General features: G+C 48.7%; 1 protein-coding gene and 1 pseudogene across 9 annotated transcripts; both read right to left on the bottom strand.

Moving 5' to 3' along the window:
- Positions 1-95960: 95960 nt before the first annotated feature.
- Positions 95961-260056, bottom strand: JAKMIP1 (janus kinase and microtubule interacting protein 1). Of its 9 annotated transcripts, none has more exons than XM_049886791.1 (23): positions 259868-260056; positions 238404-238514; positions 195786-196035; positions 193952-194446; positions 173778-173987; positions 172529-172648; positions 170492-170638; positions 169295-169435; positions 165102-165161; positions 146430-146558; positions 142797-142925; positions 141219-141302; positions 135969-136031; positions 133460-133558; positions 130641-130742; positions 129946-129999; positions 129448-129513; positions 122578-122646; positions 120868-120945; positions 102309-102512; positions 100265-100330; positions 97937-97981; positions 95961-96904 (listed from the first exon to the last, which is right to left on the bottom strand). In XM_049886791.1, exons 3-23 carry the CDS (start codon positions 195912-195914, stop codon positions 96875-96877), a joined length of 2520 nt encoding a protein of 839 aa, XP_049742748.1. In that variant the 5' UTR covers positions 195915-196035; positions 238404-238514; positions 259868-260056; the 3' UTR covers positions 95961-96874. The 9 variants fall into 9 exon arrangements, with proteins under 9 accessions (XP_049742748.1, XP_049742747.1, XP_049742749.1 ...); XM_049886790.1 differs by lacking the exon at positions 259868-260056 and adding an exon at positions 247140-247567; XM_049886792.1 differs by lacking the exon at positions 259868-260056 and adding an exon at positions 247275-247567.
- Positions 260057-276425: 16369 nt separating this feature from the next.
- On the bottom strand, positions 276426-277115 carry LOC126077411 (60S ribosomal protein L10a-like; annotated as a pseudogene).
- Positions 277116-288358: the final 11243 nt, after the last annotated feature.

Here is a 288358-nt window from a genome sequence, read left to right as displayed (position 1 = left end):
AAGAAGCTGGACTATATGAAGAAGAATGGGACATCAGTATTGGAGGAAGACTCATTAACAACCTGCGTTATGCAGTTGACATAACCTTGCTTGCTGAAAGTGAAGAGGACTTGAAGCACTTACTGATGAAGATCAAAGACCACAGCCTTCAGTATGGATTATACCTCAACATAAAGAAAACAAAAATCCTCACAACTGGACCAATAAGCAACATCATGATAAATAGAAGTTGTCAAGGATTTCATTTTACCTGGTTTCACAATCGACACCCATAGAAGCAGCAGTCAAGAAATCAAAGAAAGCATTGCATTGGGTAAATCTGCTGAAAAGGACCTCTTTAAAGTGTTGAAAAGCAAAGATATCACCTCGAAGACTAAGGTGCACCTGACCCAAGCCATGGTATTTTCAATCGCGTCATATGCTTGTGAAAGCTGGACAATGAATAAGGAAGATTGAAGAAGAATTGACACCTTTGAATTGTGGTGATGGCAAGGAATATTGACTATACCATGGACTGCCAAAAGAACGAACAAATCTATCTTGGAAGAAGTACAACCAGAATTCTCCTCAGAAACAAGGATGGTGAAATTGCGTCTTATGTACTTTGGACTTGCTGTCCGGAGGGATCAGTCCCTGGAGAAGGACATCATGCTTGGTAGAGTAGAGGATCAGCGGAAAAGAGGAAGACCCTGAATGAGATGGATTGACACACTGGCTGCAACAATGGGCTCAAGCATAACAATCATTGTGGGGATGGGGCAGGACCAGGCTGTGTTTCGTTCTGTTGTGCATAGGGGTGCTATGAGTCAGAACCAACTCGATGGCACCTGAGAACAACAATATCTATTTTGAAAATACCCATCTCCCTCCCCCCGCCCCACCCCCATAACCATCAAAGACTGTTTTCTTCTGTGTTTAAACCTTTTCTTGAGTTCTTACAATAGTGGTCTCATACAATATTTGCCCTTTTGTGATTGACTAATTTCACTCAGCATAATGCCTTCAAGATTCATCCATATTGTGAGATGTTTCTCAGATCCGTCATTGTTCTTTATCACTCCATTGTGTGAACATACGGTAATTTGTTTTGTTTATCCATTCGTCTGTTGATGGGCACTTAAGTTGTTTCCATCTTTTTGCTATTGTGAACAGTGCTGCAGTGAACATGGGTGTGCATGTATCTATTCGTGTAAAGGCTCTTATTTTTCTAGGATATATTCCAAGGGGTAGGATTGTTGGATCCTATCGTAGTTCTATTTCTAGCTTTTTAAGGAAGCACCAAATCGATTTCCAAAATGGTTTTACCATTTCACATTCCCAGGAGCAGTGTATAAGTGTTCCAGTGTCTCCACAACTTCTCCAACATTTATTATTTTGTGTTTTTTTGGATTAATGCTAGCGTTGTTCGGGTGAGACAGTATTTCATTACAGTTTTGATTTGTATTTCTCTAATGGCTGATGATCGTATTTCCTCATGTATCTGTTAGCTGCCTGAATGTCTTCTTTGGTGAAGTGCCAGTTCATATCCTTTGCTCATTTTTTAAAATGGGTCATTTGTCTTTTTTGTTGTTGATGTTTTGCAGTATCATGTATATTTTAGAGATTAGACCCTACTGGATATGTCATAGTCAATTTTTTTTTTCCAGGCTGCAGGATGTCTTTCTACTCTTTTGGTGAAGTCTTTGGATGAGCCTGAGTGTTTGATTTTTAGGAGCTCCCAGTTATCTAGTTTCTCTTCTGGTGTTTGTGCATTGTTTGTTATGTTTTGTATTCTGTTTATGCCATGTATGAGGACTCCTAGCATCGTCCCTATTTTTTCTTCCATGATCTTTATCATTTTAGGTTTTATATTTAGGTCTTTGATCCATTTTGAGTTAGTTTTTGTGCATGATGTGAAGTATGGGTCCTTGTCTTAGTCATCTAGTGCTGCTATAATAGAAATACTGAAAGTAGGTGGCTTTAACAAAGAGAAATTTATTTTCTCATGGTCTAGTACGTTACAAGTCCAAATTCAGGATGTTGGCTCCAGGGGAAGGCTTTCTCTCTGCCAGCTCTGGAGGAAGGTCCTTGTCCTCAATCTTCCCCTCGTCGAGGAGCTTCTCAGGCTCAGGGACCCCAGGTCCAAAGGACACAATCTGCTTCTGGTGCTGCTTTCTTGGTGGTATGAAGTTCCCAAGTCTCTGCTTGCTTCCCTTTCCTTTTATCTCTTGAGAGATAAAAAAGTGGTCAGGCCACACCTCAGGGAAACTCCCTTTACATTGGATCAGGGATGTGACCTGGTAAGGGTGCTACAATCCCACTCTAATCCTCTTAACATAAAATTACAATCACAAAATTGAGGACAACCACAGAGTATTGGGAATCACGGCCTAAACAAGTTGATACACACATTTTTGGGGGGACGTAATTGAATCCATGAGAGTCCTGTTCCATTTTTTTTGCAGATGTATATCCAGTTATGTCAGCACCATTTGTTAAAGAGACTGTCTTTTTTCCCATTCAGTGGACTTTGGGCCTTTGTGAAGTATCACCTGCTCATAGGTGGATGAATTTACGTCTGGATTCTCAGTTCTGTTCCACTGGTGTCTGTATCTGTTGTTGTACCATACCAGGCTGTTGAGACTACCGTGGTGGTATGATAGGTTCTAAAATCAGGTAGCGTGAGGCTTCCCACTTTGTTCTTCTTTGGTAATGCTTTACTTATCCGTGGCCTCTTCCCTTTTGATATGAACTTGGTAATTTGTTTCTCCATCTTGTTAAAAAATCTCACTGGGATTTGGATTGGGATAGAATTGTATTTGTAGATCAGCAAGATGTCCCTTTGAGGATTAAGGTGCACCTGACCCAAGCCATGATATTTTCAACTGGCTTATATGCATGCAAAAGCTGGACAACGAATAAGGAAGACTGAAGAAGAATTGACGCTTTTGAACTATAGTGTTGGTGAAGAATACTGAATATACCATGGACTGCCAGAAGAACAGATTTGTTTTGGAAGAAGCGCAGCCAGAAAGCTCCTTAGAAGGGAGGATGGCAAGGCTTCATTTGATGTTCTTTGGACATGTTATCAGGAGGGACCAGTCCCTGGTGAAGGACATCATGCTTGGTAAAGTATAGAATTAGTGAAAAAGAGGAAGACGCTCAATGAGATGGATTGACACAGTGGCTGCAACAATGGGCTCAAACAGCAAAGATCGTCAGGACGGCGCAGGACCAGGCAGCTTTTTGTTGTGTTGTACTTAGAGTCGCTATGATTCAGAATGGATTTGACAGCATCTAAAAACAACATAATGTGCTACTATTGATTTAATATTGGTTACGAATCTCCAAGAGGCATTTTCCCAACCTCTGTGACCGCAGAACTCATTTTCCCGAGGAGTCTCCAGAGGCAGGTCTTCCTGGGCTCCCTGTGGGGTCTGGTGGGCAGCGCTGTCCTAATTACACTGGTGAGCAGAGAACACTGTCTGCAGGCATATGCCTGTGCATATGTGTGCACTGTGTGCATGTACATGAGTATGCATGTGTGGTGTATGGGAGTGTGTGTGTTTGCATGTATTTGCGTGTGCGTGCATGTGTGTGCATGTGTGTGTGATGGCTGGTGTGTGTTGGGGAGCATTAATTCTGGGGTAGGTGAGCAAACACCAGAGCACCCCTCCCTGGGGTTGGGGATGAGGGAGACTGTGAGAGCCCAGCCCACACTGTTCCCCGCTGTCCACACTGCCCCTCAGCCTGGTACCTGCTCCTCGAGACTAAGTCATTCTAATCCTTGGGCCAGACACCCAGGGGAACATTTGTCTGAGATTTGTGGCAGAGGAGTTGGTGTGTGTGTGTTGGAGAGAGACAGTAAGGGGAGTGGGCCTAGCCCCAGGCAGCAGACAGCCCAGCCCTTGGGCCCTTGAGCTGCTGTGCAGCGGAGGGAAAGGGCTTTGGAGCCTTGAGCTCTGGCTGGTGAGTCAGCAGGGCCGAGGCCTCCCGCTGGGGTTCTCTTCTGGAAAAGCTGAAACAGGGCCATGGAGCAGTCAAACTCCCATGAAGCCAGACTCAGAGGCCAGCTCAGGCAGCGGCTGGGGACAGCTTCCAACAGACGTCCAGGCCTGTTGGGTGCACTCGTTCCTACCCACTGCACAGGGACCCTTAGCCCAAGTGCCCTCAGGCCTCAGATCTGGAGGGAAAGCTCTCAGACCTGCCTCCCATCATTAGCTACTTACTAGGTGCTGCAAGGCCCATGCCACTCTCCTTTTTTTTTTTTTAACAAGGAAGCTCGGACCTCACTTTGCCTTCAATTGTCACAACTGCCCACAGCCTCAGTGCCTGATGTAGTGATACTCTCTGCCCCTCTTCACCTACTACTTGACCCTAAGTTTTCAGTCTTACATAATACAAAAATTTTTATACTCTTTGCCATGATAAGCATCTTTAAATCCTTCTTGGAAGTAGATAGGGCACAGTTACCTACCCATACCTGGGCGTATGGATACCAAATAGATTATCCACACAGGCAGGGGGTCTTGGAGTCTGAGGGCTGGGGTCTGGAGACCTGGGGACTTAGAGGCCTAGGGGCCTGGGGGGCCTGGGGGGCCTGGGGGCCTGGAGTCCTGGAAGACTAGGGGCCAGAGAACCTGGGGGCCAGGGGGCCTGAGGGCAAAGGGGTCTGGTGGTCTGGAGACCCAGGGGACCTGGGAACTTGGAGGCCTTGAGGCCTTAGGAACTAGGGACCTGGAGGCTTTGGGGCCTGGCAATCGGGCCAGGACGCAGACTTTGAGCTTCACTGGAAGAAAAATGGACTTTGGAGTCAGGGCCAGGGTGACTGACGTTCAAATCCTTTTCTGCTCAACTGGGCAGCCTGAACATGCCACTAGATATCTGAGCCTTGGTTTCACTGGCTGCATAATAGGGAGAAAGCCCATCCCACAGGCTAGTCTCGGGGAAGCTCAGCAACACAAGGCATTACTGCTGGGTAAACCCGGCTCTCGGGGATTCACCAGGCATGGGTTGATGACAGCTGGTATGTGGCTGGCAGGGTCACTGCTGGGCAGGTCCCTCCTATGTGAGGCCAGATGAACACACAGGTCAGGATGACTGCAGACACCATGTGTGGCAGAAAGGTGTTGGCAGAGGCACGGGGACCACGAAGGCGCTCACCAAGTTTCCTAGACTGGAGAGTCAGCCGCTGGTCTTCACAGGTAGAGAAGTTACAAAGACAATAACACAACCTCCTTAAGATGCTCAGTGCTGTGCCCTTGCTTACAGGTGAGAAAACAGAGTCTTGTGGGCTGAGACACTTGTCCAAGGCCCCGCAGAGCACAGCGGCCAGTGCGAGACCAGGCTGTTTCCCTCCACCTGCCATTGCTCTCAGGGAGGCAGGAAGGCAGAGGGGCCAAGAGGCAGCACGGGGGCAGGGCCTGGTGACTGTGCGGCAAAGCAGGGGTGACGATGGGCCTGGAGGGAGATGTAGTCAGAACCTGAGGACCAGAGACCTGAGGAGGAACGACTAGAGGAGACCTTGATGCTGGAGGCTGGTGCCCTGCCGAGGGCGAATTTGAGGAAGGAGAGGGACCCCTGTGGACTCCAGGGAGGAGAGGGCCCCCATGGACTCCAAGGAGAAGAGGGTGCCCTGGAAGTTATTTTATGTGCTCAACCATGATTTCTTTGTTTTTAAAGATGCCTCAAAAAAAAAAAAAAAAATTTTTTTTTTTTTTTTTTTTTCAGAGAAGTGCTGCGGAAGCGGATTTTCCTCCTGGAGGAGAGCTGGCAAGCTGTGTTTTAGGGTAACACTGTTAGGGTTGAGTCAGAGCCTTTGCACACACTGTTCCCTCTGCGCACGCCGTAACACCTCTCCACCTGGAGACTCTGCCCAGCGACCCCTGTGAGGCTGACCTCCATGCCTCTACACCAGGTAGACCTGACCTTCCGCTCGGCCTGCCTCCCACGGCACATGTGACTACGGACTGCACGGGAGCTCTTGGGGTGGGGACCGTGCTGCTGTGTCTCCTTCCCCCCCACCACGCAGAGGCCTGATGTGTGTGTGTGGGGGGGTGCTAGCAAATGTTTGTGAATGAATGGACTGATTAGAAAGCTCTGACTGGTTTTAATGGTTTTAAGTGCAAAACACGTCATTTCTTAAATCTGACATTTCATTTAGTAGACAAAATCTTTTAAGACATAGGAGGGCCCCCGGGTGCAGGAAGATAACAAAACAAGTCCCTGGCTCCCACCCTCAGCACTGTTGATATTCTCTGTGGTGGGGGCTGTTCTGTGTCCTGGAGGAAGCTGGGCAGCAGCCCTGGCCCCCACCTGCTGGATGCCAATAGCCAGCTCCCCAGTTATGAGATCCAAAAACATCTGCAGACATTGCCCAATTCTGCCCTGGGGGCAAAATCGCCCTCAGCTGAGAACCACTGGACTAGTTTTTCCATAGGCGGTGGTACAGTAAATGTTTCCTTTGCTGTCTTGGCATTCGCCAAAGCCAAACTCCTCAGGATTTGCAAGGTGCTGACAAGGAACCCAACCCCCAAGCCAAAGGCAAACCACTTGCCACTGAATGAGGGCTTCAATTGCAACCAATTTCTTAACACAGTCTCTGAAGGTTCTGCTTTGATATTTATGGAGTGGGGACGTGGCCCCAGGGAAGGAGCGATCCTATTAAACTTGTAAGTCCAGCGGTGATTTATTGACCCGGGAATTGCTGCAAATGCTTTGTCTGAGCTCTTTGTGCAAAGCCAGGATCCTCGCCGGGCTCTGGAGCTCAGAGTGTGGTGGGAGGCCATCGGTGTGGAGGGCAGGGCAGGGGTTGCCGCCAGTGCCTTGCCAATGTTGTGCGAGGAATCCTGGCTCCTCAGCACCTGCAGCAGGGTTCATCCAGGGATCCTGCTTCAGTCCTGGAGGCACAGGGATCTGGGGGCGAGAGCACAATGAGAGGGTTTCTGCTTCTGTGTGTGAATAAAAGCCCCTGATCACACATTCCACCCAGTGACTAGCCTTTACTGAGCACTCTGTGCCTGGGTGCCAGGCCTGGGTGCTCCTTGTGTCCTTCCTATCTCAGCCCCATGAGCACAGGCATTATCACTGGGTCATGAGTGATGAAACTGAGGCTGGGCAGACTAAGAGCCTCAACCTGTGTCATGAAGAGGTGCCTAGGACACAGTCATTGTGAGTATCTCCACAGAGTGGGTTCCTCTAACGTTTCTTTGTTCCAAGCGACAAGAGAAGGTACCTTCCCATCAAAGGTGAATCCATGTCTATGGGATGCCAACCTCACGTCCAGTGATCTCCCCAAGGCGCCATTCCACCAACTTCAATACAATCCTGCCAATAAGCTATTTTCAGGCCCATAAATATGGGTGTGGTAAGTGAATAGAGCTTCAGGAACTCTGAACACCTAAGTTAACCTAGTTCCTCTGCCAGCCTGTTGTGCTGCGATGGCTTGTGTGTTGCTGTGATGCTGAAAGCTATGGCCCTGGTATTAAAACATCACCAAGGTCACCTGTGGACAAATTTCTGTGGAGATTTCAGATTAAGACAGACTAGGGAGAATTGCCTGGTGATCTACTCCCAAAAATTAGCCCATTAAAATCTTAGGGATCACAACAGAATATTGTCTGATAAAGTATTGGAAGATAAGCTCCCTAAATCTGAAGATACACTGTCATGGATTTAACTGTGTCCCCAGAAAACATATGTATGTATTTGGCTAGGCAATGATTCCCAGTATAGTGTGTTGTAATTCCTATCTCTATGATGTTAAGGAGATGGGATTAGTGGCAGCTAGGTTAATGAGACATGACTCCATCTACAGTAGTAGATTGTGTTTTAAGCCAATCGTTTTTGAGATATAAAAGAAAGAAGCAAGCAGAGAGACATGAGGACCTCATACCACAAAAAAAGCAGCACCAGGAGCAGAGCTTGTCCTTTGGAACTGGGGTTCCTATGCAGAGAAGCTCCTAGACCAAGGGAAGATTGATGACAAGGACCTTCCCCCAGAGATGACAGAGAGAGAAAGCCTTCCCATGGAGCTAGCACCGGGAATTTGGACTTCTTGCGTACTAGACTGTGAGAGAATACATTTCTCTTTGTTAAAGCCATGTACTTGTGGTATTTCCGTTATAGCACCACTAGGCACACACAAAATATCAGTGGTTGCAACAATGGACTTGAAAATACCAATGACTGTGAAGATGGTACAGGACCAGGCAACGTATCATTCTGCTTTACATAAGACTGCCATGAGTCAGAGTTGACTTGATGACAACTAGCAACATGAAGCTCTGAAGTGGCTGGCTCACTATTCAAACCTAAGCTCATCTGATTTCACTACTCCATTCTTTCTACTTCTCCTTCACCAGCCAATATGATAAACCAGGAGTAGTCAGTAGTATACACGTGTGAGCCCTTCATGACCAGCATCAGCCAGTAGTATACATGTGTGCACCCTTCACGACCAGCAGTAGCCAGTAGTATACGTGTGTGAGCCCTTCATGACCAGCATCACTGGTAGTATACGTCTGTGAGCCCTTCACGACCAACATCAATCAGTAGCACACGTGTGAGAGCCCTTCACGACCAACATTAACCAGTAGTACACATGTGTGAGCCTTTTATGACCAGCAGCAGCCAGGAGTATACACATGTGAGCCCTTCATGACAGCATCAGCCAGTATTATATATGTGTGAGAATTTCATGACCAGCATCAGCCGGTAGTATACACGTGTGAGCCCTTCACGACCAGCATCAGCTAGTAGTATACGTCTGTGAGCCCTTCATGACTGGCAGCCAGAATTACACGCATTAGTCCTTCATGACTAGCATCAGCCAGTATTACACACATGTGAGCCCTTCATGACCAGCAGTCAGTATTATATGCATGTTAGTCCTTCACGACCAGTATCAACCAGTAGTATACATGTGTGAGCCCTTCATGACCAGCAGCCAGTATTATATGCATGTTAGTCCTTCACGACCAGCATCAGCCAGTAGTATACATGTGTGAGCCCTTCATGACCAGCATCAGCCAGTAGTATACATGTGTGAGCCCTTCACAACCAGCAGCCAGAATTACACACATTAGTCCTTCACAACCAGTATCAACCAGCAGTATACATGTGTGACCCCTTCATGACCAGCAGCCAGTATTACACACATATTAGTCCTTCATGACTAGCATCAGCCAGTAGTATACACGTGTGAGCCCTTCACGACCAGCAGCCAGCATTATACGTGTGTTATTCCTTCACAACCAGCATCAGCCAGTAGTATACACGTGTGAGCCCCTCACAACCAGCAGCCAGAATTACACACGTTAGTTCTTTTCAACCAACATCAGCCAGTAGTATACACGTGTGAGCCCTTCATGACCAGCAGCCAGAATTACACACGTTAGTCCTTCACAACCAGTATCAACCAGTAGTATACATGTGTGAGCCCTTCAAGACCAGCAGCCAGTATTATATGCATATTAGTCCTTCATGACTAGCATCAGCCAGTAGTATACATGTGTGAGCCCCTCACAGCCAGCAGCTGGAATTACACACGTTAGTCCTTTACAACCAACATCAGCCAGTAATATACACGTGTGAGCCCTTCGTGACCAGCAGCCAATATTATACGCATGTTAGTCCTTCACGACCAGCATCAGCCAGTAGTATACATGTGTGAGCCCCTCACAACCAGCAGCTGGAATTACACACGTTAGTCCTTTACAACCAACATCAGCCAGTAGTATACATGTGTGAGCCCTTCACGACCAGCAGCCAGTATTATACGCATGTTAGTCCTTCACGACCATCATCAGCCAGTACTATACACGTGTGGGCCCTTCACAACCAGCAGCCAGAATTACACATGTTATTCTTTCACGGCCAGCATCAGCCAGTAGTACACACGTATGACCCCTTCGCAACCAATGTCTCACATTTGTTACACTCCTTCCCCCGAAAGACAGGAAGGGCCATGCTGCTAGGCCATGTGCGAGTCCTGCTCATGCCTCTCCTCAGGCCTCTCAGAGACTGAGCAGCCAGATCAGTAACTGTCTGCAGATCCCGGGAGGAAGTGGCCAGGAAGGCAGCTTTGCACCCCATGTTTGCCCTGCCCTGTCAGCGGAAGATGGCTGGGAAAGAGGCAGCGTGCTGAAGGAGGGGAATTTGTAGTCACTGATCACCTCCCTGTGTGCCAAGCCTTGAGCAGTCCTTGTCCTCCAGGTGTTCCCCGTGGAAAAGCTGGCAAACAAACGTGCAACCACAATGTGGAATTCAAGCTGGAAGGGAGGACTGTGCAGGTGCTGGCGGAGCACAGGAGGGAGTGGCTGCCCGCACACTGAGGAGTCCAGGAAGGCTTCTTAGAAGAGGTGGCATCTGAGCCGAACTTTTGGGGAGGAGCAGGATCCTGCTAAGTGTGGACAACTGAAGGCATCCCAGGCAGATGAATGGGCACATGGAACATAAACACCAACTTCAGGAGTCTGAACCTTATCTTGTAACAACAATAACAATCCAAAACATAGGAAATTACCATTTTTGTAGGAAAAGGCTAATATATTAGCAATTTCATACACTTCAACCTATGACAGTTAACACTTATTGATGGCCTTTGTGATGGGTCAGGCACTGCTCTGTTCTAAGCACTTAACTTGTATTCATTCATTTAATCTTTACTGTGACCCAAGGAGGGAAATACTGTCATTAACCCATTATACAGATGAAGAAACAGAGAGGTTAAATTCCTTGCCCAAGGCTGCATAGCTAGTAGGCAGAGCCAGAATTTGAAGCCAGGCCACGTGGCTCCAGAGGCTATGCTCTTCGCCACCACAGTCTGCTCGTGAAACAAAGGTACAGTGAAGGGTCCGAAGTGAGAGACAGAAATGACCAGGCATCGGTTACAGAGGGCTGAAACATTACTTCAGTCCCTAAATGTTTGCAAAAATATGAAGTTAACCAGTCTTTCCTGGATATTTTTTATTATTTTAGGCTCCCTGACTTGTTTTTTTCCCAAGCTCAACCATAAAATAATGTAATTGTGACATGCGAGAAATTCAGTTACTGCCCTTCAAAAACCCATGACCTCATTTTGCTTATAGGTCACTAATCCCCTGGTGTAGTTATTTAAAGAGCTTGTTTTCACCATGGGAAGCTGTAACCCGCAGCCAGCCCACACCGTCGCCTGCAATCTGTCTTCCCCCAGGGCAGAGAGCTCTGTTCCTCCATCGATGCCCATGACACATGAATAGAACCAAGAGGTGTGGGGATGAGGTGCCCGCATGACCTTCTGCACCAGAAGGCTAGCAGAGAAATGGCCCTGTGGCCCCTCTTATTAACTATTCGTCCAACAACTGCTTTTTGAAGGCCTCCTAGGGCCTGGTACTGTGCAAAACATGGGACCAGCAATGTTTAAACTGACATTCTGCCATCCAGCTACAGATAAACAAAAGTTTCCGAAGGATTTGAAAATATTTCCAAGGATTTTTAATCCAGTGGCATTCCACATTTATGGTGATAATTCTGAAGAAAGCTGAAGAATAACCAAGAAACTTGGAGCCATAGTGGTGTTATAATGCACTTTTGGTTCCCTGGAAATGCTGGTGGTGACGTGGTTAAGAGCTATGGCTGCTAACCAAAACGATGGCACTTCAAATATACCAGGCGCTCCTTGGAAACTATGGGGCTGTTCTACTCTGTTCTATAGGGTTGCTATGAGTTGGAATCGACTCAATGGCAGCAGGTTTGTTTTTTGTTTTTTTGGTTCATTCATCCATTCATTATTTATGCTCCATCTATTTCCTCAATAGAGTTCCTGCATAGTGCAAACGATTAAAGCACTCAGCTGCTAACTGAAAGGTTAGAGGTTTGAGTCCATCTAAACGTGCCTCAGAAGAAAATCCTGGTTATCTGCTTCTGAAAAATCAGCCACTGAAAACCCTGTGGAGCACAGTTCTACTCTGACACACATGTAGTCTCCATGAGTTGGAGTTGACTCCATGACAACTGTTTTTTTTTTTTTTTTTTTTTCCTCAAAAGGTTTGCTATGGGTTTCTGGCCAGGATCACCAGGGGAGCAGGTGTTTGAGGCTTTATTTCAGAAGGAAATCCAGGTTGGAACTTCAAGACAGGCCAGAGGAACCACTCTCATTCCACTCACAATCCAATGCCCAGCACGACCTGGCCACATTGTGACCAGAGGCAGCCCGGGAGTCCCAGCTCTGCCTCTCCTGGCTTTGTGGCCTGGGGTAAGCCATTACCTTCTCTGTGCTCACCTTTTCCCATAGGTAAAGTGGAGCTAATGCTAGTGTCTACACGTGGGCCATGGTGAGAACTGGGTGAGCACATAGTTAATTCAGTGTGGGCATCCTAACCCCTGTACTTATGAATGTGATCCTCTTTAGAAACAGGCTTTCTTTCATTATGTTGATAAAGGCATACCAAACTAGGGTGGGTGCTAAATCTAATACCTTCTGTTGTTGTTGTTAGATGCTGTAGAGTGGGTTCCAAGTCATTAGTGACCTATGTACAACAAAACGGAACACTGCACGGTTCTGCACCATGCCTATAATCTTTGTTATGCTTAAGCCCATTGTTGCAGCCACAGTGTCAATCCATCTCATTGAGGGTCTTCCTCTTTTTCGTTGACCCTGTACTTTACCAAGCATGATGTCCTTCTCCAGGGACTGATCTCTCCTAACAACATGTCCAAAGTATGTAAGCCGCAGTTTCACCATCCTTGGTTCCAAAGAGCATTCTGGTTGTACTTCTTCCAAGACAGATTTGTCCATTCTTGTGGCAGTCCATGGTATATTCAATATTCTTCTCCGACACCACAATTCAAAGGAGTCAATTCTTCTTCGATCTTCCTTATTCATTGTCCAGCTTTCACATGCATATGATGCAATTGAAAATACCATGGCTTAGGTAAGGTGCACCATAGTCTTCAAGGTGACATCTTTGCTTTTCAACACTTTAAAGAGGTCCTTTGCAGCAGATTTGCCCAATGCAATGAGTCTTGATTTCTTGACTGCTGCTTCCATGGGTGTTGATTGTGGAGCCAAGTAACTTCAATCTTTTCTCCATTTATCATGATGTTGCTTATTGGTCCAGTTGTGAGGATTTTTGTTTTCTTAATGTTGAGGTGTAACCCATACAGAAGGCTATGATCTTTGATACTCATTAGTAAGTGCTTCAAGTCCTTTTTCGCTTTCAGCAAGTAACCTTGTGTCATCTGCATAATGCAAGTTGTTAATGAGTCTTCCTCCAATCCTGATGCCCCGTTCTTCTTCATAGAGTCCAACTTCTTGTATTATTTGCTCAGCATACAGATTGAATAGGTATGGTGAAAGGATACAACCTCGATGCACACCTTTCCTGACTTTAAACCACGCAGTATCCCCTCGCTCTGTCCGAACAACTGCCTCTTGATCCATGTACAGGTTCCTCATGAGCACAACTAAGTACTCTGGAATTCCCATTCTTTGCAATGTTACCCATAACTTGTTATGATCCACACAGTCGAGTGCCTTTGCATAGTCAATAAAACACATGTAAATATTTTTCTGGTATTCTCTGCTTTTAGCCAACATCCATCTGACATCAGCAATGATATCCCTGGTTCTGCGTGCTGTTCTGAATCCGGCTGGAGTTTGTGGCAATTCTCTGTTGATATACTTCTGCAGTGGCTTTTGAATGATCTTCAGCAAAATTTTACTTGCGTGTGATATTAATGATGTTGTTCAATAATTTCTGCATTTGGTTGGATCACCTTTCTTGGGAATAGGAATAAATATGGATCTCTTCCAGTCCATTGGCCAGGTAGCTGTCTTCCAAATTTCTTGGCATACACAAGTGAGCACTTCCAGTGCTGCATCCATTTGTTGAAATATCTCAGCTGGTATTCTGTCAATTCCTGGAGTCTTGTTTTTCGCCAATGCCTTCAGTGCAGCTTGGATTTCTTCCTTCAGTATCATTGGTTCCTGATCACATGCTACTTCTTGAAATGGGTGAACATCGACGAATGCTTTTTGGTATAATGACCGTGTATTCCTTCCATCTTCTCTTGATGCTTCCTGCATCATAGAATCCTTTGCTATTGCAACTCAAGGCTTGAATTTTTTCTTCAGTTCTTTCAGCTTGAGAAATGCTGAGTGTGTTCTTCCCTTTTGATTTTCTATCTCCAGTTCTTTGCACATGTCATTATAATACTTCACTTTGTCTTCTCGAGCTGCCCTTTGAAATCTTCTGTTCAGTTCTTTTACTTCATCATTTCTTCCTTTTGCTTTAGCTGCTTAACATTTGACAGCAAGTTTCAATGTCTCTTCTGACATCCATTTTGGTCTTTTATATCTTTTCTGTCTTTTTAATGACCTCTTACTTTCTTCATTTATGATGTCCTTCCACAACTCGTTGGGTCTTCAGTCACTAGTGTTCAACTCATCACATCTATTCTTGAGATGGTCTCTAAATTCAGGTGGGATATGCTCAACATCATACTTTGGCTCTCATGGACTTGTTCTAATTTTCTCTAGTTTCAACTTCAACTTGCGTATGAGCAATTGATGGTCTGTTCCACAGTCAGCCCCGACCTTGTTCTGACTGATGATATTGAGCTTTTCCATTGTCTTTTTCCACAGATGTAGTCAATTTGATTTCTGGGTGTTCCATCTGGCTAGGTCCATGTGTATTGTCACCATTTATGTTGGTGAAAGAAGGTATTTGCAATGAAGAAGTCATTTGTCTTGCAAAATTCTATCATGCGATCGTTGGCATCATTTCTATCACCAAGGCCATATTTTCCAACTACTGATCCTTCTTTCTTGTTTCCAACTTACGCATTCCAATCTTTAGTAATTATCAATGCATCCTGATTGCATGTTCGGTCAATTTCAGACTGCATAAGTGATATGTCTGTATCTCTATTTCTTTTTTTTTCCATGCCAATAATTTATTGAACGGAGGTCTGTACGCAGGCAAACCTTACAGAGGAAACTACAACAATCAGGAGCTCTCCCGATTCCCCTGGCCCTCCAGGGTGTGAAGAGGAGGGAGGAGACCTTAGAAGCAGAAGACAGGAGGGAAGACACAGCTGGGGGGGGCAGGTTGGGTGGTACGAATCAATGTTTTCTTTAAGAAAAAAATTATAGCGATCTATTTACACCTGGGGGCCAGAGAAGGGCAGAGGAGGCAGGGGCTGGTCTGGTTCTATTTACAAGGGACACAGGAGAGGAGCTGGGTTGGAGGAGGTGGAGACCTGGGGGCAGGGAAGGGGACCAGGGGGTAGGAGGTACTCATGCCGCCAACCCCATCCTTCCTTCCTTCTCTTCCCTCCCCACAACCACTTAAAATTCTATTAAAAAGTCCACCTCAGGGGTAAAGCTGGTGAGGGTGGGACTGGAGGTGAGAACAAGGACTCATTTATCTCTGCCGCCTTGTCTGGGGGCCCAGCCAGGGCAGGAGCATGGTGGGCTGTGGCCTTCCCACCCCAGCCTTGGGGCTCCCAGATGTAAGGGTAGTTGGAGGGGCCCTGAGGAAGAGGTAGTGAGGGTAGCTATGGCATTGGGCAGCTGCTGGTCTGAGCCCAGCCGAGGCTTGCCCAAAGCTTATGAGGACGGGGTGAGGGTGGCAGAGCCTGCCGGGGATCTCAAGTGAGGAGGGATGAGAATGGCGTTGAGAGGTGGCTGGATGGAGAGTCCACAGCAATGAAAGGATCACCGCCCAGCAAGGACGTGTGAACCTCACAGACACGGTGTTGAGCTGAAGAAGCAGACCCAGAAGCACATGTACTACAGACTCCCGTTTATATGAAGTTAAAGTAGGTGGAGCTGACACACGATGTTCTTCACGTCTGTCTGGCTGGCTGAATACTGTTATTACTGCTGTGGCAGTATTTCTCCTTCATTGCTGGACATAAGTACAAATAAAACCAGAATGCTCCTGAGAAGCAAGGATGGTGAGACTTTGTCTTGCTCACCTCAGACATGTCATCAGGAAAGACCAATTGCTAGAACAGGACTTCTTGTTTGGTAGAGTAACCCTCGTGAAGGTGAGGAAAACCCTCCAGGAAATGGACTGACACAATAGCTGTAATAACAGACTCGAACACACCAGTGATTGTGAAGATGGCTGTGTTTTGTTCTGTTGTACTTGGGGTTGTCTAAAGTCAGAGCTGACTTCAAGCAACTAACAATGACAACCACACATGATGTTAGGAATCAGAATACTTCTGGGAATGCTGGCGGGCACCCAGGGTCCCTGGTCCCACTCTGCTTCTGGGCCTGGTAGTGGCTGCAGGGGTGTGTGATGATTCATGGAGCTGTTCCCTGATGCCTTGTACCATTTCTGTGTGTGCATTCTGAGACAGAACCCCACAGTGCTGTATTCTTTACCTGGCTTCCTCCCCTACAGCGTTGTGTTACAGAATCGCTTCCTTTGCTGGGTTTCACCCACTCAGCTTTGCCTTTGAATCTTGCTTTTCCTTGGAAGCTATATGTAAACCCCATTGTGCCTACGAGGTATGATTAAGAATGTTGCTGATGTAACTTGTATGAACTCCTCACTCGATGACCCCTTTAAAAGCAACCTGCCTGCCCGCCCCTGGCGAGCAGTCTTGGCAGCAACAGCTCTGACTGCTCCATTTCCTTGTACGATGAAATAAAGGTGCCTTTCTTGTTCTCCCACCTCGGTCTCTCGTTTATTGGCCAATACGAGTCATGCTGAGTAAGAATCTAGGGTTTCCACCAAGAAACACATTGCACTAAAATAAAACACTTATTTAAAAAACTCAGCAGTTGATGTCCTCTCACCTTCAGTGAAGCTGTCCATGGTGGCCAGTCGGCCTCGGAAGCCTGCCGGGACTCTGAGCTTGGTGGGCTTGGGAGGAGACTCTCCCCTTCTGGGTTCAGACTGCACCTCCGAGCTGGAAGAGAACATGCTCAGTCAGTCTCAACCCAGGAATCACTCTTAGAAGTCAGCACGTCTCTGAGCCTTGGAATGGCTTTTCCCTCCTTTTATGGTACCCCAGCTGTTACCAGCCTCCCAGCCCCTGACAGTCCTGCCGTGGTCCCGGGGTGTCCAACTGAGCTGCCCCCGGCCTCACCCACCTACCAGCTACTAGCTCCCTCTGCATGTCGTTCATCCCTGCAGGTCCAACAACACCAGGACATGGTGGCCCTCACAGCCGGCCAGCAAGTGAACAGCTCATTGGTCTTGTACCTTCCTCCCTTAAGAGGTGAGGACACTCAGCAAAGAGCAAGAATGTGCCCGAGGCCCAGAGAACACTAGGGGAGAGGCGAGACCAGCTTAGATTCTCTGTCCCTCCAACCGTGAAAACAGGGGCTGGCTGAGGTACAAGGGACAGAGGTGGAGGTGCAGTGAGGCAGGCCCTTCTCATCTGTGACGTCTGCCATGTGCCAGGGCCCTGCTAGGTGCTGCACATGTCTCACATCTGACAAACCCAAGGAAAGACAGACGAAGCTCAGAGAAGGTGGTTAACTACACACAGCACCAAGAGCAGAACTCAAGCTGAAAGAGCTGAAGAAAAAACTCAAGCCTCAAGTTGAAGGATTCTATGGGGAAAATATTAAATGACACAGGAAGCATCAAAAGAAGATAGAAGGAATACACAGAGTCACCATACCAAAAAGAATCAGTCAATGTCCAATCATTTCAAGAGGTAGCATATGATCAGGAACCAACGGTACTGAAAGAAGAAGTCCAAGCTGCTCTGAAGGCACTGGCAAAAAAGGCTCCAGGAATTGACGGAATATCAATTGAGATGTTTCAACAGATGCAGTGCTGGAGGTGCTCACTCGTCTATGCCAAGAAATTTTGAGGACAGCTACCTGGCTAATCGACTGGAAGAGATCTGTATTTATGCCTATTCCTAAGAAAAGTGATCTAACCGAATGCATAAATTATCAAAAAATACCATTAATATAACACAATAGTAAAATTTTGCTGAAGATCATTCAAAAATGGTTGCAGCAGTACATTGACAGGGAACTGCCAGAAATTCAAGATGGATTCAGAAGAGGATGTGGAACCAAGGATATCATTGCTGATGTCAGACGGATCCTGGCTAAAAGGAGAGAATGCCAGAAGGATGTTTACCTGTGTTTTATTGACTATGCACAGGCATTCAGCTCTGTGAATCATAACAAATTATGGATAACATTGAGAAGAATGGGAATTCCAGAACACTTAATTGTGCTCATGAGGAACCTGTACTTAGACCAAGAGGCAGTCATTCAAACAGAACAAGGGGATACCGTGTGGTTAAAAGTCAGGAAAGGTATGTGTCAGGGTCATATCTTTTCACCATGCTTACTCAATCTGTATGCTGAGCAAATAATCCAAGAAGCTGGATGCCATGGATTGAATTGTGTCCCCCCAAAATATGTGTCAACTTGGTTAGGTCATGATTCCAAGTATTGTGTGGCTGTCCTCCATTTTGTGAGTATAATTTTATGTTAAAGAGGATTATGGTGGGATTGTAACACCCTTACTAAGGTCATACCCCTGATCCAGTGTAAAGGGGGTTTCCCTGGCATGTGGCCTGCACCCTCTTTTATATTGCAAGAGATAAAAGGAAAGGGAAGGAAGCAGAGAGTGAGGGACCTCATACCACCAAGAAAGCAGCACCGGGAGCAGAACATGCCCTTTGAACCTGGAGTTCCTACGCGAAGAAGCTCCTAGTCCAGGGCAAGATTGATGACGAGGACCTTCCTTCAGAGCTGACAAAGAGAGAAGGCCTTCCTCTGGAGCTGAAGCCCTTAATTTGGACTTCTAGCCTACTAGACTGTGAGAAAAAATTTTTGTATTTGTTAAAGCCATCAACTTGTGGTATTTTCACTATAGCAGCACTAGATGACTAAGACACTGGACTATATGAAGAATGTGGCATCAGGATTGGAGGGGAGATTCATTAGCAGCCTGCGATATGCAGATGACACAACCTTGCTTTTTGAAAGTGAAGAGGACTTGAAGCATGTATGGATGAAGATCAAAGACCACAGCCTTAAGTATGGATTACACCTCAACCTAAAGAAAACAAAAATTCTTACAACTGGACCAGTAAGTAACATTGTGCTAAGTAGAGAAAAGACTGAAGTTGTCAAGGATTTCATTTTGCTTGGATCCACAATCAACACCCAAGGAAGCAGCAGTCAAGAAATCAAATGACTTATTGTGTTGGGCAAATCTGCTGCAAGAGATCTCTTTAAAGTGTTAAAATGCAAAGATGTCACTTTAAGAACTAAGGTGGCGTGACCCAAGTCATAGTGTTTTTATTTGTGTCATATACATGTGAAAGCTGGACAATGAATAAGGAAGACTGAAGAAGAATTGATGCCTTTGATTGTGGTGTTGGCAAAGGATATTGAACGTACCATTGACTGCCAGAAGAACAAACAAATCTGTCTTGGAAGAAGTACAGCCAGAATGCTCATTAGAAGTGGGGATGGCAAGACTTCATCTCACATATTTTGAACATGTTATCAGGAGGTACCAGTCCCTGGAGAAGGATATCATGCTTGGTAAAATAAAGGGTCAGCGAAAAACAGGAAGACCCTCAACAAGACGGATTGACACCATGGCTGCAACAATGGGCTCAAATGTAGCAACAATTGTGAAGGTGGTACAGGGCCAGGCAGTGCTTTGTTCTATTGTCCATAGGGTTGCTATGAGTTGGAATCAACTCGATGGCAACTAACAACAATATGGGTTAATTAGGGAGTCTCAGGTGGTGCAAATGGTTGACACACTCAGCTGCTGATCGAAAAGTTGAAGATTTGAGTCCACCTAGAGGCACCGCAAAGAAAGGGCTGGTGATCTACTTCTGAAAAATCAACCACTGAAAACCCTATGGGGCACCATTCTCCTTTGACACACATGGGGTTGCCAGCCATGAGCCAGAGTGGACTCAACGACGCATGGTTTTAACAGATGGGTTAATTAACAATACTGAGGCTTTCCTCCAATTTTTCACTGTTATGAAAAAGCTTTTTCACACATAAAATTATTTCCTGAGTTTCCAGGAGTGAATCTCCAGGGCTGAGGAACTGGGACATTTGTGCAGTGATGGCATTTCCCAACAGGGTTTTCTTGGTTTTGGACAAGCAGGTGGCACGTGGGAAGAGAACAGAGGAAGGGACCCTAACTCCTCCAATGTCTGGACCTGGCCATGCGCATGGTCTCCGCCCCTGGTCAGCTACTTCTGAGCACACAGACCCTCCCACTGGATGGCCACTGACCTCTGACGACGTCTGCCTTCTCAGACCTGACACCTGGGGGGTGGCTGATCTGCAAGAGAAGACACTACAGTTATCCCTCCAGGCGTGGAGGACGGGGATGAGCCGGAGCAGGGTCAAGCCTCCCAGCAGAAGTGTGTCCTGGGTCAAGCAGGAAGACGCAGCGGGACCCTCCTCCTTCCTCGGCCTGTCCAGGGAAGGAGACCAGGATTGTGTTTCCTTCCAGGGAATCCAGGTGCCAAGGAAACAATTCCACATCCTGACTTGAATTAAATCTTCGGAGGGAGGCTGAGATGAACATGTTCTGGAGACTGCGGTTAAAGGGAGCAATGAGGAGCCTCCAAGAGATATTGCCTTTCTAGACCGGCCCCACCCTGCCCATCCCCATTCACCTCCCACCACCTCCTGCCTCCCGCCTCCCCCCCCGCCACAAAGGCAGACTTCGGACTGTCCCTGACGCTCTGGCAGGTATCCATCTCTGGGCCTGAGTCAGCCACTGGGACCTCACGTAGGGCCTGACCCTGAGCCACCACACCACTGTGCTGTTGTCCACGTGGTCTGCAGCACTCTCACAGTCACAGAGGGGCTGCAAGAGGTTGTGGCCCCCCAGAACCCCCAACCAGTGGGCTTAAGCACCTCGTGGATCTTCAAGTCAGGTTAGAGCTGACCTGAGGCTAGCAGCATTTCTGGTGGGGCAGGGAGCCCTGTGCACAGCATTGTGAGGTGTCTTCTTCACCATCTCCACTTCTAACACCCTCCGACTGGAAGCCTGCTGTCTGTCTGTCTCTCTCTCTGGTTGTCTTAGTCATCTAGTGCTGCTATAACAGAAATACCACAAGTGGATGGCTTTAACATTCACTCTCTCACAGACTAGGAGGCTAGAAGTCCAAATTCAGGGCACCAGCTCCAGCGGAAGGTTTTCTCTCTCCATCGGCTTTGGAAGAAGGTCCTTGTCATCAATCTTCCCTGGTTGAGGAGCTTCTCTGCACATGAATCTTGGGTCCAATGGATGCGCTCTGCTCCCAGCACTGCCTTCTTGGTGGTATGAGGTTCTCATGTCTCTCTGCTCGATTCTCTTTCATATCTCAAAAGAGATTGGCTTAAGACACTACCTAATCTTGTAGATTGAGTCATCTTGCCTTATTAACATAACTGCCGCTAATCCCACTTCATTAACATCATAGAGGGAGGATTTACAACACATAAGAAAATCACATCAGATAACAAAATGGTGCACAGTCACACAATACTGGGAATCATGGCCTAGCCAAATTGATACACATGTTTCTTGGGGACACAATCCAATCCATGACACTGGTGAACATCTGTGTCCCCCTCCACTATGAAGGCTTCCCTGACTACCTGCAGAGGTCAGCTGCTTGCCTATGGTGGCAGCTGACCCATCCGCACTGATTCATGGACTCATCCATCCACTGACCCATCCACACTGACCCATCCCCTGACCCATCCACACTGACCCATCCACTGACCATCCACTGACCATCTACACTGACCCATCCACTCACCCATCCACTGACCCATCCACACTGACCCATCCACTGACCCATCCACTGACCCATCCACTGACCATCTACACTGACCCTTCCACTCACCCATCCACTGACCCATCCACTGACCCATCCACTGACCATCTACACTGACCCATCCACTCACCCATCCACTGACCCATCCACTGACCCATCCACTGACCATCTACACTGACCCATCCACTCACCCATCCACTGACCATCTACACTGACCCATCCACTCACCCATCCACTGACCCATCCACTGACCATCTACACTGACCCATCCACTCACCCATCCACTGACCCACCCACACTGACCCATCCACTGACCCATCCACTGACCCATCCACTGACCATCTACACTGACCCATCCACTGACCCATCCACTGACCCATCCACTGACCCATCCACACTGACCCATCCACTGACCCATCCACTGACCCATCCACTGACCATCTACACTGACCCATCCACTCACCCATCCACTGACCCATCCACTGACCCATCCACTGACCCATCCACTGACCCATCCACACTGACCCATCCACTGACCCATCCACTGACCATCTACACTGACCCATCCACTGACCCATCCACTGACCCAGCCACTGACCCATCCACACTGACCCATCCACTGACCCACCCACTGACCATCTACACTGACCCATCCACTGACCCATCCACTCACCCATGCACTGATCCATCCACTGACCCATCCACACTGACCCATCCCCTGATCCACTGACCCAGGGGCCTGAATTCTGACTCAACTGTCCTCCCGTGCTCAGGCATAGCAAAGTGCCACACCTGAACACCATTTGTCTTCTAGCACCATGAACTTCAGACCCGCCTTTGGGCACGCTGTCTCCCAACCTGAGTTGTCACAACCCTTCCTGTCCTCAGGCCTGGTTCGGGCTCCCTCCTCACAAGCAGTCCCCACAGGCTCCTCTACTCCGAGCACAGACCCTCCTGAAGCTAAGGCTTCAGAACAAGGCTCTTCATGGTGCCTGGGGTCAGCTCCAGTAAGACCCTCCACCTGCGCAGGCCTCAACTTGGCTCTGGTGGTCCTGCATTCATTGGCGTGAGGTAGGGGTGCCCAGGTCCCTCATTCATCCAATCAGCAGGCTCTGGCTGCACACCTTGGCAGGACCCCAGCAGGGCAGATTGGGCTTCCGTGGCCTTGGCCAAGTGAGTGGAGCACCCTGAGCCCCACCTTCCCCATCTGCCCAGGAGTGCGCCTGCTCCCCACAGGTGACTTCTGCTAAAGGCTTGCCCCACACACCCTCCCTGGCTTTTCCCACTCAAACTGCTGGGGAAATTGTCTGAATGTTGTAAAATGAGGGCGCTAGAGAGAGCATAATTGTCTGGGTCCTCGGAGGCCAGGCCTGGTGTAGCTGATTTAATGAACTTGGGGACTTCTGGCTCTCGAGAAGCGTTCTTTAATCCACCCGGGGCTCTCTGCTCGGTTTTCTGAGGGTCCATGTACAGGTCTGGTTGACACACGGAAGAAAGCACAAGGGGTGGGGGTGGGGGGTGCCGAGGCAGCCCGAGAGCAGCGGCTTGCAGCCTTCCTGCTGGGCATCCTCCCAGGGGTGGTGACACTCGCTGCTCAAACAACCGACACCCTGGTGACCAGCGAGGAAACCCTGGTTTTGTTAGAAGGCCTGGACCCTGTGAGGGGTCTGCAGAGAGGAATGCTGGGTTAGGCATTTGACAGCAGGTCCTACCTGAGACCCATAGACCCCACAGGGAAGAGCGACGCCCCAGCCTAAGAGAAAAGTGGCTTGGAGATGAAGGGTGGGGTCGTGGGTGGGGTGATTCTTCAGGGTCAAGTATCTTTGTCTGAGGAGCCCTGGTAGTGTAGTTGTTAAAAAGCTCAGGCTGCTAACCAAAAGGTCAGCAGTTAGACTCTACCAGCTGCTCATTGGAAACTCTGTGGGGCAGTTCTACACTATCCTCTAGGGTCACTATGAGTTGCAACAAACCCAATGGCAATGGGTTCTTTGGTTTGATCTTTGTCTGCAGGGGAATCTCCGTGCCACATCCCAGGAATGGCCCTCTCCTCTTCCTCCTCCTCTCCTTGGCCTGGGCTCTGCCCTCATGGCCTGCCTGCAGGAGGAGAGGACACAGCCCAGTACACTCCTGGTCCACAGCCAAGTCCGGGCAAACGCTGGGGGTGGGGGAGGGCTGGGGGAGCAAAAGGAACCCTGAGAAGGTGCCCTAACCTGCCACCTGATTCCCCAGACAGGTTTTAGGACTCCAGGGGGGGCCAGGACTGCGCCCCCTCCCCCATCTCAACTCCAGGGAGGTGAGAAGCCCCTGTGTCTGGAAGAAGGTGGGGAGGGGGACTGAACACACATTCTCACCTGGCCAGGACACCCTTGTGGAATCCCTGCCACCCCCAGGGGCACCTGAGCAAACCAGCCAATGGGGACCAGAGACCCCAGGCGTCTGCACAGACGCTGGCTCAGCTTCGGCCTCCGTCCTGCTCATCTTTCTGGTCACCGTCAGGTCACTCAGACACACACCGAGCACAGGGCATGGGGTTCTGGGGTTCTGTTTCCGTGACCCACCCACCTGGCTGGAAGGAAGCATGGAAACAAAGCATCACTGGGCTCCGTGACAGGGGGTGGCTCTTGCTCCCTGGCTGCCAGGTGTCTCTTCCTGAAAGGGTGTGAGCACTGACCCCCACACAGACCTAGCTCCTCGATGGGGGACCCGGGCCACTCCGTCACCTTCTGAGCCCAGCTTCCTCCTAGATAAAGTGGGCATGTGAGCGGAAATGGGTTCACCCATGCAAAGTGCCAATGCCAGGAAGGGCCTTGTGGGTCTTGGAGTCCTTGCTCCAGGTGAACCAACGAATGAACAAATGAATGGGAGCATGTGCAGTGCCCCCCTGAGCTGCGCCCCAGCCAGCCCCAGACACCCAGGTCAGTGTGAGTACCTAAATCACCATGGCACCAGTGGCCATGCCCTGCCAAGAACATTCCTGGGGGGTCTGTGCCAGCCTCTGTGCCCCAGGATCCTCACACCCACTAGCACCCCCCCCCCGCAGCCATCAGGCAGCCCCTCCTGAGCTCAAGCCAGTGCCCACAGGCTGCCACAAGGGATTCCATCTGTGTCCCTGGAACATCACACCCAGGACTCAGTCAGTCCTGGCCTTGCAGCCAGCAAGGGGCTCAGCTCCTCCATGTGCCACTTAAGTCTGGGTCTTGCTCACTGAGGAAGCAGAAGAGAGGTGTCTGTGCCTGACCCAGTGGAACCCTCAGCCCGCTCCAGCCTGCACGCCCTGCTGAGCCTTCTGTCCTATCTTGACTGTGGTCCCAGCCCCGCACCCGGCAGCTCCCCACTCACAGGAGAGCCACAGGTCCGCTCAGGACTTACCCCAGCCACCGGGCCTCCTAGCTTCCTGAACAGCCACAGTGTGTTTTCACCTCACAGTGAGTGATGGGGGACCAGCCAGGAGGGCCTGGGTGTGCTAGAGCGGGCGCTGACGCCACTCTCCCAGCAGCATCACCGGGCAGGGCCAGCACACCTATTTCACAGGGTGGCAGTTGCCATAGCTGGGGGCGGGCCACACAGCCAGCAAACCCCTGCTCAGCCACTGCAGCAAATCCCTGAACACAGAGAAGGCAGAGTCAGAAAATTACCACAGCTTCTGCCCCTTCGAGTCTCAGTTTTCCCATCTGAAAAGGGGGATGGTAGCAGAGCCTTCTTAACACATTTAGTGGCCTAGAGCACTTAGAACTGGGCCCACGCACAGGAAGTGCTGCAGTAAGCACCCTCTCATGAGGCCACAGGACCAGACAGCTGCAGTGCGAGGACCTGAGCCCAGCCCCCCAGGCTCCCCTCCCCTGGGATCTCTGGCCCAAGGGCCCCCCAGGCTCCCCTCCCCTGGGATCTCCGGCCCAAGGGCCCCCCAGGCTCCCCTCCCCTGGGATCTCTGGCCCAAGGGCTCCCCAGGCTCCCCTCCCCTGGGATCTCTGGCCCAAGGGCTCCCCAGGCTCTACTCCCCAGGGATCTCTGGCCCAAGGGCTCCCCAGGCTCCCCTCCCCTGGGATCTCTGGCCCAAGGGCTCCCTAGGCTCCCCTCCCCTGGGATCTCCGGCCCAAGGGCCCCCCAGGCTCCCCTCCCCAGGGATCTCTGGCCCAAGGGCTCCCCCAGGCTCCACTCCCCTGTGATCTCTGGCCCAAGGGCTCCCCAGGCTCTACTCCCCAGGGATCTCTGGCCCAAGGGCTCCCCAGGCTCCCCTCCCCAGGGATCTCTGGCCCAAGGGCTCCCTAGGCTCCCCTCCCCTGTGATCTCTGGCCAAGGGCTCCCCCAGGCTCCACTCCCCAGGGATCTCTGGCCCAAGGGCTCCCCAGGCTCCACTCCCCAGGGATCTCTGGCCCAAGGGCTCCCCAGGCTCCCCTCCCCTGGGATCTCCGGCCCAAGGGCCCCCCAGGCTCCCCTCCCCTGGGATCTCCGGCCCAAGGGCCCCCCAGGCTCCCCTCCCCAGGGATCTCTGGCCCAAGGGCTCCCCAGGCTCTACTCCCCAGGGATCTCTGGCCCAAGGGCTCCCCAGGCTCCACTCCCCTGGGATCTCTGGCCCAAGGGCTCCCCAGGCTCCCCTCCCCTGGGATCTCTGGCCCAAGGGCTCCCCAGGCTCCCCTCCCCTGGGATCTCTGGCCCAAGGGCTCCCCAGGCTCCCCTCCCCTGGGATCTCTGGCCCAAGGGCTCCCCAGGCTCCCCTCCCCTGGGATCTCTGGCCCAAGGGCTCCCCAGGCTCCCCTCCCCTGGGATCTCCGGCCCAAGGGCCCCCCAGGCTCCCCTCCCCAGGGATCTCTGGCCCAAGGGCTCCCCAGGCTCCACTCCCCTGGGATCTCTGGCCCAAGGGCTCCCCAGGCTCCCCTCCCCTGGGATCTCTGGCCCAAGGGCTCCCCAGGCTCCCCTCCCCTGGGATCTCTGGCCCAAGGGCTCCCCAGGCTCCCCTCCCCTGGGATCTCTGGCCCAAGGGCTCCCCAGGCTCCCCTCCCCTGGGATCTCCGGCCCAAGGGCCCCCCAGGCTCCCCTCCCCAGGGATCTCTGGCCCAAGGGCTCCCCAGGCTCCACTCCCCTGGGATCTCTGGCCCAAGGGCTCCCCAGGCTCCACTCCCCAGGGATCTCTGGCCCAAGGGCTCCCCAGGCTCCCCTCCCCAGGGATCTCTGGCCCAAGGGCTCCCCAGGCTCCACTCCCCTGGGATCTCTGGCCCAAGGGCTCCCCAGGCTCTACTCCCCAGGGATCTCTGGCCCAAGGGCTCCCCAGGCTCCCCTCCCCTGGGATCTCCGGCCCAAGGGCCCCCCAGGCTCCCCTCCCCAGGGATCTCTGGCCCAAGGGCCCCCCAGGCTCCCCTCCCCAGGGATCTCTGGCCCAAGGGCTCCCCAGGCTCCACTCCCCTGGGATCTCTGGCCCAAGGGCTCCCCAGGCTCCACTCCCCTGGGATCTCTGGCCCAAGGGCTCCCCAGGCTCCACTCCCCTGGGATCTCTGGCCCAAGGGCTCCCCAGGCTCCACTCCCCAGGGATCTCTGGCCCAAGGGCTCCCCAGGCTCCACTCCCCTGGGATCTCTGGCCCAAGGGCTCCCCAGGCTCCACTCCCCTGGGATCTCTGGCCCAAGGGCTCCCCAGGCTCCACTCCCCAGGGATCTCTGGCCCAAGGGCTCCCCAGGCTCCACTCCCCAGGGATCTCTAGCCCAAGGGCTCCCCATGCCCCTGCCCACTGCCCGACCTGTGCAAGTTATGTCATTCCATCTTCACAACAACTCTGCCAGGTAAATTTTCCTACTCCCATTTTACAGGTAAGAAAACAGAGGCACAAAGAAATTAGGGTTCTGGTCCAAAGACACGCATCTGGCAAACTGGCTTCCTTCACAGCACCCTCCATTTGCGGCGGCTGCACTGCCCTGCCTCTCCCTTGTGCTCTCTCCAGGCTGGGCACACCTGGGGCCCAGTGTGTACTTGTGGGGACACGGGGCAGAGCCTGGCGTTTGTGGTACCTGGGGGGAACAGGATACTCTCCCCCCAGTCATGGAAATGAGGCTGCCCTCTGAGGGCAGGATTATAAGACAATGTGCAATGGGTCAGGACAGGATCAAAGTCGCCTTAGAAAGAGGCAGTGGATGAGAATCAAGTCGAGACTAGAACCTCAGGCTGCAATGTTTGATTCAAGGGTGCGCAGGGCAGAGGGCTTGGCCCTCCTGGGAGCTTAGAACAGGTGCGGTCTTTCAAAGGATCTGGGAGAGACCCCCAGCCCAAGGGGCAGGTCTGTACAGAAGGGAAATGATGCACCTGGCTGATGCCTTTGAACTCTCTCTGTTCTCGTTCCAGTCCAAGTGATGTGAGAATAGATGCTTATTGATGAACAAATGAGTGGAGGAACTTTAACTTTCCAGATAACTTGCTAATTGGGGTAGAATATGCTGAAATTTTTTCATCTATCCACCCATCTAATACTACAGCCTGCGCAATAGTTGTATTTCTTACAGGAAATTAATAAATTAATGTTCAGTTCTATACATCAGTCTCTGTGAGTTTGGTCATTGTGAGTCAGCCTGTCCAATCCCAGTGAACATTTCAGTTCCAGTTTCAGAGTCTGCGCAGCTGAGGAGGAGCCCTTGGAAGGTGAGGCTCACGGGGCAGTGAAGCCTCTCAGCAGGCAGCCAGCTGGCCCTCTGGCCGACATCCACTGCATCCCTCACTTTCTCTAAAACTTTGTTTACAGTCCTGCCTCGTTCACAGTTACTCAGGCCCCACTGAGTCCCAGGGACTGTGCCAGGCACTTCTTCAACAAGATCTTAACCTCTTTCCTCTTCCCTGCTCTAACTTTGAAGAGATGCGAGCCCTTTGGACAAAGAGAGGAGCACTGGACTGGGAGTCTGGGGTCTGGGCTCAAATTCTGGTTCTGAGCAAGCCACTATGTGGTGATTTGGACTGAGGGACATCTACATCTCAGAAGGCTATGGAAAAGGAAGGCATGAGAGGGCCCGGTTGTCAGAGGCGTGGGTCCAGGCCCATGGCAGCACAGCCTGGAGGGAGTGAGGGAGCCAGCATGGTCGACAGCCTGGCCGTGTTTACACAGGAGCTGCTCTCAGCCCCGCACCATAGGCCCCAGCTGGTCCACTGGGCGTTGCTGGCGGGGCCCCAGGAGCGCAGAGCCTGTGCACATGAGCAGATGCCTGCTGCGTGTGCTGGGCAGACCGGCAGAGACCAGGGATCTGCCCCTGGACCTGGGGCCCTGCCTGGCAGCCGTGCGGCCTGAGCCAGCCCCTCCACCCTCTGAGCCTCAGTTTCCTCTCTTGTGGGCCATGTGAGTTCTCATTCAGGTAGTTCTTCATTTCACTGACCCAACAAACATTCCCCGAGTGCGCTCCATGCCAGGCACCGGGACATAGAGCTGGTTACGAAGCAGCAGGAGCAGGGGAGACTGCCTCGTTGGAGCAGTCCTGCAGGGTTCTGTGTGGAGAAGCATGGAGGAGGGTGTGGCTGGCTTTGTGCCTCCAGCGAGGCCACCCCTGAGCTGGGCCTTGAAGGCAGGAGAGGAGCCCTTGGGCACACAGCTTTCTGCCAGAGAGGAGCACGTGCAAAGGCCCCGTGGCAGCAGGAAGGAGCAGTTTGGTGGCACAGTTGCCATGACACTCTTGTGTGTGTGTGCATATCTGTGTGGTGTGTGGTGTGTATGTGTTTGTGTGGTATGTGTGGTGTGGTATGTGGTGCGTGTGTGATGTGTGTGTGGTGTGTGGGGGGGTATGTGTGTCTGTATGTGTTTCTGTAGTATATGTGGTGTGTGGTGTGTGTGGTATGCATTGTGTGTGGTGTGTGTGTGCATGTATGTGTGTGTGCGCGCATGTTTGGTGTGTGTGTGATGTGCGTATGGTATGTGTGTCTGTATGTGTTTGTGTAGCATATGTGGTGTGTGGTGTGTGTGGTATGCCTTGTGTGTGGTGTGTGTATGTGCGTGTGTGTATGTGTGTGCGCACGCATGTGTATATGTACTTGTGGTGTATGTGTTTGGTGTGTGTAGTGTAGGTGTGTGGTGTGTGTGTGGTGTGTGGTATGCGGTGTGTGGTATGTGGTGTGTTTGTGGTGTGTATGTCTGTATGTGTTTGTGTAGTATGAGTGTGGTGTGGTGTGTGTATGTGAGTGTCTGTGTACATGTGTGTGTGGTGTATGTGTTTGCTGTGTGTGGTGTGTGTGTGGTGTATGTGTTTGCAGTGTGTGGGGTGTGTGGTGTATGCATTTGCTCTGTGTGGTGTGCGTGTGTGTGGTGTACGTGTTTGCTCTGTGTGGTGTGTGTGGTGTATGTGTTTGATGTGTGTGGTGTGTGTGTTTGCTGTGTGTGGTGTGTGTGTGTGGTGTACGTGTTTGCTCTGTGTGGTGTGTGTGGTGTATGTGTTTGATGTGTGTGGTGTGTGTGTTTGCTGTGTGTGGGGTGTGTGGTGTATGCATTTGCTCTGTGTGGTGTGTGTGTGTGTGGTGTACGTGTTTGCTCTGTGTGGTGTGTGTGGTGTATGTCTTTGATGTGTGTGGTGTGTGTGTTTGCTGTGTGTGGTATGTGCGTGTGGTGTATGTGTTTGCAGTGTGTGGGGTGTGTGGTGTATGCATTTGCTCTGTGTGGTGTGTGTGTGTGTGGTGTACGTGTTTGCTCTGTGTGGTGCGTGTGGTGTATGTGTTTGATGTGTGTGGTGTGTGTGTTTGCTGTGTGGCGTGTGTGTGTGTGGTGTATGTGCTTGCTGTGTGTGGTGTGTTGTGGTGTATGTGTTTGCTGTGTGTGGTGTGTGTGTGTGGTGTATGTGTTTGCTGTGTGTGGTGTGTGTGTGTGGTGTATGTGTTTGCTGTGTGGCGTGTGTGTGTGTGGTGTATGTGTTTGCTGTGTGGCGTGTGTGTGTGTGGTGTATGTGTTTGCTGTGTGGCGTGTGTGTGTGTGGTGTATTTGTTTGCTGTGTGTGGTGTGTGTGTGTGGTGTATGTGTTTGCTGTGTGGCGTGTGTGTGTGTGGTGTATTTGTTTGCTGTGTGTGGTGTGTGTGTGTGGTGTATGTGTGTGTGTGGTGTATGTGTGTGGTGTGTGTGTGGTGTGTGTGTGGTGTGTGTGTGGTGTATGTGTTTGCTCTGTGTGGTGTGTGTGTGTGGTGTGTGTGGTGTATGTGTTTGGTGTGTGTGGTGTGTGTGGTGTATGTGTGTGGTGCGTGTGGTGTATGTGTGTGTGGTGTGTGTGGTGTATGTGTGTGGTGCGTGTGGTGTATGTGTGTGTGGTGTGTGTGGTGTATGTGTGTGGTGTCTGTGGTGTATGTGTGTGTGGTGTATGTGTTTGCTCTGTGTGGTGTGTGTGTGGTGTATGTGTTTGCGCTGTGTGTGTGTGTGTACCACATCATGCCATGAGCACCTGGAGGGTAAGGACAGGTTCGCTTCTCTTCTCCCACCTAGAGCATGGACGCCCACACAGAGGACGAGTCCACAGTGTGCTCAGGACTGGACCAGCGGACAGGGGGTGGGGGGAAAGGGGGATGAGGTGGGGGGGTGAGCTCTAACCCCCATGGGAAGTGGGGACGTGGGGGACCTACCTCTCGGACGCCTGTGGTCAGGAAGGTGGCTGCGTACTCGGCCAGTGCCACGTCGTCCACCATGCTCCGCGTCCTCTCAGCGAGCAGAGGGCTGGCTGCCCCACGTTGGTGCAGCTCCTGCAGCAGGTGGGTGATCAGGTTGTTCCGCTCCAGGCACTTCTGGACCAGGGATGCCACCTTGGCCTGAGGACGTGGGGAAGAAGCAGCTGGTGGGGTGTGGGCCCCTGTGGGGGTGGGTGCTCAGGGCTCCCACAGGGGTGGGGCAGGGTCGCTGGAGCCCCTGTCTCCATCCCCCACACCACCTTAGCTCTGTCACAACTCTCTCCCTGCTCCCCCTACCCCTGGTGTCCCCCACCTCCCTGGGGGGGGTCCCAGGCTCAGAGTGGCAGGTGGTCAAGAATGTGGTTTTGGCTCCACCATGGGCCAGCTCTGTGACCAGCACCTCTCTGCACTGAGACTTGTGGTCTGTGAAATGGGTCTTGAAGGGTCGCGGTGAGGATGGAAGGAGATGGGCAGGTGCCACTCTCTGCAGGCACTGAGAGTAGCTCAGAGGGACAGCAGCAGACTCTCGGCTGCGGGGTCACGGAGGTCTGGGGGGAGAGGGTGGACAGTGCCATGCCCGCATCTCTAATATCACAGCTGGGACACTGAGGCCCAGAGGGGGTGTGCTCTCCTGGGCCTTGTCCACATGGCGCCCAGTGATGCGACTATGTGTATAACAGGAAAACACCAAACTCTTTTCCTTCTTACAAAAGAGCCATTTCATGCTGACCACACACTTCTACCTTCAGAGGTGTCACAGCCAAACTTGCCTCGTGCTGCCTTTTCTGGAATTCTGTGAGCTGAAACAAAACCATCGTTTTCAGTAACACTGAGTGCTGAGAAAGGGAGACCACGTCCATGTTTCCTGGGAGCCTGGCTCAGAGCGCCGGCTGTCTGCTCTTTGCCACCAGGAGAGCACGGTGCTGGGACGGAGCCCTGGGGACGGAGCCCTGGGGACGGAGCCCTGGATGGCCTTCCCACCACCGCCTCCCCGGATCTGGGGAGAAGGGCACTCAGACACTGAGGGTGGGTTTGATGACCGCCACCCAGGGTGGAGAAGGACTTCCCGGCCCCCTCGTGGACCCTGGGGCCATCCAGGCTCAGCCACTCACTGTGCCTCCAACCTTGCTGTTCATTTGCTCTTGGCCCAATTTTCACATCTGCGAAATGGGGTGATAACACCACAACCAAACCAGTTGCCATCAAGTTAACCCTGATTCACAGCAACCCCATGTGTGTCAGAAGAGAACTGGGTTCTGTAAGGTTTTCAACGGCCGATTTTTTGGAGGTAGATAGCTAGGCCTTTCTTCCAAGGTGCCTCTGTGTGGACTCGAACCTCCAATCTTTCAGTTAACAGCCAAGTGCACTGACTTTTTGAACCACCCATGGACTCCTGGGGTAGCATCAGTGTCCACCAATGGGGAGGGAAGGTTGTAGCTGAGGACGCAGGGAACCAATTCACATGAATGCTTAGAGCAAGGCTATGCATACAGCTGGTGCACAATGAATGTGAGCCGTTGTCGTTGTTTGTGGCAGGTTAAAGTTGCCACAGACCCTTCGACAGTCTTCCACCGAGAGGCGGGGCCTCTGTCCCTCCCTTCAAAGCCAGCCCAGCAGGCCTGTGATCATGTGATCAGTGGAATATGGTAGATCTGGCCTGAAAGAGCACGGAGACCTCTACCTCTGCCACCTCCAGGTAAGAAGTCCAGCACCTGTCAAGACCACGAGGGCAGGCTCTGAGACAGAGTGGAGGGGGAGAGGGTGCCGTGAGCCAGCCCTGCCAGTGCCCGGTCTGAGGGCCGCTGCCTCAGCCCTCCCGCCGGCCTCCAGCTGGCCCCGAGCAGCACCCGCTGGTGCCTCAAGGAGTATCGCCAGCTGGCCCTCCCTACAAAACCATGAGTAAAACAAAGTGGGTACAGTGTGAGTTCTTGCTCCCCCTGCAGTCAGCAAAAAGTAACGTAAGTGAAAGTCCTGTTCTCCTCCTAACCTCTACTGGTCCCTGGGTGGTGCGAATGGGGAAGTGCTTGGCTGCTCACTAAAAGATTGGGGGTTCAGGTCCACCCACAGGTGTCTCAGAAGAAAGGCCTGGCAATCTCCTTCTGAAAAGTCAGCCACTGAAAACCCTGTGGAGCTCAGTTCCGCTCTCTCACACTCGGGGCCACCATGAGTCAGAGCCAACTTGATGGCAACTGGTTAATCTCTTCTGACCTCTAAACTCTTTCAACCCTATAATCAGGACATGTGTGTGCGTGCGTGTGTGTGCACATATGAAACTACACCACACGCAATGTTAGGCGTCTTGTTTTTGTCATGTAATTTAAAACCTTGGTGACGTTTCCACATCGACACATAGAACCGACCTCATTCTTTTAAAATGTTGCCCACTTTTCCTCCTGAAGCTGCACCATAATGCATTTAGCTAATTCTTTTGCTATGGAAATTTCTATTATTTCTGTTCCTTTGCTTTACAAACCAGGCTGCAATGGGCATTTCTACACATCTATTTTGGAAAGGCATTACGAATACCTTTAAAACCTTTTCGTGCCCGGCAGGACACATAGCGACCGTAAGCTTTTCAGCCTCTGGGGTTTACTGGGAAACTGTTGTACCACTTGTAGCAGCAGGGCAGAGGTCTTTATGACTGCTTGAAACTAAAGAAATGGGTGTGTGCTGCAAATTACTGTTTTTACAGGGTATTGTATGAGGTGTCCGAATTTCTGGTAGGAAAAATAGAAATTTTGAAAATTTTTTATTTGTCACACATATGTGCCAATGGACCACCATGGGAACTCTGGGGTATAATTAGTGTCTCTTCATACATACCACTAGAAACTTAGGGTACACCTGTGGGAGGAGGCAAGAAAAAAATTCACACTGTCTACCAAAAATTGAGACACACTCAATGATTCAGCGTCTTTCCATTAATGAAAACACACGGTACCAACAAAAAATCCAAAGCAGAAAATAAGTGGGCCACCGAATGGTTAAAGGTAATTCCAGCTCCAAGCAGACTGCCTTGTACTTGACAGGCTTAGATGAAACCTTCTCTCTGCTCCAGTGTAGGAGATGGTACACACATGCTGCTGCGAAATAAGTCCCGGAGCATTGGCAGTTAAAAACTGAGGGACAGAAAAGCGAAAAACAAACAGCCCACAGGATGGGGGAAAATATTTGCAAATCAGATACCTGATCAGGGATTTGTATCTAGAATGCATAAAGAACTCTTACAACTCGATAATAAAAATACCCAAATAACCCAATTAAAAAAATGAGTAAAAGATCTGAGTAGACATGTTTTCAAAGAAGAAACACAAACGGCCAACGAGCACATGAAAAGACGTTCAACAACATTAGTAACCAGGGAAATGTAAAACAAAACCACAGTGAGATACCACTTCATACCCACTGGGGTATGAGCACTCAAATGAGCTCCTGAGGAACCTGTACACAGGCCAAGAAGCAGTTGTTCGAATAGAACGAGGGGATACTGCATGGTTTAAAATCAGGAAAGGCGTGCATCAGGGTTGCATTCTTTCACCATACTTATTCAAATTGTGTGCTGAGCAAATAATACAAGAAGCTGGACTATATGAAGAAGAACATGGTATCAGACTTATTAACAACCTACGATATGCTGATGACACAACCTTGCTTGCAGGAAGTGAAGAGGACCTGAAGCACTTACTGATGAAAATCAAAGACTACAGTCTTCAGTATGGATTACACATCAACATAAAGAAATAAAAAATCCTCACAACTGGACCAATAAGCATCATCCTGATAAAGGGAGAAAAGACTGAAGTTGTCAAGGATTTCATTTTACTTGGATCCACAATCAACAGCCATGGAAGCAGCAGTCAAGAAATCAAATGATGTATTGCATTGGGAAAATCTATTGCAAAAAAAAAAAAGGTCTCTTTAAAGTGTTAAAGAGCGAAGATGTCACTTTGAAGACTAAGGTCTGCCTCCAAGCCATAGGTATTTTCAATTGCCTTATATGAATATGAAAGCTGGACAATGAATAAGGAAGATGGAAGAATTGATGCCTTTGAATTATGGTATTGGTGAAGAACGTCAAAAATACCATGGGCTGCCAGAAGAACAATCAAACCTGTCTTGAAGAAGTACAGCCAGAACACTCCTTAGAAACGAGGATGACAAGAGTTTTCTCACCTACTTTGGACATATTATCAGGAGGGACAAGTCCCTGGAGAAGAACATCGTGCTTGGTAAAGTAGAGGGTCAGTGAGAAAAAGGAAGACCCTTAATGAGATGGATTGACACAATGGTTGCAACAATGGGCTCAAACATAACAATTGTGAAGATGGTGCAGTACTGGACAGTGTTTCATTCTATTGTACATAGGGTCACTATGAGTCAGAACCAACTAGATGACACTTAACACCAACAACATAGGAAAGTTGCCTACAACCACCTGGGGGGGGGGCTTCCCCATTTCCCCAAATCCTGAGATAATTTTAAAAAATCAACGCAGGAGACAGGCTTCTTATAATAACAGTACAGCTTGAACACGACCAGCTGAACAAAACACTTGAAAGAAAATTCTTTTTGGAGATATCAGATAGCTGCCAGACAGTTAGAACATGAGGGATGAACAGCATACAGAAAAAGAAAGTCAAAGAGGTGAGCTCAACGTCAGGGCTTTTTTTCCCTTCAAGTTCTTTGTGGAAAGCAGTAGGTGATCAGCCAAGGGGCTGTGCAGGTATTCTGGCATTCTTACAGGGCAGTGAGGACAAGAACTGGAGTGGGGACCCACCAGAGAGGAAGGGCTGTAGTAAATAAATGTCCCAGGCTTTCAGCATGGAGCCCTGATGGCTACACTCTTGCAATGGGGAAGAAACATGAGATAACCCAGTCCTACAAAGAATAAAGCCCTTTGAGTCAGTCATCCTAATGCCTACAAGAAGCAATTTTTTTTTTCTGTAGAAAGACATCATCCAGAGTCTCAAATTATCTCTACAATTTTTCATTGGCAATATTTAAAAGTTACAAATGTTAAATGTTAAAAAAAAAAAGCAGGCATTAACAGGAGACAAAAATCAGAAGACCGAAAGCCAAGAGAACAAAAGAAAAGGCTAATGAAACAGACCCACAGGAGGTCCAGATACTGAAGTTATCAGAGACAGACTTTAAAGTGACTGTGGTTAAAATGTTCAAGAATGGTATGACAAGAATTTCAGCAGAGAACTAAAAACTGTAAAATGAATCAGCTGGAAATGCTACATCATGCTAAGTGAAATACGTCAGTAACAAAAGAACAAAGATTGTATGATCCCACTTATGTGAAATATCTAGAATATGCAAGCGTATACAGACCTAAAGCTCCTGGTGGTTACCAGGGGCAGACAGAAGGGAGAGGGAAAGGGAAACACTGAGCTTCTATTAAGGATAATTTGGAAAATTTGGAAATGGGTAACGATGATAGTTGCACAATATGATGAACACCATGAATGTCACTGAATTGTATATGTGAAGAATGTTGAAATTACAAATGTTTTGTAACATGTATTTAGCACAATAAAATAAAATTGAAACATTTTTTAAAAAGATATTCTAGGGCTGCGAAATATGACAACTGAAATTAAGAACTAAAATAATGGGTTTAAGAGAAAATTAGATTCATCAAAGAGTACTATTTAACTGTAAGGTAGATTAGAAGGATATATCCAAGCTGAGACAGAAAGAAAAATATTTTAAAAATTAAGAAAATATGTTTTAAAAAATATGGGATATAGTGAGAAGGTCTAACATCTGTGTAATTGAAGCTAACATTTTTCACAGATCAGTGATAGGTAAGACAAAAATGTAGTAAGAATCCTATGCTTGTTGAGGGAGAATCAAAAGAAATACCCTCATTTGCTGCTGGTGGAAGTCACCACTGGCTTATGGTTTGGCCACTACTCTGGATAACGATTTTGCAATATGTGCTCAGAATCAACACCTTTGCCACTCTTTGAACGAGAAATCCTAGTTCTCTGAACCATTATATACAAACAGCTATACATAAATTAACAGAAATAACTATAGATCAACAATAACGGAATGGCTAAGGAAACCACATCTACCCAATGGATCAATATGCAGTTGTGAAATACTGGACACAAGGACTGTGGATCAACATGAAGAAACGGCAGAAAACTCCAGGTATAATGTAATTTCAATTATACAAAGGATGAATGGGAATTATATCAACATGCTAGCAGTGTATTTTTCTTTTTTTAAAGTTTGTTAGCATTCAGAATAAAAAGTTGTGGGGAAACAAGTATACTCACTTATTTTGGTGGGAGTATAGATCATGTGACCATTTTGGAGAGTTATTTTACATCATATATAAAAGTTACCACCACTCATCTGTTGGTTTATCGTACTGTGGTGGCTTTTGTGTTGCTGTCATGCTGGAAGTTATGCCACTGTTATTTCAAATACCAGCAGGGTCACCCATGGTGGACAGGTTCAAGCTCAGCTTCCAGACTAAGACAGAGTAGGAAGAAGAACCCAGGGATCTATTTCTAAAAAAAACTGGCCAGTGAAAACCTTATGAATAGCAGCAGAACATTGTCTGATATAGGGCAGGAAGATGAGCCCCTCAAGTTGGAAGAGTTGACCTTAATGATGTGGATGGAGTTAAGCTTTCGGGACCTTCATTTACTGATGTGGCATGACTCAAAATGAGAAGAAACAGCTGCAAACATCCATTAATAGTCAGAACATGGAGTGTACAAAGTATGAATCTAAGAAAACTAAAAGTCATCAAAAATGAAATGGAATACATAAAGATAGGTATCCTAGGCATTAGTGAGCTGAAATGGCCATTTTGAATCAGACAATAACAATGAAGAGGAATGGCATTACACTCATCATCAAAAAGGATATTTCAAGATCTATGCTGAAGTACAAAGCTGCTAGTGATAGAATAATATCCATACACCTACAAGGAAGACCAGTTAATACGACTATTATTCAAATTTACTCACCAACCACTAAGTCTAAAAATAAGGAAATTGTAGACTTTTACCAACTTCTGCAGTCTGAAATTGAACAATCAAGATGTATTGACTGTTACTGGTGATTCGAATGCAAAAGTTGGAAACAAAGAATAAGGACCGGTAGTTAGAAAATACGGCCTTGGTGATAGAAATGATGCCTGAGATTCCATGATAGAATTTTGCAAGATCAACAACTTATTCATTATACTAATACTTTTTTCAGCAACATAAATGGTGACTATACATGTTGACCTCACTGGATGGAATACACAGGAATAAATTGACTACATCTGTAGAAAGAGACTATATAGAAGCTCAATATTAGTCAGAGAAAGGCCAGAGGTCAGCTACGGAAAAGACCACCAATTGCTCATACGCAAGTTCAAGTTGAAGCTGAAGAAAATTAAAACAAGTCCACGATAGCCAAAGTATGACCTTGAATATATCCCACCTGAATATACAGACCATCACAAGAATAGATTTGATGGATTGAAAACTAATGACCAGACGCATTGTTAGATGACATCAAAGACATCATACGTGAAGAAAGCAAAAAGTCATTAAGACAGAAAAGACCAAAATGGATATTAGAAGAGACTCTGAAACTTGCTGTTGAACACAGAGTCACTAAAGTGAATGGAAAAAATGATGAAGTAAAATAGCTGAACAGAAGATTTCAAAGAGCAGTTGGAGAAGACAAAGTAAAATATATAATGAAATGTGCAAAGACCTGGAGTTAGAAAACCAAAAGGGAAGAACATGCTTGGCATTTCTCAAGCAGAAAGAACTGAAGAAAAAAATCAAGCCTTGAGTTGCAATTTTGAAGGATTCTATTTTTTTTTTTATGGGCAAAATATTGAATCACACGAGAAGCATCGAAAGAAAATAGAAGAAATACGGAGCCACTAACCAAACCAAACCAATTACCATTGAGTCGACACCACCTCATAGCTATCCTACAGGCTGCTACAGCATCACTATGAAGGATGAGTACCAAAAAGAATTGGTCGACCTTCAATTATTTCAGGAGGTAGCATATGATCAAGAACAAACGGTAATGAAGAAAGAAGTCCAAGCTGCACTGAAGGCACTGGCGAAAAACAACCTCCAGGAATCGACAGAATACCAACTGAGATGATTCAACAAATGGAAGCAACACAGGAAGTGCTCACTCATCTAAGCCAAGAAATTTGGAAGACAGTTACCCGACCAATCGACTGGAAGAGATCCATATTTGTTCCCATTCCAAAGAAAGGTGTCCAACAGAATCAGGAAATTACTGAACAATATTATTAATATCACAAGCAAGTAAAATTTTGCTGAACATAGTTCAAAAACAATTGCAGCTGTACATCCACAGGGAACTGCCAGAAATTCAAGCCAGATTCAGAAGAGGACGTGGAATGAGGGATATCATTGCTGATGTCAGAGGCATCTTGGCTGAAAGCAGAAAATACCAGAAAGATGTTTACCTGTGTTTGTTGACTATACAAAGGCATTTGGCTGTGTAGATCATAAAAAATTACGATGGGTAACATTGGAAAAGGGAATTTCAGTCTACTTAATTGTGCTCATGTGAAACCTGTACACAGACCAAGATGCAGTCGTTCCAACAGAACAAGGGGATACTGCGTGGCTTAAAGTCAGTAAGGGTGTATGGCAGTGCTGTATCCTTTCACCACACCTATTCAATCTGTATGCTGAGTACATAATCTGAGAAGCTGGACTATATGAAGAAAGAACTAGGCATCGGGATTGGAGGAAGACTCATTAAAAAACTGATATGCAGTTGACACAATCTTGCTTGCTGAAAGCGAAGAGGCCTTGAAGCACTGATGAAAATCCAGACCACAGCCTGCAGTATGGATTATACCTTAACATAAAGGAAACAAAAATTCTCACAACTGGACCCATAAGCCACTTCATGATCAGTGGAGAAAAGAATAAAGTTCTCAAGGATTTCATTTTACTTGGATCCACAATCAAAGCCCAGGGAAGCAGCAGTCAAGAAATCAAAGGATGTATATTGCATTGGGCAAATTTGCTGCAAAAGACCTATTTAAAAGTTGAAAAGCAAAGATGTAACTTTGAGGACTAAAGTGCACCTGATCTATGCCATGGTATTTTCAATTGCCTCATGTGCATGTGAAAGCTGGGCATTGAATAAGGAAGACCGAAAAAGAATTGATGCTTTTGAATTATGGTGGTGGTAAAGAATATGGAATATGCCATGAACTGCCAGAAGAATGAACAAGCCGGTCTTGGAAGAAGTACAGCCAGAATGCTTCTTAGAAGTGAAGATGGCAAGATTTCTTTTTAAATAATTTTTATTGTGCTTTACGTGAAAGTTTACAAATCAAGTCAGTCTCTCACACAAAAACCCATATACACCTTGCTACACACTCCCAATTACTCTCCCCCTAATAAGACAGTCTGCTCTCTCCCTCCACTCTCTCTTTTTGTGTCCTTTTCACCAGCTTCTAACCTCCTCCACCCTTTCATCTCCCCTCCAGGCAGGAGATACCAACATAGTCTCAAGTGTCGACGTGATCCAAGAAGCTCACTCCTCACTAGCATCCCTCTCCAACCCATTGTCCAGTCCAATTCATGTCTGAAGAGTTGGCTTCAGGAATGGTTCCTGTCCTGGGGCAACAGAAGGTCTGGGGGCCATGACCACCGGGGTCCTTCCAGTCTCAGTCAGACCATTAAGTCTGGTCTTATGAGAATTTGGGGTCTGCATCCCACTGCTCCCCTGCTCCCTCAGGGGTTCTCTGTTGTGTTCCCTGTCAGGGCAGTCATCGGTTGTAGCCGGGCACCATCTAGTTCTTCTGGTCTCAAGATGATGTAGTCGCTGGTTCATGTGGCCCTTTCTGTCTCTTGGGCTCGTAATCACCTTGTGTCCTTGGTGTTCTTCATTCTCCTTTGATCCAGGTGGGTTGAGACCAAACGATGCGTCTTAGATGGCTGCTTGCTAGCGTTTAAGACCCCAGACACCACTCTTCAAAGTGGGATGCAGAATGTTTTGTTAACAGATTTTATTATGCCAATTGATTTAGACGTCCCCTGAAACCACGGTCCCCAGACCCCTGCCCCTGCTACGCTGGCCTTCAAAGCATTCAGTTTATTCAGGAAACTTCTTTGCTTTTGGTTTAGTCCAGTTGTGCTGACGTCCCCTGTATTGTGTGTTGTCTTTCCCTTCACCTAAAGTAGTTCTTATCTACTATCTAATTAGTGAATACCCCTCTCCCACCCTCCCTCCCCCCTCTGGTAACCACAAAAGAATGTTTTCTTCTCAGTTTAAACTATTTCTCAAGTTCTTATAATAGTGGTCTTATACAATATTTGTCCTTTTGCAACTGACTAATTTCACTCAGCATAATGCCTTCCGGGTTCCTCCATGTTATGAAATGTTTCACAGATTCCTCACTGTTCTTTATTGATGAGTAGTATTCCATTATGTGAATATACCATAATTTATATATCCATTCATCTGTTGATGGGCACCTTGGTTGCTTCCATCTTTTTGCTGTTGTAAACAGTGCTGCAATAAACATGGGTGTGCATATATCTGTTTGTGTAAAGGCTCTTATTTCTCTAGGATATATTAAAAGGAGTGGGATTGCTGGATCATATGGTAGTTCTATTTCTAACTTTTTAAGGAAGCGCCAAATTGATTTCCAAAGTGGTTGTACCATTTGAAATTCCCACCAGCAGTGTAGAAGTGTTCCAATCTCTCCATTGCCTCTCCAACATTTATTATTTTGTGTTTCTTGGATTAATGCCAGCCTTGTTGGAGTGAGATGAAATCTCATTGTAGTTTTGATCTGCATTTCTCTAATGGCTAATGATTGTGAACATTTCCTCATATATCTGTTAGCTACCTGAATGTCTTCTTTAGTGAAGTGTCTATTCATCTTTTGCCCATTTTTTAATTGGGTTATTTGTCTTTTTGCAGTATCATGTGGATTTTAGAGATCAAGCGCTGATCAGAAATGTCATAGCTAAAAACTTTTTCCCAGTCTGTAGGTAGTCTTTTTACTCTTCTGGTGAAGTCTTTGGATGAGCATAAGTGTTTGATTTTTAGCAGCTCCCAGTTTTTCTTCTACATTCTTTATAATGTTTTCTATGCTGTTTATGCCATGTATTAGGGCTTCTAACGTTGTTCCTATTTTTTCTTCCATGATCTTTATCATTTTAGATTTTATATTTAGGTCTTTGATCCATTTTAAGTTAGTTTATGTGCAGCAAGATTTCTTTTTATGTACTCTGGATACATTATCAGTAGGGACCAGTTCCTGGAGAAGGACATCATGCCTGGTAAACTAGAGGGTCAGCGGAAAAGAGGAAGACCCCCAACGAGATGGGCTGACACAGTGGCTGCAACAATGGGCTCAAGCATAACAACGCTTGTGAATATGGTGCAGTACCAGGCAGTGTTTCCTTCTGTCATACCTAGGGTTGCTATGAGTGGGCAGTAACTTGGTGGCTCCTAACAAGAACAACAGTATCAAAGTAAATGATGTACATACTCATTGACCCAGCAATGTCTTTGTTGGATTTTACCATTTGAATATATTCAGAAACACACACCAAGATAGATGTATAGAAATGTTTACTGAAGCCTTATTTGTATAGCAAAGAAACCAAATGATAGAAATTTCCATAAATAAGGAATTGGTTAAATGAATTATGGTTTTGTCTCATGATGAAATAATACATAATATTTTAAAAGAATGAGGTCAGTTTCCACATATTGATATGAAAATATCACCAAGAATTTTTTATTAAAGGCAAATACAAAATGTAGAATATTTTTGTATGGTATAATCTTTGGACATGTTATCAGGAGGGACCAGTCCCTGGAGAAAGACATCACGCTTGGTACAGCAGAGGGTCAGAGAAAAAGAGGAAGACCTTCAATAAGATGGATTGACACAGTGGCTGCAACAATGGACTCAAGCATAACAATGATTGTGAGGATGGCACAGGACTGGGTAGTGTTTCATTCTGTTGTGCATAGGGTTGCTAAGAGTCAGAACCGACTTGAAGGCACCTAACAACAACAACATAATCTCATATTTGTACACACACACACACACCACCCCAACCACACACAGGCACACACCAAGCACACACACACATACAGCATACACACATGTGTACACACACATGTATTCTGATTGTGGGTAGAGCTGAGAGGGGAGGAAGGGCTTTTTTTATTTGTCCATTTTTTACAGGTTTAGACCATTGCAGATTTACAGGCAGTTTTTTTTTTTTTTTTTTAAGGAAGAATACAGAGAAGTCTCTGCTGCCTTTGCCCAGTTTCCCCAAATGGTACCACAGTATAAAGTCACAGCCAGGCATTGACACTGACACAACCCACAGGTCTCATTCAGATTTGTCCAGTTTTACTCGTTCTCATTTGTGTGCACGTGCCAATGAGTTCAGTTCTAGGTGATTTTTGTACCTGTGTAGCTTCAAGTATTCACACAGTCAAGCTGCTCAACACTCCACCCCACGAGGATGTCCCATGCTGTCCTTCTCCCACCTAGCACCCACCTCCTTCCTACAGGTAGCATTTTTAAACTGTTCGACTTTTTAAGAAGCTATTTACATGTGTGTTTGTTTTTTAATCTATTTAGTCAACAGAGGTTAGCTGGATGGAGGACCGTGGTGCTCTTCGGTATCTTGAGCTGTATTTTATAATCTAATAAATGCCAGTGGAGTCTTTCTCTGCTCTCAGGTTTTGCTGCAGTGCGGGCACGTGGTCACAGACGGGAAGACAGTCAGCCAGCCTACCTGGTCCTGCAGCTCCTTGCGGAGGCGACCGGTCTCCTCCCGGGACGCCTGCAGCTCCCGGTGCAGAGACCCCTGGTCCCGGAGCCAACATTTCAGTGTCAGCGCCTGGTGGTGGAGCTGCCCGACACGCAGCCTGAGGCCTTCCTCCGAGGCTTCAGCCTCCACGCCCTGGAGCTGCAGGAACCAGAGCAAAGAGAGCCTCAGATTTTTACCCAAGCGGTCACCTTTGCAAGCAAACAGCACCTGTTCTTCTCTCTAATTTGTTACTGCATTTTTCTCACAGTAAAAAAAGAAACCAAGTAACACAACCCCCACCTCAAAAAAACAAAAAACCAAACCTATTGCTGTCGGGTTGATTCCGACTCATAGCGGCCGTATAGGACAGAGTAGAACTGCCCCATAGGGTTTCCAAGGAGTGGGTGGAGAATTTGAACTGCTGACCTTTTGGTTAGCAGCCGAACACTTAACCACTGTGCTACTAGGGCTCCAAGGTAACAGAAATCCCCCTAAATCATGGTATTCTGCATTATCACTGTTATTATCAGTAAAAAAAAAAAAAAAATTTTTTTTTCCTACCAGGCTTCCTACTGTGTCCCTACACGTGGGTGCACAAATGAGTGTGTGGCCTCCTCTGGTTTTCGGGGGGCGGGGGGATGGGGAAGAAGGGAGCCCCAGAACGACTTCCGAGAATTTGATTTTTTAAATTATGCCAAATAGAAGGGCATGCCAGAATCTGCTTGAGTGGATGTCAGTCATCTATATAATGGACCATGTGATGAATGAAATTTAATGTTCAAGTCAAATTATGAGACGGTTATTAAATGGAAGTTTCATATATTTACATAAAAAAGAAGATACAGTATTTTCAACAATCATCTTTTAAAAATCAGTACAAAATAGCCTCTCACTCTTCTCGGGTCTAACGTGAGGGCAGAGGTATTCCTGAGGGCCCCAGTGGGAAATCTGTGGAGGGAGGAGGGTGCAGGGAAGAGGCACTTGTCCTACGTGTGGCTAAGGCCAGCGACGCTGCCGCCCCCACACGCTCTGCCTCCTCAACTTTCATTTTCATATTTGTTTTTATGTAAATACCTACACATACACACACGTTTTTCCATATAAAATCGATCATGCTAGCTACGTCTTTTGTATCTTGCTTTTCTTCCTTAATGCTGGGTATTGACCTTCCCCTTTGTCACCAAATGACTTTGGAAACACCGTTGTTAGCATATACATGGCGCCCTGTGGCTGTGTTCTGTGGTCTGTCTGACAGCTTCCCGACCTCCTTCCATACCACACCCCCCCCACACACCCGTGACCCAGACACACTGGCTGCTTCTGTTTTGTCCACACGCTGGAGCTTCCTGCCTCCAAGCCTGACAGCTTGCTCTGGAATGTCTCCCTCCTTCCAGTTAAAAACCTACTTCCTCAGACTTTCAGCTCCCACCAGGTCTCAGTAGGGGGTAATGACAACTACAAGATCTGGTAAAACATGTAAAAACAATTCTCTCCAGGCACTGGAGGTCAATCAATACAGGTGGAGGGAGACACAATGAGGCGAGCTCCACGTTCTCCCTGGAGTTTTCCCTGAAACATTTTCCAAACTGAGGTTCAGGAAGATAGAGCCCAGGCTGACAGTGGTGCCCTGCTGGGCAGAGGAACCTGAGCCTGGGTTCAGGGCTGTGGAGAAGAGAGAAATGCAGAGAAGAAACCCAAATCTCACCCTAGAGCTGCCCATTAGGTCCTCACTGAATCATAAGCTGTGCAGATAGAGCAAGATCCTGAGGCCTTTCAGAGAACTTCATTGGGAGGTTAACTGCTGAAGAGACCCAGAGGTCACACACCACTGAGAAGGCGGTAGTGTTCTGGCAGAGCTGAAGTGCAGAGACCTTGGCGATGCTCAGGGAACTTGCTCAGTGCCACTGAAAGTCCATAGAGCAAGGACCATCCGTTAGGGGTAATATCAGCCCAGCACTGAGGGCAAAACCTAAACAAACCTGCCTAGGATTGAGAAACCCTGCTGAAAACTCAACTACCTGACAGAACAAAACTCACTCAACATTTCTTTGTGGAAATTATCAAATATCATTAATATCACAAGCAAGTAAAATTATGCTGAAAGAACCCAAAATTATGCTGAAGATGATTCAAAAACAACTGCAGCAGCTTTTGACAAGGAACTGCCAGAAATTTAAGCCAGATTCGGAAGAAGACACAGATTGAAGGATATCATTGCTGACGTTAGATGGCTCTTGGCTGAAAGCAGAGAATGCCAGAAAGAGGTTTACCTGTGTTTTATTGACTATGCAAAGGCATTCAACTGTGTGGATCACAACAAATTATGTATAACATTGCAAAGAACAGGAATTCCAGAACACTTAATTGTGCTCATGCAGAACCTGTACCTAGACCAAGAGGCAGTTGTTCAAATAGAACAAGGAGATACTGCATGGTTTAAAATCAGGAGAGGTGTGCATCAGGGTTTTGTCTTTTCACCAGAACTGCCTCATAGGATTTTCAAGGAACAGCTAGTGGATTTGAACTGCCGACCATTTGGTAAGTAACTGTAGCTCTTAACCAGTGTGCCACCAGGGCTCCTATTCAACCTGTGTGCTGAGCAAGTAATCCGAGAAGCTGGACTATATGAAGAAGAATGTGGCATCAGGACTGGAAGAACACTCATTAACAACCTGCAATATGCAGATGACACAACCTTGCTTCCTGAAAGTGAAGACGACTTGAAGCACTTACTGATGAAGATCAAGGACTACCGCCTTCAGTATGGATTCACCTCAACATAAAGAAAACAAAAATCCTCACAACTGGAAAAATAAGCAACATCATGATACCAAACGCATTGCCATCAAGTAGATTCTGACTCATAGTGACCCTATAGGACAGAGCAGAACTGCCCCCGTAGCATTTCCAATGCTATAAACCTTTAAGGAAGCAAACTGCCTCATCTTTCTCCTGTGGAGTGGCTGGTGGGTTTGAACCACTGACCTTTCAGTTAGTAGCCAAGTGCTTAACCACTGTGCCACCAAGGCTCCTTAATATCATGATAGATGGAGAAAATGTTGAGGTTGTCAAGGATTTCATTTTACTTGGATACACAATCTATGCTCATGGAAACAGCAGTCAAGAAATCAAACAATGTATTGCACTGGGCAAATCTGCCGCAAAAGACCTCTTTAAAGTGTTATAAAGTAAAGATGCCACCTTGAAGACTATGGTGTTCCTGACCCAAGCTATGGTGTTTGTGATCATCTCATATGCCTGTGAAAACTGGACAATGAATAAGGAAGATAGTGGAAGAATTGACACATTCAAATTATGGTATTGGTGAACAATATTGACTATACCATACACTGCCAGAAGAATGAAGAAATCTATCTTGGAAGAAGTACATCCAGAATGTTCCTTAGAAGCAAGAATGGTGAGACTTCATCTCACATACTTTGAACATGTTGCCAGAAGGGACCAGTCCCTAGAGAAGGACATCACGCTTGGTAAAGTAGAGAACAAGCAAAAAAGAGGAAGACCCTCGAGATGGACTGACACAGCAGCTGCCACAATGGGCCCCAACACAGCAACGATTGTGAGGACGCAACAGTGGGCCCCAACACAGCAACGATTGTGAGGACGCAACAGTGGGCCCCAACACAGCAACGATTGTGAGGATGCAACACTGGGCCCCAACACAGCAACGATTGTGAGGACGCAACAGTGGGCCCCAACACAGCAACGATTGTGAGGACGCAACAGTGGGCCCCAACACAGCAACGATTGTGAGGACGCAACAGTGGGCCCCAACACAGCAACGATTGTGAGGACGCAACAATGAGCCCCAACACAGCAACGATTGTGAGGACGCAACAGTGGGCCCCAACACAGCAACGATTGTGAGGATGCAACACTGGGCCCCAACACAGCAACGATTGTGAGGACGCAACAGTGGGCCCCAACACAGCAACGATTGTGAGGACGCAACAGTGGGCCCCAACACAGCAACGATTGTGAGGACGCAACAGTGGGCCCCAACACAGCAACGATTGTGAGGATGCAACACTGGGCCCCAACACAGCAACGATTGTGAGGACGCAACAGTGGGCCCCAACACAGCAACGATTGTGAGGACGCAACAGTGGGCCCCAACACAGCAACGATTGTGAGGACGCAACAGTGGGCCCCAACACAGCAACGATTGTGAGGACGCAACAGTGGGCCCCAACACAGCAACGATTGTGAGGACGCAACAGTGGGCCCCAACACAGCAACGATTGTGAGGACGCAACAGTGGGCCCCAACACAGCAACGATTGTGAGGATGCAACACTGGGCCCCAACACAGCAACGATTGTGAGGACGCAACAGTGGGCCCCAACACAGCAACGATTGTGAGGACGCAACAATGGGCCCCAACACAGCAACGATTGTGAGGACGCAACAGTGGGCCCCAACACAGCAACGATTGTGAGGACGCAACAGTGGGCCCCAACACAGCAACGATTGTGAGGATGCAACACTGGGCCCCAACACAGCAACGATTGTGAGGACGCAACAGTGGGCCCCAACACAGCAACGATTGTGAGGACGCAACAGTGGGCCTCAACACAGCAACGATTGTGAGGGTGCAACAGTGGGCCCCAACACAGCAACGATTGTGAGGACGCAACAGTGGGCCCCAACACAGCAACGATTGTGAGGACGCAACAATGGGCCCCAACACAGCAACGATTGTGAGGACGCAACAATGGGCCCCAACACAGCAACGATTGTGAGGACACAACAATGAGCCCCAACACAGCAACGATTGTGAGGGTGCAACAATGGGCCCCAACACAGCAATGATTGTGAGGACGCAACAATGGGCCCCAACACAGCAACGATTGTGAGGATGCAACAATGGGCCCCAACACAGCAACGATTGTGAGGGTGCAACAGTGGGCCCCAACACAGCAACGATTGTGAGGGTGCAACAATGGGCCCCAACACAGCAACGATTGTGAGGACGCAACAATGGGCCCCAACACAGCAACGATTGTGAGGGTGCAACAGTGGGCCCCAACACAGCAACGATTGTGAGGGTGCAACAGTGGGCCCCAACACAGCAACGATTGTGAGGACGCAACAGTGGGCCCCAACACAGCAACGATTGTGAGGACGCAACAGTGGGCCCCAACACAGCAACGATTGTGAGGGTGCAACAATGGGCCCCAACACAGCAACGATTGTGAGGGTGCAACAGTGGGCCCCAACACAGCAACGATTGTGAGGGTGCAACAGTGGGCCCCAACACAGCAACGATTGTGAGGACGCAACAGTGGGCCCCAACACAGCAATGATTGTGAGGACGCAACAATGGGCCCCAACACAGCAACGATTGTGAGGACGCAACAATGGGCCCCAACACAGCAACGATTGTGAGGACACAACAATGAGCCCCAACACAGCAACGATTGTGAGGGTGCAACAATGGGCCCCAACACAGCAATGATTGTGAGGACGCAACAATGGGCCCCAACACAGCAACGATTGTGAGGATGCAACAATGGGCCCCAACACAGCAACGATTGTGAGGGTGCAACAGTGGGCCCCAACACAGCAACGATTGTGAGGACGCAACAATGGGCCCCAACACAGCAACGATTGTGAGGGTGCAACAGTGGGCCCCAACACAGCAACGATTGTGAGGACGCAACAGTGGGCCCCAACACAGCAACGATTGTGAGGACGCAACAGTGGGCCCCAACACAGCAACGATTGTGAGGGTGCAACAGTGGGCCCCAACACAGCAACGATTGTGAGGGTGCAACAGTGGGCCCCAACACAGCAACGATTGTGAGGGTGCAACAATGGGCCCCAACACAGCAACGATTGTGAGGATGCAACAATGGGCCCCAACACAGCAACGATTGTGAGGGTGCAACAATGGGCCCCAACACAGCAACGATTGTGAGGGTGCAACAATGGGCCCCAAAACAGCAACGATTGTGAGGACGCAACAATGGGCCCCAACACAGCAACGATTGTGAGGACGCAACAGTGGGGCCCAACACAGCAACGATTGTGAGGACGGTCCGGGCCAGGCAGCGCTTTGCTCTGTTGTAAATAGGGTCGCTATGAGTTGGAACCAACTCAACCACACTTAACAACAACAACATGTTCTATGATACCAGTTAAATAAAAATTAAAAATTCTTCAGAAACTTGGAAATTAAGCAACACACTTCTAAATAACCCATAGTCAAGGAAGAAATTATAATGTAAATTTGAAAATATTTTTAACTGAATGAGTATAAAAGCAAAATATATCAAAACATGTAGGATGCAGTTAGAACAGTGCTGAGAGTGCAATGTATAGCTTTAAATACATATGTCATAAAGTAAGAATGATTGACAATCATCTAAACTTTCATCTCAAAAAGCAAGAAAAGAACAAATTAAATGAAAAGAAAGTCAAAGAAAGGTAATAATAAAGATACAAGCAGAAATAAATGAAACAGTGGACATACAGTAAAAACAGAGTATAATAAAGAAACACAATAGACATAGAATAAAGAAAATCAACAAAACCAAAAGTTGGCTCTCTGAAATAATTGAAAAAAATTGCTAGAGAATACAAAAGGCTCGATACTCAAGACCCTGCAGACATTAAGGCTGCTATAAGGATATTAGGAACAACTTATCCTAATATATTTGGTGAAAATTTAAATGAATGATCAAATCCCTTTAAAAACACTTTACCAAAGCTGGCGCAAGAAGACAGAGAAAATCCGAAATGTCCTATATTTATTTAAGAATTTGAATTCATAATTGAAAATCTTTCCTGAAAAGAAAACTCCCAGCTCAGACAGAATCACTGGTAAATTCTTCCGAATACTTTGGTATAACTAATATCAATTTTACACAAATTATACCAGAGAATAGAAAAAGAGGAAACTCACTATACATAGCTAGCATCATCTTAATGCCAAAACCTGATGGTGGCATTGTAATAAAGGTAAATTGTTGTTGTTAGGTGCTGTCGAGTCACGTCCGACTCATAGCGACCCGATGTGTAACCGGACAAAGCACTGCCTGGTCCCGCACCATCCTCGCACTCGTTGCTATGCTTGAGCCCATTGTTGCAGCTGCAAGGTCAGTTCATCTCATTGAGGGTCTTCCTCCTCTTCGTTGATCCTCTACCTTACCAAGCATGAAGTCCTTCTCCAGGGGCGTGTAAAAGGTAAATTACGTGTCAACAATATCTCAAGAACGTAAATGCAAAGACCCTAAACAAATTATTTTCAATCCGATTCTAGAAACATATCAAAAATATAATATTTAAGGATGAAGTGGGGTTTGTTTTAGGAATACAAAATTAGATAAACTTTTGAAAGTTGCTTATTTAAATTTACATGAATATAATAAAGGTGAAGAAGCATATGATTATCTCAATAGCTAAAAAAAGCATTTTCTAAAGTGCAACACACATTCATGAGAGAATAAACTCTCAGTAAACTAGGAGTGGGAGAGAATTTCCTTAATTTCAAAAAAAATCCACCATTTACATCTTATTCAGTGGTGATATATTGAATGCCCCCAGAAGTCAAGAACAAGACAAGGATGTCCACTATCACCACTTCTGCTCAACACTGCACTTGAGGTTCTAGCGAGTCCAATATGGCAAGGAAGACAATTAAAATTATAAAGACTAGAGAGAAAAAAATAGTTTTATTTGCAAATGGCATAATTGTGTTTATAAAAAATCCTAAAATATCTATAAACAATTATTAGAATTAACAAGTTTAGCTAAGTTTGTTCAATGGACATAAAAACAAAACATAGAAACCGATAGTATTTCTGGTAGTATTTCTACATACTATCAAATAACATTTGGTAAATGATATTTTTTAAAATACCACTGAAAATAGCATAAAAAATGTAAAATACCAAAGAATATATCCAATAAAAATGTGCAAGACTTCCACACTGAAAATGGCAAAGTGTTGCTAAGAGAAATTAAAGAAGACCTAAATAATTGGATAGCCATTCCATGTTCAGGAGTCCCTGGGTGTTGCAAATGGTTAAGTGCTTGACTATTAGCTGAAAGGTTGGCAGTTCAAATCCACCCAGAGGCACCTTGGAAGACAGGCGTGGCTTTCTGTTCTCAAAAGCTGTAGCCTTGAAAACCCTATGAAGCAGTTTTACTTTGCATAAATGGAGTTGCCATGAGTTGGAATCAACTTGTCGGTGTCTATCAACAATGTTCCATGCTCATTGATTGGAAGGCTCAATTATTGCCAGATGGATCAATTATCCCCAAATTGATGAATTGGTTTAATAAAATCTCAATGAAAATTCCAGTAGGTTTCTTTTTTTTTATTCTGAAAATTGACAAGCTGATTCCAAGAATTTATATGAAAATGTAAACCTGGAACAACGGAGACAATCTTTAAGAAGAAGACAAAGTTGGAGAACTTACTCCCCCAGGTTTCAAAACTTGCTACAAAGCTATAATTAAGAAAGTATGCCAACGGCTCAAAGATAGGCAAGCGAGCCAATAATATAAAACAGAGAGTCCAGAAACTGACCCACACATATATGATCTCTTGGTTTATGACAAAGGTGTTGATGCAATTCATTAGGGGAAGAGATGGTCTTCTGGGTGAAGCTGTTAAGGGCAACTAGATATCCCTGGTGGGGGCGGGGGGAATAAACCTTGGCCTCTGCCTCATCCCATACCTCCAGGGGTTCTACCTCCCTCAAGACATTAATCTGAGAGACTGCGCAGACTTAAACGTGAAACTTTTTCAAGAACACACAAGATAGTAACTTCCTGACACTGGGCGTGGTGAAGATTTCTTAACCAGAACACCAAAAACACTAATCATAGAAGAAAAAGAAAAAAAAACAAGATAAACTGAACACCATTAAAATAAATACCTTTTGTTCATTAAAAAACATCAATAAGAAAAGGAATAAGCAAACCACAGACTGAAGGAAGAAATTCGCAATACATGTATCTAACAAAGGACTTGTATCCCGAATGTATAAAGAACTTTTACAGTCAATAAGGGGGGAAAAAAACACAGTTTAAAAATGGGCAAAAGACAAGCACCTCACACAAGAATATATCCAATGACAAACAAGTATGTGAAAAGATGCCCAGTATTATTACTAATCAGGGAAGTGCAAATTAAAACCTCAATGAGGTACCATCCACCAGAATAACTAAAATTTAGAAAACCGACAATCCCAAATCTTGGCAAGGATGGAGAGTGGGCCTCTCACTCATTGCTGGGAAGAGTGTAATTTTATTCAGTCACTCTGAAAGATGGTTTGCCAGTATTTACTAAAGCTAGATAAAGGCTGACTCTATGGCCAGTAATCCTGCTGTTGAGTATTTACCCAAGAGAAGTGAGTACATACGTCCGCAAAAGACATTCACAGGAATGTTCCTAGCAACCTTGTTCCTGATAGCCAAAAACCAGAAACAACAACCATGTCCATCAATGGGCAAATGGAGAGATAAACTGTGGCATATTCCTGTAATGAAAGCATACACACCAATACAGGCGAGGGATGCCCAGAAAGACATGGTCTCAAAAATATCCTGCTGAATAAAAGAAGCCAGACACACAAGAGCACCTACCAGTGTGATTCCATTGTATGAAGTTCAGGCAAAGCTGGTCAATGGTGATAGGAAGTAAGAAGAGGGGTGTTGACTGGGAAGGGCCTGAGGCACCTTCTGGGGTGAAGCATGTAGCTCTAGATACAAACATAGGCTCAAACATATCAAAGACCACGAAGATGGAGCAGGACGGGGCAAAGGTTCCTTCTCTTGTACACCAGGGTGCCCTGAGTCCAGCAGACCTGAGGGCAGCTGACAGCTGCCACAAGAACAGTAACTAGAAGAACAGAGCACAAGGCCAGCACTGGAGAAGGCCCGGAGTGCCACTACAAAGCAGCAGTTCAGAGTCAACTCACCTCTTGCCCTTGGTCCCCAGAGCACCACAGCCTCTTCTGTGTGTCCCCACCTGCTTCGACTCCTGCCCCGTCGATGTTTTCCCTCAGGACACGGGTAGCCCTGGCATTTCCCCAGGCCGAGGACGGAGTAGGAGAGTTGGCACCTCGTCTCAGACTCTCTGCACCTGAGGAAGGGTCCCCCTGCCCTCCCATCTGACCCATGCCCTCCTCCCAGGACAGCCCTCCGACCCTGGCAAGCCGCTGCCCGGTCAGCTGAGCCACCTGGATAGCCTTGTCCACAGTGCCCGGCTGGCCCCCCTGCCCTCCTCTCTCCACAGGACCGGTGTCCGGGCGCATCCCCGGTGTGGCCCCCTGCTCCAAGGCTAGGACTCTGCAGAGCAGCCGCGTGTTCTCCCGCCGGAGGCCTAGCATCACATCTTCCGTCCCCAGCACGATGTCCTGGATCAGCCCCTGGTAGCCCACTCCAAGCTCCGAAACCAGCGCCCAGAGCTCCGTGTTCTCCCGCGTGGCACGCTCCAGCACGCCCTCAGCCCTCCGCGCGCTCTCGGACATCGCCCTCCGCGTCTGGCCCAGCTTCCCCTGGAGGGCCTCCTTCTCGCTTTCCAGCTCAGAGATTCTGCGGTAGCTCTTCCCATTGCAGTCCTCGAGGTCAGAAATGAGCTGCAGGTACTGGTCCACCTCGATCTGCAAGTGAGACACATCCTCTGACAGCCTGTGGTTGTCCTGCTCCAGCGCAGAGACCCTCCGCTCCCGCCTTTCCCGCTCGCGTTCAAGGGCTCGCACCTTCCTGTGGCTCCTCTCCTGATCTCCGCGAAGCCGGGCGTAGTCAAGTAGAACCACACTTCTCTCCTTCTTCAGTCGGGCAATGAGCTGGCTACACTGTCTTCTCACTTGCTCCAGGGCTCCTGAGAACTGGTTCCCACCCGGGCTCCTGCCATCCAGTCCGGGCACCTGCCCTGGAGGCGCCCCTGGGGCCCCGGTGGCTCCTAGCACAGGTGCCTCCCCTGTTTCCGTGAGTGCTGCTTCCTGGGCAGAACAAACATCCACAGCACGGTTTGCAGAACCTTCCAGCGTGTTAGTCTCATCCTCCCGGCTGGGCCACTTGCAGGCCAAGCTCCGGTTTTCTCCAGCCAGCATGGACTTCTCCCTTCTGGGACCCCGGCTCCCCAGCTGCAGGGAGGGGAGCTGCTGGAAGCACGCCACCATCTCCTCCTCAAATGTGTCTATCATGCACCCATACTGGCTGCAGTCTGCACCTGGAGCCCAGGGACCACCAAGTGCAGGGTCACCCCCCTCAGCTGGCCAGGGCAACCGGGTAGATCCAGGCCAACATTTCTCCTCTGCCAAGAAGAGCAAGTCTCTGCCGTGACAACGCTCAGCGTCCAGCTTCTCCAGGGTATCCCTGAGACCCAAGCTGGCACACTCTTGATGCAACCCCCCCTTCTGCTCCTCTCCTGGCCCTTCCTCCCCTGGGCTTTCTTCCCAAAGAAGCTCAGCACTTCCAAACTGAGGGTGTTTCTCCTCCTTGTCCTTCCCTCCTCTCCCACCAGCTCTGCCTTTCTCTGTCCAGAGCTGACCACCTGGTAGGGATGGCCCTTCAGTCCCATGAGCCCCTGTGAGGGTGGTTGGGGGGACCTCCTCCCTCTTTGACCAGAGCCCCCCAAGGTGGCTCCAGAACTGTACCTGCACCCCTCCTCTCCCACTGAGGGACTCAGGGTTCCCCTCTGGCCCTGAGGCTTCCCTCTGCCTAGGTGGCTCCAGCCAAGGGCCCTGGGAAGAGGCCTGGGTTCCAGAAGCATCCTGACGCCATGGGCACTCACCCCTGGGGCCGTCCAGAGTCCTCTTAGCCTCCCACTGCTCCACGCCCCACCCTGGTGGTCCTTCTCCCTCGGTTAAGGTCTCCTTTAGACTCTCGGGCCCTTTCCCTGGACATTGGGGATTTGAAATTCGAGGGGACTCCTGGTGGAAGGCACCATGGCCCCATGCCTGATGGGAAGGCCTGCCTGGGTGTCCTGCGGCTTCAGGAGCAAGTGGGGGCCTGGTGTCCAGCACCTCTTGGATTTGGGATGTTTCTGGGGAAGCGTCCGGGAGCAGCAGCAGGGGCAGAGGATTCAGGTCCCTGGCAGACCAACAGACAGGGAAAGAGGATGTCTGCACCAGGAGGAAGGGCCCCTGGGCTAAGGTGGCTGCTGAGATCTGCTCTGAAGGCTGGGGCAGGTCCACAGGCAGGAGTGATCCATCCACACACTGCCTGGGGGGGCAGCAGCAGACCAAGAGGAGGGTCTGTTCATCCAGGGGGAGCAAAGCCAGATCCAGCTATGGAGAAAAGAGAAGATGAGGTGTGAAGCAGACCTCCACAGTGTCAGCACCCACAGTAGGGGTGGTTGGACCCAGATGTACAGAAGAAGCCGTGGCCTCACCTGCTCACGGTCAGACCCTGTGAGGTCTCCCAGGAGTGCACCCATGGTCTCCCGTCCTGGCACCAAAACTGGAGGGCCTCGTCCAGCCCCAGCACAGCCCCAGGCACAGGGTCCCTCAGCAAGCTGGCCTGGGAAGGGACAGGGCCCTGTAGATTACGGAACCCCCACATGACTTCCCCACGACTGATACGACAGCTGCTCACTGACATGGGCCTGATAGGCACTCACCCCTGTCAGAGAGGGAAATCGAGGCTCAGAGACGAATAGTGACCAGTACCTGAGGGATCCTGGGGCTGGGTCTCAGGGTCACATCATTCAACCGCAGAGCCCAGGCACTCAGCAAAGCCCATACTGCCTCTCTGAGCCCTAACTCCCAGCCCAGGCCCAGCACAGATTCCGCCCTGCCCCTCGCCCAGCCTAGCTCCAGCTCCATCCCCAGGCCCAGGCCCAGGCTTGGGCCTGGGGTCAGCATGCCTACAAAGGAACGAAAGCTCAAGTTCTCCGCTAGGGGTTTCTATGGGTAAATGTTAAGCACCCATCCTCGTCCCCCATGGACAGATGTGGCTTTGGTTGAGTTTGCAGTTCTGCTCCCCTTGAAATGGGATACAGGGGAGGGCCAGCCACCCTCTTGCTCAGCACCAAGGCTCTTGGTACAGACAGCCCCTCCTTCACAAACTGCATTAGGGCCAGGACTACGAAAAAGCCAAGGTTACCCAGGGACACAGCAGCTCTGGAGGCCGTTTCTGGCAGAGTCCTGGCCTGTTCCTGCAGGAACCCTGGGTGCTGAGCCTGGGACATCAGGATAGATGCTGGTCCCACTGGGTATGAGCAGTTTTGAAGCCCTTCAGCACTGGGACCCATCTATGTGAGCCTCATCCCCTGTAACTGGGCTGTCACTGAGGGTGGGGGCAGGGCAGGCTAGCTCCTAACCACACATGGACATCCTTGAAGATGGTGCCTCTGCCACTGGGGGACCACCTGAGGAGCTGGGTGTGTCCACATGTCTGCCCAAGCACAGGTCACTGTAGAGTCTGACCCTAGCTCCGTCCTCTGTAGCTGGGTGACACTGAGCATGTGATGTCAGCCCTGGGAGACCACCCCCAGGTCGACAGGACAGCATGAGCACTGAGTGGACCCTTCTGAGTGGGCTCCCCTACCTAGCCTCAAGCCTCCCCCTCCCATCCCTGGCTCTGTTCCCCCCTTATTCTCTTCTCTGCCTCAGGGCCTTTGCACCTGCAGGCCAAATGCCTGGACCTCCGTCCCCTCCCTGTCCTCCTAGCTCCTCCAGCCACATACCTGCAGAGGACCCCTGTCCACCGGCTCCATCTGACCACAGTGGGGATTGCTGGCTTCGGCCTCTGCTGGGATCTGGTGCCTCCTCCCTCGGCAGGGGCAGAAATTCATCCTGAATGCAGCCCAGGGTGCTCTGGGGGAAGGAACAAGAAACCAAGAGGGCGGTGAGTGCTGGCCCAAGCTTACACTTCGAGGCCCTCCCAGAGACCCCCAGCAGGGAGTCGGCCTGTGCTGGAGATCAAGGCCTGAGAGGAGGGCGTAGCCTGGTGTGTAGCTAGGGCTGGTGTGTGCAGCTGCCAGGCAGACCATGTCCACCACACAGGCTTCACCCACTGGGCCACAAGGAGCAGCGCCAGCCCCCAAGGAGTCCATCTGTCCAGCAAAGGTGCACACTGCCCTCTCCCTTCCTCTGCAGCCAGCCAGGAGGGTGGGACTGTCCTTTCGCTCCACTGATGTGACCCACATCCACAAAGGCATCTCCCTGTCCTCCAGCGCAGGGACAGGTCTCCTCCAGGACCCCCATCCCATCCATTGCCCCCAGCCTGTGAGCTCCTTTGAGAGGAGCTGGCTTCGTTGTCATCTGTGCCCTCATCTTAGCCTGGCACACAGTAGGTGCTCAATAAGTGTTGGGTAAATAGATGAATGGATGGTGGATGGATGGATGGATGGATGGATGGATGGGTGGGTGGGTGGACAGACGGACGGACGGACGGACAGATGGATAAATGGATGGGTGGGTGGATGTGTGGATGGGTGGGTGGATGGATGGACAATAGGACCTGCAGAAAGGCAGGTGTTTTAGACTTACCTATTCACCAAGCACTTACTAGCTCCCACCAGGTGCCAGGTGCTGTGCTAGGCAAGGGAGGCAGAAGTGAACAGGAATGCCCCATTACCCCCCTGCTCCCCAGCTCTCTCCCCCAGCAGACAGTGCACCAGGCTCCCCTCTGGCCCTCTTTGATCCACACCCATCCTTCTTGCAGCATCAGGGGACCACCTGAAATGCACCCACTCAGGCTAGGGACAAAGTTCAGACATTGAAATAGGCTCTAAAGGCCACCGGCATCCCCTGCCCCCAGGGTCTGGCTGGTTCCTGCAGTCTGAGGGCCATCAGCGAGACCCCTCGCCCCCAGCCCAGCTGTGCTTGCCCACCTCTGCTCCCCTGGCCAGTGCTGTCCTCCCAGGGAGCTCTCCCCACATTGGCTCACCCTCCCTTCCATGCCCCACTAGGCATCCAAACCATCACACTGAATGGAAACCAGACAAGGCTGCCTGTTTCCAGTCCTTTGACGCTTCTGCTGCTGTAGTAGGTAAACCCCACCCGACCTCACCCCCACCCTACCCCAGGCTCCACCCTCCCACCCCTGTGCTCCTGCCCCACAGGCATCTCTCTGGTTCTTGAATGTTCTGCACCCTGCCTCAGGGCCTGTGTGCCTGCAGGCCCAATGCCTGGATTTCCCTCCACCCTCCTTTGCCTGGCTAACCTGCTCCCTTTACCCCCTCCACCCCCACATTAAGCTCCCTGTCTTGGTGCCCTGCCTCCTCCCCACACTCAGGTCTGTGACCCTCCTCTGTTAGGTGGTTTGTGTCACTCCATGCTCCCCAGAGGCCAGGGCTCTCGACACCCCCCCCCCCAATACACACACCTTAGAATCTCCTAGAAGCTTCTACAAGTGCTAATGCAGGAGCCTCAGTGCACACCAATTAAACCAGGGGGCTGGGCTTAAAACCCCCACTGGGGGGACCTGGAGAAGAGAAAATGAGAGCAAGAGAGACAGAGAATTATAGGAGGGAGCTAGAAGGCAAAAATGAAAGGGAGAAAAAAAGAGTGAAGGGAAGAAAGGAGAAGGAATTAGGTAGAAAAAGGGAAAGAGAAATTCAAAGAAGTGAGACAAGCAAGCGGGGAAGTCACAGGAAAAAAACAGAATGGAGAGAAAGAGGGTGGGGCAGGTGAGCACCAGCTGCCTGGAAGGAGCTGAAGTGAGAAAAGGTTCCTGTGACAGCGTTGGTCATTAACGCAGCGGCAGGCTCAGGAGGCCTTCAGCGACAGGTGTGGTGGCTGCCAGGGTCTCTGCTGTAGGTGACACTGGGCTGTCCCCATGTTTCTGCTGCACACAGCACCGGATGGACATCCTCGATGTGGCTGCCCTGCACCCCCACTCCCTCCCTTGAACAGACTCCTGGGAGTCACGTGGCCAAGTGGCAGCGAAGGTGTATCTGAGCCTCTGTGTCCTCTGACCAGATGCCCCCAGCGGTGTCCCCTTTACAACCCCTGGCCCCAGGGGGGTAGCGAGGATAGCGAATACCCAGGGGTAATCTCTAAATTGCGCCTCCCTCCCCAATTTCAAGATGAATAGACCGTGGTAGCCGCAACACAAAGGAGAAGCCAAACCCACCCATACCCAGCAGGATTTCCTATTACGCCTGCGTCCCTGGTGGCGGGCAGGCCCACAGACGGGCTCCAGGGGCACCTGGGCCGTGGCTGCAGCTGAATCGTCCCAGCAGACCTGGAGAGCCGTGGCAACGACAGCAGTGCCCAAACATGGCTGAAGTGGACATGGGCTTTCTGGAGCAGCTCAAGTCCTGCAGTTTGGTCTTGGACGTGTGGTGTCATCTCTGACAGTGTCACCTGACTCGGTCTGTACCTTCCGTTCCCCTAGTGACCCCACTGGAGCCTTGGGATGTCATTCTGCTTCTCACCTAGCACCACTTTGGACTTTCGCCCAGGGCCAAATGTCCCTCCCGCCCCCCTGGCTACACCCCTGCCTGACCCAGCCTGACCTGCCCACTCCTCAGCCTCCACACAGCAGGCGCCTTTAACAGTTGGAAACACAAAAAGAAAACAGGGTCTCGAGGCTGTGCGCATTTGTATTTATTTTATAACACGATTTTTCATTTTTTGACGTTACCAGGATTGCTGTCACAGCCCTTGCTTGCTGCTGGAGTGGGGAAGAGGTCAGCTACTCTGCCCACGACAGGGCCAAGGCTACCTGGAGGCCTGCATGGTGCCGGGGCCAGGGAAAACCAAGCCACAACCACTTCCGGGGAGAAGACGGTAGTGGCACTGTCACGGAATCCCAACTCTGGGTCCCCCTCTCTTGGGCCAGGCCACAGCCCGGGTGGGTGTCTGACTCATCACTGGGCCTGGCCCCTCCCAGCCCAGTGTCTACGGGCACTGCTGGTCCTCAGCCTTGCCTCCTGAACCGCCTCCAGGCCATGCCCACCTCGCAAATCCCAGTCCCTTGTCATTTTCTCTTGCCCAGGATGCCAAGCAGAAATCCCCTCACCAACCCCCCAGGGTTCACCTCATTCCCACGAGGACTCATGCTGTGACCTACACAAGTCACGCCCCTTCCCCAGGCCACAGGCTGGCTGCTCCCAGTGCCCATGGGACCCTGTGTAAGAAGGCGCTCCACAAACATGAATGCATCTCATTGTCTACCCAGCCATCATCCCTCCAGGCCCCTGAGCAGGTCAGGGCTGACCAGGCCAGCAGCGGGGGGACGAGGCTGTGCTTCCTCCACCTCCTGGACATGTCACTTGACCTCCTGCCTCGGGCTCCCCATCTGCACATGAGAACCAGTCTCTCCTGCTGCACTCGCTGGTTGCCAGCCATAAAGAGTCACCATGCTGGTGAGCAGTGCGTCCAGTGAATGTCCACTTCTTAATGACTTCACATCTGCGCACCCGTGCTTGAGTTGCCCACCCGAGTCCCCCAACTCTGGGCTCACTTCACAGCACTGCTGCTCGGGGCACCCCTCAGCTGGGAGCCCCATCTCCATGAACAGCAGCGCAAGATCTTCCTACAGTTCATGTGACTGCCTAGTCACTCACCCACCAGACGATCACAGCCAGTGGCCGGGATTGGGAGCTGGGATGGTCCAGTAGTGATAATGAAGAATGCTCAGGCCCGGCATGGTGGGAGCCAGGGACCAGAAGTGGGATCGTGCCACCATGGGGCACCAAGGAGTCAGCATGCTGACGTGAGGTCAGGAACGGCTTCCTGGAGGAAGCAGTGTTCCTACCAAATGGAGCAGCTAAGGAGAGTGGGCAGGACAAGCTCCTGAGTGTGGGGAAGATGCACAGGCCAGGAGGGCCTAGGGCCACTCGATGAGGACCTGCCAGCCACTCAGTGAGGAGGGATGGTGAAAGCAGGGTAGGCAGAGGAGGCAAGGCTATGTGGGGAATGGAGGAGGCCTGGGCTGGAATACAGGCTCCTTGAATGCTGTGGTCAGGGGTCTGAACATGATCGTCAAGGCTGTGGGTTTAAGGGGGGCTGTCTGGAGGTCAGTCGTGTTGTCCAGAGGAAGGTGCTGAGTGCTGCGGCTCTTCACCCCTTGGGCACAGCCCCTTTGGAAAAGCTCCATTCCCTCCAGAAAATGCCCATGTGGTGCCTCAGAGCCTCACACTACCTCACAGGTGTTCAGCGTCCAGGAGCCACGCCTATAGTCACAAAGTCTAGCTTCCAGTCAGAACCGTGGAGGGAATGCCGCATTGTTAGCACCTCAAGACGTCACCCTTAGAGCCGCTAGCGCTGGCCCTTCACTTCCTCCAGGCCCTCCTGGGCCTCCTCTCGCCTAGGGAGCCCGTTCTGACTCCAAGACCCTCAGTCTGGGCAACCAGCTACCCTGCAAAAGGAAAACAGAGCCTGGCAGTGCGGTCCCCCATCCAAACACTGGAGGTCCCGACAGTGACCACAGACTCAGCTCAGCCCGTCCCCTAGCCCTTTGCTCCTCTCTCCTCCCAGCAAGAGTTTCTTCTCACTCACTCCTAGCCCAGTGCCGAAAGCAGGCCCCCCACCAAACAGCTCCATGTGGTGACTATTGAATGCTGACTACTGATCCTGGAATGGTATGACCTGGAAGGTAGGGACAGCTTAACTCTGTTCTTGTAAGGTGCCATCGAGTGACCCCATGTACAAAAGAATGAAACACTGCCCAATCCTGCACCATCCGCACAATGATTGCTATGTTTGAGCCCATTATTGCAGCCACTGTGTCAATCCGTCTCGTTGAGGGTCTTCCTCTCTTTTACTGACTCTCTACCAGAAATCATGTCCTTCTACAACTGATCCCTCCTGGTAACATGTCCAAAATATGTGAGATGTAGTCTCGCCATCCTTGCTTCTAAGGAGCATTCCGGCTGTACTTCTTTCAGGACAGATTTGTTTGTTCTTTGGCAGTCACAGTATATTCAATATCCTTCGCCAACACCATAATCAAAGGCTTCAGTTCTTCTTCCGTCTTCATTATTCATTGTTCAGCTTTCACATGCATATGAGGCAATTGAAAATACCATGACTTGTGTCACGCACACCTTAGTCTTCAAAATGACATCTTTGCTTTTCAATACTCTAAAGAGGTCTTCTGCAGCAGATTTGCCCAAAGCAATGTGTCGTTTGATTTCTTGAGTACTGCTTGCATGGGCGGTGATTGTGGACCCAAGTAAAATGAAATCCTCGACAATTTACATAGTATCTCTGTTTATCATGATATGCTTATTGGTCCAGCTGTGAAGATGTTTATTTTCCTTATGTTGAGGTATTTTAAGGTATAATCCACACTGAAGGCCACAGTCTTTGATTTTTATCAGTAAGTACTTTAAGCCCTCTTCACTTTCGTGAAGCAAGGTTGTGTCATCTGCATAGCTCAGGTTGTTAATTAATCTTCCTCTGATCCTGATGTCATGTTCTTTTTCATATAGTCCACCTTCTCTGATTATTTGCTTGGCATAGAGATTGAATAAGTATGGTGAAAGGATACAACCCTGATGCACACCTTTCCTGACTTTAAACCGCGCAGTATCCCCTTGTTCTGTCCGAAGGACTGCCCCTTGGTCTACGTGCAGGTTCTGCATGAGCACAATTAAGTGTTCTGGAATTCCTACCCTTCTCCATATTAGCCGTAATTGTCATGATCCACACAGTCGACTACCTGTGCGTAGTCAATAAAACACAGATAAACATCTTTCTGGTAGTCTCGCTTTCAGCCAAGACCCATTTGACATCAGCAGTGACATCACTTGTTACATGTCCCCTTCTAAATCCAGCTTGAATTTCTGGCGGTTCCCTGTAACTATGTTACCGCAACTGCTTTTGAATGATTTTTAGCAAAATTTTACTTGAGTGTGACATTAATGATATTGTTCAATAATTTCCATATTCTGTGAATCACCTTTCTTTGAAATGGGCACAAACACGGATCGCAGCCCTGGTGGTGCAGTGACTAAAACACTCAGCTGCTAACTGAGAGGTTGGTGGGTGGAACACACCAGCCACTCCGCTGAAGAAAGATGTGGTGGTCTGCTTCCATAAACATTCACAGACTTGGAAATCCTAGGGGCTGTTCTACTCTGTGCTGTAGGATTGCTGTGAGTCAAAATCGAATTGACAGCAATAGGTTTGGTTTTCAAGCCTGTTAGCCAGGTAGCTAGCTATCTTCCAAATTTCTTGGCATAGATGAGTGAGCGCTTCCAGTGCTGCATCTGTTCATTGAAATATCTCAGTTGGTATTTCATTAATTCCTAGAGCCTTATTTCTTGCCAATGCCTTCAGCGCAGCTTGGGCTTCTTCCTTCAGTACCATCATTTCTCGATCATATGTTAGTTACCTCCTGAATTCTTTCTGGTACAGTGACTCTGTGGGTATTCCTTACATCTGCTTTTGATGTTTCCTGCATTTTTCAATATCTTGCCCATAGATTTCTTCAATATTGCAACTTGAGGTTTCAATTTTCTCTTCAGTTCTTTCTGCTTGAGAAATGCTGAGCGTGTTCTTCCCTTTAGGTTTTCTAATTCCAGTCTTTGCAAACGTGATTATAATACTTAATCTTCTCGAGCCACTCCTTGAAATCTTCTTTTCAGCTCTTTTACTTCATTGTTTCTTCCTTTTGCTTTAGCTACACTATGTCCAAGAGCAACTTTCAGAGTCTCTTCTGACATCCATTTTGATCTTTTCTGTCTTTTTAATGATCTCTTGCTTTCTTCATGTGTGATGTCCTTGATGTCATCCCACAACTTGTCTGGTCTTTGGTCATTGGTGTTCAGTATGTCAAATCTATTCTTAAGGTGGAGATGGTCTGTAAACTCAGGTGAGATATACTCAAAGTTGTGCTTTGGCTCTCATGAACTTGTTTTAATTTTCTTCAGCTTCAATTCGAACTTACATATGACCAGTTGATGGTCTCTTCTACAGTCAACCCATGGCCCTGTTCTGACTGATAATAACTGAGCTTTTCTTTCCTCTCTTTCTACAGACGTAGTCAATTTGATTTCTGTGTATTCTACCCAGCAAGGTCCATGTGTATAGCTACCGTTCATGTTGCTGAAAAAAGATATTTGCAACAAATAAGTCATTGGCCTTGCAAAATTCTATCAATCAATCTTTGGTGTTGTTTCTTTCACCAAGGCCATATTTTCCAACTACTGTTCCTTTCTCTTTGCTTCCAACTTTCACATTCCAATCACCAGTAGTTATCGATGCATCTCAATTTCATATTTGATCAATTTCAGACTGCAGAAGTTGGTAAAAATCTTCAATTTCTTCATTTTTAGCATTAGTGGTTGGTGCATAAATTTGAATAATAGTTGTGTTAACTGGTCTTCCTTGTAGGCGTATGGATATTATCCTAGTACAACAGTGTTGTACTTCAGGAGAGATCTTGAAATGTTCTTTTTGATGATGAATGGGATGCCATTCCTCTTCAATTTATCATTCCCAGCATAGCAGACCATATGTTTGTCCTATTCAAAATGGCCAATATCAGTCCATTTCAGCTCACTAAAGCCTAGGATATCCATGTTTATGCATTACATTTCATTTTTGATGACATCCAATTTTCCTAGATTCGTACTTTGCACTTTTCATATTCTGATTATTAATAGATGTTTGTAGCTGTTTCTTCCCATTTTGAGACGTGGCACATCAGAGAATGAAGGTCCCAAAGGTTGGACTCCTTTGACTTTGACTTTGAGGAGGGAGCTCCCTCCCAGTCATATTTTGAGTACCTTCCAATCTGAGGGGCTCATCTTCAGTCATCATATCAGACAGCGTTACACTGCTATTCATAAGGTTTTCAGTGGCCAGTTTGTTTCAGAAGTAGACCACCAGGTCCTTCTTCCTAGTCTGCCTTATTCTGGGAGCTCCACTGAAACCTGTTCCCCATGAGTGACCCTGCTGTTATTTCAAATACCAGGGGCATAGCTTACAGTGTCACAACAACACACAAGACACCGGTGTACGACAAACTGACAGACAAGTGGAGGGGCTCAACCCTAGCTCCCTTAATGCTGACACAACCTGCCAAGACCTCCATTTCCCCCTCTGTGGAATGGGGATGCACGTCCCTCTGTGGGTGCTGAGGAGCTCAGCAACTGAGCACTGGGCATAAAGCTCTGGAATCGGTGCCACCACTCTTGCTCTCTGTTTTCACAATTGACCACGCAGAGTTCTGGGTTGAATCATGTCCCCAAAGATGCTGAATTCCTAACCCCTGTACCTGTGAATGTGACCCTGTGTGGAAATAGGGCCTTTGAAAATGCTATAAGTTAGGTTAACATGAGGTCATGCTGGAGTGGGGTGAGTGAGACCTAATCCTACCAAGCAGTGTCCTCATAAAACAGGAGAAGAGACCCAGAGACACACAAGGGAAAGACGCCATGTAAAGACAGAAGCAGAGACTGGCATGGTAAAGCCACAAGCCAAGGATTGTCAGAGGCCACCAGAAGCTGGAGTCTCCAGAGGGAGTGTGGCCCTGCCGATACCTTGATTTTGGACTCCTGGCCTCCAGAACTGTGAGAAAGTAAAGTTCTGATGTTTTAAGGCCCACCCCCACCCCCGTTTGGTGCCCTTTGCTCCAGCAGCCCCAGGACACTCTTACATGAAACCGTGAAACAGCACAGATTCAAGGGCTGGCTGTCGACACAGCCTTGTCATCTCGTCCATCAGAGAGGTACGTGTTGTTATTGCTAGCTGCTGTCAAGTCAGCTCAAACTCATGGAGGCCCCACATGCAACAGAACAAAATGCTGCCCTGTCCTGCACCATCTTCACCATCATTGGTATTCTTGAGTCCATTATTGTGGCCACTGTGTATTCTGAGTGCCTTCCAACCTCAGGGGCTCATCTCTCAGCACTGTATCTTCCAGTGCTCTGTTGTGATCCACAGGGTTTTCACTGGCTGATTTTCAAAAGTAAGTCATCAGCCCTTTTTTCCTAGTCTGTCTTAGTCTGGAAGGTCTGCTGAAACCTGTCCACCACGGGTGACCCTGCTGGCAGCATAACTTACAGCTACCACAGTAGGACAAACTGACAGTTCTGTGGGAATGTAAAGATGACACATTTGTCCGTGAGCAGAGAAAGAAAAGCAAGAGCCACAGGGATGGATGAGGTCTGAGTGGGTGAAGCCTGGGAGTCCCAGGAGTCCCAGGACCACAGACAGCACATGCCTCACCATGGATGGAGCCTGGAGCTTCCAGGACATGGTGGTTACACACAGTTTGTCTCACTGAAAGGTTCTCCTTTACCCCATGCTTCTTGCTGGGTGAACGTATATTTCTTTTTCAAACACCGGATCAGACATCCTTCCCCCAGCCATCTCTGTGGTGATGGCACTGGGCTCTCTGTTGCTTTCAGACACCATGGTTGCCTCATGGGGTTTTCCTCAGCTCAAAGGCTCAGAACTGGCCATATCTGCTTCCCTCCCACCCTCCTTCATCTAATGAACATTCACGGAGCATCATCTGTATTCATGAGTTCCGTGTGAGAACTAGGGATGCAACAAAAACAGTGGACACTGCCCGCCCCATTTGTTCTGATTTTAGAGAAGGAGCAGGAACTGAATGGATGGATAACTTAGCAGTGTGACTGTGATGACCAGTGCAAGGGAGGAACAGGGTCGATGGTGAGGGACAAGGGCTGTTTTACCCCGAGGGGTGGGGGTCACAACATTTGTACAATGTGACCCAGCCTAGGATGCCTTTGTTGGTTCACTGCCATGCCCTTACATCTATAAGGAGCAGTGATTAAACAGCTGGGGCAGCCTCCCCTCACCAGCTCCTGCTCACTGGCCACTCAGCAAACACCGTAGGGAGGCAGCAAAGATGTAGGCAATCCTGTGATGGTGGCCATTAGTGGGGTCCAGGGATGGCAGAAGTGAGTCCTGGTCAGGCAGTACCACCTGGAGGAGGTGGCCACACTACCTGCCAGGTAACTACACCTCACTTGGCCTCCATGGGTGGGTCTGCAGACCCAAGGTGGTCTGGCTGCCCTGACCTGTGGCCCCAGGTGGTCTGGCTGGGCCCCCACCTGCTACATTGCACACTAACCTCCAGTCCCACAGTCAGCTGGGGCTGTACCCTGGCTGTCCCAGCATTTCCTCCACTGTCTCACATCCTACCTCCCCCCCCACCCCCCACCCCCACAGCCTTGGGAGCTGCTCAGCCTGAGCTCAGGGTACCTGCTGCCTGGGAGGGCTGAGAGGTGCAGGCTGCAGTGTGGAGGGACAGGCGAATGGAGGGTTGAATTCCAACTCTAACTCCACTTGGTGTGTGGCCTGAGCAGGGCACTGTGCCTCTGTGCCCTCTAGCCTTTACTCTGGGGGCAGGCACAATCTATCCACTACCTGGTGGCTCAAGGAGTGAGGGAGAAACAGTGATGAACAGCATAAATTCCTTGTGTACAGCCTCCTAATCCGGGTCTCCTGCTGTCTGGGGAGCCTCACCTCCACTTTCCCCTACAGGTGACTCCGCAGCCAGGTGGAGGGTGTTAGTCCTCAGCAAGGAGGTCCACACCACAGGCCAGTCCTGCCCAAAGGCCAAGGTGATTCCCCTAGTCTCCCTCAGCCCACGACACATCCACAAGCTGCTCTGATGGGAGGGTGGTGACCTCAGGCCTGTCCGCTCCAGGGCCCAATAGGCTGGGCTCCCATCAGCAGTTCAACAGAGACATGTCACACTCACAATTCAACTTCCTGCATTGAACGATACGCCCTCGCAAAAAGCAGGTCAACACAAAGCAGAGAGTCTTACAATGTAAATAGTGTAGGTGATGCTACTCAACACCCCACTAGGTGAGCTTCAGCCCAGGAATGGTGATGAAGGTGAAGATGATGAAGATGATAGTGATGATGGTGATGGTGATGAGGATGAAGATGGTGATGATGACAAAGATGGTAGAAATGAAGATGGTAATGATGCTGACAATGGTGATGATGATGACAGTGATGGTGTTGGGGATGAGGATGGTGATGGTGGTTATGGTGATGGTGATGACAGTGATGGTGGTGGGGATGAGGATGAAGATGGTGATGATGACAATGGTGATGACAGTGATGGTGTTGGGGATGAGGATGGTGATGGTGGTTATGGTGATGGTGATGATGGTGATGGTGGGAGGATGAGAATGTTGATTGTGGTGATGATGATGAGGATGGTGATGGTGGTTGTGGTGATGGTGATGATGCTGATAAGGATGGTGGTGATGGTGGTAGCAATGATGGGTAGAGAAGCTAAGTTTTATGGATCACTCACTATGTACCAAGCACTGTGCTTGGAGATTTACATGCTTTTGCTCAGTTAATCTTCACAACCACGCTCTGGAGTAGGGTCCCAGGGTCTTCCCCCCTCATACTTGGGGACATGGAGGTAAGACAGCTTTAGCAAAGGCATCACACTGGTAACAGGCAGGGTGGTGCTGGGACTGCAGTGCCCTCTGTCCACCTGGACTGTCAGCTGCTCCTCGATGTGTGAGCATCTCACACACTGTGCATCGCTCAATGTCTAAGGACCAGTCACTTCCATTCCACTGGCCCCTACAGGAGCCCCTGCCTCCTCTGCAGCTCAGCTGAGGAGAGGCTAGCCTTTTCCAGTGCTGGGTGACCACACCTGAGGGGCAAGTCAGAGAATTTTCAAGAGAGTTGGGCTGAGCACAGCAGCTGGGAGCGTGGCCTAGGGAGTATAGGATATGACCTCTGAGTGTGTAGCGGAGAGTCCCAGGATGTGGAGAAGGTCACAAGGGCATGTTGCAAGGGACTTAAAGAGTAATGGCCCCCGAAACCAGCCCCAGACGCACCCCAGTCTCCAACGCCAGGACCTGGAGGTGAGGGGGACAGGCTGACATCACCTCTAATCTGGTTGTGTCCCTTGCTGGCCCTGATACTTAGTAGCTGGGTGACCATGGTCATTCAACTCCCTGAGTCTCAGTTTCTCCATCTATCCCACAGGACCACAACCCCTGGCTTGTGTGGCTGTTGTGGCAAATGAGAGAAAACACAAAGTGTCACAGCTGCCTCTTAAATGCTCACGTGCTCACTCTGCTCCCAGGACAGCATCCGTAGAAATAACGAAGAGCAGCGTATGAGTGATGGAGAGATTGGGCGAGTGAGGATTCAAGCCAACACCTGAATTCAAGTCTTACATTTAGAAAAATGACAGAACGGATTACAAGTTACAATTCCCATCTAAATACACTTTACTTTCCAAAATTACAACAAGGTGACAATATTAAACATGACTTTGTTTTCCTTTAATCTGATGAACACGATAAGGAAGTGTGAACAGGAAATGCAGAAGAGGGACAACAGGAGGAGGAAGGAGTAAAAATGATGACAGATAAAGTTGCTATCCAAGCCATCCCGGCAAGATACGCTTCATTTTCCTGAGAAAAAGTAGAGCATTTACGTCTCCAGTTAATTTAAAATAGATTGGCTGGGTCCAAAGATAAATTTGTTTTTTTTTTTTTAATGAGTGAAGGATGCTCACAAATTTTCCTTCAATGCAGACAGACCACAGGGAGGAAGCCTGGATCCTGGTGGCTATGAGGAAGCTGCATTAACACTTTGTTTTCTGGGAGGCAGCCTGGCTCGGGAGATATAACGCACTTGGGACTCGTGTACTTTGTTCCAAGTCCCAGCCCTGCCTGTTACCAGCTGCATGATGACACGTGAGCAACGTGACCTCGCTCAGCCGCTGTTTCCTCGTGTGTGCAGTGGGGACACCAAAGTACCTGCCTGATGACTTTCATGAGCATCAAAAAATAAACGACCAGAAAAACACCCACAGAGTGCTGAGCTTGTGGCAGGAATGCAGTAAATGAACGTTTTTATTCTCTTATCAGTCAGATGAGTGGATAAAGGACCAGGCTACCCTCTCCTCCAGAGCTTAAGAAACATGCCCCGGGCCACACAGCTGGCACATCTGAGAGCCTCTCCGACTTTGCAGCGCTAGGCCTCCTGTCTGCTGTGGAGCTGAGGCTTCCAAGTCCACGCAGACCTGGCTCTGCCCTCAAGGAGCTCAGTCTATGAAGAAGCAAGATGCTCAAGCAGAACCAAACACAGGAGCCTCTTCAAGGGGGTGAGTCAGGGAGGACTTCACGAGCACGTGAGAGTGACGCAGAACTGCACCATGCACACAACCGGACTCAGTAAATGTTGACAGATGGACGGACAGGAGGGAATAGGCGATAAGGGCCCAGTGGGGTTGGCTGGCTGCCTGGTGAGTGGTTGGATGGTTGGGCGGATGGACAAGTGGGTGAAAGGGTGAATGGGAGGATGATGGCAGATGGCTGGATAAGTGGGTGGTTAAATAGATGGATGTGTAGATAGACGCAAGGTGGATAGAAGGACAAATGGGTGAACAAGTGGGCAGATAAATGGGTGGACATGTAGATAGTAGTTGGACAGGTGGGTAGCAGGTGATGGGACATGTGGACGGATGGTGGGTGCAGAATATAGCGGGTAGGTGGGGTTGGCTGGGTAGATAGTTGGGTGGATGAATGATGGATGGATGAGGCTGATGATGAGGAACAAGACTGGGGAGTGAGTGGGCCAACGGCTTGACTGAGTGGCTGTAAGAGGTTAGGAGAAAGTGACCATCACTCCTGCCCTGGATTCCAGTCACTTACCAGACTGCAGTGACCAGCAGGGACCATCCCGTGAGCTTTCTCCACTGGGGCCTTGGCGCCCAGCTCCACCTGCAGGCTCCGATTCTGCTCGGTGAGGTCCTCAACCTGGCCCTGCAGGCGGATCTCCGACAGCTTCAGTTCATAAACGCAGCAGCGAACCTCGTCCAGCTGCGCACCGAGCCGGGGCTCGGTGGCGCGCTCCCCTCGCCGCCTGCGCGCCGCTGCGTCCTCCGCGGCCTCTACAGCCCGGCCCTGGGGTCCGGGCTGGGCCGCGGCGTCCAGCTCAGTCAGCAGGCGGCTGGTGGCGTTGCAGAGGCGCCGCACATCGCGCTCCAGCTGACGCACCTGAGCCCGCAGCTCGCTTTCCTGCTCGCGAGCCAGGCCCAGCTGGCGCCGCTGCGCCCGCCGGCTGCGCTCCAGGGCCGCCACCTGCCGGCCCAGGGCCTGGTCCCGGAGCCTCAGTCGTTCCCGCAGCCGCCCGGCCACGCGCTCCTGCTCCCGCACCTGCAAGCACGTGGCGGGGGGTCAGGGAGACGGAGGGAGACACCATGGCACACACTGAGTCCGGCTATGCTTAAACTTCCACAGTGTGATCATCGTGGATTTTTGCATTGATTTATTACTTATCTCGATTGCTGAGCTTGTGGCAGCCCCTTAAATTTTGCATAGATGCGAGGGCTCACCCCCCGACTCCCGCCCTGCGCGCCCGCTTCTCCCGAATCTCCAGAAGGAAATGATGCAGGGGGCAGGTACACCGCCGGGAAGGCCGGGTTAGTTCTAATAGCGAGAAACTCCACACCAGTGCAGGCTTCTGGCTGCAGGATCAGGACCAGAGCCAGTGCTGCTAACTGCTGTGAGCGCCCCTGGAGGTGGGAACTGATACTACCCCGTGGTCCGCGCTCACACAGCTAGTCATGGCCTGCTGCACTCAAGGCCTCTCTTCCTGCTCGACCTCGGTCTGCCCAGACAGCACGTGTGCTGTGAGCTTGTGAGCTGGCCTGGGGTGCCTGCTTCTAGAACAGGAATTGTGCTCAACTTTCGGAATGCATTTAAGCAAACGAGTGGGACTGTCTGCAGGCCACGCTTTCTCTCCTCTCAGCACTGCCACTGCGTGTTGGCTGTGCCAGCAGAGGACAAAGCAAACACGTAGACAGCAAACAGGGAAGAGGAGGCTTGCCGACTGCCAGGTGGGCTCTGTCTGCCAGCTTGTTTGGGGTGCAGGCCACAGGCAAACACTGAGGTCAGATTCTCTGCAGGGAGAATTGCCCTCGGCTTGCATGGTGGTGACAGCTCCACTCTCGGTGCTATGGGTGCTTAGCCACACTGCTGGGTGGCCTGCCCTGGGCAGTTTTCACAGCCACTGCATTTAACACAGAAATAAGGCCCTCCTCTACCTCAGTGCAGTGTGACGGCTCGGAGCAAACTGCTGTGTGGTCAGTTTCAGGTACAAAAGGCAGAGAAAACTCGTTTGTGCCTCCACACCACCTGCTGTGAATGCCACTGTCAGACTTGGGGCACAGAGATTACAGGAGACCATACTAAACAAGCAGCCACGTGTGGGGAGGGTTCCGTGCCCCCACAGAAACCTCTGGTCCTGCCCACAGTGCCAGGACCGCCTGGCGGCACTGCACTTCTGGGCCCCCACCACCAGTCTCCCCGTCACACTGAGAGCATCTCAACTACACAGCTGTGTCTTCTGAAACTTGGAATTTCTACAAGCACACAGGGCACGGGTCCAGACATATTTACTAGAGTATTTCCCACGGAGAGGTCACACTGTAGATGCTGGATCTTACAGGTGACACCACAGTGCCTCCTGTGGCTCTGCTCTGGGGGAGTGACCCAGGGAAGAACAGACTCAACTCCCTGAGCCTGGAGTTCAGTTGTAAGATGCTGTTGAGTCAATTCCAACTCATAGTGACCATATATACAACAGAACAAAACACTGCTCAGTCCTGCACCATCTTCACAATCCTTGTTATGCTTGAGCCCATTGTTGCAGCCACTGTGTCAATCCATCTCATTGAGCGTCTTCATCTTTTTCACTGACCCTCTACCAAGCATGATGTCTGTCTCCAGGGGCTGGTCCCTCCTGATAACATGTTGAAAATATGTGAAAGGAAGTCTCAGCGTCCTTGCCTCTAATGAACATTCTGGTTGTACTTCTTCCAAAACAGATTTGTTCAATTTTTTGGCAGTCCCTGAGCTATTCAATATTCTTTGCCAACACCACAATTCAAAGGCGTCAGTTCTTCTTCAGTCTTCCTTATTCATCATCCAGCTTTCACACGCATATGAGGCGATTGAAAACACCATGGCTTGGGTTATATGCACCTTAGTCTTCAAGGTGACATCTTTGCTTTCCAACACTTTAAAGAGGTCTTTTGCAGCAGATTTTCCCAATGCAATGCTTCATTTGATTTCCTGACTGTTGCTTTCATGGGTGTTGATTGTGAATCCAAGTAAAATGAAATCCTTGACAACTTCAATCTTTTCTCCGTTTATCATGATGTTGATTATTGGTCCACTTGTGAGGATTTTTCTTTTCTTTATGTTGAGGTGTAATCCATACTGAAGGCTATGATCTTCAGTCTTCATCAGTAAGTGATTCAAGTCCTCTTCACTTTCAGCAAGCAAGGTTGTGTCATCTGCATAACGCAAGTTGTTAATGAGTCTTCCTCCAATCCTAATGCTGCTTTCTTCTTCATATAGTCCACCTTCCTGGATTATTTGCTCAGTTGAATACGTATGGTGAAAGGATACAACCCTGACGTACACTTTTCCTGACTTTAAACCAATCAGTATCCCCCTGTTCTGTCCAAACAACTGCCTATTGATCTATGTAAAGGTTTGTCATGAGCACAATTAAGTGTTCTGGAATTCTTATTCTTTGCAATGTTACCCACAATTTGTTATGATCCACACAGTCGAATGCCTTTGCATAGTCAATAAAACTCAGGTAAACATCCTTCTGGTATTCTCTGCTTTCAGCCAGGATCTATCTGACATCAGCAAGGATATCCCTGGTTCCACGTCCTCTCCTGAATGCAGCCTGAATTTCTGGCTGTTCCCTGTCGATATACTGCTGCAGCCGTTTTTGAATGATCTTCAGAAAATCTTACTTGTGTCTGATATTGATATTGTGTGATAATCTCTGCAGTCGATTGAATCACCTTTCTTGGGAATAGTCATAAATATGGATCTCTTCCAGTCAGTTGGCCAGGAAGCTGTCTTCCAAATTTCTTGGCATAGGTGAGTGAGCACCTCCAGCACTGCATCTGTTTGTTGAAACACCTCAGTTGATATTCCATCAATTCCTGGAGCCTTGCTTTTCACCAATGCCTTCAGAGCAGCTTGGACTTCTTCCTTCAGTACCATTGGTTCCTGATCATATGTCATCTCTTGAAATGGTTGAATATCGACTAATTCTTTTTGGTATAATGACTCTGTGTATTCCTTCCATCTTCTTTTGATGCTTCCTGCATCGTTAAATATTTTCGCCATAGAATCCTTCACTGTTGCTACTTGAGGCTCAACTTTTTTCTTCATTTCTTTTAGTTTGAGAAAAGCTGAGCATGTTCTTCCCTTTTGGTTTTCTATCTCCAGATCTTTGCACATGCCATTATAATACTTTACTTTGTCTTCTCGAGCCACTCTTTGAAATATTCTATCAAGCTCTTTTACTTCAGCATTTCTTCCTTTTGGTTTAGCTACTCGACATTCAAGAGCAAGTTTCAGAATCTCTTCTGACACCCATTTTGGTCTTTTCTTTCTTTCCTGTGTTTTTAATGACCTCTTGCTTTCTTCGTGTATGATGTCCTTGATGTCATCCCACAATTCGTCTGGTCTTCGGTCATTAGTGTTCAATGTGTCAAATCTATTCTTGACATGTTCTCTAAATTCAGATAGAATACACTCAAGTTCATACTTTGGGTCTCCTGCACTTGTTCTAATGTTCTTCAGTTTCAACTTGAACTTCCATATGAGCAATTGATGGTCTGTTCTGCAGTCAGCCCCTGGTCTTGTTCTGACTGATGATATTGAGTTTTCCGTCGTGTGTTTCTGCGGATGTAGTCAGTTTGATTCCTGTGTATTCCATCTGGTGAGGTCCACGTGCATAGTCGCTGTTTATGTTGGTGAAAAAAGGTATTTGCAATGAAGAAATCATTGGTGTTACCAAACTCTATCATTCGATCTCCAGTGTTGTTTCTATTTTTTTTTTGCCATATTTTCCAACTACCAATCCTTCTTCTTTGTTTCCAGCTTTCACATCCCAATCATCAGTAATTATCAATGCATCCTAGATCACATGTTCACTTTATAAGGTTTTCATTGGTTAATTCTTTTCAGAAGTAGACCGCCAGGTCCTTCTTCCTAGTCTGTCTTAGTCTGAAAGCTCTTCCGAAACTTGACTACCATGGGTGACCCTGCTGGTGTTTAAATACCAGTGGCACAGCTTTCAGCAGCATGCAAGCCCCTCGGCAGTATGACAAACTGACAGATACATGGAGGTGGAGTCCAGCATAAAGGGGAAATCCCCAGATGCCTCCCAGCATCTCAAAGACTAATGTCCATTTAATCGAACATCTTATCTGTCCATTCCCACTTACATTTCGGCTCGTGGCTACATCAGTGATTTCAGGCCTCTCTGGCTGCTTCCACAGTAAGAAATGCATCCTACATCATCCCGTCTGCTGCACACACACATACAACGGAAACAGATGTCTCCCAAAGCAGCCCTCCTGGGCTCACATTTCTTCAAAGCTGCTTGTGACCCACTGAGTTGTTGTACCGCCCATGGTGGCTTAAACCTGCAATGTGAAAACACAGGCTACATGGCACAGACAGCCACACCAACACTACAGGGCTGCACGCAGATGCGTGGCGCCTTATCACCTGCCTCTGAAGCAGTCCCCCTACATGGTCTTCCCTCCAGCCCTCGTGGAATATTTCAGGAACAGCCAACAGTCGTGAAAACAGCTAATGCCATTCAGGTGCCTCTTGTGTGTTACAAATGCTAACTCACTGAATCCTTGTGATAAGCACATAGGGTTGGTACCATGTCACCCCCATTTCACAGATGAGAAACTGAAGCACAGAGAGACAAGTCACTTGCCCAAGGCCACACAGCCAGTCATGGCCAAGCCTCCAGAGCTGTTCCAACCCCCACAACCTCCCCAGCAGCAGCACTCATACGTCCCCTCCCCACTCATACCCACTGCCCTATAGCCCTCCTGCCTTTGCTCCTGCTGTTACCATGCCTTACACACCCCTGCCGGCACAGCCCAACTGTGACAGCCCACTTCTCTGTGCTTTCCTTGAAGTTCCTGACCCTCCCCACACATGTGTCTGCACCCCCATCTCAGGACCCTAAACCCGGTTTTAGAGCTGTTTCCTGGCCTGAACAGAGGTCATTCCACTGTTCTGTCAGAGCCCTGGTGGCACAGTAGTTAAGAAGTCAGGCTGCTGACCAAAAAGTCAGCAGTTCGAATCCACCAGCCACTCCTCTGAAACCCTGTGGGGCAGTTCTACTCTGTCCTATAGGGTCGCTATGAGTTAGAATCGACTGGATGGCAATGGGTTTGTTTCTTTGGGTTTCCTATATGTCCCACCACCCACAACAAGTTCCCCAAGGCAGACATTGCCTCAGGCATCTCCTTATGCTCAGATGGAGCTGGCTGGGGTGGGGGCACCTCAGCACAGCCCCACAGGCCACTGTATGCTCTCATGTCGGAATTGGGTTGCTGTAGTTTTCCATTGACTTTAAGCACAAGGCAGAGTAGTACGAAGAGACGTCCTAAGGGATCACCTGCATTCCAGACATACTCTTCTTTACCTCCATTATGTCATATCAGTTTAATTTCCTTGGTGATCAGGATCAATCACACCAACCAATATGGTAACTCCCCTTTTGCCTGTTGATCCAGAGGCATGAGGAGCCCAAAGTGGCCAGGTGGCATTCTTAACTTTCTGCCCAGTGGAATCAGTGATGTGTCTCCAGGTGGGAGCATTCCTCCCTTTGGAACTAAGACCTCTAGACCAGCAGAGCATAGGGTCACGGGCACAAGAAGCAAAAATTTTACAAGTGGGTCACTACTCATAAATAATTGTTAATAATCATAATAAGTAATTACATCAATAATTACAGTAAGTAATAATGAGTGATGCCACTCCCATTTCCACTCCTTGATTCCTAGACCCATGAATCCTGGCTGTGGGAGAAAGAACACCATATATTGGGTGCTGATTTAGAGCATATACAGCCTCCTGGAGAACATTGCTCCAACCCTGCAAGGTATTGCCACCTAGCTGGTACCATAATTGTGTCTTTAGAAGGCCATTCTATCATTCTATCAAGCCAGCTGCTTCAGGATGATGGGGAACATGACGAGACCAGTGAATTCCATGATCATGGGCCCACTGCTGCACTACATTTGTTGCGAAGTGAGTCTCTTGATCTGAGGCAATGCTGTGTGGGATACCACAATGGTGGTTAAGGTATTCTGTGAGTCCACAGATGGTACTTTTGGCAGAAGCGTTGTGCACAGGGAAGGCAAATCCATATCCAGAGTAAGTGTCTACATCAGTAAGGACAAAACACTGCGCTTTCCATGTTGGAAGTGGTCCAATATAATCAGCCTGCCACCGGCTTGCTGGCTGATCACTTCAAGGACTACTGCCATATTGGGGACTCAGTGTTGGTCTCTGCTGCTGGCAGATCGGGCACTCAGGAGTGGCTATAGCCAAGTTGGCCTTGGTGAGTGGAAGCCCATGTGGCTAAGCCCAGGTATAACCTCAATCCATGCTACCATGGCCACTTTGTTCTTAAGCCCATTGGCCAGTGACGGGAGTGGCTGGGGAAAGACAATGACTGGTTTACACAGAATGAGTCATTTCATTCACTTGGTTGTTAAAATCTTCCTCTGACGAGGTCACTGTTTGGTAAGCATGCGCATAAGACACAAATATATTCACTTCTTTGGCCCATTCGGAGACAGAGCCAACAGCTGGTCTGATTGATAGCTCTAGCAAAACCCTGTATCACAGGGGCCCAGGGATGAGGGGCCTGTCCATTGGACCATTTGGATACCTCTTCCCCATAAATCCTTGTCTCCAATTTTCCAGTCATGTTCCTTCCAAGTCCCTGGCCATCCAGCCAAACTATTGGCCACAGCCCATGAATCAGTGTAGGATCACACATGTGGCCATTTCTCCTTCTAAGCAAAATGAACACAGGTGCATTGCTCAAAGTTCTGCCCGCTGGGAGAATTTCCCTTCACCACTTTGTCTAGTGAAAGTAGGACCAACCAGCTACTCCCTTATACTTCTCATTATGACAAAATTGAAGAGAAGTATCAAGCATGCAATCACCCAGGGCCTTGCCTCTCACTAACACTTGGTCTATTGGTGGTGATATTTTATATATTTCTATTACCACCTCATACCATGAAGTAGCATTGTCCTCTTTACTACTGGAAGCAGAGTTCTCAACATTTTTAAGACTAACCAGACTTGAGAACTAATTTAGAAAACTCGTCCTTACTCATCCTTACAGTTTTGTTTCTTTAGAACCACTCTCAGTACCAAATGTCTTAGGCTGGGTTCTCTAGAGAAGCAAAACCAGTGAAGTGTGTATATATGTGTACACATGTAGAGAGGGATATCAAGGAAATTGCTCGCGTGGTTGTACAGACTGGCAAGTTCCAAGTCCATGGGTTAGGAGTCAGGCTGGAGGCCTCTCCTGACTCACATAGTTGCAAGGGCTAACAAACTAAAGATGAGCAGGTCAGATGGTAGGCTGCTGGCTCAAAGCCTATGGAGGCCAACCAATCCCAAGATCATCAGGCAATACAGCAGGTCACTGGCTGAAGTCCCAAGAACCAGAGGTCAGATAATAATGAGCCAGGGAGATTTGCCAGAACATCCATATGTATTGAATGCAGGCCACACCCCCAAGTAAACACCCCTTACAACTGATTGGGTGTTCACATCATGGGAGTGATTATATCACAAAATGGAGGATGATCACATCATTACGTGACTGCCAAACCACTGAGAACCACGGCCCAGCCAAGCTGACACACAACCTTAACTTTCACAGGGGTGTACTGGAGGGGTTGCACTGAAGGGGGTGCACTGAAGGAGACACACTGGAAGGGGTGCACAAAAGGGGGTGCACTGGAAGGATTGTACTGGAGGGAGTATACTGGGGGGGCACACTGGAGGAGATGCACAGGAGGGGTTGCACTAGAGAGGGTGCACTGGAGTTAGTGCATTAGAGGAGACGAACTGGAGGGGTACACTGGAGAAAGTGCACTGGAGGAGGTGCACTGGAGGGGGTACACTGGAGGGGGTGCACTGGAGGGGGTACACTGGAAGGGGTGCACTGGAGGGGGTACACTGGAGAAGGTGCACTGGATAGGGTACACTGGAGGAAGTGCATTAGAGGAGATGAACTGGAGGGGTACACTGGAGAAGGTGCACTGGAGGGGGTACACTGGGGGTGTTGAACTGGAGGGGGTGCACTGGAGGAGGTGCACTGGAGGGGACACACTGTGGGGGACAGTACCTGGCTGGCCAGCTGTCCCTGCAGTACCTCCAGCTGCCTCTGTGCCTGCAGGGAGGCGCTCCTCTCCTGGGCCACCTGGGCGTTCAGCTGGTCCACCTTCCGCAGGAGTCTCTGCTCAGACAGCTCCAGCTCCTGAATCCTGCCGTAGGTAAAGCAGGAAGGTGCTCACTCAGGGTATAAAAGGTGCCTAACTGTTCACCAATACAGGGCACTGCTTTGTCATTTGGTGAATTTGATATTCTGACAAAACAGCACTTTGCAAAACATTCGTACATTATCTCTTTCAGGGAAATCTAAACTACGTCAGAGGCATCTTTTGACTAATAAGGCACCGTGCACCCAGAACCTTATAGTGTCCTCTCCCAGAAGCCAGGAATCCCACATCCTGGGGATAACAAAGTCAGTGCCCAGACCTGGAGGCCAAGCGCTCCACTTGTTTCATGGAGTCCCTCAGCATCACCAGCCTGCAGGTGGTTCTGCTGCTCCTGCTTCACACACCAGGAAACTGGGGACCAGAGAGGCCAGGTGACTGGCCTAGGGCCACACAGCAGCACAGAGCCCAAGCTGTCAGGCTCCAAGCTCTCCACCCTGTGCTCCTCTGCCTCCCAGTGCAGTTACACTCTCGGGAATCTCTTCCAAGGAAATGACTGAAATCCAGAAAAAAAGCTTCTGCAATAATAAACCCAAAACTGTATTACTTACAAAAGTGAGAGATGGGAACTGGCCTAACTAACAACCAGGGACAGCTGAGCCGCACAAGTGGAAGCTGTGTCACAGGCAAAACAAACCCAATGTGGGGCTGAGCCCTGGGCACTGTCAGATAGAGGGCAGCACATGCACGGAGTGAGGGGAGCCAGAGGGAAGTCCTGCAGGAGGGGAGCCCAAAAGGTAGCTGTTCCCTGCCTGGCTCTTGTTCCCAAGTCCCCTCAGTGCGCTGGTCTTGCCTGTATAACAGAGAACCACAATCTGCACGACAAGCACATTCCAGTCTATGGATGCGAGCTCTGCACACATGCTCCTTCCCCCACATCCACGTGGTGACTCAGGCACCCAGGATGGGCTTAGCTCCACTGCGGTGAGGAGGACCTGGCTCTGCCACTTACAAGCCATGGGACTGTAGACAAGCTGGCTCACCACTAGAACCCTGCTTCCTTATCTAAAAGGTTGAGATGGCTTTACTTCAGTCAGAGTTATGGATTGAATTGTGTCCCCCAAAAAGGTATAGTCAAGTCTTAACTCGTGCACCTGTGAATGTGACCTTTTTTATGGAATTAGGTTTTCTTTGCAGATTATATCAGTTATATTAATGAGGTCATACTGGAGTAGGATGGATCCTAATCCTAATCCCTTCTGAGTGATGTTTTAAAAAAGAGAACAGCCATGGAAACAGAGTCACACACAGGGAAACACATGAGAGGATCTGTCTACAAGCCAAGGACAACAAGAAACGCCCAGGACTACAGAGGCTGAAAGACAAGGAAGGACCTTCCCTTAGAGCTAACAGAGAGAGCATGGTCCTGCTGATGCCCAGAATTCAGACTCACAGCTTCCAGGAATGTGAGAGGGAAAAATCTCTATCCTTTAAAACCACCCACTTTGTGGCGTTTTGTTATGGCAGCCACTATAATTGAAGACAGAGGGTTCTTGTGAGGATTAAATAAAATGACAAGTTATTATTCATATCAGTAAGACCAAGAGTGCCCTCCTTTCTCCATCCTGAGGTCCTGGGCGGGATCTCAGAAGTGGGGGAGGGAGGGGCCCCCTGGGGGCTGTAGTCAAGGTCCCCCAAACTGAGCCAGAGTCGCCGCCTGTGGTCCATCAGTCAGAGAGCTGGCTGAGTGTCTGCAACTGGTTATAAAATGTGGTGGGATCTGAGGGAAAGGCCTTTCTATTTGGTTTTTGAGACCTATATGCAACATTAAATCTAAGCCAATATTTAATAATTCAGATACTACTCCTATCCTTAAAGTAAGTAGAAAATGACCAATCTCCCTGTGTTAGGCTCCAGAGTAGCCAGGTCCTAATCCCTGGAGTCTGTGAATGTGACCTCATTCAGCAAAAGAGAGTTTGCAGATGTGAGTGAGTTAAGGATCTTGCCATGGGAGAAGACCCTGGATTATCCAGGTGGGCCCTAAATGCCACCCCAGTGCTTGTGAGTTGGAGACTTTACCACAGAAGATGAGGCCACATGAAGACTCCAACAGGTGTGGTGATTTGTCACAGCAGTCACAGGAAACTAGCGCACTCGTAAATATGAAATAGACAACGAGGTACCACTTTTCACTGAATAAACCAATGACAAGTTTTAAGAAATACTAATAATATATGGTGCCCCCCACGCATCTGTCAGTTTGTCACGCTGTGGGGGCTTGCATTTTGCTGTGATGCTGGAAGCTATGCCACTGGTATTCCAAATACCAGCAGGGTCACCCATGGAGGACAGGTTTCAGCTGAGCTTCTAGACTAAGACAGACTAGGAAGAAGGACCTGGTGGTCTACTTCTGAAAAGAATTAGCCAGTGAAAACCTTACGAACAGCAAAAGAACATTGTCTGTTATAGAGCCGGAAGATGAGCCCCTCAGGTTGGAAGGCACTTAAAATACGACTAGGGAAGAGCTGCCTTCTCAAAGTACAGTTGACCTTAACTATGTGTTTGGAGTCAAGTTTTAGGGACCTTCATTTGCACAGCTCAAAATGAGAACAAATAGCTGCAAATATCCATTAATAATCAGAATGTGAAACGTACAAAGTACGAATCTAGGAAATGGAATGCATAAACATGGATATCCTAGGCATTAGTGAGCTGAAATGGACTGGTATTGGCCATTTTGAATCAGACAATCATATGGTCTACTATGCTGGGAATGACAACTCAAAGAGGAATGGCATTGCATTCATCATCAAAAAGAACATTTCAAGATCTGTCTTGAAGTACAACGCTGTTAATGGTAGCATATTTTCCACATACCTACAAAGAAGACCAGTTAATACTACTATTATTCAAATTTATGCATCAATCCCTGAGGCCAAAGATGAAGAAATTGAATATTTTTACCAACTTCTGCAGCCTGAAATTTATTGAACATGCAATCAGGATTCATTGACAATTACTGCTGATTGGAATGTGAAAGTTGGAAGCAAAGAAGGATCAGTAGTTGGAAAATATGGCCTTGGTGATAGAAACAATGCGGGCGATGGCACGATAGAATTTTGCAAGACCAACGACTTCTTCATTGCGGTTACCTTTTTTCACCAACACACGGACTTCGTCAGATGGGATACAGAGAAAACAAATTGGCTACATCTGTGGAAAAAGATGATGGAGAAGTTCAATATCATCAGTCAGAACAAGGCCAGAGGCTGACTGCACAACAGACCATGAATTGCTCATGTGCAAGTTCAAGTTGAAGCTGATGAAAAGTAGAAAAAGCCCACAAGAGCCAAAGTACGACCTTGAGTACATCCCACCTGAATTTAGAGACCATCTCAAGAATAGACTTGATGTGTTGAACACTAATGACCAAAGACCAGACAAGTTGTGGGAGGACATCATGCGTGAAGAAAGCAAGAGGTCATTAAAAAGACAGGAGAGAAAGAAAAGACCAAAATGGACGTTAGAAGAGACTCTGAAACTTGCTCTTGAAGATCAAGTAGGTAAACCAAAAGGAAGAAATGATGAAATAAAAGAGCTGAACAGAAAATTTCAAAGGGCGGCTGGAGAAGACAAAGTAAAGTATTATACTGAAATGTGCAACACCTGGCATTAGAAAATCAAAAGGGAAAGAACACGCTTGGCATTTCTCAGGCTGAAAGAACTGAAGAAAAAATTCAATCCTCAAGTTGCAATATTGAAGGATTCTGCAGGAAAATATTAAACGATGCAGGAAGCATCCAAAGCAGATGGTAGGAACACACAGAGTCACTATACGGGAGAGAACTGGTCAACGTTCAACCATTTCAGGAGGTAACATGATCAGGAACCAATGTACCGAAGGAAGCAGCCTAGCTGTGCTGAAGGCATTGGCGAAAAACAAGGCTCCAGGAATTGAGAGAACACCAACTGAGATGTTACAACAAACAGATGCACCACTGGAAGGGCTTACTCGTCTATGCCAGGAAATTTGGAAGACAGCAACCTGGCCAACCAATTGGAAGAGATCCACATTCATGCCTATTCCAAAGAAAGATGAGCCAGTGGACTGTGGAAATTATCACACAATATCATTAATACCATGCTCAAGGGAAATTTTGCTGAAGATCATCCAAAAGCGCCTGCAGCAGTGTATCCACAGCGAACAGCCAGAAACTCCAGCCAAGTTCAGAAGAGGCTGTGGAAGGAGGGATAGCGTTGCTGGTGTCAGATGGATCCTGGCTGAAAACAGAGAATACCAGGAGGATGTCTCCCTGTGTTCTATTGACTAAGCAAAGGCATTTGACTGTGTGGATCGTAACAAACTATGGATAACATTGCAAAGAATGGGAATTCTGGAATACTTAATTGTGCTCATGAGGAACCTGTCCATAAAGAGGCAGTCATTCGAACAGAGCAAGGGGATACTGCGTAGTTCAAAGTCAGGAAAGGCATGTGTCAGGGTTGTAACTTTTCACCATACTTATCAATCTGTATGCTGAGCAAATAATCTGAGGAGCTGGACAATATGAAGAAGAGCAGGGCATTAGGATTGAAGGAAGACTCATTAACAACCTGCATAATGCTGAAGACACAACCTTGCTTGCTGAAAGTGAAGAAGACTTGAACCACTTACTGATGAGGATAAAAGATCACAGCCTTCAGTATGGATTACACCTCAGTATAAAGAAAACAAAAATCTTCACAACCGGACCAATGAGCAACATCATGATAAACAGAGAAAAGAATGAAGTTGTCAAGGGTTTCATTGTATTTGGATCCACAATCAACACCCATGGAATCAGCAGTCAAGAGATCAAAGGACGCATTGCACTGGGCAAATCTGGTACAAAAGACCACTTTAAAGTGTTGAAAAGCAAAGATGTCACCTTGAAAACTAAGGTGCACCTGACCTAAACCGTGGTGTTTTCAATCGTCTCAAGTGCATGAGAAAGTAGTGCAATGAATAAAGAAGACCAGAGAAGAATTGATGTCTTTGAATTGTGGTATTGGTGAAGAATATTGAATAGACCATGGCCTGGCAAAAGAGCAAACAAATCTGTCTTGGAAGAAGTACAGCCAGAATGCTCCTTAGAAGCCAGGATGGTGAGACTGTGTCTCACATACTTCGGACATGTTGTCAGGAGGGATCAGTCCCTGGAGAAGGACATCATGCTTGGTAAAGTAGAGGATCAGCAAAAAAGAGGAAGACCCTCGACAAGATGGACTGACACAGTGGCTGCAACAATGGGCTCAAGCATAATAACAACAATTATGAGGATGGTGCAGGACTGGGCGGTGTTTCGTTGTGTTGTACATGGGGCCGCTATGAGTCAGAACTGACGTGATAGCATTTAACAACAATGCTTAGACACACTACAGAACTGCTCAGCATCTTGATTTCTAGCTGTCAATGAGGATAATAATATTAGCTAGTGTTTGTTGTTGTTGTTGTTAGGTGCTGTTGCGTTGGCTCCAACTCACACCAACCCTGTGTACAACAGAATGAAACACTGCCGGGTCCTGCACCATCCTCACTATCATTGTTACGATTGAGCCCATTGTTGCACGCACTGTGTCAGCACATCTCGTTGGGGGTCTTCCTCTTTTTCATTGACCTTCTACTTTACCAAGCATGATGTCCTTCCAGGGATGTTTTTAAGTTTTTCCAGCTAACGTTTACACACATATTACTGTGTGTAAAGCCCGTAAGACGGAAGCACTCAATAAGTGTTAAAAAAAAAAAAAAAAAGTTAATACTCAGCCATAAAGAGAAATGAATTTCTGATAATGCTATGACATGAATGGTCCTTGAAAATAACATGCTGAGAGAAATAAGTCACAAAAGGACAAATGCTGTATGACCTCACTTATATAAAATAAGCGAAAATACAGAAATCACAGCGCACTAGTGGTTGCCTAGGTGGGAGGGAGAGCGAGAGGGGGAGTTCTGCTTAGAGGGCAGGGATTTATGTTTGCGATGGGGAAAGGATTTGGGAAGGGGTGGTGATAATCGTGGCACAACATGAGGAGTGCAGTAGGTGTCACTGGACAATACATACAGACCTTGTTGAGATGGCCTATGTTTTGTTACGCATATTTTCACCACATCAAAAAAAGAAATAAAAAAAAAAAACAGTTGCCATTGAGCCATCTCCGACTCATGGTGACCTCATGTGTATCAGAGTAGGACTGCTTTATAGGGCTTTCAGTGGCTGATGTTTTGGAAATAGATCACTGGGCCTTTCTTTGGAGGGGGAACTGACCCTCTAGCCTTTTGGTTAGTAGCTGAGTGCAGGGACTCTCGGTAAAGGTTAACCCAAACCAAACCCATCGCCGTCAGTTTGATTCCGACTCATAGCTACTCTATAGGACAGTGTAGAACTTCCCTTTAGGGTTTCCAGGGAGCAGCTGGTGGATTTGAATTGCTGGCCTTTTGGTTAGCAGCCAAACGCTTCAAAAAGGGTCTAGTTATTAATTATGTGGCATTCAGATTGAAAATGAATGTGCAAACCTGATAGTCTTATGAGGATTGGGGTGGGGTTTTCTTCCTCAGATTTTTAAAAACGCTTTACATTATTTTTATAATAAATACTTTTAAATTTCAACACTTTATTGAAAGGAGATCAAACGCATGCCACCAGGTGCAAACGGTGAATGCGCTCGGCTGCTAACAGAAAGGTGGGAGGCTTGGTCCACCCAGAGGCTCCTTGGAAAAAAAGCCCTGGCAGTCTATCTCGGAAAAACCAGCCACTGAAAACCCTGCGGAGCACAGTTCTATGCTGACACACATGGGACTGCCATGAGCCGGGCCTGCTCCGCTGCTGGACCAAAGGCTGAGGTCTGCACTCAGAACCATGGGTTTGGACCCCAGGTCAGCTCTGGGTGACCTGGTAATGAATGCACCCCCTCCTCTCACCCTCGGTCTCCTCATCTGTGCAGGGTTCTGGGGAGCCTAGGGAAGGCACTCCTGGGAGGGGCCAACAGAGTATGGGCTCCTGGAGGTTTCAGTCTCTGTGAACGCCCATACCCCTTCCCCACCCCCACCCCCGTTCACCCCACCCCTGCGGGAAGGCACATCCAGCCTTCTAGGAGGCAAGAAGGTACAGCACACGGCCCCCACACCCCAATCCTGACGCCCGGGCCCCAGGCTCCCCACTCCCAGCCTTGTGGGCCCCCCCGTGCTCAAGGTGCCTCTGAGCTCTCTGTCCCCCCACCACCTCCGTGGGGAGGTCTCCTGCAGAGTGGTTTCCTGCCTGGTTCAGAGAGAGGTCGCTGTTGCCCCAGGCCCCCGACCTGGCTTCACTGCCTGTCTTTCTGGGGGAAGTTTGAGGGTGCAGCCACGTGGGCGCTGCTCTGTGGGCCTCTGGGGATGGGGCCTGTTCGTCTCTTGGCCCCCAGTACTTAGTGGGTAATGCAGGCTGTAGGATCAATGAATGAACCAACAAATGAATGAAGGGCGGGTGAATGGACAGTCAGAGAAGGTAACAGAACGTATGTGAGGGGAGGAAGTAAGTCACATTTAAATACATGGGTAATGACTTGCCTTTATCGACATGAAGGAAAATACAAGAAAATTGTGAAATCCCAAGAATACCCCAGACACCTGGCTGCTGGGAGACTGTTGACCCATCAGAACTGCCCCAGTGAACTGTCAGAACCACCGGGTAACCAGTCAGAACAGCCCAGTAACCAGTCAGAACCACCCCAGTAAGCAGTCAAAACCATCCCGGTGACGAGTCAGAACCACCCTGGTGACCAGTCAGAATTGCCCTGGTGACCAGTCAGAACTGCCCCAGCGACCTATCAGAACTGCCCCAGTGACCCATCAGAACCACCCCGCTGACCCCCCAGAACCACTCTGCTGACCTATCAGAACTGCCTTGGTAACCAGTCAGAACTGCCCTGCTGACCTATCAAAACTGCCCCAATAATCAGAGCCATCCTGGTAACCAGTCAGAACCGCCCCAGTAACCAGTCAGAACCACCCTGCCGACCTATCAGAACTGCCCTGGTAACCAGTCAGAACCACCCTGGTGACCAGTCAGAACCACCCTGGTGACCAGTCAGAACTGCCCCAGTAACCAGTCAGAGCCGCCCTGCTGACCTATCAGAACTGCCCTGGTAACCAGTCAGAACCACCTTGGTGACCAGTCAGAACCGCCCCAGTAACCAGTCAGAACCACCCTGCCGACCTATCAGAACTGCCCTGGTAACCAGTCAGAACCACCCTGGTGACCAGTCAGAACTGCCCCAGAAACAAGTCAGAACTGCCCCAGTAACCAATCAGAACTGCCCCAGTAACCAGTCAGAACCACCCTGCTGACCTATCAGAACTGTCCCAGTAACTAGTCAGAACCACCCCAGGGGCCTGTCAGAACCGCCCTGCTGACCTGTCAGAACTGCCCTGGCCACGACAGCAGGGGTTACACCTCTGGCTTCTGCATGTGAGGCCCCCTACTGCCAGCCTGGGTGTCAGGTGTCAGGAAAGATCAGGTTAAAGAGCCCAGTGTGGGGCTACATCAGCCTGGTCAGGGAAACCAAGCCCACGCCTGGGAGGTCAGCAAAGAGAAACCAACGTGGAGAACGCTTATGAAGGCTGGGAGCTTCGAGGTCAGACAAGAGGATGGCAACCCAGAAACTACAAACCACCGCAGCCCTCTCTCCCCAGGGCCTGGAGGGACACATGGGGCAGGGCGGGGACAGGTAGGTGGTGGTACGGAGCTGGGAGCCAGAGCCAGGCAGGGTATGTGACCACTGAGGAAGCTGTGCAGGGCTGCACTGCAGCCACAGCGGGGCAAACGCCCTGGCTTCTCTCCACCTCCGGTCTCTTGGTGCCTCCCAGCAGCTGGGAGCTCAGCCCAGGATGCAGGCCCTGTGGTGCATATGAAGCAGAGAACAAGAAGGACAGAGAGGGCTCTGGGAGCAAATGGCTGCTGGCAGGAGCAATTTAAGTCCCACTGGGGGGCTGCTTCCCGGGCTATAACGTGATTCCAGGAGCCCAAGACTCTTGGAGGATGAGCCTGCAAAGCAGGTGTAGAACCCTCAGCGCAGGATGTCATCAGTGTCACTGCCCCCACGCAGTTATGATGCTAGGGACCCGTCACGTGCTCAGGGAGAGGTCCTGAACCTGTCATGTGCTCGGGGAAGGGTCATTTGGCATGATGCCAGTGACCTGTCACATAAGTGCGCAAGAAAGTGTCAGACAAAAGAGTAGCTCCTGAGGCTGCTTATGTACAACCAAACACCTCATGGGATTTGGTTCCTTGGTTCGTGGGTTTAGGGTCATGGTTTCATTGGACATCCCAGTTAATTGGCCTAATAACGTGTTTAGTGCTTCTCTTCCACCTCCTAGTTGGTTGTGTATGTCTGGAGTTTTAAAAGCTTGCAAGCGGCCATCCAAAGCACAACAATTGGTCTCTATTTGCCTGGAGCAGCAGAGGAAGAAGGATATTCAGGCATAAGAGGAGGGTATGGAATGTGTGGCTAATTGCCTCCATGGACTACAGCCTCCTTTGCCAGGAGACCAGAAGAACTGGACGGTGCCCAGCTAACATTGCTGAACGTTTTGATCAAAGGTGCATAGAAGAATCATGATCAAAACAGGGGAAATGCAGAACAGAATTTCAAATCCTCATGGACTCTAGACTTTCTGGAGCCATGGAGGGAGGATGAACTCCTAAAACTATTGCCCTGAGATAATCTTAAAACCTTAAACCAAAAGTATCTCCTGAGGTCATCTTAAAACCTAACAATAGTTTAGCATCTGTCAGTTTGTCGTACTGTGGGGGCTTGCATGTTGCGGTGATGCTGGAAGCTGTGCCACCGGTATTCAGATACCAGCAGGGTCACCCATGGAGGACAGGTTTCAGCTGAGCTTCCAGACTAAGACAGACTAGGAAGAAGGACCCGGCAGTCTACTTCTGAAAAGCATTAGCCAATGAAAACCTTATGAATAGCAGCGGAACATTGTCTGATATAGTGCTGGAAGATGAGCCCCCAGGGTGGAAGGCACTCAAAAGACGTCTGGGGAAGAGCTGCCTCCTCAAAGTAGAGTCAACCTTAATGACGTGGTTAAGAGGTAGACATATCTTTTGGGGAACACAATTAAACCCACCGTAGTCGCCCAGCCTGGTATGTGAAGAGCTGGGATTGACTTAGTTCTGTGTGACTCCAAACTGCTTCTTGCTCTGAGTCTTCTCACAGTGGGATGATTTGAAGGGTGAAGTCTTACTGCCACCCTGGCCCGGCCGGTCCCTCCTAACAAAGAATCGCAGGTCTGCCTTGAGCATTATGCTCTTTTAAGAACTATCTATATGGGATGAAACTGACAACAACAACTCGAAGGATTAGACACGAACATTAGAGGGCAGTGAGTTTATGTTACTAGGGGAGGGACAGCTCAGAAAAAGCCGGTGAGAACGGTTGCACAACTCGAAGAATGTAATCAATGTCACTAAATTGTACATGTAGAAACTCTTGAACTGCTGTATGTTCTGCTGTGTATATTCTCGACAACAACAACAAAATAAGTAAAATTTAAAAAAAAAAAAGAGTCACCACGCTTACCTGCTTCTCAGCCCAGACTCGGACACCGTGAACTCGTCCACGGCAGCCGGCAGCTTCTGCTCTGAGGACTCCACCTGCCCCCTAAGCATCCCGGTGTCCTTGCCTGGGGCTCTGGCCACTCCTTCCAGAAGATTCCCCTGCTTCTCCCCAGCATCATCTGCATCCTGGAACAACCAGGCCGTGTCGATCTTCAGGTCCACGTTCATGACATCAAACCCCTCGCTGCCGGGGGCCCTGACCACGTAGCAGAAGCTCTTCCGGGTCCGTCCTCTAGCTGCCGTGTCCATCCTGCAGACAGCTCACGAGCCAGGGCTTGGTGAAACAACAGAGAATTGGCAACATTGACTTTGGAATTTTGAGGCGGCTGCTGTGCCTTCAGAGGCTTCAGAAAAGGCCCCTTGAGGACGGCAAGAACAGGTGGGTTATTCATGAGGGGGACTCGGGTTTCACGACCACAGGCCTATGCAACATGAACGAGGTCTCTGGTTTCACGGCCTGGCCTGCATGCCAGAGCTCACCCACTGTGAGCGCCCAGAAAATCACATGACTAAACGCTCAGTGACACATACGGGTGGTCGGACACAGCTTCTAGTGAGGCTATCAGAGCCACACTTTCTCACATGCCCCCCAGAGCACAGCAAACACCCACCCTGGACTGGGAATCTGGGGCAAAAGGCCTGGGGAGGTAGCTAACACTGCACTGGGTACCCTAGCTCTGGAGCAACTCCTGTCTGATCTGGTCCAGCCCTCTGGAGCCCCATGAGGTGGGTGTCAGCACTCACGTCACAGATGACCACAGGGGCCCCAGGAGAGCATGCAAGCCCCCCATATAGAAGCAGCAGAGTCAGGACCCAAGTTAGCCTCAGGTTGCATCCTGGCGGGAGAGATACAACAGCAAGTGGGGAACACCAAGACTCCAGGACAGGAGAAAAAACACCCTGGGGGACCCAGAGCTGGGGGGTTCCAGGCCAAGGAGTCACAGGAGGAAGGAGGAGCTGCAGTGAGCAGAGGTGGAGGGAACTCCTCCGGGGCAGGGTCTGCAGGGCCAGAGCCACAGACAGGGACTAGCGCAGGCAAGGAAATGTGGGCTGACCCAGGGACACAAGGGCGGTGGGAGTGAGAATGTGGGTGGAGGTAGCCTGGGGATATCCTGCAGACTCTTCCTCTCTCTGTGGGCAGGGAGGAGCAGGGCAACCTAGGATTTTAGCATGGAGCCCCTGGGGCATGAAGGGGCGAACATGGGGGGGCTTCTCCTGGTGGTACAGGTGCTGCTGGCCTCAATTGTGGACAGTGGGCATGGATGAGATGGCCTGAGCTGGAATCCTCCCTGCATTGTTCACCAGGTGAGCTCTGGGCAAATTACTCAACTTTTCTTAAAGAAGGGGGTAAAATAACACCACCCTGGTGATGCAATGGTTAAGCACTCAGCTGCTAACCAAAAGTCCAGTGGTTCAAACCCACCAGCAGGGAGAAAGACCTGGCGATCTGCTCCCATAAAGATTGTTGTTGTTACTCTTGTTAGGTGCCATCAAGTCAGTTCTGACTCATAGCAACCCGACCTACAACAGAATGAAACATTGCCCGGTCCTGCGCCATCTTCGCAACCGTTCCAATGTTTGTGCCCTTTGTTGCAGCCACTGTGTCGATTCACCTCATTGAGAGTCTTCTGTTTTTCACTGACCCTGTGCTTTACCAAGCATGATGTCCTTCTCCAGGGACTGGTCCCTTCCATAAAGATTACAGCCTAGAAAGCCCATGGAGCAGTTCTGCTCTGATCTATAGGGTCGCTATGCGCCAGAATCGACTTGATGGCATCAAAAACCACAAAGAGCGATGAGGAATAAACAGGTTGAGCCCAGCAGTGAGCAGCTCTTAAGTCGGGGGAGAGGCAATCACAGACAGTGGTCAGGACCCAGGAGGAGCCTGGGTGGGACACACTGCACTCTTGGTGCTGATTCTGCACCCAAATACAGGGACCCTTTAGGAAACTGGGACAAGGGCAGGGAGCAGGAGGTTGAGGGAGCAAGTGTTGCAGAGCGGCCTCCCGGGAAATCTTGTGACCTCTGCTTTTCCTACCAAGGAAACAATACTCCAGCCCTTTCTCAGCGGCAGCCCCCCAGGACAAGTTAAGGTCCATCTTAGGAAGGCTCCTGGATGAGCAGCCAAGACCCCTGGGGAAGGAGAGGTGTGTTTGCAGGTGGAATGGAACAAGGCTCACCTGCTGAGCCTGCAGACCCCCAGCGTGCCCGGGGTGAGGAGGAGGGCAGACACAGCTTCTAGTGGAGCTGTCAGAGCCACACGCTCTCACATGCCCCCTGGGCCACCGTAAGGACTCCCCAGGGTCAGGGCCCTCATTTCATATGGGACTGCCACCCCAGAGACAGTGGGGGTTGGTGGTTTGGGGGCGGCTCCGCGAGCCTATGAGTAGTTGTCGGAGCAGAGTGAAGATAGTGGTTTCTGCCGGGACAGAGCTGGGGTCTGAAGAAGCCCCCAAGAGCTCTTAAACAATCTGAGGGAGGAGTAGGAGGGGCCCAAATTGGCTGGTTTGAGATCCCCCCATCCGCCCCACCCCATCTTGGCAGTTCTTGTTAAAAGTGAAAAAATAAACACGACTTTGTAGCTGGAGCATCCAGTCAGACTCCTACCGGCCACACATGGGCCATGGAAGGAGGGGGACATGAAGGACCCCTGAGCATTCACCTGTGTGCCCATATGTATGAGGCCAACAGTGGACGAGGTGCTTGGGAAGCATGTCCCCCACAGGCCAGCTCAGTGCCGGTTGCCAGTTCAGTGCTGGGTGTCCAACTCTGTGGCCTTCACTGGGAACACCACCCACATGTCACACATGGTCAGCTCAGCATGTGCACTCAGGGACAGACACCCCACACCTGGATGGAGAACAGTTGCAAGGGCCTCATGGCCATGGGGGCCAGTGCATTCTGGGATGCCTCAGTCCTGGACAGACAGCTGGTCACCCATGTATCTGGTCTTGTGCCCCAACCCTGATGCCAGTCCCTCATCATGGCCAGTGGACACTGGCCGTAGGTGGTTCCCACACTGGCCACTTAGCCAGCACCTCCATAGCTGTCCACAGCCACTGGGACCACGCTGCAGGGTGGGCAGAGACCACCATTTATGAGCTGTGTCGGGTGGCTGCCCATTCTGGGAACTCTCATGGGCTCTGTCCTCCACTCCCACCCAGTCCTCCAGGATAAAGTGTCAGGCCAAAGCCCCCTTCTGGTGTTGCACAGAGTCAATGCGTCCCCAGGCAACACTGCTCACAGGCAAAGCAAAAACCCCACCCTGGGCACAAGGACTGTGAATAAGCCATAAATACCTGGGGGAACTGTGACTCTGGAGGTCCCCTGAGGGTGGTGGCCCTGGTCACAGCCAGTCCCTGCAGGGACACTGGGAGCTGTACCTGAGACATCAGGAGAGATGCTGGTTTGCTGGGGGCAAGGGGCTTGGAAGCCCTGCAGCTCTGGGATCTGCCTGAGTCAGCCTCATTTGCTGGCACTGAGCTGTCACAGGGCAGGGGAGCATAGAGAGAACCCGGTCATCACCTGGAAGGGTGAGGGCTCCTCCTGGGGGGTCCTTCTGGGTACAGGGAAAACCTGTGGGCCTTTGTGGGTTTTTGTGGTTGTTGGTTGTCAACCTCATGTATAACAGAATTAAACGCTGCCCGGTCCTGTGTCATCCTCACAATCGCTGGTATATTTGAGCCCATCTTTGCAAGTCTGAGCATCTAGTTAAGCCAGAAGAAAACCCCATGTGAGGTGTTGCATGGGCAGTCTGCCCCTCAGCTGAAGAAATTAGAACTGAGAGAGGCGTGCCCTATCCAGGTCCACAGCAGGGTTGGAGTGGTTGGATGTTCTGGTCTCAGCGTCCCACAGTTCTGTCCACACTGTCAGGTGTGCCTGGCAAACCTGGACGTGGCCCCTTCCCCAGAGGTGAATGAGCAGACGGGGGCCGTGAGGACCACCATGCACCCTTCCTGGGGGAGAAACCGGGGCACAGCAGGACACAAAGCATTTAGCAAATGCTTTCTGCACCTCCTCAGCCCCAGAAACAAAGGCATGTCCTCCATCCTCGTTCCCGGCCATTCATCCCTGCCCTGGAGCGCTCCAAGGCCTGTGTTCAGGCGAAGCCCTAGGTCTTCCCATCTCATCATCCGGTGTAGGTGAGCCACGTGCTGGAGGGGGTCTCGGTGGGTCTGAACCGAGGAGGGCGGCACTCACTCAGCACCCTGAGTCCCGGGTGTGGTTTGATGGCCCCGCCTAGGTGGGGTCTTCCTTTGGTGCCATCACATAGGGTGTGGTCTCTGAGGAGTTCCAGCCCCTCCACTGCTCACCACTGACTCCCTCCATGGCCTGAATCCCAGTTGTTCCTTTTTCCACTGTGCTCCCTCTCATGGGCATTGTGGGGCTGCTCATTTGCCCACCAGCTGGAGCCACAGGTGTCCCTCCTCAGGGACAACCCTGAATGTCCTTCCCACCTCCAGCCAGAGCCATGGGCATCCCTCCTCAGTGACAAGCCTGGAATGTCCCTCCAATCTCCAGCCAGGGCTGTGGGTGTCTCTCCTCAATGACCAGCCTGGGATATACCTCCATCCCCAGCCAGGGCCATGGGCATCCCTCCTCAATGACAAGCCCAGGACGTCCCTCCACCTCCAGCCAGAACCACAGATGTCCCTCCTCCTCATTGATAAGCCCAGGATGTTCCTCCCACCTCCAGCTGGGGCCATGGGTGTCCCTCCTGGCCTCCAGCCGTCCTTCCAGCACAGAGTCGGCCTCACCTCCACCTCCACCACCCCCCACATCACCGGGTCTATTCTGAGGCCCAGCATCTTTCCTCCAGAGTGCAGGGAGCACAGGGCATGCGGTGGCTCCTCTTCTGGAGATGTGACCCCCCCGTACCCCAACAACAGAGACAAAACAGCGTCTGGAAATAACTTCTCTTCTCAGGGCTCTCAACGTGCCTCCCTCTGCAGCAGCCCACCACCAGCCTCTGCCCCCAACAGCTCTTCCAGCTAGGTTCAGGGACCACCCCTGAGAACAGGGAGGGTTCACCTCTCCTCAATTGTAAGCATGAACCTGGGCCTCAGCAGCAGGGGTGCCCCAGTCCCCACAGGCACCCAGGACTGCTCTGTCCCCCGCATGTCCTCCTCGGAAGCCCCCCTGCAAATTACAGTCAAGATCAGGAGTGGCCAGACGTAGCCCAGCGTGGCCATGGCACCTCTTTGTCCATGTGGCCCAGGAACAGCCATCACAGCCAGGAGGGCGGTGGAGCTCAGCTCCCCTGGAAATCCCAGGTCCCTGGTGCCGCCCCCAGGACCGTAGGCCCCAGCTCTTGGGCCGAGTCCTGCTGTCTCTGGCCTCCAGCTGCAGATCCGGCTGCACTGGGAACAGCAGGTTCTGCTGACAGTGTGGATTTGGTTTCAGAGCTCAAAGATATTTGTAAATGAGCACGCAGTGTCACAGGACATATGTACACAGGTCCGGGCGTTTGCATCCGCTGCACAGCCAGGGCTCAGGTGGTGAGACCTTGGTGTGGCACCCACAGCACAGCAGCCCCGAGGCTCGGGGCCTGGTAATGGCACTTGTTTCCAGCCCCAGTCTCTGCTCTCCATCTGGACGGAGCTGCAACTGGGCTGGACAATGCCCCAGCCTCCTGGGCTGGACAAAACCGGTTGTTACCACAGAAACCTCAAAGCCTAGGCTGGCGGAGCCAGGCATGTACCCGAAATGCTTCCCTCAAGGGCTGTGGTCAGTTCAGTGAGTTCTGTTTTCAGTCTCTGAGTTTTGAGTAGCTTGTTGTTCTGTTGAATTTGGTTCAAGAGGGGTTGGGGTTGCCGTGGGGACTCAGTTTATCCCATAAGCTCTTTTTCTGTCCTGTAAGATCAAAGAAGAATTTGAGATGACACAAGAACCAATGCTAAATGGTTGGAGCAGCTCCTCCTGCCCATAGCCCACCCCTCCCCACTGTCCTGACCTCTCAGCCAAGCTACTTGAGGGGCCCTCAGTAATGCGGGTAGAAGAGAGAGGTTTGGACCCCTTTCCTCCAGGGTCCCTCCCACAAGGCTATCCACACCCCATCTGCTGGAACTTGGAGTGAGTCTTCCTCCAAGGCCTGGGCCTTTTCTTTCTCCATTCATCAAACACTGAGTGCGTTTCTTCCACATGCTGAGCGCTATTCTGGGTGCTGGGATGTAGAAGCCCTTGGCTTGGGGTCAGCCTCGGGGAGTCCAGACCTCACCCAGGGAGTCCAGCTGCTAGTGGCCTCCCCCAACTCTTCAGGTTCTCAGCCAGGGCTGGGTTCAGGCCAGAACCCCAGATCCTGGGGCCTAGGTGCCGAGTGGGAACCGGGTCACAGCTGGATCATGGGGACCCACAGGCCCAGGGTCGCAGCTCCAGGGTCAGTCCAGGGTCAGCTACCAGGACGCCTCACTCTGGAGGCGCCTGGGCTCTGATCAGTGTCAGGGCCAGGTGTGTGTTCACAGGAAGAGGGCAGGCAGGGGCGGGGCTGGTGGTCCCTGGCAGTTTGCATGGAGGCCTTGGTGTGACTTGTCTGTCCACCTCCTGTCCCTGGAGGCCCCTCGGGTCTGAACCCTGCAGAGGAATTACTGGTGAGGAAGCCTCAGCACCAAGGCCAACAGGGACAGAACCTTTGGAAAACACTAGAAACCCACTTTCAGGATGAACCATCACCAGGGACATACAGGCAACCAGACCCCATTGTCCATTCATAACTGGCCCCAGCTCCCCTCTCTCCATGACCTGGCCCTGGCGAGCCCGAGCAGAGGAATCTACTGCCGGGGCAACGCGCCAGTGCCTCACCCTCCGGGGACGTTGGCCTAAGAGGCAGGGAGGCATACTCCGTCCTAAGTTGTCACCCTTGATCAGTGCAAAGTCAAGGATACCCACCCAGGCGCTCGGCTCCCCGGAATCCTCAAGGCCACAGAATGAATGCTAGTGAGAAAAACAAAAACAGGAACAAAAACTATAAAACAAGACCAAAAGAAAATGAGGAAAAAAGAAAAGAAAAGAAAAAAGATGTAAGATATGTAGTATGGGATTCAATGGCAGCATTTCACAGGATGGTGGATTCGGAGTTCGTTTCAGAAACAGACAGGTTTTCTCCTAGAAATCCCATGGACCCCAGGCCCATCAGGCGGCCTACAGGCCCATCAGGCGGCGCTGTGCCTGTGCTCTCCCGACGCTGGCTGACTCAGATGCAACGATCCAGCTCACGACCGGGAGTTGGGGTAGAGATGAGGGTCCTTGAGGCCCCAGCAGACACTTTATAAACATAGGTGGGACCCTCTGTGGGTCATGGTAGGTGGCTCTCACTAAAGGAGCATGAGGAGCACACCAAGTTTCTAGAAGATTCCATGAGAGGTCACCCCATCCAATGTGCAGAGACAGAGAACCCTCTCCCCAACCCCATTCCAGCCAGGGCGTCCTCTCCTAAGAAATTCACTCCTTAAAATCCCTGTGCCATTCAACCGGTCTATTTTAAAAAGAAAAAAATAGGAGGAATAAAATGGCCTTAAAGGAAGAAACAATTCTACGGGTCAGGTCGAATCTGGAATATTTTCTCTTAGCTGTATTCATGACTTGCTCTGATGATGAAGGACTGCTGAATGTCATGTGGGGCTTTTGAAAATCGTCTTGTTTTTCCCAAACAAGGTAACATCTCCCATCTGTTATTTATCAGAGTCCCTGGTGGTGCAAATGGCTAAGTGCTTGGCTGCTAACTGAAAGGTTGGAGGTTCAAGTCCACCCAGAGGTATTTGGGAAGAAAAGACGGGCAATCTACTTCTGAAACTCAGCCATTGAAAACCCTGTGGAGCAGAGTTCTGCTCTGACACACACGAGGTCACCATGCGTCAGGCTAACTCGACGGCAACTGGTACTGGTAACTAATATTTACCTAAAAAAGTAAAATCCAAACAGACAGCCACCGACTTATAGACACATTTAAAAATCACCAGAAGTTGGAGCTAGAAGGGGCCTTTGGAATCACCTAGATGTTTATTTTCTACATGGGGAAACTGAGACCACCTAGGGAGAGTGAAGGGCCTCCTGGCCCCAACAAGGAGGCCATTGATCCGCATCTGACCATCCTGGCTGCAGGTGCGTCCATGACCGGCTGAAAGGACTGAAGCTCCGACATGCTGACCACCTTTAGTGTCTTAGTCCCACAGGCCTGACCAGCAGCCACCCGCTAACCCCTCCAGCCTCGCACGCCGGCCTCCACAACTCCGTTCTGGGACAGCAGAGACAGACCAGCCCTCAGACACTTTCTTGGAGAAAAGAGCCTGGAAGACAATGCTAGCATCCGCCGCAGCTGCCTCTTGGGGCCCTGCCAGCCTCGCTTGGTGTGTGAACACCCCTGTTGTTTGTCAGTCAGCAAACAACAATGTGGGCCTGTCCGCCCTTTCTCTGTCATATCTTGCCCTGTGACCCACCATGTGGACAAAAGTCATAACGCCCCTGGGAGAGGGGAAGGCATGTGGGGGCCAGTGCCTGCAGGCCCCCACCCCAGCTGGCCCAGGCTACGGACTTTCCTATTCACCACCTCTTTAATCCTGACAACTCCTGGGAGCTGGAGAGGACCCTCCCAGGGCCCAGGGCAGAGGGCTGGCCCTGGGTCTGGGGTCCACAGGCAGAGCCAGATTCGAGCCCAGACATCTGTCTGAATAGGAGCCTGGACAAGAGGTGAGGTCATGATGATAAGATGTCCACATGCTGGTGGCTGCTCTGCTCCCATCAACATCCATGGGGACCCCATCACCCTCCCTGGTGCAGGGTCTGGGGCAAGCGCCTTAACACATCTCAGCCTCCATTTCCTCAGCACAAGATGGTAATGGCCACAGAGTCTACAGGACAGGAGAACAGGCGGCCGGACTCCCGTCCCCTGGGGTTGGTGGGTGGTCACAAGTAGAGTTTATGCTGGCTCAGCATCAAAAAGCCCACCTTGTTTTCCCCTGTGTGTGTGTCAGAGAGATTTAGTGAAATAAAAGACCCCCCACATACACACACACATAGAGTATAGGACTAGAACTTCCAACAGCCACTGAGAAGTGGGTGTGTCCTCCAAAACTGTGCTGGAAAGAGGTACCAAGGGCTAATTTTTTCGGTGGGGGCAGAGAGTCCCATAGTGCCTCTGGGCATTGAGAAACCAGCAAGAAATAAAAAGAAGAAAGCCTCCGTTCACGTCTCCTGGGAAAACACCGAGTTCGCTCTTACCTTCTCCTCCAGCTCTTTCAGGTGCCTCTTCTGAGCCTCCAGCTTGCCCTCCAGTTCCCGGACCCTCTGAAACACACAGGTTACACATCAGACAGTCACCTTCCCAGGGCAGGTTCTCATCTTTAAGTGCACAAGCACTGTGTGTGCTGCCCGACCCCTCTACATGCGCCCACAGTGCCAGTCTTACTTGACCCCATGATCCTGGAAACAGTAACAGCGGCCCTGCACCAGCAGCCTCTCCACCCCCTGGAAGGCAGAGCCCCAGCTTGTCCCTCTCTCTTCCTGCCCCTCCCAGCGGTGTGACCGTGGGTGAGGGTCCAGCCCCGCATCTGGGCACACATCCTCACCAAAGTCACCCTCCCCGCCCCTGCAGCTGCCTCAGGGCAGAGAAGCCCGCAGTCCCTGACCACCTGCCACTCTGGTCTGTTGCATCCCGTCCACCCACCAGACCCTCCCCAATTGCCATTCCCTTCTCTCTCCTCGGTCTCCAACCTCATCCTGCCCACTGCCTTGCCCTCCATTCAAACATGGCCAGGAATCTCCCATACTAACAGGAACCTCTCCTGCCACTCTACGTAAGGTGTGGGTGTATGTGTGCTTATGTGGGGGCACATGTGTGCACGTATGTATGTGGACATGTGAGTGCATCTCCACATGTGTGATGTGTTTGTACATGTGTGCCTGTGCGTGCACATGTGTATGGTGTGTGCACTGCATTGTGTGTTTGTGTGCGTGTGGTGGGTATGTGTGTGCATGTGTGTGTGCGCATGTGTGTACATGTGTGCATGTGTGTATGTATGCATGTGTGTGTGCATGTGTACGTATGCATATGTCTGCATGCGTGAGCGTGCATGTGTGCATTCATGTGCACATGCATGTGGGGATGTGGGGTGTGTGTGATGAGTATGTGTGTGCATATATGTGCACACCTGTCCCGGTGTGTGATTTTATGTGTGTGTGCAAGTGTGCCCATGTGTACAGAGGCATCTCCTGTGTGGGACACACCCTCTATCCACTCCTTCACTCTTTCCTGAAATGCTCTTTCTCTTCTCCTTTTCTGCCTCTCTGACACCCTCCTGGCAGCTCTCTAGGTCCTTCCTCACTAGCAGCGGTGAGCTAACTTCTCTAGGTCCTTCCTCACTATCAGTGGTTGGCTAACTTCTCTAGGTCCTTCCTCACTATCAGCAGTTGGCTAACTTCTCTAGGTCCTTCCTCACTAGTGGTGAGCTAACTTCTCTAGGTCCTTCCTCACTAGTGGTGAGCTAATTTCTCTAGCCTCAGTCCTCCCATCAGGAAAATGGCCGTAGCCATACCACCCGCAGGGGAGTCCCGGAGCCCAGTTCCACGTGCTTGGCAGCTCATGGAGAGTCATGTAGGACCCAGCCCTGGGGTAACTCTAGGTAACTCCAGGTACAGCACTCAATAGTGACATCACAAGATACAGCAGAAATGCAAAGTGTTCAGCCAGTGCCCCTGGGTATCGCATCTGCCTATGAAACAGAGTGTGGGTATAGAGGACCTGGATGACTTGTGTGCTCTGGTACTACCATTTACAGGGTGGGGCCCTGCTGTTGAAGTGTACAATTAGAGAAAAAGTTTGCTGTGTATTACACCCAGGGTTTCCTGTCACCCCCATCCCCACTCCCCTTACCTCCCTTAACTCCAGCCCTGGGAAACACAACTGCCACATTATCATGGGCACCAATAATAAAACCTGCCTTGTTAACGAAAACGGGCTTTACCACCAACATCCACCAAGTGTACCTGTTGGACTGCTGGGAGCACCCCAATGCCTGCCTGCGGGGTGGGCACACACATGGAGCGAGGAGTGGAGGATGTGGTTCCCCTAATGCCACCTGCTGCCAGCACCCAATGTCTGCCTGTGGGGTCAGCACACACACAGGGCGGGGGGTATGGAGGACATGATTTCCCCAATGCCGCCTGTTGGGAACACCCCAACATCTGCCCACAGCACCAGAGCACACGTGGGGAGTGGAAGGTGGTGTGGGATGGGCTTGGACGTGGCCCCCCTTCCCTGTGTCACCTGCTGGGCCTGCTGCAGCAGCTCCATGCGGGCCCGCAGCACCTGGCTGTCACATTCGCGGCTCTGCCTCAGGATGTGCCGGCGCACCTTCTCCACGGCAGCCTGCAGGTCCTCACGCTGGCCCTCACTCAGCATCTCGCCCGCCCTGCACCCTGGTTCCTGCTGCAGCGCATCGTACAGCGTGGCCTCCAGCTCCTGGATTTTCTGAGTGACCAGAAGCACAGACAGAGGGACCGTCACCATCAGGACAGGCTGCCGAGGTGCCAGCTGGGGGACCCTACAGGGAGGGAACAAGGGAGCCACCTGTGTGCCCAGCACACGCTTGAGAACTCGGTTTACTCTGAACCTGTATGTGTGCATGCACGTGTCCTTGTAGCTTATGGCTCCCCTTTTACTTTATTCGCCTGTGTTATGGGTGGAGTAGCCTCCGCTAAAGTATGTGTGGAAGTCCTGACCCCTGTACCTGTGAGTGTGAGCCTGTTTGGAAATAGAATTTTCTTTTGTTATGTTAATGAGGCCATACCTGAGTAGGGTGGGTCCGAAACCTAGTCCCTTCTGAGTGGTGTCTTACAAAAAGAGCAGAAGAGACAGACGCACACAAGGAAGAGACAGATGCCACATGATGATTCATCTATAAGCCAAGTGTCTTAGTTCTCTACTGCTGCTATAACAGAAATACCACAGTTGGGGGAATTCACCAAACTGAAATTTATTTTCTCACAGTTTAGGAGGCTAGAAGCCCAAATTGAGGGCACCATCTCTAGGAGAAGGCTCTCTCTGTCCACTCTGAAGAAAGGTCATTGTATCTTCTCAGCTTCTATTCCTTGACTCCATCCACATCATTAAGGTAGACTCTACTTTGAGGAGGCAGTGCTTCCCTGGTCGTATTTTGAGTGCCTTCCAACCTGAGGGGCTCATCTTCCGGCGTTATGTCAAACGATGTTCTGCTGCTATTGATAAGGTTTTCACTGGTCAGTTTTTTCAGAAGTAGACCACCAGGTCCTTCTTGCTGCTATGTCTTAGTCTGGAAGCTCCACTGAAACCTGTCCACCATGGGTGACCCTGCTGGCATTTGAAATGCTGGTGGCATAGCTTCCGACATCACAGCAACATGTAAGCCACCACACCATGACAAACTGACAGATGCGTGGTGGTGATGTGGGTGGAATAAATCTTTCAGGACAATCATTTGCTGATGTGGCACAACTCCAAATGAGAAGAAACAGCTGAAAACATGGATTGTACAAAGTATGAGTCTAGAGAAATCGAATGTCATCAAAAATGAAACGGAACGCATAAAGATCCGTATCTTAGGCATTTGTTGTTGTTGTCGTTAGGTGCTGTCGAGTCGGTTCCGACTCATAGCGAACCTATGCGCAACAGAACAAAACACTGCCTGGACCTGAACCGTCCTCACAATTGTTGCTACGCTTGAGTTCATTGTTGCAGCCACTATGTCAATTCATCTCGTTGAGGGTCCTTCTCTTTTTCACTGATGCTCGACTTTACCAAGCATGATGTCCTTCTCCAGTGATTGGTCCCTCCTGACAACATGTCCAAAGTATGTGAGATGCAGAATGCTTCCAAGGAGCATTCTGGTTGTAATTTCTCCAAGACAGATTTGTTCGTTCTTTGGCAGTCCATGCTATATGCAATATTCTTCGCCAACACCACAACCCAAAGGTGTAAATTCTTCTTTGGTCTTCCTTATTCACTGTCCAGCTTTCACATCCATATGACGTGATTGAAAGTGCCATGGCTTGGGTGATGTATTTGCTTTTCAACGCATTAAAGAGATTTGTTGCAGATTTGCCCAATGCAATGAGTCTTTTGGTTTCTTTCTTTTTTTTTTTTTTTAATTTTTATTGTGCTTTAAGTGAAAGTTTACAAATCAAGTCAGTTTACAAATCAAGTCAGTCTCTCGCACAAAAACTTATATACGCCTTGCTACATACTCCCAATTGCTCTCTCCCTAATGAGACAGCACGCTCCCTCCCTCCACTCTCTCTTTTCGTGTCCATTTCGCCAGCTTCTAACCCCCTCTACCCTCTCATCTCCCCTCCAGGCAGGAGATGCCAACATAGTCTCAAGTGGCCCCCTGATCCAAAAAGCTCATTCCTCACTAGCATCCCTCTCCAACCCATTGTCCAGTCCACTCTCTGTCTAAAGAGTTGGCTTTGGGAATGGTTCCTGTCCTCAACCTACAGAAGGTCTGGAGGCCATGACCACCGGGTCCTTCTAGTCTCAGTCAGACCATTAAGTCTGCTCTTTTTATGAGAATTTAGGGTCTGCATCCCACTGCTCTCCTGCTCCCTCAGGGGTTCTCTGTTGTGTTCCCTGTCAGGGTAGTCATCGGTTGTAGCCAGGCTCCATTTAGTTCTTCTGGTCTCAGGATGATGTAGTCGCTGGTTCATGTGGCCCTTTCTGTCTCTTGGGCTCCTAATCGCCTTGTGTCCTTGGTGTTCTTCATTCTTCTTTGATCCAGGTAGTTCTATTTCTAACTTTTTAAGGAAGCGCCAAATCGATTTCCAAAGTGGTTGTACCATTTTACATTCCCACTACCAGTGTATAAGTGTTCCAATCTCTCCACAGCCTCTCCAACATTTATTATTTTGTGTTTTTTTGATTAATGCCAGCCTTGTTGGAGTGAGATGAAACCTCATTGGAGTTTTGATTTGCATTTCTCCAGTGGTTAATGATCGTGAGCATTTCCTCATGTATCTGTTAGCTACCTGAATGTCTTCTTTAGTGAAGTGTCTGTTCATATCTTTTGCCCATTTTTTTATTGGGTTATTTGTCTTTTTGTTGTTGAGTTTTTGCAGTATCATGTAGATTTTAGAGGTCAGGTGCTGATCGGAAATGTCATAGCTAAAAACTTTTTCCCAGTCTATACGTAACTTTTTTACTCTTTTGGCGAAGTCTTTGGATGAGCATAGGTGTCTGATTTTTAGGAGCTCCCAGTTATCTAGTTTTTCTTCTGCATTGTTAATAAAGTTTTGTACACTGTTTATGCCATGTATTAGGGCTCCTAACATTGTCCCTATTTTTCTTCTGTGATCTTTATTGTTTTAGATTTTATATTTAGGCCTTTGATCCATTTTGAGCTCTTTTCTGTGCGCGGAGTAAGGTATGGGTCTTGTTTCATTTTTTTGCAGATAGATATCCAGTTATGCCAGCACCATTTGTTAAAAAGACTGTCTTTTCCCCATTTAACTGTTTTGGGCCCTTTGTCAAATATCGACAGCTCCTATGTGGGTGGATTTATGTCTGGGTTCTCAATTCCGTTCCAATGGTCTATGTATCTGTTGTTGTACCAGTACCAGGATGTTTTGACTACTGTGGCAGTATAAGATTCTAAAATCAGGTAGAGTGAGGGCTCCCACTTTGTTCTTCTTTTTCAGTAAGGCTATACTTATCTAGGGCCCTTTCCCCTTCCATATGAAGCTGGTGATTTGTTTCTCCATCTCATTAAAAAATGTCGTTGGAATTTGGTTGGGAATTGCATTAAATCTATAGATTGCTTTTGGTAGAATAGACATTTTTATAATGTTAAGTCTTCCTATCCATGAGCAAGGTATGTTTTTCCATTTATATAGGTCTCTTTTCATTTCTTGCAGAAGTGTTTTTGTAGTTTTCTTTGTATAGGTCTTTTACATCTCTGGTAAGATTTATTCCTAAGTATTTTATCTTCTTGGGGCTATTGTAAATGGTATTGATTTGGTGATTTCCTCTTCGATGTTCTTTTTGTTGTGTGGAGGACTCCAACTGATTTTTGTATGTTTATCTTGTATCCTGATACTTTGCTGAACTCTTCTATTAGTTTCAGTAGTTTTCTGGAGGATTCCTTAGGGTTTTCTGTGTATAAAATTATGTCATCTGCAAATAGAGATCCTTTTACTTCTTCCTTGCCAATCTGGATGCCCTTTACCTCTTTATCTTGCCTGATTGCTCCAGCTAGGACCTCCAGCACAATGTTGAATAAGAGTGGTGATAAAGGGCATCCTTGTCTGGTTCCTGATCTCAAGGGGGAATGCTTTCAGGCTCTCTCCATTTAGGATGATGTTGGCTATTGACTTTGTATAAATGCCCTTTATTATGTTGCAGAATTTTCCTCCTATTCCTATTTTGCCGATATTTTTTATCATGAATGGGCGTTGAACTTCGTCAAATGCCTTTTCAGCATCAATTGATAAAATCATGTGATTCTTGTCTGTTATTTATATGATGGATTACATTAATTGTTTATCTAATGTTGAACAATCCATGCATACCTGGTATGAATCCCACTTGGTCATGGTGAATTTTTGTTTTATATGTTGTTGAATTCTATTAGCTAGAATTTTGTTGAGGATTTTTACATCTGTGTTCATGACGAATATAGGTCTGTAATTTCCTTTTTTTGTGGTGTCTTAACCTGGTATTGGTATCAGGGATATGCTGGCTTCATAGAATGAGTTTGGGAGTATTATGTCCTTTTCTATGCTCTGAAATACCTTTAGTAATAGTGGTGTTAACTCTTCTCTGGAAGTTTGGTAGAACTCTGCAGTGAAGCTGTCTGGGCCATGGCTTTTTTTTTGTTGTTGGGAGTTTTTTGATTACCTTTTCAATCTCTTCTTTTGTTATGGGTCTATTTAGTTGTTCTACCTCTGTTTGTGTTAGTTTAGGTAGGTAGCGTGTTTCTAGGAATTCATCCATTTCTTCTAGGTTTTCAAATTTCTTACAGTCTAATTTTTCATAGTAATCTGATATGATTCTTTTAATTTCAGTTGGGACTGTTGTAATATGGCCCATCTTATCTCTTATTCGGGTTATTTGCTTCCTCTCCTGTTTTTCTTTTGTCAGTTTGGCCAATGTTGTTGTTGTTGTTAGGTGCCATCGAGTTGGTTCCGACTCATAGCGACCCTGTGCACAACAGAACGGAACACTTTCCGGTCCTGAGTCATCCTTACAATCGTTGTTATGCTTCAGCTCATTGTTGCAGCCACTGTGTCAATCCACCTCATTGAGGGTCTTCCTCCTTTCCGCTGACCCTGTACTCTGCCAAGCATGGTGACCTTCTCCAGGGACTGATCCCTCCTAACAACATCTCCAAAGTATGTAAGATGCAGTCTCGCAATCCTTGCTTCTAAGGAGCATTCTGGTTGTACTTGTTCTAAGACAGATTTGTTCGTTCTTTTGGCAGTCCATGGTGTATTCAATATTCTTTGCCAACACCACAATTCAAAGATGTCAATTCTTCGGTCTTCCTTATTCGTTTTCCAGCTTTCACATGCATATGATGCGATTGAAAATACCATGGCTTGGGTGAGGTGCACCTTAGTCTTTAAGGTGACATCTTTGCTCTTCAACACTTTAAAGAGGTCCTTTGCAACAGATTTACAAAATGCATTGCGTCTTTTGATTTCTTGACTGCTGTTTCCATGGCTGTTGATTGTGGATCCAAGTAAAATGAAATCCTTGACAACTTCAACCTCTTCTCTGTCTATCATGATGTTGTTCATTGGTCAAGTTGTGAGGATTTTTGTTTTCTTTATGTTGAGGTGCAATCCAAACTGAAGGCCATGGTCTTTGATCTTCGTTAGTAAGTGCTTCAAGTCCTCTTCACTTTCAGGAAGCAAGGTGGTGTCATCTGCATAACGCAGGTTGTTAATGAGTCTTCCTCCAATCCTGATGCCCCGTTCTTCTTCATATAGTCCAGCTTCTCGTATTATTTGCTCAGCATACAGATTGAATAGGTATGGTGAAAGAATAAAACCTGATGCACACCTTTCCTGACTTTAAACCAATCAATATTACCTTGTTATGTATGAACAACTGCCTCTTGATCTATGTAAAGGTTCCTCGTGAGCACAATTAAGTGTTCTGAAATTCCCATTCTTCACAATGTTATCCATAGTTTGTTATGATCCACACAGTCCAATGCCTTTGCATAATCAATAAAACACAGGCAAACATTCTTCTGGTATTCTCTGCTTTCAGCCAGGATCCATCTGACATCAGCAATGATATCCCTGGTTCCACGTCCTCTTCTGAAACCGGCCTGAATTTCTGGCAGTTCCCTGTCGATATACTGCCGCAGCCATTTTTGAATGATCTTCAGCAAAATTTTGCTTCTGTGCGATATTAATGATATTGTTCTATAATTTCCACATTTGGTTGGATCACCTTTCTTGGGAATAGGCATAAATATGGATCTCTTCCAATCAGTTGGCCAGGAAGCTGTCTTCCATATTTCTTGGCATAGACGAGTGAGCACCTCCAGCACTACATCTGTTTGTTGAAACATCTCAATTGATATTCTATCAATTCCTGGAGCCTTGTTTTTCGCCAATGCCTTCAGAGTAGCTTGGACTTCTTCCTTCAGTACCATTTGTTCAAGATGATATGCCACCTCTTGAAATGGTTGAACATCGACTAATTCTTTTTGGTATAATAACTGTGTGTATTCCTTCCATCTTCTTTTGATGCTTCCTGCATCATTTCATATTTTCCCCATGGAAACCTTCACTATCGCAACTCAAGGCTTGAATTTTTTCTTCAATTCTTTCGGCTTGAGAAACGCCGAGCGTGTTCTTCCCTTTTGGTTTTCCATCTCCTGATCTTTGCACATGTCATTACAATACTTTACTTTGTCTTCCTGAGCCGCCCTTTGAAATCTTCTGTTCAGTTCTTTTACTTCATCAATTCTTCCTTTTGCTGTAGCTGCTCGACGTTTGAGAGCAAGTTTCAAGGTCTCCTCTGACATCCATCTTGGTCTTTTCTTTCTTTCCTGTCTTTTCAGTGATCTCTTGCTTTCTTCATGGTTGATGTTCTTTATGTCATTCCACAACTCGTCTGGTCTTCAGTCACTAGTGTTCAATACATCAAATCTGTTCTTCAGATGGTCTCTAAATTCAGGTGGAATATACTCAAGATCATATTTTGGCTCTCGTGGACTTGCTGTGTTTCTTCTCGTTTTGAGCTGTGCCACACCAGCAAATGAAGGTTCCGAAAGCTTTACTCCATCCATGTCATTAAGGTCGACTCTACTTTGAGGAGGCAGCTCTTCCCCAGTCATCTTTTGAGTGCCTTCCAACCTGGGGGGCTCATCTTCCAGCACTATATCAGACAATGTTCCGCTGCTATTCATAAGGTTTTCAGTAGCTAATGCTTTTCAGAAGTAGACTGCTGGGTCCTTCTTCCTAGTCTGTCTTAGTCTGGAAGCTCAGCTGAAACCTGTCCTCCATGGGTGACCCTGCTGGTATCTGAATACCTGTGCCATAGCTTCCAGCATCACAGCAACATGCAAGCCCCCACAATATGACAAACTGACAGACACGTGGGGGTTTGGCCAATAGTTTATCAATTTTGTTGATTTTTTCAAAGAACCAGCATTTGGTCTTGTTAATTCTTTCAATTGTTTTTCTGTTTTCTATTTCATTTAGTTTTACTCTAATTTTTATTATTCGGTTTCTTCTGGTGCCTGAGGGTTTCTTTTGTTGTTCTTTTTCTATTTGTTCAAGTTGTAGGGATAATTCTTTGATTTTGATCCTTTCTTTTTTTGGATGTGTGCATTTATTGATATAAATTCACCTCTGAACACTGCTTTCACTGTGTCCCGAAGGTTCTGATAGGAAGTATTTTCATTCTCATTGGATTCTATGAACTTCTTTATTCCATCCTTAATGTCTTCTATAATCCAGTCTTTTTTGAGCAGGGTATTGTGCAGTTTCCAAGTGTTTGATTTCTTTTCCCTGATTTTTTCTGTTATTGATTTCCACTTTTATGGCCTTCTGGTCAGAGAAGATGCTTTGTAATATTTCAATGTCCTAGATTCTGCTAAGGCTTGCTTTATACCTAATATGTGGTCTATTCTAGAGAATGTTCCATGTGCACTAGAAAAGAAAGTATACTTGGTTGCTGTTAGGTGGAGTGTTCTGTATATGTCTATGAGGTCAAGTTGGTTTATTGTGGCATTTAGATGTTCTGTGTCTTTATTGAGCTTCTTTCTGGATGTCCTGTCTTTCACCAAAAGTGATGTGTTGAAGTCTCCTACTCTTATTGTGGAGCTGTCTATCTCACTTTTCAGTGCTGATAGACTTTGTTTTATGTATCTTGCAGCCCTGTCATTGGGTGTATAAGTATTTAATATGGCTGTATCTTCTTGGTATATTGTCCCTTTAATCATTATGTAGTGTCCTTCCTTATCCTTTATGATGGATTTAACTTTAAAGTCTATTTTGTCAGAAATTCATATTGCCACCCCTGCTCTTTTTTGATTGTTGTTTGCTTATTTTTTTTTCCCATCCTTTGAGTTTTAGTTTGTTTGTGTCTCTAAGTCTAAGGTGTGTCTCTTGTAGGCAGCATATAGACGGATTGTGTTTTTTAATCCATTCTGCCACTCTCTGTCTCTTTATCGGTGCTTTTAGTATAGGTATGAGTTTAGTGTTATCATTTTGATGTCTTTTTTGTGTGTTGTTGAAATTTTCTTTTTCCCACTTATTTTATGCACTGAGTAGATTATCTTTATATATCATCCTTTCCTCATATTCATTATTGTTGATTTTGTTTCTGCTGAGTCTCTATTTTTTTCTTGTATTTTATTTTGATGTGTAGGATAGTTTGTCTCCTTTGTGCTTACCTTATTATTTGCCCCTATTTTTCTAAATTTAAACACAACTTTTATTTCTTTGTATCGCCTTATCTTCCTCTCCATATGGAAGATGTATGACTACATTTCTTAGTCTCTCTTTATTGTTTTAATGTTGTCTTCTTTTACATAAAAACATCGCTGTTACCCAGTTTTGAGCATTTTTTTAAATCTTGATTTATTTTTGTGATTTCCCTGTCTGGGTTGACTTCTGATTGCTCTGCCCAGTGTTCTAGTCTTGGGTTCATATCTGATATTATTAACTTCCTAACCAAAGAACTCCCTTTAGTATTTCTTGTAGGTTTGGTTTGTTTTTTACAAATTCCCTAAACTTCTGTTTATCTGGAATTGTCCTCATTTCACCTTCATATTTGAGAGACAGTTTTGCTGGATATATAATTCTTGGATAGCAATTTTTTTTCCTTCAATTTTTTATATAAGTCATCCCATTGCCTTCTTGCCTGCATGGTTTCTTCTGAGTAGTCCGAGCTTATTCTTATTGGCTCTCCTTTGTAGGTGACTTTTCGTTTATCCCTAGCTGCTCTTAAAATTCTCTCTTTATCTTTGGTTTGAGCAAGTTTGATTATAATATGTCTTGGTGACTTTCTTTTAAGATCTACCTTATGTGGAGTTCGATGAGCATCTTGGACAGATACCTTCTCATCTTTCACGATATCAGGGAAGTTTTCTGCCAACAAATCTTCAACAATTCTCTCTGTATTTTCTGTTATCCCTCCCTGTTCTGGTACTCCAATCACTCGTAGGTTATTTCTCTTGATAGAGTCCCACATGATTCTTTAAGGTTTCTTCATTTTTTTTTTAATTCTTTTATCTGATTTTTCTTCAAATATATTAGTGCCAAGTGCTTTATCTTCAAGTTCACAAAGTCTGCCTTCCACTCACTCAAATCTGCTTCTCTGACTTTCTGTTGAGTTGTCTACTTCTGTAATTTTATTGCTAATCTTTTGAATTTCTGATTGCTGTCTGTCTATGGATTTTTCCAGCTTCTTAAATTTTTCATTTTGCCCCTGAATAATGTCTTTAATTTCTTCAGCTGCTTTTATCTCTGTGTTCCTTGGCTTATTCTGTGTATTGCCTGATTTCCTTCCTGATGTCTTGAAGGGTTCTGTATATTAATCTTTTGTATTCTGCCTCTGGTAATTCCAGGAAGGCACTTTCATCTAGAAGATCCCTGGATTCTTTGTTTTGAGAGTTTGTTGAGGTGATTATGGCCTGTTTCTTTATGTGACTTGATATTGACTGTTGTCTTCAAGCCATCTATAAGTTATTGTATTAGTTTATTTTATATTTGCTTACTGTGTTCTAGCTTCTTGCTTTGTTTTGTTTTGATATACCCAAATGGGTTGCTTGAGTGAGCTAGCTTGATTATTTTCACCTTTGGAGCTCTGACGTCCTGTCCCCAGATGCCTAGAGCTGTTATCAGGTATATCAGTCTAGGAGTCCATTCACTTTTCTTGTGTGAATTCAGATCATCAAGTGTGTGGTCCAGGCTCTGTCCTACAGTCTTAGAGGGGCAGGGGCGATTGGTGTAGGTACTGGAATCTGGTTGCAGCAGGGAGTCACACTCTGAACAAGGCAGGGGGCTGAGAATCATCCCCCACATGTCTCTGAGGAAAGCATATCCCTGTTCCTTAGAGTGTACAGGTGGGTGTGTTCTGCAGACAGGCCATGGGCACCCAATGTTTTTGGTTGTAAGGACTGGGAGGTACCAGTTATCCTAGGACCCCTGTTGCAGGTGGCTGGGTGACCTGAGTGGAGCTACCAGTCCTTAGGCCCCTGATGTGGGTAGGTGAGAACCTTGTTTAACAGGCAAAGCAATGTCAAACATCATACACCCACCTCTCTGCCGCACAGCTGAAATGGTTGGAGTCTACCAACAAGGGCCTATTCCCCTGAAATAGGCCCACACAGGTCCATGCAAAGGGGAAAGGTGCTCAAAGTCCACGGACCATTTATGCCTGGACAGGAGACACTTCTGTCCTGAGCTCTCCCGGTTAATGGAGCTGGTGAATTATCTTTTTCCCCAATTGCAAATTTATTCATTCTCCAAGGCCGGGAAGGTGGCTCTAGGTGCTCAACAGGGCCTATTTCAGGCCCAGGGAAGTCAGCCGCTGCAGCCGCCTTGTGGGGGGGGGGGTGAGGTAAAATATACACAAGTACTTAGCTTTTGCCGAGAGTGCCATTCCAGCGGTGTGAGTAGGCTGTGTGGCTGGCTGCTTCTCCCTGAGGAATCTGTGGCCGAAGCTATTACCAGCCTGTGGCTGCTGTTCCGGGAATGGTGCCTGAGGGCTCCTTGCGATTCAGGTCCAGTAATTCCTCTCCACTTCTGAACCGTCTCGTCCTCCCCCTGCCCCTCAGTTTATTTTCTATGCTTGCCTTTGATGTTCAGGGCTCATAGCTTGTCATAAATATACTGGTTTCACTTGTTTTTTTCGGGTCTTTGTTGTAAAAAAGGCTCGCTGGAAGCATCTGTCTATTCCACCATCTTTGCCCCACCTGTCTTTTGGTTTCTTGACTGCTGCTTCCATGGCTGTTGATTGTGGATCCAAATGAAATGAAATCCTTGATAACCCCAATCTTTTCTCTGTTTATCATGATGTTGCTTATTGGTCTAGTTGTGAGGATTTTTATTTTCTTTATGTTGAGGTGTAATCCATACCGAAGGCTGCGGTCTTTGATCTTCATCAGAAAGTGTTTCAAGTCCTCTTCACTTTCAGCAAACAAGGTTGTGTCATCTGCATACTGCAGGTTCTTAATGAGTCTTCCTCCGATCCTGATGCCCCATTTTTCTTTCATATAGTCCAGCTTCTTGGATTATTTGCTCAGCATATACAGATTGAATAGATATGGTGAAAGGATACAATCCTGCTGCACAACTTTCCTGACTTTAAACCATGCAGTATCCCCTTGTTCTGTTTGAACGACTGCCTCTTGATCTATGGACAGGTTTCTCATGAGCACAATTAAGTGTTCTGGAATTCCCATTCTTCACAATGTTATCCATAATTTGTTATGAACCACAGAGTCGAATGCCTTTGCATAGTCAATAAAACACAGGTAAACATCCTTCTGGTATTCTCTGCTTTCAACCAGGATGCATCTGACATCAACAATGATATCCCTGGTTCCACATTCTCTTCTAAATCCTGCTTGAATTGCTGAAAGTTCCCTGTTGATATACTCCTGTAGCTGCTTTTGAATGATATTCAGCAAAATTTTTGCTTGCATGTAGTATTAATGATATTGTTCAATAATTTCTGCATTCAGTTGGGTCACCTTTCTTGGGAATAGGCATAAATATGGATCTCTTCCAGTCAGTTGGCCAGGTAGTTCTCTTCCAAATTTCTTGGCATAGACGAGTGAACACTTCCAGTGCTGCGTCTGTTTGTTGAAACATCTCAATTGGTACTCTGTCAATTCTGGAGCCTTGTTTTTTGCAAATGCCTTTAGTGCAGCTTGGACTTCTTCCTTCAGTTCCATTGGTTCCTGATCATATGTTACCTTCTGGAATGGTTGAATGTCGATCAATTCTTTTTGGTAAAGTGACTCTGTGTATTCCTTCCATCTTCTTTTGATGCTTCCTGTGTCGTTTAATATTTTCCCCGTAGAGTCCTTCTGTATTGCAACTCACGGCTTGAAATTTTTTCTTCAGTTCTTTCAGCTCGAGAAAGGCTGATCATGTTCTTCCCTTTTGGTTTTCTATCTCCTAAGCATTAGTCAGCTTAAATGGACTGACATTGACTGTTTTGAATCAGACAACCATACGGATTACTATGCCAGAAATGAGAAATTGAAGATGAATGGCATTACATTAATCATCAAAAAGACCATTTCAAGATCTATCTGGAAGTACAACCACATCAGTGATAGGATAATACCCATATGTCTATAAGGAAGACTAGTTAATACAACTATTACTCAAATTTACCCACCAACCACTAAGGCCGAAGATGGGAAAATCAAAGATTTTTAACTTCTGCAGTCTGAAATTGATTGAACATACAATCAAGATGCATTGATAGTTACTGGTGATTGCAATGTGAAATTTGGAAACAAAGGAGGATCAGTAGTTGGAAAATGTGGTCTTGGTGATAAAAATGACAGTGGAGATTGCATGATAGAACGTTGCAAGACCAGTGACTTCTTCATTGTAAATACCATTTTTCAGCAACATAAATGGTGACTATACACGTGATTACCTCACCAGATAGAAAACACAGGAATCAAATCGACTACATCTGTAGAAAGAGATGCTGGAGAAGCTCAATATCATCAGTCAGAACAAGGCAAAGGGCCAATTTTGGAACAAAGCATGAATTCCTCATATGCAAGCTTAAGTTGAAGCTGAAGAATATTAAAACAAATTCACAAAAACCAAACTCCAACCTTGAGTATATCCCACCCGAATTTGGAGACAGTCTCCAGAATACATTTGATGCATTGAACACTCATGACCAAAGACCAGATAAGTTGTGGAATGACATCAAGGACATCTTACATGAAGAAAGCAAAAGGTCATTAAAAAGACAGGAAAGAAAGAAAAGACCAAAATGGATGTGAGAAAAGACTCTGAAACTTGTTCTTTAATGTAGAGTAGCTGAAGCAAAAGGAAGAAATGATGAAATAAAAGAGCTGAACAGAAGATTTCAAAAGGTGACTCAAGAAGACAAAATATTACAATGAAATGCACAAAGACTTGGAGTTAGAAAACCAAAAGGGAAGAACACACTTAGCGTTTCTCAAGCTGAAAGAACTGAATTAAAAAAAAAAAAATTCAAGCCTTGAGTTGCAATACTGAGGGATTCTATGGGCAAAATACTGAATGACAAAGGAAGCATCAAAAGAAGACGGAAGAAATAGTCTTTTTGGTACAAAGTCACTATACCAAAAGAATTGGTCGACATTCAACCATTTCAGTTCGTACCATATGGTCAAGAACCAATGGTATTCAATGAAGACGCCCAAGCTGCACTGAAGGCATTGATGAAAAACAAGGCTCCAGGAACTGACAGAATACCAACTGAGATGTTTCAACAAATAGATGCGGCACTGGAGGTGCTCATTTGTCTGTGCCAAGAAATTTGGAAAACAGTTACCTGGCTATCTGACTGGAAGACATAGATATTTGTGCCCATTCCAAAGAAAGGTGATCCAAAAGAATAAGGAAATTATCGAACAATGTCATTACTATCACACACAAGTAAAATTTTACTGAAGATAATTCAAAAATAATTGCAGCAGTACATCCACAGAGAACTCCCAGAAATTCAAGCCAGATTCAGAAGAGGACGTGAAACAAGGGATATCATTGCTAATGTCAGATGACTCTTGGCTTAAAGCATAGAATATCAGAAAGATGTTTGTTGTTGTTGTTAGGTGTCATTGAGTCAGTTCCCACTCATAGCAACCCAATGTACAACAGATCAAAACACTGCCCAGTCCTGTGCCATCCTCACAACAGTTGCCCAGTGTTGCAGCCACTTTGTCAAGTTATCTCATCAAGGTTCTTCCTCTTTTTCTCTGACCCTCTACTATACCAAGCATGACATTCTTCTCCAGGGACTGGTCCCTCCTGATTACATGTCCAAAGTACATGAGACGAAGTCTTGCCATCCTTGCTTCCAAGGAGCACTCTGACTGTATTTATTCTAAGACAGATTTGTTCTTCTGGCAGTCTGTGATATATTCAATATTCTTTGCCAACACCATAATTCAAAGGCATCAATTCTTCTTTGCTTTTCCTTATTCACTGTCCAGCTTTCCCATGCATAGAAAGATGTTTCCCTGTGTTTTATTGACTATGCAAAGGCATTCGACTGTGTGGATCATAACAAATTATGGATAACATTGTGAAGAACGGGAATTCCAGAACACTTAATTGCGCTCATGAGGAACTTATGCATAGACCAAGAGGGAGTCTTTTGAACAGAATAACGGGATACTGCACGGTTTAAAATCAGGAAAGGTGTGTGTCAAGGTTGTATCCTTTCACCATACTTATTCCATCTGTATGCTGAGCAAATAATTCAAGAAGCTAGACTATATGAAGAAGACCACAGCATCGGGATCAATGGAAGGCTCATTAAAAACCTGCAATATGCAGATGACACAACCTAGCTTACTGAAAGTGAACAGGACTTGAAGCAGTTACTAATGAAGATCAGAGACCACAGCCTTTAGTATGGATTACACTTCAACATAAAGAAAACAAAAATCCTCATAACTGGACCAATAAGGAACATCATGATAAACGGAGTAAAGATTGAAGTTGTCAAGGGTTACATTTTACTTGGATCCACAATTGATGGCCATGGAAGCAGCAGTCAAGAAATCAAATGATATATTGCATTAGGCAAATCTGCTGCAAAAGACCTCTTTAAAGTGTTGAAAAGCAAAGATGTCACTATGAGAACTAAGGTGTGCCTGACATAACCCATGACATTTTCAATCACCTCGTATGCATGCAAAAGCTGGACAACAAATAAGGAAGGATGAAGAAGAATTGTCAGCTGGACAATACTATTTCCAAACCTATTTCTTTGGGTATGCATAAATATGGGTCTCTTCCAGTTGGTTGGCCATGTAGCTACCTTCCAAATTTCTTGGCATAAACAAATGAGTACTTCCAATGCTGCACCCATTTGTTGTAACATCTCAATTGGTATACCATCAATTCCTGGAGGTTTGTTTTTCATCAGTGCAGTCAGTACAGCTTGGTCCTCTTCCTTCAGTACCATTGGTTCCTGATCATATGCTACCCCTTGAAATGGTAGCATATGGTTGAAGGTCAACCAATTCTTTTCAGTATACTGACTCTGTGTATCCTTTGTCTTCTGATGTTTCCAGGGTCGTTTAGTATTTTCCTCACAGAAACTTTCACTATTGCAACTTGAGGCTTGAATTTTTTCTTCAGTTCTTTAGGCTTGAGAAATGCTTAGTGTGTTCTTCCCTTTCAGTTTTCTGTCTCCAGGTTTTGCACATGTCATAATACTTTACTTTGTCTTCTCGAGTTGCCCTTTGAAATCCTCTGTTCAGCTCTTTTACTTCATCATTTCTTCCATTTGCTTTAGCCATTCAACATTCAAGAGTAAGTTTCAGAGTCTCTTTTGACATCCACTGTGGTCTTTCCTTCCTTTCCTGTCTTTTTAATGACCTCTTGCTTTCTTCATGTATGATGTCCCTGATGTCATTCCACAACTCATCTGGTCTTCAGTCATTAATGTTCAATGCATCAAATCTACTCTTGAGATGGTCTCTAAATTCAGGTGGGATGTAGTTAAGGTCACACTTTGGCTCTCGTGGACTTGTTCTACTTTTCTTCAGCTTCAAGTTGAACTTGCACATGAGCAGTTGATGGTCTGTTAGACAGTAAGCCCCTGGCCTTATTCTGACTGACGATATTGAGCTTTTCCATCGTCTCTTTCCACAGATGTAGTCAATTTGATTTCTGTGTGTTCCATCTGGTGAGGTCCATGTGTATAGTTGCCATTTATGTTGCTGAAAATGGTATTTGCAATGAAGAAGTTGTTGGTCTTGCAAAATTTTATCATGGGATCTCCGGCATCGTTTCTGTTGCCAAGGTCATATTTTCCAACTACCTATCCTTCTTCATTTCCAACTTTCACATTCCAATCACCAGTAATTATCAATGCTTCCTGATTGCACGTTCGATCAACTTCAGACTGCGGAAGTTGGTAAAAATCTTCAGTTTTTTCATCTTTGGCCTTAGTGGTTGGTGGGCAAATTCAAATAATAGTCATATTAACTGCTCTTCTTTGTAGGTATATGGATATTATCCTGTCACTGACATGGTTGTACTTCAGGATACATCTTAAAACGTTCTTTCTGACGATAAACGCAATGCCATTCCTCTTCAAGTTGTCATTCCCAGCATAGTAGACCATATGATTGTCTGATTCAAAATGGCCAATACCAGTCCATTTCAGCTCACTAATGCCTAGGATATCAATGTTTATTTATCCAACTATAGGCCAGTGAAATCCTTAAGCAGAGTTTTCTGAGCATAGTCTATTGCACCCCTCCCCCCTTTTACTTTGACTTAAAGTTCTAGTACTTGCCCCTCAACTAGTATCCTTGGAACTTTATGGAAAATGCCAGGGTGGGCTCAACAGAAATGGCAGGTCCTGCAGGGGAAGAAGGTGTTTGCAAAAGGGCCAAGGCAGGACAGAATCAAGTAAAACCCAAAGTTTAAGGGGGTGGGAAGTGGACAGGAATGTGAACGAGCAAATTTTGCTTTTTAACTGCCCTTCACAGGCTATAGCACTGCTTGCTCACAGGAGACTTGCAAGGGAAATGCTGTATGTGACGCTTAACTCACTCTGGTCAGTGTCTCTCCTTCTCCAGCCCCTGGAACACAACCCAGAGCTTCCACGTGAAAGGTCAAGGGTCATGGGGGGGGAAACAGCCTTTGTGTCTAGAACCTTTCATCTGTGCTGAGCCCAGGGTCCGACTCATAGAGACCCTGTGTAAAACAGAACAAATACTGCCTAGTCCTGTGCCATCCTCACAATCATTGTTACACCTGAGCCCATTGTTGCAGAAACTGTGTCAATCCATCTCGATGAGGGTCTTCCTCTTTTTCGCTCACCCTCTACCTTACCAAGCATGATGTCCTTCTCCAGGGACTGGTTCCTCCTGCTCTCACATTCCAGAGATTCTCACAGAAACCAGGCTTTGTGCATCATTTTATAGTTATTGCCTCTGCATTTCTTAGGCACAATTCATTTCGTAAAATAATTTTAAGGGCAAATGACCTAGACAAAGGCTTGAATGCTCATGACTTTGTGGGCCACCCTCGTTTCTTCTATAAGGAGAAGCACAGAACTCTGATCGTCTCCCCGTGGGGACATCCTTGAAATGCCCAGCATCACTCAGCACCTGGCCCCAGAGGAGGGCACAAGAGAGGGTTATTCAGTCCTCGGCACAGGAGCACTGTGCTTTGAGTGTGAGGATGGAAGAAGCTGCCATGGTCTCACTTTACTCTGATCACCAGTGATGTGGGGTGAATTGTGTTCCCCCAAAAGACATGTTGGAAGTCCTGACCCCTGTACCTGTGAATGTGACCTTGCTTGGAATAGGGTCCTTGCTGATGCTCTCAGTTAGGTTAACATGAGGTCATGGGAACAGGGTGGGCCCCAATCCCACCAGAGCAGTGTCCCTATAAAGGAGGAGAAGAGACACAGAGACAGACACACAGGGAAGACACCAGGTGTAAACGGAGGCAGAGCTTAGAGTGATGCAGCCATAAACCCAGGAATACCTGGGGCCACAGAAGCTGGAGGAGGCAAGGAAAGATTTTCCTTAGAGCCTCCGGACAGAACGTAGCCCTGCTGACACCTTGAGTTCAGACTTCTGGCCCCTAGAACTGTGAGCCACTCTGTGGGGCTTTGTCACGGCAGCCCCAGGAGCTGATGCAAGCAGAAAGCCCAGAACTAAAGCTGTGGCCCAAACACGGTGATCGTGCAGACCTCGAGACAAGCACCGCCTGCACTGACGCAGCCTCAGCTCCTTGCCTCACCTCTGCAGTCCCTCGGGACATTTTTTCCTATTTACAAGAAACCCATTCCGGGTTTTAAGTATAAATAAATCTTTAAGAATGAATAAACATGTAAGAGGGTCAGCTCTTTCTCATCTCAAGGACAACTAAAATGTGATGTGCATGTCTACAGAAACCAGCTTGTCTAAATGAACTTTGGGTATTTTTGGAAGTCATGATCCATGTGGAAAATCTGACCTTGCACCTGGGTGGAGCTGGTGTTTCCTCCCCAACCCACATTCCCCCACAGGCCCTCAGAACTGGTGACCCCCAGCTGCGGTTTCTGCCCCGAAGAAAGAGCAGCCGCCAATGTCGGGTCTGAAAGCCACCATGTCAACCACGTCCACTCCTACCAGGTGAGCCTGGTCAAGGGCCTCCTTCCTGTAGTCCAGCTCCTCCTCCAGGTAGCCCTTCTGCCGGCTGAACAGGTCCTGGAAACGGGGGAGAAGCTGCAACAGTGTGGCCTGCAGGGTCAGCATGCCCACTCTGGCCGGAGTGTGACCAGAACACGGCACTGGGGCCCTGGGTGAGTGGGGACCTGGTGGTCTCCGGCTGTTCCCCGAACAGGGCTGCCCAACCAGGGCTCCGTTCATGGCCGTGCTTAGTTGCACACAGGACCTGGCTGGCATGGGGACCTGGGTGTCCTGGGTAACTGGCTGTCCTGGGGACCTGGGTATGAGCCTATCCCAACTCCCTGGCTCTCCACCTCTGCTGTGCCTTGCAGCAGTGACTCCGATGCCCAAGCCCTCATCGAAGATGCCGTCTGGGCTCATCCCACTGCACCGGGGCCCCTGAACTCTGCCTCAGTCGTGTGCTGGTCTGGCCTCTCCTCCCATATGAACATCTGTTTCACTTCTTGATATGCCCCCAGGGGTCACCTCCTGACAGGATCCCACCCACACCTAGGCTGTGCTGTAAGTACCCCCCTCCACACACCCAGGCTGTCCTGTAAGTACCCCCGACACACACACACACACAGGCTGTCCTGTAAGTACCCCCCACACACACACCTAGGCTTCCTGCAAGCACCCCACCCACACACACACCCCCAGGCTTCCTGCAAGCACCGCCCCCCCCCACACATACACCCAGGCTTCCTGCAAGCACCCCCCACACCCAGGCGTCCTGCAAGCTCCGTCACTCTGAAGGTAGATCTCTCTGGTTGGACGAGGAGACAAAGCACTAAAGAGGACTGGTCCTGGCCCCACGCCGCAACTTGGAGGTGGCAGAGGAGGTACCAGGAACCAAGCCCCTGGCTCCACCTCTCATTGCTCCAGGACCTGACAGAGATCCTCCTGTAGGCCCTGGCTCTACCTCTCACTGCTCCAGGACCTGACACAGGTCTTCCTGCCTGGAGAACACTTCCTCCCTCACCTCCCACCCCTAGCAGGAGCACCCATGCTGGTCTGTGAAGCTCCAGAACCTTATCCCCTGGGCACCTTCCCCAACACCCTAGCCAGGTGAGCGCCGTCTCTGTGGTCTCGCTGTCTGCATCAAGTGTGTCCAGCACGTGCATAGCCAGTTCTAATCGAGCGTCTCCCACCCTATGACCCAGGAGGCAGGATTGGACCCAGTTCACCAATGAAACACCAAGGCCACCATCTTCCCCATGCTCTCTTGGCAGTAAAGGGCAGTGTGCCTTAAGCTCATCTGAGCCTGCACTGGCCCCACGCCCCCATATCACAGCTGCAGCTCCTCCACCCTCTCATGCACCCAGGCTCCCGGTAAGGAGCACAGCCTGGCCCCGCGGCAGGGACCTCACCCACTCGTTCCTGAAGCCCTGTCTTTGCAGGGTCCTGGGCCAAGCAGAGGCTTGGGGACATGCATCAGTGACCACTGAGTGACCAAGAGGGCAGTGAGGGGGTGTGGTCACTCAGAGCCAGGGCAGAGCGACATTGTCAGAGACCCTGCAAGTAGAAATGTCCAACCACGCAGAGCCCCTGGAAGGGTTCTCTGCCCTTCCAGGAGATTCCCCTCCTCACCTCACCCTGGAAGGGATTCTCCACCCCCCCACCCCACCCCAGGAGGGATTCTCCAACCTCCCCACACACACCCCTCTCTACCTTCTCCTTCTCCAGGTCCACCATCTTCTGGGTCAGGGCAGCCTCAGTGCCTTCTATCTGCTTCAGCCACTGGAACACAGTGGAGTGGGCACAGGGGGTGAGAATGGTGCCCCCAGGGGCCCTCATCCATGCCAGACATGCCTGGGGCTCCCTCACCAAAGAGGACAACAGGTAGGCTGTAGCACACGCACAGACGTGCACACACGTAGGTGGCTGTGGTGTGGTCACGAGGCCCAGGTGTGAGGATGGCTGTACGTGGTGTGGGGGAGTGGGTTTGGTGCACGGGGAGCCGAGTGTGGGGGCGTGGGTGTGAGCATCTGTGAGTCTGAGCAAGGTAGGGGCTGCAGTGTGTGCCAAGGCCCCTGCTCTCCCATCTCCCATGGAGAAGCATCCCCACCCCCACTGTGCAGGTAAGGACACAATCACAGCATGGAGAGCGGAACTTTGAGCCCAGCCAGCACCTCCAAAGCTACCACCAGTCCCAGGCCAGCATGGGGCACTTGGCACTTGAGCAGTCAGCATGTGTGGGGTGCAAGCTGATGGGCGAGTGCTACAGCACCAGGCGGGTGTGTGAGAGCTATGCATGGTGAGCAAGTGTGCAAGGGCTCCAGGGCTGAGCATGAAGGCACTGAGAGCACATGGCAGACCCAGAGGAGCTGCAAAGGTGTAGGGTGCATACCTGTGGGGGCAGGTATGGGGGGATGCACACCTGTGGGGGAAGGTATAGGCAGGTGCACACCTGCAGGGGCAGATACAGGTGGGTGCACACCTGCAGGGGCAGGTAAAGGTGGATGCACACCTGTATGGGCAGGTACACTTGGGGCACACACCTGCAGAGGCAGGTACAGCTGAGTGCGTACCTGTGAGGGGCAGGTATAGGTGGGGTGCATCCCCACAGGAGCAGGCACAGTGGGGAAGGTCTGCCTTTGCTCTCAGTCTGTGCTGTGGGTGAGTGCAGGGCGGTGGGCACGTTTCTGAGGGAGCAGGCATGTGAGCGTGTCTTTATGAGGTGCACACCTAGAGGGGGAGAAAGTCCATGTAACAGGTGACTAGCTCTGTTGAGGCAGCTGTGTCTGAGGGTTTGGGCCATGTTGGAACCTCCTTGTTGTAAATCCACAGACACTTCTCAGCCTGTGGGCCCTTGACCTCAGCCAGGACTGACCTGCTGACCTGCCCCTTCCTGCACACCTGCTTCCCTGGGCTTGGTCACCTGCACTCTGGGACATGCACCCTGCCCTAGGCCTCCTCCCTCACTCTGGATGGCCCCAGGCGCCCGCCCTCCCCCATGCCCTCTCTGCCCCGCACTGGAAATGCCTACCCCCCAGCCAGGTCCTCTCCTGAGTCACACCTATACTCCTGCCGCCCCTCCACCCTCACCCCAAATCCCCCTGCCCTCTAGTGTGTTCTCTCAAAAACAGTCATCTACTCCCACTCAACCCCTCCAAGGACACCCACTACAATCTCCCCTTCCGCAAACCCCGGCCAGTCATCTGACCCGTGTGTCGTACTCAAATGGGCTGAGACCCTGCACTGAAGGACATTGTACCTGCCCTAGCCCCAGGCCCTTCGAAGCCAACACCTACTCAACCTGCAGGTCCTAAGTCAGCTGATACCCCTTCCAGGAAGCTGACCCTGCTTGCTTTTCTGTGGGCCAGGTGCCCCCTGGAGTCTCCATCACCTGTGACTGCCATTACACACCCACTGACGTCTGTCACCTTCCGACCAGCCTTCCAGGGCATGGGCCTGCATGGGGCCTGGCTTGCAGTAGGTGTGACGGGTTCTGGGATGCAGGAACGTGAGGTGGTGCAGGGTTGGTGTGGGTGGTGCCAGCCCCATCGCAAGGGCTCCCTCACATCAACACATTTTGGCCCAAGAGTGGGACCAGTGGAGGCAACCCCAACGGGACCCTCAGAGCTTGCTAAGAAAGGATGCGTGGTTTCTGAGGAACAGGTAAGCCTATTTTTTATGGGAAATTGGAAATATTTCATTTTTGATATCATAAAATGAATAAAAATTTAAATGGAAAAGAAACCCATTTGGATCATCAAATCCAACTGTTCTCAGGACAAGGTTTGTAGAATGTGGTGTCAGGTTTTCTGTCATTAAATAGAAAAAAAGATTTGGTATAAAGAGAAACTTGACAAGTCCTCTCAGCAATCAGGAGAAAAAGTGAGGGCAGACGGGGCTGTGAGGCTCCTGGGGCATATGAGGCACAAAACCCAGTGCTGTGGAGTTGATTCTGACTCCGTGACCCTCTAGGACAGAGTAGAACTGCCCCACAGGGTTTCCAAAGCTGTAAACTTTAGGGCAGTTCTACTCTGTCCTATAGGGTCGCTATGAGTCAGAATCAACTTGACGGCAGTGGGTTAAACTTTATGGAAGCAGACTGTCACATCTTTCTTCCACAGAGCATCTGCTGGGTTCAAACCACTGATCTTTCAGTTAGCAGCTGAGCGCTTAACCACTGCGCCAGGAGGGCTCCTGTGTGAAGCACAACTTAGCACTGAATGGTTCAACCAACACTCATGGAGCCTGCCCTGCAGGAGGGGATGCAGAGAGGGGTCTGCCCTCCCCTCCAGGAGGGAGACAGCCTGAGGGGGAGGACGGGAGGAGCTGGGTGCTGGCCTGCCCTCCTCGGCCTCTATTGGAGTGACCCGTGCAGGGTGGGGGCTGCCTCCCACCTCTGTCCTTGGGGGTCCCCCAAGCCTCTGTGTCCCCTTTCAGGGCTCCTCAGGAGCAAGGCAGGGGCACCTACAGCCAGCTGGGAGCTGCTCACTACCCCAGATCCAGCCCTCCCTTTGGGAAAGCCTCGAGTCCCAGTGAGCGAACTACAAGAAAGATGGACGCTCTCCACATCCTCAGTCCATGTTCCCAGGAAGAATGCTGCTTTGTTTTGTGTGTCATTTCCATCTTTATAGTCCTGTCTTTCTCGTTGGATTTGAACTTGAGGGGGAAGAAGCAGGACTAAGTCCCCTGTAAGCCCTCAGGTGTCTCACACTCTTGCTTTCTGCCCGGCGGGGCCTCCGAGGTATCAACGTGTGAGCCAGCCTCACGCTGACCACAGTCAGATCTGGGCCTTAGAGGCTGGAGGGCGGGTGGCCTGGGCAGAGGAGAGCTCTTTGCTGGAAACCACGGCATACTTGGCACACAGAATGGGCCAATCAGCTTGAGCAGTGCTTCGTTTATCTGCTAAGAAATCTGTCTTGTGCCTCTACATGGAAATTTCTACAGATGCCAACACCGAGTGAAAATTTTTTTAAATAACGGGGCGTGTCTTTGGTTGAGAGAGGACCGACTAAGGCCTGGGTGGATGGCGGTCCCATGGGGGCTGGGGTCTCTCCGTGAATATGTCAGCTCCAGGGACCAGGTGTCCCATTGGCCAAGGCAGTTCAGTCTTGGCTCTGACGGTTGCGTCCCTGGAAACCCCTTGCTCCTGGAACAATGGGGCAGTGAGTTTCCAGCTGTCACATTGGCACTCCCAGAAGTCCCACTGGGCCCACTTCTACTCGATCCATGGCCCACTGCCCCGAGGGGCTGTGGGAGCCCCTCATGTTGTGTGCACTGTGGCTTTGACAGGGAGTGGGTGCCTGCAGCCCTGCACTGTCTGACAAGAACCCTTTACTCATGGAGCAAATACTGGCAGGTGTTCCCAGGATGTCCCAGGGGACTGGGCTTCTCTGCCCCTAATTGGGGCCTGGGAAGCATCACCCCAGCTTCATAGGATTGGGGTTGCTGCAGGTTCTTGGGCAGTTTAGTACGCAAGTGAGGTGCTGGCCAACACATGAGGCAAAGCTCTAGAGGTGACCACAGACAGCTGCACCTGGCATGGGCCTGGCTAAGGTGGGCAGAAACCAGTTGGGTGTGGGCGGGGCTTACAGCCAGGTGAGCAGGAGGATGATGACCACAGTGGGCACAGCCAGCTACTGAGGTCACATGATCCTGGGAGGATGAGAGACCTGGGGACCAGAGGGGTGGCCCCTGTTGTGGTCTAGAACACCGGCTTTATTGGGGGTGTGAGGAATAGCCAGGCAGGCTCACCTCAGGAAACTAGGGTGGAGTGAGTGCCTGAGCCCTCTGCCCTGCTGCCCCCCATCCTGACTCCTCCTGCTGCCTGGCCACAAGCCCTCTGTGAAAAGTCATCCAGGTGCTGTGAGCATGCTGTGCCCCACAAGGGGCACACAGGGAGGCTTAGGGACCCCCATGCACCCACCTATATCCCTGACAGGGGCTTCACGGAAGACAGGGGTGGGTCTGGTATCTCTGACCACCCCCGTCAAGTCAGCCAGTGTTTAACAAGCACCCATCTATCACTGGGTGGAGTGCTCAGGTGAGCTGTGGCATTTAATCAGCACAGGTAGTCCGTGTGGGTTCTTGAATGAAAAGGAGCACTTACAGAATGTGTAGTGTACCTGGCACCGCCCCAGCTACCTGCACCTGGCATCCCACCAGCCCAGTACATACATCCTCACCACCCCCTGTTCTCCTGAGGAAGGGACTCAGCGAGGACAGGTGGCTTGGGTCAGGGACAGCTGGGACCCACATGTGACCATGTGCCACCACGAGCCCCGGGCAGGTGGTGGCTGTAGCCTGTCTCCAGCATTGACTTGGGGTGGGGGGCGAGGACAGGCATCTGGGCAAGAAAGCTATTTCTATTTTAAATGCCGTTCCAAAGACACTGAAGGAACCTCTGTTAAGGCCAGTAAGAGCCGATCCTTACAGGAGCAGTATCTCCCTTCTACACGTGCAACGCCTGCCCCGGGAAAGACAGCTGTACAGATGGACCCACACAAAAAGTGTGCGTGTCTAAAACTTCCTAAACTAACGTACAGGGAAGCAAATCAGAAATGTGTTCTTGGCAAATATGGCAAAAAGTCAGTATCTTTAATACATAAAACTTGCAGAAGTCAGTAACACGAGCCACAATTACACAAATACATATTCGTTGAATGAATGAATGAACAAATGAACCCCCAATGGAAAGCCCTCGGAAGAAATGTAATTACAGTTCAGAGGAAGGAGAACAAAACAGAAAACACGCAGCACAAAACTCACTGTTACCGGCACTTAAATAAACGAAGTTACAACAACATCGGAGCACTTCACCTACGGTCGGCAGAGTCCTGCTCAGCAGTAATGTTCTATTTGGGGCCGTCAACAACAACATGGGTCCCGCTTTTCTGGGAAACATTCTGACAACAGCCAAGTCCCTATAAATGCTCTTGCCGTCTGGCCACGTTCCATGTCTGGAATCTCTGCTGCAAAAATGTTCTAACATGGAGATAAATGTGTGTGTAACGACGCTCAGCGCTGACGGCAGACAGGAAAAGGGAAAAGCCCTAACGTCTAGCAGCCCAGGAATGACTAGGAGCTCAGGGTAGGGGGCCATCAAAACCGCTGCGTGTGGGGGCGCTGGAAAAGCAGGCTACAAAACTGGGTGTCGGGTGCGAGCTCCCCACATTGAACAAAGGGCGTGAGGAAAAAGCTGGGAGGAAATGCAGCAAATGCTGTGGACATTTATCGATGTCCTCGAGTGGCCTCTAAGGCGTAGTATCTGCAGAAACCGTGTGCTGCTTTCAGCTGGGACACAGACAGCCAAGCACATGCAGGTGCAAACGGGAAGCCAACCGGAGCACATGCGCCAAGCAGGGAGCCGTCCATGCGGTTTCTCTATGGAGCCGGGCACGGGGATGGGGAACGGACAGAGGCTGACACCCATGTGGTTTCCGTATGGAGCCGGGCATGGAGACACGGAACAGACAGATACCAACACACATGTGGTTTCTGAATGGAGCTGGGTATGGGGGCACAGACAGACACGGGGTCTACCTTCTCACACAGGGGGAACAGACAGACACTGGGGTCTACCTTCTCACACAGGGAGGCACAGTCAGACACGAGATCTACCTTCTCACACAGGGGGCACAGACAGACACGGGGTCTACCTTCTCACACAGGGGGCACAGACAGACACGGGGTCTACCTTCTCACACAGGGAGGCACAGTCAGACACGAGATCTACCTTCTCACACAGGGGGCACAGACAGACACGGGGTCTACCTTCTCACACGGGGGCACAGACAGACACTGGGGTCTACCTTCTCACACAGGGGGCACAGACAGACACGGGGTCTACCTTCTCACACAGGGGGCACAGACAGACACGGGGTCTACCTTCTCACACGGGGGGCACAGACAGACACGGGGTCTACCTTCTCACACAGGGGGCACAGACAGACACGGGGTCTACCTTCTCACACAGGGGGCACAGACAGACACGGGGTCTACCTTCTCACACAGGGAGGCACAGTCAGACATGAGATCTACCTTCTCACACAGGGGGCACAGACAGACACGGGGTCTACCTTCTCACAGAGGGGGCACAGAGAGACACTGGGGTCTACCTTCTCACACAGGGAGGCACAGTCAGACATGAGACCTACCTTCTCACACAGGGGGCACAGACAGACATGGGGTCTACCTTCTCACACAGGGGGAACAGACAGACACTGGGGTCTACCTTCTCGCACAGGGAGGCACAGTCAGACATGAGATCTACCTTCTCACACAGGGGGCACAGACAGACATGGGGTCAACGTTCTCACACAGGGGGAACAGACAGACACTGGGGTCTACCTTCTCGCACAGGTGGGCACAGACAGACATGGGGTCTACCTTCTCACACAGGGAGGCACAGTCAGACATGAGATCTACCTTCTCACACAGGGGGGCACAGACAGACACTGGGGTCTACCTTCTCGCACAGGGGGGCACAGACAGACACTGGGGTCTACTTTCGCGCACAGGGGGAACAGACAGACACTGGGGTCTACCTTCTCGCACAGGGGGGCACAGACAGACACTGGGGTCTACCTTCTCGCACAGGCCCAGCACAGTCCCAGCCTGGATGATGGCGACCTGCTCGTCATTTCTCAGATTCTACAACAAAAAGGGGTGTTTTAGGCTGGACTCCAGACCACATGCAGACGGCAGTGCTGGCCACGCATGGCTCCGAGGACCCGCCTCTGCTCAGCACGAGGACATAGTCAGAGGCGGGCATTACACCCGGCTGGGGGTGGCTCACTGAGCGGCCCAGGGCCCCTTGGTGGTAAAAGGTCACTTTCTGACCTCGGGGCTCTCAGTGACACCCCTTCTTGCTGGGTCGGTTTCTGGGCTTCCTCCTCATGAGTGATAGTCCACAGGACAGCTGACTGGAGAGCCCACCCACACTGGGTCATGGCCATAAAGAAAACACTAGTACATGGTGCTGTCTGAGCTCTTAAGTCAGGGAGAAATCAAAACCAAAGAGGCCACACCAAGCACACCCGGATCAAAACGACAGGAACCGGAGACCGAGCGCGCAATAGTTACCCCGTTATCGCCAAGGATATCTAACTTCTTCATAAGTTCAGACACATTCACGTCCTGGAAGAGATTCCAACGTTCACGGTTGGGGGACGACCAGGACCACGCCCACCACACCTGTCTCCTCAGGAGCACACCTCGCCCTCTCTCTCGTGCCTACGGCAAGCCCAGTGCTGCCCTCAGCCGCCTCAGGGAGGACGGGAGCAGAAGCCATGCTGGCTGGATGCTCAGAGGGCCCCGAGGGAGCTACCTGCTGAGCTCTGCGGCAGTACAGACGCTCCTTCTAGAAAGGCCCGTGGAGTGGTGGGGATGGGAAGGGCCAGCTCTGTGTCCCCAGGGCCCAGCGGGACTCCTTGCATACAGCAATCACTCAGCTGCCTGTGAGTGTTGTCATACCCACTGCATGGTGTGGGTGCTCCCATCTGGATTTTACAGATGAAGAGACCACTGTTCAGAGAGGTTACTGGCCAGAGCTAGGAGTTGGGCTGGGGTTTGCTCTCAAGGCTGCATCCCTGGTCTCTGTTCTTTTACAGCTTAGAGTTTAGGGCTCTTGAACAGGTGAACAAGCTATGACTCAAAATAGGGTGGAGGGGTAGGGGGGTATTCCATTAAAACCAACACTGTCACTGGCACAAGGACACACCCCCTTCACACCCAGCCTAGTGGCCGTCTGTTTGGGGAGCCACCCCCCGGCACGCTACCTTCACTCCTTCCTGGTGACAGAACAGCTGGAGGGCACTGCTGCTGCTCTCGGGAAAGGTGGTGATTTGGAGGTTAAAGGCTGGCGACCTCCTCTCTCTCTCCTGGGAAAAAGACGCGGTTTAAAAACAGAACTTTATCGGGTTGTTTACCATTTGCCATTTCCCCATGTCATTCAGCAAAAATCTACAAGTTCCAGGTGGCAAAGGCAATAGTATAAAGCACCCATTCAGACTACCATCTCCTCACCCGTGAAATGCCACGAAGTTTTCACGCCTTCCCACAGCACAAACTCTTTCTGGAAACTGCGCCCCTCCTTACCTATGCGGCTTGGAGGAGCATCCTGGGTTTACTCGTGAAGTCACAAAACTGGCATGGCAACAGTAACAAAATCAGTTGCCCTAAATCTCAGAGGCTATTCCATGCCAGACACCTTGTGACCCCGTATCCTCCTCGGACACCATGGAGCATGTACCACCGCTGCACTTTGTTGACAAAGAGGCAGGGGCTTGGGGACTGGGCCGAGGCTCATACCAGTAAGCAGCAGGGTGGGACCCAGACCCAGTCACATTCTTTTTAGGATAATCTGCTGACTTCATTCATGACATTTTTTGATTCCTGCTAACACAACCAATGGAGTCCCTGGTGGTACAAACAGTTAAGCTAATGCTAACTGAAAGGTAGGAGGTTCAAGTCTACCCAGAGGCACCTTAGGAGAAAGGCTTGGTGATCTACTTTCAAAAATAAGCCATCAAAAGAAACCCTATGGAGCACAGTTCTACTCTGACACACATGGGGTTGCCAGGAGTGGGGTCGACTCGACGGCAGCTGGTAAACACAGTCAATGATCATTCTGTCCCTACCTTAGATTCGGTCAGGCTTCCACCATCAAGGAAGGAAGAGCAGGCATTTCCCCAGAATAACCAACCAACCGTTGCCACTGAATCAATTCCGACCCATGGCAGCCCCATCAATCACATATGAACTAACACGTTTTCACAAAGCATGGGAGATGTCTGACACATAGAGAAGCAGAGGACAGCACCTGGCAGTGCTCTGGTGCAAAGTGTGTTCCCTACAAAGACTCACTTTAAACCCTCAGCAACTGGCAGAGCAGTCATGATGGCAAGGTCATATCTTTAAAACAAACTGCTTCCATTCGGCCAAAATTGTCAGAGACAAATAGCATGCTTTGGGCCACTCCTGCAGCAGGACTACAGGGCCAGTGGCTTCCTCAGTCTTTGGGCTAAGGAAGGTGGAGACGATCATTACATGTGGACGATGAGAAGGTGCCCTCGGTAAGGCTGAAGGGAAGTCAGGCCGCTTGGCAGCTCATCTCCACAAAGCCCTGCCTGGGCTCTCCCTTGCTAGCTGACAAGAGCAACATTCAGAGGGTCACTCAGTTCTGCAGATGCCTCTCGATCTGCACTACCCCGTTTAAAGACTGTCTCCACGGAAAAGGGGACACAAGAAAGCTCCATTTTACATGAACCAAAGTCAGAAACAGGCTTCTAATGGCCATGAAGGAGGGTGGAGAAAGCTAAGGAAGAGAATTGCAGAAAGCAGAGCAGTGCCGATGGAATTCTCACCAGAAAGATGCACAACAAAGACGTGCAAAGAGTTTTCTCGAGATGGCAGGGGTATTAACAGAGACTTCTCACAGCATTGATAAAATACTCAATTCCCACTCAAGCAAGAGGTACGTAATGCAGCAACCCTTGGTCCTGAGGAGTACTCAGGCCACAGCTCGAGCCACCGGCCAATGTACAGAGATGGCAGCTTCCCAGGTCAACAGGGTATTAACTGAAGTCCCGGGGGAAACGAAAGCAGAAACCCCCAAACAGCAAAGCTCAGGCGTCTGTTGTTGCCGAGGGTTTTGCACATGCAAAGTTTCAGCTGGGAGAGAGCCTAGCTGCCGGCTACAGGTGCTGGGGAACCAGCAACAAGCTCAGGAGATGCTCAAGATGGCGGTGACTTTTAAACAAGAAAATGATGAAGTAACACAGCCGCGTGGCAGCAGGGGATATACCCGAGCCAAGCTTTCAGTCAGAGGCAGAAAACCATCACTATTCAGTGCCCCCCACTTGGTGCACTGGGGAAGCTGCCGCAGGATGATTTCTGCACATAAACTGCTTACAGCCTCCCTCCTCCCCAAAGAGCAGACATGTAGATTTAGTGACAAACGGTATTTTTTAGTCTAATCCTGCTGCAACACACAGGTGTGTGGTCACCTGACGACAGCGTGGGCTGCATGACCAGCACTCTGAATTGCCTCTGCAAATGCCTCTCACTCTGTCTTTACTTACCTTGTGTCGACCTTGGCAAAGAAAAAATGGGTCTAAACCAGCATCAAACACTTTACTGAGTCAGATGCCAGCCAGATCAGACCCTTCTATTTCAAAATGTGAGCTCTCTGCACACAGGACCACGGAGAAAGGTGGGTTATTAATTGTGATGGTGCTTCCGCCCAGGTTGCAGAACGCACACCAGGTGACCACGCATGCAGGAGAGAAGTAGTTATGGGAATGAACACAAATGAAAAAGGCAAAACATTGCAAAAACAAATCATTTTATTAAGTGCAAAACAAGCCGTCGGCAATAAATATTTTAGCTCTGGTACACGTCCACAGACTTCGGTGAGCATTTTCTCCAGAACATGTTAAGGCAGGGAAATTCCTCTGAACATACAGATTTAAAAAGAAACGATAACATGTCCCTTCACACACGCTTGAACGCACCTGGAGCATCACGCGAATTTCAGTTTGGGTTCAAAGAGAATGTCTGCTCCATTTGGGAGCTTACAACAGATAGAGTCTCTTACTTCCAGCTCTAGCACCCGGAACTCTAGCAGCTCGTTCTGGTCCCTGGCGTCTTGCATCTCGTCCTTCAGCTGGCTCTCCTCCACCTCCAGCCTGTAGATCTAGAAAAAGGCATCTTTGAATGACCATCAGAGAGACGGGTCCCCAGATCAGGAGCTTCCTTCCTGGGGGGCCTGGAGGAAGCAGGGGACTACCATATTTTTACTCAAATAACACACACTTTCTAAGCGTGTTTGCCAGCTGTGCCCTCCCGCCACAAGGTATTTTCATAAGCACGACTATGCCAATTTTTTTTTACATGTTACTGTAAAAAAAAAAAAATTAGCATAGCGGGTGTTTATGAAAATACCTCACGGTGGGGGCACAGTTGGCAAACACACTTAGAAGGTGTGTGTTATTTCAGTAAAAATATGGTAGTCACTGAGAGAAGGAGCAGAAGGGGAAGGTTTGCAACAAAACTGAGGCTGGGAAAAACAAAAGACCTTGAGCCTGAATGGTGGGGAAACTGAGGCACAGAGCTATTAAGTCCTGTCCCTGAGGTCAAAGGTGGAAGGAGTGAGGCGCCCCCAAGCCCGTCGCATCCTTCCCAACCACCGCCCGGAACCAGCCCTCTCAGAGTTCCCATTCAAAACAGCCAAGACACCAATTCCCTCTCCTTTCCCAGACAGTGCTCCTAGAAGCATGAACGTGCAGTTATCCTGAACACTGAATCGGCCTGAGCCCAGCCAGAGACCCCGGAGAGCACCTTAGCCATCCCCCGCCTCCCAGCTTCTGTCGAAGCAGTCAACAACAGCACCTTTTACAACCACGCTTGCCAGTGAGGGTGTAGTACCTCTGCCCTGTGACCCCCCTTTCAGACTGAGGGCAGAGGGGCTCTCGGGTAGTGCCACCCCAAGGATGCTGTCACTCCTTCCAGAGCCTCAGAGCTGTGGAGCCAAGACCCACCCCCTCCCAGGCCAGAGCCAAAGGGATCAGACCCCGCTCCTGGGCCTCAGAGCCAAGGGGGCCAGACTCCCCCTTCCAGCGCCTCAGAAACAACTGGCCAAACTCCTCCCTCCCAGGCCTCAGAGCCAATAGGCTGGACCCTCCTTCCCTAGCCTCTGAGCCAACGGGCCCAGATCCACCCTTTCACAGCCACTGGGGCCTGGACACCCCCTCTGGGGGCCTCAGAGCTGATAACTGGACCCCCCTCCCTCAGTAGGCTGCCCTGGTTCTAGTATCCCAGTGCTGACATGCTAAGGCCAGGCCAGGTCCTGCTGTGAAATGTCCAGAGAAAATAAATCTAAAGGGACAGAGAGTAGGCTGGGGGCTGCTAGGAGCTGAAGGCTGCTGGTGACTGGGGACTGCTGGGGGCTGGGGACTGCTGGGGGCTGCTAGAGGCTGCTAGAGGCTGGGGGCTGCTGGGGGCTGCTAGAGGCTGCTAGAGGCTGCTGGGGGCTGCTCGGGGCTGCTCGGGGCTGCTAGAGGCTGCTAGAGGCTGGGGGCTGCTGGGGGCTGCTAGGGGCTGCTGGGGGCTGGGGGCTGCTCGGGGCTGCTAGAGGCTGCTAGAGGCTGGGGGCTGCTGGGGGCTGCTAGAGGCTGCTAGAGGCTGCTGGGGGCTGGGGGCTGCTCGGGGCTGCTAGAGGCTGCTAGAGGCTGGGGGCTGCTGGGGGCTTGGGGATGCTAGGGGCTGCTGGGAGCTGCTGGGGGCTGCTAGAGGCTGGGGGCTGCTGGGGGCTTGGGGATGCTAGGGGCTGCTGGGAGCTGCTGGGGGCTGCTAGGGGCTGCTAGGGGCTGCTGGGAGCTGCTGGGGGCTGCTGGGAGCTGCTGGGGGCTGCTAGGGGCTGCTAGGGGCTGCTGGGGGCTGGGGGCTGCTCAGGGCTGCTAGAGGCTGCTAGAGGCTGGGGGCTGCTGGGGGCTAGGGGCTGCTAGGGCCTGCTGGGAGCTTCTGGGGGTTGCTAGGGGCTGCTAAGGCTGCTAGGGGCTGGGGGCTGCTAGGGGCTGGCATGGATATGAGAGTGAGCTCCAAGGGGCTGGGGTCTTTATGGGGCGGGATGCTCTAAAATAGCATGCAGTGATGGCCACACAGCCCAGGAGATTTACAAAAGAATTTATCAAATCACACACAAAGGAGAAAGCAAGCTAAGGCCTGGTCTGGGAAGACTCCCCAGCGGACGGGGCCAAGTTCCATGGGCTGAACCGTCTGACCCGGGCTCTGACACTGCCCACTCCACCCAGGGGCTGAGGGGTTCTGGGACCCCCAAACGTGGCAGAGGTGCCGGCAGCATCACCACCCTGCAGGGGCCTGGGTAAAGCTGTGCCTGTTCTGGGGCCCCACCAAGGACTGCCAGGGCCAGTGGCCGAGGTCATGGGGCAGAGGGGGATGTCTCCCCGGTAAGGGCCAGGGAGACCAGGAGTGCCCACAGAGTGGGTGGTATGTACAATCTGTGCAATCGGGGCCCCAGCCTGGGGTCCATCAACTCTGGGCTCCCAGTTCTCTGAGTTGAGGGTGGAAGGGTTAGGTTCACATACCTTTTCCAGCAAGTCCTGGTTTGTTCTAATAAGCAGCTGCTTTTCTTCAACCCACTTGGAATCCTAAGGAAAACACTAAATATGTTCACACCATCAAAGACCACAGAGAGTAAAACAGCAAAACTGCAGTGGGATGGTCACCAGGCTGCAGGGGCCAGAACGGCCCACTGTCCCACTAAACCTTCAGCCTCAGAGTCAGTATCGGCAGCCTAGGGACTGTGCCTCCCTTACCCACCCAGGTCCCCCAAACCACCATGAACTTACTGTGTGCATTCACAGAAATACGGCCCAGTGTTTGCCGGGTGGGCCGGCACCTGGACACCCATGAAGGCTGACCCTGTGCCCACACCTCAGACACGTGACCTAGCTACAGTCCCACACCCATCCCTTCACGCTCTCACCAGGGCTGCCCTGCCTATGACTGTGCCCAGCCACATCCACCAGGTAAATTTTGAGGGCATGAGGGTTGTGTCTGTTCTTCGCCAGTGCCTGAGCTACATAGGAGCTCAGTAAACATCAGACAGATGGACAAATGAATCAAAGAATGAAGGAACGAGGGCCTTCCCAGTCGTCTTCCTCCATCTGAGCTCTGGGCCTCGTGGATCCCTCACCCGCCTCTGCTTGCATTCGTGTGGGCCTCCTAGGCTAGCAATCCCTGCAACTCTTCCCCGCACCAACAGAGAGCAGATAAATCTTGTTGTTTCAAACAACTGGGCTTCAGGATGGTCGTGAGCCAGCAGTAGATGACTGATACATTGCCCTGAGCACCACACACAGGGCCAGCCGGGCCTGGCAGGTGCCTGCTGAGTAGGTGGCCACCTTCTGCAGCAGGCACTGGGGCAGGCGTGCCCGTAAACATGGGAATGGTACCTGAGGGGAGGTTAACCAGGTGGAGATGGTGACCAGGTACTCAGCCTGGAAGAGGGACACTGAGGTCCAGGGAAAGTCAGGACAAGGTCAGAAGACAGTTCCTCACTGGTCGCCTGGCCCATGGCCCTGGCTGTCCTCATGTGGTGGTTATGCTCACCCTCAGACCTTTGCTGCCACGCTGGGAACACTTGTTGAGGTTGGCCTTCTGCCCAGAGCCCTCCAGGGTCTTTCCCACCCCAAGTTCATGGATATCCCGAAGTCCTAAACCCCAGTACCTGTGAACGTGACGTTGTTTACAAATAGGGTCTTCAAAGGTATTATCATTTGTGTTAACATGAGGCCATGACAGACCCCCACGGGTCTGTCAGTTTGTCCTACTGTGGGGGCTTGTGTGTTGCTGTGATGCTGGAAGCTATGCCACCGGTATTCAGATACCAGCAGGGTCACCCACAGCGGACAAGTTTCAGCTGAGCTTCCAGACTAAGACAGACTAGGAAGAAGGATCTGGCAGTATACTTATGAAAAGATTTAGCCAGTGAAAATCTTATGAATAGCAATGGAACACTGTTTGATACAGTGCCAGAAGACATCAAAAGATGACTGGGGAAGAGCTGCCTCCTCAAAGCAGAGTCGACCTTAATGATGTAGATAGAGTCAAGCTTTTGGGACCTTCATTTGCCAGTGTGGCACAACTCAAAATGAGAAGAAACAGCTGCAAACATCCATTAATAATTGAAACATGGAATGTACGAAATATGAATCTAGGAAAATTGCAAATTGTCAAAAATGAAATGGAATGAATAGACATTGATATCCTAGGCATTAGTAAGCTGAAATGGACTGGTACTGGCCATTTTGAATCAGTCATAAGGACTACTATGCTGGGAATGACAACTTGAAGAGTAATGGTGTTGCATTCATTGTCAAAAAGAACATTTCAAGACCTATCCTGAAGTACAATTCTATCAGTGGTAGGATAATATTCATACGCCTACAAGGAAGACCGGTTAATACGACTATTATTCAAATTTATGCACCAACCACTAAGACCAAAGATGAAGAAATTGAAGATTTTTACCAACTGCTGCAGTCTGAAATTGATTGAACATACAATCAGGATGCATTGATAATTACTGGAGATTGAAATGGGAAAGTTGGAAACAAAGAAGAAGGATCAGTAGTTGGAAAACATGGCCTTGGTGATAGAAATGATGCCGGAGATCCCATGATAGAATTTTGCAAGACCAATGAATTCTTCATTGCAAATACCTTTTTTTTACCAACATAAACAGTAACTACACATGTGGACCTCACCAGATGGAATACACAGGGATCAAATCAACTACATCTGTGGAAAGAGACGACGGAAAAGCTCAATATCATCAGTCAGAACAGGGCCAGGGGCCAATTGCAAAACATGCCATCAATTACTCACATGCAAGTTCAAGTTGAAACTGAAGAAAATTAGAACAAGTCCACGAGAGCCAAAGTACGACCTTGAGTATATCCCACCTGAATTTAGAGACCATCTCAAGAATAGATTTGATACATTGAATGCTAGTGACTGAAGACCACACAAGTTGTAGAATGACACCAAGGACATCACACATGAAGAAAGCAAGAGGTCATTAAAAAGACAGGAAAGAAAGACCAAAATGGATGTCAGAAGAGACTCTGAAACTTGGTCTTGAATGTCGAGTAGCTAAGGTGAAACGAAGAAATGATGAAGTAAAAGGGTTGAACAGAAGATTTCAAAGGGCAGCTTGAGAAGACAAAGTAAAGTATTATAATGACATGTGCAAAGACCTGGAGATGGAAAACCAAAAGGAAAGAATATGCTCTGCATTTCTCAAGTGGAAAGAACTGAAGAAAAAAAATTCAAGCCTCAAGTTGCAATATTGAAGGATTATATGAGGAAAATATTATAAGACTCAGGAAGCATCAAAAGAAGATGGAAGGAATACACAGAGTCAGCATATCAAAAAGAATTAGTTGGCGTTCAACCATTTCAGGAGGTACCATCTGAGCAGGAACCAATAATACTAAAGGAAGAAGTCTAAGCTGCACTGAAGGCATTGGTTAAAAGCAAGGCTCTGGGAATTGATACAATACCAACTGAGATATTTCAACAAACATGTAGCGCTAGAAGCACTCACTTGTCTACACTAGGAAATTTGGAAGACAGCTATCTGGCCAACTGACTGGAAGAGATCCATATTTATGCCTATTCCCAAGAAAGGTGATCCCACCAAATGCAGAAATCATGGAACTATATCATTAATATCACACACAAGTAAAATTTTGCTGAAGATCATTCAAAACCGGCTGCAGCAGTATATCGGCAGGGAACTGCCAGAAATTCAGGCCGGTTTCAGAAGAGGACGTGGAAACAGGGATATCATTGCTGATGTCAGATGGATCCTGGCTGAAAGCAGAAAATACCAGAAGGATGTTTACCTGTGTTTTATTGACTATGCAAAGGCATTCGACTGTGTGGATCATAACAAATTATGGATAAAATTATGAAAAACGGCAATTCCGGAACACTTAATTGTGCTCATGAGGAATCTGTACATAGATCAAGAGGCAGTATTTAGACATAAAAAGGGGATGGTGGGTCGTTTAAAGTCAAGAAAGGTGTGCATCAGGGTTGTATCATTTCACCATACCTATTTAATCTGTATGCTGAGCAAATAATACAAGAAGCTGGACTATATGAAGAAGAACAGGGCATCAGGATTGGAGGAAGACTCATTAACAACCTGTGTTATGCAAATGACACAACCTTTCATGCTGAAAGTGAAAAGGACTTGAAGCATTTACTGATAAAGATCAAAGACCACAGCCTTCAGTATGGATTACACCTCAACATAAAGAAAACAAAAATCCTCACAGCTGGACCAATGAGCAACATCATAATAAATGGAGAAAAGATTGAAGTTGTCAAGAATTTCATTTTACTTGGATCCACAATCAACACCCATGGAAACAGCAGTCAAGAAATCAGAGCACACACTGCATTGGACAAATCTGCTGCAAAGACCTCTTTAAAGTGCTGAAAACCGAAGATGTCACTGTGAAGACTAAGGTGCACCTGACCCAACCCATGGTGTTTTCAATCGTCTCCTATGCACATGAAAGCTGGATGATGAATAAGGAAGACCAAAGAAGAACTGATACCTCTCAATTGTGGTGTTGGAGAAGAATATTGAATATACCATGAACTGCCAAAAGAACAAGTTTGTATTGGAAGAAGTACAACCAGAACGCTCCTTAGAAGCAAGATGGCAAGACTACGTCTCACATACTTTGTACATGTTATCAGGAGGGATCAGTCCCTGGAGAAGGACATCACGCTTGGTAAAGTAGAGGGCCAGCGAAAAAGAGGAAGACCCTCAATGAGATGGATTGACACAGTGGCTGCAACAATGGGCTTAATCATAACAAGGATTATGAGGATGGCGCAGGACCAGGCAGCGTTTCGTTCTGTTGGACATAGGGCCGCTGTGAGTTGGAACTGACTCGATGGCACCTAACCACACAACAACAACAATGCTGGAATAGGGTGGGCCTTGATCCCGTAAGTGGCATCCTTATAAAGGAGAAGAGACACAGAGACAGGGATACAGAGGAAGGACGCCGTGTGACGCTGCAGCTGGAGCTACCAGGAGTTGGGAGAGACAAGGAAGGACACTCCGAGAGCCTCCAGAGAGAGCCTGGCCCTGCTGACACCCTGATCTTGGACTCCTACCTGCTCCAGATTGTGAGATAATGCATCTCCATTGTCATAAGCCTCCCAGTAGGTGGTACTTTGTTATGTTGGTCTCAGGACATGAATCCACTGAGGCAGGTTCAGGTCAGGCTTTACCCCTGAGCCATGCCTGCTGTCCCTGGCCTCCCCTGATCCAGGTCACTCTAGCCTGGAAGCGCCATGTGGCTTTATGACAATCATTGGGTGGAAGCCCCTGCTGTGCGCCTGAGGTGAAGCCCTGCCCACAAGAACGTAGCTCTGCCAGGTTGCCACACCCACGCTTAAACCTGGGCAGGTGACAACGCCTCTCCCAGACGCAAGTGGAAAGAGATTTGGTCACCAACTTCCTTTTGAAGTGACCTTTTTTGTTCATTGGCAAAGAAAAAGCTAAGTTAGAATCTCAACACATTTTGATGTTCAAAAGCTCTGCAAGCAGGCAGATTCGCAGCATGTCCTCACCCAGGTTCTGCCAGGTTTTCTCCCTAATGTCCCCAGAGTTCCCATCACAGCCCCCAGGACACCCTTCAGCACGAAGGGTGGCCGAAGGTCACCACCAGGAGACAGGAAGTTCTTCTCTTTTAAGTGCAGAAAAGCAAACACCAGCCGACCACAGGGTCACTGCTGCTCACCTGGCCCTTCTCCACAAGTAACTTCTCTAAATCTTCGATTTTCGCCTGGGACCTCAGCAGGTCAGCCTGTAGCTGCTCCCGAGTCTGGAACAGAAGGGACCAGAGTCAGCAGGTCCTTCAGACAGGCGGCAGAAAAGCAGCAAGGGTATAGCCATGGAACAGCCACGCCTGGCTGCTGACGGCAAAGCCTTAGAGCAGGTTCGCCTGCGGCCACGCCTGTGTCCAGATGCAACCTGCCTGTCTCTATCTAGGCTCATCTATTGCTGGCAGATAGAAAAATCATAAGAACCAAAAGGTCTTGAGAGGTCGTCAGTTCTAACTCCCTTGATTTAACGGACAAGGAAACCGAAGCCTGGAGCAGAGACCACTTTCTTCAAGGGGGCGAGTGGGCTGGAAGCAAGACTCTCACTCAGCCCAGCCATCTGACCAGGGTGGTGGTGCTCACCTGGCAATCAGGACTACCACCAAGCACCTCCACACCCACCCAGCCCCCTCTATGAGCTCTCGGTCACCTACACAAGGGCCGTGCACCAGGATGCCTTCAAGACCAGGCGGCAGTGTAAATAAGGGAAGCTGACAGGGCGTGGAGCAGCAGGGAGTGATGGGGACTGTGGCAAACGGGAGGCCATGCCCATCCCAGAGCCAACACAATAGGAAGCCATAATCTGGACTTTTTCCACAGTGATGTATCATCTTTATAACCCAAACAGCAGCAGAAATGAACAGTAGTGCTGACAGGTCTTCTGATTCTTTACAGGGGAGCCAGAAATCTGTTTTCGTACATGAGATTTCTGACTTTTAAGTGTTGACAGTTAGATGAAATTTAAACACAAAGACTCAGTGCAGTCCAAGCAGAGCGCGCTGGCCCTACAGCTGGCCCTCTGGAACTTCTCTTGCCTCGGAGCAAGGGGTACAGGCCCTGCCCAGTGTCTCTGATGGGAGAAGAAGGTGGAAGGAGCCACAGGGGGGCAGATGCAGTCCGCACTCGGCAGTGCAGCCAGGCTGAGGGGCTGCAGGGGAGTGGCCCGTGGGGGGTGTGTGAGGGGTTCTCAACAGGAGAGTGGATGTCATCCCTCCAAAAACACCAAATCCGTTGCCGTTGGGTTGATTCCGACTCATATCATAGCGACCCTACAGGACAGAGTAGAACCCCACAGGGTTTCCAAGGAGCACTTGGTGGATTCAAACTGCCCACCTTTTGGTTAGCAGCCGTAGCTCTTAACCACTGCGCCACCAGGGTTTCCAGTTAGCCGTAAACTCTGAAACCGTTCCTGCACAGACAGCATGCGTGGCTGTTAGACGCCCACACCAGCCACCACCTCTGCTGGCACCGGTCCCGGCCTCTGGGGAGGATGTGGTTCCCCCCAGGTGAGAGCTGGGGCAGCGCCACATGGAGGCCTGGTGGGGAGGTCCTGCCCCTGCAGAGCCCCCCCAGGTACACAAAAGCTCCATGCCCCAGGACCCAGACCCCGGCCCACCCCAGCATCCCGGTGCCTGGCCCCCAGGCTTCCCGAATGGCCCCCAGGGCCCCCTGTGCTGTGCAACCAACTCCCATACCCCCGCCGGCCCTGTGCTCACCCGGGCCTCTCTCTCGGCATCCAGCGTCCCGCCCACCTGCTCCTGGAGCAGGGCATAGGCTCGCTGCAGGGCCTGGTACTCCCTGGTCAGCTGGCAGAACCGAAGGTCAGACTCCTCTCTGGTCGTGGCCTGGACACAGGGGGAAGAAAGGGGCTTGTGATGTGACGTGGAGCGACGCTGTGTGATGCTGTGTTATCTGGTGTGACGCTGTGTGATGCTGTGACGCTGTGTTATCTGGTGTGACGCTGTGTTATCTGGTGTGAAACAGTGTGATGCTGTGACGCTGTTATCTGGTGCAACGCTGTGTGACACTGTGTTATCTGGTGTGAAACTGTGTGATGCTGTGACGCTGTTATCTGGTGTGATGCTGTCTGATGCTGCAACACTCTGTTATCTAGTATGACGCCATGTGACGCTGTGACGCTGTGTGATGCTGTGATGCTGTATCATCTGGTGTAATGCCATGTGACGCCGTGACGCTGTGTTTTCTGGTGTGACACCACATGACGTTGTGTTACCTGGTGTGACGCCGTGTGACGCTGTGACACTGTGTTATCTGGTGTGATGCCGTGGGACACCGTGATGCTGCGTTATCTGGTGTCACACCGTGTGACGCCGTGACACTGTGTTACCTGGTGTGACGCCATGTGATGCTATGACACTGTTATCTGGTGTGACGCCGTGTGACGCTGTGATGCTGTGTTATCTGGTGTGACGCCGTGTGAGGCTGTGACGCTGTGTTATCCGGTGTGACGCCGTGTGATGCCGTGATGCTGTGTTATCTGGTGTGACGCTGTGAAGCTGTGTTATCTGGTGTGATGCCGTGTGATGCTGTGTTATCTGGTGTGACGCCCTGTGACACTGATGCTGTGTTATCTGGTGTGACACCGTGTGAGGCTGTGACGCTGTGTTATCTGGTGTGACGCCGTGTGATGCTGTGACACTGTGTGATGCTGTGACGCTGTGTTATCTGGTGTGACGCCATGTGACGCTGTGAAGCTGTGTTATCTGGTGTGACGCCGTGACGCTGTGTTATCTGGTGTGATGCTGTGTGATGCTGCGTTATCTGGTGTGACGCCCTGTAACACTGTGATGCTGTGTTATCTGGTGTGACACCCCGTGACGCTGTGATGCTGTGTTATCTGGTGTGACGCTGTGTGATGCTGTGACCCTGTGTTATCTGGTGTGATGCTGTGTGATGCTGTGACCCTGTGTTACCTGGTGTGATGCCGTGTGATGCTGTGTTATCTGGTGTGATGCTGTGTTACCTGGTGTGACACCGTGTGATGCTGTGATGCTGTGTTATCTGGTGTGACGTTGTGTTATCTGGTGTGACACCGTGTAATGCTGTGATGCTGTGTTACCTGGTGTGACGCCGTGTGATGCTGTGACGCTGTGTTACCTGGTGTGATGCCGTGTGACGTTGTGACGCTGTGTTACTGGTGTGATGCCGTGTGATGCTGTGACGTTGTGTTATCTGGTGTGATGCCGTGTGACGCTGTGACGCTGTGTTACCTGGTGCTACGCCGTGTGACACTGTGACCCTGTGTTATCTGGTGTGATGCCGTGTGATGCTGTGACCCTGTGTTATCTGGTGTGACACCGTGTGACACTGTGACCCTGTGTTATGTGGTGTGACGCCGTGTGATGCTGTGACGCTGTGTTATCTGCTGTGACGCTGTGTGATGCTGTGTGATGTAGCATGATGCTGTGTGACACAGTGTGACATGATGTGATGTGGTGTGACATGACGTGACGTGATGTGATGTAACATGGTCCTGAGCTCCAGAGTCATCCTGGGCAAAAGCTAGCTCTGGGTCTGCGACACGATGTGACGTGGTGTGGTGTGACGTGATGTGGTGTGACGTGATGTGGTGTGACGTGATGTGATGTGATATGGTGGTACATGATGTCACATGTTCCTGAGCACCATAGTTGTCCTGGGCAAAAGCTAGCTCCGGGTCCCCCAAACTTGGCTGACAATTACTCAGCAGCAAGCCGTGGGGGCAAAGAGCTGAAGGATAAAGGGGGGCCTTCTCCAGAGTGTGTGGAGTTCCCAGGAGTCGCCTGAGTTACACGGGACGCATGGGGGGAGGAGGGCACAGAGTCCCCCTGCACCCACAAGCTTGGACTCCTGCTCCCATTCTGGGAATCCATCCCGAGGCGTGAACTTCAGGAGCAAAGAGTCGAGTGCAGCACCTCACAGAGTGCTGGCTGCCTGCAGTTGAAGACAAGTGGACCCATGAAGCGCTAGGAGCCCACATGACAGACCCCATGCAGCTGTGAGGAAGGACGCCCGGGTGCATGTCCCACATGGAAAAACTTGTGTTGTAGGCTGAATAGAACTGACCCAAGATAGTGTCTGGAAGACCCCATTTAAGTCCAATGGAACCTAACATAAACTGAGGCCGGCAGTGCTGTGGTGAAGACCATGGCCAGGAACAAAACCCAGTGCCCCATCCACGCTGCCCAGGGGACTCGTCAACCGGCCGTGAGGGTCTCCAGCACCAGAGCCCTGAGCCACGTGAGGCCAAGGCTGGGCTAGGAGAGGGGGCTGGAGCATCTCTCTGCCCACCCCCAAGCATAGATGGGGTCCCAAGACCCCTCAGAGCATCTGACCCATGTCGCTAGGGTTTCAGCAGAAGGTGGTAAAAAGCAGGGGTCACCTGGGGGCTTGTTCTCCTGTGGCCACATGAACCCCTGGGGGGAAGCTTGCCTGGAAGCACCTGGAAGGAACTCCCCTGAAAGACCACAGACAGCAGGGAGTCTGTGAAGGGCGACCAGGCAGAGGGAGTTCAGGCAGCTGGAGGCGGCAGTGTTTATAACCCAGCCAGGGAGCTGCAGAGAGTAGCCCCACAGTGGGGCCTAAGAGCCCCCAGGAGCACGGCCCCCCTGTAGAACACACACCCCTCCCAGGAGTAGAACGGCCTTGGGCATGCCCCTACCCCTCCCACCCTCCAGGTGGGCTCAGGAAAAGTCACCAGGTGCAGAAGGAGGGGTGGACGAGCAGGACAGGGAACCTGCATCCTGGCAGACACTGACCCCATGGGGGAGGAAGGTTCACAGTGGAATTGAGGGGGTAGTGAGAAGGCATCTTTGTGCCCTAGAGAACCCAGCGCGTTTGCTCCATAGCTGAACCATGAGCCTGGACGACCCAAGAGTGAGGGGCACTGAGGGCGACAGAGCTGCGGGAGCCCACGTTCCGCCTCACACCTGTAGTGCTTGTGGACTTCCCCACAGGGATGTTGTCTTTATCATCAAAATCGTAGTGATGGCTGCTCAGCACGGTGAGCATAACTAACACCCTGAATTGTTCATGACAGTGGCTACCTGGCAAGTGTTTTGTTACATACTCGACTACAATAAAAAAAAAAAAAGGGAAAGGCAATGACTAGTCTGGTGGGGGCAGTGAGTGAGGAGGACCCACCGGGCTGAACTTCCCTTACACAGGGTACAATGCCCAAAGGCTGCAGCCTCTTCCTTCCGAAGTTAGGGTTTGGGAAAAGGGGAGACACCCTCCCTGATGCCAGCGTGGATGGCAGGAAGGGGCCACCTGGGGTCTGGCTCTGCGGGAGGCAGGCTGTGCTGCCACGTGGCCCTGTTGAGGGTCCCGACAGCCAGGGGGTGGCTTACCTCGTCCATGTCTTCCTCAGGTGTGGCTGGAGTCCTGTCTGTCCTGTCCGTGTTGTAGGACGTCTCAGATAACGTTTCTGAGTCCACAGACTCCTCATCAAATCCAAAAAATGTCTCCACAACATGCTTCTGTGAAACGCAGGGTGCACACCATAAGGAGCAGACCAGGGCTGCCGAGGCCTCAGCCCCACCGTCACAGAGCAGATGGGGCTGAGGGCGTCCCAGGACCAGGAGGTAGGTCATGGGAGGTGGTGCTGTCAGGTGGGGTCTGCTGAGTGGGGGATACAGGGAGCGGCAGTGTGGATGTTCGCAGGTGGAGGGAGCAGTCTGACCTGGCTCCACAACCACACTGTGAGCTCACCACCACCTGGCCCTCGCATCCCCACCTTCTTCTCTGTGAGACAGGGTCCTGCCTCACCGTGAGCCCTGCCTACGGCCCCATGTGCGCTTTGCCCAGCTAGGAGTCTGGCTCAGGGCCTGGAACTTGGGGGCAGTGGGGAGAGTGGGCTGCACAGTTGATGGAGGGAGAGGATCTGGATGGAGACGGCCAAAAAGAGGTCAAGGCTGCAAATGGACAGGTGTCCAGAATCTGACCCCAGGGCTGAGACCGCCCAGCAGGCACACGGCCAATTCCTCCTCAGTGGCAGTAGGCAAATTCTGACTTTTTATTCCAGAAAACTGAGGACTTTCATAAATATCAGGAGGATGCTCTGGGGCCCTTGTGTCCAGCACTCGGATTGGGAGGTGACTCGAACCCTCAGTGTGCTAGCCCGTAGCCCCCCCAGCACCCCATCCACCCTGAACACCACCACAGGGTGCTGAGCCTCCTTCCTCATTTACTTGCTCGCGCATTTATTCACTCATCAGGCACTGACTAGGCACCTTCTGTGGCTCAGATGACCCAAACCAGACGTGGTCCCACCACATGATGCTCCAGTCCTCCAGGGGAAAGAAGAGGCCAAGCACCAGGTCAGTGTCCCATGTTTAGGAACCTCAGCTTTTTTTCCCCTTCAATGAACCCAAGAAGCACTTTTATTTGCTTTTACAACTCAGGAGTGGCTTTCACAATCATAAAGAAGGAACCATGACTTCAATGCTCTGGTCTAGCCCCTCTGCCCCACGTGCTCCCGTGCCCCCACACACACACACCTCGCACATGCCTGTACCACACATGCCCACACCACACATGCACCATGCATGCCTCACACCTACCCACACCTGCACCTTGTACATGCCTGCCCTTCACACGCACCGAGCACTTGCTGTGGCAGGGCCTTTGCATGTCACGCCCCACCCCGCGCCCCAGCACTTGGCTCTCTCCTTCTCCTTTGGTGTCTGCACAAATGCACCTTATCAAGCAGGCTTCCCGACCACCGTGTCTAAAGCATTTCGTCCTCCTTCCTTCACGATCCTTGGAGCTCTCACCAGCGTCCGACGCAGGCACATTTTCCTGTGTGTTTATTTCCTGCCACCCCCAGCCCACGCCAGCTTCAGGAGGGCAGGGGTGGTGCCTCTGTTCACACTGCAGCCCAGGGCCAAGCACAGCGCAGGCCCTGCAGAAATGGTGGCTGTTAAACGAGTTTGGCAAACAAGCCTTCTGTTAATGGGCTCAAAGCCAAGCTGCCAATCCACAAGTAGCTCAGGTTTGCACAGGACCTCATTCTTGTTCCTTCGACATCCGCTGGGTGGTCCCCTGCTTAGTCCCCCCAGGGGCGTAACAGGAAGGAGCATGGGGACCTACCAGGCTCCGGGAATTTCAAAGTCCCTGGTGATGCAAATGGTTCACACTCGACTACTAACTACAAAGTTGGTGATTTGAGTCTACCCAGAAGCACAATGGAAGAACGGTCTGGCAACCTACTTCCCAAACATCCTACGGAGCAGTTCTACCCTGACACACGTGACATCGTCAGGAGTGATGACATCACGGCCGTGGTGAGGGTGCCCAGGACCAGAGCGTCTGCAACACAGGGACCCCTTTGCACACACAGTTCACCCGGCACTACCCTGTCCCTGTGCCAGTCGACCCACCTGGCTGGAAGGCCCCAGCTCGGACACACTGTGAGGCCCCAGGAAGCATCACTGAGCCTGAGCTGGGACTGCATGGACCATCCTGGGCTCATGCATCAGGGCGCAATGACCCCGACGACCCACCCTGACACCCTGGGGCTGCTCATTACTGAGCCCTAACACCCGCATTAACTCGAGTTGATGCAGAAAGTTGGAAGTCGAGCTGTGCTGTAAACAAACTAACTGAGAACCAGGGGAGCCCCGACGGGTAACGGGTAATGCAGCCCCAGAGACAGAGGTTCCAAACAACCAGGCCTTAGGGAGGGAGGAAAGCAGACAGAAGGGACTTCAGATGCTAACCCTGCAGCAAGGGCTGAGGCAGGGCCATGATGACACACAGTATCTTCCCAAATACCTTTTATCTTTTATAACATTTGGAGCAGGCTAGTTTGTTTCTTGTAAGGGTTAGATATTGTTGAGGTGTCTACATTATATCGGAAGCTAACAGGTACTACAAATATTTATGCCCTTATTAATAAAAATAAAATAGAAAAAAGACATTTCACATAGGACCGTACAGCACAAGCAGTGACCTGCCATGCAACAATGGACTTTAGTTAACAGCAATGTATCAACACTGGTTTATCTATTGTTACAGATACACCACATGAGTACACCATGTTACCAACAGGGGAACAGTGTGCGGAGGGGAGGGGGTACGTTAACAACAGGGGAACAGTGTGCAGAGGGGAGGGGCACATTAACAACTGGGGAACAGTGTGCAGAGGGGAGGGGGCACGTTAACAACAGGGAAACAGTGTGCAGAGGGGAGGGGGCACGTTAACAACTGGGGAACAGTGTACAGAGGGGAGGGGCACATTAACAACTGGGGAACAGTGCACAGAGGGGAGGGGGCACGTTAACAACAGGGGAACAGTGTGCAGAGGGGAGGGGGCACGTTAACAACAGGGAAACAGTGTGCAGAGGGGAGGGGGCACGTTAACAACTGGGGAACAGTGTACGGGGGGGGCACGTTAACAACAGGGGAACAGTGCGCAGAGGGGAGGGGGCACCTTAACAACAGGGGAACAGTGCATAGAGGGGAGGGGGTACCTTAACAACAGGGGAACAGTGTGCAGAGGGGAGGGGATACGTTAACAATAGGGGAACAGTGTGCAGAGGGGAGGGGGCATGTTAACAATAGGGGAACAGGGCACAGAGGGGAGGGGGTTCATTTACAACTGGGAAACTGTGCAGAGGGGAGGGGGCACGTGAACTATAGGGAAACTGTGTGCAGAGGGGAGGGGGAACATTAATAGGGGAACAGTGTGTAGACTGAAGGGGGTACGTGGGAATTCTGTATGTTCTGTGTAAGTTTTCTGAAAACCTAAAACTTCTCTAGAAAATGAAGTGCATTTTAAAAAGACATTTTAATGTTTAAAGTGAAGACATCCAGGCTGTCTTCTTAGAGGAAAACGCCTGCCTTACACTGCATTTTCAAAACTTGTGAAATAGCTCACCGTCTCCTCACGAGGAATGGGAGAAGAACCACCTAGAAAATGATGCCCTGTCTCATGCTTGGCATAGGGTGGGGCTTAAAAAACAGTAAGTATGAAGAAAATCATAACATTTTCTGAATCTCAATGGTTCTAAATTCCCTGGGAATTCCCAAAGAGAAGATAGTTTTGAGCACCAGTTCCCCGACTTGTTCACCCCAAGCGCGTCCCACAGAAAGGGCTCACCACCTCGCCCATTTCTTTACAACCAAGGTCTCGCTCTCCAGGCTCCTTTTTACAAACCAACCCATGTTTTATAAAGGCAGCTTTGTTAAAAACGATTAAAAATAAACATTTATCCTCATTTACACTTTGAATATCAGATATGCTCATTCTCAGCAGATCAAACGGGGCAAAGAGGAAATAGGAGATGTCCCAAAACAAACCCTGGCAGCAAGCCAAGCCTCTCTGGGCCCTCTCCTTACCCAGTTACCGTTTCCAGCAGAATCACCAGCAATGGGACGAGCTTCCCAGCCACCAAAGTGACTTCCCTGCACCCTCACCGCCACCCCCAGCCACTAACCTTCATGTTTGTAGGTCATCTCTTGGCAGCCAGAGAAGTACAGACAGACAAGGGTGCAGAGGCAAAGAAAGAAGGAGAAATACAGCACAAAAAGGAGGTACTCCATCAAGTACCCGGTGTGCCGTGCACGGCTGTGTGCCAAGCTGTCCTGTGTGTGCCAGGCACGCCTGTGTGCTGGGCTGGGCTGTGTGTGCAGGGCTGGATGAGGTCAAGAAGCAGCATCAATCCTCAGGACTCCTGAGCCCTTGGAGGCGGCATCACCCTCCCCAAGAGCATCCCCTTCCTGCCACCCGCCAGGCCCACCGTCTCTGAGCTTCCACAATCTGTCTGCTGTGGAGCCCAGAGCTCAGCCACCCAGAAGGGTCCCTTGATTGAAAGGGTGCAGAATTCAGGCAGGGCCTGAGCATGACATCAGTCACAGAGAGAGGAGCTGTTTCCAGGGCCAGGCTGGGCACATCGTCACCGAGGGTGGCTTGCGAGCCAGGTTATCCTCAGGGGGTGTTCCTCCTAGTCCCGAGCCTGCATGAGCCCAGTGCCTGTTGTCAACACCATCCCCCAGGCCTGGGTCCCCAGGGGCGGCACTAGCAACAGTGGCTTAGCACGAGCCTCCTCCTTCAGGACTGGTGCCCAAAACGGGAGGTGTCTCCCCCGTCGTGGTGGGGTCTATCTCTGCTGGTCCCCAAACACCCCCAACCACCTGCTGGCCCCCCCCTCCCCAACTCACCAAACCACCGGTTCCTCTGTAATCCTTTCATCACCATTTATGTCTTTGCTGAACAGCAAAAATGACCATCCCACCCTACCCGCCGTGGGGCATCCATGAGAGCCCCCCTATGTTGGGGTGGAGAGGCTTCTCTGTGCGTCATACTTGCAGCACCAACCCCCATGCTAGAACAAATGCACAGATTTTACCATAGAAAATAAAACTTCTGGACCTCAATAGATACCAAAACAACATTAAAAGGCAAAGGACAACTCACAAAAAAGAAACACATTCAGTCAAGTCTGTACAATGTGTTCAGTGCCTGAAGAGTCGGGGCGTCCGTGGTATCAGCTGTGAAGCTGTAGCATACTATTCTATTCAGTGTTGACTAAGGTTGGAAGCCGTGCTTCCAAGTGAGGCACCACCTGGCCCGGGACGTTTAGGGTGGGCCTGTGAGCAGCTGGGCCCAGGACATCAGCTCAGGGGCTTTTGCTGGAACCTCTGAGAAGGAGAGACACCCTCTCACTGCAGGTGAGGACGATGCCAGTCAAGCTGCTAAAGCACCTGGGCCACCCCACGGAGGCGCCTGCAGAGAGAGGGGCCATTCAGAGGAAACCAGGGCTGTAAGCCTAGCTCAGCTCCCGCTCGGGACCATCTCCAGCTCCTCCTGTTGCCTAGCAACCTGCAACTCTCTCAGATGCCCGGACGTACAAACGCGGCTAATGTTTTAAAGTGATGTTACATCCCACTCTTCTGGGACAATCCAGAGTCAAGAAAATGACTTTTTCCAGGACAGACAGCTCACTCGTTGAAATACGTGCGAGTACCTGCTGCCTGAGCCCAGCTGTGATCACACGTGGTGAGCCCTGACGCAGCCTTCTGAACACACAAGTGTAACCATCATGGTTAATTCCCATCTCTGTAAGGTTCTCTTCCCATGAACCTTTCTGACTCTGGGCCTTCTGACTGAGGTTTGCAAAACAGAAAGCCCCACTCGGAGGCTTGTGGGGTGTGTGACACCACAGCACATCGTTACAGGGGCAACGGAACGCCCTCTAGATTTCTGCTTCCCAAACACAGGTCCCCGGTGAAAGCCACACTCATGCCTGCCATCAGCAGCCATACAAGGCAGTGCAGCTCTTCCAGAAAATGCAGAGGGGCATCCGTTCCCTGCTCAAAGCCTCGCCCCTCGCCGTCTATCCGCCAAACCGTCCAGACTCTGGACACAGCTCTCCAACAAAAGGAGCTCATGGTGGTGATATTCTCAGGGCAGAAAGCTGAACACTGGGAGAAAGGGTAACTAAACAGTTGCTTAATGAAAGGTTCAACAACCGGAAACAGAACAGAACTGGCCTGGAAAGAGCTGTCTCCTTGAGCACAAACGAGTCCTCCAGCTTCACTCACCCCCACACGAGCACAGTGGTCACTAACCTGCAGCCAGTCTGCTTGGCAGCTTGTATTTACAGTGGCAGCACCGTGACGTAGACAAACGCCTACAGTGTGACAACACGCAGAAAACCGGCGTTCTGCAGTTAGGTCATGTTATAACGGTCCCAGGAGGCAACCGCGGGGGACCGCGTTGAAGGACCAACACCCACCACACTGAGGAGGGGCCTCAGGGAGTGATCTCTTTGTTTCCCACGTGTTCTACAGTGCGGTCAGATCACTTTCATAAAGAATATTTAAATACAAACAAGCTCTGCCTGAACCACTTCCCCTTCCTGAGCTTCTCAGCTCAAGGCCCACGAGGCAGTGGTGGCTCCGTGGTAGAATTCTCGCCTTCCATGGGGGAGACTCGGGTTCAATTCCCGGCCAATCCACCTCAGGCCCAGCCATCACCCACCGACCCACAGAGGCTCGCACGTTGCTGTGATAGTGAACGGGTTTCAGTGGAGCTTCCTGATTAAGAAAGACTAGGAAGAAAAGCCTGGCGATGTATTTCCAAAAATCAGCCATTGAAAACCCTGTGGACCACACCCCACAACCACTCATGGGGATGGCACAGGGCCGGGCGGCGTCTTGTTATGTTGTCCTTGGGTCACCATGAGGCGGGGGTGATACAGTGGTAGCTCACAACGACAAGGATGACAACAATCTCGCCATGCAGAGATTTGCGCTGTGTTTAGCTTCGCTGGGTGGTAGAAGCCGAGGCCTGGAAGCTGCAGGCAACTTTGAATGTCAGCCTTGTCAGTTCACCAGCTGCCTGGGCCCGTGGCAAATTACTTTGCCTCTTTGAGTTATATCTACATGTCTCCTGTAACTGGAAAATGGGAAAAACAATGCCAACCTCACAGGTTTGCTGTGAGGATTTACTAAGAAGGTACAAATCCCCACTTACCGAAGTGTCCGGGGCTCACCCGTCCGTTAAGGATCGCGGCCAGCGGCATTGACCTCACTGGCACACTAGAGGGCGCCAGAGGGCAGCACCACTCAATGCCACCAGAGGAGGCCAAGTTTGGCCTACAAATGTATTTTATTTAGCCTACAAGCTGTACTATAAACACCTGAGCCAACACTTAACATCCTTAGATTCAACACAGAGCCAGGATTCTGCTTCTCTCGAAAGACCAGAATATCTGACACCACCTGGCTCACCTTTTAACAACACAAATTCAAGCCCAGTTTGCCACACTCCACACCGCTCCCTACAGCACCCTGACACAAAAGCCATTGTTCATGGCCGTTCAGTGTCACATCTGCACAGCTGTCCTCCTTACAGGAGAGAAGTATTTCTCTCTAACAAGGTCTCAATAAAAAGGGACACGTGGCTCCGTGTTTCTTTGTGGAAGTGAAAAACTGGCTACCTGTTTAACTGTGAACGATGTCTTTTACCCACGGACTTGCCCCAGTCTGCTCGTTTACATTTCTAGCTCCTTCCCTCTGCGCATGTGAGTCACCATGAGCCCAGCTCCCCTCTCACTCCCGCCAGGACAAGAGATCAGTTTCCCTCTGAATGCAACAAAACACAGTGTTTCTGCATTATCCCAAAATCCTCAACTGCACTGAGATGGATCCCTTTTGTGTGGCCTTTCTTGCCATGGTCTTGTAACTCCCAACCAAGTGACTGGGCGGGACTGTGCAAATAGGCTAATTGTGGCCCACCAAGGCGACTGGTCAGTTTTGCTATCCCGCTAGGCTTGAAAAGACAGCCAATTCCAGGACAGGAGGGTCTCACCGCCACCAAGGAAGGACAGCCAGGGGTAGAGCACATCTTTTGGATCCAGGACCCTTGCACTGAGAAATTCCTGGAACCAGGAGATGACAGAGAAAGAGAGAGCTGCAACACTGAAGACGGCGAGAAGCATGGCAGAGAAACAGTGGCAGGAGAGATGGGCACGAGAGACCGGCAGGAGAAGCTGCAGTGGGCTTCCCGGCCCACGGAGCAAGACGGCTGAGTGCCTTTGGACGGGAGACTTGCTGGAGGAGTAGGGTGCCTCTGGGCACTTGGTGGAGCTAGGTTTGCCGACCCACAGAGCTACAGCTGAGTGCCTTCAGACCGAGGCTTACTGGCAGAGTCGGGTGCCTCTGGGCGCTTATTGGCAGAGCTAAAAGAGCTCTGTAACACTTGCCCGAGCGGAGCAGTGGTCAAGGGCCGGGGAAAGGTGTCTTTGTGGGCGTGGCTGAGGAGAGGCTGTCCTGATCAAAGAACTGTATCCTGAGCATTGCTGAACCTCAACTGTAACCCGTTCCTTCCCTAATAAACCCCATAATCACATAACCCCCATAGTACGGTCTGTCAGTTCTGTGTGGCCATTGCAATGAAGAGAGTGCCATGGGAGGGACAGTTGGTGCTGGAATTGGTAAAGATGGCAGAGAGAAGAGGCGTTTCTGACCTCTGCCTCATAGGATCAGCCTGGATCTTGGCCCTCCTTCCCTTCATGAATTTAGAGGAGGTCAGACGTCCCTGCCTGCAAGCAGTCAGAAGCAGGGTTTGTTGTAATGGCTCTAGGCTCACAGAAGCAACTTTGTAACAGATAGAACAGAGGGGCTTGGGAAGTGAAATTTTTGATTCTTAGATGGTTACTTTGGTTGCTGTTACCTGTGATGACCGGAAGGAAGGTTATGTAGCAGCTGAGAGGACAGAAGCAGGATCTGGAGAGGCTTGGGGCAGTCGGTTAAATGGGATGGTTGACAGGAGGCCAGGGCCTTCTGGTTCCGCCCAGCCAGAGGCCCAAGGCCATACGCATATGATGGGAAGACAGGCAGGGTGTGGAGAAGAGAAGATGAAACTGGAACATTCAAAAATGGTTTATGTGTTTATCTGAATCTACTGCGGATATCGCGGAGCCCTGGTGGCACAGTGGCTAAGCATTTGGCTGCTAACCAAAAGGTCTGCAGTTCAAATCCACCAGCTGCCCCTTGGAAACCCTGTGGGGCAGGTCTACCCTGTCCTATAGGGTCACAACGGGTTTTATGGGTATTGAATGTTTCTCCTACCTAGTGTTGTAAAATAAACCTAAATGTATGATAGAAATGAATATTGGGTATTATAGACTACAGGGAAATCCTGGTGGCGTAGTGGTTAAGCACTACAGCTGCTAACCAAAGGGTCTGCAGTTCGAATCTGCCAGGCGCTCCTTGGAAACTCTATGGGGCAGTTCTACTCTGTCCTATAGGGTCGCTATGAGTCGGAATCGACTCGACGGCACTGGGTTTGGTTTTTCGTTTTATAGATTACAGAGAGGGTATTACTCCACCTTCAGCCAATACTTGACTGGATATGCTCAAAGGGGAACGAGGGTTTGCCCAAGGGAAGCTGGCTATTTGAATGCAGTAGCCCTGTGTATAGAGTGAGGGCTTAGACAGAAAACCTGAGCCCCACCTGAACCCTTTGGGAGTCAGGAAATTCGCCTTTAAAAAGACTTGCAGAACCGCCTAGAACTGCTAAGAGAACAGAAGGTTTGCATTTGAAGGAAAAACCTGCAGAAAAAAAGTAACTGTTTTGCTTTTTTAATTTCAAGCAGGCAAGCAGTTTGCCTTTGGGTGCCTCTGGGCAGGAAAAGTCAGTGTCCATCAGAAGGAGCCCCCTTTCACGACTGGAAGTTAAAGGGAGCCAGAGAGTAGACAGCTTGGTCTGCTCAGGCGTGGTGACCACCTGGGTCCACTTCTGAATGGAAGTGAGTTAACTGCAGCAGTGAAGAGATAAGCTGAGTTTGGACATGTTCCATTGGCAACCTCCCCCCCGCCCCCGCCACCCTTTGCTGACCTAGCCCCAGAGGGCTAGGGATGAGAGAGAGAGAGAAAGGGCTGTTTGAAGTGCCAGGAGGTGTGTGTGTGTGAACTCTAAAGCCTCAGGCTGCTACCCACTGTGACCTAGCTTGGATGGCTCGGATGAGCTGGCCAGAAGCTGACTGAATTAAGGGAAAGATGTTTGACACGGTGAGCTGGTGTAGATCACTGCAATTTGATGGCTTGCTCCAGACAGGACTTTGCTTGTGGATGCAAATACTCAAAGTCCCAAATGGAACAGGAGATTCTTCAAGATAAAGGTTGTCTCTTCAGGGTACTGGTTTGATAGAAATAGGAATGGGCAATTTAGAAATTGGCTATCTAAAATGGCGGGGGGGGGTCCACTTCAGCTCACAAAGGCCTAGGATATCGATGTTTATGTGTTCCATTTCATTTTTGATGATTTCCAATTTTCCTAGATTCATACTTCGTACATTCCAGGTTCCGATTATTAATGGATGTTAGCAGCTGTTTCTTCTCATTTTGAGTCGTGCCACATCAGCAAACGAAGGTCCCAAAAGCTTTACTCCATCCACATCATTAAGGTCGACTCTACTTTGAGGAGGCAGCTCTTCCCCAGTCATCTTTTGAGTGCCTTCCAACCTTGGGGGCTCATCTTCCAGCACTATATCAGACAGTGTTCCGCTGCTATTCCCAAGGTTTTCACTGGCTAATGCTTTTCAGAAGTAGACTGCCAGTTTCTTCTTCCAGTCTGCCTTAGTCTGGAAGCTGAGCTGAAACCTGTCCTCCACGGGTGACCCTGCTGGTATCTGAATACTGGTGGCATAGCTTCCAGCATCACAGCAACACACGAGCCCCCACAGTACAACAAACTGACAGATGCCTAGTCCCAAGAAAGGTGATCCAACTGAATGAGGAAATTATAGAACAGTATCATTAATATCACAAGAATGTAAAATTTTCCTGAAGATCATTCAAAAGCGGCTACAGCAGTATATTGACAGGGAACTGCCAGAAATTCAAGCCAGATTCAGAAGAGGACGTGGAACCAGGGATATCATTGCTGATGTCGGATGTATCCTGGCTGAAAGCAGAGAATACCAGGAAGATGTTACCTGTGTTTTATTGACTATGCAAAGGCATTTGACTGTGTGGATCATAACAAATTATGGATAACATTGCAAAGGATGGGTATTCCAGAACACTTAATTGTGCTCATGAGGAACCTTTACATAGGTCAAGAGGCAGTTTTTCGGACAGAACAAGGGGATACTGATTGGTTTAAAGTCAGGAAAGGTGTGCGTCAGGGTTGTATTCTTTCACCTTACCTATTTAATCTGTATGCTGAGCAAATAATTCCAGAAGCTAGACCATATGAAGAAGAATGGGGCATCAGGATTGGAGGAAGACTAATTAACAACCTGCGTTATGCAGGTAACACAACCTTGCTTGCTGAAAGTGAAGAGGACTTGAAGCACTTACTAATGAAGATCAAAGACCACAGCTTTCAGTATGGGTTGCACCTGATTTAGAAAATAATATTGGAGTCATTATTCCCTGTCCTTGAGCACAGAGAATGTGACCCAGCTGGAGCTGGGCTCACAAGGGCTCACAGGGACACATCAACTGGGCCCTGAGGTATAAAGACAAGAGCAAGGATAAGCTTGGAAAATACTTTTTTAGGGAACCTTTCACATAAGCCAATCAAACAGAACACAAAAGACTTTCTACTCTTATCTTTCTCTGTTTGCATTTAGTGAATAGAAAATTTGTTGGATCAATGAATACCACCAATAATTCTTGAGAAGAACAATTCAAAATGTAGGATCACAGTTCCTAGTCAATCTGTGAAAAGGTGAAGCTTTAAGGGTTTTACCTATTTGTAATGTTAATATATACTGAGGACTCTGTAACGTGCCTTGGACTTGGGCAGACATGGCTGTGGCAGCATTCTTGTCCATTTTCCCATTCTTGCCTATTCTGTAATATTTCTTAGACTCGGGCAGACAGGGCTTTGGCAGCATGTTTGTCTGCTTCCCACTTTTGCCTTTTTAAATTATGCCAAATAAAACTTTCTTTTTGGTTTACTAAACTTTATGATGTTTTTTTCCCTACAACACACCTCAACATAAAGAAAACAAAAATCCTCACAACTGGACCAATAAGGAACATCATGATAAATGGAGAAAAGATTGAAGTTGTCAAGGATTTCATTTTACTTGAACCCACAATCAATGCCCATGGAAGCAGCAGTCAAGAAATCTAATGATGCATTGCATTGGGCAAATCTGCTGCAAAGGACCTTTTTAAAGTGTTGAAGAACAAAGATGTCACCTTGAAGACCTGAGCCATGATGTATACAATCGCCTCAAAAGCATGGGAAAGCTGGACGATGAATAAGGAAAACCAAAGAAGAATTGATGCCTTCGAGTTGTGGCATTGGCAAAGATTTTTTTTTTTATGCTTTAAGTGAAAGTTTATAATTCAAGTCAGTTTCTCATACAAAAACTTATACACACATTGTTATACGACCCTAGTTGCTCTCCCTACAATGTGACAGCACACTTCTTCTCTCCACCTTGTATTCCCCATGTCCATTCAGCCAGCTTCTGTCCCCCTCTGCCTTCTCATCTCACCTCCAGACAGGAGCTGCCCACATAGTCTCATGTGCCTAAGTGAGCTAAGAAGCACACTCCTCACAAGTATCATTTTAAGTCTTATAGTCCAGTCTAACCTTTGTCCAAAGAATTGACTTCGGGAATGTTTTAGTTTTGGGCTAACAGAGAGTCCAGGGGCCATGACCTCTGGGGTCCCTCCAGTCTCAGTCAGACCGTTAAGTCTTGTCTTATGAGAATTTGTGGTCTGCATCCCACTTTTCTCCTGCTCCATCAGGGATTCTCTGCTTTGTTCCCTGTCAGGGCAGTCATTGGTGGTAGCTGGGCACCATCTAGTTCTTCTGGTCTCAGGCTGGTGGAGTCTCCAGTTTATGTGGCCCTTTCTGTCTCCTGGGCTCATATTTTCCTTATGTCTTTGGCGTTCTTCATTCTCCTTTGCTCCAGGTGGGTCAAGACAAATTGATGCATCTTAGATGGCTGCCTGCTATCATTGAAGACCCCAGATGCCACTCACCAAAGTGGGATGCAGAACATTTTCTTAATACACTTTGTTATGCCAATTGACCTAGATGTCCCCTGAAACCATGGTCCCCAGACCCCCACCCCTGCTACTCTGACCCTCAAAGTGTTTGATTGTATTCAGGAAACTTCTTAGCTTTTGGATTAGTTCAGTTGTGCTGACTTCTCCCGTATTGTACGTTGTCCTTCCCTTCACATGAAATAATTATTTTTACTATCTAATTAGTGAATAACCCTTCCCTCCCTCCCACCCTCATAACCATCAAAGAAGGTTTTCTTCTGTGTTTAAAACTTCTCTTGAGTTCTTATAATACTGGTCTCATACAATATTTGTTCTTTTGTGACTGACTGATTTCACTCAGCATAATGTCTTGGCGAAGAATATTGGCTATATCTTGGGCTGCCAAAAGAACGAGCAAATATGTCTTGGGAGAAGTACAACCAGAATGCTTCTTAGAAGCAAGGATGGTGAGACTGTATCTCACATACTTTGGACATGTTATCACATGAGGGTGGTAAGGGAGGATCCCCAGTGAAGTAGTTTCCTCTTTTCCTGATGGGTCTGGAGAAGAGAGGGTTGGGGAGAGATGCTGACAGGATTATGTTTCAGCTGTGAGTAACCCTGTGTTAACAGGGTTGATTGTGACTGTAAAAACTGTAATGGTGGAAGCTGTAACTGTGGAAGAGTGGACTAAGGCAGAGGGACTCCTGGACTGGAGTACAGTGGCCAGATCTAAAGCCCCTTAAAGGTCTGCTATGCTGATACCTCGTGAACCTCAGAAGGAGGATATAATCTTCTCTCAGGTAAATTTTATCAGACACCAGGAATGGTGAAGCCGAGATGACTTTTGAAGAACCTGACCAGATCAGATGAACACCTGCAGCAGACCTGAATGGCTGGTAGCTGAATAACTTCACCCTGAAGACTCTTTGCCCTATTGAAGGACTAATTGTTAGTGACTGTTTTGGACTGGTAAAACAATTGGGATGGGGAAGGTATCCTCCAAGTATGAAAGAACCATGGCTAGAAAAGCCAAGGGATGACTTACAGTGTGATGGATCACTTTTACATGGCCTTTCTCGCCGTGCTCTTGTAATTTCCAACCAAGTGACTGGGTGGGACTGTGCAAATAGGGTAATTGTGGCCCACCAAGGGGATTGGTCAGTTTTCCCATCCTGCTGGGCTTAAAAGGAGAGCCAATTCCAGAAGAGGAAGAGGGTGTCACCACCACCAAGAAAGAAGAACCGGAGCAGAGCACATCTTTTGGAATTGGGATCCCTGTCCCGAGAAGCTCCTGGAACCAGGAGACTGAGAGAGAGAGAGAGAGAGACAGCGAGCTGTAACCCTGAAGATGGTAAGAAGCGGCAGCAGAACCAGGAGACTGGCAGGAGACAGCATAGTGGACTGCCCGGCCCATGGAATGAGAAAGCTGAGTGCCTTCAGGCAGGAAACTTGCCAGAGGAATAGGGTACCTCCAGGCACTTGGTGGAGCCAAGTTTGCCAATCCATGGAGCTAGAGCTGAGCACCTTTGGGGCAAGGCTTACTGGCAGAGTGGGGCTCCTCAGGGTACTTATCAGCAGACCTAAAAGAGCTTTGTAACACTTGCCCGAGTGGGGCAAAGGCCAATGGCCAGGGAGGGATGTTCCTGCGGGCATAGCTGAGAAGAGGCTGTCTGATGAAAGAACTGTATCCTAAGCATTCCTGAACCTGAATTGTAACCTGTTACTTCCCTGATCCCCCACGTGTATGTCAGTTTGTCGTACTGTGGGGGCTCGTGTGTTGCTGTGATGCTGGAAGCTATGCCACCAGTATTCAGATACCAGCAGGGTCACCCGTGGAGGACAGGTTTCAGCTCAGCTTCCAGACTAAGACAGACTAGGAAGAAGAAACTGGCAGTCTACTTCTGAAAAGCATTAGCCAGTGAAAATCTTGTGAATAGCAGCGGAACACTGTCTGATATAGTGCTGGAAGATGAGCCCCCATGGTTGGAAGGCACTCAAAAGATGACTGGGGAAGAGCTGCCTCTTCAAAGTAGAGTCGACCTTAATGATGTGGATGGAGTAAAGCTTTTGGGACCTTCATGTGCTGTTGTGGCATGACTCAAAATGAGAAGAAACAGCTGCTAACATCCATTAATAATCGGAACCTGGAATGTATGAAGTATGAATCTAGGAAAATTAGAAATCATCAAAAATGTAATGGAATGCATAAACATCAATATCATAGGCATTAGCGAACTGAAATGGGCTGGTATTGGCCATTTTGAACCGGACAATCATATAGTCTACTATGCTGGGAATGACAGCTCAAAGAGGAGTGGTGTTGCATTCATCATCAAAAAGAACATTTCAAGATATATCGTGAAGTACAACACCGTCAGTGATAGGATAATATCCATATGCCTACAAGGAAGACCTGTTAATATGACTATTATTCAAATTTATGCACCAACCACTAGGGCCAAAGATGAAGAAATAGAAGAAATTATCAGCTTCTGCAGTCTGAAATTGATCAAACATGCAATCAAGATGCATTGATAATTACTGGCAATTGGAATGCGAAAGTTGGAAACAAAGAAGAAGGATCAATAGTTGGAAAATATGGCCTTGGTGACAGAAACAATGCCAGAGATCAAATGATAGAATTTTGCAAGACCAACGGCTTCTTCATTGCAAATACATTCTTTCGCCAACATAAACGGTGACTATGGACCTCACCAGATGGAGCACACAGAAATCAAATTGACTACATCTGTGGAAAGAGACAATGGAAAAGCTCAATATCATCAGTCAGAACAAGGTCAGGGGCTGACTGTGGAACAGACCATCAATTGCTCATATGCAAGTTCAAGCTGAAACTGAAGAAAATCAGAGCAAGTCCATGAGAGCCAAAATATGACCTTGAGTATATCCCACCTGAATTTAGAGACCATCTCAAGAATAGATTTGACGCATTGAACACTAGTGACTGAAGACCAGACGAGTTGCGGGATGACATCAAGGACATCATCCATGAAGAAAGCAAGAGGTCACTGAAAAGACAGGAAAGAAAGAAAAGACCAAGATGGATATCAGAGGAGACTCTGAAACTTGCTCTTGAGCGTCGAGCAGCTAAAGAAAAGGAAGAATTGATGAAGTAAAAGAAACGAGCAGAAGATTTCAAAGGGCGTCTGAAGAAGACAAAGTATAATATTATAATGACATGTGCAAAGAGCTGAAGATGGAAAACCAAAAGGGAAGAACACGTTTGGCGTTTCTCAAGCTGAAAGAACTGAAGAAAAAATTCAAGCCTCAAGTTGCAATAGTGAAGGATTCCATGGGGAAAATATTAAACGACTCAGGAAGCATCAAAAGAAGATGGAAGGAATACACAGAGTCATTATGCCAAAAAGAATTAGTCGATATTCAACCATTTCAAGAGGTGGCACATGATCAGGAACCGATGCTACTGAAGGAAGAAGTCCAAGATGCTCTGAAGGCATTGGTGAAAAATAAGGCTCCAGGAATTGATGGAATATCAATTGAGATATTTCAACAAACAGATGCAGCGCTGAAGGTGCTCACTCGTCTATGCCAAGAAATATGGAAGACAGCTTCCTGGCCAACTGATTGGAAAAGATCCATATTTATGCCTATTCCCAAGAAAGGTGATCCAACTGAATGTAGAAATTATAGAACAATATCATTAATATCACACATAAGCAAAATTTTGGTGAAGATCATTCAAAACCGGCTGCAGCAGTATATTGACAGGGAACTGCCAGAAATTCAGGCCGGTTTCAGAAGAGGATGGGGAAACAGCGATATCATTGCTGATGTCAGATGGATCCTGGCTGAAAGCAGAGAATACCAGAAGGATGTTTACCTGTGTTTTATGGACCATGCAAAGGCATTGGACTGTGTGGATCATAACAAACTATGGATAACACTGCGAAGAATGGGAATTCCAGAACACTTAATTGTGCTCATGAGGAACCTTTACATAGATCAAGAGGCAGTTGTTTGGACAGAACAAGGGGATACTGATGGGTTTAAAGTCAGGGAAGGTGTGCGTCAGGGTTGTATCCTTTCACCATACCTATTTAATCTGTATGCTGAACAAATAATACAAGAACCTGGACTGTATGAAGAACAGGGCATCAGGATTGGAGGAAGACTCATTAACAACCTGCATTATGCAGATGACACCAACTTGCTTGCTGAAAGTGAAGAGGACTTGAAGCACTTACTAATGAAGATCAAAGACAACAGTCTTCAGTATGGATTACACCTCAACATAAAGAAAACAAAAATCCTCACAGCTGGACCAATGAGCAACATCATGATAAACGGAGAAAAGATTGAAGTTGTCAAGGATTTCATTTGGCTTGGATCCACAATCAACAGCCATGGAAGCAGCAGTCAAGAAATCAAAAGATGCATTGCATTGGGTAAATCTGCTGCAAAGGACCTCTTCAAGGTGTTGAAGAGCAAAGATGTCACCTTGAAGACTAAGGTGCTCCTGACCCAAGCCATGGTATTTTCAATCACATCACATGCATGTGAAAGCTGAACAATGAAGAAGGAAGACCGAAGAAGAGTTGATGCCTTTGAATTGTGGTGCTGGCGAAGAATATTGAATATACCATGGACTGCCAAAAGAACGAACAAATTTGTCTTGAAATAAGTGCAGCCAGAATGCTCCTTACAGGCAAGGATGGCGAGACTGCGTCTTACATACTTTGGACATGTTGTCAGGAGGGATCAGTCCCTGGAGAAGGACACCATGCTTGGCAGAGTACAGGGTCAGCGGAAAAGAGGAAGACCCTCCACAAGGTGGATTGACACAGTGGCTGCAACAATGAGCTCAAGCATAACAACAATTGTAAGGATGGTGCAGGACCAGGCAGCGTTTCATTCTGCTGTGCATAGGGTCGCTATGAGTCAGAACTGACTCGACGGCACCTAACAACAACAACAACAACTTCCCTGATAAACCCCATAATCATGAGTATTGTCTGTGAGTTCTGTGTGGCCACCGCAATGAAATACCAAACTCAGCCGAGAAGTAGAAAGTGCCATGTGAGGGACGGTTGGTGTCAGAATTGGTAAAGATGGTGGAGAGAGGAGGCATGTCTGGCCCCTGCCTCATAGGAATCAGCCTTGGGGTGTTGATCTTGATCCTCCTTCCCCTTGTGAAATTAGAGGTCAGACATTGCCCCTGTGCTGTTTTTACGCCAACGCTCCAGGTTCCGCAGAATAGGATATGATCAATACTAAGCCAAGCCCGAGTACCCTTCTAATGCTTTCCGAGGTCTAAGCGGTCATGTTTTTAACTCTGGGTGACATATTCTGAGGCCTAATACAGACTCCCCGACAAGTTTCCCACAAATTCACTACCATCATTGGGTCAAACAGCTGGCCTAATTTGTGCTGCTTTGAGAGCAGTGACACAGCATTTCACTGTCACACACGCCACGCCTTGTTTTTCACCTTGAGGGCCTCTCTCTGAACTAGTTGACTGCCCCCCACCCAAGCAGTCGCAGCCCAGAGCTGGGTCTGCACCCCAGGCTCACCTTGGGTGGCTTCAGGCTCTTCCCGCGTTGTCTTTTGTAGCGCAGTAGCCGTTCTCGCTCCTGGAAGGAGACACAGCTGTCTACACTTCAGCCAGCCTCGTGGCTCACCAGCCCACCCCAGCCCACGCTAAAGGGCCCAGATGGCTCCATCCAGGTGCCAGGTGGGTACCTGAGAAAGGTTCTTCTCAGGCCTACAGTGTTGCCTCAACCGAGCCAGGGTCTGACAGGAGAAAATGCCAAGACTTGCCAGTGCCAAAACATTGAAGACTGTCTGCTCTAGGGCTGGGGACTTTAAATCACCAAGGGAGTGGAGGGGCTGCTCTGTTGCTGAGGGCGGGAAAGTGTGGCTCTGGGTCAGGCAGGCAGTGAACATCCTGAGCCTCCTGGCCCGTGTGGCTCTAGGTCAGACAGCCAGTGAACATCCTGAGCCTCCTGGCCAGTATGGCTCTGGGCCAGACAGCCAGTGAACATCCCTGGGGCCTCCTGGCCAGTGCACTCTGGTCAGCCAATAAACATCCCAAGCCTCCTGGCCAGTGCACTCTGGTCAGACAGCCAGTGAACATCCCAGGCCTCCTGGCCAGGGACTCACACTCTTTCTCTGATTCTCAGCTTCTCCCTTTGCTCCAGAATCTGCCCTGCAGTGTTACGATAAGTGTGATGGTTAAGATTGTGTGTCAACTTGGCTGGGCCATGATTCTCAGTGTTTATATGGGATCACTCCCATGATTGAATCTGTTGTAAGTAGCCAATCAGTTGAAGGGGATTCTCGTTGGGGGTGTGTTCTGCATCCAAATATAAGCTGACATTCTGGCTTCTTTGCTCACTCTGGATCTCTCGGCTGCCTCCTGTTCATCTACTCTCCGGCTCTTGGGACTTGAGCTATCAACTTATATGCAGATCTTGGGATTTGTTGATCTTTACAGCCTGAGAGCAGAAGCCCTGCTTCCTGACCTGCCAGTCTTGGGTTCACCAGCCCCTGCAGCTACATGAATTGAGAGAAGCCTCAAATCTGATACACAGACTTGGGACGTTTCAGCCTCTATAATTGCGTGAGCCGTTTCCTTGATATAAATCTCTCTATGGATATGTATTTATACACTTTACTGGTTTTGCTTCTCTAGAGAACCCAGCCTAAGACAATAAGGAAGAAACAAGAGCCTGTGGGTGCCTGGTGGCTATTCCTGTAGAAATAGCACCTGCAGGAAAATTTTACCCCAGATAAAACTAGTATATTCTCTGCATTCCAATCACACTTCCCTTTGGCTGCCAGGAAACACAGAGCCAAATCTGACGCCTGGCCTCAGCCCTGTGGTCCTCCTATTTGTTCTTCCTGGTCTGGGCTTACGCTGTTGTCTTGACTTTCCCTTGTCTTGATTAGGTTTATTATTCCTCTTTCTATTTTATCATTGTTTTATTGAACGTGTTTTCAGCCTAAGCTGCATCAAGTCTTCTGTGTAATGAGGCATAGATGGATGATGGAGGAAAGGAGGAGGACAGGGAGGGGAGGGAAAGAAGGAAGGAAGGAAAGGAGGAAAAGGATGAAAGGATAGATGGAAGAATGAATGGTGGATAAAAGGATGGATGGACAGACAATGGTTGGTTGGATGGATGGATTGGATGGACAGATGGACAGATGGACAGATGGATGGATGAACAGATGATGGTTGGGTGGATGGACGGTGGATGGACAGACGACGGTTGGATGGATGGTTGGATGGTTGGATGGACGGACGGATGGATGGATGGAAGGATGGGTGCTCTCTAGAGCAAGCAGAACACACTCTTCTAAGATCCAGCTTCAGAACCCATGCCAGATATTCCCTGACTGGTCTTTACAGAGAGCAGTGAATGCCCTAGATACAAACCTCATCTACCTAAGACATATTCACTCCCTTTAACCCTGTGTGAATGTCAAGGAAATATACACACACACTATGCAAGTCCTTTGAAGTTTAATCTGATTACAAATCAAGACTCAAGTTTTCAGGCTCAAGCTTGCTGTCCCTGCTATGACTAAGCTACGTAACCAGGGACATGTTGAGGACAGATCATGCCTGCACTGGGAAGGCCACAGCCCCCATCTTAAAACTGATGCTGCTTCTTAACGGTAGCACATGGGAGGTGATTTAAGGAAAAGGGCAATCATGGAAGCTGACCCAGGTGTCAGGAATTCGTCTAAGCGAGGCTGAAGGCTGCTTTGCCCCAGAGTAAAGCAGGCACAGGCATCAGGACATGTTTGGGGGCCCTGGAGGTGGCTCTGCTGACCAGTTCCCAGTCTCATTCCTGGATCCACATACCACAGATTCCTGTGCCCCTCCGCAGCACACACATACCAAGCACAGGCTATAGACGACCAGTCCTAGCCCAGCAGCACTTCCCCAGCCCTGTTCCCACCTCTACACACCAGGGACCCCCATGTTCCCAGGCTGCACACCAGGGACCCCCGTGTTCCCAGGCTGTACACCAGGGACCCCTGTGTTCCCAGGCTGCACATGTACCAGGCACAGGTTGTAGATAACCAGTCCTGACCCAGCAGCACCACCCCAGCCCCGTTCCCAGCTTTACCACCAGGGACCCCTATGTCCCCAGGCTGCACACCACGGACCCCATATCCCCAGGTTGCACACTAGGGACCCCGTGTCCCCAGGCTGCACACCAGGGACCCTATGTCCCCAGGCTGCATACCAGGGACACCGTGTCCCCAGGCTGCACACCAGGGACCCCGTGTCCCCAGACTGCATACTACGGACCCCGTGTCCCAGATGCACACCACGGACCCCATGTCCCCAGGCTGCACACCATGGACCCTGTGTCCCCAGGCTGCACACCACGGACCCCATATCCCCAGGTTGCACACTAGGGACCCCGTGTCCCCAGGCTGCACACCAGGGACCCTATGTCCCCAGGCTGCACACCAGGGACACCGTGTCCCCAGGCTGCACACCAGGGACCCCGTGTCCCCAGACTGCATACCACGGACCCCGTGTCCCAGATGCACACCACGGACCCCATGTCCCCAGGCTGCACACCATGGACCCTGTGTCCCCAGGCTGCACACCACGGACCCCATATCCCCAGGTTGCACACTAGGGACCCCATGTTCCCAGGCTGCACACCATGGACCCTGTGTCCCCAGGTTGCATACTAGGGACCCCATGCCCCCAGGCTACACACCACGGACCCCGTGTCCCCAGGCTGCACACCACGGACCCCATATCCCCAGGTTGCACACTAGGGACCCCGTGTTCCCAGGCTGCACACCATGGACCCTGTGTCCCCAGGTTGCATACTAGGGACCCCATGCCCCCAGGCTACACACCACGGACCCCGTGTCCCCAGGCTGCACACCACGGACCCCATATCCCCAGGTTGCACACTAGGGACCCCGTGTTCCCAGGCTGCACACCATGGACCCTGTGTCCCCAGGTTGCATACTAGGGACCCCATGTCCCCAGGCTACACACCAGGGACCCCGTGTCCCCAGGCTGCACACCACGGACCCCATGTCCCCAGGTTGCACACTAGGGACCCCGTGTTCCCAGGCTGCACACCACGGACCCCGTGTCCCCAGGCTGCACACCACGGACCCCATATCCCCAGGTTGCACACTAGGGACCCCGTGTTCCCAGGCTGCACACCATGGACCCTGTGTCCCCAGGTTGCATACTAGGGACCCCATGCCCCCAGGCTACACACCAGGGACCCCGTGTCCCCAGGCTGCACACCACGGACCCCATGTCCCCAGGTTGCACACTAGGGACCCCGTGTTCCCAGGCTGCACACCACGGACCCCATATCCCCAGGTTGCACACTAGGGACCCCATGTCCCCAGGCTGCACACCACGGACCCCATGTCCCCAGGTTGCACACTAGGGACCCCATGTCCCCAGGTTGCACACTAGGGACCCCGTGTCCCCAGGCTGCACACCACGGACCCCATATCCCCAGGTTGCACACTAGGGACCCCGTGTCCCCAGGCTGCACACCAGGGACCCCATGTCCCCAGGCTGCACACCACGGACCCCATGTCCCCAGGTTGCACACTAGGGACCCCATGTCCCCAGGCTGCACACCAGGGACCCCGTGTCCCCAGGCTGCACACCAGGGACACCGTGTCCCCAGGCTGCACACTAGGGACCCCGTGTCCCCAGGCTGCACACCAGGGACACCGTGTCCCCAGGCTGCAGACGTACCAGGCACAGGTCATCGATGACATGCTGCTGCTCCAGCACCTGCAGCCGCAGGAACTCCATCTCCTGCTCATCCTGGGTCAGGCTGAGGTCATTCAGGGATGTGTGCCGCTTCAGTGAGGCCTGTGCTGTCAGCTTCTCCTTCTGCCAGGGGGAGGGCACCCAGGGTTACTGCCTGTGCATCTACCCAGCCCCCCAGTGATCAGGACACTGGGTGCAGGCTCAGGGGACAAGGTGGGGATGGAGTGAGGATGCAGCAAGGACGGCCGCCAGCCTCCAGCCAGAGGAGTGAGGGCTGCAGGCTGACACTGAGCCAGAGAGAGGGATGGGTGGGCATTAGGGGGACTGGATGACAGGCCGGCTGCAACAGGCCTGGAGAGTGGGGAGGGGAGGAGAAGCCGGGAGAAGGACCCATGCAGCAGGAACAGTACTCACACCCATCTCCACTATGGTTCAACCTCTCAGAACTTCAGTCTCCCCGGCTGTAAAATGGGGTGACTCATACTACTTTGAACAACAAACCCAAGAGGAACCTACAAACCGTGAACTACAAGATACCCTCCCTGACCACAAAGACCAGTCATTTTTGCTGGAGCGAAAAAGTCCCTTAAGCCTGGCCTTGACAGCAGTAAACGTAACAGCTTTCGCCTCCTGAGCACGCTCCAGGCATTTATTCTGTCATTTCATCCTCTCGTAACCCTGCCACATCGATGCGTCCACTCCCATTTTACAGATTAGTAAACTGAGGCTAGGAGAGGTTGAAAATCGTGTCTAGGTCACAGGCGAGTGGGCAGCAGAGCCGTGGTGCAGACCCACAATCAACTTTGCCCAAAGATGCCCACAGCTCTGTGGACCTGGAGAAGTGCATGCAAGGACCCTCATGGGAGGATGTAGGAGGCTTCCTGGAGGAGGTGGTGCGAGGTGGCCTGGGTACTGAGCTCCATGCAGTTCAGGGGCTGGAGAAACCAGACAGAGTCGAGAACGCCCCAAGGGGCCAATGCTTACAACCCCACATCCTCCCATGAGGGTCCTGGTGCTCTCTACCCCCATGTTCTCCCCACGGGGGTCCTGGTGCTCTCCACCCCATGTCCTCCCCACGGGGGTCCTGGTGCTCTCCACCCCATGTCCTCCCCATGGGGGTCCTGTGGGGTCCCGGTGTTTTCCACCCCACGTCCGCCCCGTGGGACTCCCAGTGCTCACCATCTCCACATTCTCCCGTGTGAGGTTCTTGATCTTCTCCTCCATCCTTTGGATGCTCTGTAGCAGGTCCTCATTCTTCTTGTTCATCCGCTTGTTCTTCTCCACAAGCGGCTTCAGCTGGACCTCTGTCTCGCGATTGCGCTTCAGCTGCAGAGGAAACAGATGCAGAGGCCAGGGCCCTCGGGCCAGAGTCCCAGCCACAGGACCACACTCCCAGGTGGTGCAGACGAAAAGAGCTTGCACACACCCAGCTTCCAGACATGTGACCACAGAATGCCTCGGAAGAAAGGCCTGGTGACCTGCTTCCAAAAAACCAGCCACTGAAAACCCGTGGAGCACAGCTCTACTCTGAAACACATGGGGTCACTATGCGTCATGTGGCTTATTTTTTTTTTTAAGGACCAAGGACCCAAACTGTAAACAGCGGTTCCAGCACGATCTTAGGATTCAGGGGCTGGCCAGTCTGCCGATTGTTACTTTAAACACATCTGTCTTGCTGAAGCGTTTCACTCAGCCTGAATTTTTCTCCTAGTCCCCTCGCTAATCTACTACACAGCTCGCAAGTATTTTTTAGGTGATGAATATGTAAGCAGAAAGTGGGGACACAGCATTCAATGCACAGTCTCATTAAAGCTGCACAGAAACGCGGCTTCAGAAAGCCTGGCACGGAATGAATTACTCGGCCCTGCTAAACCTGTGATGCGGGGAGAGGCTCTTTGGAGCATTTCACCCTGGGATTTCACATGCTCTGTAGATGCATGGACCCGCTTAATAAAAATCAGAATAAACAGGAGGCATTTGTCAAGAAAGTTACACATTGACTACCACTATGTAAAAGTTAGTTTAGCTGTTTATACAACGAATTTAACCAGATTCAAGAAACTGCTATTTTTACTGAAGCTTTATTTTAAACCAAAAGTCCATGCTCATTATTTCTTAATTAAAAAATACAATTTTATGAAAAAGAAAATAGATTAGAAAAAACAAAAATTATCCATAATCACCCTACCCGAGACAACAACTTCTGATATCCAGGAGGATGACAGTGTATTTCTATTATGCAAACAGTTTTTATGATTTAATTTGCTGTGAACAAATCTCTACGTCAGTTAAGTATGGTGTACATCACGGTCATCATGGCCGGGCAGAATCCACAGCACCAGTGTCCCGTAACGACCTTGGCCAGGGCCCCAGTGTCCCGTAACGACCTTGGCCAGCGCCCCAGTGTCCCGTAACGACCCTTAGCGCCCCAGTGTCCCGTAACGACCTTGGCCAGCGCCCCAGTGTCCCGTAACGACCTTGGCCAGCGCCCCAGTGTCCCGTAACGATCTTGGCCAGCGCCCCAGTGTCCTGTAATGACCTTGGCCAGTGCCCCAGTGTCCCATAACGACCTTGGCCAGCGCCCCAGTGTCCTGTAATGACCTTGGCCAGTGCCCCAGTGTCCCATAACGACCTTGGCCAGCGCCCCAGTGTTGACTGTAACGACCTTGGCCAGCGCCCCAGTGTCCCGTAACGACCTTGACCAGCGTCCCAGTGTCCCGTAACGACCTTGACCAGCGCCCCAGTGTCCCGTAACGACCTTGGCCAGTGCCCCAGTGTCCCGTAACGACCTTGGCCAGTGCCCCAGTGTTGACTGTAACGACCTTGGCCAGCGCCCCAATGTCCCCTAACGACCTTGGCCAGTGCCCCAATGTCCCGTAACGACCTTGGTCAGTGCCCCAGTGTCCTGTAACAACCTTGGCCAGTGCCCCAGTGCTGACTGTAACGACCTCGACCAGTGCCCCAGTGCTGAGGCACGGGGAGGTTTCAGAGGTTTGCTGTTACAAACAACACAGCAAAGGACACCCTCCCCACACTGTGCACCGAGCTTCTTCAGTGGCAAGTTTCATGAGTGGGTGTTAGGTTTTTAATCAAAGAGAAATCAGGAAGAAAGCTAAGAAAAGGGAGCCTGTGGGTTAGCTCCCGTGTGAGGCATGTTTTGCGGCCCTGGCCCTTCCCGTGCCCACAAGGCGCCATCTGTCTGAGGGGCGGATTTACCAGCTCGTTCCTCTCATCGGCCAAGAGGGTATTTCTGTCTTCCAGCTTCCGTATCACCGAATTCAGCTCAGCAATTTTTAGTTGAAATCGCCTCACATCTCGCTCGTCCATATGTTGATCCTAAACGGAGTTGAGATACAGGGGAACTTGTAAGAAGCAGGACTCAAAACGACTCTGAAGAAGCTTAAATGATTTAAAAAATCCACAGACTTTTCACATGATGACATATAGGTGAGGACCCTACCCCATGCGACTCCCTGAAGCCAAGGTGTGGACAATACCCCAAGCCCTTGCAGACTTGATGGAAGACTTCATATCAAAGGCGACTGACACTTTAGACCCTTCAGAGCTCCCTAATGTCTCAAAATAGCCCATGAGGACCTTCATGATGGAGCCCCAGCCCCCCTCCGCCTCCTACTAACCCCAGGGCAGGCTAGGACATTCGTCCAGGGCAGGGACTGTGTCCACCTTGCTTGCCACTGAAAGGCCTCGCCTCACACAGTGTCCACACAGCGGTCACTCACTCCAGTATTTACTGAATGAACAAATGGAAGAATGAATGAAGGCTGCTTCAGCCCCTGTCATTTGTAAGCTCCAAGCTGCTGCCCAGAAGGTCCCTGCCCTTGTCCACCAGCGAGCTTCTGCTCATCCTGCACTCTGACTTGGAGTCATTTCCCTTATCAGCTAGGTCCCTTCTGGGCTCTTGCTGTACCCACAGTGATCTCTTCATCTCTCTTCTCATCTGAACTCTGAGAGCCCCAAAGGCAAGGATGCTAGCTTCTCATCTCTATTCTCAGAGTCTAGTATGGGCCAGGCATGCAGTCAGCATTAAGTCAATTTGGGAAGGAAGGGATAAGGGAGGGAAGGAAGGACTGATGAAGGGAGGGATGAATGGAAGGAGTGATGGAGGGAGGGAGGGAGGGAAGGACTGATGGAGGGAAGGAAGGACTGATGGATGGAAGGACTGATGGATGGAAGGACTGATGGAGGGAGAGAGGGAGGAGGGAAGGACTGATGTATGGGTGGAGGGACTGATGGATGGATGGAAGGACTGATGGAGGGAGGGAGGAAAGGAGGGTGGAGGGAAGGACTGATGGCTGGTGGAAGAGTGGATGGAAGTGGGGTAGGAAGCAGGAGGATGGGTGAGGGGAAGCTGGAAGCCTGGTGAGTTGGTTGGAGGAGTGAGGAAAGAGGCAGGCTTGGTGGGTGGACCATGGTCAGTCCGAGCACTACTGCGCCCAGCCCCCACCTGGCCCCCCATGAGCTCCGCCATGTCTCCGATGCCTGGCGGGAGCTCCTTCTTGGGGCTGCCGTGGTGCCGCTCGGCCTCCTTGACCTGGACCAGCTGCTCATCCAGCGCCTCCTTCTGGAGCAGCAGCTTCTGGGTCTGGCCCGTCTGCACACCCAGCTCCTTCTCCAGGGCCAGGATCACACGGTCTTTCCCTTTGATCTCGTCCATCTGGAGATGAGAAAGAGCATGGTCAACCCCAGGGCTCACAGCCAGGAAAAGGTGAAGGCTGTCCCTGGGCCGTGTCCACCGACCTCAGCACACTCGGGTCAGGACCACAGCAGACAAGACCCGCTGCTCCTTACACCCGCTGAACAGGGAGGTCTCGTTGGAGGTACCGGAGCCGAGCACTCTGGGTTGAACCAGGTCTTGGCCTTAGGAGTCTACATCTGCTCATGCCCACACAGCTTGTTGCTGTCATTAGTTGCCCTGGAGTCAATCTCCAGTACCTTATCGAAATAACATGGAATCCTAACCCTGCCATCCTCCAGCCACCATCCTCCCAGCCCCCTTGAAGCAAAGCTTCCCACGGGGTTGGTGGTGCCCTCCCAGTTCCGGCACAGCCCCACCCTCCACCAAGCAGCTCTGGCAAAGCTCCCCTGGCCGCCAAAGCCGGTGGGCCTGTCCCTGCCCTCCCATCCTCGACGTTATCCCCAGCCTCCAGCATTGCCCGCCCCTGTGACATCCATCTCTTGGTTCAAGGTCCCAGGGCCCAGTTGCCCCCACCCACGACTGCTCAGCCCCAAACTTCCTCAGACCCTCGTCTGCTCTGGCTACCATGAAAGGTTGGGGTCTCCAAGCCCTGGCCCTCTTCTCACCCCGGTCCTTACAGGTGCCCCCCACATCCTTGTCCATGTGCTCCCTCCCTCCCGTCCTCAGCCATGCACTGCCCCCCTCCTCACCCACAGCTGGCCCCCCACATCCTCACCCACAGGCTGGCTTCCCCCACATCCTCACCCTTGGCTGGCCCCCCCACATCCTCACCCACAGGCTGGCTTCCCCCACATCCTCACCCATGGCTGGCCCCGCCACATCCTGACCCATGGCTGGCCCCCACATCCTCTCCCACAGGCTGGCTTCCCCTACGTCCTCACGCACAGGCTGGTTTCCCCCACATCCTCACCCACAGGCTGGCTTCCCCCACATCCTCAACCACAGGCTGGCTTCCCCCACATCCTCACCCATGGCTGGCCCCCCACATCCTCACCCACAGGCTGGCTTCCCCCACATCCTCACCCATGGCTGGCCCCCCACATCCTCACCCACAAGCTGGCTTCCCCCACCACGTCCTCACCCATGGCTGGCCCACCACCTGCAGTGGACACATGGATGTCCCTCAACCCTGACTTCCTCAAGATCCAAACTCACAGAACCAACTGGTTACTTGACTTTCTCCTCAGATCTCCAAGGACCTAGGCCTCTACACGTGTGACCCTGAACCTCTCCACTCACCCCGCCTGGTCTCCTGCATCCCTGGGACAGTGTCCAGTCTCCACACGTGTGACTGTGAACCTACTCCATTTGCCCCACCTGGTCTCCAGCATCCCTGGGACAGTGTCCAGCTGTATGTGTGACCCTGAACCTACCCTATTTGCCCCACCTGGTCTCCAGCAACCCTGGGACACGGTCCAGCCTCTATATATGTGACCCTGAACCTACCCCACTCACCCCACCTGGTCTCCAGCATCCCTGGGACAGTGTCCAGCCTCCACACATGTGACCCTGAACCTACTCCATTCGCCCCGCCTGGTCTCCAGCATCCCTAGGACAGTGTCCAGCCTCCACACATATGACCCTGAACCTACTCCATTCGCCCCGCCTGGTCTCCAGCATCCCTGGGACAGTGTCCAGCCTCCACACGTGACCCTGAACCTACCCCACTCACCCTGCCTGGTCTCCAGCATCCCTAGGACAGTGTCCAGCCTCCACACATGTGGCCCTGAACCTACCCCACTCGCCCCACCCAGTCTCCAGCATCCCTGGGACAGTGTCCAACAGAGGACGCACCCAAGCAAAGGCAGCCCAGTGACTGCAGGGTGGCCAAGCCGAGAGAGTTCACCGAGGCCGGCTCCGCTCCAGGCGTCTACCTCAACTCTATGTGACACAAGGCCAACAGTTAGGAAATTCCCCAGTAAGAGAACCAAATGGGAGATGCTCCAGACACCAGAGTCTGGTTTACTGACAGAAATCGGACAGCTCCAGCTCCAGTGCCTCCACTTCCAAGCACCACCCCGGGCTTTAGGAATAAATTCTATGTGAGAGGAGTACCTGAGAAAGCCCTGGGAAGGACACGAGCCTTCAGCAAGGGCAGTTTCAACAAAACCCGTGGGACGGGGTTTACATGCCACCACGTGGCATTAATCGTTCACACATATCTGAGTGCCCCAGTGCATGCGCCAGCACGTAAGGCAACGTATGTCAGCACTACCATGATGGCTAACCTCACGTGTCAGCTCAGCTTGGCTCAGCTACACTGCCTAGTCATCTGGTCAAACACTCGTCTGGATGTGGCCATGAAGGTATTTACATGTGGTTAACATTTAAATCCACCACTCGTCTGTCAGTCTGTCCTACTGTGTAGGCTTGCATGTTACTGTGATGCTGGAAGCTGTGCCACCAGGGTCACCCGTGGTGGACAGGTTTCCACAGAGCTGGAAAGACTAAGAGACTAGGAAGAAAGGCCCAGCAATCTACTTCTGAAAATTAGCCAATGAAAACTAAACAGAGCACCACAGGACACTGTTCACCTTGCTCACTTGGGACATCAGGAGGGATCATCTCTAGAGCAGGACATCCTGTTTGGTGAAGCTGAGGGCCAGCGAGGGTGAGAGAGGTCTCGGTGGAGGGACTGGCACAACAGCCACGGCAATGGACGTGAACACGGTGACCGTGAGGATGACGTGGGACAGGGCAATGACTCGCTCTGTTGTACACAGGTCACCATGAGTCACAGTCACCTTGACAGCAGCTAACAACAACAAATGTCTAAACCAGTTGACCTTAAGTGAAGCAGATGACCCTCCATAATGTGGGTGGGCCTCACCAACCAGCTGAAGGCCTTAGGAGAAAAAGCTGTTTCCCGAGGAAGGAGGGTCCTGCCTCAAGACACGCAGACATCCTGCCAGGGTTTCCAGCCCCGTCTGCCCTACAGATGTCCACCGTGCTAGCCCCACAATCACGCGGGCCAATTCCTCAAAATAATTCCCTTTCTTTCTGTCTCACCCTCTGTCTCTTTCTCCTTCTCTGTCTCTCTCTCTGTCCCTCTGTCTCTTTCTCCTTCTCTCTCTGTCTCTCCCTCTCCCTCTGTCTCTCCCTTTCTCTCTCTGTCTCTCAGTTTCTCTGGAAAGCCCTAAGACAGCAGCCTTGATTACCCTATATAAACTTTAAACCCATTTGATAGTAACCAACAGGGCACACATGGAGGCCCCTTTGGGAGGTCACCCGACCTCCCCACACCTCTGGTCCCCAAGTGTGAAGCAGGGAGACAGGAATATCCACTGCAAGGGGGCTGTTAGGATGGAATGAAAGAGACGGGCCCCCAAGAGGAGCGGGCCCTAGGGACGGGGGCTGGGGTCTGCTCCATAACCCTGGTCTGAGTTCCCTGCTTTCTCCCTGTGCCTTGGTTTTCTCACCTGTGAAATGGAGATGGTGCTAGGGCCTAACCACAGGGTTGCTGTGAGGACTGATGGCATTAACACGTGGGAAGTGCCCCAGTACACAGTAGGCACTCAATAAATGTTAGCTTGAATTCTGACAGTCGCTTGGCACACAGGAGGGCCCTCCTAAGACGCCGTCTCCTATAGGCATTCAAACACTGAGTGGATGAATGACTGAATGGATGCTGTCGTGGGCTGAACGGTGGTCCACAAAATACTCTGTCCACGTTCCAAACCCCTGGACCTGCGTGCAGCCTGATTTAGAAGACAGGGTCTCTGCAGATGTGATTAATTTAAGAGATCATTCTAGATTAGTGTGGGGCCCAAATCCAAAGACACACGTCCCTGTAAGAGACACAGAGCGACACAGACGCAGAGGTGGCGGCCACGTGAAGACGGAGCAGACTGGAGCGATGCGGCCACGAGCCCAGGGATGCCTGGAGCCAACAGACACTGGGAGAGACAAGGACGGGTCCTCCCCTAGAGCCCCTGGAGGGGACACAGGACCGACCCAGGGGAACAAGTCCAGAAACCACTGGCTGTTGATCGTGACTGCCCTTTCTTCTGGACTGATTTCAGAGGTGGGTATAATGTGTAAGAGGGAGTCTGAAAGCCCTCTTGCTCTGCTAATCCAATCCAGCCGAGAAGGAAATGCAACAGGGATGCTTTCCAGACATGTTGCCACGGGCAACGGACTTGCCTGCAGAGGGACGTTTATCAAAATGGGATCACAGGACATTGCTCCATTGCTCTCGCCTAAGTGGGTCCTTGTGAGTGAAAACCACACACAACCGAGAATACTGCGCTGGGGACATGCGTTTTGCACCAGAACGGAAACAGCCTTCAGACACTGACTTTTCAGTGTATTTTAAATTCAGGCCAAGCAGCCTCTTGTGTAATGCACTGGTGTTCCCTCATTTTATTTCCCTTAAATATAAAAGCTTCCTATGCCAGGGGGGCATATTTTACACATTTATTACAGAAAGTATAAGCTCTTCCCAGGTGCTGCAGCTCACTTAATCCTTACAACCCTGGGGCAGATACGTAATTACCCCTGATTTATAGATGAGGCAGCAAGAAACTGGCCCAGGGCCACACAGCTAACAGGCACTGGGGTCTGGACTCACTCCAGAGCAGGCCATCTCCAAAGCCACGTCTTCCTCTTACAGGACGATTTCTCCCCAGAACACACACACCACACACACACCACACCACACACATAGCACACACACACCACACCGCACACCACACCACGTACCACACCACACACAAAGCACACACACAGCACACCGCATACCACACCACGTACCACACCACACACATAGCACACACACGCCACACCGCACACCATACCACGTACCACACCACACACATAGCACACACACACCACACCGCACACATAGCACACACACACCACACCACACACACCACATACCACACCACACACATAGCACACACACACCACACCACACACATAGCACACACACACACCACACCGCACACATAGCACACACACACACCACTTACCACACCACACACATAGCACACACACACCACACCACACACACCACATACCACACCACACACACCACATACCACACCACACACATAGCACACACACACCACACCGCACACATAGCACACACACACACCACATACCACACTAAACACATAGCACACAAACACCACACCGCACACATAGCACACACACACCACACTGCATACCACACTACGTACCACACCACACACATAGCACACAAACACCACACCGCACACATAGCACACACACACACTGCACACCACACCACGTACCACACCACACACATAGCACACAAACACCACACCGCACACATAGCACACACACACCACACTGCATACCTCACTACGTACCACACCGCACACATAGCACACACACACCACACTGCACACCACACCACGTACCACACCACACACATAGCACACACACACCACACCGCATACCACACCACACACATAGCACACACACACACCACACACATAGCACACACACACCACACACATAGCATACACACACCCCACACATAGCATACACACCGCACACCATACATACACACCGCACACCATACACACACACCACACATACACACCACACACACACCACACCGCATACCACACCACACACATAGCACACACACGCCACACCGCACACACCACGTACACCACACACATAGCACACACACACCACACCACACACATGGCATACACACCACACACCATACATACACACCACACATACCACACACACACCACACATACCACACATACCACACCATACATACACACCACACATACACATATCACACACACCATACCACACACACACCACACACCACACACAACCCACACACACCACACACACATTGCACACACACCACACCACACATATACACCACACGCCACACATATACACCACACGCCACGCACACGCCACACATACCACACACCACATGCCACACCATGCACACCACACACACACCATACCACACACACACCACACCCACACCACACCACACGCACACCGCACACATACCACTTGCACACCACACACACCACACCACACATACCACGCACACACCACACACCATGCCATGCACACCACACACCACCCACACACCACACCACACACTACACACCACACAAACCACACACACACCACACAAACCACACACACACCACACACACCACCCCCACACCACACACGCCACACACCACACACACGCACACACACCACACATACCACACCACACACCACACATACCATACCATGCACGCCACACATACATCACACACCACACCCACACACCACACACACCACACATATACCACACCACACACACCACACACACTACACACACCACCCACCCATACACCACGCACACAAACATACTCCATACACACACACTACACATATGACACACAGCCTGCACATACACACCACACACATATACATACACCACATGCACACACGCCACACACAATACATACATTGCACACATACGCATGCAGGCACGCACATGTACTACATCACACGTATACACACACCACATACAAAGCACACATACACACCACACACACTGCACACACAATACACACATTACATGCACACACACCATGCAGACACACACATGCATTATATACTATACAAAACACAAGCCACACATCACACACATACACTGAGCCCACACACACATGCACGCATGCAAACATACTGCACGCCACACACACGTGCAAACACCACACACACATCACATACACACAGTACAAATCGTACACACACAGACACCACAAGCACACAGCACATGACTACAAAACAGCCTGCTAGGATTGTGATAGAGGCTGCTAGCACTGAATCTGGTCTTAGGCTGGGTTCCCTAGAGAAGTGAAAAAGCAGTGACAAGTATATAAACATGTGTGTGTGTGTGTGTGTGTGTGTGTGTGTGTACACATACACATATATATGCTTACGTATGTACAGAAAGAGATTTATGTCAAGGAAATTGCTCATGGAATTGTAGAGGCTCGCAAGTCCCAAGACCGTGGGTCAGGCATCAGGCTGGAGGCTTCTCCTGACTAACACAGCTGCAGGGGCTGACGAGTCTCAAGATCGGCAGGCAATATGGCAAGCTGAAGGCTCAAGTCCCAAGATGCAGAGGATAGATGGTGATAAGCTAGATGCAAGATCCAGAGTGAGCAAAAGCCAAGGAGCTTTGCCAGAAGGCCATACAGATTAGATACAGGTCATACCCCTGAGTAAATGCCCCTTATAACTGATTGCCTGATCACATCAGATCACATCATGGAGGTGATTATATTATATCACAAAATGGAAGATAATTACATCATTACATAACTGCCAACACACTGAGAATCACGGCCCAGCCAAGTTGACACACAATCCTAACCATCACAATCCACCCCTTGTCAACGTGGCACCGTACACATCTCATTAAACCACACACAATCTCTAAACAAAGACAATTACAGAGTCATGCTTGTGCCTAAGTGATTCAACCAAATGTGGAAATTATTGTACAGCGCACAAAAGCGAAATTCTGCCGAAGATCACTCAAAAGTGGCTGTAGTAGTACATCAGCAGGGAACTGCCAGAAATCCAAGCTGGATTCAGAAGAGAACATGGAACCAGGAATATCACTGCTGATGTCAGATGGATCCTGGCTGAAAGGAGAGAATCCCAGAAAGATGTTTACCTGTGCCTCACTGACTACGCAAAGGCATCCAATTGTGCGGATCATAACAAATTATGGGTAACATTGCAAGGAATGGGAATTTCAGAACACTTAATTGTGCTCATGAGGAACCTGTACGTAGACCAAGAAGAAGTCGTTCAAACAGAACAAGGGGATACTGCGTGGTTTAAACTCAGGAAAGGTGTGTGTCAGGGTTGTTTCCTTTCACCATATTTATTCAATCTGTATGCTGAGCAAATAATCCAAGAGGCTGGATTATAGGAAGAAGAGGCAGCGTTAAGCTTGAAGGAAGGCTCATTAACAACCTGTGATATGCAGATGACACAACCTTCCCTGCAGAAACTGAAGAGGACTTACAGCACTTATTAATGTAGATAAAAGACCACAGCCTTCAGTATGGATTACACTTCAACATAAAGAAAACCAAAATCCTCACAACCGGACCAATAAGCAACATCATGATGAATGGAGAAAAGATTGAAATTGTCAAGGATTTCATTTTACCTGGATCCACAATCAACACCCTCGGAAATCAAAGGACACAGTGCATTGGGCAAATCTGCTGCAAAATGGCCTCTTTAAAGTGTTAGAAAGCAAAGATGTCACCCTGAAGACTAAGGTGCACCTGAGCCAACCCATGGTGTTTTCAATGCCCTCATATGCATGTGAAAGCTGGATGATGAATAAGACTGAAGAATTGATGCCTTTGAATTATTGGTTGGAGAAGAATATTGAATACGCCATGGACTGCCAAAAGAACAAACAAATCTGTCTTGGAAGAAGTACAGTCAGAACGCTCCTTAGAAGCAATAATGATGAGACTTTGTCCCACATACTTTGGACTTGTTATCAAGAGAGATCAGTCCCTGGAGAAGGACACCATGGTTGGTAAAACAGAGGGTCAGCGAAAAAGAGGAAGACCCTCAACAAGATGGATTGACACAGTGGCTGCAACAATGGGCTCAAGCATACCAATGATTATGAGAACGGTGCGGGATGGGCAGCGTTTCATTCTGTTGCACATAGGGTCGCTATGAGTCAGAACCAACTCGATGGCACCTCACAACAACTTTTACCTAATATGATGCAACATGTGTAGAACCAAAAACACACCAAAACCAAAAACCCATTGCCATTGAGTCAATTCCAACTCATAGCGACCCTATACGCACCAGCTTCATTTATATCTTATGTTTTATAAGTGAAGAAAACAAACATTTACAGTCCTCTCTCTACAACTAGTCACGTAGTCATAACTGGTATTTAGAACTACTACTTCCACCATCCATTCCATATTCTCTTTGCCCTCAGCAAATATTCAGCTGGTCGTGGTTCTTTGCCTGGTAGGGTGACTGAAACCTTCATTCCTGAAGGGTCTGGGCCATTAGTAGTCATGTAGGAATTGAGCTGCTGTAGTTTTCCATTGACTTAATCACAGGGCATGGTAGTACTAAGAGACACCCTAAGAGACATTCTAGACGTACTCTTCTTTACCTCCATTATGTAATATCAATCTGATTTCCCCTTGGTGACCAGGATCAATCACCCAGTCAATATAGTAACTCCCTTCTTTCCCTGTTGCTCCAGAGGGATGAAGAGTCCCAAGTGGCCAAGTAGCATTAACTTCCCGTTGAACGGAATCCATGTCGTGTCTTCAGTTGGGAACATTTCTCCATTTGGAACTAAGACTGAAAGACACGCAGAACATAGGGTCATGGGAAATGAAGCAAAATTTTGTGAGTAGAACAGGCTGCTGGGCCATGACATGAACAGGACATACGCCATTTTCTTCTCTTCTAAACTTATTCTTGCCTGCTCAGTTCCTTTTTCCTTCTTAAATTTTTACTAATGACTAATGTCCGTTTCAGACTGTAGAAAACATATGATATGATCTAAGAAAGTCTTATGACCACCAACACTACCCCAGGAGACCAGTCACCCTCTGGCAGATGAGATAACACCTTGGGACCATGACCATCAAAACCACCCCAGGAGGCCAGTTACCCCCTGGGAAGATGTGATAATACCTTGGAACTATGATCACCAAAACCATCCTAAGAAAAAATGACATTCCACAAGTTCTTGAAACCCATGATTTTGCCCTAAAAAGTTTTCAGCCAGTCTCCATTTGGGGGAGACAGGCTTTGGAGGAGATCATTCCCCTCTGTCTCCTGTGTATTGGTACATAATAAAGCTCTTGCTACTCACCTCACCCCTATCTCAGGAATTGGCTATCTGTGGCAAGCGACTCTGACCCATGAAATTGTGGTAACATGAGTGGGTCACTAGGAGTAATAGGGAGTGGTGCCCACACCCATTTCCACTCCTTGGTTACTGGACCCATGATTCCTGGCTATGGGAGCAACAACACTCTATATTGGATGCTAGTTTAGAGCATATACAGTCACCTGAGCACCAACCCTGCAAGGTATTGCCACCTAGCTGGCACTGTAGTTGTGTCTTTAGAAGGCCATTCCTCCGTTTTATCAAGCCAGCTACTTCAAGATGATGGGGAACATGGTAAGACCAGTGAATGCCACGATCTTGGGCCCACTGTCACGCTTCATTTGCTGTGAAGTGAGTTCCTGACCCAAGCTGATGCTGTGTGGGATACCGTGATGGTGGAGGATAAGGCATTGTGTAAGTCCACGAGTGGCACTTTTGGCAGAAGCGTTGTGTGCATGAAAGGCAAACCCCTATCCAGAGTAAGTGTCTATTCCAGTGGAAACAAAATGCTGCCTTGTCCATGATGGAAGTGGTCCAATGTAATCAACCTGCCAGGGGCTGGCTGATCACCTCAAGGACCGCTACCATACTGGGAACTCAGTGTTGGTGCCAGCTGCTGGTAGACTGAGTGCTCAGCAGTGGCTGTAGCCAAGTCAGCCTTGGTGAGTGGAAGTCCATGTGGCTGAGCCCACACATAATTTCCATCCCTACCACCATGGCCACTTTGTTCCTGAGCCCACTGGACAAAGACAGGAGTGGCTGGGGAAAGAAGATAACTGGTTTCCACAGAATGTGTCATCCTACCCATTTGATTGTTAAAATCCTACTCTGCTGAGGAAACCCCCTGGTGAGAATTCACAAGACACAAATATCTTCATTTCTTTGGCCCATTAAAAAGGTCTATCCACATCCCTCTTCCCCAAACCTCCTTCTCCAATTTTCCAATCATGTTCCTTCCAACTCCCTGGCCGTCCAGCCAAACCACTGGCCACAGCCCATGAACCAGTATACAATCACACACCTGGCCATTTCTCCTTCCTAGAAAAGTGAACAACCAGGTGCACTTCTTGAAGTTCTGCTCACTGGGAGGATTTCCCTTCACCACCATCATTCAGGAAGGTCCCAGAAGGGGGCTGGAGTTAATGCTGCCACTGTCCACATTTGAGTGCTGCCTACATATTGCACAGAACCACCTGCAAACCAGGCATGAGTTTTCTCTTCCTCAATCAGATAATCATAAAGAACTCCCCATGAGGACAAAGGTGCAGACTGGGAGATGGAAGCCAGTGTGACAGGAATGGAGACCAACGGCATTTGGACCACTTCCTCATGCAACTTACTTGTGCCTTCAGGTCCTGCTCAGGCCCGATCTCATATACACCACTTCCAATTAATGATGGAATGCTGCTGTGCACATCCAACTTTATGACTCTGTGGGTCTGACAACACCTAGTTCATGATGGGCAGGTCAGGTTGCAAGGTGACTTGGTGGTCCATGGTTGCACGTTCAGTCTCTACTAAGGTCCAGTAAAAAGTCAAAAGCTGTTTCTCAAGAGGAAAGTCATTATCTGAAGACGATGGCAGAGCTTTACTCCAAAATCCTAAGGGTCTGCACTGTGATTCATCAATAGGGGCCTGCCAAAGACTCCAAAGTCTCACATACTTTGGACATGTTATCAGGAGGGATCAGTACCTGGAAAAGGACACCAGGCTTGGTAAAGTAGAGGGTCAGTGAAAAAGAGGAAGACCCTCAATGAGATGGACTAACACGGTGGCTGCAACAATGGGCTTAAGTATAACAGTGATCATGAGATGGCGCAGGACTGGGCAGTGCTTAGTTCTATTGTACACAGGGTCACTATGAGTCAGAAGCGACTCCACAGCACCTAACAACAACAAAAGACTCCAAACAGCATCTCTACCTGCCACTGACACTTCAAGTACCATTGGATCAGCCAGATCATATGGCCCAAGGGGCAGAGTGGCTTGTGTCGCAGCCTGAACCTGTTGCAGAGCCTTTTCTTATTCTGGGTTTCCCTCAAAACTAGCAGCTTTTTGAGTCACTTGATAAATAGGCTGGAGTAGCACACCCGAATGAGGGATATGCTGCCTCCGAAATCCAAAGAGGTCCACTAGGCGTTGTGCCTCTTTTTTAGTTGTGGGAGGGACCAGATGCAATAAGTTATCCTTCACTTTAGAAGGAATATATCAACACCACTGGTCCCCTAGAAATTTCACTGAGGTGGAAGGTTCCTGAATTTTTGTCAGATTAATTTCCCACTCTCTAGCACACAACTGTTTTACCAGTAAGTCCAGAGTCACTGACACGTCTTCCTTTTAGGTCCAGTCAGAATAATGTCATCAATGTAATGGACCAGTGTGATGTTTTGTGGAAGGGAAAGGTGATCAAGGTCCCCTGCAGACTAAATTAAGACATAGGGCTGGAGAGTTGATACACTTCTGAGGTAGCACAGTGAAGGTGTATTTCTGACCTTGCCAGTTGAAGGAAAATTGCTTCAGGTGGTCATTTGAAACTGAGGACTTTGTGAAGAAGGTACTGGCCCCCTCAATAGCTGCCCGCCAGGTACCAGGAGAGGTACTAATGTGCTCAAGCAATGGAACCCCATCTGGAACAGCAGCTGCAACTGGAGTCACCACTTGGTCAAGTTTTCGATAATCCACTGTTATTCTCCAAGATCCATCTGTTTTTTTCACAGGCCAAATAGGTGAGTTGAATGGGATGTGGTGGGAATCACCACCCTGCTTCCTTCAAGTCTTTGATGGTGGCAGTAACCTCTGCATTCCTTCCAGGAATGTGGTGTTACCTTTGGTTTACTATTTTCCTAGGTAGGAGCACTTCTAATGGCTTCCACTTGGATTTTCCTACCATAATAGCCCTTACTCCACTTCTCAGAGATCCACCACGGGGGTTCTGCCAGTTGCTGAGTATATCTATTCCAATTATGCATTCTGGAACTGAGGAAAACACTACAGGATGAGTTCAGGGACCCACTGTAAGATGGACATGAGCTAAGATGCCAATAATAACCTGACCTCCATGTACCCCCACTCCTACTGGTAGGCCACAGTGACGTTTTCGGTCTCCTGGAACTAGTGTCAGTTCAGAGCCAGTATCCACTAATCCCAGAAAAGTCTGATTATTTCCTTTTCCCAATGACTAGTCACTCTTGTAAAACGCTGTAGGTCTCTTTGGGGAAGGCTGGGAGAAAGATTAACAGTATAAATTTTTGGCAGTGTAGTGGGGTCCTTCTTCAAGGAGTTGTGAGTCTGTGAACTTGCTCAAGCCTGGGAATTGATTGAGGGGCTGTGACTCTATTCTGGCGATTTGAGTCAGATTGCCATTCACTTGGCCTAGAATTTTTCCACCTGTATATATCAAGTAAATATTAAGTAATTTTCCATCTATTTCATGCCTAGGGACACCATGACTAAGTAGTTGATTCTATAAGTCCATATGAGTCAGACTATTCTAATGACTGTTTTGACTCTCCTGTCCATTACGATAACCACATCCACCTTGTCTTGTTGACTGAGTCCAACTGCTTGGCCCCTACCACCATTGGGTCCAATCAACCCCACTGTACTTAGGTATCTTAATTCAGTTAGGGCAGTCCCCGCTGTCAAATCTGGCTTACATAAAATCACAGCAGTCTTCAAGGATGCTGGGGCTCCCTTCACAAATTTGTTCTTCACTTTTGTGGTAAAAGGTGTGTCCTCTGGACACTCCATGTGTGGATCTAATCTGATAAATCCACTGTAACATGCCAATTTCCTTAAGCTTTTGGATACCTTCTACAGTATACCAAACCAGATCTGGAACTTCAGCTTGATCTAGCGTAGGCCGCCACATAATCCATGCTTCGGCGAACCAACCAAATAAACTATGAGATCCTTTCCTAACCTCTCAAGCTGAAACAATGAAGAATCTGTGCTTAGAGGGCCCATATCAATAAACTCAGACTGATTCAACTTTATGTTCCTTGCACCATTACCCCACATCCTTGATAGCCATCCCCACACATATTCCCCAGGTTTTTGTTTGTACATATTAGAAAAGTCAAGCCATCTTTTTTTTTTTTTTTAGTGTAGCGTACTACTCCTGGGTCACACTTTGTAATTTACCTTTTTTGGCTCACTGGGACTTAAGTCTAGTCTATACATCTAGAATCTAAAATGGGTGGTGGATATGTGTTACAAAAACTTATCTGCCTTAGGCGATGCCCCAGGCAATGACTCAGACACCTCCCCACTGATGACTTGGACAAAGGCTCTTTAGACAGGGCTGGGTTAATCTCATCAGATGGTGGTGGAGGGGTGGCTTAGCAGAAAAAGATGGAGTGATCTCTTCAGGTGGAAGAGGAAGTAAGAGGGTTATGTTTGCAGGAGTAATTAAATAGAATTTAGGGGCTCAGTGTCTCCAGCTTCCTCATCATCTGCCCATATGTCCCCATCCCAAGCTTCAGGATCCCATTTCTTCCCAGTCAATGTCCTCACTTTTACTTCAGGCACGTTCAAGTTTGGGAATTCAGTTGGCATTGAAATTTAGCCAATCCTATGATAAGACTGGAAACTCTGGTGGTGTAGTGGTTAAATGCTACAGCTGCTAACCAAGAGGTTGGCAGTTCAAATCCACCAGGCACTCCTTGGGAACTCTATAGGGCAGTTCTACTCTGTCCTATAGGGTCGCTATGAGTCGGAATCAACTCAACGGCAGTGGGTTTGGTTTGGTTTTGTTTTGGTTTGGTTTTTTTGATGATAAGACTCTGTGTTTGGTTTTCAGCAATATCAGCTCTGTTACTACAAGAAATAAGGCTTTCTTTCAGAGCACAAGTGGCAACTTTGAGGTCATTTATGTGGCACTTTAGCTGTGATTCTGAAACCCTGAGCCCATCTCTTTCTTTCACCACTTTGTCTAGCTAAAGTAGGACCAACCAACCAACCAGCTTCCTAATAACTTCTCACTCTGACAGAATTATAGAAAAGTAACAAACATGCTATTACCCAGGGTCTTGACTCTCCCCAATACTAGACCTATTAATGGTGATATTTTGCATATTTCTATTGCCCCCTCATACCATGGATTAGCAGTGCCCTTTTTACTAATGGAAGCAGAGTCATCAACATCTTTAAGACTAACCAGACTTGAGAACCCATTTAGAAAACTCATCCTTATAATTTTCTTTCTCTAGAACCTGTGTTGGTACCAAATGTATTAGGCTGGGTTCTCTAGCGAATCAAAACCAGTGAAGCATATGTATATGAGATATATAGACACAGAGAGAGAGGGAAACAGAGAGATTTATCCCAAAGAAATGGCTCACGTGATTGTAGAGGCTGTCAAGTCCCAAGTCCATGGGTCAGGCATCAGGCTGGAGGCTTCTCCTGACTCACATAGCTGCAGGGACTGATGAACTCAAGATCGGCAGGTCAGATGGCAGTCTGCTGGCTCAAGTCCCAAGAACTGAAGGTCAGATGATGACAAGCTGGATGCAGGATCCAGAGAGAGCAAAATCCACCGAGCTTTGCCAGAGCATCGATATGTATTGAATGCAAGCCACACCCCCAAGGAAACACCCCTAACAGCTGATTGGCTGATCACATCAGATCACATGATGGAGATGATTACACTGTATCACAAAATGGAGGATAAACAACATCATTACATAACTGACAATCTACATAATACATAACTGCCAAACCACTGAGAATCATGGCCCAGCCAAGCTGACTCACAAATCCATAGATCAACTGTGGAAAAACTGTTATCTACACTAAGTCTTCTAATCCATCACTATTTTCTGGAAGAGTCTGTGTAGAATTAGTTTTTTTCTTCCTTAAATATTTGGAAGAATTTACCTGTGAAGCTACCTGAGTCTGGGCTTTTCTTGTGGGAAAAGTATTAATTACAGAATCAATTTCTTTAAAAGCTGTAAGACTACTCAGATTTTTTTTCTTCTAGTGTCAGTTTTGCTAAGTTGTGCTTTGTCTTGGCCATCTAGTGCTGCTATAACAGAAATACCACAAATGGATGGCTTTAACGAAAAGAAGTTTATTCTCTCACAGTCCAGTAGGCTAGGAGTCCAAATTCAGGGTGCTGGCTCCAGGGGAAGGCCTTCTCTCTGTCGGCTCTGGGGGAAGGTTCCTGTCATCAGTCTTCCCTTGGTCTGGGAGCTTCTCAGCTCAGGAACCTCAGGTCCAAAGGACGTGCTCTGCTCCTGACGCTGCTCTCTTGGTGGTATGAAGTCCCCTACTCTCTGCTTGCTTCCCTTCCCTTTGATCTCTTGTGAGATAAAAGGTGGTACAGGTCACACCCCAGGGAAGCTCCCTGTACATTGGATCAGGGAGGTGACCTGAGCAAGAGTGCTACCCTAATCCTTTTAACCACAGGCAGAGACTATGATTTATAACACATAGGAAAATCACAAAATGGAGGAGAACCGCACATGGCTTAACCAAGTTGACACATATTTTGGGGGGACACAATTCAGTCCATTACATGCTTGTTCAAGGGATATGTCCGTTTCATCAAAATGTCAGGTTTATTGACATATACTGTTTATAATGTACTCTTACTGTCTTTTTAATGTCTGCAGGAGCTGTGGTATTTCCACTTTTACATTTTTTCATTTGGTAACTTACAGAGTCTCTTTTCCCCTTTATCAGTCTTGCTAACTAAACCCACTGCCATTGAGTCAATTCTGACTCATAGCAACTGTCATGGATTGAACTGTGTCCCCCAAAAATGTGTGAATCAATTTGGCTGGGCCATGATTCCTGGTATTGTGTAATTGTCATCTGATGTGATTTTCCTATGTGTTGTAAATTCTGCCTCTATGATGTTAATGGAGCCCTGGTGGCTAAAAGCTCAGCTCAGCTGCTAACCTAAAGGTCAGCAGTTCAAAGCCACCAGCTGCTCCTTGGAAACCCTGTGGGGCAGTTCCATTCTGCCCTATAGGGTAGCTACGAGTCAGAACTCACCCAACGGCACACGACAACAACAAAATGCTATTAATTAGGGGGGATAGGCGGCAGTTGTGTTGATGAGGCAGGACTCAATCTATGGGATTGGATTGTGTCTTCAGCCAGTTTCTTATGGGATATAAAAGAGGAGCAAGCAGAGAGACAGGGTGTCTCATACCACCAAGAAAGCAGCACCAGGAGCAAAACGTGTCCTTTGGACCTGGAGTCCCTACACAGAGAAGCTCCTAGTCCAGGGGAAGATTGGTGGAGAATAAACCAGTTTGTTAAAACCAGCCACTTGCGGTATTTCTGTTACAGCAGCACCAGATGGCCAAACCAGCAACCCTGTAGGGCAGAGCTGCCCAGATGACCAAACCAGCAACCCTGTAGGGCAGAGCTGCCCAGATGGCCAAACCAGCAACCCTGTAGGGCAGAGCTGCCCAGATGGCCAAACCAGCAACCCTGTAGGGCAGAGCTGCCCAGATGGCCAAAACAGCAACCCTGTAAGGGCAGAGCTGCCCAGATGGCCAAACCAGCAACCCTGTAGGGCAGAGCTGCCCATACAGCTTCCAGGGCTGTGAGTCGTCGCAGAGGCACCGTCCTATCTTTCTCCCATGGAGCCGCTGGTGGGTTTGAAATGCCAGTCTTTCAGTTAGCAGCCAAGTGCCTTAACCACTACACCACCAGGGCTCCTTCAGTCTTGCTAGGATTTACCAGTTTTAATTAACTTCTAAATTTTTTATTTTCTTTATTTACTTCCATGATTTCTACTATTATTTTCTTCATTCCATTTACTGGGATTTAGTTTGCTCTTTTTCTTTCTTCTTGAGATGAAAGCTTAGATGTTTGATTTTCAGCATTTCTTCTTCTTTTCCCCTAAAATACATTTTTCTCTAAGGACTGATTCAATTACAACCTACAAACTTTGAAATGGCGTACCTCCATTATCATTCAACCCATAATATTTCCATTATTATTACTTCTTTGGCAGATGGGTTATTTAGATAAAAAAAAAATTTATACGTGCGCTTAATTTCCAAACACTGGAGGATTTTCTAGTTTGTTCTTTTATTGATTTCTAGTTTAATTCCATAAGATTTTCACTGGCCAATTTTTTTTCAGAAGTAGACTGCCAGGTCCTTCCTCCTAGTCTGTATTAGTCTAGAAGCTCACTGAAACCTGTCCACCATGGGTGACCCTGCTGGTATTTGAAAACCGGTGGCATAGCTTCCAACATCATAGCAACACACAAGCCCCCAAAGTACAACAAAGTGACAGATGTGTGGGGGGCTTCCAGAAGAACGAACAAATCTGTCTTGGAAAAAGTACAACCAGAATGCTCCTTGGAAGCAAAGATGGTGAGACTATGTCTCTCATACTTTGGACATGTTGTCAGGAGGGTTCGGTCCCTGGAGAAGGACATGATGCTTGGTAAAGGAGAGGGTCAGAGAAAAAGAGGAAGACCCTTAACGAGATGGACTGACACAGTGGATACAACAACAGGCTCCAGCATAGCAACGGTTGTGAGGATGGCGCAGGACCAGGCAGTGTTTCTTTCTGTTGTACACAGGTCGCTATGAGTCAGAGCCAACTGGACGGCACCTGACAACAACAACAGTTTAATTCCATTCTGGCCAAAAAGCTTACTCTGTGTGGTATTAACCTTCTTGAAATTTCTGTGAGCTGCTGAATGGCCAGGCCGCTGGTCTGTTTTGATAAGCATTCCATGTGCCCCTGAAAAAAACGCTATTCTGCAGCTGCTGGAACACGGTATTCTATCAGTTTGGTTCGACTTGGTTGTGTTGTTTCAGGTTTTATATCCTACTTTTTTCTGCTGCTTCTATCACTGTGTTACCTGTGTTAAATCTACCTATAATACAGGTTTGTCTGTTTCTCTTTTTAGTTTTGTAATTTTTATGCATTTTGAAGTTTTTTTATTAAGTGCATTCCTGTTGAATCCACCCTTTTATTATAAAAAAAAATAAAAAGTTCCTGTATGTTTTCAATATTTCTTCTTAAAGTCTACTTTGACATTAACACAGTCAGACCAGATTTCTTTTGATTACTGTTTGTGTGGCGTATCATTTTCCATACTTTTACTTTCAATCTGTGTCCTCATAATTAAGGCGTATCTCTTGTGAACACCACAGTTGTTGTTTAATCCTCTCTGACAATCTTAGCTTTGCAGCCTGCTGTACCACACAGGTTCAGACCACAGGTTCAGGGTCTGACAAATGTCTGGCTGTGTGTCTGTCCCAGACCCTGCCCTTTGCCTTTCCAGCCCCACTCAATGGCCTCCCACACCAACCCCAAAATACCCAAACCAGCTGCCATCTAGTCAGCTCGGACTCATGGCAACCCCACGAACTCCAGAACCCAGAACATAGTAATATTCTTCGTTTTCAATCTTTAATGCCAACCCTGAGAGAAGGCAAAAAGGTCTGCTGACTTATCCAAGCCCCTGCAAAGTCACTTTGCTTGGGGACCCCAGTTCTCAGCCCATGCCAGCATCAGCCAACGCCCCCAGGGAGGAAAGGGGCTGGTGGTTGTCAGCTCCCTAAGAAGGGCACCTCCCCACACCTTGGGAATTTTGGCCTTCTGACATGATCGTCTGCAATGTGTGGTTTTTCGCTCCTTGCTGCAGCAGGAGTGCGGGCTGCCCCCCTTCCCCCGCCACACCTCCCCTGGGGTGTGAGTCAGCTTGTAGTTTATTAACGAAATGAGTGAGCAAACGTCCAGCGCTCTGACGCGCTCTACAGGCTTCCCTTGAGACAACCTGCCCATCATCCGCTAACCTCACATTACAGATGAGGAACCTGCGCTCTGGGCGGTTCAGAGGTCCGTCAGGGATGGCACGCCTAGTAAGGAGACCGGCACCCCAAAGCCTTCTGCCCACACTGAGTGCGCAGGTCCTCGGAACCTCGCGTTTGCTGCGCAAAGGAAAGAAGGGCGCTTGGGGATGGAGAGAAAAGGAAAGACGGGCGTGGAGAGAGGACAGGCAGGGGCGCGGCGCAGGCGTGCGTACCAGCCGGCGGATGTCCCGCTCGCTCTCGCGCTTGGTGCGCTGCACCTCGTCCTGGTGCGCCTGGTAGGCGGCGCGCAGGTCAGCCGCCTTGGCCTTGTCGGCCTGCACGCAGGTGCTGAGCGCCTCCTCCGCCTGCCGGCGCGCCGCCTTGAGCTCCAGGATCTCCTGCTGCAGCCGCAGACGCTCGCCGTCGAAGGCCCTGCGCGCCTCCTCACGCGCCTCGGCCAGCAGCGCCGTCTTGACCTTGTCGGCCGCGCCGTCCCGCAGCAGGGTCAGCGTGGCCTGCAGCCGCTGCAGCTCGCCCTCCTTGATCTTGGCGGCGCGCGCCGCCTCCTGCTCGTGCTGTCGGATCAGCGCCTCGCGCAGCGCCTGCAGCTCGCGCGTCTTGTCCTCGTGCAGCTTGGCGCGCAGCTCCGACAGGAAGGCCGTGTGCCGCCGCTGCTCCTGCTCGCGCTCCAGCCGGACCTCCTGAAGCCGCTCGCGCAGCTTGCCCACCTGCGGTGGGATGAGACGGGGAGTGGGTCAGGAGCGGGGTCATGCTGAGGGGGCTGGGCCTGGGGCTGTCAGGGTGACGGGTGAGATTACGGCGGGGGCGGGGTCGGGGTCAGGGGTGGGGCTGAGGTCTGGGGCCGGGGTCCAGGCGCAACATCGGGCAGGGCATAACTAAGGTCAGGGTTAGGGATGGGGTCAATGGTGGGGTCAGCGACGGGGTCAGAGTCAGGTCAGGGTTCAGCATCAGGGGACAGGTCAGGACCAAGGGGCAGAGAAGGGCAGCATCAGGGGTGGGGGCAGAGGACGGGGACAAAGGCAGGGGCAGAGGACGGGGACAAAGGCAGGGGCAGAGGCAGGCATCTAGGTCAGGGTAAGGTCAGGGGCGTGGTGAGCTATGGAGGAGAGGAAGGAGAAAAGCATGGGGAGGGGAAGGATTAGGGTCCAGGGCAGGGGCAGAGATGAGGTCAGGGGTCAATGCTGAGGTCAGGGGTCAGATTCTGGGGCCAGGGGTGGGATCAATGCTGGGGTCAAGGACAGGGTCAGGGGTTGGGACAAGGTCAGGGGTGGGTCAGGGTGAGGTCAGGGGTAGGTCAGCAAGCCCTGTCCCCTTCAGCCCACTGCCTCCACACCCTGGCACCCTCGGGGCCCCCAGATGCCATCCCCTCCCACTGCGCCCACGGCTCTGACCTCCCAGCCTCACCCAGAATCCTCCCACTATTGTTTTATATTTTTCTACAAATCCATTTGCTCTTATTTAAATAAAATGTGTGTGGTTTTTAAAAATAACAGGAAAATGAAAAACTAGATTCAATGAAAAACAAAAAACGCCCGACTGTGTCCCCTGAGTGGGGAAGGGGCAGGGGCTCAGGTGTCCCTGCACCCAGACCCCTGTCCTGCCCTCTAGCTGCTGTCCATCTAGGTCTTCAGGGGACAGGGACACTGGCTGCAGCTGCCTGAGTAACCCCCACCCCGCACTGCTCCAGGGGCTGGGGGCACCTCTGGGTGTCTAACCCACCCCAGCAGCTGGACCTAGACCACTTGTGCCCCCAGGAGAGAACCAACCCCAGCTCTGTAATGAGCTGTGGTCACCCCCTACGGCTCTGTTCCAAACCCTGGGGCATACACCTGCCATCATTCCCATCCAGCAGGTAGTGGACACGTGGGGGCCAGGTCTCACCTTGGGCGGTCTCTACACAAGTGAGGGCAGTCCTGTCTCAACAAGGGGTAAACGTAGGCCCAGAGAGGCTAATGCCCGGCCACGCCCCCCAACAGGGGGTAGACGGAGGCCCAGTGTGCACAGCTCCCACCCCTACCCCATGAGGACCAGCCCTGCTGCACCCACCTTGCTCTTTTCCTGCTGGAACTCAATCTGGAGGCTGGTCAGCCGGGCCCGAAGCTCCTCGTTCGCCGTCTGCATGGCATCTGGCTCCACCTCGGGCTTCTCTCCCTTGCTCCGGCCTTTCTTCGACATTCTTCCTCTCGGGCAGGGGTCAGGTCCTGCCGTTGGCGCGGGGAGAGCTCCGTGTGCTAACCAGTGGCGCAGGCCTCTGTTCTCTCTGCTGCCACCACATCAGCCACCATCACTTGGGACTCTAGGGAGGAGAGGAGCCATCAACAGAGGCTGGCTTCACCCGCCTGGGACACTCAAACACAGGTGTGCTAAGTCCTCCCTCCATGTGCGGAATGCTTGCCATTAGCAAGACTCTGACTGGCACTTCTCCAACCTGGGCTGTTTGAGAATCACCTGGAGGCCTGTGACAACCCACGTTCTGGCCTATCCCTAGAATCGGACCTGCCTTTCCAACAAATCCCAGGTGGGCTGGGGTGCAGTCCGTGGGCCACACCTGGAGTGCACCACCTACGTGGCCTGCAGACCTCAGTCTGCCTCAGTCACCCAGCAGCACATTTCAAATGCAGGACCCCAGGCCTCACCCTAGAGCTCCAAGCACAGAGGGCATATTATGGGGCCAGGGAGTTCCCATCACCCTTATGGGATTCTGAGGGCTGCACAGTGAGAAACCAGCTCTTAGACTTCACAAAAGCTAGTGGTCACCCCCGGCCCCCCTGATGAGCACATCCCTGGTCACCCTGGGCCAGCATGGTGCTGGTGGCCCCTCCCCAGGCCTCTGAGCCCACCTGTCCAGGGGATGGGGGCCCTGATGAGCACTTGGCTGCTCTGTCACCCACATTCCTCTGGGGGACCCCAAACCTTCTCTCTGGACAGCTGGACAGACCACCCTCAAAATCCACAGGTGTCAAAGCCAGAGCCCTTCAAATGAGGCCCGTAGTAGCAGCCCGTGCCGTGGATGGTGGCCCTCTGGGTGCCGACAACGCACGCACCTACGTTCCCTCTTGCTTAGTCAGACCCTTTGGCAGTGATACCACCCAGGGCTACAATGAGGAACAGGCGCAGAGCTTGAGTGGAAGGCAGAGTCAGTGTTCCAAAACAGGCCCATCTGCATTAGGAAACTTGGGCCCTGAACTGGACTTGTCCAAAGTCACACAGGGTGGGGCGATGGTCAGTCCCTGAACCCCAAACCTCCCACACACAAAACCCCCAGGAGAGACACATTCTGACCACTTTCCAGGAGCTCCCCCAGAGAGCAGGTGGCTGCAGGGAGGACGGGCTTCTCCAGCCGCCTTGAGCAGGACATCACTCCAGTGCAGATGAGGAAATGGTGCTCTGGGGATCAGGGAGCGTGCCCTCACATTGTGTTCCCCCAAATCCATATCCACCCGGAATGTCATTGACCTTGTTTGGAAACTGGATCTTTGCAGATGTAACCAAGATAAAAAGGAGTTTGCACTGGACTGGGGTGGGACCTAACCCTATATGACTGGTGATTATATAAAAGAGGAAAAGAAACACAGAGACACACATGCAGGGGACACACAAAGGGAGAGGGCCACGCGGAGACAGAGGCAGAGAGTGATGCGGCCACAAGCCAAGGATCGCTGGCAACACCAGGAGCTGGAAGAGATCCGGGAGGCCCTGTCCCTACAGCTCCAGAGTGTGGCCCTGCCAGCACTTCGACATCAGATTCCCAGCCCTCAGAAGTGTGAGGGAATAAATTCATGCTCTCACATGCCATCCACTCTGAGGTGTTTGTTATGGCAGCCCCAGGAGACTAAGCCACACCTGAGGAGGAGCAGGTGAGTTATGTGGGTCATTGGCATCTGGGCACACAGAGCTCATGCACCCCACCATGCACGCACCCCCAAGGTCTAGCCCAGAGGTCAGCCCTGGTAAGCCCTCCCCTGGCCACTTAGCATCCTCACCACGCCCCCCTCGCTTCCTTGGTTTTTGCTGTGGCCTTTACCATCTCTCACATTCCTGTTTTCCCAATTTTCTTGTTTATTGCTCTCTGAGCCCATGAGGGCAGGAGCTGGTTCCATTTTGTTCACTGCCGTGTGTGTCCCGGGCCTTGAACAGAGCCTGGTATACAGCAGGTGCTCAGGACAGACCTGTAAGTGGAAGAATTAGGAAATATCTGATCTGAAGGAGGAGGCTGCATGTGCTCCACCCCAGGGAAGTCCCTACTGCTGCAGAGACCCCTCCACACAGAGCCATCTAGGTGTGTGCATGGGGGTGGGCAGCAGGGGAGAATGGGGAAAGGCCACCCAGGTGTGGGGAATGGGGGTTGGGAGACTGTTAATGGTTGTGGGGTCTCCTTTCAGGGTGGTAAACATATTTTCGGACTACAGAAAGCTGCTTTTTGCACTACATTGGGAACGCACTAAATGGCTAAGTTTATGTGATGCGAACTTCCCCTCAATAAAAAACAAGCCTCCCTGAGCAAGTGTGTTCCTTTAGTTTAAATGTCTAATTTCAAATGGATTGTGCTGACTTAAAAAGCCATACAAGTATCTCAGTCATTTAGTGCTGCCATAACAGAAATACCAAAAGTGGATGGCTTTTACAAAGAGAAATTTATTTTCTCACAGTTTTTTAGGAGGTTACAAGTCCAAATTCAAGGTGTCAGATCCAGGGAAAGGCTTTCTTTCTCTGTCGGCTCTGGAGGAAGGTCCTTGTCCTCAATCTTCCCATAGTCAAGGAGCTTCTCAGGTACGAAGACCCCATATCCAAAGGACGCACTGTGCTCCTGGTGCTGCTTTCTTGGTGGTATGAGGTCCCCAACTCTGCTTGCTTCCTTTTCATTTTATCTTGAGAGATAAAAGGTGATGCAGGCTACACCCCAGGGAAACTCCCTTTACCTTGGATCAGGGAGGTGACCTGAGTGAGGGTGGTGTTACAATCCCACCCTAATCCTTTTAACATAAAATTACAATCACAAAATGGAGGACAACCACTGAGTACTGGGAAGCATGGCCTAATCAAATTAATACATATTTTGGGGGGGGGGGGACAGAATTCAAACCGTGACAGTATCCCTACCCCAGGCTCAGTAATATGCTTCCTGGGAATTTATTCTAAAGAAATAATTCCCAAAAGGAAAAGGCCATATGCCTAAAGATGTTGAGTGTAGCACTATTTGAATTGCTGATAGCATTGAAAACCTGGAAATAACCTAAGGGCCTGAAAGTCAGGAGGTGACAAGGCGCCAGGGAGCAAAGAAGGAAAGACACTGAGCAGCTGGAGCAGGGCAGAGACCCTGCCTTCCCGTGGGAAATCGTCCTCCTCACCCTGGTCCACATCTGGTGATTTTTACGCTTTATTTTTAATCCTGTGTGTCTTAGTTACCTGTTGTTGTTACGTGCCATCGAGTTGGTTCTGACTCACAGCGACCCTATGCACAACAGAACGAAGCAATGCCCGGTCCCGCACCATCCTTACAATCGTTGTTATGCTTGCGCTCATTGTTGCAGCCACTGTGTCAATCCACCTCGTGGAGGGTCTTCCTCTTTTCCACTGACCCTGTACTCTGCCAAGCATGATGTCCTTCTCCAGGGACTGATCTCTCCTGACAACATGTCCAAAGTATATAAGATGCAGTCTTGCCATCCTCGCCTCTAAGGAGCATTCTGGCTGCACTTCTTCCAAGACAGATTTGTTCGCTCTTTTGGCAGTCCGTGGTATATTCAATATTCTTCGCCAACACCACAATTCAAAGGCATCAATTCTTCTTCGGTCTTCCTTATTCATTGTTCAGCTTTCACATGGATATGAGGCGACTGAAAACACCATGGCTTGGGTCAGGCACACCTAAGTCTTCAAGGTGACATCCTTGCTCTTCAACACTTTGAAGAGGTCCTTTGCAGCAGATTTACCCAAGGCAATGCGTCTTTTGATTTCTTAACTGCTGCTTCCATGGACGTCGATTCTGGATCCAAGTAAAATGAAATCCTTGACAACTTCAATCTTTTCTCTGTTTATCATCATATTGCTCGCTGGTCCGGTAGTGAGGATTTTTGTTTTCTTTATGTTGAGGTGTAATCCATACTGAAGGCTGTGGTCTTTGATCTTCATTAGTAAGTGCTTCAAGTCCTCTTCACTTTCAGCAAGCAAGGTGGTGTCATCTGCATAACACAGTTTGTTAATGAGTCTTCCTCCAATCCTGATGCCCTGTTCTTCTTCATATAGTCCAGCTTCTTGGATTATTTGCTCAGCATACAGATTGAATATGTATGGTGAAAGGATACAACCCTGACGCACACCTTTCCTGACTTTAAACCCATCAGTATCCCCTTGTTCTGTCCAAACAACTGCCTCTTGATCTATGTAAAGGTTCCTCATGAGCACAATTAAGTGTTCTGGAATTCCCATTCATCGCAGTGTTATCCATAAATTGTTATGATCCACACAGTCAAATGCCTTTGCATAGTCAATAAAACACAGGTAAACATCCTTCTGGTATTCTCTGCTTTCAGCCAGGATCCATCTGACATCAGCAATGATATCCCTGGTTCCACGTCCTCTTCTGAAACCAGCCTGAATTTCTGGCAGTTCCCTGTCAATATACTGCTGCAGCTGTTTTCGAATGATCTTCAGCAAAATTTTACTTGCGTGTGATATTAATGATATTGTTCTATAATTTCCACATTCAGTTGGATCACCTTTCTGGGGAATAGGCACAAATATGGATCTCTTCCAGTCAGTTGGCCAGGAAGCTCTCTTCCATATTTCTTGGCATAGACGAGTGAGCACCTCCAGCGCTGCATCTGTTTGTTGAAAGATCTCAATTGATATTCCATCAATTCCTGGAGCCTTGTTTTTCGCCAATGCCTTCAGAGCGGCTTTGACTTCTTCCTTCAGTACCACTTGTTCAAGATGATATGCCACCTCTTGAAATGGTTGAACATCGACTAATTCTTTTTGGTATAATGACTGTGTGTATTCCTTCCATCTTCTTTTGATGCTTCCTGCGTGGTTTAATATTTTCCCCATGGAATCCTTCACTATTGCAACTCAAGGCTTGAATTTTTTCTTCAATTCTTTCGGCTTGAGAAACGCCGAGCGTGTTCTTCCCTTTTGGTTTTCCATCTCCTGATCTTTGCACGTCATTATAATACTTTACTTTGTCTTCCTGAGCCGCCCTTTGAAATCTTCTGTTCAGTTCTTTTACTTCATCAATTCGTCCTTTTGCTTTAGCTGCTCGATGTTTGAGAGCAAGTTTCAGGGTCTCCTCTGACATCCATCTTGGTCTTTTCTTTCTTTCCTGTCTTTTCAGCGACTTCTTGCTTTCTTCATGGTTGATGTTCTTTATGTCATTCCACAACTCGTCTGGTCTTCAGTCACTAGTGTTCAATACGTCAAATCTGTTCTTCAGATGGTCTCTAAATTCAGGTGGAATATACTCAAGATCATATTTTGGCTCTCATGGACTTGCTGTGTTTCTTCTCATTTTGAGTCGTGCCACACCAGCAAATGAAGGTCCCGAAAACTTTACTCCATCCATGTCATTAAGGTCGACTCTACTTTGAGGAGGCAGCTCTTCCCCCGTCATCTTTTGAGTGCCTTCCAACCTGGGGGGCTCATCTTCCATCACTGTATCAGACAATGTTCCGCTGCTATTCATAAGGTTTTCACTGGCTAATGCTTTTCAGAAGTAGACTGCCGGGTCCTTCTTCCTAGTCTGTCTTAGTCTGGAAGCTCAGCTGAAACCTGTCCTTCATGGGTGACCCTGCTGGTATCTGAATACTGGCGGCATAGCTTCCAGCATCACAGCAACACACAAGCCCCCACAGTATGACAAACTGACAGACATATGAGGACTTAGTTACCTAGTGCTTCTGAAACAGAAATACCACAAGTGGGTGGCTCTAAGGAGGAAATATTTACTTTCTCAAAGTTCTGGAGGATAGAAGTCTGAATTCAAGTCATGGTTCTAGGGGGAGGTCCTTCCTTGTCAGTAGACCGAGAAGTTTCTTGACATCTGTCTTCTGTATGTATCTATTTTTCTTTTTTTATAACTCAGAAGTGATTAGGTTTTAGACTCACTCTACTCTGGTATGATCTCATTAACAAAACAAAAGAAATCCTCTTTTACCAAACAGGGTCATATTTATAGGTACAGGAGTTAGAATTATCAACACATATTTTGCGGGGACCCAATTCAATCCATAACACCATGATTGTTATAATGTTGTTTACCCAATCAGGAAAAACAATGAAAAAGAAGGTGTTGGATTCTTCGTTGTGCCTGAGCTGAAATTCTGGAATGATCTCACAGGACAGGCCAGCACTGGCTCCTTGCATTAGTTTTTGTGGCTCATTTTCCTCATTCATAAGTCACAGGGAGCTGTCTAGGTTGTGACCAGGGCCAACACATGATGGTGATGATGATGACCTGTCCACAGGGACAGCCACAGTCTGTTTGAGAGAGTTCCTACTCCATAGAGTTGCTTGAGAATTAAATGATTAAATGTTTGGAAATCTGTCAGTACAGTTCCTGGCCCACAGTAATGCTCAAAAAATGGCAGCTTCATCATCATCACCATGATCATCACCATCACCATTATCACCATCATCATCCCCATCAACATCATCGTCATCATCACCATCATCACCACTACCATGAATACCACCATCACCATCATCATCACTAACATTATCATCATCACAATTACCATCGCCATAACCATCATCACTGTCATCATCATCACCACCATCACCATCATCATCATCATCATTACCATCACCATCATCACCTTCTTCACCACCACCATCACCATTATCATCATGACCATCATCATTAACAGTCAGCCTTCCAAAGGTCCTGCCTTGGGGTGGAGTCCAAGCATATCCATCATCACTCCATCACCCTGTACACTTGCTTGCCTGCCCTGTGGTCTGCCCAGCTCCTTGAAAACCATCTTGCTAACATGAGTCTCTGGAACTAGGCAGAGTGCCTGGCACAGAGGAGGCACCTACTCAACAACACCTGGATCCTCTCTGGATGCCTACTGGACTGTGGACATACACCCATGGGTGTCACCACATTCACGGAATCCAGGCAGGGAGGACATGGGAGGAGGGGAACAGAGGTAAGAGAGGGAAGGGAAGACAGGGCAGAAGAATGAGAAGAAAGAGGGAACGGGGGCGGGAGGAAACAAAAAACACTGAATTATCCTCTAAATTCAAGACTTGGCTATACAAAGCTGGCCAACTTCTGAACATTCATAGTAGATGAAGGGAGATGAAAACTCAAATTAATTCCCAGACACTGTAGTCTCTCAATGTTGACATAATCTCTAAACTACAAATCAAAAAGAAAACCCCACCCCTTCTGAATTAAAGAAAAATCTTCATAAAAACTCAGCAAGATAAAAATCTCAAGGAGAGTGGCATCTGGGGTCTTAAATGCTAGCAAGCGGCCACTGAAGATGCATCAATTGGTCTCAACCCACCTGGAGCAAAGGAGAATGAAGAACACCAAAGACACAAGGTAATTATGAGCCCAAGAGACAGAAAGGGCCACGTAAACCAGAGACTACATCAGCCTGAGACCAGAAGAACTAGATGGTGCCTGACTACAACCAATGACTGCCCTGACAGGGAACACAACAGAGAACCCTTGAGGGAGCAGGAGAGCAGTGGGATGCAGACTCCAAATCCTTATTAAAAAGACAAGACCTAATGGTTCCACTGAGACTAGAAGGACCCCAGAAGTCATGGTCCCCAGACCTTCTGTTAGCCCAAGACAGGAACCATTCCCAAAGCCAGCTCTTCAGACAGGGACTGGACTGGACTATGGGATAGAAAATGATACTGGTGAAGAGTGAGCTCCTTGGATCAAGTAGACACATGAGGCTACGTGGGCAGATCCTGTCTGGAGAAGAGATGAGAGGGCAGAGGGGGGCAAAAGCTGGCCAAATGGACATGAAAAATAGAGAGTGGAGGGAAGGAGTTTGTTGTCTCATTAGAGGGAGAGCAACTAGGAGTATATAGCAAGGTGTATATAAGTTTTTATATGAGAGACTGACTTGGTTTGTAAACTTTCACTTAAAGCACAATAAAATTTTTTTTAAAAAATGACTCAAGAAGCACATTACAAAATATTATAAAATAATATATCCCGAGGTGGGGCAAAGATGGCGGAGTAGTTAGATGCTTCCGGTGATCCCTATTACGACGAAGACCCCCCGCCAAAAAAAAAAAACAAGTGAAACTACTTTATATATGCCAAGCTAGGAGCCCTGAACATCAAAGGCAAAGTCAGAAGATAGACTGGGCAGCAGAGGGAGGGAGACAGTTCAGAAGTGGCAAGGAGTTGCTGGACCTCATTTGGCAGGAACCCTCAGGCATGAACGCCTGGAGCAGTCATGGCAGGGCTGGCGGTAGCATTCCAGACACGGTTTCCTCAGGGAGAGACAGCGAGCTGCACAGCCTACTCACACCTCCGGAACCAGAGAAGAACAGCGCTCTTGGCAAAAGCTAAGTACTTCTGTTTATTTTACTGTTTCCCCAGCCCCAATGCCAGCTTCAGTGGCTGTTGATTTCCCTGGGCCTGAGATAGGTCCTGCTGTGCACTCTAAGCCATTCTCCCAGTCTTGGAGAAGGAATAAATTAATAATCGGGGAAAAGATAATCTGCCAGATCCACTAACCTGGGGAGCTCAGGAGAGAAGTGGCTCCTGTCCAGGTATAAACAGTCTGCAGACTTTGAATACCTTTCACCCCTGCATGGACCTCTATGGGCTCATTTCAGGAGACTAGGGCCTTGTTGGAAGACTACAACTGTTTCAGCTATGTGGTGGAGAGGTGGATTTTTGATGTTTGACACCGCTTTGCCTATTAAACAGGGTCCTCACTTACACACATGAGGGGCCTAAGGACTGGTGGCTCCACCCATGTCACCTAGCCAACCATAACAGGGGCCCAAGGATAAGTGGTACTGCCCAGTCCTTACAACCAAAAGCATTGGGGGCCCATGGTCCAGCTGCAGAACCCACCCATCTGTGCATTCTAGGGAACAGGGAAGTGCTTTCCTCACAGACACTCAGGGGACGGTTGTCAGCCCTCTGCTTTGTTCAGAGTGTGACTCCCTGCTGCAATTAGATACCTGTACCTACACCAGTCACCCCTGCCCCTCTAAGACTGTACGACAGAGCCTGTACCACACACTTGATGACCAACTACCTGGACACCTGAGCTGAATCCATACAAGAAAAGTGAATGGACTCCTAGGCTCATATGCCTGATAACAGCTCTAGCCATCTGGTGACAGGACGTCAGAGCTTCAAAGGTGAAAATAATCAAGCTAGTTCACTCAAGCAGCCTATCTGGGCATGTCAAAACAAAACGAAGAAAGAAAGACATAGTAAGCAAACATAAAATAAATTAATACAATAACTTATAGATGGCTCAGAGACAACAGTCAATATCAAATCATGTAAAGCAGCAGACCGAGGCAGGGCCAAGATGGAGGAATAGCCAGACACTTCCGGCAATCCCTTGTACAACAAAGACCCAAAAAAAAAAACAAGTTGAAACGATTATATTTATGACAACCTAGGAGCCCTGAACATCAAAGGAAAAGTTAGAAAACTGGCTGTGCAGCAGGGGGAGGGAGGCACAGTTCAGAAACGGAGAGGAGTTGCTGGACCTGAATTGCTGCGATCCCTCAGGCACCTTTCCTGGGAGTGGCTGCAGCAGGCTGGTGGTAGCGTTCGGCCGCAGTTTCCTTAGGGAGAAGCAGCCAGCCACACAGCCTACTCACACCTCCAGAACCAGAGAATAACAGCACTCTCAGCAAAAACAAAGTACTTGCATATATGTTACCATGCTTCCCTGCCCACGAGCTGGCTTCAGAGGCTGTTGATTTCCCTGGGCCTGAAATAGGCCCTGTTGAGCACCTGAAGCCATTCTGTTGGCCTTGGAGAAGGAATAAATTTGCAACTAGGGGAAAAGATAATTTGCCAGCTCCACTAACCTGGAGAGCTTAGGGCAGAAGCAGCTCCTGTCCAGGCATATACAGTCCATGGACTTTGAATAACTTTTCCCCCTGCATGGACCTGTGTGGGCCTATATCATGAGAATAGGCCCTTGGTGGAGGACTGCAACTGTTTCAGCTGTGCAGTGGAGAAGTGGGTGTTTGATGATTGACAACACTTTGCATATTACACAGGGTCCTCACCTACCCATATCAGGGGCCCAAGGACTGGTAGCTCCACTCAGGTCACCCAGCCACCTGCAACAGGGGTCCAAGGATAACTGGTACCTCCCAGTCCTTACAACCAAAAGCATTGGGGGCCCATGGTCCATCTGCAGAACCCACCCACCTATACGCTCTAGGGAAGAAGGATGTGCTTTCCTCAGAGACACTTGGGGGATGATTCTCAGCCCCCTGCCTTGTTCAGAGAGTGACCCCCAGCTACAATCAGATACCAGTACCTACACCAATCACCCCTGCCCTCTGAGACTGTAGGAGAGAGTCTGTACCACACACTTGATGACCAACTACCTGGACACCTGAGCTGAATCCATACAAGAAAAGTGAATGGACTCCTAGACTGATATACCTGATAACTGCTCTAACCATCTGGTGATAGGACGTCAGAGCTTCAAAGGCGAAAATAATCAAGCTAGCTCACTCAAGCAACACGTGGTCATATCAAAACAAAACAAAGCAAGAAGCTAGAATGAAGTAAACAAACATAAAAAAACTAATACAATAACTTATAGATGGCTCAGAGACAACAGTCAATATCAAATCGCATAAAGAAACAGACAACAATCTCTTCAACAAGCTCTCAAAACAAAGAATCAAGGGATCTTCTAGATGAAAGTGCCTTCCTGGAACTATCAGATGCAGAATACAAAAGACTAATATACAGAACCCTTCAAGACACCAAGAAAGTACAAGCCAAGGAACACAGAGATAAAATGGTTGAAGGAATTAAAAAGGTTATTCAAGAACATAATATAAAATTTAATAAGCTGCAAGAATCCACAAAGAGACAGCAGTCAGAAATTCAGAAGATTAACAATAAAACTATAGAATTAGAAAACTCAGTAGAAAGTCAGAGGAACAAAAGTGAGCAAGTGGAAGGCAGAATTGGTGAGCTTGAAGATAAAGCACTTGGCACCAATATTTTTGAAGAAATATCAGATAAAAGAATTTTTAAAAATGAAGAAAACTAAAGAATCGTGTGGGACTCTATCAAGAGAAATAACCTGCGAGTGATTGGATTACAGTAACAGGGAGGGATAACAGAGAATACATAGAGGATTGTTGAAGATTTGTTGGCAGAAAACTTCCCAGATATAGTGAAAGATGAGAAGATATCTATCCAAGATGCTCATCGAACTCCACATACGGTAGATGTTAAAACAAAGTCACCAAGACATATTATAATCAAACATGCCAAAACCAAAGATAAACAGAGAATTTTAAGAGCAGCTAGGGATAAATGAAAAGTCATCTACAAAGGAGAGTCAACAAGACTAAACTCAGACTATGCAGCAGAGCCCATGTAGGCAAGAAGGCAATGGGATGACTTATATAACGTGTGGAAGGAAAAAAACTGCCAGCCAAGAATCATATTGCCAGCAAAACTGTGTCTCAAATATGAAGATGAAATTAGGACATTTCCAGATGAACAAAAGTTTAGAGAACTTGTAAAAACCAAATGAAAACTACAGGAAATACTAAAGGGAGTTCTTTGCTTAGAAATTCAATAGTATCAGGTATCAATGCAAGACTAGAACACTGGTCAGAGCAATCAGAGGTCAACCAAGATAGGGAAATTACAAAAATAAATCAAGATAAAAAAACGCTCAAAACAGGGAAACAGCAATGTTATTATGTAAAAGAAAACAACATTAAAACAAGAAAAAGGGACTAAGAAATGTAGTCATAGATCTTCCACATGGAGAGGAAGACAAGGCAATATAAAGAAATAAAAGTTAGGTTTAAACTTAGAAAAATAGGGGTAAATATTAAGGTAACCACAAGGAGACAAACTATCCTACTCATCAAAATAAAACATGAGAAAAAAATAGAGACTCAGCAGAAACAAAATCAACAACAACGAATAAGAAGAAAAGACAATATATAAAGACAAACTACTCAACATAAAAAATTAAGTGGGAGAAATAAACTTTCAACAACACACAAGAAAAGACATGAAAATGACAGCACTAAACTCATAAAAAAAACTCATACCGATCCATAATTACACTGAATGTAAATGGACTAAATGTACCCATAGAGACAGAGAGTGGCAGAATGGATTAAAAAACCATGATCCGTCTATATGCTGCCTACAAGAGACACACCTTAGACTTAGAGACACAAACAAACTAAAACTCAAAGGATGGAAAAAAAATATATCAAGCAAACAACAATCAAAAAAGCAGGAGTGGCAATGTGAATTTCTGACAAAATAGACTTTAAAGTTAAATCCATCAGAAAGGATAAGGAAGGACACTATATAATGATTAAAGGGACAATATACCAAGAAAATATAACCATATTAAATACTTATGCACCCAATGACAGGGCTGCAAGATACATAAAACAAAGTCTTTCAGCATTGAAAAGTGAGATAGACAGCTCCACAATAACAGTAGGAGGCTTCAACACACCACTTTCGGTGAAGGACAGGGCATCCAGAAGAAAGCTCAGTAAAGACATGGAAGATCTAAATGCCACAATCAACCAACTTGACTTCATAGACACATACAGAACACTGCACCCAACAGCAGCCAAGTATACTTTCTTTTCTAGTGCACATGGTACATTCTCTATAATAGACCAAATATTAGGGCATAAAGCAAGCCTTAACAAAATCCAAAACGTCGAGATATTACAAAACATCTTCTCTGACCATAAGGCCATAAAAGTAGAAATCAATAACAGAAAAAGCAGGGAAAAGAAATCAAACACTTGGAAACTGAACAATACCCTGCTCAAAAAAGAATGGGTTGAGGATCTACCAAGATGGCGGACTAGGTGGACGCTACCGCGGATCCCTCTTGCAACAAAGACTCGGAAAAACAAGTGAATCGATCACATACATAACAATCTACGAACTCTGAACAACAAACACAGATTTAGAGACGGAGAATGAACAAATACGGGGAGACAGCGATTGTTTTCAGAGCCAGGACCCAGCGTATCAGTCAGGTGACCTTCGGAGCCCGATTTGGGACAGAGCCCAGGGGGGCAGAAGGCACAGACAAGGGGCCCAGCCCTACCCCCGAACTCATCCCGGGAGGGAGCCCAGCCGGTTGGCACGGGCGGCGTGGCGGCGTGGCGGCGCAGCCGGTGGGAGAAGTCCCCGGGAGGCAGTGACTGGTCTTGGAGCGGGGAGAGCAGCGTCCCAGCTGGGGAGCCGTCCTGCCGGGATTTTGGCGGCAAGCGGGCGCGGCGCGAGCGCGGGGACCAGCTCCATCCCCCTGAATTGACCCCGGGGCGGTCCAAACCGGTTTGCACGGGCCCAGCCAGTACGCGGGGGCGGAGTGGCGGCGCAGCCGGTGGAAGAAGTCCCCGGGACGCACTAGCTGGTCTTGGAACGGGGAGAGCGGTGTCCCAGCCGGGACGCGCAGTTGCGGCTCAGGCCCGGGGAGCTGCTCTGCTCTCCTGAGCTGACCCCAGGGGGGGAACCCAGCCGGTTCGCGGGAGCGGCACGCAACGCGGCTGGCGGGACGGGGATTCCCTGGGAGGCAGCGACTGATTTTGGAGTCGGGAGTGCACCATCCCAGTAGGGGAGCCTTAACCTTGGGGGTGGGGCTGACAGCAGAGGATCTGACCGTGACGCCAGCGGGCCAGACCCCCCGGGAGGCAATCTCCACACAGCCAGTACATATAGGCGACGCGCCCCGCGGAAATCTCAGATATAAGAGTCATTCCAAGTAAGACAAACAACTCTGGCTATATTCTGAGGTGCTACACTCCTAGCTCTCTGATCCCTCCCCCACCCTCCCCAGGCGGCTCCATTAACATCCGAATAGCCTGAGCCAGAGGGAGAACTCTGATAGGGATCTGACTGCATTTTTTTTTAGCAGATTTTCCGGAAAAACTAGTTTCCCAGTGATGGCTCGGAGGCAGCAGTCCATATCAAACCACATAAAGAAGCAGACCATGACAGTTTCTCCAACCCCCCAAACAAAAGAATCAAAATCTTTCCCAAATGAAGATACAATCTTGGAATTATCAGATACAGAATATAAAAAACTAATTTACAGAATGCTTCAAGACATCACAAATGAAATTAGGCTAACTGCAGAAAAAGCCAAGGAACACACTGATAAAACTGTTGAAGAACTCAAAAAGATTATTCAAGAACATAGTGGAAAAATTAATAAGTTGCAAGAATCCATAGAGAGACAGCATGTAGAAATCCAAAAGATTAACAATAAAATTACAGAATTAGACAACGCAATAGGAAGTCAGAGGAGCAGACTCGAGCAATTAGAATGTAGCCTGGGACTTCTGGAGGACCAGGGAATCAACACCAACATAGCTGAAAAAAAATGAAGAAACCCTAAGAATCATGTGGGACTCTATCAAGAAGGATAACTTGCGAGTGACTGGAGTCCCAGAACAGGGAGGGGGGCACAGAAAACACAGAGAAAATAGTTGAAGAACTCCTGAAACAAAACTTCCCTGACATCATGAAAGACGAAAAGATATCTATCCAAGATGCTCATCGAACCCCATTTAAGATTGATCCAAAAAGAAAAACACCAAGACATATTATCATCAAACTGGCCAAAACCAAAGATAAACAGAAAATTTTAAAAGCAGCCAGGGAGAAAAGAAAGGTTTCCTTCAAGGGAGAATCAATAAGAATAAGTTCAGACTACTCAGCAGAAACCATGCAGGCAAGAAGGGAATGGGACGACGTATACAGAGCACTGAAGGAGAAAAACTGCCAACCAAGGATCATATATCCAGCAAAACTCTCTCTGAAATATGAAGGAGAAATTAAGATATTTACAGATAAACACAAGTTTAGAGAATTTACAAAAACCAAACCAAGGCTACAAGAAATGCTAAAGGAGATTGTTTGGTCAGATGACCAATAATATCAGGTACCAGCACAATACAAGGTCACAAAACAGAACGTCCTGATATCAACTCAAATAGGGAAAGCACAAAAACAAACAAATTAAGATTAATTCTAAAAAATAAATAAATAAATAAAATAATACACGTAACAGGGAATCATGGAAATCAATAGGTAAAAGATCACAATAATCAAAAAGAGGGACTGAATATAGGAGGCATTGAACTGCCAGATGGAGAGTGATACAAGGCGATATAGAACGATACAAGTTAGGGTTTTACTTAGAAAAATAGGGGTAAATAATAAGGTAACCACAAAAAGGAATATCAACTCCATAACTCAAGAAAAAAGCCAAGAAAAACGTAACGACTCAACTAACATAAAGTTAAACATTATGAAAATGAGGATCTCACAATCTACTAAGAAAAACGTCTCAGCACAAAAAAGTATGTGGAAAAATGAAATGGCCAACAACACACATGAAAAGGCCTCAAAATGACAGCACTAAAAACTTATTTATCTATAATTACGCTGAATGTAAATGGCCTAAATGCACCAATAAAGAGACAGAGAGTCACGGACTGGATAAAGAAACACAATCCATCTATATGCTGCCTACAAGAGACACACCTTAGACTTAGAGACACAAACAAACCAAAACTCAAAGGATGGAAAAAAATATATCAAGCAAACAATAAACAAAAAAGAAGAGGAGTAGCAATATTAATTTTTGACAAAATAGACTTTAGACTTAAATCCACCACAAAGGATAAAGAAGGACACTATATAACGATAAAAGGGACAATTGATCAGGAAGACATAACCATATTAAATATTTATGCACCCAATGACAGGACTGCAAGGTACATAAATCAAATTTTAACAGAATTGGAAAGTGAGATAGACACCTCCACATTTATAGTAGGAGACTTCAACACACCACTTTCGGAGAAGGACAGGACATCCAATAAGAAGCTCAATAGAGACACGGAAGACCTACTTACAACAATCAACCAACTTGACCTCATTGACTTCTACAGAACTCTCCACCCAACTGCTGCAAAATATACTTTTTTTTCTAGTGCACATGGAACATTCTCTAGAATAGACCACATATTAGGTCATAAAACAAATCTTTGCAGAGTCCAAAACATCGAAATATTACAAAGCATCTTCTCAGACCACAAGGCAATGAAACTAGAAATCAATAACAGAAAAACTAGGGAAAAGAAATCAAATACTTGGAAAATGAACAATACCCTCCTGAAAAAAGACTGGGTTATAGAAGACATCAAGGAGGGAATAAGGAAATTCATAGAATGCAACGAGAATGAAAATACTTCCTATCAAAACCTCTGGGACACAGCAAAAGCAGTGCTCAGAGGCCAATTTATATCGATAAATGCACACATACAAAAAGAAGAAAGAGCCAAAATCAGAGAACTGTCCCTACAACTTGAACAAATAGAAAGTGAGCAACAAAAGAACCCATCAGGCACCAGAAGAAAACAAATAATAAAAATTAGAGCTGAACTAAATGAATTAGAGAACAGAAAAACAATTGAAAGAATTAACAAAGCCAAAAGCTGGTTCTTTGAAAAAATTAACAAAATTGATAAACCATTGGCTAGACTGACTAAAGAAATACAGGAAAGGAAACAAATAACCCGAATAAGAAACGGGAAGGACCACATCACAACAGAGCCAAATGAAATTAAAAGAATCATTTCAGATTACTACGAAAAATTGTACTCTAACAAATTTGAAAGCCTAGAAGAAATGGATAAATTCTTGGAAAAACACTACCTACCTAAACTAACACATTCAGAAGTACAACAACTAAACAGACCCATAACAAAAAAAGAGATTGAAATGGTAATCAAAAAACTCCCAACAAAAAAAAGTCCTGGCCCGGATGGCTTCACTGCAGAGTTCGACCAAACTTTCAGAGAAGACTTAACACCACTACTACTGAAGGTATTTCAAAGCATAGAAAAAGACGGAATACTACCCAACTCATTCTATGAAGCTACCGTCTCCCTGATACCAAAACCAGGTAAAGACATTACAAAAAAAGAAAATTATAGACCTATATCCCTCATGAACATAAATGCAAAAATCCTCAACAAAATTCTAGCCAATAGAATCCAACAACACATCAAAAAAATAATTCACCCTAATCAAGTGGGATTTATACCAGGTATGCAAGGCTGGTTTAATATCAGAAAAACCATTAATGTAATCCATCACATAAATAAAACAAAAGATAAAAACCACATGATCTTATCAATAGATGCAGAAAAGGCATTTGACAAAGTTCAACACCCATTTATGATAAAAACTCTTACCAAAATAGGAATTGAAGGAAAATTCCTCAACATAATAAAGGGCATCTATGCAAAGCCAACAGCCAATATCACTCTAAATGGAGAGAACCTGAAAGCATTTCCCTTGAGAACGGGAACCAGACAAGGATGCCCTTTATTACCGCTCTTATTCAACATCGTACTTGAAGTCCTAGCCAGGGCAATTAGGCTAGACAAAGAAATAAAGGGTATCCGGATTGGCAAGTAGGAACTAAAGCTATCACTATTTGTAGATGACATGATCGTATACACGGAAAACCCTAAGGAATCCTCCAGAAAACTACTGAAACTAATAGAAGAGTTTGGCAGAGTCTCAGGTTATAAAATAAACATACAAAAATCACTTGGATTCCTCTACATCAACAAAAAGAACACCGAAGAGGAAATAACCAAATCAATACCATTCACAGTAGCCCCCAAGAAGATAAAATACTTAGGAATAAATCTTACCAAGGATGTAAAAGACCTATACAAAGAAAACTACAAAGCTCTACTACAAGAAATTCAAAAGGACATACTTAAGTGGAAAAACATACCCTGCTCATGGATAGGAAGACTTAACATAGTAAAAATGTCTATTCTACCAAAAGCCATCTACACATACAATGCACTTCCGATCCAAATTCCAATGTCATATTTTAAGGTGACAGAGAAACAAATCACCAACTTCATATGGAAGGGAAAGAAGCCCCGGATAAGCAAAGCATTACTGAAAAAGAAGAAAGTGGGAGGCCTCACTCTACCTGATTTCAGAACCTATTATACAGCCACAGTAGTCAAAACAGCCTGGTACTGGTACAACAACAGGCACATAGACCAATGGAACAGAATTGAGAATCCAGATATAAATCTATCCATGTATGAGCAGCTGATATTTGACAAAGGACCAGTGTCAGTTAATTGGGGAAAAGATAGTCTTTTTAACAAATGGTGCTGGCATAACTGGATATCCATTTGCAAAAAAATGAAACAGGACCCATACCTCACACCATGCACAAAAACTAACTCCAAGTGGATCAAAGACCTAAACATAAAGACTAAAACGATAAAGATCATGGAAGAAAAAATAGGGACAACCCTAGGAGCCCTAATACAGGGCATAAACAGAATACAAAACATTACCAAAAATGACGAAGAGAAACCAGGTAACTGGGAGCTCCTAAAAATCAAACACCTATGCTCATCTAAAGACTTCACCAAAAGAGTAAAAAGACCACCTACAGACTGGGAAAGAATTTTCAGCTATGACATCTCAGACCAGCGCCTGATCTCTAAAATCTACATGATTCTGTCAAAACTCAACCACAAAAAGACAAACAACCCAATCAAGAAGTGGGCAAAGGATATGAACACACATTTCACTAAAGAAGATATACAGGCAGCCAACAGATACATGAGAAAATGCTCACGATCATTAGCCATTAGAGAAATGCAAGTTAAAACTACGATGAGATTCCATCTCACACCAACTAGACTGGCATTAATCCAAAAAACACAAAATAATAAATGTTGGAGAGGCTATGGAGAGATTGGAACTCTCATACACCGCTGGTGGGAATGTAAAATGGTACAACCACTTTGGAAATCCATCTGGCGTTCTCTTAAACAGTTAGAAATAGAACTACCATACAACCCAGAAATCCCACTCCTCGGAATATACCCTAGAGATACAAGAGCCTTCACACAAACAGATATATGCACACCCATGTTTATTGCAGCTCTGTTTACAATAGCAAAAAGCTGGAAGCAACCAAGGTGTCCGTCAACGGATGAATGGGTAAATAAATTGTGGTATATTCACACAATGGAATACTACGCATCGATAAAGAACAGTGACGAATCTCTGAAACATTTCATAACATGGAGGAATCTGGAAGGCATTATGCTGAGCGAAATGAGTCAGAGGCAAAAGGACAAATATTGTATAAGACCACTATTATAAGATCTTGAGAAATAGAAAAAACTGAGAAGAGCACATACTTTTGTGGTTACAAAGGGGGGAGGGAGGGAGGGAGAGGGTTTCTTATTGATCAATCAGTAGGTAAGAACTGCTTTGGGTGAAGGGAAAGACAACACTCAATACAAAGAAGGTCAGCCCAATTGGACTGGACTAAAAGCAAAGAGGTTTCCGGGATAAAATGAATGCTTCAAAGGTCAGCGGAGCAGGGGCGGGGGTCTGGGGAACATGGTATGAGGGCACTTCTAAGTCAATTGGCAAAATAATTCTATTATGAAAACATTCTGCATCCCACTTTGAAATGTGGCGTCTGGGGTCCTAAATGCTAACAAGCGGCCATCTAAGATGCATCAATTGGTCTCAACCCACCTGGAGCAAAGGAAAATGAAGAACACCAAGGTCACACGACAACTAAGAACCCAAGAGATAGAAAGGGCCACATGAACCAGAGACCAACATCATCCTGAGACCAGAAGAACTAGTTGGTGCCCGGCCACAATCGATGACTGCCCTGTCAGGGAGCACAACAGAGAACTCCTGAGGGAGCAGGAGATCAGTGGGATGCAGACCCCAAATTCTCATAAAGAGACCATACTTAATGGTCTGACTGCGACTAGAGGAATCCCGGCAGCAATGCTCCCCAGACCTTCTGTTGGCACAGGACAGGAACCATCCCCGAAAACAACTCATCAGACATGAAAGGGACTGGTCAGCGGGGGGGAGAGAGATGCTGATGAAGAGTGAGCTAATTAAATCAGGTGGACACTGGAGAGTGTGTTGGCAACTCTTGACTGGAGGGGGGATGGGAAGATAGAGAGAGAGGGAAGATGGCAAAATTGGCACGAAACGAGAGACTGAAAGGGCTGACTCAATAGGGGGAGAGCAAGTGCGAGAAGGGAGTAAGATGTATGTAAACTTACATGTGACAGACTGATTGGATTTGTAAATGTCCACTTGAAGCTTAATAAAAGTTAATTAAAAAAAAAAGAATGGGTTATAGAAGACATTAAGGATGGAATAAAGAAATTCATAGAACCAAATGAGAATGAAAACACTTCCTATCAGAACCTTTGGGACACAGGGAAAGGAGTGCTCAGAGGTCAATTTATATCAATAAATGTACACACCCAAAAAGAAGAAAGGGCCAAAATCAAAGCATTAGCCCTGCAACTTGAACAAATAGAAAGAGAGCAACAAAAGAAACCCTCAGGCAAAGGAAGAAAGCAAATAATAAAAATTAGAGCAGAATTAAATGAAATCGAGAACAGAAAAACAATTGAAAGAGTTAACAAGGCCAAAAGCTGGTTCTTTGAAAAAATTAACTAAATTGATAAACCATGGGCAAAACTGACAAAAGAAAAGCAGGAGAGGAAGCAAATAACCCGAATAAGAAATTAGATGGACGATATCACAATACACCCAACTGAAATTAAAAGAATCGCATCAGATTACTATGAAAAACTGTACCCTAACAAATTCGAAAACCTAGAAGAAATGGATGAATTTCTAGAAACACACCACCTACCTAAACAAACACAAACAGAGGTGGAGCAACTAAATAAACCCAGAACAAAAGAAGAGATTGTAAGGTAATTAAAAAACTTCCAATAAAAAAACAGACCTGGCCCTGATGGCTTCACTAGAGAGTTCTACCAAACTTTCAGAGAAGAGTTAACACCACTACTACTAGAGGTATTTAAGAGCATGGAAAAGTATGGAATACTCCCAAATGCGTTCTATGAAGTCAGCATATCCCTGATACCAAAACAAGGTAAAAACACCACAAACAAAGAAAATTACAGACCTATATCCCTCATGAACTTACATGCAAAAGTGCTCAACAAAATTCTAGCCAATAGAATTCAACAACATATTAAAAAAATTTTTTTTCACCACGACCAAGTGGGATTCATATTAGGTATGTAGGGATGGTTCGACATTAGAAAAACAATCAATGTAATCCATCATATAAATAAAACAAAAGACAAGAACCACATGATCTTATTAATTGATGCATAAATGGCATCTGACAAAGTCCAACACCCATTTATGATAAAAACTCAGCAAAATAGGAATCCAGTGGAAATTCCTCAGCATAATGAAGGGTATTTATACAAAGCCAACAGCCAACATCACCCTAAATGGGAGAGCCTGAAAGCATTCCCCTTGAGATCGGGAACCAGACAAGGATGCCCTTTATCACCACTATTATTCAACATTGTGCTGGAGGCCCTAGCTGGAGCAATCAGGCAAGATAAAGAAGTAAAGGGCATCCAGATTGGCAAGGAAGAAGTAAAAGTATCTCTATTTGCAGATGACCTGATCTTATACACAGAAAACCCTAAAGAATCCTCAAGAAAACTACTGAAACTAATAGAAGAGTTCAGCAGAGTATCAGGATACAAGGTAAACATACGAAAATCAGTTGGATTCCTCTACACTAACAAAAAGAACATCGAAGAGGAAACCACCACCAAATCAATACAATTCACAGTAGCCCCCAAGAAGATAAAATACTTAGGAATAAATCTAAGCAGAGACGTAAAAGACCTACACAAAGAAATCTACAAGACACTACTGCAAGAAACCAAAAGAGGCCTACCTAAGTGGAAAAACATACCTTGCTCATGGATACGGAGACTCAACATTGTAAAAATGTGTATTCTACCAAAAGCCATCTATAGATACAATGCAATTCTGATCCAAATTCCAACAACAGGAGGCGGGGCCGAGATGGCTGACTAGGTAGACACTACCTCGGATCCCTCTTGCAACAAAGACTCAGAAAAACAAGTGAATCGATCATGTACATGACAATCTACAAACCCTGACCATCAAACACAGATCTAAAGAGTTGACCTGAGTGACAGAGACTGAGAACTAACAACCAAGGGGAAGCAGCGACTGTTTTCGGAGCCTGGAGCCAGCGTCCCAGTCAGGAAACCATGGCGCCGGGCTTTGGACTGGGCGCAGGGAAGCTGAGCACGGCACCCTGAGATGCACAAAAACAGGGTGCAGCCCTAGCCCCCTGAACTGACCTCAGGGGAAGCCCAGCCAGTGCACGCAGGCAGCGCAGTGACACAGCTGACAGGAGGAGAAGTCACCGGGAGGCAGCGACTGGTTTTGGAGCCGGGAGAGCAGCGTCCCAGCCAGGGAACCTTGGCACTGGGCTTTGGACTGGGAGCAGAGGAACTAACCGCGGCTTCTGAGACAGCGCAAGCACAGGACGCGGGCCTGACCCTCGGGGGCAATCTCTACCCAGCCAGCGCACACAGATGACGCGCCCCTCGGGATTCTCAGATAAAACAGTCATCCCAAGCAAGATAAGTAACTTTGTCTATATTCTGGGGTGCTACTCTCTCCTGTTTATCTGAACACTCCCCTCCCCTTCCCAGACGGCTTCATTAACATTGGAATCTCCTGAGCCAGAGGGAGAACTGCTCCATGGTTTTTCTTCCCTTTTTTTTTTTTAGTCTTTCCCTAACCCATTCTTCTAGCCTGAGAGACCCCTACCTAAAGCAACCACAAAAAACCCAAGGACCAAAAATCCTTCCCTAATTGGACTAAAAACACAGAACCAGCTCCAGCCAAGCATATGTGATGCACAGTCTCTGGCTTTCATCCCTACAGGGAACAAGGTGGCTATTATAATGCAAAGGCAATTCTGATAGGGATCTGACTGTAATTGTTTTAGCAGATTACTGGAAAGACAAGTTTCCCAGGTCTGACATCTCTGCATATTCAACAGAGCCCTCACTGACCCACAACAGGGAACTGAGGGCTGAAGCTCCCCCCAGACCACCTAGCCTCCTGCCTTAGGGGTCTAAGGAGGGTGACACCTACCAATCTGTAGAGGTACTTGCACTGGGGGCCTAAGGTCTGGTGCACACAACTATCACCACTACTTCTCTAGGTGGACCCAAAATCAGATTCTACTCAAGAATAGTGAAGGGACTCAGGCTTATATATCTGGTAACAGCCCAAACCAGCTGGTAATAGGACATAAGTGAGTCAAGGGCTACAACAATCAACACAGCTCAATCTAGTAGCCCATCTACGTATATTGAAAGAAAACAAAACAAGATAAGACTCAGTGAGCAAATATAGAATAAATCACTACAATATCTGAGTGATGGCTCAGAGACAGCAGTCCACATCAAACCACATAAAGAAGCAGACCATGACTGCTTCTACAACTCCCCAAACTAAAGAATCAAAATCTTTCCCAAATGAAGATATAATCCTGGAATTGCCAGATACAGAATATAAAAAACTAATTTACAGAATGCTTCAAGACATCAAGGATGACCTCAGAAATGAAATAAGGCAATCTACAGAAAAAGCCAAGGAACACACTGATAAAGCAGTAGAAGAACTCAAAAAGATTATTCAAGAACATAGTGGAAAAATTAATAAATTGCAAGAATCCATACAGAGACAGCATTCAGAAATCCAAAAGATTAGCAATAAAATTACAGAATTAGACAATGCAATAGGAAGTCAGAGGAGCAGACTCAAGCAATTGGAATGCAGACTGGGAGATCTGGAGGACCAGGGAATTAACACCAATACAGCTGAAAAAAAATCAGATAAAAGAATTTAAAAAAATGAAGAAACCCTAAAAATCATGTGGGACTCTATCAAGAAGAATAACTTGCGTGTGATTGGAGTCCCAGAACAGGGAGGGATAACAGAAAACACAGAGAGAATAGTTGAAGATCTGTTGGCAGAAAACTTCCCTGACATCATGAAAGACGAAAGGATATCTACCCAAGATGCTCATCGAACCCCATTTGAGATTGATCCAAAAAGAAAATCACCAAGACATATTATCATCAAACTTACTAAAACCAAAGATAAAGAGAAATTTTTAAAAGCAGCCAGGGATAAAAGAAAGGTCTCCTACAAAGGAGAATCAGTAAGAATAAGGTTCAGACTACTCAGCAGAAACCATGCAGTCAAGAAGGCAATGGGATGACATATAGAGCACTGAAGGAGAAAAACTGCCAGCCAAGGATCATATATCCAGCAAAACTCTCTGTGAAATACGAAGGCAAAATTAAGACATTTACAGATAAACACAAGCTTAGAGAATTTGCAAAAACCAAACCAAAGCTACAAGAAATACTAAAGGAAATTGTTTGGTCAGAAAACCAATAATATCAGATACCAGCACAACACAAGGTCACAGAACAGAGCATCCTGATATCAACTCAAATAGGGAAATCACAAAAACAAATTAAGATTAATTAAAAAAAAAAAAAAAGCTCAAAACAAGGAATCATTGAAGTCAGTATGTAAAAGATCACAATAATCAAAAGGAGGGACTAAATACAGGTGGCACAGAACTGCCATATGGAGAGGGATGCGATATAGGACAATACAAGGTAGGTTTTTACTTAGAAAAATAGGGGTGAATATTAAGGTAACCACAAAGAGGTATAATAACTCCAGAACTCAAAATAAAAACCAAGAAAAATGTAACGACTCAGCAAACGTAAAGTCAAATGCTATAAAAATGAGGAACACACAATTTACAAAGAAAAACGTCTCAGCACAAAAAAGTAAATGGAAAAATGAAATTGTCAACACACATAAAAAAACACATAAAAAGGCATCAAAATGACAGCACTAAACACATACTTATCTATAATTACACTGAATGTAAATGGACTAAATGCACCAATAAAGAGACAGAGAGTCTCAGACTGGATAAAGAAACACGATCTGTCTATATGCTGCCTACAAGAGACACACCTTAGACTTAGAGACACAAACAAACTAAAACTCAAAGGATGGAAAAAATATATATCAAGCAAACAATAAGCAAAAAAGAGCAGGAGTAGCAATATTAATTTCTGACAAAATAGACTTTAAAGTTAAATCCACCACAAAGGATAAAGAAGAACACTACATAATGATAAAAGAGACAATTGACCAGGAAGATATAACCGTATTAAATATTTATGCACCCAATGACAGGGCTGCAAGGTACACAAAACAAATTTTAACAGAACTGAAAAGTGAGATAGACACCTCCACAATTATAGCAGGAGACTTCAACACACCACTTTTGGAGAAGGACAAGACATCCAGTAAGAAGCTCAATAGAGACACAGAAGACCTAATTACTACAATCAACCAACTTGACCTCATTGACTTATACAGAACTCTCCACCCAACTGTTTCAAAGTATACTTTTTTTTCTAGCACACATGGAACATTCTCTAGAATAGACCACATATTAGGTCATAAAACAAACCTTTGCAGAATCCAAAACATTGAAATATTACAAAGCATCTTCTCAGACCACAAGGCCATAAAAGTGGAAATCAATAACAGAAAAATTAGGGAAAAGAAAACAAATACTTGCAAACTGAACAATAGCCTGCTGAAAAAAGACAGGGTTATAGAAGACATTAAGGAGGGAATAAAGAAATTCATAGAATGCAACGAGAATGAAAATACTTCCTATCAAAACCTCTGGGACACAGCAAAAGCAGTGCTCAGAGGTCAATTTATATCGATAAATGCACACATACAAAAAGAAGAAAGAGCCAAAAGCAGAGAACTGTCCCTACAACTTGAACAAATAGAAAGTGAGCAACAAAAGAATCCATCCGGCACGAGAAGAAAACAAATAATAAAAATTAGAGCTGAACTAAATGAATTAGAGAACAGAAAAACAATTGAAAGAATTAACAAAGCCAAAAGGTGGTTCTTTGAAAAAATTAAGAAAATTGATAAACCATTGGCCAGACTGACTAAAGAAATGCAGGAAAGGAAACAAATAACCCGAATAAGAAACGAGATGGGCCACACCACAACAGACCCAACTGAAATTAAAAGAATCATATCAGATTATTACGAAAAACTGTACTCTAACAAATTTGCAAACCTAGAAGAAATGGATGAATTCCTAGAAAAACACTACCTACCTAAACTAACATAATCAGAAGTAGAACAACTAAATAGACCCATAACAAAAAAAGAGATTGAAACGGTAATCAAAAAACTCCCAACAAAAAAAAAGCCCTGGCCCGGATGGCTTTACTGCAGAGTTCTACCAAACTTTCAGAGAAAAGTTAACACCACTACTACTAAAGGTATTTCAAAGCATAGAAAATGACAGAATACTGCCTAACTCATTCTATGAAGCCACCATATCCCTGATACCAAAACCAGTTAAAAAAAAAAAAAAAAAAGACATCACAAAAAAAGAAAATTACACACCTACATCCCTCACGAACATAGATGCAAAAATCCTCAACAAAATTCTAGCCAATAGAATTCAACAACATATGAAAAAAATAATCCACCACGACCAAGTGGGATTTATACCAGGTATGCAAGGCTGGTTTAATATTAGAAAAACCATTAATGTAATCCACCATATAAATAAAACAAAAGACAAAACCACATGATCTTATCAATTGATGCAGAAAAGGCATTTGACAAAGACCAACACCCATTTATGATAAAAACTCTCGGCAAAATAGGACATGAAGGAAAATTCCTCAACATAATAAAGGGCATCTATACAAAGCCAACAGCCAACACCACTCTAAATGGAGAGAGCCTGAAAGCATTTCCCTTGAGAACGGGAACCAGACAAGGATGCCCTTTATCACCGCTCTTATTCAACATTGTGCTAGAGGTCCTAACCAGAGCAATTAGGCTAGACAAAGAAATAAAGGGCATCCGGATTGGCAAGAAGGAAGTAAAATTATCTCTATTTGCAGATGACATGATCTTATACACAGAAAACCCTAAGGAATCCTCCAGAAAACTACTGAAACTAATAGAAGAGTTTGGCAGAGTCTCAGGTTATAAGATAAACATACAAAAATCACTTGGATTCCTCCACATCAACAAAAAGAACATCAAAGAGGAAATAACCAAATCAATACCATTCACAGTAACCTCCAAGAAGATAAAATATTTAGGAATAAATCTTACCACAGATATAAAAGACCTATATAAAGAAAACTACAAAGTACTACTACAAGAAACTAAAAAGGACCTACTTAAGTGGAAAAACATACCTTGCTCATGGGTAGGAAGACTTAACATAGTAAAAATGTCTATTCTACCAAAAGCCATCTATGCATACAATGCACTTCCGATCCAAATTCCAATGACATTTTTTAATGTGATGGAGAAACAAATCACCAACTTCATATGGAAGGGAAAGAAGCCTCAGATAAGTAAAGCATTACTGAAACAGAAGAAGAAAGTGGGAGGCCTCACTCTACCTGATTTTAGAACCTATTATACAGCCACAGTAGTCAAAACAGCCTGGTACTGGTACAACAACAGGCACATAGACCAATGGAACAGAATTGAGAACCCAGATATAAATCCATCCATATATGAGCAGCTGATATTTGACAAAGGACCAGTGTCAGTTAATTGGGGAAAAGATAGTCTTTTTAACAAATGGTGCTGGCATAACTGGATATCCATTTGCAAAAAAATGAAACAGGACCCATACCTCACACCATGCACAAAAACTAACTCCAAGTGGATCAAAGACCTAAACATAAAGACTAAAACGATAAAGATCATGGAAGAAAAAATAGGGACAACCCTAGGAGCCCTAATACAAGGCATAAACAGAATACAAAACATTACCAAAAATGAGGAAGAGAAACCAGATAACTGGGAGCTCCTAAAAATCAAACACCTATGCTCATCTAAAGACTTCACCAAAAGAGTACAAAGACCACCTACAGATTGGGAAAGAATTTTCATCTATGACATCTCCGACCAGCGCCTGATCTCTAAAATCTATAGGATTTTGTTAAAACTCAACCACAAAAAGACAAACAACCTAATCAAGAAGTGGGCAAAGGATATGAACACACACTTCACTAAAGAAGATATTCAGGCAGCTAACAGATAGATGAGAAAATGCTCTCAATCATTAGCCATTAGAAAAATGCAAATTAAAACTACGATGAGATTCCATCTCACTACAACAAGGCTGGCATCAATCCAAAAAACACAAAATAATAAATGTTGGAGAGGCTGCGGAGAGACTGGAACTCTTATACACTGCTGGTGGGAATGTAAAATGGTGCAACCACTTTGGAAATCTATCTGGCGTTTTCTTAAAAAGTTAGAAATAGAACTACCATACAATCCAGATATCCCACTCCTCGGAATATACCCTAGAGAAATAAGAGCCTTCACACGAACAGATATATGCACACCCATGTTTATTACAGCTCTGTTTACAATAGCAAAAAGCTGGAAGCAACCAAGGTGTCCGTCAACGGATGAATGGTTAAATAAATTGTGGTATATTCACACAATGGAATACTACACATCGATAAAGAACAGTGATGAATCGGTGAAACATTTCATGACATGGAGGAACCTGGAAGACATTATGCTGAGCGAAATTAGTCAGAGGCAAAAGGACAAATATTGTATAAGACCACTATGATAAGATCTTGAGAAATAGTATAAACTGAGAAGAACACATACTTTTGTGGTTAAGAGGGGGGGAGGGAGGGAAGGTGGGAGAGGGTTATTTACTGATTAGTTAGTAGATAAGAACTACTTTAGGTGAAGGGAAGGACAATACTTAATACACGGAAGGTCAGCTCAACTGGACTGGACCAAAAGCAAAGAAGTTTCCGGGATAAACTGAATGCTTCAAAGGTCAGCAGAGCAAGGGTGGGGGTTTGGGGACTATGGCTTAAGGGGACTTCTAAGTCAATTGGCAAAATAATTCTATTATGAAAACATTCTGCATCCCACTTTGAAATGTGGCATCTAGGGTTTTAAATGCTAACAAGCGGCCACCTAAGATGCATCAATTGGTCTCAACCCACCTGGAGCAAAGGAGAATGAAGAACACCAAGGTCACACGATAACTATGAGCACAAGAGACAGAAAGGACCACATGAACCAGAGACTTACATCATCCTGAGACCAGAAGAACTAGATGGTGCCCAGCCACAACCGATGACTGCCCTGACAGGGAGCATAACAGAGAACCCCTGAGGGAGCAGGAGATCAGTGGGATGCAGACCCCAAATTCTCATAAAAAGACCAGACTTAATGGTCTGACTGACACTAGAGGAATCCGGGAGGTCATGGTCCCCAAACCTTCTGTTGGCCCAGGAGAGGAACCATTCCCGAAGACAACTCATCAGACATGGAAGGGACTGGACAATGGGTAGGAGAGAGATGATGATGAAGAGTGAGCTACTTGTATCAGGTGGACACTTGAGATTGTGTTGGCATCTCCTGTCTGGAGGGGAGATGGGAAGGTAGAGAGGGTTAGAAACTGGCAAAATTGTCACGAAACTAGAGACTGGAAGGGCTGACTCATTAGGGGGAGAGTAAGTGGGAGTAAGGAGTAAGGTGTATACAAGCTTATATGTGACAGACTCACTTGATTTGTAAACATTCACTTAAAGCTCAATAAAAATTATTATAAAAAAATAAACAAATTTCCAATAACATTTTTTTAATGAGATGGAGAAACAAATCACCGACTTCATATGGAAGGGAAAAAAGCCCCAGATACGTAAAGCATTACTGAAGAAGAAGAACAAAGTGGGAGGCCTCGCACTGCCTGATTTTAGAACATATTATACCACCACAGTAGTCAAAACAGCCTGGTACTGGTACAACAGATACATAGACCAATGGAACAGAATTGAGCATCCAGACATAAGTCCATCCACATATGAGCAGCTGATATTTGACAAAGGCCCAAGTCAGTTAAATGGGGAAAAGACAATCTTTTTAACAAACGGTGTTGGCATAACTAGATATCCATCTGCAAAAAAATGAAACAAGAGCCATACCTCACACCAGGCACAAAAACGAACTCAAAATGGATCAAAGACCTAAATATAAAATCTAAAACGATAAAGATCATGGAAGAAAAAATAGGGACAATGCTAGGAGCCCTAATACATGGCATAAACAGTATATAAAACATTACTAACAGTGCAGAAGAGAAACTAGATAACTGGGAGCTCCTAAAAACCAAACACCTATGCTCATCCAAAGACTTCACCAAAAGAATAAAAAGACTACCTATAGACTGGGAAAAAGTTTTTAGCTATGACATTTCCGATCAGCATCTGATCTCTAAAATCTACACAATACCGCAAAAACTCAACAACAAAAAGACAAATAACCCAATTAAAAAACGGGCAAATATATGAACAGGCACTTTACTAAAGAAGACATTCAGGTAGCTAACAGATACATGAGGAAATGTTCACGATCATTAGCCATTAGAGAAATGCAAATCGAAACTACAATGAGATTCCATCTCACTCCACCAAGGCTGGCATTAATCCAAATAACACAAAATAATAAATGTTGGAGAGGCTGTGGAGAGACTGGGACACTTATACACTGCTGGTGGGAATGTAAAATGGTACAACCACTTTGGAAATCGATTTGGCGCTTCCTTAATAAGCTAGAACTGGAACTATCATACAATCTAGCGATCCCACTCCTTGGAATATATCCTAGAGAAATAAGAGCCTTTACACAAACAGATACATGCACACCATGCTCATTGCAGCACTGTTTACAATAGCAACAGATGAATGGATGAATAAATTATGGTATATTCACACAGTGGAATACGACACCGATAAAGAACAATGATGAATCCATGAAATATGGATGAATCTGGAAGGCATTATGCTGAGTGAAATTAGTCAGTTGCAAAAGGACAAATATTGGATGAGGCCACTATTATGAGAAGTCAAGAAATAAACACAGAAGAAAATATTCTTTGATGGTTACAAGAGTGGGGAGGGATGGAGGGAGATGGGTATTTGCTAATTAGATAGTAGACAAGAACTATTTTAGGTGAAAGGAAAGACAACACATAATACAGGATAAGTCAGCACAGCTGGAATAAACCAAATGCTTCAAAGGCCAGCATAGCAGGGATGGAGATTTGGGGACCATGATTTCAGGGGACATCTAGGCCAATTGTTGTAATAAAATCTTTTAAGAAACCATTCTGCATCCCACTTTGGAGAGTGGCTTCTGGGGTCTTAAATGCCAGCAAGTGGCCATCTAAGATGCATTAATTGGTCTCAACCGACCTACAGCAAAGGAGAATGAAGAACACCAAAGACACAAGGTAATTATGAGCCCAAGAGAAAGAAGGGCCACATAAATCAGAGACTACATCATCCTGAGACCAGAAGAACTAGATGGTGCCCTGACAGGGAACACAACAGAGAATCCCTGATGGAGCAGGAGAGCAGTGGGATGCAGACCTCAAATTCTCGTAAAAAGACCAGACTTAATGGTCTGACAGAGACCTGAAGGACCCCGGAGGTCATGGTCCCCAGACCTTCTGTTAGCCCAAGACACGAACCATTCCCAGAGCCAACTCTTAAGACAGGGATTGGACTGGACTATAAAATAGAGAATGATACTGGTGAGGCATGAGCTTCTTGACTCAGGTGGACACATGGGACTATGTGGGCGGATCCTGTCTGGAGGGGAGATGAGAAGGCCGAGGGGGACGGAAGCTGGCTGAATGGACACAGGGAATACAGGGTGGAGAGAAGGAGTGCGCTGTCTCATTAGGGGGAGAGCAACTAGGAGCATGTAGCAAGGTGTGTACAAATTTTTGTATGAGAGACTGACTTGATTTGTAAACTTTCACTTAAAGCACAACAAAAATTTTAAAAAAAGAAAGAATATGCCCCACAAGAACAAACAAAATTTCACAATACTGAATCTAAATTAAAATCACAAACAGAAACAAAGCCATGCTGGTAGAAATTTTGAAATCAGCTCAGCAGGCGTCCTTTCCAGCGTGTTCCTGAATATTTCATTTGCTGGCCTTCTTGGTGAATGCAGACAGTAACCCTGCTCACAATCTCTGTGTCAGGCTTAGAAGACACATAAATCATTCTGCATCCATGTGAAGAAAACAACATGTGTCTTAGTCATCTACTGCTGCTATAACTGAAATACCACAAGTGGATGGCTTTAACAAACAAATTTATTTTCTCACAGTTCATCAGCCTACAAGTCTGAATTTAGGGTGTCAGCTCTAGGGGAAAGCTTTCTCCCTCTGTGGGCTCTGGAGGAAGGTGCTTGTCTCTTCAGCTTGTTTCCTGGTTCCCTGGAGATCTCCATGTGGCTTGGCATCAATCTTTCCCCATATCTGCTTGCTGGATTCCTTGTTTAATCTCTTTTATATCCCAAAAGAGAGTGACTCAAGACATAGCCTACACTAGTCCTGCCTCATTAACATAACAAAGACAACACATTCCCAAATGGGATTATAACCACAGTCATAGGGACTAGGATTTACAACACATATTTTCGGGGGACACAGTTCAATGCATAACAACAGATACATGCATTATTTGTACTGAGGGGGGAGCGAGCGAGCGAGAGAGAGATGCTGCTAATGTGAACCCCAAGTACCTAAAAATGTCCACTGACCGTGGAGCATTCCCTCAAAGAAATGAGTCCTTCCTGTATATTTTAAGACAACTCTGTGCACCTTTGGCCCTCTCTCTTTCCTGCCATGATCCCAATGCCCATCCGTGGGGTGAGGGGACTCAGTACTCCAAACAGATGCACAAGCCTCCACACCCTGCAGGAGCAGTCCCATGTGCTCAGCGCCTCAGGCACCTAGTGCTGCCACAACAGAAACACAAGTATGTGGCTTTAAAGAACAGCTCATAGATAACTTCATGGACAAGAATCGGCATGAATCCAATTCCCAAATGTGGAGACTGATCCATTCCCCACCTTCCCACTTCTCAATCATTTCTGACACCAGCTGCCCACAAGGCACTCTCTCTCTTTGACCATAGCTACCCAGAGCTAGGGCAGATCTCATAGATTAAAATGACACCGTCAGTCAGACTACCAAATAGGCAGACGCCAGCCACAAGTTTGGGAGTCTGACTCACAGCACTCACGAGGAGTACTATTTACTTATGATTATAGGTTCATTATAGCAAAGGGATACAAATCAGGGTTATCATAAGGAGGAGACACACAGACAAGCTCTTGGAGGGTTCCCAATGTGGAGCTTCTGGGTCTCAAAGAGGGAGCGTCACCCTCTCCTCAACCAGGAAGCTCTCGGAGCCTTAGCGTTCCTGGCTGTTATCAGTCAGCCCTGTGTGATAGGTTAAATCTTGTCTCCTGAGGCTAGCTGATATCAGCCTCCTAAGTGAGTCTTTCCTGGTCTAGCCAGCGCACTCACCAGCAAAAATCCTCAGCACAAACCCTGGAAGTCACAGACCAAGGCATCCCAATTACTCTAAGGGTGATTTCTCCACAGTCAAAGACAAAGGCCACCTTACTTTGGTTAAGCTAAATTCTTTACCCCACAAGCAGACATTTATTTTTCTCACAGTTCTGGAGGCCAAAAGTCCAAATCAGGGTCTCAGCCCTGTCAATTTCCTCTGTACCCTCTCTCCTGGTTTCTGGTGTGTGCGGAAGATCCTTGGTGTTGTTGGGCTTGTAGACTGGTCCTCACATGTTGTCTGTCTTCCCCTGTGTGTTTCTGTGTCTATTTGCAATTTTTATAACTCAGAATCGATTAGGTTTATGACCCACTCTACTCGCCTATGATCTCATTAACATAACAAAAGAAACACCCTATTTCCAAAAAAGGGCACATCCAAAGGCACAAGGGTTAGGACTTCAACACAAATTTTGGGGGACACAATTCAGTCCCCAACACTCACCACATATCCCTGATGCTCCCTGATATTTCCCAGCCTCCCCTGCAAGAGGGGGGCCATGTGACTAGTCCTGACCAATGGCGTGTGGGCAGCAGTGTCTTGTGTCACTATTGGGCTGAGGTGCTTAGGAGACCACGGGACTCATCTTCTCTCTTCCCTGGCTACAGAGAACTTAGAAGTCACATGTGATGATGACAGGACTGAATGGAGGAGAGGCACATCCCACAGATGTTCCTACCAACCCTGCCCAACAGAACACGAGCTCCCAAACCCTCTTACTAAAACTGCCCAACAGAACATGAGCTCACACAAATACACATATGGACACTACCAAATGAAACATGAACTCTCACAGACTCTCGTACCAACACTGCCCAACAGGACACAAGCTCCCAGACACTTCTACTGACACTACCAAATGGGATGCAATCTCCCAAAGATGCTGCTATGGACAGTACTCAACAAGACATGAACTGCCAAGGATGATCCTACCAAAATTGCCCAACTGGATGTTAGCTCTCAAAGATGTTCCTATTGACACTGCCCAAGGGGACATGAGCTCCCAGACACTCCTACTGACACTGCCCAAGGGGACATGAGCTCCCAGACACTCCGACACTCCTACTGACACTTCCCAAGGGGACAAGAGCTCCCAGACACTCCTAATGACACTGCCCAAGGAGACAAGAGCTCCCAGACACTCCTACTGACATCCACCTATCAGAACACAGCTCCCAGAAACTCCTACCAACAGTGCCCAACAAATGCGAGATATAAAGACACTACTACTAACCCTTTAAAATTATCACCTAACATCTTGGGAGAGACTGACATTACTGGGTATTAAGAAATTGCTGTTGTTAGTCGTGGACGAGTCGACTTCGACTCGTGGGGACTATTCAGCTGTGTCTTGGGCTGGTTCTCTAGAGGAGCAAAGCCTATATGTGTATATATACATACACAACAGAAACCCTGGTGGCGTAGTGGTTAAGAGCTACGGCTGCTAGCCAAAAGGTCGGCAGTTCAAATCCACCAGGCACTCCTTGGAAATTCTATAGGGCAGCTCTACTCTGTCCTATAGGGTCACTATGAGTTGGAATTGACTTGATGGCAGTGGGTATATAGAGAGATACAGAGACACAGAAATTTACATCAAGGAAATGGCTCACACGGTTGTAGAGGCTGGAAAGACCCAAGTCTGTGGGTTCGGCTGGAGGCTTCTCCTGACTCACATAGTTGCAGGGCCGACAAACCCAAGATCAGCAGGTCAGATGAGAGGTCACAGACTGCAGAGGCCAACAAATCCCAAGATGGGCAACAAAGGTGGCAGGCCACAGGCTCACAGGCTGTGGAGGCTGAGGAATCCCAAGATCAGCACGTAAGCTGCTAGCTCAAGTCCTAAGAACTGGAGGTCAGATGATGGGCCAGATGCAGGATCCAGAGCAAGCAAAAGCCAGCAAGATTTGCCAGAAAGTCCACATATATTGGATGCAGGCCACACCCCCAAGGAAACTTCCTTTCAACTGATTGGCTGCTCATAACAGATCTCATCATGGAGATGATTACATTACACCAGATCTCATTATGGAGGTGATTACATCATTACATAGCTGCCAAACTGTACCGTAACTGCCAACTACCGAAGACGATGGCCCAGCCAAGCTGACACACAACCTTAACCATCACGAGCAGTAAATAAAGAAGCGCTCTGGCCCCCAGCGGCATCTATGAATCTATATTTTGGTCTGTGTAAACTCAAGTAACCACGAGAATACTTGAGCACTCTAAAAAAATACATATTTTATTGTGTTTTAAGTGAAAATTTACACAGCAAATTAGATTCTCATTTAACAATTTTTATACAAATTGTTCCATGACTCCATGACATTGGTTATATTTTTCGAAATGTGTCAACATTCTCATTATTTCCATTCTGTTTGCTCTGTTTCCCCTAATCTAGCTTCCCCACCCTCCTTAGCTTCTCATCTTTGTTTTAGGATAAATGTTGACCGTTCGGTCTCACATAGTTGATTATTTAAGGAAGCACAGTATTCACGGTTGATATTGCTTATTTTATAAGCCAGTCTATTATTTGGATGAAAAGTGACCATTGGGAGTGGCTTCAGTTCCAAGTTCAAAGGTTATCTTAGGGCGATAATCTCAGGGGTTCCTCTAGTTTCTATCGGTTCAATATGTCTGGCCTTTTTTAGGAATTTGAGTTTAGTTCTACATTTTCTCCCTTTCTGTCTAGGCCCTTCTATTGTGTGAAGACTGAAGAAGAGTTGACGCCTTTGAATGTGGTGCTGGTGAAGAATATTGACTATACCTCGGACTGCCAAAAGAATGAACAAATCTGTCTTGGAAGAAGTACAACCAGAATGCTCCTTAGAAGCAAGGATGGTAAGACTATGTCTTATATACTTTGGATATGTTGTCAGAAGGGATCGGTCCCTGGAGAAGGACATCACGCTTGGTAAAGGAGAGTTGTTGTTACGTGCTGTCGAGTCGGCTCTGACTCATAGTGGCCCTATGCACGACAGAACGAAACACTGCCCGGTCCTGCGCCATCCTTACAATTGTTGTAATGCTCAAGCTCATTGTTGCCGCCACTGTGTCAATCCACCTCATTGAGGGTCTTCCTCTTTTCCGCTGACCTTGTACTTTGCCAAGGAAAGTACACCTAACGACAAAAACATCCCTGACCTAATGGGTGGGTCGCTGTGGTGTGGGGCGGGCAACCTGAATTCTTAGCAAGCATCCCTGGAAGTTTTTCTGCACGTTGTGAGAACCGGGCTGAAGTGAGCATGTGTACGGCAGGAGGGTTGGCTCTGAAGGGCTTGGTACACTGGGGGTCCTGGCACACGGGAGGCTGGTGCACTTGGGTCCTGGAACACAGGAGGCTCAAGACACATTTGCGGACTTAAACAAGCAGCTGTTCTGAAAACCCCCATTAGCATTTCTACAGGCCTGACTGTTTGTGTGCTCCCTGGGTGGGGGAACCGTGGGCACATCCTCCTGTGTCTGCTCTGAGCTGGCCAGGCAGGCCCAAAGCCTCCCCCCGCAGGGATCTGCCCAGGAGTGAACACGGCTGGCCGGCTGGCCGCTGCCAGCATTGCTGCTCAAGGGCGTGTGTTTCCCCATCTGCACTCTGACACTGATGGAATGGCAGCAGTTTTTCCTTTGTTCAGTGGTAGGAAAGTACCCCGAGTCTTCCACCGTCTTAGATTTAGTGACACACTCGCTGTGACAGAGGCCATAACACTGATGGAAGTTAAATCAGACATGGACACAGCCACTCTCATGATCTGTAAAAGCGCCCACTCTGAAGTCCAAGGCTGAGCTGCTGAGATGCAAACAGAACGCCTCCAACAGCTTCACTGAGAAAACCGCTGACGGTGTCAGCTCGGGAATCGTTCTGCAGCATGGCCCTCCCTGGAGTCTGCAGGATGGGCCACACCAGCTGAATCCCAGCTCTGCAGTCCAGCTTCTCCTTGGGAATTCCATGGCCACCCCAGCACAGGGACGTGGGTGCCACACCCAGCTGAATCCCAGCTCTGCAGTCCAGCTTCTCCTTGGGAATTCCATGGCCACCCCAGCACAGGGACATGGGTGCCACACCCAGCTGAATCCCAGCTCTGCAGTCCAGCTTCTCCTTGGGAATTCCATGGCCACCCCAGCACAGGGACATGGGTGCCACACCCAGCTGAATCCCAGCTCTGCAGTCCAGCACAGGGGTGGGTCTGTCGGTAACTAGATGCAAGGCACTGAGCAACTCAATCTCACTGTCAAAGGGGCTGAGGAAGGAACCCCCCACATGGGGCTGTTCCAGGAGTCCACTGAGATTGACGAGTTTGAAAACTCTGACAAGCAGCAATTTCTAAATTGTTGTTAGTTGCCGTCAAGTCAGCTCTGACTCATGGCGACTCTGTGGACACCACAACAGTCCTTTGCCATCCCTATGATCAGTTGTGGACTGGACCTTTGTGATCCCTAGGGTTTTCACTGGCTGATTTTCAGAAGTAGGCCTTTCCTCCTAGTCCATCTTAGTCTGGAAGCTCCACTGAAACCTAGTCAACATCATAGCAACACACAAGCCTCCACTGACAGCCGGGTGGTAGCTGCACGTGAGGTACAATGGCCGGGAATGGAACCCAGGTCTCCCAGGTGGAAGGTGAAGACTCTATCACCGAGGCACCACTGCCATCCTATGACACACTGTGAACATCAATGGCCAGGAATGGAACCCAGGTCTCCCAGGTGGAAGGTGAAGACTCTATCACCGAGGCACCACTGCCATCCTATGACACACTGTGAACATCAATGGCCGGGAATGGAACCCAGGTCTCCCAGGTGGAAGGCGAAGACTCTATCGCCAAGGCACCACTGCCGTCCTATGACACACTGTGAACATCAATGGCCGGGAATGGAACCCAGGTCTCCCAGGTGGAAGGCGAAGACTCTATCGCCAAAGCACCACTGCCATCCTATGACACACTGTGAACACTTCCCCCATGTTGTCACCTGTGACCCATCACGTGGTATCATTCATTCAGTGAAGACCTGTGGATGCCCTCACCAGAATTGCATGGGCAGGGAATTGAACCCAGGTCTCCTCCATGGAGTGTGAGAATTCTATCACTGAACCAACAAACCTCACGGTCCTACATACATACAGGTAATCCATGCTATTTAGGAAGCTACAAGTGTGCAGATACATATTGTATGAATCTAGGAAAATTGGAAAACATCAAAAATGAAGTGGAACACATAAAGACCAATATCCTAGGCCTCGGTGAGCTGAAATGGATTGGCACTGGTCATTTTGAATCAGACAATCATATGGTCTGCTACGCAGGGGATGACAACTTGAGAGTTCAAAAGAACATTTCAAGATCTATCCTGAAGTACAATGTTGTCAGTGATGGGATAATATCCATATGCCTACAATGAAGTCCAGTTAATACGACTATTATACAAATTTACGCACCAACCACTAAGGCCAAAGATGAAGAAATTGAAGATTTTTATCAACTTCTGCAGTCTGAAATGGATCGAACATGCAATCAGGATGCACTGATGCAGTCAAAAGTGGCTGCAGCAGTATATCGACGGGGAACTGCCAGAAATTCAAGCTGGATTTAGAAGAGGACATGGAACCAGGGGTACCATTGCTAATGTCAGATGGATCCTGGCTGAAAGCAGAGAATACAAGAAAGATGTTTACCTGTTTTATTGACTATGCAGAGGCATTCAACTGTGTGGGTCACAACAAATTATGGATAACACTGCAGAGAATGGGAATTCTGGAACACTTAACTGTGCTCATGAGAAATCTTCACGTGGATCAAGAGGCCGTTGTGCGAACAGAACAAGGGGATACTGCATGATTTAAAGTCAGGAAGGTGTACATCGGGGTTGTATCCTTTCGCCATACTTATTCAATCTGTATAGTGAGCAAATAATCCGAGAAGCTGGATTATATGAAGAAAAACAGGGCATCTGGATTAGAGGAAGACTCATTAACAACCTGTGTTATGTAGATGACACAGCCATGCTGAAAGTGAAGAGGACTTGAAGCACTTACTGATGAAGATCGAAGACTACAGCCTTCAGTATGGATTACGCCTCAACACAAAAAAAAAAAAAAACTTCACAACTGTACCATTAAGCAACATCATGATAAATGGAGAAAATATTGAGGTTGTCAAGGATTTCATTTTACTTGGATCCACAATCAACACCCATGGAAGCAAAAGTAAAGCAATCAAAAGACGCGTTGCCTTGGGCAAATCTGCTGCAAAGGACCTCTTTAAAGTGTTGAAAAGCAAAGGTGTCATCTTGAGGACTAAGGTGCGCCTGACCCAAGCCATGGTGTTTTCAATTGCCTCATATGTGTGCAAAATCTCAACAATGAATAAGGAAGACCAAAGAATTCATGCCTTTAAACTGTGGTGTTGGCGAAGAATATTGAATATACCATGGACTGCCAAAAGAACAAACAAATCTGTCTTGGAAGAAGTACAACCAGAATGCTCCTTAGAAGTGAGGATGGCAAGACTTTATCACACATACTTTGGACGTGTTGTCAGGAGGGATCAGTCCCTGGAGATGGACAACATGCTTGGCAAAGTACAAGGTCAGCGGAAAAGAGGAAGACCCTCAACGAGGTGGATTGACACAGTGGCTGCAACAATGAGCTCAAGCATAACAACGATTGTGAGGATGGCGCAGGACCGGGCAGTGTTTCGTTCCGTTGTGCATAGAGTCACTATGAGTCGGAACCAACTCGACGGCCCCTAACAACAACAATAGATACAGGAATTCTCAAATTTCCAAATACAGCTTTCCATCATAAAAGGTACTTTTTTTTTTTTTTTTTTTACTAAAATCCCTCATTTCCATAACCTTTTCAGAAGCCAGTGGAGCGGAGCAGCTCAGAGTGTGGACCTGAGGCACAGCCAGCTCATGAGCATCTCAGCAGCCAGGCTCCACGTGGCCCCGGTCACACCAGCAACCTCTCGTTTCCTCGTGTACAAATCAGGTCCAGCCGCCGAGCTTCCTCACTTGCAGTGAAGGTGAAGGCGGTCTGCTCTCTGTGACTTGGTGGGTCTGAGCGAGGGGAGCTACTACTGGATGTCTTCCTTTCCATCAACGGCACTGTCTGCTTCCTTTTTGTGAATCTTCCCTCCCCCCAAGGGACAAAGTTTCCACGACTTCAGAAGGGCCACTGGGCCAACATCCAGGGAGGGCTTCCACAGGACAGGACCGTCCTGGGCTGTGGGCCCAGCACACCCATGCGTGGAGCCTGGTCTCTGCCTCTGACCCTGGCCAGAAAAGCGAGCAGTGGGAGGCCTTCCAAGGGCTGCAGCAGGAGGAATGACCTGGCGATGTCCCCACACAGCACCTGTTGGACACACACACACAGAGTACTTGCTGGATCTCCCACACGCACACACATACACAGGGTGCCTTCTCAACGTCCCCCCTACACACACACAGCACCTGGTTGACGACCCCACACACGGCCATGGCCGTGAGCACGAAAGCCCATCCCCCAAACTGGGGTGGTCGAGGTGTGTGGTGGCAGCGTCTCTGTGTGTCCATGTCTGGGAGAGGGTGTGTGAAGCCTAAGAGTGGGTGAAGTAGGGTGCCCTAGTGGGGGGAAAACCCACCTCAGACCCCACTGGCGGGCCAACAGGGGGCAGCAGCTTGTGGAGGCTAGACAGAGGTGGGGTTTGGGGCCCGGGTGGGGTATAATCAGGTGGAAAGAAGGGTGAGGATGCTCCGGGGGGCTGGGGAGGTCACCCCCATATATTCCTTTGGGCTCCCCAGGCAGCAGCAGGGACCCAGACATGAAGTCCATGGTTTAGTTTAGGAAAGGAAACCTGGGGGAAACTTCAGGGTCCTAACTGCAAGGCAATGTCTTTCCTCTCAGGGGAAAAAACAGGACTGCTGCAGAGACCAGTGAGCCACAGAGGAGGGAGGAGGATGCACGGGGGCCTGACAGGCGTGGAGGTGAGGTGACAGCCGGGCAACACCGGTTGTGGGGCAAGTACAACTCAGCATCCAGCTCGCTCCTCTCAGCAAACCAAACGCCAGGCGGACTGCAGACTTCAGTGGGCTTGTCGTTGGGTGCCGTCAAGTTGATGCCGACTCATAGCAACTACATAGGACAGAGAGAAGTGCCCTATAGGGTTTTCTAGTCTGTGATCTTTACAGAGGCAGACCACCAGGTCTTTTTTCCTGTGGAGCAGCTGGTGGGTTCAAACCACTGACCTTTCAGTTAGCAGCCGAGCACTTAACCATTGTGCCACCAGGTCTCCTTTCTAGGGGGTTACTAAGTCAAGCACAAACTATCTATACTACCCAAAGGTTAAAATGACAGAAACGTACTCTGTCACAGTCTGGAGGCAAGAGGTCCAAAATCAGGGTGCTGGCAGGGCCACACCCCCTCTGGAGGCTCTAGGGGAGGATTGGTGGCCCAGGTATTCCTGGCTTGTGACTGCATCACTCGGCATCACATGTCTCCGTCTTCATGTGATGTCTTCTGTCTCCTGTCTCTGTGTCTCTTCTCCTCTTTTATAGGGACACCACTCAGACAGGATTAGAATCCGCCCTGCTCCAGCATGACCTTATATTAACCTAACTGATAACATCTTCCAGGATCTAAACAGGGCCACGTGCACAGGTATAGGGTTAGGATTTCAGCACATCTTTTTGAGGGGACACAATTCAACCCATAACAAGCATCACAGAGCAAAACATCAAACCACAACCTGGGAAGAAGAATATCTGTAACACCTAGTAGGCCACAGGTAACTATCCTCAATAAATTAACAGGTTTTACAACTCAAATTTGCTTCAAGCAGCATGCCAATAGAAAAATGAGTGTAAGTAACAAATACGCAATTCCCAACAAAGCAAAGCAAACTGCCACCACACAGTGGACAAGATGTTCAGCCTCAGTGGGTCAAATAAGCAAGAACAAAAATGAGACTCTCCACTCACTGCAAACACTTAAAATATCCAGAGTTGGCCAGGTTTGGGAACTTTGCTCTTCTCACTCACTCTTGGGAGTCCACACTGGCACACGTTTTCCGGGATGCCGTTTGGCAATTTCTGTGAAAATTTCAAATACAGTGTCTTAGTTATCTAGTACTGCTATAACAGAAATACCACAAGCAGATGGCTTTAACAAACAGAAGCTTATTCTCTCACAGTCTAGGAGCCAAGAAGTCCAATTTCAGGGTGCCAGCTCCAGGGGAAGGCTTTTTCTCTCTGTTGGCTCTGGGGAAAGGTCCTCATCATTAATCTTCTCCTGGACTAGGAAGTTCTCAGTGCAGGGACCCCCCCCCCACCCCAGGTCCAAAGGAGATGCTATGCTCCTGGTGCTTCTTTCTTGGTGGTATGAGGTCCCCATGTCTCTCTGTTCACTTCTCTATTTTATATCTCAAAAGAGGTTGGCTCGAGACACAATCCAATCTCGTAAATTGAGTCCTGCCTCATTAACATAACTACCACTAATCCCATCTCAACAACATCATAGAGGTAGGGTTTACAACACAGGCAAATCACATCAGATGACAAAATGGAGGACAATCACACAATACTGGGAATCATGGCCTAGCCAAGTCAACAGATATTTTTGAGGGACACAATTCAATTCATGACATACGGGTTGCCGCTGCTGCAGTCGCTTCACTTCTAGAACTTATGCTATGGGAATAATCAGAAAGGGGACGATCCACAAAGATGTGAATGGCAAGCGAATGTTAAATATATCCACGTTCACCCAAACAATGGGGGCCCTGGGAGGGTCCTCATAACACCTGCTGGTATGGAAAGCAGGTCACCAAGAATACAATCCCAGCTTCCAGGGAGAAAACCCACATCAGGACACTCACTGCCTTCGCAACGTAATAGTCAAGAGAAGCCAAGAAAGTTACCCCATTTGGGGCGGGCAGAGGAGGCTGTCTGAAAAAGAGAATTCTTATAAGATGGAAACTCCTAACAAGGCAGTAAAGAAAAGAACAACAGAGAGGAGAGTAGGGGTAGGTTTAGGCCAAGTAAACGGAGACAGAGGAGAAATTAGGTCAGAGAGAAAAATGCAGACGGTACTAGGAAGGAAAAGTAAAGATGTCAAATCTGAAATAGAACCACCTGGATCTTCAGAGTCCCCATAGTTGCCGGGTGGAAGCCAAATGCCCAAAGCAACTGCTTTCTTCCCCAGGTACCAGCAACATCCAATTATGGATGAACGGCACAGTGACCCTGTTTGTACCCAAATCGAAGGAGCTAGAAATAAGTCATACAGCCGTTCAAGAGAGGCGAGAAAAGGGGATTTCTTTACTAAAGGATCCAGAGGGAACTGCAACTGCTACCCCAACAGGATCGCCCCAACCCAAACCCCAAACCACACCCTCACCCTCTCTGCTGTGTGCCCCACCCCAGCCCTCGACCCCCTTGAGCCCACCTCATCCTGACCCCCTACCAGCACTCAGGTCATTCTCATGAAAAAAAGCAAACCTCCCTCTACCCCAACCCTGCCCCTGGGCCCCTCCACAGCTGTCTCCACTGCCCACCTCCTCAAGTCCCTCAGTGTATCTTCAGCCCTGCTCCTCCACTGACCCCCACTGACCCCCCAACCTCCATGACCTTCACTGACCTTCACTGACCCCCTGACCCATTGACCTCCATGACCTTCACTGACTCCCTGAACCACTGACCTCCATGACCTTCACTGACCCCATTTGGTCTCCACTGACCCAGACTGACCCCGATTGACCTGCACTGACCCCTATGACCTCCCCTGACACCCATAAAACCATGTGCAGACCACACTGTGCACTCTTGTCATGTGGCCACTCCACTAACTCTGACATGTCATCTACCCCCTCCTGCCCAGATGCCCCTCCCTGGTGACCTTTGGCCTCTGGTCCCTGCTGTGACACCTGGGGATGCTCCAGCCTCCCCACAGGCTGGCACCAGCGGGTGCTCTACTCTCCCAGCCACCCCCCGAGACCGAATGCTGCCTTCACCTCATGAAGTCAAAAGGGTGAGGGACACAGGCCACCCCCCAAGACTGAGTGCTGCCTTCACCTCATGAGGTCACGAGGGTGAGGGACTCAGGCCACCCCCCAAGACCGAGTGCTGCCTTCACCTCATGAGGTCACAAGGGTGAGGGACACAGGCCACACCCCGGGACCAAGTGCTGCCTTCACCTCATGAGGTCACAGGGGTGAGGGACACAGGCCACACCCCGGGACCAAGTGCTGCCTTCACCTCATGAGGTCACAAGAGTGAGGGACACAGGCCACTCCCCAAGACCGAGTGCTGCCTTCACCTCATGAAGTCACAAGGCCTCCTCCAGGGACCAAGTGTTGCCTTCACCTCATGAGGGTCATGAGGGTGAGGGACACAGGCCACCGCCTGAGACCAAGTGCTTCCTTCACCTCATGAGGTCATGAGAGTGAGGAACACAGACCACCCCCTGAGACAGAGTGCTACCTTCGCCTCACAAGGTTATGAGGGTGAGGGACACAGGCCACCCACCTCCCATGTCTGACACACACCCACTCTCCACAGCGCCGCTGTCTCCTCAGAAACAGAGGGTGTTGGGGTACCGAAGCCCGTTAGGGTGAACACAGGCCTGGGGGGAAGGGGGAGCCGCCTGCTGTACCCTGTGCCCCCACACACCCACACGAGAGGGAGGCTTTGTGTAGAGGAGCACCAGGCCATTTTCCACATAAAGCTCCTTTGGCTATGGGAGAACTGGGTTTAGGGGCAGGAGTGGGTGGGGAGGCTGTGAGAGACCAGCTCCTGGCTCCCTGGGAAGAAGCCAGGTTCTGAGAGACCCCACGAAATCTGCACCCCCCACGACCCTCAGACCTCACATTCCCATCCCCCGCTGTCCCTCCAGCCAACAACGTCCTCACCACAGGGCCTCTGCACCTGCTATTTCCTCTACCTGCACCTCCTTGCCCAGGGCCTACATGACTTTCCCCTGCTCCTCCCAGACTCTGGTAAACCCAGCCTTCTTGGGGAGACCCTTCCTGACTGCTATAGATTGAACTGTGTCCCCAAAAATATGTGTCAACTTGGCTAGGCCATGATTCACAGTATTGTGTGGCTGTCCTCCACTTTGTGATCTGATGTAGCTGTCCTCCATTTTGTGACGTGTTGTAAATTCTAGCTTCTAGGATTATGGTCCCATTTGGCAGTGAGTTGCCCATTATGTTAAGGAGGTAGCATTAGGGTGGGCTGTATCTTGAGTCACTGCCTTACTAGAGAGTGTGACACCAGTCACCATCCATACCCTGCCACTACCCTCACCCCAGTTACCACCCTGACCCCAGTCACCACTCTCACCCCAGTCACCACCCCTACCACCCTTACTCACATCATGACCTTACTTGAGTCATACCTTTTACCTTACAAGAGACAAAAGGAGAGAGAAACAAGCAGAGAGAGGGACTTCATTACCATCAAGAAAAAGAGACAGGAGTGGAATGTACCCTTTGGACTCGGGGTCCCTGCACTGAGAACTACCAAGAACGAGGAGACACAGGGAGAAAGCTATAACACCGTGGTGGCAGAGAAACAGGGGCAGCAGAACCAGGAGACCAGTGCGAGACAGCTTAGGAGCCGACCCACAGAGCGAGAGAGTTGAGTATCTTCGGGCAGAAGCCTTCCTGGCTAAGTGGGGTGCCTCTAGGCACTTATTAGTGATGCTAAAGAGCTTCGTAACACTTGCCTGTGCAGGGCAGAAGCCAAGCCAAGGGGTCAAGGGGCTAAGGGCCACAGAGAGGCCTGCCTACGGACATGGTTGAGAAAAGGCTGTCCTGACAGACATAGACCTTCCTCCAGAGCCAACAGTGACAGAAAGCCTTCCCTGAGAGCCAGCGCTCTGAATTTGTACTTGCAGGCTCCTAAACTATAAGAAAATTAATTTCTGTTTCTTAAAGCCTCCACTTGTGGTATTTCTGTTTTAGCAGCACTAGAGAGCTAAGAGAAACCCTGGTGGCCTACAGCTGCTAACCAAAGGGTCAGCAGTTCAAATCCGCCAGGCGCTCCTTGGAAACTCTATGGAGCAGTTCTACTCTGTCCTATAGGGTCGCTATGAGTCAGAATCGACTCGACAGCACTGGGTTTTTTTGGTTAGATAGCTAAGACAATGACCACCTTCTGTAAGTTCTTCCCTGTGCGTTTGCTGGCACAGGGTCTGTCTCCCCACTAGTGTACAAGCTCTGAGGGGGCAGGGTGGGCCTGTCATGTAGACGTTGAACCCCTGAGGCCTAACAGCACGGATGTGCAGAGGGGCTCAGAACCATGATTAGTACCCACAGTTCAACTCACACTCCCTCTAGCCTGCCCCTGGCGTCAGCTCTGAGCCACCCCAAGGGCACTGGGGGCTAGGGTTCCCACCCCACTGAGAGTGTTTAAAAATATCACTGTCACCACCATAACCGTCACCACCACCACCCTTATCACCATCACTACCGTCTCCACCACCACTACCTATACCAAAATATCACTATCACTACCACCACAACCACCGTCACAGCCACCACCATCACCACCACCACTGCCACCACCATTATCATCACCACCACCACCCTTATCACCATCACCACCACCACCACCGTCACCACCACCACCATTATCATCACCACCACCATCACCATCACCACCACCATTATCATCACCACCACCACCCTTATCACCATCATCATCACCATCACCACCACCACCATCACCACCACCACCATCACCACCGCCACCATCACCATCACCACCACCACCATTATCATCACCACCACCACCCTTATCACCATCACCACCATCTTCACCGCCACTACCTATACCACCACCACCATCACCATCATCCCCACCATTCCCATCACCATCATCACCATTACCATGGGTCCTTTACAATATTTCTGTTAGTTGTCTTACATCAGCTCTGACTCATGGCAACCTTATGTATAACAGAATGAAACACTGCCCAGTCCCGCACAATCTTTATGATCTTTGATACTTTTGAGCTCATTGTTGTGGCTACTGTCAATCCATCTTAATGAGGGTGTCCCCCATCTTTGATGACCCTCTAGTTTACCAACCATATGTCCTTCTCTAGTGATTGGTCATTCCTAATGACATGTCCAAAGTACGCAAGACAAAGTCTCCCTATTCTCACTTCTAAGGAGTATTCTGGTTGTATTTTTTCTAAGATTGATTGGTTTGTTCTTCTGGCAGTCCATGGCATATTCAATATTCTTCACCAACACCACAATTTGAACACATCAATTCTTCTGTCTTCTTTTTTCATTGTCCAACTATCATATAGATACAAGGAGACAGAACAGACCAAGGTTTGGGTCAGGCGCACCTGAGTCATCAAAGTGACATCTTTATTTTTTTCAGCCATGTAAGAACATCTGCCTTTGGCAGATGGGCCAACAGGGAGCTGAGAGAGGGAAGGATACTGAGCCTACTCTGACGTAAGCCATATCAGGGTGCTTCCGTATTTGCTCAAGGCTGTATGGTGAGGTTACATGTGCAAAACAGAGATGGTGTGGGAAAATGGGAGAAATCTTTATGTCTCCTGGATGCTGGTGATTCAACCTGAAAAACACCTAGACCAGGTGTGCCCTGAGGCAGACTGAGCTTCCCACCTCCACATCTCAGCTCCCTGCACAGGGCAGGCAGGACCCAGGGCTCATGTGCTGACCAAATGACCCGGCTTTGGAAGGCTACTCCTCCACTCAGCTTATGCCTTCATTAAGTGGGAAACACTTGTTTCCAGGCTGGTGAAGTGTCTGTTGTGATGCCATGTAGGTATTTAATGGCCAAGTGTCCTCGCTACTTTCCATTATTATGAGACAACTGGCAGAAGAGCACCTCCCCCCTTCTCGTCCACAGGCCCCACACAGCACGATCACTCTCCCCAGGGCCCACCCCACAGGGGGCCACAAGAGGGTCCACAGCCCCACTCCCTTCCCCCAGGTGAGCCCTTCTGAAACGTCAGTCCAGGGCTGCTGACGTCCACGATTGCCATCACACCAGCCAGACCCCTCCACCTAGATCGGCCGCAGCTCCGGGAAGGTGCTCAGAGTGCAGATGCTTTCTCTATGCATCCCCGAGCATGCTGGCCTGGCAGCTGGCCCCGTGGCTCTCCACCCGGCTGAACCCTCAGCTTCCTGGAGCTGGCAGTGACCAATGCCTTGGCCCAAGCAGACAATCTGCAGATAACATTAATAAACCCCAGCTGCAGAAAAGTGTGCCTCTAACAAGGAAGGAGTGGGGTGATGGGAAGACAAAGGTTCAGGCCAGGTTCCCAGCTCTGGCCTGTGCTTCTTCCTGTGACCTGAGACCCCAGTAGGCCAGCCCTGTCCTGGGCCCGGGGAACCAAAGCAGATCCAGCCCCACTCCGGGGTGACTCCTGGCCATCCTGTCGGCCCCGCCCACACAGGGCATTGATGCCAGGATAGAATCAGCCAGGCCATGGGGTCCTGAGGGACAATGACCACATTCCCCAACATGACCTCTGTCCCCTAGGGACAGTGACCATGTGCCCCAATGTGACCTCTGTCCCCCAGGGGCATGACTACATTCCCCAAAGCAGCCCCTTCCTGGGCTAACCCAGCTGACCCCATATTAGTAATGTTTGCCGTGTGCCCCAGGCACCGAGTGGACCCCTCTGCTCCACCTCCACCACCACTTCCCACTCACTTCCTGGCCCCCACCATCACCACAGCGTAGGGGCTCCTGGCTCCATGGTTCCTCCCCTCCCCAACTGCGGCCAGGCCTCCTCTGCTCTGTCACTTCCATTGCCCTCTCCGAGACCAGGAGCCAGGCCTCCTCCACTCTGTCACTTCCATTGCCCTCGCCCAGACCAGGTCACCCCAGCCCTCTCCAGAAGCCCCTGTGCTGACTCGAGTCTGCCCTTCACTCAGTCAGCAGGCTCCAGCAGGAGGAGAGCCTGCTGCAGAGGACACCGAGTGACCAGGCACTTCCAGAGAGGACGACCCATTATGGGAGCAGCACAGTGGGACCCTAGCTAAAGATAAGATCAGCGTGTTTGTTCTGAGGGAGAAATGGAGCCTCACAGGTGCCTTCAAACACATTTTTTCTGCTCTTTTTCAGTTCCCATGAAGCTGCTCTTGGGGAAACGCACCGCCCAGACCCCCAGCCTTCCAGGCCACCTTGGCCGAACCCACCTGCATGGCTGGGTGGAGACTGAGGAGCTCTGGGCCAGGCAGAAGGAGGCCCAGAGACCCCACAACCCACCGACTAGATGAGGAGTGGCTTCTAAGCTCCCGGACCTCAGTCCCCAACCTGCAGTGGGGGCAGAAGGTACCACCCCACCAGGTACCAGTCACCGTGCAGCTGGACAAGGTAGGTGGGAAGGCATGCTCACCCAGAGACCCTGCCTGCCCCCACCCTCCCCTCATGCCCGGAACTGTCCCGGCCCCATCAATGAGGCAATGATGCTGCAAAGCCACAAACCCACAGGAAGGCAGGATGTGAGCCTCTACCCCCACTGCACCAGGCAGAGAGCAAGGGAAGGAAGCAGACGGGTCCCAGGTCAGGCTGCCTGGGTCCCTCTGGTCACTTCCGGCCCCAGGCCCAAAGGCAGCCACTAAGCCAAGAGCTGCCATCTCCAGAGAGCCTGCTCTACCCTGGGTACTATGCTGGGCACACCTCCCCCAACCCATCCTCAAACCCTTCCTGCAACACACACACACAAAAAAAATAAGCCCATTGCCAGCGAGTCAATACCGACTCATAGTGGCTGTATAAGACTGAGAAGAGCTGTCCCATGGGGTTCCCAAGGAGCATCAGTGGATTCCAACTGCCAACCTTTTGGCTCTTAACCACCGCACCACCAAGGCTCCCTTTGTAACAGGTAACAGCATTATCCCCACTGGACAGATAAGCAAACAGGCTAAGACCTACCCAAAGACCACAGCTTGAAAGTGCGCAGCCTCGGACCAAGTCTGTCTGACTGAGGCCACTTCCCTGCTGCCCAAAGGGTAGGCTTTGTTTCCTATTCCCAGGACACAGCCTCACATCTGTCTCCTATAAGGCACCCAGAACGCCCTTCAGAAATGAAGGGCCAGGCTCCCTCCTGCACATGGGGTATTACCTGCCAAGGAGAGAGCACACTGACAGCACAATTAAACACCACCTAATGAGCCTGACATCCCTGACCATGAAGAGCCTCCGGTATCGTCAGAAAGCTACCCACTTCCGTTCCCCAGCAAACACACCCACAGCACAAACAATCTCTGATAAAAATGCTACTCACAACACGTTCAGAGCCCAACAGTCAGGGGAATGAACGTTGGTTATCAACACTCATTCATCCTTTGGAACACTGTGTGCATGTGGGGTTTCTCCTTCTTTGGTTTTTCACCATGCGATCTTACCAGATGCTGGACAGGGCAGAAACGTTGAGTTGGGGGAGGGAGGGGGCAGTGTGTCTGCTGTAAGGATCCACTGGGACAGCACCCTCACCCTCCCACTAAACAGAGACCACCCAGTCAAGCACGCCTGCCCACATGGTAATAGCAGGTCTGCTCCTACGGCCCCCACCATGCCAGGAACTGCTCTAAACCCTCCAAATTATCCAGTAATTCACAGCGCCCAGTATAGAGACCAGGATACAAAAGTAGAGTCTGGTAACCCAGCCTGCAGGTGCAGGTGTGGGCCCAGCAGTCTGGCTCAAGTCCAGGCTCTCACCTGCTCTGCTGCATAGCTTCCAGGTACTGCCTCAGAACCGGGGATACTGCTGTGGGGGCAGCGAGACACTGCCCAGCAAGAGAGGAGCGAGGTGACCTATCAGGCGACTAACTAAGCCCCAGCCTCTCTGTGTACCTGGGGCAGGTGGCACCACTTCCTGGGCAGTGGGAAGCATCTGGTGTTGCAGGTGTGGAATCTCAGAGCCCACAGGTCCTCGAGAGGCACACATCACGTTCCTCCTTTTACAGGAAAGACGACTCCAGCATGACGTGAAGAGATGGCGGGTCCTGTCCCCACCAGAACAGGAAGCCTCTGCGCTCTCACCTGCTGCTGCTCCTCTCAGCTAACCCGGCCACCATTTTAGACCCTCTCCTTGATTAGCCTTAGGAAGCAGGTGGGGAAGGCCCAGCCCTCAGCTGTCTGCCCCACCCTGCTGAAATGAGTCACCGACCTGGCAATTGTCTCCCCAGGCAAAGCAGCCTCCCCTGTGGTTTCCACATCCTTGCTGCACCAACACAAGGTGGCTCATGTGAGGTGTGGGGGCGGGGCAGAGGGCCAGGCCTGCCCTGGGCTTCTCTACAAAGGGGCTCCAGAACTGGGGGTGGGGGAGCTGGAAGTGAGACAGAAACAGGTAGGGAAAGGCCAGGGGCTCAGAGAGTGACAGGAGTTACAGGGCTGGGGGGCTCAGACCAAGATGGGCTCACCGACAGCTTACCACCAGGTTACTACCTCCAGGTTATCACCAGGTTACCACCAGGTTACTCACCACCAGCTTACCAGCAGGTTACTCACCATCAGGTTACCACCAGGTTACTCACCACCAGGTTACCACCAAGTTCCTACCTAGAGGTTACTCACTATCAGCTCACCACCAACTTACCACCAGGCTACTACTAGGTTACTCACTACCAGATTACTACTAGCTTACCACCAGGTTACTACCTCCGGGTTACTTACCATCAGTTCAGCACCAGGTTACCACCAGGTTACGACTGGTTACTACTAGAATGCTATCAGGTTACTCAATCCCAGGTTACTATCAGGTAATTGTCAAGTTACTACCAGGTCACTACCAGGTTACTGACAGATTATTTACTAACATGTTAATACCAGGTTGTTATTGTTGTTAAAAAAAAAATTTTTTTTTTTTTTTATTGTTGTTAGGTGCCGTCAAGTCAGTTCCAACTCATTGCAACCCTATGTACAACAGAGCAAAACACCGCCTGGTCCTGCACTATCCTCACAATCGTTGCTATGTCAGAGCACATTGTTGCAGCCACTGTGTCAATCCATTTCATTCAGGGTCTTCCTCTTTTTCACTGACTCTCTACCTACCAACCATGAGGCCCTTCTCCAGGAACTGGTCCCTCCTAACAACGGGTCCAAAGTACATGAGACAAAGTCTTACCATCCTTGCTTCCAAGAAGCACTCTGGTTGTACCTCTTCCAAGACACATTTGCTCATTCTTCTGGCAATCCACAGTTGTTGTTGTTGTTCTTGTTAGGTGTCGTCAAGTCAGTCCCGACTCATAGCGACCCTATGCACAACAGAACGAAACACTGCCCAGTCCTGCGCCATCCTCACAATCGTGGTTATGCTTGAGCCCATTGTTGCAGCCACTGTGTCAATCCATCTCGTTGAGGGTCTTCCTCGTTTCCACTGACCCTGTACTTTGCCAAGCATGACATCCTTCTCCAGGGACTGATCCCTCCTGAAAACATGTCCAAAGTATGTAAGACGCAGTCTCCCCATCTTTGCCTCTAAGGCGCATTCTGGCCGCACTTCTTCCAAGACAAATCTGTTCGTTCTTTTGGCAGTCCACGGTATGTTCAATATTCTTCACCAACACCACAATTCAAAGGCGTCAACTCTTCTTCCATCTTCCTTATTCATTGTCCAGCTTTCAGATGCATATGATGCGATTGAAAATACCATGGCTTGGGTCAGCCACCCCTTAGTCTTCAGGGTGACATCTTTGCTCTTCAACACTTTGGAGAGGTCCTTTGCAGCAGATTTGCCCAGTGCAATGCATCTCTTGATTTCTTGACTGCTGCTTCCATTGATGTTGATTCTGGATCCAAGTAAAATGAAATCCTTGACAACTTCAATCTTTTCTCCGTTTATCATGATGTTGCTCATTGGTCCAGTTGTGAGGATTTTTGTTTTCTTTATGTTGAGGTGTAATCCATACTGAAGGCTGTAGTCTTTGATCTTCATTAGAAAGTGCTTCAAGTCCTCTTCACTTTCAGCAAGCAAGTTGGTGTCATCTGCATGACGCAGGTTGTTAATGAGTCTTTCTCCAATCCTGAGGCCCCATTCTTCTTCATATGGTCCAGCTTCTCGTATTATTTGCTCAGCATACAGATTAAATAGGTATGGTAAAAGAATACAACCCTGACGCACACCTTTCCTGACTTTAAAACAATCAGTATCCCCTTGTTCTGTCCGAACAACTGCCTCTTGATCTATGTAAAGATTCCTCATGAGCACAATTAAGTGTTCTGGAATTCCCATTCTTTGCAATGTTATCCATAGTTTGTTATGATCCACACAGTCGAATGCCTTTGTATAGTCAATAAAACACAGGTAAACCTCCTTCTGGTATTCTCTGCTTTCAGCCAGGATCCATCTGACATCATCAGCAATGATATCCCTGGTTCCCCGTCCTCTTCTGAAACCGGCCTGAATTTCTGGCAGTTCCCTGTCAATATACTGCTGCAGCCGTTTTTGAATGATCTTCAGCAAAATTTTACTTGAGTGTGATATTAATGATATTGTTCTATAATTTCTACATTCAGTTGGATCACCTTTCTTGGGAATAGGCATAAATATGGATCTCTTCCAGCCAATTGGCCAGGAAGCTGTCTTCCATATTTCCTGGCATAGACGAGTAAGCACCTCCAGCGCTGCATCTGTTTGTTGAAACATCTCAATTGATATTCCATCAATTCCTGGAGCCTTGTTTTTCACCAATGCCTTCAGAGCAGCTTGGACTTCTTCCTTCAGTACCATCGGTTCCTGATTGTGTGCCACCTCTTGAAATGGTTGAATATCGACTAATTCTTTTTGGTATGATGACTCTGTGTATTCCTTCCATCTCCTTTTGATGCTTCCTGCGTCGTTTAATATTTTCCCCACGGAATCCTTCACTATTGCAACTCGAGGCTTGAATTTTTTCTTCAGTTCTTTCAGCTTCAGAAACACCGAACATGTTCTTCCCTTTTGGTTTTCCATCTCCAGCTCTTTGCGCATGTCATTATAATACTTTACTTTGTCTTCTCGAGACGCCCTTTGAAATCTTCTGTTCAGTTCTTTTACTTCATCAATTCTTCCTTTTGCTTTAGCTGCTCAATGCTCAAGAGCAAGTTTCAGAGTCTCCTCTGACATCCGTCTTGGTCTTTTCCTTCTTTCCTGTCTTTTCAGTGACCTCTTGCTTTCTTCATGGATGATGTCCTTGATGTCATCCCACAACTTGTCTGGTCTTCAGTCACTAGTGTTCAATGGGTCAAATCTATTCTTGAGATGGTCTCTAAATTCAGGTGGGATATACTCAAGGTCATATTTTGGCCCCACAGTATATTCAATATTTTTCACCAATACCATAATTCAAAGGTGTTAATTCTTCAATCTTGTTACTTATTGTCCGGCATTTGCATGCATATTAGGCCACTGAAAATACCATGGCTTGTGTCAGGTGCACATTAGTCCTCAAAGTGATATCTTTGCTTTACAACACTTCAAAGAAGTATATTGCAGATTTTCCCAATACAATACATCCTTTGATTTCTCGACTGCTGCTTCCATGGGCATTGATTGTGGATCCAAGCAAAATGAAATAACTGACAACTTCAATATTTTCTCCATTTATCATGATGTTGCTTATTGGTCCAGTTGTGAGAATTTTTGTTTTCTTTATGTTGAGGAATCATCCATACTGAAGGCTGTGGCCTCTGATCTTCATCAGTAAGTGCTTCAAGTCCTCTTCACTTTTAGCAAGCAAGGTTGTGTCATCTGCAAAACATAGGTTGCTAATGAGCCTTACTCCATTTCTGATGCCCCATTCTTCTTCATATAGTCCAGCTTCTTGGATTATTCATTTAACATACTGACTAAATAGGTATGGTCAAAGGTTACAATGCTGACGCACACCTTTCCTGACTTTAAACCACATAGTATCCCCTTGTTCTGTTCGAACAACTGCAGCTTGATCTATGTACAGGTTCCTCATGAGCACAATTAAGTGTTCTGAAATTCTCATTCTTTGCAATGTTATCCATAATTTATTATGATGCACATAGTCAAATGCCTTGCATAGTCAATAAAACACAGTTAAACATCTTTTTGGTATTCTCTGCTTTCAGCCAAGAGCCATCTGACATCAGCAGTGATATCCCTGTTCCCATATCCTCTTCTGAAGCCAGCTTGAATTTCTGGCAGTTCCCTGCCAATGTATGCTACAACCATTTGTTAATTTTCTTCAGCAAAATTTTACTTACGTGAGATATTAATGATATTGTTTGATAATTTCCACATTCTTTTGGATCACCTTTCTTTGGAATGGGCACAAATGTGTATGCCTTCCAGACAGATGGCCAGGAGGCTGTCATCCAAATTTCTTGGCATAGATGAGTGAGCACCTCCAACGCTGCATCCATGTGTTAAAACATCTCAATTGGTAATCCATCAATTCCTGGAGTCTTGTTCTTCACCAATGCCTTTAGTGCAGTTTGGACATATTCCTTCCATACCATTGGTTCTTGATTATATGCTACCTCCTGATATGGTTGAACATTGACCAATTTTTTTTGGTACAGTGACTCTGTGTATTCCTTACATCTTATTTTTATGCTTCCTGAGTCATTCGATATTGTTCCCATAGGATCTTCAATATTGAAATTCAAGGCTTGAATTTTCTCTTCAGTTCTTTCAGCTTGAGAAATGCTGAGCGAGTTCTTCCTTTTTGGTGTTCTAACTCCTGGTCTTTCCACACTTCATTACAATACTTTACTTTGTCTTCTCAAGCTTCCTTTTGAAATCTTCTGTTCAGCTCTTTGGCTTCATCATTTTTTCCATTCACTTTAGCTACTCTCCGTCCAACAGTAAGTTTCAGAGTCTCTTTTGACATCCATTTTGGTCTTTTCTTTCCCATATTTTTAATGACCTTTTACTTTTTTTTATGTGTGATGTCCTTGATGTCATCCCACAACTTGTCAGGTCTTCAATAATTAGCATTCAATGCATCAAATCTATCCTTGAGATGGTCTCCAAATTCAAGCGGGCTATAATCAAGGTCGTATTTTTGTTTTTAGGGACTTGTTTTAATTTTCTTCAGCTTCAACTTGAATGTGCATATGACCAATTGATGTTCTGCTCCGCAGTCAGCCCTTGGCCTTGTTCCGACTGATGATATTGAGATCTTCCATCATCTCTTTCCACAGATGTAATGGATTTAATTCCTGTGTTTTCCCTCTGGTGAGGTTCACGCGTACAGTCACTGTTTATGTTGTTGAGAAAGGGTATTTGCGATGAAGAAGTCGTTGGTCTTGCAAAATTCTCTCATGCGATCTCCAGCATCATTTCTATCACCAAGTCCATATTTTCCAACTACCAATCCTTCTTTGTTTCTAACTTCCACATTCCAATCACCAATAATTATCAATGCATCTTGATTACAATGTTTGATCAATTTCAGAATGCAGAAGTTGATAAAATCTTCAGTTTCTTCATCTTTGGCATTACTGGTTGGTGTGTAAATTTGAACAATAATTGTATTAACTGATCTTCCTTGTAGGCATATGGATATTATCCTATCACTGACAGTGTTGTCGTTTAGGATAGATCTTGAATTGTTCCTTTTGATGATGAATGTAATGCCATTCCTCTTCAATTTGTCATTCTCAGCATGGTAGACCATGTGATTAACTCAAAGTAGCTAGTACCAGTCCATTTCAGCTCACTAATATCTAGGATACCGATCTTAATGTGTTCCATTTCATTTTTGATAACTTCAATTTTCCTAGATTCATACTTTGTACATGCCACTTTCCAATTATTAATGGACTTTGCAGTGTTCCTTCTCATTTTGAGTCAGACCACATTGGTAAATGAAGGTCCCAAAAGCTTGACTCCATTCACATCATTAAGGTTGACTCTACTTTGAGGATGCAGTTCTTCCCCAGTAGTACTGTGAGTGTCTTCCAACCTGAGGGGCTCATCTCCCAGCACTATATCATACAGTGTTCCACTGCTATTCATAAGGTTTTCACTGGCCATTTTTTTTCAGAAGTAGACCTCCAGGTCCTTCTTCCTAGGTTGCCTTAGTCTGGTAGCTCCACTGAAAGCTGTCCACCATGGGTGACCCTGCTGGCATTTGAAATACCAATGGCATAGCTTCTAGCATCACAGCAATACGCAAGCCACCACAGTACAACAAACTGACCAGATGCATGGTGAACTGCCAGGTTACTGCCAGGTAAGTTCCAGGTTACCACCATCTCAGTGGAGAAGAACGAAGTAAGGAATGACTGTACCAGAAGCAGGCATCTGCTGAGCCCCTCAAGCATGCTGGCCTGGTGTGGGAGACCTAGTGCCTCACCCTCTTAAGGAGCTCCTGGTCCAGTTAGGGGGAGAGTGTAACAAGATTGGGTGAGAATTGGGAGACCAGGGGCTGTGGGAGTCCTGTGGGGTGAAGTGGACTCTGGTGGTGGTGAAATATGGACACAGAGATAAAGGAACAGGGGTTCAAGGAAAGTTGAACAGTAGGCAGGGAGAACAGCACAGACAAAAGCTCCATTCACCCACCACCCATCCACCCATCCATCTATGCACCACCCATCCATCCTGTATCTATCTTCCCATCCATCCATCCATCCATCCATCCATCCATCCATCCAACCATCCATCCATCTATATATCTATTCTCTCATCCATCCATCCCTCCATCCATCCATCCACCCACCCACCACCCATTCATCCATATATCTATTCTCTCATCCCTTCATCCATCCATCCAACCATCCATCCATCCATCCACCCATCCATCCATCCATCCATCCATCCATCCATCCATCCATCCATCCATCCACCCTTCCACCATCCATTCATCCATGAAGCCATCATCCATCCACCACCCATCCGTCCATAAATCTATCCTCCTATCCATCCATCCATCCATCCATAAATCTATCCTCCTATCCATCCATCCATCCATCCATCCATCCATCCATCCATATATCTAGCCTCTCATCCCTCCCCCCATCCACCCACATATCCATCCATCCACCCACTCATCTATCCATCTTCCATGCAATCAACAACATCCCCTGTGCCTGCTCTGTGCCAGGCCCTGTGCTGGGCACAGGAGCCTCACGCATGAATCAGCGCACACAGCCCCTTCCCTCAAAGAGCTCCAGCCAGTGGGGAAGGAAGACTGGGGAAGACAACAACCACATGGAGAGATGCACAGGGCAGCACTGCAGGATTGTGGCTCAGGTAAATGCCTAGAGGATGGGCCTGCATCGCCTGTAGAGGTAGCCAAACAGCGTGCTGGGAAGAGGCCCACATGGGCAAAGACAGGTTCAGGGGAGGCAGACATCTCCCCTAAGGTAGAGGTCATGGCACCTGGCAGAAGCTGTCAAGAGAGGAGGTTGTGAATATGGTAGTGGGAGCCTGCTCCATCCTGAGCCAGCGGAAGCCCCCTGAGCAATGGAGTGACCCAGCCAGGTTTGAGTTTGAGAGCGATATGATCCTTCTGGGTATAAATGTGATCTAACTCCCACTAACTCAAGAACCATTCCAAAGGACTGAACGACGGGGACCTCCAGGCTCCTGGAGGACCTGGAACCTCAGTTCTGGCCACAGAGAAGTGAGGAAAGCAGCGTCCACGTCTAAATGAGTTCTTCCTTCCACTCACCCCACTCAGCCAGTGCCTAGTAAGTGCTCAACAGATGTCACTGTTCAGTGAAGAAATCCAGAGAAGAGGCATTTATTTCAATCCACTTCTGTGGGCACCTGAGCTACAGTGCTTCTTATCTGGTTCCGAAATAAATACCAAGAAAAAGATGACAGCAGAGCCCCTGTCCCCCAGCCCACCCCCTGGGTGCTCGAACGACTCCAGCTCTCTCCCTTTGACTCCAGGACTAGTGGTCTGACCAGCACTGATCGCTTCCTTGGCTGCACCTCAAGCATACTTCACCCCACTCCTCCCCTTCCCTCCCTCCTAATCCCTGACCCCTGACCCTTGACCCCTGCCCTGCCCAACTCCCCATCCCACCCTCCTAATCCCTGACCCCTGGTCCCCTGCCCTGCCCTGCCTCCCCTTCCCGCCCTCCTAATCTTCTGACCCCTGACCCTTGCCCAGCCCCTGGCTCCCCCTCCCACCCTTCTAATCCCCTGACCCCTGACCCCTGACCTGCCCCCGCCTTCTGGCCCACATTCCCTGCACTGTCCTCAAAAGCATCCCAGGAGACAGTGAGGATGCCAAGGCCCCACCCGGTCAGCCCTGGGGTCCTGCTCCCAGCCCCTGATGGCAGCAACGGCAGCACTCCCATGGGTATTAAGGCATCAGGGTTCCCTGGCCGAGAGACGAGAAGCTCCTCAGGTCCGGGCCATGCAGGCCCTGTAAGAAGGTCTTCTCATCACAGAGGTCAGTGTGCTACCTGGGCGTGAGCAATGCCTACACCTGAGCCCCCAGCAGCTGCTGTGCCCCACCGTCCAGAGACGCTGCTCCTACCTGTCAGGAGGCGCCATAAGCCTGACCCAGACTCCACGTGAGATCATTCACAGTGAAATAAAGTGTTTCAGCAGCCATACCATGTTCCTTATGGAAACAGCATTCGCGTTCCCCAGAGAAAGGAATTGGAGGCTGGTACCGTCTGAACTGTGTCCCCCAAAAATATGTACCTGTGCGTGTAACCCAGTTTGGAAATAGAGGTTTCCCTTTTTTATGTTAATGGGTCATACCAGAGTATGGTGGGTCCTAAACCTGATCACTTCTGAGTTATAAAAAGACCAGAACAGACACAGAGACACATACTCAGGGGTGAAGACAGATAACACGTGAGGACCATCCACAAGCCAAGAAGCACCACGGATCACCAGCAGTCACCAGAATAGGCATAGAGATGCACACTTAGAGGTGAAGACAGATACCAGGTGAGGACCGTCTACAAGCCAAGGAGCACCACGGATCACCAGCAGTCACCAGAATACACACAGAGACGCACACACCCAGGGGTGAAGACAGACACCAGGTGAGGACCATCCACAAGCCAAGAAGCGCCACGGATCACCAGCAGTCACCAGAATAGACATAGAGATGCACACTTAGAGGTGAAGACAGATACCAGGTGAGGACCGTCTACAAGCCAAGGAGCGCCACGGATCACCAGCAGTCACCAGAATACACACAGAGACGCACACACTCAGGGGTGAAGACAGACACCAGGTGAGGACCATCTACAAGCCAAGGAGCGCCACGGATCACCAGCAGTCACCAGAATACACACAGAGATGCACACTCAGGGGTGAAGACAGATAACATGTGAGGACCATCTACAAGCCAAGGAGTGCCACGGGTCACCAGCAGTCACCAGAATAGACACAGAGACACACACTCAGGGATGAAGACATATACCAGGTGAGGGTCGTCTACAAGCAGGGGATTATCAAGGATCACCAGCAGACACCAGGATAGACATTCAGGGGTGAAGATAGATGTCACGTGAGAACCATCTACAAGCTCAGGAGCGCTGCGGAGCACTGGCAGACACCAGAAACCAGGAGAGAACACAGAGGAGTTGACACGGCCGAGACCCTGATCTGGGCTTTTAGTCTCCGGAACTGTGAGAAAATAAATTCCTGCTCTTTAAAGCCCCCCACTTGTGATTTTCTATTATGGCACAGAGAGGCTGAGTTACTTGCCCCAGGTCACACAGCAGGGCATCTGAGCTCATTCTCAGCAGCCCCTGGCCCAGCCCTGTCTGTCCTGCACACAGCCACACTTTTCATCAGGAGTTACCCTGGGAACTGGTGGAAATTACTGTGATCGCCTAAACCCCAACAACCAAGCAGGAAAGAGGTACAGGATGAGAGGGCATCCTGAGATGACCGCCGTGAGGGTAAGGTGGCCTCAGCTGCGGGAGCCATAAGCTCAGGACACACATGTCTGCATGATCCGCGTTTCCCAACCTTCCATGACCACCAAGGAACCTTTGGCTTATCTGCTTTTTAGCTAGAGAAGGACCAAAGTGGGCCTCTGACTGGGCACCTACTCCATGACAATGCTCAGGGTCTCATGTATAAGTCACATCCTCCATCATTGTCACAGCCAGGTCCCACCCCCGAGCCCAGCCAGAGGGACCACTGCTCTCATGTTACAGGACGCAGGGGCTCAGAGGTCCTGTCCCAGGTCACGTAGCGACAAGGAGCAGGACACAATGAGCCCAACCCTGGATGCTTCGCAGGTCAGCTGCACCCCAGCACACACTGCAGTGCCCCATCTCTCTGAGGAAGGCCCCCCATTTTAGTCAGAACTCCCGGTGGAAGGCACATGCTCAGGTCATAGCTAAGCAAGGTGGGAGGGGGGTCCTCGAGGAGCCCAGCAGTCTGGCTCTGGAGCACACAGACGGGCAGGGTCCCATCCTCAGAACATTCAACCACTGCTGACTTAGGCCCCCACAGAAATTCTTCTTTCTCCACCTGCCCCCTGGCCACAACCCACCCCGCACACCACCACTACAAAGGACAGCAGAGTCTCACGCCTGCCCTCTTCATAAGCCTCCCTGGTGGGCAGGGGGCAGTCACTCTCTCCATTACACCGCCTCCCCCCAGGAGGACCGGGTGCCCCCCAAGTGGGGCGAGCTCTCAGACCTCACTGTGTCCAGTGTTTGTGGTCAAGATCTGTTTTAAGGCAAAACGACACAAACAAACAAAATACTCTGCAACATATGTACATAAAGCTCTGGGAAGAAATGGAGAAGAGAACCACCGGCTGTGTTTGGTGGAGTCGGGAGAACCACAAAGGAAGTGGCATGAGAGCTGGGCCTCGTCACATGAATAGGTGTTCTCTAGACAGGGAAGGGAGGAAAAGAGCCCATAGGAAAAGACCTAAGTGTGATAGCGTGTCTGGGCGACACAGAGGTGCCATGTGGGGAGAGACAGAAGGGGTGTGGCAAGGTGAGGGGAAAGCTCGGCCAGGTGAGATCAGGCGGCAGTGGGAGCCACGGATGGCTCTTGAAGGAGAGCAAGATGGCAAAGCTCTCACTCTTGGGCCCACAATGTGACCCCTTGAGGGCTTCTTGCTATGACTCTGGAGCAGAGACTGTCCAGCAGTACTACAGAGAAGGAGCCAGAGGACAATGACAACTTTCCAACCACTCGTCAGTCTCCCCCAGGTTGTACAAGGAAGGGCCTCTCGCCAGGCTGGCCAAGCATCAGAGGGGGTCTGCCCACCCCACCTCCGCAGACCTGACTCCTCTTTTCCCATCTAGGCTAATGGCGCCACTACCATCTGCCCAGGGCTCCAGACCAAAGCTTACTCCTCCCACGGCCTGGCCCCACCCCGGGGGTGGCCCTGAGTTAGGGCAGAGGGGAGAGGTCAGTCCTGATCCACCTCACCCAGCCTCCGCCCTCTGGTCCGGTGGGGGAGACACAGGCCAGCAGAGGGTGCCCGCGCAGTGTGATGGCTCTGCCCAGCTCAGGCGGAGCAAGGAGCTCCCCCTGACCTTGGTCTGGAAGAAGAGGGAGCTGGCCAGATGAGGGGCATTCCTGGAGAGGGAACAGCAGGTGCAAAGGCCAAGGACAGAGGGTGTGAGTGCGCGTGCGGAAGGGGCGGGGGCGCCCACGAAGGTTCAGCGGTTGGATACAGTAGCGCTGGAGCTCACCGCCACGCCGGGGCTGGGGAGAGCCCAGGCCGGCCACGCCGGGAAGAGGCGCACCAGGGGGTGGCCGAAGGAAGGGTGGCGGAGGGGGGTGTTGTCCAGGAGGAAAGACTCCAGCACGGCGGGCCAGGGGCCTCCATCCTCCGTCCGGATAGAGGATAGAGCGACTGGGGAATGAAGCTAGGGCGAGGCTGTGCGCCTTGACGCAGGCCAGAGAGGTGCCGCCGGCGCCGACGCGGGAGCCCAGCCCGGTGGGCCAGCTCCCAGGCCCAGTGCGCCCTGGGCGCGGCGAGTAGCAGCCAGGAGCTGGGAACCAGCCTTTCTCCCCGTGGCCCCTGCCTCCTCTTGGTCCCCACGTGGGCGGCGCGAGGCAAGGGCCGCGCGTGTGCGTGGACTGGGGCTGGGGCGAGGCAGGGTGGCCTCGCGCTCCCGCCCCGTCCTCGATGCCATCTTCTCGGGGACCCGGGGACCCTGACCTACCGGGCAGGAGAATACGAGGGGACGGCCGGCCACGCCCCCCGCGCCATTCCCCGGAGGCTCCGAGTGGGTCCCCTCCCCCTCTGGCGGACTGGGGGGAGGTGTAGAAATGGGGGCGGCGTGCGCGAGAGGGAGGGCTGGGCGGAGTGGGGAGGGGGCGTTGGGGGAGGCGGTGCAGCCCCCGGACTGGGACTGGGTGCCGTTGAAGGCGGTTGGGGGGATGGAGCGGAAGGGTGGGGGACCTCGGAGGTGGCATGCGAGGAGGGTCCTGAGGGCGCGCGATGGGTGGAGGGGGCGGGGCGGCCTCGTGCCCGCGCCCCTCGCCGCCAGTCCCCGGGCCAGCCCGCCCCGCTCAGCGCACCTGTACCCACCTGTGCGGTGCTCAGGCCCGAGCCGGGCGGCAGCAGCGGGCGCGGCGAGCGCAGCCCTGCGCCGCATCCTCCGGCCGCCCCCTCCCCGCTGGAGCTGCCGCCGCCTTAAAAAGGACAAAACGGAGCCGAAGACGCAGGCACGCGGGAGCCGTGCGGAGCAAAGGGCGGCGCGCGGGAGCGCGGCTGGGCGCGGGCGGCTCCGGTGCAGGGCTCGCGGTGCGGCTCCCGCGGCCGGCCGGCGCGCCCACCCCCGCCCCCCGGGACGCCCTCCGATTGGCCCAGCCTCCCGCCAGTCAGGGGCGGGCCCGGCGATTGCCCGCCCCCGCCCCGCCCGGGGCTGAGCCGGGAGCGGCCCTGCGGGAAGCCGGGCATGCGCAGTGCGCCCGCGTGTGGAGGGCGGTGGTCCCGCAGCCGTGAGCCCCCCGGTGCGCCGGGTCGGAGCCGTTCCCGGGGTGGGCCTCGGGCTCCAATCCCGGCCCAGGCCCGAGGATGCTCATCCCGCCCCTCCGGGGACGCACAGCCCGTTGGGGGGGTTGACAAGGGACTCTGGCCATCCTAGGCCATTGGGGTCAGGGGAGACAGGACCCTGGGCAGGATCGTTCCCCGCTTACAGGCGGGAATCTCAGGTCGGAGGTCAAAGCGCAATCTTCAGGGTCAGACAGTGGCAGAGCCGGGATTCGAACCAGGGGGTCCTCCTGTGCCTGTAGCTGTCACCAGCACCGGGCACACCCGCGAGGTTGGTGGACTGTGTGACGTCAGCCGAGGCGAGGGCGGGTTTATTGAGCGCCCACTGTATACCGGGTGGCTATTAAGGTATGGATCGCGTCAGTGGGCAGCGGAGAGCGCCCTTGTGGTCCAGCCAGGAGACCTCAGACTCCGAAAAGAGGGGTGTCTGGGCCACGGAGGGCGAGCGGGAGTGTGGCGAAAGGCGAGGAGGACGCACAGGGCAGAGGTTGCGCAGCTCATGGGAAGGGATCTTGAGTTGACCCTCACACGTCTCACCAGGGACGGTGGGCAGCAAAACCGCCGTCGTATCTACAGCTTAAAAATGTGTCAGTCGGGACACGCAGTAACAAACAAGCATCACCGGCTTCCTCTCCGGTCCGGCTACACCCCCCTGTCCCCCCACCCCCAGTTTGTCGTCACTCGGGAACCCACGCTGATGGAGGCGCCGTCTCCGCCGCGCGTGCACAACCGGCGCAGCGGATGAGTGAAACGTCGCGCACTGTCACGGGGCTGTCAAAACTCCCACCTGGAAGAGGCTCGCATCATGTCCCAAAGCAAGTGCGCGCCCACGCCTGACCTCACATAGGTGGGGGCGCCTAGACCTCCGCCTTCCAAGGAGGAGGAAGAACTGGAATGTTTGTGAGCAAGGAAGGCTACGTGGTGGAAAGTGGATGGAAGGAGGGGGCGGGCGCGCGGAGGTAGGTGGGCGTGGCTTTGAGCACAGACCAGGTGCTGCGGTGGCACCTGCAGGACTCCTGGATGGCTTGGATGAGGCGGCCCAGGTTTGTGACTCCAGGAGCAATGAAGTGATGGAGCCACACACGGGGGCGGTGGGTGGTCTGGAGGAGGAGCAGAGCGTCTGGGGGCACAAGAGGTCAGCGTAGACTTAGCTCGGCTGTCAGTCTCCGGGAACTGCCATAACCAAGTACCACGAATTGAAATTTACCATCTCACATTCTGCAGGCTGGGAGGCTGAGATCAGAGTGTCTGCCGTGTTGGCTCCTTCTGAGGCTCTGTTCCTGCCTCTCTCCCAGCTTCTGGTGGTTCCTGGTGTTCCTGGGCTTCAGCTGTAGTATCACCTTGCATCCTTCCTCTGTCCCTGTGTCTCTTCTCCTCTTTCATAGGGACATCACTCATATAGGATTGGGGCCTACCCTGCTCCAGCATGAGCTCATGTTACCTAATTGATAACATCACCAAAGACCCTATTTCCAAACAGGATCACTTTCACAGTAGCGGGGCTAGGGCTTCAACATGTCTCTTTGGAGGACACAGTTCAATCCACAACAGTGGCCCAGATCAACTGGCCAAGGGTTCGTGGGAAGACAGGATCCAAGACGGGCTTTTGGGAGGTTTAAGGGCTGGAACCCCCATGAGTCTGTCAATTTGTCATACTATGGGGGCTTGTGTGTCACTGTGATGCTGGAAGTGATACCGCCAGTATTCAAATACCAGCAGGGTCACCCATGGCGGACAGGTTTCAGCTGAGCTTCCAGACTAAGGCTAGGAAGAAGGACCCAGCGGTCTTCTTCTGAAAAGAATTATCCAGTGAAAACCTTATGAAGCAGCGGAACATTGTCTAATACATTGCCAGAAGATGACCCCTTGGGTTGGAAGGCATGCAAAATACGACTGGAGAAGAGCTGCCTCCTCAGAGTAGAGTCGACCTCAGTGACATGGATGGAGTCAAGCTTTCGAAACCTTCATTTGCTGATGTGGCACAACTCAAAATGAGAAGAAAGAGCCGCAAATAGCCTTTAATAATCGGAACCTGGAATGTATGACGTATAAATCTAGGAAAATTGGAAACTACTGAAAATTGATTGATATCCTATATATAAAGATTGATATGCTAGGCATTAGTGAGCTGAAATGGACTGTTACTGATCGTTTTGAATTGGATGATCATATGGTCTACTATGCCAGGAATGACAACATGAAGAGGAATGGCATTGCGTTCATTGTCAAAAAGAACATTTCAAGATCTGTCCTGAAGTACAACGCTGTCAGTGATAGGATAATACCCATATGCCTAAAAGAAGGACCAGTTAATACAACTGTTATTCAAATTTATGCACCAACCACTAAAGCCAAAGATAAAGATATTGAACATTTTTCCCAGCTTCTGCAGTCTGAAATGAATCAAACATATAATCAGGATGCATTGATAGTTATTGGTGATTAGAATGCGAAAGTTGGAAACAAAGAAGGATCAGTAGCTGGAAAACATGGCCTTGGTGATAGAAGTGATGTCAAAATTGCATGACAGAATTTTGCAAGATGAATGACTTCTTCATTGCAAATACCTTTTTTCACCAACACAAATGGCAACTGTACATGTGGACCTTGCCAGATGTAATACACAGGAATCAAATCGACTACATCTGTGGAAAGAGACAATGGAAAAGCTCAGTATCATCAGTCAGAACAAGGCCAGGGGCCGACTGTGGCTCAGACCATCAGTTACTCATATTCAAGTTCAGGTTGAAACTGAAGAAAATTAGAATGAATCCACAAGAGCTAGAGTACAATCTTGGGTATATCCCACCTGAATTTAGAGACCATTTCAGGGATAGATTTGACACGTTGAACACTAATGACCGAAGACCAGACAAGTTGTGGAACGACATCAAGGACGTCAAACATGAAGAAAGCAACAGTTCATTAAAAAGACAGGAAAGAAAGAAAAGACCTAAATGGATGCTTGAAGAGACTCTGAAACTTGCTCTTGAATGCTGAGCAGCTAAAGCAAAATGAAAAAATGATGAAGTAAAAGAGCTGAACAGAAGATTTCAAAGAGCAGCTCGAGAAGACAAAGTATTATGATGACGCGTGCAAAGACCTGAAGATAGAAAACCAAAAGGGAAGAATTTGCTCAGCAACTCTCAAGCTGAAAGAACTGAAAAAGGAATTCAAGCCTCAAGTTGCAATAGTGAAGGATTCTATGGAGAAAATATTAAATGACCCAGGAAGCATCAAAAGGAGATGGAAGGAATACACAGAGTTCTTATACCAAAAAGTATTGGTCGACGTTCAACCATTTCAAGAGGTAGCATATGATCAGGAACCAATGGTACTGAAGGAAGAAGTCCAACCTGCACTGAAGGCATTGGCAAAAAACAGGGATCCAGAATTGACGGGACACCAATTGAGATGTTTCAACAAACCAATGCAACACTGGAAGTGCTTACTCGTCTATGCCAAGAAATTTGGGAGTCAGCTACCTGGTCAACTGACTGGAAGAGATCCATATATATTCCTATTCCCCCAAAAAAGTGATCCAAACAAGTGCAGAAATTATTGAACAATATCATTAATACCACACACAAGTAAAATTTTGCTGAAGGTCATTCAAAAGCAGCTACGGCAGTATATCGACAGGAAACTGCCAGAAACTCAGGATGTGGAACCAGGGATATCACTGCTGATGTCAGATGGATCCTGGCTGAAAGCAGAGAATCCCAGAAAGATGTTTACCCATGTTTTATTGACTATGCAAAGGCATTTGACTGTGTGCATCATAACAAATTATGGATAACATTTCGGAAAATGGGAATTCCAGAACACTTACTTGTGCTCATGAGGAATCTGTACACAGATCAAGAGGAAGCCGTTCAAACAGAACAAGGGGATATTGAATGGTTTAAAGTCAGGAAAGGTGTGCATCAGGGTTGTGTCCTTTCACCGTACGTACTCAATCTAAAGGCTGAGCAAATAATCCAAGAAGCTGGACTATATGAAGAAGAACGGAGCATCAGGATTAGAGGAAGTCTCACTAACAACCTGCATTATAAAGATGACACAACCTTGCTTGCTGAAAGTGAAGAAGACCTGAGGCACTTACTGATGAAGACCAAATACCACAGCCTTCAGTAGGGATTACACCTCAACATAAAAAAAACAAAATCCTCACAACTGGACCAATAAGCAACATGATGATAAATGGAGAAAATATTGAGGTTGTCAAAGATTTCATTTTACTTGGATCCACAATCAACACCCACGGAAGCAGCAGTCAAGAAATCAAAAGATGCGTTGCGTTGGGCAAATCTCCTGCAAAAGACCTTTTTAAAGGGTTGAAAGGCAAAGATAACACCTTGAGGATTAAGGTTCACCTGACCTAAACTATGGTGTTTTCGATCGCCTCGTGTGCATGTGAAAGCTGGACAAAGAATAAGGAAGACCAAGGAAGAATTGACGCCTTCGAATTGTGGTGTTGGCGAGGAATAGTTAATATACCATGAACTGTCAAAAGAACAAATCTGTCTTGGAAGAAGTACAACCAGAATGCTCCTTAGAAGCAAGAATGGTGAGACTACCTCTCACATACTTTGAACATGTTATCAGAAGGGATCAGTCCCTGGAGAAGGACATCATGCTTGGTAAAGTGGAGAGTCAGCAAAAAAGAGGAAGACCCTCAATGAGATGGGTTGACACAGTGGCAGCAACAATGTGCTCCAACATAGCAACAATTGTGAGGATGGTGTAGGACCAGGCAGTGTTTTGTTCTGTTGTGCATAGCGTTGCTATGAGCTGGAATGGACTCAACAGCACCTAAGAACAGCAACAAGGGCTGGTAGTGCAGAGACATGAGGGCTTCTGGGAGATGGGTGGTGGATGACAATGGTTCTTCTGTGAAGCTTTACTTACCGCCCCGCCCCCACCATGCTTCACCCCCGCTGTGGCTGCTGAGCCTTTCACCACTCCTGTTTTCGCACCACCCCCCCAACTGCAACTTTCTGCTCGTTCTTAACTTCAGCTTCAGGATCCGCTTTGGACATTTCCGATTCCCCAACACAGCACTATATCTGATACCTAGTGGACACTGACTGACATCCGTGGGAATGCCCTTAGCCCTCAGCAGGGGACAGATTAGGGTTCGAGGACTCGATGGCTCTCTTCTAACCCATTTAGGAGGTGCTGTGAGAAAGGGTAATACAAAGGGGGTAAAGCATTTGTGGAGCACCTACTGTGGGTACTTTACATGTGGGTCAGTTAGGGATTACGTTTGGCTGAGTAATCAAAATCCCAACTACACAGTCATTTAAACAGTTTAAGTATTTGGTTTTTTCTCACTTACAAGAAATCCAGAGGTAAGCAGTCTCTCACTTCATTCCCTTCCACTCCTTCATCCTAGGTGTAGAATTTCCTTCCTCATAGTGTCCTTATGGTGGAAAGGTGGCTGCTTCTCCTCCAATATCACCTCACTATTCCAGTCAAAATAGGACACTCTCCCCCCTCCCACCCGCCCCAGAGACCTCTGCTCTCCCCTACTGGCTAGAAAAATGTCATGTGACCACTCCTGGCTTCCAGGGAGGCCATATTTTTTTAATGGAAGGCACACTGCTGCCTGAAACAAAATCAGGATTCAGTTAGTGATGAAGAGGGAGCGAATAGATTTGGGGTGGGCAACTAGCGGGGTAGACCCAGGTTTTGTAGGACCAGGAGCTGTTAGGTGCTGTCAAGTCCGTTCTGACTCATAGCGACCCTGTGTACAACAGAACAAAACACTGCCCAGTTCTGCGCCACCCTCACGATCACTGTTATGCTTAAGCCCATTTTTGTAGCCACTGTGTGAATCCATCATATTGAGGGTTTTCCTCTTTTTCACTGACCCTCTACTTTACCAAGCATGACATCCTTCTCCAGGGACTGATCCCTCCTGATAACATGCCCAAAGTATCTAAGACATAGTCACACCATCCTTACTTCTAAGGAGCATTCTGGTTGTACTTCTTCCAAGACAAATTGGTTCCTTCTTCTAGCAGTCCATAGTATGTTCACTATTCTTTGCCAACACCACAATTCAAAGGCATCAATTCTTCCTTGGTCTTCTTTATTCATTGTCTGGCTTTTGCATGCATGTGAGGCAATTGATAATACCATGGCTTCAGTCAGGCGCACCTTAGTCTTCAAAGTGACATCTTGGCTTTTCAACACCTTAAAGAGGTCTTTTGCAGCAGATTTGCCTGACGCTCTGCGTCTTTTGGTTTCTTGACTGCTGCTTCCATGGGTGTTCATTGTGGATCCAAGTAAAATGAAAACCTTGACTTCAATCTTTTCTCCGTTTATCATGATGTTGCTTATTGGTCCAGCTGTGAGGATTTTTGTTTTCTTTATGTTGAGGTGTAATCCACACTGAAGGCTATGGTCTTTGATCTTCATCAGTAAGTGATTCAAGTTCTCTTCACTTTTAGTGAGCAAGGTTGTGTCATCTGCATAACATAGGTTGTTAATGAGCCTTCCTCCATTCCTGGTGCCCCGTTCTTTTCATATAGTCCACCTTCTTGGATTATTTGTTCAACATACAGACTGAATAGGTATGGTGAAACAATACAACCTTGACGCACACCTTTCCTGACTTTAATCCAATCAGTATGCCCTTGTTCTGTCCAAACAACTGCCTCTTGATCTGTGTACAGGATCCTCATGAGCACAATTAAGTGTTCTGGAATTCCCATTCTTCGCAGTGTTATCCATAAGTTGTTATGATGCACACAGTCAAATGCCTTGCATATTCAATGTCTTTCTGGCATTCTCTGCTTTCAGCCAGGTTCCATCTGACATCAGCAATAATGTCCCTGGTTGCATGTCCTCTTCTGAATCCAGCCTGAATTTCTGGCAGTTCCCTGCTGATATACTGCTGCAGCCATTTTTGAATGATCTTCAGCAAAATTTTGCTTGCATGTGATATTAATAATATTGTTCTATAATTTCCACATTTGGTTGGATCAGCTTTCTTGGGAATAGGCATAAATATGGATCTCTGAATTTTTTTTTTCCAGTCAGTTGGCCAGGAAGCTGTCTTCCATATTTCTTGGCATAGATGAGTGAGCACCTCCAGTGCTGCATCTATTTGTTCAAACATCTCAATTGATATTCCATCGATTCCTGGAGCCTTGTTTTTTGCCAATGCCTGCAGTGCAGCTTGGGCTTCTTCCTTCAGTACCATCAGTTCCTGATCATTTGCTACCTCTTGAAATGTCTAAATGTTGACCAATTCCTTTTGGTATAATGATGCTATGTATTTCTTCCATCTTCTTTTGATTGTTCCTGCATAGTTTAATATTTTCCCCATAGAATCCTTCACTATTACAGCTTGAGGCCTGAATTTTTTCATCAGTTCTTTCAGCTTGAGAAATGCCAAGCATGTTCTTGCTTTTTGGTTTTCTATCTCCGGCTGTTTGCACATGTCATTATAATACTTTGTCTTCTGAGCCACCCTTTTCAACCTTCTGTTCAGCTGTTTGACTTCATCATTTCTTCCATTTGCTTTAGCTACTCAATGTTCAAGAGCAAGTTTCAGAGTCTCTTCTGCATCCATTTAGGGCCTTTCTTTCTTTCCTGTCTTTTTAAAGACCTCTTGCTTTCTTCATATATGATGTCCTTGATGTCATTATACAGCTTGTCTGGTCTTTGGTCACTAGTTTTCAATAAGTCAAATCTATTCTCGAGATAGTCTGTACATCAGGTGGGATACACTCAAAGTCATACTTTTGCTCTCATGCATTTGTTCTAATTTTCTTAGTTTCAACTTGAACTTGCATATGAACAATTGATAGTCTGTTCCACAGTCAACCCCTGGCCTTGTTCTAACAGATGATATTGAGGTTTTCCATCGTCTCTTTCCACAGATGTAGTCGATTTTATTCCAGGGTATTCCCTCTGGCAAGGTCCACGTATATCATCACCGTTTGCATTGGTGGAAAAAGGTATTTGCGATGAAGTCATTGGTCTTGCAAAATTCTATCATGTAATCTCCAGAATTGTTTTTATCACCAAGGCCATACTTTCAAACTACTGATCCTTCTTCACTTCCAACTTACACATTCCAATCACCAGTAATTATCAATGCATCCTGATTGAATGTTCAGTCAATTTCAGACTGCAGAAGTTGGTAAAAATCTTCAGTTTCTTCACCGGTGGCCTTAGTGGTTGGTGGGTAAATTTGAATAATAGTCATATTAACTGGTCTTTCTTGTAGGCATATGGATATTATCCTACCACTGACAGGGTTGTACTTCAGGATAGATCTTGAAATGTTCTTTTTGACGATGAACCCAACGCCATTCCTCTTCAAGTTGTCATTCCCAGCATAATAGACCATATGATTGTCCAATTCAGAATGGCCAATACCAGTCCATTTCAGCTCACTAATGCCCAGGATATTGATGTTTATGCGTTCCATTCCATTTTTGATGGTCTCCAATTTTCCTATATTCATAGTTTGTACATTCCACATTAGTAAGTAGGGAAATGCAAATCAAAACTACATTGAGATATTACTTCACACCCACTGAGATGGCTATGATTATAAAAAAAGAAAATAACAAGTATTGGCGAGGATGTGAAGAAATTGGAACACTCAGCCATTGCTGGTGGAATTGTAAAATGGTGCAGCCACTGCGGAAAACAATTTGGTGGTTCTTCAAAAAAGATAATTCTTCATAGAATTACCATGTGACTCAGCAGTTCCACTCCTAAATATATACCCAAAAATATTGAAAAGAGAGACTCAAGCAGATACTTGTACACCGGTGTTCATAATTGCATAGATCTAACCACATAGGGAAACCCTGGTGGAGTAGTGGTTAGGAGCTAGGCTGCTAACCAAAAGGTTGGCAGTTGAAATCTATCAGGCGCTCCTTGGAAACCCTATGGGACAGTCCTACTCTGTTCTACAGGGTCACTATGAGTCAGAATCGACTAGATGGAAACAGGTTTAGTTTTTTGGTATTTTTAACCACGTATACCACACACGTGGAAACCCTGGTGGCGTAGTGGTTAAGTGCTACGGCTGCCAACCAAAGGGTTGGCAGTTCAAATCCGCCGGGCGCTCCTTGGAAACTCTATGGGGCAGTTCTACTCTGTCCTATAGGGTCGCTATGAGTCGGAATCAACTCGACGGCCCTGGGTTTTTTTATACCACACACACACCATACACACCACACTTACACACACACACAGACACCAGTCACCCGGTGTGGATTATCCAATAAGCAAGATAAGCATGGGCTACACTACAGACTGGGAAGTAAGCACAAGTCAGCTGGTGCTTATATTGTTACTGGGTAATCTGTCCCTGTCGAGGACTGGAAATTTGAAAAGAGGTTTTGATTCTGTAGGAAGGTGCTGTAGGGTTGGGAAAGAGACAAATAGATGCCAGCCATACCTAGAAGCAGAATCTTCTATGTGGTGAAAAAATGTGAACTTGTTTACTACAGATGACCTGGTAAGCGGGGCAGGCACTGTGCTTACCTTGCCTATTGGATAATCTGCCCCTGCACACACCACACCACACACGTGGGGCAGAAGGACTGACAGGGCAGGGTAATGAGCAACCTGCCGCAGGCTGTGCCAGGCTGCTGGTTAGGGTAGCGTTCTTCCTCACCTCTGTTGTGCACCCCCGATCCCAGGGGGAGGTGTCATTCCTGGGCCAGGGGTCTGGGCACCCCAGGCAGTCCCCAGACCCTGGCAGGACTCATGCCTCTGCCTCGTTCTAGAGGCTCTCTGTTCCCCACGTGCAGGTGCCTGGGCTGCTCCACGGCCTCTGCCTCCTCCACCCCCCTCCTCATGCTCCCCAGGCCTCAGGCCCCAGGCCCCACCTGCCATGACCTCCTTCCTGCCCCCCAGCTTGCCCTGTGCTGTCCACGGCCCTGGGACACCTGTCTGGCCTTGAATCCAGGCCCTCACAGGCAGGGCGCGTGGTCTCCTGGTGACCTGGTCATAAACTTGGACTCAGCTAGTCCCGTTTAACTCCCAGTGGGAAACCATAAGCTTTTAGTGAACAGACCCAGCTTGTCACTGGCATAAGAAGGATTCTCACTCAGGTCGGGGTGTTGAAATTGATGCTGAAAGGCTCAGGTTTCTGTCAGAGCCTTCCCTTACATGGATGGCCCTGTTTCCTGGCCTTGTAGGCTAGTCAAGTGGAAATCCTGCTGCTTGCTCCCAACTAGGGTGTTCCTGCCACCAAGGCAAACCACAGCAGCCCAGAGCACAGCTCCAGTGTTTTCTCCTGTGGGAAGGTGAGTTCAGAAGTTAGCACCACACCACTCCTGCAGCCTCTGCCCTGTGGTGGCGTGGCAGCCCGGTGACTAGGCCCACTGAAGGAGCGGATGAACACTCTGCCCTGGGGTGGCGTGGCAGCCCGGTGACTAGGCCCACTGAAGGAGCGGATGAACACTCTGCCCTGGGGTGGCGTGGCAGCCCGGTGACTAGGCCCACTGAAGGAGCGGATGAACACTCTGCCCTGGGGTGGCGTGGCAGCCCGGTGACTAGGCCCACTGAAGGAGCGGATGAACACTGTCTACCAGTGGCTCCCGTTCAGGACCTGTGGGATGAAGCCTGGGGATGAGGGGGCCTGGGGACAAGGGGACCTGGCAGGAGAAGACTCTAGGTTGTAGGGTAGGGGATGGGTTGGTGGGAGGGTGCCCAAGCAACGGTCCCACCCACCTCACGGTCCCTCCATCAGTAAAGGGTGCAGCTGTTGCTGTGGTGACCAGGGGTGGTGAGGACTAAGTGGAGGGACCTGTCAAGGTCTGATTGTGTAGGCTGGGTCAGTGGGGTCAGTGGGCTGGAGCAGAGGAGGCCAGCGTCCTGGGCCCCAAACGCCAGGAGAAGCCCCTGGAGGGGTGAGCAGTGGGTGGGGAGGTTTGCACTTTACAGGATGAGGCAGAGGCTCCTTCAGGGAGAGTCTAGCCCCACAGAGGGGATGTGCCAGCAGATATGTCAGGATTGAGTGCACATGCCCTCTGACCCATGGGGCATGGCTGGTCAGCCCTGTGAGGGGCAGTATCCTGGTGGGCGGCCTGCCCCGTGAGGGGCAGTATCATTGCGGGCCTGCCCTGTGAGGGGCAGCGTCGTGGTGGCCAGGCTGCCCTGTGAGGGGCAGTAGCATGGTGGGCAATCAGCCCTGGAAGGAAGGACACAAAGCACTCACAGCGGTGCTTCCAGGGAGGGACCTGGGCCCTGAGGACAAGGGAGGCTAAGTTTTACCTTCCTTGCCCCCTGGGGACCCCTTGAGTCTGAACTATACCCACAAAAACACCATTAAAAAATAAAAATAGTCCCAGTGACATCAAGAGGCCTGTCCCGGCCCTGGAGGTGGGATGCAGGAATGTTCTAGAATGCTGGGACAGCCTCTCCCCAGAAAGCTGAGAGGGAGCCCGAGACCCCTCCCTCTCACTAAGCTGAGTTAGCATCTGGCCTTGTGGCATCTTCTGTGTGTGGCTTTTGAGAAGGAGTGCAGGGCGCCACTGGGGTCACATCAGAGAACAAGGCCCTGAGGGTCTTCCCCTCCCCATCAGGGTGAAGCCACCACTGGGCAGGTGAGGGGGCAGAATCCTTGGGCTTGCAGCTGGGGTACCAGGTTCAAGACTCTGCTGGCCTCTTCCCACCTGTGTGACTGGACAAGCCGCTCTGCCGCCCTGCACCTCAGAGTCCCCATCCAGACGTGGCTTGTGTGTGTGTGTGCATGCACGTGTGTGAGTGTGTGTGTGCATGCGTGGGTGAGTGTGGGTATGAGTGTGTGTGCATGTGTGTGCATGTCCATGCGTGTGTGTGTAGGCATGGGTGTGGGTATGAGTGTGTGAGTGTGTGTGGGGGTATGAGTGTGTGGGTGTGGGTGTGGGTGGGTGTGGGTGCATGTTCATGCGTGGGTGAGTGTGTGGGTGTGGGTATGAGTGTGTGTGTGCATGTCCATGTGTGGGTGAGTGTGTGTGTGGGTGGGTGGGTATGAGTGTGTGGGTGTGGGTGTGGGTGCGTGTGCGTGCATGTTCATGCGTGGGTGAGTGTGTGGGTGTGGGTATGAGTGTGTGTGCATGTGTGTGGGGGTATGAGTGTGTGGGTGTGGGTGGGTGTGAGTGTGTGTGTGTGCATGTCTATGCGTGGGTGAGTGTGTGGGTGGATGGGTATGAGTGTGTGTGCATGTGTGTGGGGGTATGAGTGTGTGGGTGTGGGTGCGGGTGGGTGTGGGTGTGAGTGTGTGTGCGTGCATGTCCATGCGTGGGTGACTGTGTGGGTTTGGGTATGAGTGTGTGTGCATGTGTGTGGGGGTATGAGTGTGTGGGTGTGGGTGGGTGTGGGTGTGAGTGTGTGTGCGTGCATGTCCATGCGTGGGTGAGTGTGTGGGTGTGGGTATGAGTGTGTGTGCATGTGTGTGGGGGTATGAGTGTGTGGGTGTGGGTGTGAGTGTGTGTGCGTGCATGTCCATGCGTGGGTGAGTGTGTGGGTGGATGGGTATGAGTGTGTGGGTATGGGTGCAAGTGTGTGTGTGCATGTGCACATGTGGTGTGTGGGTGGGTGTGGGTATACGTGTGGGTGTGTGTGTGCATGCATGTTCATGTCTGGGTGGGTGTGTGTGGGTGGGTATGGGTATAAGTGTGTGTGGGTGGGTGTGTGTGCTTGTGGGTGTGTGTGGGTGCATGCATGTACATATGTACAGGATAAAGACCTCATCTGGCCCATCTGTAAAATGGGTACCCTGTTACCCCTGCCTCCTTCATAGGGGGCCAGAAAGGTAACTTGACTGCGGTCTGCTGGTGACATTCTCCAGTAGATTTCTGCAAATGCCCTGATTTAAACAGTCTAATATCCACTGAAATAACAGATGACATTTACTGAGGGCCCATTGAAGTCCAGGTGCCATTTGAGGCCTTCACGAGTTTTAATTTCATCTCCCGTCCCCAGAACGGAAGCTCCAGGACAGGGTTTGTGTCTGTTTGCAGAGGACGCCCTCTAAATACACCTTCTGTCCCGTGAATCGTCCTTATAGCCACCCGGTGCAGTGGGTCCGAGGCTCGCCCTGATTTATGGAGAGGTGAGGCGTGTAGCGGTGACTGTCGTTCCCACGAGCTGGGCTGGACCCCACGGTCTGGGCCAGGGTCCACACTTCCCACCACTCTCCAGCCGGCAGGTGGGGTGGCGGGTCGGCGGCCCCACACCGCAGGGCTGAGGGAAGCGAAGGTCTGGGCCCTGTTCTGCCTGCTCACGGGGCGCCACCTGTCCCTGTAAGCAGGCGTCCATTTGTGTCCTGGAACAGGGTTGCTGTCAGGTCTTTGCTGTCCCTTGTGGGCTGTTGAAAATATAGGCATACCATCGCTCAAGCCTAGGCCAGCAGTCGCGGTTATTAAATCCTACCTGACTTGCTCCGTGGGGACCTGTCTTGCTGTTTCTGTTCCAGCGCCGGCAGAGTTCCTGGTTCCACCTGGGGATGGGGCACCCTACCTGCGTCCTTGGGGCTCCGTGACCCAGGCCCACCGTCACTGGGACCCGCGTCTCTCCGGGGCAGCACAAGCAGCGGGCGCCTGGCTGGAGTCACGACGGGAGGTTTGATTCAGTGTTTTGGGCCGAGCACTTTTGTGCACTATCCCTTTCAGTCCTCCCGACCCCGCGAGGCCGACATTTTTACCCCATTTCTCGATGGAAATGAAGCTGAGACACAAAGATGCCAAGGAGCTTCCCCAGGGTCACACAGCAAACGGCAAGGTGTGAAGTCCTGGCCACGCTGCAGTCAACTTGGGATTGCAGGTGAAGTCCTGGGGCGAGGACAGCGGTTCTTGCGTTGCGCTCTGTTGCCATCCGTCCTCTGGGTGTGACAGTCAGCCGGGCAGAGGGGCGCCGGGCGCGGAGGGGCGCGGGACGCGGAGAGGCGTGGTGTACAGAGGAGCGTGGAGTGCCGAACGACAAGGCGTGTGGAGGGGCGTGGTAAGGGGAGGGACGTGGTGTGAAGAGGGGCGTGACAGATGGAGGGGAGGGGCAGGTGGAGGGATGGGGTGGGTGGAGGGACATGCCATGGGGAGGGGCATGGCCGGCAGAGGGGCGAGGTGGGTGGCGGGACGTGGTAAGAGGAGGGGCCTGGTGAGAGGAGTGTTGGGGCTGACCAGCCAGTGGAGGGATGGTGGGAGGGCAAGGCAGGGCAGGTGCAATGGGAAAAGGGTCGGCTTTGGAGGCCACAGGCATGGAAATCCCAGCTTTGCTTCTTCCTAGCTACGACACCCTGGGCAAGTCCTGTTAACTTTTTGAGCCTCAATTTCCTCTTTGGTAAAATGAGAATAACGCTGCCTGTTTTAACGGCATTTGTGAAGACCAAATGATGCCTGTCACCTAGCAAAGGTATGGTCCATAAGAGGTGTCAATAGTTTAATAGTTTGGAATACCAAACACAAGCAATAACCCTTGGTGTCAGTTAGGATCAGGCTAACATAACAAAACCCCCTCCCCCCCAAATAGTAGTGGCTTAGACAAGGTAGAAGTTTTTCTTTCTCTTGTGAATGACATACGAAGGTAGCTGGTTCAGGGAGCTATGTAGGTATCACAATCGGCAGGAACCCAGCCTCTTTCTATCTGACTGCTCTGCTACCCTTAGCATGCTGCCTCCTGGACCAAGGTGGCTGCTTGAGCTCCAACCCTTGCATCTCCATTCCAGCCAGCAGAAAGGAGTGACTATGTTCCAGAAGTTGGACACTTGAGTTTAATCTATTTTTTTCTTTTATTGTGCTTTAAGTGAAGGTTTACAAATCAAGTTAGTCTCTCATACATAAACTTATATACACCTTGCTGTCTACTCCTAATTGCTCTCCCTCTAGTGAGACAGCACACTTCTCCTCTTCACTCTGTATTGCCCGTGTCCATTCAGCCAGGTTCTGTCCCCCTCTGCCTTCTCATCTCGCCTCCAGACAGGAGCTGCCCACATAGTCTCATGTGTCTACTTGAGCCAAGAAGCTCACTCCTCACCAGTATCATTTTCTGTCTTATGGTCCAGTCCAAACCCTGTCTGAGGAGTTGGCTTGGGAATGCTTCCAGTCGTGGGCTAACAGAAGGTCTGGGGACCATGACCTCTGGGTTCCCTCCAGTCTCAGACCAATAAGTCTGGTCTTTTTATGCGAATTTGGGGTCTACATCCCACTACTCTCCTGCTTCCTCAGGGGTTCTCTGTTGTGTTCCCTGTCAGGGCAGTCATCGGTTGTAGCCGGGCACCATCTAGTTCTTCTGGTCTCAGGCTGATGTAGTTGCTGGTTCATGTGGCTCCTTCTGTCTCTTGGGCTCGTAATCACCTTATGTCCGTGGTGTTCTTCATTCTCCTTTGATCCAGGTGGGTTGAGACCAATTGATGCATCTTAGATGGCTGCTTGCTAGTGTTTAAGACCCCAGACGCCACTCTTCAAAGTGGGATGCAGAATGTTTCCTTAATATATTTTTTTATGCCAGTTGACCTAGATGTCACCTGAGACCGTGGTCCCCAAACCCCCACCCCAGCTACTCTGGCCTTCAAAGCATTCAGTTTATTCAGGAAACTTATTGGCTTTTGGTTTAGTCCAGTTGTGCTGACCTCTCCTATATTGTGTGTTGTCTTTCCCTTCACCTAAAATAGTTCTTGTATACTATCTAATTAGTGAATACCCCTTTCCCTCCCTCCCCACCCTGTAACCATCAAAGAATATTTTCTTCATATTTAAACTATTACTTGAGTTCTTATAATAGTGGTCTCATATGGTATTTGTCCTTTTGCAACTGACAATTTCACTCAGCATAATGCCTTCCAGATTCCTCCATGTTATGAAATGTTTCACAGATTCATCATTGCTCTTTATTGATGCGTAGTATTCCATTGTGTGAATATACCAGAATTTATTTATCCATTCATCCATTGATGGGCACCTTGGTTGCTTCCATCTTTTTGCTATTGTAAACAGTGCTGCAATAAACATGGGTGTGCATATATCTGTTCACATAAAGGCTCTTATTTCTCTAGGATATAGTCCAAGGAGTGAGATTGCTGGATTGTATGCTAGTTCTATTTCTAGCTTTTTTTTTTTTTTTTTTTTTTGACGGTAACGCTAGTGTTTATTGAGCTGTGCCTTAGTACAGACGTTGGGGCTTGCCCATGGTGCTCTTGAGGTACAAAGCCCGGACATTCTGCCAATTTTTCTTTAGCAGTGAAACCAGGAAGCTGACAGCCAAGTGGATGTTGTATACAAGTTCATCGTCTGTCATCTTCACATGGCCAACAGCCACTGCCAGACACAACACCTTCTTCATCTGGAACTTGATGGTGGACTTCACTTCATCTACTGTGGCCACCATGTTCTCATTGTGGGTAAGCAGGGAAGGGAATTGCCAGCCTTATTCAGGCCTGGACCCAAGATTCGTGGGATCTGCCTGATCAGTGACTCAGAGGCCAAAAAGCCATCATATTTCTTGGCCAGGTTTTTGACCAGCTTCTTATTCTTGTTGAGCTTCTTCAGAGCCTCAATGTCCATGTGAGGGATATCCACAGCCTTGGCTTCATCACAGTGCTGCTGGTCCCCAAGGACACACACAGAGAACTTGGGGAGGGGGGTGGACTTAAGCCTGACATTGCCCAAGAAGCGTTTGTCCTTCTGAGGGTCCTAGTTCTTCCGGCTTATCTGCAGCTCCACCGTTTCCAAAAACTTCCGGCGCTTGCACTGGTTCCCGTGAAGGACTTCCCGCACTGCCTCGTAGAGGGTGTCGCGAGAGACTTTGCTGCTCATAATTCCTAGCGCCCCAGTCACCGGAAAAGAGCTATTTCTAGCTTTTTAAGGAAGCGCCAAATGGATTTCCAAACTAGAATGTACAAAGTGTGAATCTAGGAAAATTGGAAATCGTCAAAAATGAAATGGAATGCATAAACATTGATATCCTAGGTATTAGTGACCTAAAATGGACTGGTATTGGCCATTTTGAATCAGACGATCATACAGTCTACTATGCTGGAAATGACAACTCGAAGAGGAATGGTGTTGCATTCAACGTCAAAAAGAACGTTTCAAGATCTATCCTGAACTACAATGCTGTCAGTGATAGGGTAATACCAATATGCCTACGAGGAAGACCAGTTAATACGACTATTATTCAAACTTACGCACCAACCACTGGGGCCAAAGATGAAGAAATAGAAGATTTTTATCAGCTGCTGCAGTCTGAAATTGATCGAACATGCAATCAAGATGCATTGATAATTACTGGCCATTGGAATGCAAAAGTTGGAAACAAAGAAGAAGGATCAGTAGCTGGAAAATGTGGCCTTGGTGATAGAAACAATGCCAGAGATCGAATGATAGAATTTCGCAAGACCAACAACTTCTTCATTGCAAATACCTTCTTTTACCAACATAAACGGTGACTATACACATGGACCTCACCAGATGGAACACACAGAAATCAAATTGACTACATCTGTGGAAAGAGACGATGGAAAAGCTCAATATCATCAGTCAGAACAAGGTCAGGGGCCAACTGTGGAACAAACCATCAATTGCTCATAAGCAAGTTCAAGCTGAAACTGAAGAAAATCAGAGCAAGTCCACGAGAGCCAAAACATGACCTTGAGTTTATCCCACCTGAATTTAGAGACCGTCTCAAGAATAGATTTGACCCATTGAACACTAGTGACTGAAGACCAGACAAGTTGTGGGATGACATCAAGGACATCATCCATGAAGAAAGCAAGAGGTCACTGAAAAGACAGGAAAGAAGGAAAAGACCAAGATGGATGTCAGAGGAGATTCTGAAACTTGCTCCTGAGCATTGAGCAGCTAAAGCGAAAGGAAGAATTGATGAAGTAAAAGAACTGAACAGAAGATTTCAGAGGGCATCTGGAGAAGACAAAGTAAAGTATTATAATGACATGCGCAAAGAGCTGGAGATGGAAAACCAAAAGGGAAGAACATGCTCTGCGTTTCTCAAGCTGAAAGAACTGAAGAAAAAATTCAAGCCTCGAGTTGCAATAGTGAAGGATTCCGTGGGGAAAATATTAAACGACACAGGAAGCATCAAAAGGAGATGGAAGGAATACACAGAGTCATTATACCAAAAAGAATTAGTCGATATTCGACCATTTCAAGAGGTGGCATATGATCAGGAACCGATGGTACTGACGGAAGAAGTCCAAGCTGCTCTGAAGGCATTGGCGAAAAACAAGGCTCCAGGAATTGATGGAATATCAATTGAGATCTTTCAACAAACAGATGCAGTGCTGGAGGTGCTCACTCGTCTATGCCAAGAAATATGGAAGACAGCTTCCTAGCCAACTGACTGGAAAAGATCCATATTTATGCCTATTCCCAAGAAAGGTGATCCAACTGAATGTGGAAAGTATAGAACAATATCATTAATATCACACGCAAGGAAAATTTTGCTGAAGGTCATTCAAAACCGGCTGCAGCAGTATATCGACAGGGAATGCCAGAAATTCAGGCCGGTTTCAGAAGAGGACGTGGAAACAGGGATATCATTGCTGATGTCAGATGGATCCTGGCTGAAAGCAGAGAATACCAGAAGGAGGTTTACCTGTGTTTTATTGACTATACAAAGGCATTCGACTGTGTGGATCATAACAAACTATGGATAACATTGCAAAGAATGGGAATTCCAGAACACTTAATTGTGCTCATGAGGAATCTTTACATAGATCAAGAGGCAGTTGTTCGGACAGAACAAGGGGATACTGATTGTTTTAAAGTCAGGAAAGGTGTGCGTCAGGGTTGTATTCTTTTACCATACCTATTTAATCTGTATGCTGAACAAATAATCTGAGAAGCTGGACTATATGAAGAAGAATGGGACATCAAGATCGGAGGAAGACTCATTAACAACCTGCATTATGCAGATGACACAACCTTGCTTGCTGAAAGTGAAGAGGACTTGAAGCACTTACTACTGAAGATCAAAGACCACAGCCTTCAGTATGGATTGCACCTCAACATAAAGAGAACAAAAATCCTCACAACTGGACCAATGAGCAACATCATGATAAACGGAGAAAAGATTGAAGTTGTCAAGGATTTCATTTTACTTGGATCCAGAATCAACATCCATGGAAGCAGCAGTCAAAAAATCAAAAGATGCGTTGCATTGGGCAAATCTGCTGCAAAGGACCTCTCCAAAGTGTTGAAGAGCAAAGATGTCACCCTGAAGACTAAGGTGCGCCTGACCCAAGCCATGGTATTTTCAATCGCATCATATGCTTGTGAAAGCTGGGCAATAAATAAGGAAAACCGAAGAAGAGTTGACGCCTTTGAATTGTGGTGTTGGCAAAGAATATTGAATATACCATGGACTGCCAAAAGAACGAACAGATCTGTCTTGGAAGTGCGGCCAGAATGCTCCTTAGAGGCAAGGATGGCGAGACCGAGTCTTACATACTTTGGAGATGTTTTCAGGAGTGATCAGTCCCTGGAGAAGGATATCATGCTTGGCAGGGTACAGGGTTAGCGGAAAAGCGGAAGACCCTCCACGAGGTGGATTGACACAGTGGCTGCAACAATGAGCTCAAGCATGACAATGATTTTAAGGATGATGCAGGACCAGGCAGTGTTTCGTTCTGTTGTGCATAGGGTCACTGTGAGTCGGAGCTGTCTCAACGGTACCTAACAACAACAACAACCAGTGGTATATAAGTGTTCTGGTCTTTCTACAACCTCTCCAACATATCTTAGTTTGTGTTTTTTGGATTAATGCCAGCCTTGTTGGAGTGAGATGGCATCTCATTGTAGTTTTGATCTGCATTTCTCCAATGGCTAATGAATAAGAGCATTTCCTTGTGTATCTGTTAGCTACCTGAATGTCTTCTTTAGTGAGTGCCTGTTCATATCCTTTGCCCATTTCTTAATTGGGTTATTTGTCTTTTTGTTGTTGAGGTTGTGCAGTGTCATGTAGACTTTAGAGATCAGACACTGACCGGAAATGTCATAGCTAAAAACTTTTTCCCAGTCCGTAGGTAGTCTTTTTACTTTTTTGGTGAAGCCTTTGGATGAGCATAGGTGTTTGATTTTTAGGAGCTCCCAGTCATCTAGTTTCTCTTCTGGTGTTTGTGCATCGTTAGTAATGTTTTGTATACTGTTTATGCCATGTATTAGGGCTCCTAGTGTTGTCCCTATTTTTTCTTCCATGATCTTTATTGTTGTAGATTTTATATTTAGGTCTTTGATTCTCTTTGAGTTAGTTTTTGTGCATGGCGTGAGGTATGAGTTTTTTTTCAATTTTCTCTAGATCGGTATCCAGTTATGCCAGCACCGTTTGTTAAAGAGACTGCCTTTTTCCCCATTTAACTGACTTTGGGCATTTGTCAAATATCAGCTGCTCATTCGCGAATGGATTTTTGTCTGGATTCTCAATTCTGTTCCATTGGTCAATGTATCTGTTGTTGTACCAGCACCAGGCTATTTTGACTACTGTGGCGGTATAATATGTTCTGAAATCAAGTAGTGTGAGGCTTCCCACTTTGTTCTTCTTTTTCAGTAATGCTATACTTATCCAGGGCCTCTTTCTCTTCCATAAGAAGTTGGTGATTTGTTTCTCCATCTCAGTAAAAAATCTCATTGGACTTTGGATCAAAATTTTATTGTATCTATGGATTGCTTTTGGTAGAATAGACATTTTTACAATGTTGAGTCTTCCTATCCATGAACAAGGTATGTTTTTCCACTCCCGTAGGTTTTTTTAGTTTCTTGCAGTAGTGTCCTGTAGTTTTCTTCGCATAGGTCTTTTACATCTCTGGTAAGATTTATTCCTAAGTATTTTATCTTCTTGGGGGCTATTGTAAATGGTATTGATTTGGTGGTTTCCTCTTTGACGTTCTCTTTGTTGGTGTAGAGGAATCCAACTGATTTTTGTGTGTTTATCTTGTATCCTGATACTTCGCTGAAGTCTTCTATTAGTTTCAGTAGTGTTCTTGAGGATTCTTTAGGGTTTTCTGTGTATAAGATCAGGTCATCTGCAAATAGAGATACTTTTACTTCTTTCTTACCTATCTGGGTGCCCTTTGTCTAGCCTAATTGCTCTGGCCAGGGCCTCCAGCACAATGTTGAATAAGAGTGGTGATAAAGGGCATCCTTGTCTGGTTCATGACCTCGAGGGAAATGCTTTTAGACTCTCTCCACTTAGGAAGATGTTGGCTGTTGGCTTTGTATAAATGCCCTTTATTATGATGAGGAATTTCCCTTGGATTCCTATTTTGCTGAGAGTTTTTATCATCAATGGGTGTTGGACTTTCTCAAATGCCTTTTCTGCATCAATTGATAAGATCATCCGGTTCCTGTCTTTTGTGTTATTTACACGATGGATTACATTGATTGTTTTTCTAATGTTGAACCATCCCTGCATACCTGGTATGAATCCCACTTGGTCATGGTGATTCTTTTTTTATATATACACTGTTGAATTCTATTGGCTAGAATTTTGTTGAGCATTTTTGCATCTAAGTTCATGAGGTATATAGGTCTGTGATTTTCTTTTTTCGTGGTGTCTTTACCTGGTTTTGGTGTCAGGGATATGGTGGCTTCATAGAATGAGTTAGGTAGTATTCCATCCTTTTCTATGCTCTGAAATACCGTTAGTAATAGTGGTGTTAACTCTTCTCTGAAAGTTTGGTAGAACTCTGCAGTGAAGCCATCCGGGCCAGGGCTTTTTTTTGTGGGAGTTTTTTGATTACCTTTTCAATCTCTTCTTTTGTTATGGGTCTATTTAGTTGTTCTACCTGTTTGTGTTAGTTTAGGTAGGTAGAGTGTTTCTAGGAATTCATCCATTTCTTCTAGGTTTTCAAATTTGTTAGAGCACAATTTTTCATAGTAATCTGATATGATTCTTTTAATTTCATTTGGGTCTGTTGTGATATTGCCCCTCTCATTTCTTATTTGGATTATTTGCTTCCTCTCTTGTTCTTCCTTTGTAAGTTTGACCAGTGGTTTATCAATTTTGTTAATTTTTTCAAAGAACCAGCTTGTGGTGGTGTTAATTCTTTCAGTTTGTTTTCATGTTCTCTGTTTCTTTTAATTCTGCTCTAACTTTTAGTATTTGTTTTCTTCTAGTGCTTGAGGGCTTCTTTTGTTACTCTCTTTCTATTTGCTAGAGTTGCAGGAATGATTCTTTGATTTTGGCCATTTCTTCTTTTTGGATGTGTGCATCTATTGCTATAAATTGACCTCTGAGCACTGCTTTAGCTGTGTCCCAAAGGTTCTGATAGGAAGTGTTTTCAATCCCATTGGATTCTATGAATTTTTTCATTCCATCCTTAATTTCTCCTATAACCCAGTCATTTTTGAGCAAGGTGTTGTTCAGTTTCCAAGTGCTTGATGTCTTTTCCCTGCTTTTTCTGTTATTGAGTTCTGCCTTTATGGCTTTATGGTCAGAGAAGATGCTTTGTAATATTTCGATGTTGTGGGTTCTGTTAAAGCTTGCTTTATGACCTAATATGTGGTCTAGTCCAGAGAATGTTTCACGTGCATTGGAAAAGAAAGTATACTTGGCTGCTGTTGGGTGGAGTGTTCTGTATCTGTCTATGAGGTTGTGACACTTAGATCTTCTGTGTCTTAACTGAGCTTCTTTCTGGATGTCCTGTCCTTCACTGAAAGTGGTGCGTTGAAGCTTCCTACAATTATTGTGAAGCTGTCTATCTCGCTTTTCAATGCTGTTCGAGTTTGTTTCATGTATCTTGAAGCCCTGTTATTGAGTGCGTAAATATTCAGTATGGTTATATCCTCCTGGTATATTGTTCCTTTAATCATTATATAATGTCCTTCCTTATCCTTTGTGGTGGATTTTACTTTAAATCCTATTTTGTCAGAAATTAATATTGCCACTCCTGCTCTTTTTGATTGTTGTTTGCTTGGTATATTTTTTCCATCCTTTGAGTTTTAGTTTGTGTCTTTAAGTCTAAGGTGCGTTCCTGGTAGGCAGCATATAGATGGGTAGTGGTTTTTTTTTTTTTTTTTTTTTTTTTACCCATTCTGCCACTCTCTGTCTCTTTACTGGTGCATTTAGTCCATTTACATTCAGCGTAATTACAGATAAGTATGAGTTTAGTGGTGTCATTTTGATGTCTTTTTTTGTGTGTGTTGTTGAAGTTTCTTTTTTCGACTTATTTTTTTTTGTGCTAAGTACTTTCTCATATATTTGTCTTTTCCTCATTCTTCTTATTGCTGATTTTGTTTTTGCTGAGTCTTTTTTTTTTCTTGTATTTTATTTTGATGTGTAGGATTGTTAGTATTGTTTGTGGTTACCTAAGTATTTAATCCTATTTTTCTAAGTTTAAACCAAACTTTTATTTCTCTATGTCACCTTGACTTCCTCTCCATATGAAAGATCTATGAATACATTTTTTAGTCCCTCTTTTTTATTTAACGTTGTCATCTTTTACATCATGACATCACTGTTTCTCTGTTTTGAGCATTTTTTGTCTTGATTTATTTTTTTGATTTCCCTATCTGGGTTGATATCTTATTGCTCTGTCCTGTGTTCTAGTCTTGGGTTGATATCTGATGTTATTGATTTTCTACCCAGAGAACTCCCTTTAGTATTTCTTGTAGTTTTGGTTTGGTCTTTTGAATTTAATCTTATTGGTCAGAACTTAGTCACATGGCCCCACCTGGCTACAATAGATCATGAGAGGTCTGGGCTGATTGGTAATCCTCCTGGGAGGGGTTCATGTTCCTTGAACTTCACCCTTGTCAGACATTTTTCTGGTCTGCTACAGCTACTCTTTCTCACACCAACCCTTTCTCACTGTGTCCTATTCTATTTCCACCTTACTGAGGTATCAAACACATGAAGCCCCGCCCTCACCCTGCCATGCAGTTCCACCCTGCTCTGTGCGGAGGAGGCTCTGTTCAGTGTAGAGTCGACAGGGAATAAATCCTGCTCAAGAAATTAATCCAGGATAAGTCTGCCCCAGTGCCTTTGTATTAGCCACTGTAGTTTCTGGGCAAATCAAGAAAATGCTCACGGTAAGGTTTTCCTTTCATCAAGAAGCTGAAGCCAAGGCCAAGGGTTGCTGTAAAGCAATGAGCACTTGTATTTTGATTTGTGACTTATACTAGAATAGAGAGAGTTACAATAAAATATGGTAGAATACTCCCCCAATTAAAAAAAAAATTCCTGTTCCCCTTGCTGAAGCAGAGCAGCACTGCGCAGGGCTGTGGCTCACTGGCCCTTCCTCACTTGACCCAGCAGTTGTGGGGTCCCCTTGGGAGGTGCAGGCGCTAAGGGAGGCCAAGCCTGGCACTGCCACTTGGCGGCTGAGTCCCCTCATGTCCCAAGCATCTTCCAGTGGCTGAGAGGGCTATCATATCTGCTCAGGTTGGGATGTGGGGACCGAGCCCCAGCAGCCCCAGCGCTGGATGCTGTGGAGCTCTCCATGGTCCCGACGGATGGTCTTTCTCCTCTGCTTTCAGATGCTCCATCAGTGTGGACAGTCCCTGGGTGGTGTAAACAGCTAAGCGCTCAGGGGTCAACCGAAAGGTTGGAGTCCACCTAGAGGTACCTCGGGAGAAAGTCCTGGTGATCTGCTCCCAATAGTCACAGCCTTGAAAATCTTATGGAGCGCATTTCTATTCTGCACACTTGGATGAGCGACTCAAAGGCAAAGGGTTTATACTGGTTGAGCAGCATGGCTTATGCAGATGAGTGAGGCATGAGAGGACATTACCGAGTGGTGATTGTGCGTGGCACTGCTGAGGGCTTTCAGCATCCTCTGGTTGGCACATGGTCATCACAGTACCTGGCTCTGCCCTGTGGGCCCGAGCTCTCCCTCCTGGCCTGTAAGCCCCAGTGCCAGCCTTGCTGTGACCTCATGTAGCCTGATCATCTCTGTCCTCATCCACCAGAGCTGGCCTTGCACTGCCAGGTCTTCACTGAGTCTGTCTCCAGGCCCTCCCCCTAACCCTGACCATGACCATGGGGAGGCCAAGAAGGCACCTGAGGTGCTGTGAGACCTGGAAACACCTGTCGAAGCAATCTTCAGGCCATGTTTCAATCATTCACCCCATGTTTCAATCATTCACCCCCCTGGCCCATGTGTGCAAGCCTGTTCAGAGAAATAGAAAGTGAGCCTTGTGTAGGCGTGTCCAGGCTGCATCCCACCACACTGGCCCTGTAATGAGGCATCGTAATGACTTGTGTATGCAGGGCCCCCTCCTTGGGCTGAGCTGCTAGAGAGTGGGGGGCTAGGTCTCATCTGGCCCTCCTGGCTCTGAGCCTGGCCCAGGGGCCCGGACACTGCTGGTGGGTCAGGAAATGAGTGGGTGGGAGCGGAGGCCACAGCCTCAATTTTCCCCCTGGAAGCTGGCTTCAGTGGGAGAAGTTTCTGGAACATCATGGTCACCACAGCCCACACTGACCAGGGACTTGTCAGGTGCCTGGCCAGGCTCCAAGAACTACATGGCGCACATTAAATGCAGGAGCTCTGGTGGTGCTCGGCTGCTGACCAGAAGTTGAATAGTTTGAACCCACCAGCCACTCCATGGGAGAAAGACATGGTGTCTGCTTCCATAGAGATTATAGCCTTGGAAACACTATAGGATTGCTCTGAGTCACAATCAACTCAATGGCAATGGGTTTGGTTTGGGTTTATTTATTTATTTATTCTTTTGCAACCCACATGGTAAAGACAATTAGGGTCCCCATTTTACAAGTGGGGAGACTGAGGCACACAGCAGGTAAGTGAACCCAGGCCCAGCATCAGTCATGCTCAGACACTAAGCCCCTCTCCACTGCCTCCCCAAACGGAGCTCACCTCTGTGAACCTGGTGGCCTCTGCCCTGGGTCACTTTCTGGAGCCTGCTGACCATCGCACAGCTTCAGAGGGCATGTTCTGGCCCTGTGCTAGCCAGGCAACCCTGGGCGTCGCTGTGCACCCTGCATAGCGTTTCGACCTCAGGGTGGCCCAGTACCCTGCAGGGGTGGGAGGTGGTGTCCGCTCGTGTAGCTCACAGGCCTCTGCTGATCTGTGGCCACTGCCGTGGACGGCCTGGTTAGAACGTGCTGAGTCACTGCTGACCGTCCTAAGCACCCCTCTGTTTCTATTTCAGAAAAGGAGAGAGGGCTGGCCCAAGAGCAAGAAGAGGAAGGCCCCATGGGACATATCTGTTCTCTGTGCTCCCACACAGGGCAAGAGGGATGGGTCCCCAGGGCTCCCAAATGACCTGGGGTGTGGGACTGATGTGTGGTCCTCACTTCAAAGCCCACAGCCTTCCCCCGCCCAGAAGAAACCCTCTGGATCAGGAGGGGCAGGCCCTGTACTGGGAGCACTTGGGCCCCTGGCAGCCCTGTGAGCAGTGGCCTTGTGCCCATTATACAGAGGGGGGACATCGAAGCTCCCATGGGCAGGCTGGCTTGCCCGCAGATGAGGAGTGTGAATTCGAGCGTGTCTCTGACCAGGCTTGGCCCCCACTCTCAGCACTCTCCCTGCACCTCTCAGGGGAGCCCTCCTAGGGGGAGCCTTTCATGGTGGGGAGTCTTTCGGGTGGGAAGCCCTTTGGGGGGTGCCCCTCTGCAGAGAGCCTTCAGCCTGGTTCCTGAGCCTTTTGTCAGACTCAGGATGAACCAGCCACCCGAGTGTTTTTTCTCTTGAACGAACCTCCATTTTTCTCATTAGACTGAGAAATACAGGCAGCCCTGAGACACTTTAATTCCATGGTAACCAGAACTTGGGAATCATGGGAATCACCGCTCTGGCCCCATGGCCCCCAGCCTTCACTCAGGCCTGTGTGTGCTCCCCTCATGGTGCAGGTACATGATTTTCCTGAATGAGCAGAGGGGTCAGCTCAGGGCCAGAGCCCCCCAGCTGCCCTCCATGGAGATCAACAAGATGTTGGAAGCCTGGTGGGCTCAGCTGCCTCAGGGGAAGAAGCAGGTGAGCGCTCCCCCACGGGGGGGGGCTCCCCTCAGGGAAGAAGCCCTGCCCTCACACTTTTCCACACTGCAGGCAAGGAACTTTCTGGAATGCAGATGCAAGGTGCTGCTCACCACTCCTTGAGGCCATCACTGATCCCCCTTGCTCCAGCAACACCCCCAAACATGTTATGCAGAGTGGACACCCCATGAAATGTGGGCAAGCTGTCAAATACGTAAATTCTGGAATGAATCAAAGTACACATGTTGCCCCCTCCAGAGCATTTAATATGGTTCACCTGAGCACCTGCTGTGGGCCTGGCCCCATCCCTCCTCGGAGTCAGGGGAGATACCAAGAACAGGACTGGGGTGCAGAACCTCCAGGGTGTTGAGGGAGAGAGAGACAAACGGAGCACCCACAGGGCTGAGGGTGTCCAGAAGGCCTGGAGGATGATGGAGGAGACAGACGGGGCACCCACAGGGCTGAGCGTATCCGGCGGGGGGGGGCTCCAGGTGCTGTCTTTGTCAGACTATTCCACCAAGAAGACCTTATTAACCTCACACAAAGCATGTCCCGGGGTCACAAGGAGGAAACACCAGCTCATGCGTGAAGGCCACGGTCAGCCTCTGTCCCCCCATTTGGCAGGCAGGTTCATAGCTCTCTGTAGGGCCAGCCCGCTGCAGATCCCCCCTTCTGAGTGTGTCCCACAGAGCCACCCTCCAGGGTCCCTGTCTGTGGGTGCAAAGATGAACTTCTTCATACCTCTGTGAAGCTTGGGTGTCAGCTTGCTTGGGGCCATGGAAAACCCTTTGTTCAAATAAACAATTGCAGAGAAATACTCATGGAGAGGTTAAGAACTCAGTTAGCAACGCCCCCCTCCTTCCCATTCAGCTTTGCGACCAGTCAGGAAATAGCTCCAATACCCAGTGAGATGTCAGCTTCTTCATGAAGTGCTGGGCGGAGGGTGTGTCCTCAGGCCGCTAGGCCAGCAGGCAGAGCTGGACAGCACCTGGCCTTCCCCCCACCCCCACCACCATCACACAGGGCAGGCCCTACCGAGTGATTAAGCACACCAGAGCCCTCGCCTCTGCCAGGGGCAGGTCTCAAAAGTCCCTCACTTTCTGCCTTCTGAGTTTACC

Source organism: Elephas maximus, chromosome 5, assembly GCF_024166365.1.
Source record: "Elephas maximus indicus isolate mEleMax1 chromosome 5, mEleMax1 primary haplotype, whole genome shotgun sequence".
NCBI lineage: Eukaryota > Metazoa > Chordata > Mammalia > Proboscidea > Elephantidae > Elephas > Elephas maximus.
Note: the sequence above shows the minus strand (reverse complement) of the source record. Positions and strands in the feature narration are given on the sequence as shown.

Coding starts and splice junctions, on each gene's coding strand:
- JAKMIP1 (XM_049886791.1), bottom strand. CDS start 195,914: ATGTCGAAGAAAGGCCGGAGCAAGGGAGAGAAGCCCGAGGTGGAGCCA. Junction 173,988..193,951: donor AGCGGGACATCCGCCGGCTG/GTACGCACGCCT, acceptor TCTCATCTCCAG/ATGGACGAGATCAAAGGGAA. Junction 141,303..142,796: donor ATGCCGAGAGAGAGGCCCGG/GTGAGCACAGGG, acceptor CTTCTGTTCCAG/ACTCGGGAGCAGCTACAGGC.